We start from the raw sequence: 288358 nt of genomic DNA on the forward strand, positions 1-288358 counted from the left end.
GCCAGAATTCTTCTTCAGCTATTTTAACCCTTGGCTGCATAAGTTTCCCAGTTAACACTTTTTACCTCCCTTCCCTGCAACCAGAGACGAGTTAGACTCCTCCAGGGAAATGCAATGGTTTCCAGCCTTTAATTAAGTAAGGATCCAAGTGGCAGATGCAGTTCACACACACTGGAGCCAAGCCTTGGCTAGGAAGGAAGATCCTTTTGCTCCAAATGCTCTGCAGTTCAGTAAAAGTAACTTCAGCTAATAAAAATAGGTCTGTCTATTGAGGGTCAGCAGCCATTTTAACTATTTAAATATTATCTCATTTAATATTCATGAAATATTAAGTAGGTGAAATAGGTGTGTCAATTTCATAAAGGAAGAAACCAAGGATGATAGAAGTTAAGCAATTTGTCCATGATTATACAGCTAGGCTGGAATGATGCTGGAGCTTAAACCTGGATCTGTCTGGCTTCAGAGGCAGGCCCTAATGTTAAGACATTCAGTGTTACACTTTAGCACTCGTTAGGCTGTAGTAGAGAGACTTTTGAATTGAGAGTAAGACCAGAGTTTAAGTCTGACTACGACTATCTGCAGCAAATCAAATTTCTCTATGCCTTGATTTTTCTACCTCTAAATTAGGGATAGAATTAAGTCATTTTTTCCCCAAACCTCAGTCCTTCATTTTATTACTTTTGCCATATCATCATACCATTCATACTATTATTTCATAACTATTTTCTTTAAATCACTGTACTTTTTAAAAGCAAATAAAATATTTTAAAATTAAACCTTATTAAATTAAAACCCAAAATGACTTGCTCTAAAAGGATGGTAATAAAAAAATAAAGATAAAGAAAAAACAAAGCCATTAAATTCTAGCTAGATACTCTTATCTACCTAAGGCTCTGAGCCTTAGGCTAACCTTATGTTAAATTGGAAAATATGCAAGTTGGTTAAAGGCTCTGTAAGGTAGTTAGGGTATATTGAAGACATACCAAAAAACAAACTGAGGCTGGGCGCGGTGGCTCACGCCTGTAATCCCAGCATTTTGGGAGGCCGAGGCGGGCGGATCACGAGGTTGGATCACGAGGTCAGGAGATCAAGACCATCCTGGCTAACACGGTGAAACCCAGTCTCTACTAAAAATACAAAAAATTTAGTCAGGCCTGGTGGCAGGTGCCTGTAGTCCCAGCTACTCGGGAAGCTGAGGCAGGAGAATCGCTTGAACCGGGAGGCGGAGGTTGCAGTGAGCCGAGATAGCGCCACTGCACTCCAGCCTGGGCAACAAAGTGAGAGTCCATCTCAAAAAAAAAAAAAAAAAAACTGAAACTTTTCACTCAGTATAACCAGGTGGAAAGAGGATCTAAAAGGAAACAACTTTTTCATTACTCAATATTTTATTTAACATCTTGTCTGTGTACTACCTCAAGTTATCTCACCTAACTTTCTTTTGCATGCTACCAGTGGTCCCATCTCATATGTGACCAAATCATATTGTAGGATTCTCTTTCAGCATTTCCAGCTCTAAAATCCTTTGATTCTAATGAGAAAAGCTAATGTTAATGACTATTAAATTTGAAACTGAATTCACTAGGACTCAATGAGTATTTTCTCACCTGCAGAGAAAGTAAAATAAGAACTTGACAATAAACTATCACTGCTATCAATTTATTTGAACAGAAAAAAAAATGAAGACTCTTCCCTGAGCTGGTGTCCTCCAGGACTGCAAACCACACCATATAGCCCTATAGCCATGCGATAATTGTCCATATATACCATGGTGTGCACCATCAGGTTTACAAAACATGGTTGAAGCCCCTGAAGATTCCCAATTCTCTCTCAGGTCAAAATTATTTTCATGATAATACTAAGATGTTCCAGCCTTTTTAATTCTAACTTTCCAGAAACTACCTAAAGTGAGATACTACAGATGGAATGCAGAAATAGATGTGAGAATCCACTTGTCTTCAATTGAGACAGACATTACAGAGCTTCACAAAATGTTAAACAATGCCACGATTCTCACTACATTTTTTTGTTTGGGAACTATAGTTATTTTTCATAAAAATAAAGTTATTGGCTGGGTGCAGTGGCTCACGCCTGTAATCCCAGCACTTTGGGAGGCCGAAGCGGGTGGATCACCTGAAGTCAAGAGTTCAAGACCAGCCTGGACAACATGGTGAAACTCTGTCTCTACTAAAAGTACAAAAAAATTAGCTGGGCATGGTGGCAGGTGCCTGTAATCCCAGCTACTCGAGAGGCCGAGGCAGGAGAATTGCTTGAGCTCAGGAGGCAGAGGTTGCCTCACTGCAGTGAGCTGAGGTCGTGCCATTGCACTCCAGCCTGGGCAACAAGAGCAAAACTCTGTCTCAAAAAAAAGTTTTTTATGTTAACATGTAGTGAATCTATTATTGTTTTCTAAAATAAATATTTTCAAAATGTCTCAGTTTAATTTCAAATATGGGAAATATCAGTAGATTTAATCCTCATAAACAAAGGTTCTTTGGATCCTCAATAATTCTTTTTTTTTCTTTAGAGACATGATCTCACTCTGTCCCAGGCTAGAGTATAGTGGTGCAATCATAGCTTACTGAAGCCTTGAACTTCTGGGCTCAACCAATCTTCCAGCCTCAATCCTCCCAAGTAGCTAGGACTACAGGTACATACCACCATGCCTGGCTAATTTTTTAAAGTTTTTTTTTTTTTTTTTGTAGAGATCAAGGTCTTGATGTGTTCCCAAGCTGGCCTCGAACTCCTGGCCTCAAGCGATCCTCCCAAAGGATCAGTTCAACCTCCCAAAGTGCTAGAATTACAGGCATAAGCCACCACATTGGCTGGATTCTCAGTAACTCTTTTTTTTTTTTTTTTTTTTTTGAGACGGAGTCTTGCTCTGTTGCCCAGACTGGAGTGCAGTGGCGCGATCTCAGCTCACTGCAAGCTCTGCCTCCTGGGTTCACACCATTCTCCCGCCTCAGCCTCCTAAGTAGCTGGGACTACAGGCGCCTGCCACCACGCCCGGCTAATTTTTTTTTTTTTTGTATTTTTAGTAGAGATGGGGTTTCACCATATTAGCCAGGATGGTCTCCATCTCCTGACCTCATGATCCGTCCACCTCAGCCTCCCAAAGTGCTGGGATTACAGGGGTGAGCCACCGCACCCTACCTCAGTAACTCTTAAGAGTATAAAAATGTCGGGCTGGGCGCGGTGGCTCATGCCTGTAATCCCAGCACTGTGGGAGGCTGAGGTGGGCAGATCACCTGAGGTCAGGAGTTCGAGACCAGCCTGGCCAACATGGTGAAACTCCATCTCTACTAAAAATACAAGAATTAGCCAGGCGTGGTGGCGGGCACCTGTAATCCCAGCTACTCAGGAGGCTGAGGCGGGAGAATTGCTTGAACCTGGGAGGCAGAGGTTACAGTGAGCTGAGATGGTGCCATTGCACTCCAGCCTGGGCAACAAGAGTGAAATTCCATCTTAAAAAAAAAAAAAAAAAAAAGGGTATAAAGATGTCCTGGCCAGGCATGGTGTCTCAGGCCTGTAATCTCAGCATTTTGGGAGGCTAAGGTGGGCAGATTGCTTGGGCCTAGGAGTTTGAGACCAGCCTGGGCAACATGATGAAACCCGGTCTGTACAAAAAATACAAAAATTAGCTGGGCATGGTGGTGTGTACCTGTAGTCCCAGCTACTCCTGGGGAGGCTGAGATGGGAGGATCACCTGAGACTGGGAGACTGAAGTTGCAGTGAGCCATAATTGCACCACTGCACTCCAGTCTGGGCAACAGAGTGAGACCCTGTCTCAAAAAAAAAAGATTATGTCCCAACTCCAAAATATTGGAGCGTGTCTGAGGCCATTATAAATGGCAGATCTAAAATATATCTGCTAGAATATGAAAGAGAGAACTACCATAATGGGAAGAGTAGGAAAACTACACAGTTAGCAATTAATGGATTATTACATTTAGTAATAATGAATAGTTACTATTTCTAAAATGATCAACTTAGTTATATCATCTGTGATCATTACAAAGAAAAATTAAGAAATTAAGAGAAAATGGGCTGGGCGTAGTGGCTCACGCCTGTAATCCCAGCACTTTGGGAGGCTGAGGCGGGTGGATCACGAGGTCAGGAGATCGAGACCATCCTGGCTATCATGGTGAAACCCTGTCTCTACTGAAAATACAAAAAATTAGCCGGGCCTGCTGGTAGGTGCCTGTAGTCCCAGCTACTCAGGAGGCTGAGGCAGGAGAATGGTGTGAACCCAGGAGGCGGAGCTGGCAGTGAGCCGAGATCGCGCCACTGCACTCTAGCCTGGGTGACAGAGCAAGACTCCATCTCAAAAAAAAAAAAAAAAAGAAAAGAAAATGTAGCAACCAGAAAATGTTAACATTATATTTATATCAACAGAAGCAGAATGTTGGATTCTAAACACTCTGACCGCAGCAAATGTAAAACATCTCTGTTTGTGTTGGGGCCTGGAAAGGAACATGGAAAATAGAAACTTTTGTTGGAAGTTTGCAAAGGAAATTTTTTTCTTTTACAAATGATTTTTAGTGGTGTCCACTAATTACTTTATAATCACTATCACATGTAGCTAAAATTTAATTTTTTTGTGTTGTCAAGAAACTGCCAAAAGGTTGGGACACTACAGTCATGAATTGCTGATCACACACCTGATGAAATCAACAAGTTGGGCCAATATAGCTTAGCAATTTTACTAGCTGAATCCCATCAACTCTATGGCTACAAATTGGTTGTGACTATCAGCTGAGACCATGGCCAAAAAATATAATTGTCAATTAGTGTGTTTCATATAGATAAGGCCAAAGAGTATCCCACCTACATTAAATGTCTCAAGCTCATTCTGATTCTGGGAGTTCAATTTACAAAGAGAATTAACATTTCTCTTTATTTTAAGTGGTTTCTATGGATACTTTCTATGAAGCATTTCATTCACATCTATCCAATTTAAGCTTCTCATTTTAATTTAAATACACTTTCTATTCCTCCAGATCTGTATATGATACACACAGTTCATTTACTGAAGATAATCTATAAAAAGCATTTATGCACACAAAATTTTAAATTAATACATTTAAAGGTTTAAAGAGAAGAAAGAAACTCCTACTATACAGAAATTCATAATCTCAGATTTGGAAGTCTATTTTTATTTCCATAATAATCACTCAAATCCTGACTTGTAAAGAATCATATTTTCTGGTTTCAACATTTTTTGTCATTATTAGGTTCCTCTTTCTTGATCTTATTTATTTTGTTTTATTGGAGTTTTCTTGCTTGTCAGAGTTGGGAATAAAACTTTTTGGGGCCGAGTGTGGTGGCTCACATCTGTAATCCCAGCATTTTAGCAGACCAAGACAGGAGGCTTGCTTGAGGCCGGGAGCGCAAGACCAGCCTGGGCAACATAGTGAGATCTTATCTCTACAAAATATAAAAATAAAGTTAGCTGGGCAAGATAGTGCACACTTACCGTCCCAGCTCCTTGGGAGGCTGAGGCTGAGGCTGGAGAACTGCTTGAGCCCTGGGAATCTGAGGCTGCAGTGAGCAATGAGCCAGCCACTACACTCTAGCCTGGGTGACAGAGGAAGTCCCTGTCTCTAAAAAATATAAATAAATAAAAATAAAACCTTTCTTGTTTCTACTGCATTTCAAAGTCAACGTTAAAAATTTAATTGATTACTCTGGTTTCTACTTAGTGTAAAAACATTGAGAAAAAAGCATTTTTAAAAGAATAAATCAGGCGCAGTGGCTCATGCCTGTAATCCCAGCACTTTGGGAGGCCGAGGTGGATCACGAGGTCAGGAGATGGAGACCATCCTGGCTGACACAGTGAAACCCATCTCTACTAAAAATACAAAAAATTAGCCGGGTGTGGTGGCGGGCACCTGTAGTCCCAGCTACTTGAGAGGCTGAGGCAGGAGAATGGCATGAAAACCCAGGAGGCAGAGCTTGCAGTGAGCTGAGACAGCGCTACTGGACTCCAGCCTGGGCAACAGAGCGAGACTCTGTCTCAAAAAAGAAAAAAAGAATAAATCTCGGCCGGGCGCAGTGGCTCAGGCCTGTAATCCCAGCACTTTGGGAGGCTGAGGCAGGCGGATAACGAGGTCAGTAGATCGAGACCATCCTGGCTAACACGGTGAGACCCCGTCTCTACTAAAAATACAAAAAATTAGCCGGGCACGGTGGAGGCTAAGGCAGGAGTATGGCGTGAACCCAGGAGGCGGAGCTTGCAGTGAGCCGAGATCGCGCCACTGCACTCCAGCCTGGGAGACAGAGCCAGACTCTGTCTCAAAAAAAAAAAAAAAAAGAATAAATCTCAGAAATAATATTGCTGGTGTTTGCTAATGTAATAAAAACTTTTTATTTGTAAAAACTTCTTTTTTTTCCAAGAAGGCCTATAATACCTAAATTTGTTAGAGAAGAGATCAGATGCCATCTCCAGCTAAAAGTCTTTCGTTTTTTTATCTACTATGCAAACTTTATACACCTCAGCCTAGAAACTTAGGCCTTCCACATTGTGGTTCCAGACTCCTACCAACTTTATCTACCATCCCGCCCGGCACAGACCCACAGTGCAGCCAAACAGGCCTACTGAGTTCTCAGAGTCCCCTTGCTGACCTCTGGCCCTTCACTCCCCATTCTCTCCCCACTTGAAATATCTCCTCAGGCCTCCAATGTCTGGTCACTGAATGTGATTCAGGCCCTGTAGTTAAAGTACTGTTGTTACTCCTTACAGCACACTGCACTTCTTAAGATTCATGTGTGTGTTTGCTTTATTCTCTACTTCTAAACAAAAGCTCCTTTACATTATTTATTTATTTATTTATTTATTTATTTATTTATTTATTGATACAAAGGTTCACTCTGTGACCCAGGCTGGAGTGCAATGGCACAATCTTGGCTCACTGCAGCCTCGAACTCTGAGCTCAAGGGATCCTCCCGCCTCAGCTTTCTGAGTAGCTAGAACCACAGGCATGTGCCACCACACCTGGCTTATTTTATTTTATTTTAAATAAGTAATATGTATGTATAATAATTACACAATTCAAAAAGCACCAATGCAAAGGTTATGCAAGGAAATGTCTCTTTCCCACCCTCCTCATCCAGTTCTGCTCCCCAGAGGCTCCCAGCATTGCCAATTCCTTGTGTATTCTCTGCCACATGAGAGAGAGAGAGTGTGTGTGTATTAACACAAATGGCAACACATTTTCATGTCATTCTGCAGGGCAGACATACAATAATCTTGGGCAGGTTGTATCATACACAAGAGCGTCCAGTAGAAAGTGGTTAAGGGCTAAAACCCAGCCCATGTACCTCTTGTCAAGCTGTGTTCTCTGTGGCCTTGCTATTGTAGGGCAGAAAATGTGACATCTTTTTCTCACCCATCCCAAGGTTCATGGCTAAGACCCCTGTAACAAAGACAGAGTAATAAGAGAAAGGCATATAAATGTATTTAGTATAAGTTTTATGTGACACAGAAGCCTTTGTAAATGAAAACTCAAAGAAATGCGGGAATTTGTGTATTTTTGTGGACAATTACACCAAAGTATGATTGGAGGACAAAAGGGTATGATCTAATGGTAATAAACTGGGAGGAACACAGCAAGGCCTGTTTGTTCAGTTTCTTCTTGGTGTCCCCTGATGACATTCTTTCTCTCTGGGAGTATAGGAGTGGACACATATCACATGAGGGTGTCCAGGGAAGAAGAAATAAAGACAGAGAGAACCTTCTTCAGGGGAGAAAGGCCAGAGAAAGGTGAGGGTGGGCTTCCTGTTTCTGCTGTTTTCTCAAATGCCAAGGTGCTATATTTTAGGATGTCATGTCCTGAACCCTGTCACTAGTTACATCCTAGATATATCCTAAAGAAAAAGGGCTTTCTTCAAATTTCCACAAATACATCCTAGAGACTAGCAGTGATTGGTCCTACTGCATAATTGTATTTCATTTACATTTTCATTTTCTTTTAAAATATCTGTTTTCTTCATTTTGCACTACTTCAAGAAAGGACTTGTGTTACAAATTCATGTTGGGAAAAAGATTAATTTGCAAAACCTATTTTCAAACACTAGCCTGTTTTTTTAGACTTGCCAATTTACAAGTCATCGGTGAACATACTAAGTGGTGGATATTATTGTTTCAAATGAAATCCCTGTGAACTTCTCAGAAGTCATAAAAATATTATCAAAAATCATATTTATCATGGTTATAATTTTTGAAGCAATAATTTTCAGAACTTTGACTAGGCTAAGTTATTTAGAGTTTATTAAACCTTTAAAAAACTTTTATTGTAATAATTACACCTTCCTTCTTTTCCTCAAATAAGTCTAAGACATCAAAAAATTTTTAAGTATTATTTCCATACCGTGAGGGCTCACTGAGTGTCAGTTGCAGAATGTGTCAAAATTCCAGGCTGTTATAGTTCTAGAAAGAATTCATCTTTAATGCTTCTCACTCCAGGGGTCCCCTTTTGATGTGTTTCTGCCCTCATTTTCCAAGAGTTAAATCTACACCTGTGTTTCTTCTCAGAAAATTCATCATTCTACTTTGTAGCTTGAGATTTGCAGGCCAAGATCGCAGCTTCTGGAAATAAGAATTCAGAAATTCATTCTTATATCCAATCACCCATTTGTATTTTTTTTAAATAAAGCTATTCAGGTTATAGACCTGAGATTCATTCCTCTAAGAATTTTATTTCAAGTGACCCTGTCATTCTTACTGGACATGTTGCATTGAGGTCAGAATCTCTAGAAGACAAAAAGACATTTCCTCATGGCCTATAAGGTAGGTATATGAGTATTTGTAATGCCAGAGACGTTTAGCATTTACTCCTATTCTATGACCTTAAAAAAAAAAAAGCCTAAACTTTTGGATATTTTTTTACACATTTTCAATGAGTATTTTTGTTGTTGGTTGTTGTTGGTTGTTTGTTTTAGAAACAGGGTCTCTCTATGTTGCCCAGGCTGGAGGGCAGTGGCTGTTTACAGGCATAATCATTGTGCATTACAGACTCAAATTCCTGGGCTCAAGTCATCCTCCTGCCTCAGCCTCCCAAGTAGCTGGGACTGCAGGTGCATGCCATGACACACAGCTTCCAATGAGTTGTTATTGCTAGTTAAGTCATGATTCAGGGTCTCAGGATAGGGATCACTATGTACCCAGGTCCCTCTTTACCATCCTGGGAGAAGAACAAATGACAGAGGAGAGGTGGGGTGAAGCAAGCTCAGATCTTCCCAGGAAACATGCCTTCTGCCTGGTACTTGTCCCAGGCTAAGACCCATAATATAGGGCAGAGAGTCTTGTCCACATGTACCATTCACACACAAAGACATAACCCCCTTTAGCAGTCATTGCCTTCTGGCAGCAGTGGAATTCCAGGTAGGTCTACCAGTAGTTTCTGGTCTAGTTCTGGCTGGGGAAGTTGCTGCCACAAGGGGCAGTCCTGCAGTTCTTGGTTTGGCCTCCGTGTCTTCCGCCATGGTGTTAACTCCTAAAGACTCCCCTGACACAACTCGCAGTTCCATGTGACCCTCCAAAAAAGATCAACTGTTACATTTTTAATATAAAAATCAACTAATATGTCAATTATCATTTGCCACCCCAGTGCTGACCTTCATATCAATACTTCAAACAGTTTACCTCTGACCTCAGGCTCAAGGAAGAGTGAGCAGGAGATAATGATGATGGTGATGATGACGATGATAATGATGATGATGATGTCACTAGGGCTCAGAAATCATACCCCAAAATAAAGGCCTCAGAAGGAAGGTTCATCTCTGACCTTCTCCTGTCCTCCTGTGTCTCTTCTGTCATTCTCCCCAAGGTAAGCCATAGAAACTAGATTCCTCTTCCCCAAGGCGGGTCATAGACACAAAAACCCCGTTTCCCCAAAGCCAGCCATAATACCTAAAAATATTACTCTAACCTTTCCCCACCTTTCTGGGTAAGAACTAGCCATAATAAATCTCTCTAGCCCTTCTTGTTAGATTGTAGGTCATAAGACTCCCAGCCGGAAAGAATTCTGCCCCGTATGCAGAAGGAATGAATGCTGCACAGAAAGGCTAAGAAGAACCTGAATCAATAGCCCTTGCTGGGTTTCCCCACTCAGTCTATTGCCATTAGTTCATACACGTTTTGTCCAATCACATTTCTACACAGCTGTTCCCCCTTCTTTTTTTCTTTCTCCGAGATGGAGGGTCTTGTTCTGTCACCCAAGCTGGAGTGCAATGGCGCGATCTCAGCTTACTGCAAGCTCCACCTCCCAGGTTCATGCCATTCTCCTGCCTCAGCCTCCCAAGTAGCTGGGTCTACAGGTACCCGCCACCACACCTGGCTAATTTTTTTTTTTTTTTTTTTGTATTTTTAGTAGAGACAGGGTTTCTCTGTGGTCTTGATCTCCTTACCTTGTGATCCGCCTGCCTCGGCCTTCCAAAGTGCTGGGATTACAGGCGTGAGCCACCGTGCCCAGCCAGCTGTTCCCACTTCTTATAACCTAAGCATTAAAAATGAACAGCTTTCCTTTTCTCTTTTGGTCTTCATTCTGAAGTCTCCTGTGTCATGTAAAATTAAAATTAAATTATTTCATTTTATTTTATTTATTATTATTATTATTATTGAGACAAAGTCTCACTCTGTCACCAGGCTGGAGTACAGTGGCGTGATCTTGGTTCACTGCAACCTCTGCCTCCCAGGTTCAAGTGATTCTCCTGCCTCAGCCTCTTGAGTAGCTGGAACTACATGCACTGTGCCACCATGCCCGGCTAATTTTTTGTATTTTTAGTAGAGATGGGGTTTCACCGTGTTAGCCAGGCTGGTCTTGAACTTCTGAACTCAGGTGATCCACCCGCCTCGGCCTCCCAAAGTGCTGGGCCACCGCGCCTGGCCAGGATTAAATAATTTTATTATGCTTTTCTCTTGTTAACCTTTCATTATAAGGGTGACAGCTTATGATGTGGAGGAAAGAGATCACCCTCTTTCTTTCCCTACAATGATGATAATGATGACGATGATAATGACTGGAAGAAGAAGGAGCTATAAACGTAATGGTTGCTTTTTCAGATTTCTAAATGCCAGGGAGTCAAAAGAGCCCTGTCAAAACATCCTGCTTCATATAAGGTAAGAGATATTCCTGGCATAATGTTCACAAAGTATTAAGTATTACTTATTAGTAATAAGTATTCAGACATTTTTGCCTTTCTCTGTATTAAGGGGGTCTAAAATATTTTATTGTAGCATAAAAGTTGTTTTGAGTTAAAAACATTTGAGAATGTGCTTTTTTTCCTTCATTATCTGCCTAAGAGCACAGCCTCCTATTAGAAGTCAAGATAACAAAACTGTCATTGTAAATCCCCTCTTTGGTAGCAACCAGGGAAGACTGACTCTCTTATCAGACACCAGACGTCAGCTTCCTACCCAAACAAACAGACATTGTCACAAAACTATGATGTCTCCCATCTACCCTCCTGTAGAAGAAGAAAGGTGTAATACCTTTTCTTACCCATCATAAGGATCATGGCCAACACTCCTATAACAAAAGGCAAGAGAACAAGAGAAAAGCATGACAAATGTATTTAACCAAAGTTTTATGTGACACGGGAGCCTTGAGAAATAAAGAGCCAAAGACCCAGGGAAAATTGTCTGTTTTTATGCTTAGGTTTGATGAAGAACTGACAGCCATATAGAAACGTGATTAGACAAAAAGGTATGATCTAATGCTAATAGACTGACAGGAGAAACCCAGCCAGGCCTGCCTTTCTGTTCAGATTCTTCTCGGCTTCCCTATGTAACATTCCTTCCTCCTGGGTATGAGGCTGGACTCCTCTGGAATGAGATTCTTCAAGACAGAAGGAGAAGAGTGGCCTTCCTAGGTTTTATGGCATGCTTGGAGGAAGAGGAGTTCTGGTTTCTATGACCCACCTTGGGGAAGAGGAGTTCTGGTTTCTATGACTCATTTACTTAGGCGAAGAAAAAGAGACAGGAGATAGGAGGGTAGGAAGAGGTCAGAGACACCCTGTTTCTGAGGTCCTTCCAATGTCCTTCAGTTCAAAGTACTCAGCATGCCAAGGTGCCATACTTTGGGGTATCAGGTTCTGAGCCCCAACACTCCTAAGGGCCCATTTATCTTTCCTAAAAAACATTTGTTTTCCTGTAAGTACCCTTCTTCTCCTGTTAAGATAGTATACACGCTCCAAATTCTATTAACAACTGCCTCCTTGAGTGGTTATGAATGCCAACATACATTTGATATATGTGAACAAAAATCTGTCTTTTGCCTTGCTAATCTGTCTTTTGTCAGTTTAATATGCAGACCCTCAAGCACTAACCATAAGAGGGTAGAGAAAAAGCTTTTTTCTCTCCAACAGCATCATCTCCTTCTGGGAAAATAAGACTCACCCTTCAAGACCCAGCTCAATGCTGCATTTTTCCTTCAATAGGAAGTGTTCTGTCCTTCTTCCAACCTTCTAAGAAATTTGCTGATATCTCTTTTAGAGCATTTCCCTCATATATCTTACAATAATGTACCATTTGTTTCCTCTGTCATATTCATATATATATATATATATATATATACACACACACATATATTTAAACAAAGTCTTGTTCTGTTGCCAGGCTGGAATGCAGTGGCATGATCTTGGCTAGCTGCAACCTCCGACTCCCTGGTTCAAGCGATTCTCCCGCCTCAGTCTCCCGAGTAGCTGGGATTACAGGCACACGCCACCATGCCCAACTAATTTTGTGTATTTTTAGTAGAGATGGAGTTTCACCATGTTGGCCAGGATGGTCTCGATCTCCTGACCTTGTGATCCACCCACCTCGGCCTCCCAAAGTGCTGGGATTACAGATGTGAACCACCGCTCCCGGGCTTTTTTTTTTTTTTTTTTTTTTGAGACAGAGTCTCATTCTGTCGCTCAGGCTGGAGTGCAGTGGTAAAATCTTGGCTCACTGCAACCTCTGCCTCCTGAGCTCAAGCAATTCTCCTGCCTCAGCCTCTGAGTAGCTGGGATTACAGGCACCCACCACCATGCCTCGCTAATTTTTGTATTTTTAGTAGAGACAGGGTTTCACCACGTTGGCCAGGCTGGTCTTGAACTCCTGACCTCAAATGATCTTCCCTCTTTGGCCTCTCAAAGTGCTAAGATTACAGGCGTGAGCCACCGTGCCTGGCCTAATATACATGTTTTAAAGACAAAGACTGGTTCTATCCCATGTTTGGGCTTCCAGTACTTTGTATATCTAATAGACACTTGGTAAATATTCAGTGAAAGAATATGGCCTGGCAGGAAGAAATGAAATATGTCTGTTGGCCTCAGCATCAGGAATCTGAATAGTTCCTAAGCCGGTGGCAGTCACTTCTTAGCTATTAGCTTTGGCCAAGTCCCTTTTCATTCTCAGCCTCAGCTTCCTCATTTGCAAAATGAGAATAATAGCACCTCTGTGGAAACTTTCATTTTCATGGTGATTAGATGAGCCATCTCACTTAAACATCTAGCAGAATGTTTGGGACATCAAAGACACTCCATAAAGTTAGTTCCTCTCTGCTTCCTTCACACCTAACAGGGGCCTGTACTTTGAGGAAACTCAGTGGTCTTCACATCTTCATCCTATCTGAATATCACTTTCAGGAGCCTGCCTCCCTTTCTCCTGCCCAGGTTAAAATTGCCCCAAATAAGAACAACATAGGTGGGACAAATCCCTTCCAGAGCCGTAGAGAGCCAAAAAGCCAGGACTTCTGGAAGCTCCCCTGGTGTTCTAGGCATACTGTTAGATCAACTTGTCAGCTCACTGTTACCTGTGTCAGCTGAGAGAGGGAGGTTAGAATGGTGGTGGTGATGGAGGGGGCTTAGCTGATAGAATTGATCTTAGAAGATGAATGGGGATGCGTGAAATGACCACATAAGATGGCTAGGCCAAGAGAAAGGAGGGCTTTGGTAATGAGAACAATGTCTTTATATGTGTGTTTCTCTGGGAATATATATAAATTTGTGTGATTTTGTTCTCTGTGTGATTTTGTTCTCTGTGTGAATCTGTATGTCTCTGCTTATGTGTACAGGAGAATCACCCAAGAGAAATCCATCCATCTATCCATCCATCCGTCCATCCATTCATCCATCCATCTGTCCATGCTTCCACTCATGTATTCATTCAGTCAGTCATCCATTCATTTTATTTAAATTAAAAGAGATTTCCAACCATCTATTCATCCATCCATTTATCCATTCAGTCAGTCATCTTTTCATTTCATTCAAATTAAAAGAGCTTTTTAAAATGCTTCAGGTACTAGAGAAAAAAAGTTAAATAAAATATCCTCTACCTGCAAGGAGTCTGACTATAATCTGTTTGCAGTTTGTTGGAAACAGACAAGTAAGTATTTTACAAATACTGTTCTAAGATAGAGGCTAGCACAAGATGCTAGGAAACAGACCAAGGAAAGAACCCTGGAAAAAGAAGTACTAAGTTGGGCTTTTTGGTTTTGTTTTTTTTCTTCTTTGCAGGTTCCAAAAATACATTTAGCTCCATATATTCCCCATCCCACCTCCTTCCACCCCAGAGTTTGTTTAAGGAGATTTTTTTCTTTTGACTTGTGCTGAAAACCCAGTGCCGCAGCATTTCCTCTCTGGTATAGAGGCCATCCTTCTCCACCAATTTCAATAAAATCAAATCAAAGTAACTTTTAGTTATATCACTTCCCCTTGTTTGTTGTGGGAAATGATGAACTCTTTGAAGCACCAGCACAGTTTCTTCGAATATAGAAAAGGCTCAATAAACATTTCCCGAATAGTGGGCAAGTGAATGAAAGAATGAAGTTCTCTACCTGTGCAAGTCTTATGTGTCACATGGAGACCCCTCCTCTGGATTCTCAGGGTCATGAGAGCAGCCTGACACTGGGTCTGGCCATCCAGAAGCACTTAAAAAGTGATAGATAATAGTGTAATTAGTTACTACCATCTATAATTACTATTTAGTGGGTGGTTCCAAAATATTTAACATATTTATTTTTACTTTTAGAGTAAATGGGTTGGGGGGTGGGGCGGGCAATGGAGAGAGAGAACACTTTCAGGCCATGATGAAAACCATGTGAGGCACTCCACAGCTGTTTTTCAGACCTCTGCAGGAGCACCATGCATTGCCTCCTCCTCTCAGCCAAATTCCAAGATCTAAGGGTTACCCCCCAGGAGGGAACATGCCATTCCCAGCAGAGTCCATTATCTCTTGCAACCTGTTATCTAAACAGATTGTCTCCTTGGCTCCATTAGATGAGCAGATAAGCATACCTGAAGCTCCTGGGGCGCTCTGCCATTTACATAAGATCCCAGTGCCTTGGGCCACTGCCTAGTGCCTAAGGAACCCAAAGGTTGTCTCTCTCAGAACTCAAGACTTTCACTCTTTTGCCTCCTAGGCATTTGCCAGTCACAGAATTCTCCACTACCAGGCCTCTTGGCAAACCAAGTGTCCAGACCAGTGTGATTCCCCAGGTTTAATCCTAAACCAGTAGCTTACGTCTTCCTTTGCTGAGACCTACTTTGAAAGCCAAAAGGACTGAGTAGTCTGCAAATAATTCCAATGCCACCATGAGATTTGGGGTTTATTTTATTTTATTAGAAACAGGCTTTTGTTATGTTGTCCAAGCTGACATGGAACTCCTGGGCTCAAGTGATCCTCCCACATCAGCCTCCTGAGTAGCTGGAACTACAGGTGCATGTCATCACACCTCGCTTTTAGGATTTGTTTTTAATAGAAGTGAGTTATCCATTAGCATTTGTGAGACATATCTGGAACGTCACCTCAAGTATGAAGACTGACTTAACTCACTCCAGCTACCTGGATTTTCATTTTGAAAAACTAATGTCTAGGCCTGGAGCTACAGTTTTGCTCCCAGTTCAAAAATGTCTGGCATATAATAGGTGCATAAGAAATGTTGTTCCAATTAATGGAGAAAATGTCAGTTTGGCCTTCATCTGAATGAAACATTTACCTTGTTTGGGTAGAGAGTTATGAATCTGGAGATGGCTGGTCCCTCAGTCTACCCATTCAGAAAGAACATCACTCAGTAAATCATACCAGGCAGTCAGTCGGCACTTTCAAAAACTGTGCTTCATTATGGTAGGACTGGGAGTATAGAAGGAACAAAGGGAGTGTATGTGTGTGTGTGTGTGTGTGTAAATATATATATATATAACTTGCATAATTTTAAATTTTATACAGTAAAGACAGAGCATAAATATGACAAAATACTAACATGAATGGACACTTCATGTTATGGAAATATATACTACATCTGCTCTTTTCTATATTCTGTATTTTTTGTTGTTGTTCATAAGAGACAGGGTCTTGCTCTGTCACCAACTAGAGTGCAGTGGTGTGATTATATCTCACTATAACCTCGAACCCCTGGACTCAAGGGATTCCTTGAGGCTGGGATCACCTTAGCCTCCCCAAATGCTGGAATTACAGGAGTGAGCTGCCGCCCCAACCATATATTTTATTTCTAGCTACTCTATATTTCTATTTTTGAAAATTGTCAAATTTTTTTTTTTTTTTTTGTCATTGTTGTTGTTGTTGTTTAAGATGGAATCTCACTCTGCCGCCCAGGCTGGAGTGCAGTGGTGCGATCTTGGCTCACTGTAGCCTCCACCTCCCAGGTTCAAGTGATTCTTCTGCCTCAGCCTCCTGAGTAGCTGGAAATACAGATGTGCACCACCATGCCCAGCTAATCTTTGTCTTTCTTTAGTAGAATCGGGGTTTCACCATGTTGGCCAGGCTCAAACTCCTGACCTCAAGTGATCCTACCACCTCGGCCTCCCAAAGTGCTGAGATTACAATCATGAGCCCCCGCACCCTGCCCAAAGTTTTCTTTTTTTTTTTTTTTAACTATGTTGCAAGGATTTGATCACCTAGAGAATGTGGATTAAAGGGAACCAGAGCTCTTTCACAAAGGCAGAATGTCTTCTGCTCCTATCTTTTTGAAAATGTACACTTAGTCCTACATCCCTCACAACAACATGAAGTGTTCAATATTACACTAGTCATTTTGCAGATGAAAAAAAATGAGGCATTGAGACATTAATTAACCAGCTCAAGATGATACAGATCTATCTGACTGAATTGGGCTTCAAAACAAGCAGCCTGTCTTCAGAACTCTCCCCTTTAATCATTGTCATAATGAACCAGAACCATCTGTAACAGAGAATGGAGCAGCAAGAATAGCTATCTTCTGCCTCTTTTCTGGAGCCAAAAACTCACCTGGAGAACTTCACACTCTTTCTAAGGCCATGTTATCTCAACCTTTTTCCCCGCTTTTATCCCTACTCTCTGCCTATTAAGTAGACTTTTTAGATCTTTTCTGATCATTCACTCCCCACGAAATTTTAATACCACATATATGCCTTATATCTGTTTACGTATGATGAGGGGCCACAAAACATTTTTATATTTAAGGTTTTTTTTAACCTTCCTAATAACCAACTTTCACCTCCATGGCGGCAACATTGTCCCCCATTAAGAATGTGTGTTCTGAGGAAACCAATATTGAAGATTTCTGTAAGATCTTTTATATTGCCGTTGTTTATCCATATGTCACAAATACATGGTGTGAAACAAAAATCTCCCACATAGACTCCCACAGGAAATACAGTAATGGAAGAATTTTGGTTCTTTCTCCCTGGCTTCCGAGGTTGTGTCTCAGGAGCAACTGCTGGGGTGTTCATGAGGGGATGGAGAGTGAGTAACACCACAGTAATTGCCTCAGAGCTGGAGACTCCTGTTGTCCTTATTATACAGAGCCAGTTTCCAATTACATGTGCTAATGAGGTCCAGCAGTAAGATGGGTAATTGCAATCCACAAGAACTCCCAAACCTCATTTAGAAAGCTGTTTCAAGCATCTCTTGAGCCTGTGAACCAGACTAGGATAACTATTCCTCTTCTTCTTGAACCTGTAAGAACCAGACTGGGATGACTGTTGATTTTCCATTGTTTCCAGCCTCAAACAGAGAAGGAATAACGATTGGGCCATGTTCACCTTGCATGTTTTTACTCAGGGCATTCCGTGAACCAAGCACTTTGTTGACCCCATTCACAGAGATGTCTAGTATGTACCCATAGGCTGCATATGTGGTAGGTATCGTCCTTTCTATTTTGAAGATGTGAAACTGACTGATGCAAAGTGTTACCAGTAGGAAGTAGCACAGTCAGGGTTCAAAATCTGGTGGTTCTAATTCCAGGTACGTTCCTTCATGGTATCTTCAAAGCCTTATGAAAAAACTGGAAAGACCTGGGAAATGTTCAATTCAATTGAATTCAGTGCAATTTGAATTGTTAATCAATTTAAATGTTCATCATTTGAGCTTTAAAGGTAGGCAAACTGGTTTTTTTTCTTTCTAACTATATGTCCATAAGAAATTTCCTTAATGGCCCTTGCATGTTATTCAAAATTCTAATTAGTAAAACTGTATTGTCATGAAGATTAAATGAGGTAATGTTATCAAGCACCTACTATATCATCTGCATCAAAATATCCTGTTTCCTACTCCATTCATCGGTTTGGTCCTTGTATCATTTTGTATCATTTCTTTGTTTTTTCCCCTTGTGGCCTTATTGTTTCCTGACATTTTAAAATATCTATCTGGCCTTCAGAGCTGAATTGTAAGAACTTCAGGATCAGGAGCTGTTCTCATAAAGATGGTTCTCGAATTTCGAAATTTTTATCTTTTTTTTTTTTTTTTTTTTTTGAGATGGAGTCTCGCTCTATTGCCCAGGCTGGAGTGCAGTGGCACAATATCGATTCACTGCAACCTCTGCCTCCTGAGTTCAAATGATTCTCCTGCCTCAGCCTCCTGAGTAGCTGGGATTGCAGGCACCCACCACCACATCCAACTAATTTTTGTAATTTTAGTAGAGACGGGGTTTCACCATGTTGGTCAGGCTGGTCTAGAACTCCTGACCTCGTGATTCGCCTGCCTCGGCCTCCCAAAGTGCTAGGATTACAGGCGTGAGCCACTGTGCCCTGCTTCAAATTTGTATTTTTTTAATGTGTGAAATCTTACACATTGCACATTGACACTCAAAGTACTAAATTAATATCAGCTTCCACACATCACCCAATGAGCATGAATTCGAACTCTCAACTAGTGGTGCCTTCGGCCAGGATTCCTAGGTTCAATTCGGATGGCATCATTATCTTTATGCAGCAATTTTTGCTTGTTCTATTATTTGAATAGCTAATTGCATTTGCCCTTCTAATATGTGAAAAGCCATAACAAAAAAGTGATTGTGACATAATAAAAGATATCCCCTAAATGGCAGATCTACATCTCAAATAGATTATTATTGGACTTAAGCTGATATTTGTTTTCAACTGTGAAGAGTAAGAATAAAATTAAGGGCCATGCATGAAGCATTGGAAGTCTGTCTTTTCAGGGTCAGCCTAAGAGGAGAGGAGTAGTGGTGGGGACATGAAGAACACGTTAGAATTTTAATTGTGAATCTGCATAAAAATCATTGACAGAGAAGTTCAAGGGTTTAAAGAGACATAGCCAAGGGTAAAGCTCACACAGATTTCTCAATTAAGTAGAGATTGGCAGAGTTGAATTTTTCTTTAACAAAAATATTTTTAAAAACTAATACCGGCAGGTCGCAGTGGCTCACGCCTCTAATCCCAGCTCTTTGGGAGGCTGAGGCGAGCGGATCACAAGGTCAGGAGTTCGAGACCAGCCTGGCCAATATGGTGAAACCCCATCTCTACTAAAAAAATACAAAAAACTAGCCGGGCGTGGTGGCGGGCGCCTGTAGTCCCAGCTACTCGGGAGGCTGAGGCAGGAGAATGGCGTGAACCCGGGAGTCCGATCTTGCAGTGAGCCGAGATCGCACCACTGCACTCCAGCCTGGGAGACAGAGCGAGACTCCGTCTCAAAAAACAAACAAACAAACAAACAAAAAAACCATGAAATCATTTCATAATACCATGAAATCATCACTATAAGTTCCTGCTCAATCTCTGCACAACAACATTAGCAAATTCTTCTTCCCACAGTAAAATGATTTGGTTGTTTTGTTTACTAAATGTCACTTTTAGGAAGTAAGTTCTGCAAGGGCAGGAATATCTGTTTTGTTCAGAGATGTGTTCTAAGCACACAGATCAGCACCTGGCATGGAGTAATCACTGAATAAGTATTTACTGAATGGAATTCAAGTAAACTGAAGTTTAAATAAGATATTACTTTGTAAAATTATCTGTTATACATCTGATGAGAGGTTAATATTCAAAATATATAAGAAACTCAAACAACTCAATAGTAAGAAAACAATCCAATACAAAAATGGGTAAATGGTTTGAATAGGTATTTCTCAAAATAAGACACATAAGTGGCCAACAGGTATATGAAAAAGATGTTCAGGATCACTAATCAACAGAGAAATGCAAATTAAGACCATAGTGAGAGGTATCACCTCGCAGCTATCAGAATGGCTATTATGGCAAAGATGAAAGATAACATGTTGGCAAGGATGTGGAAAAAAGGCAACCCTTATACACTGTTTGTGGAAATGTAAATTAGAACATCCATTATGAAAAAAAAAATGGAGGTTCCTCAAAAAATTGAAAATAGAACCCATGATATGATTCAGCAATCTCACTACTGGGTATATATCTGAAGGAAATGAAATCAGTATGTGCAATAGAAGAGACAGCTGCACTTCCACATTCACTGAAGCACTATTCACAACAGCCAAGATATGGAATCAACCCAAGTGTCCAGCAATGAATGAATGAATAAAGAAAATGTGGTATATGTACACAATGGAATACTATTTAGTCTTTAAAAGGAAGGAAATTGTGTCATTTGTGACAACATGAATGAGCCTGAAAGACATTATGTTAAGTGAAATAAGCCAGGCACAGAAAGATACATACCACATGATCTCACATGTGGAATCTAAAGAAGTTGGACTCAGAGAAGTAGAGAGTAGAATGGTGGTTACCAGGGGCTGGAGAGGGTAGGGGGCTTAGGAAAATGTTGATCAAAAGACGCAAAATTTCAGTTAAGTAAGTTCAAATTAGTTAAAATAAGTTCAACAGCTCTATTGTACAACATGGTGACTATACCTAATTAAAAAGGTATATAATTATTTGCTGCCAGGTGTGGTGGCTCACGCCTGTAAACCCAACACTTTGGGAGGCTGAGTCAGGCGGATCACGAGGTCAGGAGTTCAAGACCAGCCTGGCTAACATAGTGAAACTCCATCTCTACTAAAAGTACAAAAAATTAGCTGAGTGTGGTGACAGGTGCCTGTAATCCCAGCTACTCAGGAGGCTGAGGCAGGAGAAATGCTTGAACCTGGGAGGTGGAGGTTGCAGTGAGCCGAGATAATGCCACTGCACTCCAGCCTGGGTGACAGAGCAAGACTCTGTCTCAAAAAAAAAAAAAAATTATTTGCTATATTCAATTTTTTTCTCTGTTTAATAATTATGTAATCCTTCTATAACCTAGGAGTTTAAGAAAATCTAAAATAGATAATATGATTAGGATTTTATTATTTAGCTCTCACAGGTTCAGAAAAGCTGAGTACCAAGTTAGGCTCTGTCATGAGTTAGGCATGTAACCTTGCTCAAGTCACTAAACCTCCCTAAGCCTGATTTAAGATAGATACATAGTAACATATTTATGTAACAAACCACATATTTATCTTTGTATCTGTACTGCAGAATTAGGACAGTTTATAAGAATACCTACAATAAACTAAAGTAAATAAATTGCATACAGAAATATGTAAATACATATAAGTTCCAAGAAAAATACAGGTTGAGTGGGAAAACAAGACTAAGTAAAAGGGCTCCGTTTCTTTTTCAGTTCTTAAGATACAACCTTAGAGATTAATGTGAGAATCAAATGATTTAATAGGATGCTGTTTGATAAAGAGTTCATTGACCATGATGGACAGAGAGGCTGTATAAAGAGAAACAAGCCCAGCCATACCTCACATTCCAGCCACCCCCATTGGAGCTCCAGACGTGTGAGTGAAGTCACCGTAGACTCTCCAGCCCGGGTGAGTCACCCTATCCAGCACCACACAGCAGGGATAAGCTGCCACCACCATGCCCTGCCCAAATTGGAGAATTATGGGCAAAAATATGGCTGTTTTAAACCATTACCTTTTGGGTTAGCTTTTTATACAGTAATAGATAAACAGTTTGGTTTCATTTCTTGGTCTCAATAGCAGCAACTTTCGTCTCCTGTCTGGAGCAACTCCCTCTTTATTTCACCAATTATCACTCCACTATCTGTCCTTTTGCATCCATGGATTTTGAAGGAAGGTCAGTGGTATTGTGTGGAAAAGGCTTTGGCCTTTGACTGATACCTCCAAAGAAAATTATCATGTGTGAATACTAAACAAAAATAATATTTAAAGCTGCAAATTGTTTGGCAATACAAAAATAGAAATCTGAGCCTTCTATTGACCAAAAATCAGAAATTGGATGTCACAGTGGCTTGTTTGCATTAGGCCAGAAGGAAGAAAAATGATATTAGTCATTCCCAGTGAGCAACAGTGAGAGATTGGCACGTGCACATGAAATGCAATCTCGCTTCCCATAGAAAGTGATTAAAAAGATTAACACACACACAAACACACCTTTTGTATTCCCAATTTTAATATATTGTACAACAAATACGTTAATATCAAGGAAAAGAAAGTAAGCCACAAGCTTTTCACCAAAATGTAACTACAGTCATGTATTGCTTAATGATGGGGATACCATCTGAGAAATGCATCCTTGGGCAATTTTGCTGTTATTCAAACATCATAGAGGGAACTTACACAGAACTAGATGGTATAGCCTGCTAACACCTCAGGTATAAGGTATAGTCTATTGCTGCTAGGTTACAAACCTGTACAGCATGTTAGTGTATTGAATACTGCAGGCAATTGTAACACAATGGTAAATGTTTGTGTATCTAAACATAGGAAAACTGTAAAATAGGAAAATACAGTAAAAATAAAATATCGTATAACACACCTATATAAGGCATTTATTATGAATGAAACTTGCAGGACTGGAAGTTGCCGTGGGTAAGTTGGTGAGTGAGTAGTGAATAAATGTGAAAGTCTAGGACATTTCTGTACACTATTGTATACTTTACAAATGCTACACTTAGACTACACTAAATTTGTTTTAAAATATTTTTCTTTCATTAATAATAAATTAACCTTGGCTCACTGTAACTTATCTACTTTATAAACTCAATTTTTTTAACATTGTGACTCTTCTGTAATAACATATCTTAAAACATACATTTTGCAGCTGTTCACAAATATTTTATTTTTTTATCTTTATTCTGTAAGCTTTTTTCTACTTTTATCATTTTTTTTTAACTTTTTTACATTTTAGTTAAAAACTAAGCACAAAAACACACAATACCTAGGCCTACATAGGGGCAGGATCATCAATATCACTATCTTCCACCACTGCATCCTGTCCCACTAAAAGTTCTTCAGGGTCAATAATACACCTGGAGCTCTCATCTGTGATAATAGTGCCTTCTTTTGGAGTACCTCCTAAAGGCCTGCCTAAGACCATCTTTCAGTTAACTTTTTATTTTTATAAATAGAAGGAGTACACTCTAATATAATGATAAAAATATAGTACAGTAAATACGTAAACCAGTACGTTTATTATTATTATCAAAGTATTATATACCGCACATCATTGTATGTGCTGCACATAATCATATGTGCTCTACAACTGGCAGCACAATAGGTTTGTTTGCAACCAGCATCACCACACACGTGTGAGTAATGTGTTTTGCTCCAATGTTATGATGCCTACAATGTCACTAGGCGAATAGGAATTTTTTAGCTCCATTTTAATGTTATGGAACCACCATCCTATAGGCAGTCTGTCATTGACCAAAATGACATTATGCAGTGCAAGACTGTATTTTTATCTTGCCAAGTTCCTTTTCGATCCCTTTCCAAGTGCATTAACTGTGAATCCTTATTTTTAGCTGATTAATTATCTAACTCCTCTTTCACAGGCACAAGAACCAATGTGAACCCAAAGCAATGAGGAAAGAAGGCAGGAAAGGGAAAATAAGGGAGTGTTCCTTGTTGCCCTGGAGGCTTGGAGGAAAGCTGCTTAATTATCAATTTATTTTTCTCCATTTATTCAGTCAATAAATGTTACTACAAAATTTTTAAGTACTTTTCATTTCTTAAAATTCTTCAGCTGTGTAATTACTTGTTCATTGATCTTCTGCCCAGTTAGACTGTAAGCTATGCATGAGGCCAGAGGCCAGATCTGTTTTTTCTGTTTTTTTTTTTTTTGGTTGCAGTGTTGCAGTGAGCCAAGATCATGCCCAGGCTGGAGTGCGGTGGTGCAGTCTCGGTTCACTGCAACCTCCACCTCCCGGGTTCAAGCAATTCCTGTGCTTCAGCCCCCCAAGTAGCTGGGATTACAGGCATGCGTCACCACACCCAGCTAATTTTTGTATTTTTAGTAGAGATGGGTTTCACCATGTTGGCCAGGCTGGTCTCGAACTCCTGACCTCAGGTGATCCGCCTGCCTCAGCCTCCTAAAGTGCTGGGATTACAGGAGTGAACCACCATGACTGGCCTCAGATCTGTTTTTTCTTAATCACTACTGTATATCTAGCATCTAACCTAATGCCTAGCACAATGCCTTAAGAGGCATTTAGTAAATGTTTGTTGGTTTGAAGTATGGGAATTGCAAGTCCAGAGGACGCATTTACCAAACTAGGAATGGAAAGGAAGAAGTAAGGAGAAAATGGTTGTTAAATAGTGGGTGAGAGTCTATACATTAAAAGGAGAGCATGCATGCTCTAATGTACTTTATAATAAATGTGGTCTATTTGATTAATGCTGCCAGCTCAAATTTGGGTCTTCTGGAAAAAAAAATGATGAAACCATCTCCGGAGACATTTTCTATTCAGTTCATTTAATATTTATACTGAGTTTCTTAAGTCAGCATCCTCAAGGAGACCAAAAATGATGGTTGGAATATGGAGAGTAATGCTCAGGAGGATGGGGTAAGAGCACTCCCCACTCACCCAGTCCTAGATAAATCAACATAGCCTGAGTTAAATTTAGGTACTTCTCTAAAGGGTGGAGGGACTACTCCAGAATAGTCCAAAAGGAAATAACATTCTTTCTCATCTCTTTTTCCACAAGACTCTAGCAGAGCTTTAAAAAGTAGGTTTCTTATTACAAGGAATAAAAACTATATAAATTAGAATAGAGATCAAAAAGAGACCCCAAAATTCAATGATTTAGTAAGATAGAATTTCACTGTGCTTTCCCATAACAGTCTATAGGTGGGCAGACCAGGCTAGTAGATAGCTCTGCTCAACAAAGTAATTAATAGACCTAGATTCCTTCCATTTTGTTGTTCCATTATACCCTATTAAGGCAGTATTTCTCAAATGTTAACATGAATTTAAATCACTGGTGGATCATGCTAAAATGCAGATTCTCATTAGCAGGCCTGGAATGGGGCCTGAGATTCTGTATTTCTAAAAAGCTTCCGGGTGATGTTAATGCTGTTAGTCCAAGGCGCACACTCTAAGTAGCAAGGTGTCAGGGCATTGTCATCATCTTAATGGTCAAGGCTGGGTGACTGGCATATCTGTTCTCCAGTTTTCAGTAAGGGGTTAGAAAACAAGTCTAGGGCAAGAAGTTGTCACTAAGTAAACTATGTAGAAATAATATACACATCTTCTTTTCATATTCAATAGTCAAGGACTGAGTAAGATGGCCACACCTGGCTTCAAAGGGACTGACGAATGTCTTTAGTCTCTAGCTGGGCAGCCATATTACCATCTAGAAGGGAATTGACATTACCATACACAAGGAGAAAACTGATATATTGGGAAACAGTCAGCAGTTCGCACCATGAAAAATAAGGAGCCAGGAGCTTATAATTAAGCAATAGAAATGAAATGTAACACCAAGAAGTAGATGTATGGGCCAGATATTGCACTGAAACCTATGAAAACAGCTTTAGCAAAAAGCTATTGGATCAGAAGTCAAGGATCATTGATAGCATTCCATTTTTAGTTTTCAATCTCTGGCATGCTTTGCTTGCACATCCTCTGTGACTTGTTCGTAAGAGTTGCTGATGATAGGAGAGGTAGCAGCAAATGAATCTGAGACTATTTTAGTGACACTGAGTGGACTCTGACATGTGCTTATGGTTAGAAAAAACAAATATAAACAAAAATCAAGAAAATAGCTAAGATTTCATTAAAGACATTAGGTCAAATACTAAAATAATCCAAGCATGAATTAGGAGCTTCTGGATGTGTTAATATATAACATGAATTTATATATCCCTATGGCCAACAGTTTACCCAGAACACATTTCAAAACTTACCTGCTTCTAACAGCATCAGAAACAAAATTTATTGTTCCGCCCCTTGGATATGACACATTTTCTTAGAATATTCAGTTGCATAATAAATTTTAGAAGCTTCCAGCAAAGAAAATTTCATAACTTTTTCTGTCATACCCACATCAATTCAACATGTAAGTATCCTCTGCCTTACACAAGATCTCTTTTGCATCTAATCTCATTAGAGTGACCATCTGAAACACTTCTGAGCCTGAAAGGGGCATATTAACAATTATGCTGGGTATAAATCCAGCATATAAATCCAGTTGTGTAACCTATGACTGTCCTGGGTAGCCCAGGATGTATAACTCCAAGTCTAGGTTGTACCTATCATATTTTCTTTTCATCTTTTTTCCTCAATTATTAGGTAGAAGTAGCAGACATTAATGTATTTGTGAGTAAGTTTCTTTAAGATTGCAATGAATAGCCACGTGTGGAGGCCCACCCCTGTAATCTCAGCACTTTTCATTTCTTAACATTCCTTAAGTGAGGTGGGAGGATTGCTTGAGCCTAGGAGTTCAAGACCAGCCTGGGCAACACAGTGAGACCTTGTCATTCCAAAAAGTAAAAAAATTAGTCGAATATGGTGGTGCATGCCTGTGGTCCCAGCCACTCGAGAAGCTGAGGTGGGAGGATCACTGGAGCCCAGGAGGTTGATGCTACAGTGAGCTGTGATCACACCACTATGTTCTAGTCTGGGCAACTAAGCAAGACCCTGTCTCAAAAAAAAAAAAAAAAAAACCCAAAAAGATTGCAAATGAATAGTCAATAGCAGATTACCTTGGTAATGAGAGTTTGTTGCAAATAATTTAGGTAATGAAAATAAGGTGAGGTTATGACTGGAGAGCTGTACCATCAGTTTTTTGGCTTGTTTGTTTGCTTGTTTTGAGACAGAGTCTCGCTCCATCACCCAGACTGGAGTGCAGTGGCACTATATCGGCTCATTGCAACCTCCACCTCTTAGGTTCAAGCAATTCTCCTGTCTCAGCCTCCCAAGTAGCTGGGACTACAGGCACCTGCCACCACGCCTGGCTAATTTTTGTATTTTTAGTAGAGACGAGGTTTCACCATATTAATCAGGCCAGTCTCAAACTCCTGACCTCAGGTGATCTGCCCGCCTTGGCCTCCCATAGTGCTGGGATTACAGGCATGAGCTACCATGCTCAGCTGTGGTGTCGGTTATTTTTGACCCTAATCCTGTACTTTAAAGAATAGGATGTAGGACAGGGTTAAAATTCAACATAATTCAGGATAAAACCTCTACTGTCTCCTCCTCTCTGTGTGCCTCTGTTGGGCAGAGATTTTGCCAAGTGTTCTCAAGGTACTTGGCCTCCCTCACATCAAGTTTGTCTTCTTCAATCAATAATGGCCAGGGAACAAGGATGGGTTGACTCACTGAAGATGTTGTGAACTTTTTATAGAAAAAAATACTTGAGGATCATTTACTCTGACTATAGCATGTCATTAAAGCTGCTAGTGATATATGACTGTAGCATGGACATAGAACTCAGGGACATTTCTCTAGTAAAACAAACTCGGGACATTGTATACTTACAAACAACCATAGGAACAAGCTGACTATCAGTCATAATTAGAATATGCTGAGAATGTATTATGGTTTCCTACTAGGACATCCCTTGTTTGTTTAAATCACAGAGAAATAGTGCCACTAAAAAGTATAAAAGAGTGGACATCGTTGAACTGGAGAATTAAAGAAAGACTAATTAAAACATCATAGTTGAGGAAAATAGAATAAGCCTGGTTTCCCCTTGCAATTCCAAATTCCAACTTTTACTGCTAAACAAAAGCCCAACTTATGAAAAGTAGTATAAATAAGATAGAAGTGTATATCTCTCTCATATGACAGTCTAACAATATGGGATAGTAAGACAGCTTCATAAAGTTAAAAGCCCATTAAAAGTTGGAATTTGGAATTGAAGGGGAAACCAGGCTTATTCTATTTTCCTCAACTATGATGTTTTAATTAGTCTTTCTTTAATTCTCCAGTTCAACGATGTCTACTCTTTTATACTTTTTAGTGGCACCATTTCTCTGTGATTCCTTCTATGTCTGCATTCTGGGTGGTGTTGTCCTCTACTACATGGTTGAAGGTAGATTCCCAACCCATCTCCTCAGTCAACATTTCACCAAGCAGAAAGGGGGAAGGGTTCAAGGGCGAGGCATGCTTTTTGCTTCTTCTGCTCATATCCCATTAACTACAAGAAAGGCTGAGGAATATCTTTGGTAGCCAGGAGTTCTAGTAGGGTCTAGCATATCATAGTAAAGGACAAAAAAGAATGGATACTAGGAGATTACTAGCAATCATGCCATATAATAGAAATAATAACTTAATCTATCAATGAATGACTAGGGGGAACCTGTTGGCATTATTTAGTAACCTTATATCATAGGAAAGTAAGGCTCACAAAGATTAAACGATTTACCTAAGGTCACATAGCAAGTAATCATGGGAACCAGGACACAAATCCATGTCAGTTGACTGCAAATGGTAGGTTATTTCTACCACTCTGTGATGTCTTTCCAACTGCTTTTCATATAAATTTATAAAAAGGAAAATAATGGTAGAAGATATCAATAAGAGTTATGGTCGAAGAAATGTCAAAAGGCAGGAATACTAACTTTTTTCATTGTGTAGTTATAGAGCTTTTATAGATTCTGAAGTATTTCGTTGTGCCTTTTTTTTTTTTTTTTTTTTTTTTGAGACAGTCTCGCTCTGTCGCCCAGGCTGGAGTGCAGTGGCGCGATCTTGGCTCACTACAAGCTCCGCCTCCCGGGTACACACTGTTCTCCTGCCTCAGCCTCCCGAGTAGCTGGGACTACAGACGCCCGCCACCACGCCCGGCTAATTTTTTGTATTTTTAGTAGAGACGGGGTTTCACCGTGTTAGCCAGGATGGTCTTGATCTCTTGACCTCATGATCCGCCTGCCTCGGCCTCCCAAAGTGCTGGGATTACAGGTGTTAGCCACCGCACCTGGGCCTCATTGTGTTTTTTATTGAAAACTAATATGCAATCATTAAAATTCAAATACTTCAAAAATGGTAAAAAGTGAAAATTTTCCTCTCCCCAGAAGTGACCACTGTTCATAATTTGTGTTTATTCTTGCAAATCTTCTTATGAGGGGTTTTTAAGGTTCTTTTGTCTATTTCCAAAGTGATCAGGTACCTAGCAATATTTATTTGTAGGACTAAGGGAAAAGAAAAGTCAAGTCGATCAGCAGAACCATTCCTAGTCACTGAAAGTTGGAGTGATTCTATGGTTAGGAAACTTTGGGGGCAACTGAGGCCAGCAACAGACAATAAGAACCACGTTGCAGAAGAGGTGAAGCACACCTATGCAATATCAATAAACCCATTGTAAATGAAAAATGTTTTAAGTCAAAAATGCATTTAAGACATCCAACCCATCATACATCATAGCTTAGCCTAATCTACCTTAAATGTGCTCAGAACACTTACATTAGCCTATAGTTGGGCAAAATTATCTAACACAAAGCCTTTTTATAATAAAGTGCTCAATATCTCATGTAATTTATTATATACTGTACTGAAAGTGAAAAAACCAAATTGCTGAATGGGTATTTGAAATAGGGTTTCCATTGTATGCGTATTGCTTTCATGCCATTGTAAAGTCAAAAAATTGTAAGTGGAACCATGTAAGTCAGGGACTGTCTGTACTTGTAATGTTGCCAACAACAGTACTGTCTATTTGGCATCAATTCTTTCCCCACCTCCAGAAACCAACCCCCACACCCAAGGTGGTAATATCCTCAGTGATACCAACTTACTTCTCCCCAAAAGACTGGCTTCCTCAGTCAAGGTTACTAGCAAGAAAATGTTAAAGATGGGGCATGGAGGCTGGGCGCGGTGGCTCAGGTCTGTAATCCCTGCACTTTGGGAGGCTGAAGTGGGTGGAACACCTGAGGTCAGGAGTTCAAGACCAGCCTGGCCAACATGGCGAAACCCCGTCTCTACTAAAAATACAACAAATTAGCCAAGCATGGTGGCGGGCGCCTGTAATCCCAGCTACTAGGGAGGCTGGGGCAAGAAAATCGCTTGAACCCAGGAGGCGGAGGTTGCAGTGAGCAGAGATTGTGCCATTGCACTCCATCCTGGGCAACAAGAGTGAAATGCCATCTCAAAAGAAAAAAAAAGAAAAGATCAGGCACGGTGGCTCACACCTGTAATCCCAGCACTTTGGGAGGCTGAGGCAGGTGGATTGCTTGAGGTCAGGAGTTTGAGACCATCCTGGCCAACATGGTGAAACCTCGTCTCAACTGAAAATACAAAAAACAGCCAGGCGTGGTGGTGCACACCTGTAGTCCCAGCTACTCGGGAGGCTGAGGCAGGAGAATCGCTTGAACCCAGGAGGCAGAGGTTGCAATGAGCTGAGACTGCACCACTGCACTCCAGCCTGGGCGACAGAGCAAGACTTTGTCTCAAAAAAAAAAAAAAAAAAAAAAAAAAAAAAAAAAAAAAGGGTGCAAGGGTGCAGTGGCTCACGCCTGTAATCCCAGCACTTTGGAAGGCCGAGGCAGGAGGATCACCAGGTTAGGAGATCGAGACCATCCTGGCTAACACAGTGAAGCCCTGTCTCTACTGAAAATACAAAAAAATTAGCCGGGCTAATATATAGTGTCTTTTGATTATACACTTGACTCAAAAGTGTTTGAAGAAATAATTTGTGAATTGGTGTATTAGTTTCCTGTTTTGGTTTTTGAAACATTTAAGATAGTGACTAATACAACTAAGATTTCTCAGCTTTTTCTTTTCATTTCTTTTTTTATTTTTTTCAGAGATAGGGTCTTGCTCTGTCACCCAGGCTGGAGTGCATTGGTGCAATCACAGCTTGCTGCAACCTCCACCTCCCCAGCTCATACAATCCCCCCACCTCAGCCTCCTGAGTAGCTGGGACTACAGGCAAGTGTAACCATGCCTGGTTAATCTTTGTATTTTCTGTAGAGACGGGGTTTCGCCATATTGACCAAGCTGGTCTCAAACTCCTGAGTTCAAGGGATCTGTCTGCCTCAGCCTCCCAAAGTGTTAGGATTGCAGGCATAAGCCACCCTACCTGGAGCTGATTTCTCAGCTTTTTCAACCAGACATTAGAAACACTACCCATTTCCTGGACTCTGATAATTTTTTTTCCATTAAGCAACACAAAGAAAAGACAGCATGGGGAAACCAGTAAATTCAGAAATTACTTCCCTATCCTATGTGCATATAGATATCAGACATATAGACATATAGAAGCCAAAGTATGAAGAAAAGAAATTCATAAAGTTCAGTCATTTCTATCATAATTGAATCAAAACAATAATTTTTAAGCCACTATCTTGTCAAAGCTTAGGCATAACTTAATGAATAAAGAATAAAGTTTACTCCAATCTGCCACATTATTCTATTGATATTTTTCCATAATGCACTGAAATATTCACTTATATTTTTAATGTGACATTGTAATTGATTGCTTTCTTTTTACTTCAAAAAAATTTTTGATTCTCACACTTACAACTAAAATTGGTATTACTTTTTAAATTAGAAAGCATACCTCAACATAATTAAAGGCTTTTTATGGAAAAATAAAGGCTTTTTATCGGAAAGGAAGAAGTCAAATTATCCTTGTTTGCAGATGATATAAACTTTTATTTGGAAAAAATATAAATACTCCATCAAAAAGCTGTTAGAACAGATAAATTTAGTACAGTTGCAAGATATAAAATCAATATACAAAAATAAGCAGCATTTCTATACATTAACAGTAATCAATCTGAAAAAAAAATCAAGAAAGTAATCTTATTTACAATACTACAACAAAACCCCATAGTAATAAATTTAACCAAAGAAGTAAAATATCTTTAATAGAAAAACTATAAAACACCGATGAAAGAAATGGAAGAGACCACACAGAAAAATGGAAAGATACCGCATGTTCATGGATTAGAAGGTGCAATATTATTAAAATATCCAGGCCTGGCATGGTGGCTTATGCCTGTAATCCCAGCACTTTGGGAGGCTGAGGCGGGTGGATCACCTGAGGTCAGGAGTTCGAGACCAGCCTGGCCAACATGGCGAAACCCTGTCTCTACTAAAAATACACAAAATTAGCTGGGTGTGGTCATGGGTGCCTGAAATCCCACTTAGGAGGCTGAGGCAGGAGAATTGCTTGAACCTGGGAGGTGGAGGTTGCAGTGAGCAGAGATTGTGCCACTGCACTCCAGCCTGGGAGACAGAGCGAGACTCTGTCTCAAAAAAATAAATAAAATAAAATATCCATACTGCCCAAAGCAATCTACAGATTCAGTGCCATCCCTATCAAAATACCAGCAACAATTCTTCACAGATATAGAAAAACAATCCTAAAATTCATACGGAAATAACAAAAGATCCCCAATAGCTAAAGCAACCCTGAGCAAAATGAACAAAGTTGGAGGCATCGCACTATCTAATTTCTAATTGTGCTATAAAGCTATAGTAACCAAAGCAGCATAGAATTGGCATTAAAACAGACACATAGACCAATATAACAGAATAGAGAATCCAGAAATAAATCCACACTTACAGTTAACTCATTTTCAACAAAGGCACCAAGGACATACATTCAGGAAAAGATAGTCTCTTTAATAAATGGTGTGCAGAGAACTAGACATCCATATACAGAAGAATAAAATTAGATTCCCATCTTCTACCATATACAAAAATCAACACAAAATAGACTAAAAACATAAATGTAAGACCTGAAACTACAAAAGTACTAGAAGAAAACATTGGGGAAACAATATAGAACATTGATCTGTACAAAGATATTTTGGGTAAGACCTCAAAAGCATAGGTAACAAAAGCAAAAATAGACAAATGGGATTACATCAAGCCAAAATGCTCTGCACAGCAAAGGAAACAATTGACAAAGTGAGGAGAAACCTACAGAATGGGAGAAAATACTTGCATACTACCCATCCAACAAGGAATTAACAAGAATATATAAGGGACTCAAACAACTCAATAGCAAAAAAACAAATAATCAAATAATCCAATTTAAAAGTGACCTAAATAGACATTTCAAAAGACCTAAATAGACTTTTCTCAAAAGAAAGCATACAAATTACCAATGGGTATATGAAAAAATGCTCAACATCACTAATCATCAGAGAAAATGCAAATCAAAAACACAACGAGATATAATGTCATCCCAGTTAAAATGGCTATTATTAAAAAGACAAAAAATAACAAATCTTTATGAGGATTCCACAAAAGAGAACAGCTGTACACTATTGTTGGGAATGTAAAGTAGCACAGCCATTATGGAAAATGGTATGAAGGTTTGTCAAAGAATTAAGAATAAAACTATCATATTGTCCAGCAATCCCAAGGCGAGGTATATATCCAAAAGAAAGGAAACCAGTATATTGCACAGATATCTGCATTCCCATGTGTATTTCAGCACTATTCACAATAGCCAAGATATGGAATCAACCTAAGTGTCCATTATTGAATGAATGGATATAGAAAATGTTACATATACACAATGGAATATTAGCCATAAAAAAGAATGGAATCCTATTTGCAACAACATGGCTGGAGGTCATCATGTTAAATGAAATAAGCCAGGCACATACACACAAATATCACATATTCTCACTCATATACAGGAGCTAAAAAAATGGATTTCAAGGAGGTTGAGAGTAGAATGGTGGTGACCAAGGGCCTGTAAGGAAACCAGTGGAGATGAAGAGAAGTTGGTTAATAAGCACCAAAATACTGTTAGGTAGAAGGAATAGGTTATGGTATTTGATATACAGTAGGGAAATTATAGTTAATAATCAGTATTGTATATTTCAAAATAGGTAGATGGGAAGAACTGTAATGTTTCAAATAAAAAGAGAAGATAAATATTTGAGGTGGTGGATACCCCGTTTGCCCTGATTGATAATTACACATTACATATGTGTATCAAAATATCACATGTACCCCCAAGATATGTATAACTACGATACCTCAATAAAAAGTACCAAAAATTTTAGACAACATGTTTACAAAGGAGATGTGGTGTACATACTGTATATTATGTAACATCCCCAGCAGAGTCTGAGGTAGCATTTTAAAATCTAAAGCATTGTATCAGCTAGCTATTACCTCAATAATTCATCATAACAAAACACTCCAAAACTCGATGGCTTACAAAAGCAACCATGTTTTTCTTATTTCATAGCTCTGTGGGGATGCTGTTCTGTATTTCTTCTCATTCTTTCAGGATCACTGATTCCCTGGGGCAGGCCTTCTCATGGTGAATAATGGGAAGGCCAAAGACCCGAAAAACTCAAATCTCATCAGCACATTTAATGCCTCTGCTCTCATCAGCTCCCCTCACATTCCATTGGCCAAAGCCAGTCATATGACTAAGTCCAGCTGTAGCAGGACCAGCCGCAGACAAAACTCCTCAGACACCGAGTTAAAGAAAGAAGGGGTTTATTCGGCCAGGGGCATCAGCAAGACTCCTGTCTCAAGAGCTGAGCTCCCCAAGCGAGCAATTCCTGTCCCTTTTAAGGGCTCACAACTCTAAGGGGGTGTGCGTGAGAGGGTCATGATTGATTGAGCAAGCAGGGGGTATGTGACTGGGGGCTGCATGCACCGGTAATTAGATTGGAACAAAACAGGATAGGGATTTTCACAGTGCTTTTCTATACAATGTCTGTAATCTATAGATAACATAACCAATTAGGTCAGGGGTCAATTTTTAACTACCAGGCCCAGGGTGTGGCACCAGGCTGTCTGCTTGCAGATTTCATTTCTGCCTTTAGTTTTTACTTTTTCTTTCTTTGGAGGCAGAAATTGGGCATAAGACAATATGAGAGGTGGTTTCCTCCCTTACAACGTTAGGAAAATATATTTCTTCCCATGAGGGAGAAGGTAGGTGAAGTGTTGCTATAAAATACTCAAATTAATATACTAACATTTCTTCAGTAAAACATATGAATATCTCTGCATTCAGTGGGATAAATACAAATTATAAATAACCCCAAGATAGTTTGGTTTTCAGAACCTTTTGGATTTTATATTTGAGATGAAAATCTCCATCAAGCCCTTGTGATCCTTCCTCTCTTGTCCTTTTACTCTGTAATTCCTACTCCTGAGACCAAGGGCTTCAGTAAGGATGGCCTTCCCTCTGCTTAAGGCCTCCAAAAGCTACTGTTGCTACATGTCTCCTAATGTCCTTCAAGGCATATATGTCATACACTTCTTTTGTTACCCTCACAGAACCTAACAGAAGCTCCGGATCCATAGGAAACCCATAAGAGAAATGCTTATTCAATTGGATTATAACATCAGTGAAGCCTGTAGACCCAATGCAAGCCAAGCATGAAAAGGTGTGAGGATGCTAAGCCTTAAGGACATTTTCTGTCATTTCAGTTCTTGCATCTCATCCACTCCTACTCCATAAGTGTTCTCTTCTTAAAGAATATCTTAACAGTTTGCAGCTGTGTTAATCAAACTTCCCATTGTCTCTTTATTACATAACTCACACTTTCACATTTTTAAACAAAATGAGATAGTTACTTTGACTTCAACAATAGTCTCCTAAAATAAAGGGGGGAAGAGTTGGCATTAGAGTTATGCTAACATCTAAGGCCAAGTAATTAGTGACTCTACTATTTTTCTATTCCCTTAACTATCTGAGAATCATGTATCTAAGAAGGTTTGAAGTACGGCTGTGGATTTGTGTTTAAAGTGGAACATTGCCCAATAACAGTGCTGTCTACTATATATTTTTCCCTAACTCTTCTGGCCTAAAGTGTAATTAAAATAGAGAGCTATTACAACCGAATGGTTATTACTTGTTTCATATTACAGTAGGTTGGTTGATGTCTTCTTCAGAAATAAATAACTCAACTTCACTTGGAGGACTTTTCCGATGTCCCAATGTGATCCTTGAGTGACGAAATCATGGTTTCTTAAGTTTTGGAAGGAAGATGAAATAAACCCAAAGATTATGAAAGAAGAACAATAGAAAATTGCTGAATCACCAGCAACTGAACCAAACAAAAGAGTTTAAATAATTTATTTTTAAACCTACATCATAAAAAATGACAAATCAAAGATAAATAAATCAATAGAAGCTTTGTAGGTCTCAAAGGAGATTTCTGGGCATATTTCTGGGACTTTATAAGTTGACGCAAATTCTCTATCACTTTTTAAAATTAGCTGGTTTATTTTATTATAGCAGCAATAAGGTTCAAAATTTTAAAATAAACAAAATAAGAAAGCATAAATTAAAACATCAAATTTCCCTACCTTCTATCTTTTCCTTCTCTGTAACCACGGACGTAACCTCTGGTAACATTTTCTTCCATTTATAGCCATTGAGAATATTTCACTTTCAGTGTTTATATTAATTTGCTCAGGCTGCCATAACAAAATACCTCAGTCTGGGTGGCTTAAACAGCAGAAATTTATTTTCTCACAGTTCTGGAGGCTAATAGTCCAAGGTCAAGATGTCAGCAGGTTGAGTTTCTTCTGAGACCTCTCTCCTTGGCTTGCAGTTGGCTGCCTTATTTCTAAGCCCTCACATTGATTTTCTCTGTTTGCTCACATCCTTGGTGTGCCTCCAGTGTCTTAATCTCCATTTCTTTACGAGGACACCAGTTGGATTGGATAAAGACCCACACTAACAGTCTCATCTTAATTTAACAACCTCTTTAAAAGCTTTATTTCCACATACAGTCACATTTTCAGGTGCGGAGAGTGAGGGTTTTCACATACAAATTTTAGGAAAAGACTGCTCAGCCCATAACACTATCTTAAAAAGCAAAGCAATGCTACAGCAAAATGATGAAATTCCTGTAGACATATCTTTGAACACTTTTGCAGGCATATGGGTAAGATAAATTTCAATTTGGGGGTCAAAGAGTATGCTCAGCAATAATTTGGATAGATGTTGATAAATTTCCTACAAAAGGTTTGTAATAATTTATTCTATCAACAATATATAGACCTGCATAGTTCCCTTCAGCTTTGGGCTTACATAACCTTTTAATATTCTTAATTGGATAAAAAAATACACTTTGTTCTTCAGTTTATGTATTTTAAAATATTAATATGGTTAAGTATCTTTTCAGGTGTTAATTGCGCACTCATATTTTTTCCATAAACTCCTTTGTCCACTTTTTTTCTATTGGGTTATATATCTTTGTTTCTGTTTTTGTTTTGGAGACAGGGTTTCACTCTGCCACCCAGATAGAGTGCAATGGTGCAATCATGGCTCACTGTAGCTTCAGACTTCGAAGCTCAAACAGTCCTCCTGCTTCAGCCTCCCCAGTACCTCAGACTACAGGTACATGCCACCACTCCCAGTTAATTTTTGAATTTTTCTTTTGTAGAGGCCATAGGGTCTGGCTATGTTGACCAGGCTGGTTTCAAACTCCTGGCCTCAAGGAATGCTCCAGCCTCAGCCTCTCAAAGTGCTGGGATTACAGGTTTGAGCCACCATGCTCAGCCTTACCTTTTATTTACTTATTTGGAAGAATTTTTTTTATATTAAGGTGCCTTGTCGTATTTGTTGCAAATATTTTTTCCCAATATGTGCTTGTCTTCTATTTGACCTTTTTTCACGGCAGAGTGTTAAAATTGATAGAAATTGAAAATGTTAAGATTAAAATGTAGATATTAATCTTTTTCTTTTGGCTTGAGGACTTTGAAATAAGTTTAGAAAGGCATTTCCCATACCAAGTTTATGTTTGGATTAGTATTATTCATGTTCTTGCTTATTATTTTGGGATTTCTTTTATTCACATCTTAATAGAGAAGAAGGAAGGGTAAAATCCAGGTTTATGTTTTTCAAATGTTCAATCAGTATTACCAACATTATTTATTTAATAATTTATATTTTTCTCATTTATTAAAAATGTGACTTTTATCATTTTATTATTAAACTCAGATAATTACTCCAGATTATTTATGAATTTGTTCATCCATCTCATTGATCTTTTTGTTTATTTGTGGTCAGAAAGAAAGTTCAGATACTTTAAAGCAACACTTTATCTGGTGTACTCAACCCACCTCATGATTCTTCTCTTTTCAAATATTTTCCTACGTGTTTATTTTGTCATATAAATTTTAGCATCATTTCATTCAAATTTCAAAAATCTTCAAAAAACTTTGTTTATATTTTTGATAGGAATTGCATTATAGTTTAGATTAATTCAAAAATAACTCTTTCAAAATATTGATTCATCAGATGGAAACCATCATTCTCAGCAAATTATCACAAGAACAGAAAATCAAACACTGCATGTTCTCATTCATAAGTGGGAGTTGAACAAGGAGAACACATGAACACAAGGGAAGGGAACACCACACATCCAGACATCTGGGCCTGTTGGGGGGTGGGGGGCTAGGGGAGGGATAGCATTAGAAGAAATGCCTAACGTAGATGACGGGTTGATAGGTGCAGCAAACCACCATAGCACGTGTATACCTATGTAACAAAACTGCACATTCTGCACGTGTACCCCAGAACTTAAAAGTAAAAAAAAAAATTGTATGCAGAGAAGTAACATAGGAACATAAACTTTAGAAAAATGTTACTAATCAGATAACTTTGAATAAACCACTTAATCCCACTAAAAAATAGGTAGGTAGGTAGGTAGATAGACAGATATAGATAGATAGATGATAGATGATAGATAGATAGATAGATAGATAGATAGATGATAGATAGATAGATGATAGATAGATAGATGATAGATAGATAGATGATAGATAGATGATAGATAGATAGATAGATAGATAGATAGATAGATAGATTCATCTATCCAAACAAAAGATGTCTTTTCATTTAACTCATTTTTAAAAATTTTGCCTCAGTGAAATTTTAAATTTTCATGCTTTCTTATTAGATTCATTCCTAGAATAGTTATTGTGAATGAGATATTCTTCTCCATTCTACTTTCTAGCAGATAATCATTATTCTAAAGTAAAGTACTGGACTTTTTTTTTTTTTTTTTTTTTTGAGATGGAGTCTCACTCAGTCGCCCAGGCTGGAGTGCAGTGGCGCAATCTTGGCTCACTGCAACCTCCACCTCCCAGGTTCAAGCAATTCTCCTGTCTCAGCCCCCAGAGTAACCAGGACTACAGGTGCGCACCACCACGCCCGGCTAATTTTTTGTAGTTTTAGTAGAGAAGGGGTTTCACCATGTTGGCCTGGCTGGTCTCAAACTCCTGACCTCACATGATCCACCTGCCTCAGTCTCCCAAAGTGCTGGGATTACAGGCATGAGGCACCACATCCAGCCAAGTAATTGACTTTTAATTATTGTGATTAGCTTTATTATTGCTTGAATTATTTTTATTTGAATTTTTAGATTTATAATTGTATCAATCACACATAATTCTGAGTTTGTTTCCTTCTTGTTTCTCTTTTTATTCTCTTCTTCAGTTGCAATGGCTAGCATCTCCAAAATAAATATCAAATAATAATGGTGATTTCAATTCTAGATTGTACTAGAGAAATTCACCAATACAATAAAGCAAGCAAACAAAATGAAAGCTATAAAGTTTGGAAACAGAAGTAAAATTATTATTGTTCATATATGACATGACTGTTTATGTAAAAAAATTGAAAAAATCTACAAACAAATTATAAGAATACATTTATTTTGTAAGGTCAGTGGATAGAAGGTTGATATAGAAAATCAATTTTATTTATATGTACTACACAACTAGAAAATTTAAAAATTTTAATACTTTTTATAATAGCACTGGAATTTTCTGTGTTTGGGTATAAAAGTAATAAAAGTAGTACAATATCTCTTCCTTAAAAATAATAAAATATAGGCTGGGTGCAGCATCTCATGACTGTAATTCCAGCACTTTGGGAGGCTGAGGCGGGAGTATCACTTGAGGTCAGAATTTCGAGACCAGCCTGGGCAACACAGCCAGACCCCACCTCAAAAAAAAAAATAATATATATATATTTTTTAAGTTAGCTGGGAGTGGTGGCTCATACCTGAATTCCTAGCTACAGGGTAGGCTTAGGCAAGGTAATCACCTGAGCCCAGGAGATTGTGACTGCAGAGAGCTATGATTGTGCCACTTCACTCCAGCCTGAGTGACAGAGTGAGACCTTGTCTCAAAAAAGAAAAGATAAAATATGGCCAAGAAAAATTTCTAAAAGACCCTTTTAAATCAAATGGAAGAAATCACATGTTTATTGATTGTAAGCTCAATAAACTTGCAATCTTGATGCCTGTTCCTGAAAACTTGATGCCTGTTCCTGAAAAACATCATTAAAAAAAAAAAAACAGAAAAGACAGATCACAGACCAGGAGATGATATTTTCAATACAAATCTTGAAAAAGTATCTGCATCCAGAATATATAAAGAACTTCTACAAATAAGTAAAGACAAAAATGGTGATCAATTTAAAAAATAGAAAAAAGACTTGGACAGACATTTTACAAAAGAGGATATCTCAATGAACAAAAGGCAACAGCATAGTCATCACAGAATACCTATTGAAACTCTAATCATATACCCATATATCCCCACCAGAATGGCTAAAATTAAAAAGACTGACACTGCTAAGTGTTGATGAAGATGTGGAACAATTGGAACTTGATTTGCTAGTGTAAATGTATGTTGGCATATCTACTTTGGAAAATTATTACAGTACAGTAACATTAAATACACCCATATTTCTGTAGCCCAGCAATTCTTCTTTTGCATAGATATTTAACACAATGGAATAGTCATGTCAACCAAAAGACAAATACAACAATGCTTACAGTAGCTTTATTCATAATAGCAAAAACTGGAAGAAACTCAAATGTCATATAAACTGTGATAATATTTACACAACGAAATGAAATAAGCCAAATACTGCTACATGCAATAACAAAGATAAGTATCACAGACATCATGTTGAGCAGCAAATGCTAGTTATGAAAGAATACAAATACATATTATGAAGCTCAAAAAGAAGAAAAACAGATCGATGGTGAGAAATGTGAAAAAAGTTCACACAACTTTAGGATTAAGAAGGAATAATCAACTAGGAGGGAGCACAGAAAAGCCCTTCGAGATGGTAGAAATGTTTTGTATCTTGATCTGGGTGGTTCCATATCTAATATATTTATTTGTTCTGGGCTGAATTGTGCCCCTCCCCCAATTTATATGTTGAAATCCCAACTCCCAGTACTAAAGAATGTGACCATGTTTGAATACAAGGTCTTTAAAGAGGTGATTAAGTTAAAAGAGGCCTTTAGAATACGGCCATAGTCCAATATGACTGGCACCCTTATAAGAAGAACAGGAAGCCAGGCACAGTTGCATGTACCTGTAAACCCAGCTATTTCAGAACCTGGAGCAGGAGGATCACTGGAGTCCATGAAACCTGGGTAACATTGCAAGAGCCCATCTCAAAAAAAAGGAGCAGGGAGAAGACATCAGGGGTACAGCACACACCCAAAGGAAAGACCCTGTGAAGAAGCAGCAAGAGAGTGGTCATCTGCAGGCTGAGGAGAGAGGCCTCAGGAATCCAAGGTGCCAACCCCGCTGACACCTTGTTCTTGGACCTCCAGCCTGCAGAACTGTGAGAAAATAAATTTGCATTGTTTAAGTCTCCCAGTCTGTGATGTTTTGTTATTGTGGCCTGGTATAGTTTGGATCTGTGTCCCCTCCCAAATCTCATGTCAAATTGTAATCCCCAGTGTTGGAGAAGGGGCCTGGTGGGAGGTGATTGTATCATGGGGAAGATTTCCCCCTTGCTGTTCTCATGATAGTGAGTGAGTTCTCACAAGATCTGGTTGTTTCCCCCTTTGCTCGCTTCTTCCTGCTCCAGACATGTAGGACATGCCTGCTTCCCCTTTGCCTTCCGCTATGATTGTAAGTTTCCTGAGGCCTTCTCAGTTATGCTTCTTGTACAGCCTGTGGAACTGTGAGCCAATTAAACCTCTTTCCTTTATAAATTACTCATTTCAAGTATTTCTTTTTTTGTTTTTGGTGTTTTGTTTTATTTTGAGACAGGGTCTCACCCTGTTGCTCAGACTAGAGTGCAGTGGCGTGATCTCACTCTGTCTTGCTCTGTGGCTCAGGCTGGAATGCTTTAGCATGATCCCCGCTCACTGCAACCTCCACTTTCTGGGTTCAAGCAATTCTCCTGCCTCAGCCTCCTGAGTAGCTGGGACCACAGGCATGCACCACCACGCCTGGCTAATTTTTGTATTTTTAGTAGAGATGGGGTTTCACCATGTTGGCCAGGCTGATCTCACCGTAACCTCCGACTCCCATGCTCTCTGCCTCAGCCTCCCAAGTAGCTGGGATTACGCACCACTACCACCTGGCTAATTTTTGTATTTTTAGTAGACACAGGGTTGCACCATGTTGGCCAGGCTGGTCTTGAACTCCTGATCTCAAATGATCTACCCGCCTTGGCCTCCCAAAGTTCTGGGATTACAGGTGTGAGCCACCACTCCTGGGCCTTCAAGTATTTCTTTATAGCCATGTGAGAACAGACTAATACACAGCCCTAGCAAACTAATACAGTATTCATATGTAAAAATTCATCAATGTGTGCTCCTATGATTTGTGTACTTTACTGTATGTAAGTTATATAGCAACCAATTAATTGTTTTCTTCTAGCAAACAGCTCAAATTACTCCTAACACATCCATTCTACTCCTCACCACAAACCTGTCTCATAGTTTATTCATCATTTTCTGCATGGCCCATTACTATTTCTGATTGTATTTTAACTCTACCTTAGCTTTTTCAGCTGTTGCATTTTGCTGTATTTTTCTAAAGATAAGAAGAGAAATGGTGGGAGAGTGTAGAATTAGTATAATCTTGTTATTTTGAGCACTTCAGTGAGCTATAAATTAGGGTCTGTTTTCTAGATCTACTGATAATTGTTTGAACAACTTTGGATGCTTCTACTTCTGGTTTCCCTCATGGAAAATGGTGATAATTATAAATAGCCAGATCTCCAAGGTTGTAAATATTACTAAGATAGCATCTTAAAATTGGTGCTATACAAATATAGAAGGTGTCATTCTTCCCAGTTCAGTAATAAACATGGCTTAATCTTAATGAGAACATCATCTCTCCACCCTCGTTGTGTTCCTATCTCACATCACTGTAGATCTCCAAAGCAATGTGCTGGAGACACAAAGGTGTGTGCTAACTCTTCAGCTAGACGTATGGTCTTTAGGAGTTACTGCTCCCTGATTTTACCCCTTGCTTGTTTAGATTTTTCCTTTTTGTCTATCTGGAGAACACCTACTCATATTTCAAAACTTATCTAGAACTCTAAAGATTTATCTGAACTCTTTCCTCTCCTGTAATATAAAATAAGCCACTCTTTCCTTGTTCCTACTTTCAATACCAATGTTGCCTCATGTGGAAATATGAGGATGACTTCTAGTACTGCTAACCATAGCTGCCCCTTAATGTTACCACGTCCCAGGCACTGATCTAAGTTCTTCATATGTATATATATTATATATAACATATATATTATGTATATAGACTTGAAATCCTAACAGCAATCATATAATGTTCATACTATGAAAAAAAGAGGCATAAATTGTTTAAATGCATTTCCTAAAGTCACACGTGAAGTAAACAGCAAAGCCAGGCTTTGGACAAAGTCTGTCTGGCTCTAGCATCTGTTCTCTTAACCTCTATGCAATTCTACCTGTCCCATTATTGTGCTTCTTGCTTTTTAACCCCTTTTCTAGACTTTTATGTCCTTCAGGGCAGAAACATTCTCTGATGTATCTAGTGTCTTGCACATATTAGGTGCTCAATAAACATTTGCTGAATGGGTAAATGGTATATTATTCAATAGAGACACTTTCACTCTCATACTGAAAACATGCCTTCAAATTTGTATTAAATAGTCTGAGGAATCTAGAATTTCAAGGAATTCTGAAACAAGTTTCTTAGAAGAGTACATACATACTCTTTTGTAGTGAATATTCACTTCCAGGTTTCTCTGAGAAAACGTTTGAATTTTTATTTGGGTTTATTTAAGCAAAGTTCATTTGCAAAGATAATCAAGGAGAAAAGTATTGCCTACCTCACAGCAAGTATTGGGAAGATTAAATGAAGTAAAACACATAATATATTCAGAGCAGTGCCTGGTACATAGAAAAACTAAAGGAATATTACCGTTACTGTTATTAGAATCAAAGACAGAAGAGAGTAACTGTTAAGTGCATGGACTTTGATACCACATTGATTGGATTCAAAGCCTAGCTCCAGTGTTTATTAGTTATGTGATCTTGAGTAAGTTACTAATCCTCTCTGAGCCAACGTTTCTCCAGTATGTAAAATAGAATAATAATAGTATGGATCTCCAATGGTTGTGGTGAAGATAAAATGTTCTAAGTGATATATATGAGTTTATTTAGAACATTTAATCCTCACAAGTATTTGAGATGCATACTATTCCTATTTTGCTTCTAAGTGTTATATATTAATATATTTCTTCTGTCTACTTGTCTGTTTATCTCACTTCAAAAGTGCCCATCACTTAGCATGTATGTGTTTGGTGTTATTATTATGCCATATTATTTATGACAGCTGACAAATAATATATTCATTACCTGTTGACTACATTAACTTAAAAGTCTAGGATGATTTCTGGGTTTTCATCTTGGGCCTCTGGATGGCCAGCAGTTTAAAACAGGTAATACAAGAGGAGGAATACCATGGGATCACAGCTTGGTGGTACCACTTTAGGAGTGAACTGATCTGTCCCAACGATTATGTTACAAGGGGAAAGATCTGAGTTTGGCTGTGAGTTACACACCACAAAGTACGAGGTCCCACATTGATGAATCAGGGAAAAAAAGATAATCTAAAGTAACTAGATCTTAGAGTACTCTGTGAGATTTTGCTAGATACGAGCTTAAAAAGATAGGCTTTATTTATAGGCAATCAGATGATACTGCCAACTTCTATTCAGAACAGAGAAAAACGGATCAGTGTTTTGTAATGACCACACTCTGAAAACAGTTTGCAAACTATATTATCTATCATAAGAAACCAGAGATTGGAGGCCTGATAGTGAAGGTCTTCAATAGTCTAAACTGGAGATATTATAGGGGTCTAGACTTGCAGATCAGTGAGGATGGAGAAGAGATGCTAGCTCACTATGAATAAGGGAGGTACAGTCTGGTCAAGATAACTGCATGTGTAGGTAATGAATCTAGGATGACCTTGAGATATGTAAGTCGGGTGGCTAGTTGGAGAGTCAGGAAGACTCTGAGATAGGGAAGGTGTCTGGTTGATTTGGAGGTGCATGTGGTTTGTCTAGGCAGAGAAGTCTAGGAAGCAGTTGGTTATATGAGTCTAAAGTTCAGACAAGGGGTCAGGGCTATAGATAAAGATTTGCCCACAGACCCTATGAAAAGAAGAGGTAAAGGAGAGAATACTCCAAAATACAGTATTAACTCTCAGGGAGTTGGTAGAGAAAATGGAGCCAGCAAAAGAGAGAGAAGGAGATGTTAAGAGAAGTAGAAGGGGAACTGAGAGAAAAAAGTTACTGAAGCTGAGGAGGTGAGGAGAGACTTTTCTGGAGGGAGGAAGGTTGCATTTCAGAGACCTCTAGTAGGATAAGCACCAAGGTCACTCCATGAGATTCATCAGAGCAGTCAGTAGAATGCTGGCTGTGGAATCTAGATTTTCTGCAGATGGCCAGAGAGGGAATGGGAAGTGAGATTATAAAGCCAGCAAATAGGAACTATTGTTCCTAGAAGTCTTTGTTTTATTTTGTTTTGTTTTGTTTCGTTTTGAGACAGAGTTTCACTCTTGTTGCCCAGGCTGGAGTGCAATGGCACAATCTTGGCTCACTGCAACCTCCGCCTCCCGGGTTCAAGTGATTCTCCTGCCTCAGCCTCCCTAGTAGCTGGGATTACAGGCACCCGCCACCATACCCAGCTAATTTTTTGTATTTTTAGTAAAGACAGGGTTTCACCATGTTGGCCAGGCTGGTCTTGAACTCCCGACCTCAGGTGATCCACCCGCCTCGGCTTCCGAAAGTGCTGGATTACAGGCGTGAGCCACCATGCCTGGCCCCTAGAAGTCTTACGGTAAAGGAAAGAAGCCCATGAAGGCAAAGGGTTAAGGAGCCGTAGAGTTAAGGGAAAGATCTTTTTTAGGATGAGGAACACTCCAGAGTAAGATTGAGGAAAGGTTTGAAAAAAGATCTCTAAAGATATCATAGAAGGTGACGGGAGGTAATTAATAATAACAACTAACCATTACTACATTCGTGCCATGTGCTAAGCACGCTCTGTAGTGAGTAGTTTTCACTCACTGACTCATTTAATCCTTACTATCATCCTGGAGGCAGGGACTATTGCTATTGTCTTCATTTGTCACAGGAGGAAATCAAGGTATAGACAGGCTTAGTAACTTGCTCAAGGTTACATAGCCGGTACTGTAAATTGCAGAGCCAGAAGTTCAAACTCAGGCAGTCTGGTTGCAGAGAATATGCTCTTCACCATTAAGCTGTACTGACCAACTCTCTAAAATGGGTCTGAGAACTTTGTTCAAGAAGTGGTTCATTGCTTCCTTGGAGACAAGGCAGAGAAGATACTTATCAGTTTGGAGGCTGAGAATGTTTATACTTAATGGCCCCCACCTCTCCTTGTCCCATAAAATAGAACATCTATTGAGAGAAAAAGATGAAGAAGCATGAAAGCTTAGAAGCCAAGACCTGGAAGAGCCACTGGGATTCTACTAGAATTAAATAAAAAGACTTCTGAGTAAAACACAGTCCTTTGACCTTAAAAAATATATAATACACTGAAGTAGATATGACAAGTGCCCAAATAACTATAATCTGGGGCAATATGTGTGAAGGGACATAATAGACATAGAAAGTTAGTTGTACGAGGGTTCACCAAGGGAGACACTGTGTCAGGTTATGGGGTAGAAGGATCAAAAGAATCTCAAAGTATGTGAAATATTTGAAAGACAGAGTTTCAACAAGCAATCCAGGAGTCTTAATATTTTTCCAACAGACAGCTTACTAAGAGCAAGGTTCAATGAAAACATTGTTGATAGCGATTAGAGGAAACTGGAGTTGACGGGAATGTGGCGCAGAGGAGAAAGAGTCTCTGACCAAGGCAGGATGAGAGGGCAGGGGTTGAGGGCATTGAACCTCACTTTTCTAACTAAATAACAGTATCCACCTCCAAGATTATCCTTTTCCTCCTCCACCTCCTCTAGTTTCTCCTTGTTATTGAGTGCTTATCAAATGCCTGGCATTTTGCTAAGCTTTTTATTTTTTCTATCATCTATCTATCTATCTATCTATCTATCTATCTATCTATCTATCATCTATCTATTATCGAGACAAAGTCTCGCTCTGTCGCCCAGTCTGGAATGCATTGTCACGATCCCCGCTCACTGCAACCTCCACCTTCTGGGTTCAAGCAATTCTCCTGCCTCAGCCTCCTGAGTAGCTGGGACTACAGGTGTGCACCACCACACCTGGCAAATTTTTATTTTTAGTAGAGACGGGGTTTCACCATGTTGGCCAGGCTGATCTCAAATTCCTGACCTCAGGTGATCCACCCGCCTTGGCCTCCCAAAATGCTGGGATTACAGGTGTGAGCCACCACGCCCGGCCAACTCTTTATATATTGAATATATTTGATCCTCATCACAGATTTTGTGAAGATAACATCATCTCCATTTCACAGGTGACTTAGCTGAGGCTCTGAGAGGTTAAGTTACTTTCCTGAAGTCTCAGAGCTAGATGATGGTTAAGGCAGAATTCCACCAACATCTGTTTGATCCTAAATCCTTGCTTCTCATACTGCCTCTCATAATTGAGTAACAGCACCTGGCATATAGGAGATGTCCAATAAATTTATAATGGACATTAATAATAACTAATGGATATATGTCAAACAACATGTGGTGCTTGGGGTGGGTTATTAAAATGTTTAAAGTGGACAGAACGCTGTTCTGCACATGCACCCCAGAACTTAAAGTAAAATACAAATAATAATAAAATAATTTCAAAAGTGGACAGAAACCAAGGTACCCTTGCGGGATTGGCAGAAGAGGAAAAAACTCACTTTTTTCTCTCCTTTTTTAGTGACTACTTACTTACATTAAACTTACTATGTGTCAGGCACTGTTTTAAACACTTTATACAAATAAACCCTCTTAATATTCATTACAATCTCATTTACAGATGAGAAAACTGAGGTAGAAAACATTTAACCTAACTGGCCCATGCACACAGCTAGTAAGTGGCAAAGCCAGGTGACTGGCTCTGGAGCCCATGCTCTGAACCATGCTGTCTCTGTGAGGGTCAAATGGAGCCAAGCATGGAGGACCTTGTGCATCAAGCTAAGGAGAGCAGCTCTTCATAAGCCGGCGCTCGGCGAGTTCTCCCAGGAGAAGGCCATGTTCAGTTCGAGCGCCAAGATCGTGAAGCCCAACGGCGAGAAGCCGGAGGAGTTCGAGTCCGGCATCTCCCAGGCTCTTCTGGAGCTGGAGATGAACTCGGACCTCAAGGCTCAGCTCAGAGAGCTGAATATTACGGCAGCCAAGGAAATTGAAGTTGGTGGTTGTCGGAAAGCTATCATAATACTTGTTCCCGTTACTCAACTGAAATCTTTCCAGAAAATCCAAATCCGGCTAGTACGCGAATTGGAGAAAAAGTTCAGTGGGAAGCATGTCGTCTTTATCGCTCAGAGGAGAATTCTGCCTAAGCCAACTCGAAAAAGCCGTACAAAAAATAAGCAAAAGCGTCCCAGGAGCAGCACTGTGACAGCTGTGCACGATGCCATCCTTGAGGACTTGGTCTTCCCAAGTGAAATTGTGGGCAAGAAAATCCGCGTCAAACTAGATGGCAGCCGGCTCATAAAGGTTCATTTGGACAAAGCACAACAGAACAATGTGGAACACAAGGTTGAAACTTTTTCTGGTGTCTATAAGAAGCTCATGGGCAAGGATGTTAATTGTGAATTCCCAGAGTTTCAATTGTAAACAAAAATGACTAAATAAAAAAATATATATTCATAGTAAAAACACACACACACACACACACACTAAAACGCTAAGGAGAGCAATCCTTGTCCTTTTGCTTTCTCCAGTCTGAGGTCTCTTCTACACCTCTTACAGCAGTCATTCTTTTTTTTTTTTTTTTTTTGAGATGGAGTTTTGCTCTTGTTTCTCGGGCTGGAGTGCAATGGCGCCATCTTGGCTCAGCGCAACCTCTGCCTCCCGGGTTCAAGTCGTTCTCCTGCCTCAGCCTCCTGAGTAGCTGGAATTACAGGCATGCGCCACCATGCCCGGCTAATTTTGTATTTTTCGTAAAGATGGGGTTTCTCCATGTTGGTCAGGCTGGTCTCAAACTCCCAATCTCAAGTGATCCACCTGCCTCAGCCTCCCAAAGTGTTGGGATTACAGATGTGAGCCAACATGCCCGGCACAGCAGTCATTCTTTAAGACTTGCCCTCTCAGCTAATAGAGTCATTGTATCACCAATACCCTTTCATCTACATGAGATTATAAACTTTGTGAGAGTAAAAGATATCTGTCATTTTTGCATTTGTGTCCCAGCACTTGCCAGATACCTGGCATATGGTCAACACATAATAAATATTTATGGAATAAATGAAAGAAAGCTTCATCAAATCATTCATGCTTCAGGTATCAGATAGGACATATGTTCAAGGCCATTCGTTTGGCTGTAAAGGAGTAAATGAGACTGGGTAATTTATTTTTATTTATTTATATTTAGTGTTACTCTTTTTAATTTAACTTTTATTTTAAGTTCAGGGGGTACCTGTGCAGGTTTGTTACACAGGTAAACTCATGTCATGGGGGTTTGTTGTACAGATTATTTCATCACCCAGGTATTAAGCCCAGTACCCGTTAGTTACTTTTCCTGATCCTCTCCCTCCACCCACCCTCCACCTCTGATAGGCCCCAGTATGTGTTGTTCCTCTCTATGTGTCCATGTGTTCTCATCATTTAGCTCCCACTTGTAAGTAAGAACATGCAGTATTTATTTGGTTTTCTGTTCCTGCATTAGTTTGCAAATGATAATGGCCACCAACTCCATCCATGTTCCTGCAAAGGATATGATCTTGTTCTTTGTTATGGCTGCATAGTATTCCATGGTATATATGCACCACAGTTTATCTAGTCCACCATTGGTGGGCATTTGGGTTGTTTCCATGTCTTTGCTATTGTGAATAGTGTTGCAATGAACATACGTGTGCATGTGTCTTTATGATAGAATGATTATATTCTTTTGGGCATATACCCAGTAATGGGATTACTGAGTCAAATGGAAATTCTGTCTTTAGATCTTTGAGGAATCACCACACTGTCTTCCACGATGGTTGAACTAATTTACATTCCCACCAACAGTGTATAAACACTCCTTTTACTCTGCAACCTCGCCAGCATCTGTGTTTTTTTTGTTGTTGTTGTTGGCTTTGAGATGGAGTCTTGCTCTGTCACCCAGGCTATAGTGCAGTGGCATGATCTTGGCTCACCACAACCCCACCTCCCGGGTTCAAGCAATTCTCCTGCCTCAGCCTCCTGAGTAGCTGGGATTACAGGCACCTGCCACCACACCTGGCTAATTTTTGTATTTTTTAGTAGAGACGGGGTTTCCCCATCTTAGCCAGGCTGGTCTCGAACTCCTGACCTCATGATCCACCTGCCTCGGCCTCCCAAAGTGCTGGGATTACAGGCATGAGCCACTGCACCCGGGCTTTTTGGTTTTTAATAATAGCCATTCTGACTGGTGTGAGATGGTATCTCATTGTAGTTTTCATTTCTCTAATGATCAGTGATGTTGAGCTTCTTTTCATATGCTTGTTGGCTGCATATATGTCTCCTTTTGAAAATTGTCTGTTCATGTCCTTTGCCCACTTTTTTTAACGAGGTTTTTTTTCTTGCAAATTTGTTTAAGTTCCTTATAGATGCTGAATAGTTGACCTTTGTGAGATACATAGTTTGCAAAAATTTCCTCCCATTCTGTAGGTAGACTGGGTAATTTATAAAGAAAAAACGTTTATTTGGCTCATAATTCTACTGGCTGGAAGATTGGGCATCTAGTGGCAGCCCCAGACTGTTTCCACTTATGTGGGAAGGCAAAGGAGAGCTGGCATCTACAGAGATCATGTGGTGAGCAAGGAAGTAACACCCAGCTCTCCTGGGAACTAACAGAGTGAGAACTCACTCATCACCCACTCCCAGGAAGGGCATTAATCTACTCATGAGGAATCCACCTCTATGATCCTAACACCTCCCATTAGGCCTCACCTCCAACCTTGGGGATCAGATTTCCATATGAGATTTGGAGGGGTCAGATGAGCCAAACTACAGCAACATATAACAGAAATAGGAAAATGTTTGCCCTCATACATTGTTGTCTTAAGATGAATAGTATTCACAAAACAACTCAAACTCGGGCAAAGAGGGTCTTCACTGGGGATTCATATCATAACAACAAATTAAACAAACAGAAATATTATAAGACTCAATTTGCAGATTACCTAAGACAAAATCAATTTTATGTATTACATGTCTTTTGCTAATGTATATTAAGAATGTCCTCAAAACACTCTAGCATTATGGTTAACAATTACTCTCATGAGTCATTTGACTTGAAAATTGATCTTCAAATTGGAAAAGCCCTTAGCAGCAAATACCAGCAAAGACAGATTATAAAAATCTAAGGCTTAATGGGAGGGAGTTTGCTCTGAGTGGGAGTTAGGTACTGAGGAAGAGAACAGAGTTGAACACATGAACAGAGAAGCAGGCAGAAAACATTAAAACAATGCCTGTCACTGGGCGCGGTGGCTCACGCCTGTAATCCTAGCACTTTGGGAGGCCGAGGCGGGTGGATCACGAGGTCAGGAGATCGAGACCGTCCTGGCTAACACGGTGAAACCCCGTTTCTACTAAAAATACAAAAAATTAGCCAGTCGTGGTGGCAGGTGCCTGTAGTCCCAGCTACTTGGGAGGCTGAGGCAGGAGAATGGCATGAACCCGGGAGGTGGAGCTTGCAGTGAGCCAACATCGCACGACTGCACTCCAGCCTGGGCGACAGAGTGAGACTCCATCTCAAAAAAAAAAAAAAAAAAAAAAATCTCAGCTTCCCAATTTGCTAGCAATGTGGCCAAGGGAATATTCCTTAACTTCTCTGAAACAGCTTTCCTCTTTTTAAAATGATTACAATAGTACCTATCTTACAGGATTGTTGTACGGATTAATGGAGATAACATAGGTAAAGCATTTAGAAGAGTGCTTGGTACATAGAAAGTAGTCAACATAAGTTCTCATTCTTGTTATTGCTATAATTATTGGCATTATTCATAGGAGCTATTAACTGCCACTGTATTTGATGTTTGAGGAATGATGTCCTCCCTCACTCCCAGCCATTCCAGTTTCTTTTCACTAATGCAAAGTAGGAGAGGTCCTTGATTTTCATATATATTATCCTCATGCAACCTTTGCTTTTCCATGTTACATATAGGCATCCTAAGCTGTTTCTATGGTACATTGTCCTTCATGCTGAGCTACTTAGTGATGATTTTGAGCTAATCTGCAATGGGGATAAAGATTGGGCTTTGGCTTGAGTCAGCGTCTATTCTTAACACATCTAGGCTAAGGCTGAGGTTAAGCCTCAGCTTCTCTTCCTGACATTGGCCGTCTATGGGAGGTCTCCCCAAACCCCTGCATAGCCAGGGACTGGAACTTATTCATTCATCTTTTTTTTTTTTTTTTTTTTTTTTTTTTTTTTAGACGGAGTCTCACTCTGTCTCCCAGGCTGGAGTGCAGTGGCGTGATCTCAGCTAACTGCAAGCTCCACCTCCCGGGTTCACACCATTCTCCTGCCTCAGCCTCCCGAGTAGCTGGGACTACAGGCGCCCGCCACCAAGCCCGGCTAATTTTTTGTATATTTAGTAGAGACAGGGTTTCACCGTGTTAGCCAGGATGGTCTCGATCTCCTGACCTTGTGATCCGCCCGCCTCGGCCTCCCAAAGTGCTGGGATTACAGGCGTGAGCCACCGCGCCCGGCTCATTCATCATTATTCATTACAAAAATTTGTGTGCCGAGTCTGCCACGGTACTGGGTGTTGTCTGCATATCACAGGAACCACTGTCCGGGGCAGGTGTTTCTGGGCCTTCCCGGGTTTTCCACCTATTGCCACTCTGCACGGAGAGAAGCAGATATCGAGGAACTTGTCAGCATGAGAAAGTTCATGGGGAGATGGGGAAGAAGAGCCATCATGACATGAAGGAGCAGTCAGCTCAGCCCCTGTTTGGCTTATACTATGAAAACTGGCAAAAAGAAAAAGCCCTTTTCCCCACCTCTGGTGGAGGAACCCAGCACAGGTGATCTCAAAGGCTTAAACACTGGAGGCTTCCCAGCTCTCTGCTGCAGCTTCTTTCAAGCCTGAGAAACAGGGGGCTGGCTGGCTACTTCAAACTGTTGATTGCCTCCCACTAGAGGCCTCTGGAAACCTGTAAAGTTTCTTACCTGCCCTTCCAGGTTGCCTGGGTTCAAAGAGGCAATTTTATAAGAGAGACTATAATTAGGGGTTTTATGGTTTGTTTTGTTTTGTTTTGCTCTCTGGGAACAGAATCCTCCTCCCCTATAACATGCCATATTTGTTGAGTATTCACTTTGTGTCAGGCACTGTGCTAGGCACTTTTTATTTTGTTTAATGATCACAACCCATAAGACTGGTATTATTTATTATTTGCAAGAAATGAGAAAAGTAATTTCCCCACATTTATTTACACAGCTAGCAAGACATAAAGCTGTGACTGAATAAGCCTAATGACTGAAATGTCTGTGGAATGTAAAAGAAAAGGTGAAATGAAGATCTACAGAGGAGGTGGAGATGCAAAACGGGAGTGGGACATGGGGTATTTATTAAGCAATTGAAGGTCAGGTTGAAGTATTGGTTTTCTGAATAGTTCCTACCCACAGTTATTGTGTAAAAGGAGGCATTAAGAAAGGTCTTGTATCTCCATACAAAATAAGACAATGGGGTCTGCAGAAAAAGAAGGGAGGGGTGATTTTGTTTGGGGGAAAAAGAGCATTTTAAAAGAAGTTGTGTGTGTGTGTGTCTATATGTGTGTGTGTGTGTGGTGAAAAGTGACACTGAATAATAGAGTGTGAACCCACAGTGCTCACTCACATTCACAGGCACCAATTACCAGAAAATACCAACAACCATGGAGCCATAGGGATGCCATTTATGGATAAAAGCTATTTATGAGAATGAGAAGACTCAGAGTGGGATTATTCCTCTTGTTAGGTTCCTCTGGGAAGTAAATTAGATGTTTAAGGAGATGTATTCAATCTTTTTAGAACTCTACATTACATTTACTGCAATGCCAATAATAATATGCTGCTCTTGGCTTCCAAAGGAGGCTTTCTCAACTTCAGAATCTAAGCCCTCCTCTGTGCAAGGTGCTGTGCTGGGACTGTGAGGCACACAAAGGCTCAGATCACACTCTCCTTGTGTTGAAGGAATTTGCAAGCCAGTTAGGGTAACAACACATCACATATATAGATACATGTGCAAAATGCAGTCTAGTGTATAGGTGCCAGGTAGGAATATAGTCAGTCAATTATATATAGGAACTGGGGGTGAGGGAGGAGTTATATCTACCTTCAGTTAGATATCCATTTATCCATTCATTCATTCATGAATTCATGCATTCATTCATCTATTCAATACATACACATGGAACATCACTATGACCTTCCATATCCCAAACACTATTTTTTTTTTTTGAGATGGAATTTTGCCGTTGTTGCCCAGGCTGGAATGCAATGGCGTGATCTCAGCTCACTGCAACCTCCGCCTCCCAGGTTCAAGTGATTCTCCTGCCTCAGCCTCCCGATTACAGGCATGCCTCACCACGCCCGGTTAATTTGTATTTTTAGTAGAGACGGGGTTTCTCCATGTTGGTCAGGCTGGTCTCGAACTCCTGACCTCAGGTAATCCGCCCACCTCAGCCTCCCAAAGTGCTGGGATTACAGGCGTGAGCCACCATGCCCGGCATATCCCAAACACTTTGAATAAAATGATGAATAAATCAGAATACCTAATATAAAGTCTAGTGGAATGGAGTTGAAATGATCAGTTTTTATTGACAGAGTTGGATTTGCCCTTGGATCATTTCAGTCTCTGGGATAATCTACCTAATGACAATGACTCAAAACAAACATTTCCTTGGCAGCTGGAGGTTTTTAGAACAGATGTTTCTATGTTAAAAACCACTGAGTATTGTCAAAGTTCAATTCTAGATGTTGTCCTTATTAACACACTTGTCAAGTAAAGTTAACCACCTAGACTTCTCCTAACATATGCTTCAAACAGTAATCACAATATGATAAAAATTTTAGAGCTGAGCAATAATCAGTCATCAGTTTTACTAGTTTTACTAGTTTTTAAACACAAAATTATTGATTTCCCTTAGTTTCCTAAATATAATAATAAATATTCATATCTTACAAGAATACCATGAAATAGTACTATTATTCCCATTTTACGGAAGGGAAAACTCTTCTGTAAAGAGTGAAGCTTTTACAGAAGCCTCAGAGTTGGTCTGTGAAGCCTCAGAGGTGGTAAGTAACTGCATAATGGCCTATAATCACATGAAACAAGGGGCAGATGGGATCTGGGTTCCAAACCAGATCCAGCTGACTCTAACTGTCATGTTCTTTTCTATTCACCTGTATTGTCCACTTGGGAAATAAAGATTCACAGTCACTTTTAATGTTTAAAAAGATGTGATAGAAATTCAATTTTTTTAAAGCAGCCCATGGTGATGAATACTACAGGTGTCTACATCCCACCCAGTTGGGCATTATTGGTAATCTCATGACAGAAGTACTGATTAGCAATTAGAAATATCCCTTTTTAATTAAAATAACTATTTAATAAGCGCTCTTTTAAAGCAGGGGATCATCTTGGTGGAGAACCAGCATCTCATTTCCAGATGAGAAAACTGAAACCTAAGGAGTTAGGCTAGTTACTCTGCAGAGATGCATTTCAGAGCAGAGGGGGTGGGGTGTATTGTAGCAGCTCATTAAAAACTAAGTCAAGGAGTTCACTAATCTGAATAAATCACTTCTACCACTCCAGACATTTTTTATGGATCCAGTTTATATTTGAAGTGGACAGGGGCCAGGCGTGGTAGCTCACATCTGTAATCCCAGCACTTTGGGAGCAGAGGTGGGCGGATCACCTGAGGTCAGGAGTTCAAGACCAGCCTAGCCAACATGGCGAAACCCCATTTCTACTAAAAATACAAAAATTAGCTAGATGTGGTGGTGGGCACCTGTAATCCCAGCTGCACAGGAGGCTGAGGCAGGAGAATTGCTTGAGCTCAGGAGGCAGAGGTTGCAGTGAGCCAAGATCGTGTCACTGCACTGCAGACTGGGCGACAGAATGAGACTCTGTCTCAAAAACAAACAAACAAATAAATAAACAAAAAACCCACCATTTTTTCTCTACCCTCTTATGCATAGTGCTTGGGGGTCTGTGGACTAAACTGACAAAAGACAGATTAGCAAGGCAAAAGACAAATTTTTGTTCACATATATCAAATGTATGTGGGCATTCATAACCACTCAAGGAGGCAGTCGTTAATAGAATTTGGAGCGTATATTCTATCTTAATAGGAGAAGAAGTGTATTTATGAGAAAACAAATGCCTTTTCGGAAAGATAAATGGGCCCTTAGGAGTGTTGGGCTCAGAACATGATACCCCAAGGTATCTGAGTACTTTGAACTGAAGGACATTGGAAGGACAACAATTCTGTCTACTTCATCCTTTCTGATAGTACCTGGTGTTTGCCAAAGTAGAGGTAATTAATTACTATTCAGTGAATAACATTTGGACTGGGGGGGGGTTCCTCTGGGGCAGGTGCAAGTACTTTGACATCTTGGCATCCTCGAGTGCTTAAGAAAGAAAGCCTGGAACATGTTAAAGGCTCAATAAGTGACTTGGATAAAGAGTTGAATGAGAGAATAGATAAACAGCAACCACAGTCATGCATTGCTTAATGATGGGAATACCTTCTGAGAATGTGTTGTTAGGTGATTTGTCATTGTGCAAATGTCATAGAGGGCACTTACATAAACCTAGGTAGCATAGCCTACTACAGACCTAGGCTACACCGTGTAGCTGATTGCTCCTAGACTACAAACCTGTCTGGCATGTTACTGTACTGAACACTATAGACAACTGTAATGCAATAGTAAGCACTCTGTGTATCTAAACATATCTGTAGAAAAGGTATTGTAAGAATATGGTATTATAACCTTATAGGGCTACTGTCACACACACGGTCTGTTGTTGACTGAAACATCCTTATGTGACACATAAGGATGTGTATATCCTCAGAAATGTTAAGAACTATTAGATGTTGAAGAGATGGAGTTTTGTACGCATAAAGTTTGGTGCTTGTCCTTGACAAGTCTCTGTTCTACTTGGAGATTAGAAATGAATGCTTCTATTAAGTGTAACCTGCATAACATCTTTTATAAGGGCAATGAAAATTCAGGAACAGAGTAGAGGAGGAGAGAGGACTGGGAAAAATAGTCTCTTGGCATGAAGAGGGTGTGTAAGGATGGCAGGGACAAGAAACAAGATGTGTGGGTGGTGGTGGTAGAAACTGCACGTTTGGGGAGCAGGGTGGGGTATTTACCAAACCAGGGGTCTATTGAGTAAGGTGAGTTGTACTGGCCAAGCGGCCAGTTTATGAAACATGGAAAAACCAGGCCCAGAAATTTAGGTTTGATAGAGCAGGAAATCTCTATCGGGAGCCCCGCCCCTCTTTTTATGGAAGTTAAGTATAAATATAAATATAAATATATGATTTCTCACAAAGAGACAACAAACATTGTAACTTAATATAGGTACCCTCTAAACCAACTAAGATCTCTTTAGACCTTTGAAATACAAACTGTGGGCTTGCTTTCACATTCACTTATTCATTCCACAAAAGATTATGGGGCACCTACTAGAGCTAGCATTTTGTTAGGCACCATGGGAGGTACAAAGAACAAAAAAAACTTGGTCCCTATTCCCCAGGAGTTTACAGCTCAGTGGTGGAGACAAACGTGTACACAAATCCTTACAATAGGAGGTAAAAATGTAAATACAGGATTGTAGGGGCTCAGTTCCCAGAGATACTGCATGGAGGTGGTGTGGAAAATTAGAAAGATTTTTTAAGACTAATTGGTTTTGGATCAGGTTTAACATTGATGGAGTAGAACATGTTCTCTTTAAGGCAATAACCAGGGTTAAGGCTGTGGAAGCACATGTGCTGGAGTAACGAACAGTGGTCTGATTTGGCTGGAGCGCAAGTTTCCTCAAGGGGCGCCGTGGGGAATTTAGCTGGGTATGTGCCCAATAACCGAGGCTGGGAATCTGGTAGAAAGAAGTCGAGCTGAGACTTTATTCCGCATCTCTGTGTTTTGACTTAGGCATCTATTGGGTCCTTTTAAAAAAAAATTCTCCTCCTCTTTCTTAAAGAGAGTTCTAGCAGTTGGGGGTGGGGTGGGGACCATTTCCTAAAGTCAACGCGTAAGTTAAAGGTCTGCAAGGCGGTCCACCGGTGATTTAAATCTCGCACTTCGGAAACCAGAAAAGGAAACCTGTGAGAAGCTGGGCAGGGGGAACCCGCTTAACATCAACAGCAACCCCTAATGGCATCAGACCTTGGAGAGACAGGTTGCAGGCCAGACTCGGGAGCCGGGCGCCAGCACCCGCCGGAGCTCTGAGCCCCGAACTGGTGGGCAAGGGGTAGAGGAAGAGAGGGAGGGAGGGAGGGAGGAAGCGCGAGAGGGAGGGAGGAAGAAAGGGAGGGAGGCGGCGTCATGTGATCCGCTTCCCTGCTCCTTTAAGCGTCCACAGGCGGCGGAGCGGCCACAATCACAGCTCCGGGCATTGGGGGAACCCGAGCCGGCTGCGCCGGGGGAATCCGTGCGGGCGCCTTCCGTCCCGGTCCCATCCTCGCCGCGCTCCAGCACCCCTGAAGTTTTGCAGCGCCCAGAAAGGAGGCGAGGAAGGAGGGAGTGTGTGAGAGGAGGGAGCAAAAAGCTCACCCTAAAACATTTATTTCAAGGAGAAAAGAAAAAGGGGGGGCGCAAAAATGGCTGGGGCAATTATAGAAAACATGAGCACCAAGAAGCTGTGCATTGTTGGTGGGATTCTGCTCGTGTTCCAAATCATCGCCTTTCTGGTGGGAGGCTTGATTGGTAAGTGCGGAGAGCTGCAAACTTTTCCCCCTTTCTGTCTTTTCGGGCCCCTTCCCTCTTTGCCTCTTGGGCTACTTGTTACAGTATCACTGCCTTGCTTCTATGATCTAATTAGTCTGGCTATTGTGCTTAAGAAAGCAGAGCTCCATGGGGCTCCGTGGGGCACAATCCAGTCTAGTGGCTAAGAGAAAAGGAGGGGAAAAAGTTTTGGCCTAGTTTCAGTATCCACTTGAAAGGCAAGAGGGGGGCGGCGGGGGTGGGAATCTTAAGCATGGCGACGGATCGCGCGAGGAAGCGCTGGGTTACAAAGTTGATTGCTCGCCGCCCCCCCCCCGCTTTTTCCCGCGTTCCCCCCCTTTTCCTCTCCGTTCCCTTCCAATCAGCTCCGGGAGGGCAACGTAATCGACTTTATTAGGAACAACAGAAGAGTCGGGGAACTGCGCCCGGCGCAAACCCGGAGCTCTGTTACAAGGCTGAGATACTTGGACGGTTGTAAATGCATTTGGTCGTCTTTGCTAGGGGCTGAGGGTTTGCAATTTGGGGTCCCGACCTTCGCGCCCTCTGCTTTCCCGCCGCACTCCACCCCACGCTCTGCCGTGGACAGGTCCGAATTGTCGGCCGGGAGGTTGGGTGGGATGGGGTGGGGTGGGAGGGAGTCCTTGACCAGCGCCGCGGGAAGTTGGAGAGGTCGGAGGGGAAAAGCATATCCGAAAGGTGTTGCTTTTGGCCTCCTGCCCACTCGTGAATATCCCTTCCCCCACTACTTAGAGCCCCGAGAGCCGGTGACTGTGAATTTCCCCGTCCTCTTTTGGCGCTTAGGAGAGCGCCCCCAGCTCCCACCACAGCCCCCCGCAGGTGACAGCTCGCCGGCCTCGGCGACAGCGCCCGCCCCGGGAGACCTCCCCTGGCGTGCACCTCCCGGACCTCTCTGAGTCAAACAGGCTTCCGGGTGAAGAAAACCGCCTCACGGACCGTCCACTCGGAAAAACTCCCTTCCCCTCACTGTCTCCCCATCTGCATCCATCCTCCCGCCTCTCTGCACACTCGCGCCCCCCGCCCCCTCAAGATTTGGGACATCCCGGCACAAACTTCAATGCCAACTTTGCAGCGGGCGCGGACGGGAGGTTCGGTTTCCTTACTTCACGGCTTTGTTAAACTTTGCGGAGTGGGGAGTCCACGGAGGGGCTTTCTCCGCGCGTGCCTTTACGGGCGCCCACGCGATGTGGGGTGCGGGGAAAACGCCCGGGGGCGCCGGCGGCGTCGCTGCCAGAGCTGCACAGGCTTGGGCACCTCCAGTCGTGTGCGTGGCGTTTTGTCTCCAGACTTGGGTTTGATGGGAACAAATTAAAGGGAGTTTGGTACTGTAAATCACGGTAACATCCAAGCCAATTGTCTTAAACAAAGGGGAGTGGGTGAAGCTTCATCAAGGAGAGAAATACCTAAAGGAGACAGTGCTCTTTTCTCTGTGTGCATTTATCCACAAAACAGAAAGGGGTTCAGAGTTTTCAAACAATCTCTTATCCCCAGTGTGGTCCAAACAGCTTCACATTTTCTTTCTGGAACCCTCACCCTCAACACACACGCGCGCACACACACACACACACACACACACACACACACACGGGTTGGCTTTTGTGTTAGGAGCTTCTGTTTGGCTACATGCAATCTCGTTTCCCCGTATTGGATTTTTCGAGGCTCTTAATACCTTCTCTGCTGGGAGCTGAAGGCAGCCTTCCCTGTGCCCTCACAGTGATTATGCAGCGGTTACAATTACACCTCTTGTCTCCCTTGATGAGCAGTTGCAGTTAGATGCCATTGGATCTTGTGTGATTTCAGTGGCAGACCATAATTAAAATTTCTTGCACCTTGTGCTTTCAGAATTAAATTGGCCTATTATCCCTGTCTGACCTTCATCCTCTTTGAGGTTTTTGCACAAGCAGCAAACCATTACACATAGTTTCCTGGTGTTTGTTGGTGTGTTTCTTTTTCTAGGCTGATCTCCTAGCTTTGCAGACAGAGCCCATTATCCATGAAGTAGGCTTCCTAGGGCACTTCTGAAACTAGTAGGATTTCTGGGATGCTACCACCAAGGAGAAGCCCTAAGGGCACTCGTGAGTGGCTGGTGGACATTGGAGCGACTATAGGGTCAGAACACTTGTCTGTTCCAAACAGGGTTTGTCTGGAGTAAGTGGTGCCAAAGATTGTTTTTCCCGAAGAATTTGGTTAATGACGACAACCTCAAAAAGTCCGCGGCAGGTGCTAACTGTAACTAGCTTCCCCTCAATTAATAAACTGCTTTATTCCAATTTCCTTGAAAAATATCTATGTATAACACTTCTTGGAGGAAACTGTATAAGTTTACTGCTTACCTCTCCTTCCTCAATTGCAAAGGCTGTGTCTCCAATTCAGATCAGATCTAGCCCATGTTGAACAGTGACTTAGCCTTTCCTCTTTCACTTAAACAGTAATTTTTTTTTTGCTCTTAAATCTAAAATTTGGGTAGGACCCAAATATGGGAAATAAATATCAACAAAATGTAAGTGAAAAATTTTCCCACCAAACTTCCCTAAGCTGGAAAACAAAGGAAACTAAGGAAAGAATAGCAACAAAGTGGGCAAGCGGAGACAGTAGTTGAAGGAACAGTTTGTAGGCTGGAAGTCAAGGCAAAGTTCAGAAACCTCCTCTGCTCTCTCGAGTGAGAAGAGAACTCCTCCGCTGCTCATTGTTACTGCTACTTAAAAAGTCAGTTGTCCTGGGTGTGAAGTGTCTCTCTAATATATCTGCAGTAGGCCAAGTGAGAAAAAGAAGTGTCCCCTTTGAACTGGCCAGAATATATTTTTCTTTTTGATCACTCTTTTTGCTGATGAAAGTAAACTTAGGAAGAGCAACTTAGGAAGGGGAGAATATAAATGGCAAAGCTCTTGTTTGTAAGGGTGTGAGTACTGCATACACCACACACACAAATATACAGCACAAAAACAACCACCCCACCAAACAATGACAATCCATGAACCCCAGAGTGACCAGGCAAGTGAGTTAACTAGCAGGCTTCAGGCTCCTCATTGGTAGAGGAAGGAGTTTAAGGTCCCTTTCGGTTCTAAAATTGTGTAACTCTTTCAGTACTTAGAGAATTGTACATGACATTTAGGCTGTTGTTTCGTTGTAGCCTTCTAGATTTGATGGAGAAAATTTAAACATTCACTATAAAAGCAACTAGCCTCCAGGAATTGGCTTTGGTTTAGCCAGCTTAAATATTCTCCTATTTCAACATCCTTCTTACCAAAAAAAAAAAAAAAACCACATTTTTTTGCTTGCTTTTTTTTTTTTTTTTTTTGGCACCAGTGTCTGTAAGCTAAACCTTTAATGGGATTTTGCAAAAAGGCTCTGAAAGCAACATCTTACATAGTAGAACTTAGAGTATTTATAAATTCACTGATTTATATAATGCTTTTTTAAAAACTTTGAGCCACTATGAAACCATACATCTGATACATCTACTATTCTAAATACATCTAAATACATTCTAAATATTTAGAAATTATTTAAAAATGCAGTAGTACCTGAAGGAAAAGATAAATATTTTTAAAAATATAACTTTATCCTCCTTAAAAATAAGCCTGCAGAAAACTTAAAAATAATTTTCCTTTGATTTCATGTTTGGTGAATTTAGCTCCTGAAAAGGCAGCTTTGGGGGTGGTGGTAGAAGCAGGGAGGGAAGGAGACCATGTACCCTGAAAAGAGAGTACAGACTAAAAATCATGAACTTGAATCCCATTATGTGCAATTTGCTCAGCTTCAAATTAGTCATGTCTCAGAAATATAATGGTTGAAAAAGCAGGTCACTGTTCTCAGCTATTCTAAAACTGCTAAGAGTATGAAGATCAGAACTGGATTAATAGAAAATTGTTGCATTGTTTTCAGCATACCCATAAATGAGACTATTCCAAACATAAACTGTAAGTATCAACAAATCACCAATTATTATTTCTTTAGAAAAGATCATTGTTTCTTCCAAAAGGTAACTTATGTGAGTGGCCTTTTTAAATTTTTAATGTTGAGGATGTAATGTATACTGTATAAGATATACACACATATGTAATCAATTTTCTCAAATTGTGCATGGATTATCTACTTCTTTCAATGATGTAGCCCACACGATTGTGCTCGTATTGTTTAAGTGGAGGCAACTGGTCTTTACTGTGACCCATTTATGTGAGCTTTTGTTTCTGCTGCTGTTGTTTATTTGGAAGTTGCAGAATTTTAAGAAATTAAATTACAGTTATGCAGAGTATATGTGTTTACTCTCCAATTTATTAGATTTTAAGCTTGTTGCATTTATTTTAATATATCTTAATGATGCAATAGTTGTAATCCTTCAGTATTTGGGTGTCGGTGAAAATCTTGACAAGAATCTTGACAAGATTAATCAATTGGTTTTTGGTTGATATTAAGTCATATTTGTCTGTATTCAATTCTGCTTTTTATTTTGTAAAATGTCATTGTTTTCCTCTTTGTTAACTACTAGAAGTATCTAATGTGGTTTGTAGGAGTACTGTGCAACCTTACAAATTAATCTTTTTTAAAAGAGCATGTTTTTAATTTACTCTTTTGTAAACTCTTAAAAAGAGTTTTCAATTACTCTTTTAAGAAAGAGTAATTGAAATATTTGACTTAAAAAAAAACTTAACTATTTGGTTCTTGCAGTGTAATCATGCTCATGCTAACAATCTCTAATTGCTCTTTCTTTTTTTTTTTTTTGAGACGGAGTCTCGTTCTGTCAGCCAGGCTGAAGTGCAATGGCTCACTGCAACCTCCGCCTCCTGGGTTCAAGTGATTCTCCTGCCTCAGCCTCCCGATAGCTGGGATTACAGGCACCTGCTACCACGCCCAGCTAATTCTTGTATTTTTAGTAGAGACGGGGTTTCACCAGGTTGGCCAGGTGGGGTTTCACCGGGTTGGCCGGGCTGGTCTCAAACTCCTGGCCTCAGGAGATCCACCTGCCTCGGCCTCCCAAAGTGCTGGGATTACAGGCACAAGACGCCCGGCTTGAATTGCTCTTTCATCTGATTGTTCTTTCAGTACAACCTGTCTAGACTTCTATTCGAACTTTCCCTTTTCCTGTTACAGTGAGAAACATTTCCTTGAGCTAATAGTGTTATGTGTGGCTTTGTGAGGTTTTCAGGTTCCCTGCCTGAAACCCAGATCGAGACTTCAGGCCTTCCCTTCCTACATGACATTTTACAATGATTTGACCTTAAAATGTTTAAATCCATATAAACTGCAGAAATATTTCTTACCTTATATTCCTCATAAAGGTGTTTCTATGGAGATTTAGAATTTTGAATTTGTTGAAATTATATAAAGGTCCTTAAAACTCCTGTGTGCTACTTGCCTGATTTGCAAAATATCTATTAGGGTGTACCGTGTGCTCAGGATGGGGCTACATGCCGACACGGGGTTGGTAAAGAGGAGACATGGAGCTTGAGTAAACTAGGGGAGCTGTGGGTAGAAAAGAGCCCCTCTTCATCTAAGTTTACAACAAAAGATTTCCTAGGATGTAGTTTTCTAGCATCAAGATAATTTTCACTTATTTATTGGGAATTCGAGAATGTATGAAATTAGAACCCCTACTAATTATACCATCAACTAATTATATTAATATTTCATCTTGAAACAGATATATTAATAAAATGATAAAATGTTTAACATGTATTGAATGTGCAATATGTGCCAAAACCTGTCTAATTTCATCTGTACAAAACCTTGGCAAATTGGTATTTTTGTACCCCTTTTACATGTAAGGGAACTGAGGTGCAGAAAGATCTAGTAAAATTGCACAAGATTACCTAGCTACTTGTGGTCAAAGCTGGGATTGAACTCCAGTCAATCGGACATCAGAGCCTAGATTATCAACTTTAGGTGATCCTCCCACTTTCCCCAAAACCTTGACTTTTTAGGCCTGAATAAAAATCTGAATGCAGGGAAACATGAGAATAGCACTAAAACTGATTTCTCATTTTTATAATCAGGTAACATCAAAAGGAAGAAAATATTAAATGTGATGATACATGAAATGGAGTCCAGCTGTACAGACCCAAAAAGGGCCTTGCCAAGGCTGAGGGAGGACATGTCTTGAGAAGTTTGCCTGTGCCAGTCCAACCAATTCCATTCAAGTTCTAACCAGTCCCCATAATTGTATGAATCATCCAATTGACTAAAGCAGCCAAGTTAACCATCAAATGTTTGAGATTCTGCTACTTGCAAGAATATTACTCAATTTTATTTTCTCTAGTTGGTGATTTTAACATATATGTAGTTATACAGTAAGTCCGGACTTTTTCAAAGGAGAGGAAAGAAAGAATCATTGGAGGTTGGAGAGGTTTTTAGAGGGTGTAGGTTGGTAGTGATGGTGGAGGAATTGAGAAAAGAGCCTCTTACTGAAAGTTGAAAATTCTTTTCCCATGCGGAGAAGTTTTGTTTATATGCACACCCATGCATAATAATGAGGGCCTTTTAAACCAGAGACTCCTACAAACAGCCACCCTGACAGCAGGAATAGGTACATTTTGTTCTTTGGAAAATATGCTAATAGATTTCTCTATTGAAAGATTTGCAGCCCTTGATTTTGATAGAGACCCTGAGAGGTAATGGGACACAGGGAGCATCAAGACACGAAATGATCACGACTATTTCATTTAGGTCTTACTTTTTCTCTGAAGGGTTGTGATGGTGGCCTAATAAATGTGCCAGCTCTGCACAGTTCTAGAGAAAGTGCCCGTATGGGGATGTGGGAAGGAGAGGAGGAGAGTGGAGAGGAGGAGCTTGAGACATGCCAATTCTCAAGCTTAATGATCTCAAACTTTAGTGTTTTCTAAGTTTTCTTCTCATAAAATGATGAATCTAAAAGGATTGCTAAATTAAAGAAAATAATGATGTATAATTTATAATATAAAAATACTAAATTTCTATAGCCTCTTACTACCACCTCTTCCCCCCACCCCCCACATTCTATCCCTGACTAAATCTTGTAGGGGAGCAAAAGCAGTAATCATATTGGAAGACTGGGGGACTATGGAAAGCGTTTCACATGTAAAGATTCACTTAATGATCACATCAACCCAAAGAAGTAAATACTTTACTTTCTTCAATTTTCACATGAATCTGAGGCTCATTTAAGAACCTTTTTTGAGGTTGCAGAGATAGTACATAAGAGTGCAGAGATAGTAAATGAGAGGGCTAAGACTCAAGCCCACAGTCCTTGATTGAATCCTAAGCCATATTCTTAAGCTTAATGCTACCTTCCTCCCATTGTCCTTTCCATTTCTATGGGAAACAAAGGGGTGAGTGTGGTGAAACTGATTCTACACAGATACAGCAGAAGATGAAAGCTCAATCCCCCCCCACCTTTTCGTTTTGCTTCCACCCCTTCCCCAAACCATGCACTCATATCACTGCATGGTTACTGATCATTGGCCTATTACTTCCTTAACAAGGGATCCCCAACTCCTAAGACATAAGAACCGCCTACACCAGCCATTGTAAATATTGGCAGTGTTTCTGGGCCATGCTAGGGAGGGCTGAACCTCAGAAATTACATGCCAACACTCCCCAAAGGAAATTATTGCATACAGCAAAAGATGGCTTAGAGTTGTAATAGGAAATTTGTCGAGATAGTGGGCCCTCTGAATGTTCCCTGGATTTAGCATACATCGTAGGTCCTGAAGGTAGCTGTTGAAGAAATGGGAGTGTAATGAGGATGTGGAATAGGAAGATGGGGGTAGAATATAGACTGAAGAAAATGAAATGAAGGGCTCTGGAAATATATGAGACTGTCTTTTCAAGGACACAGCTTGCACCTGGATTTCCAAAACCTGCTTCCAGTGTCACCCAATCCCCCAAAACTGAGCTAACATTTCTATCTGCTACGCCTATTTAAATCCTGGGCCTTCAAGTTTAATTTTCTGCTCCCCCTTTCTCCTTAGTACTCCATTCTCATAATGTGGCCAAGGGGTATTCTTTCTTTGCTGGCCCACAGGAATTACAGGGTCTTCTTAAACATCTGGTTAATTCCCTGGGTTAACTCAGGTTTTATCCACAGATACACATTTCCAAGAAAGCAGAGGTAATTGAAAAAAAAGGCCAAGTTATTACATTTGTTTTGGCAAGGCATTATGATTTTCCTTTAGAAAGAAGATAATAAGTCTGTAAATGGTTGACTCAGTTTTTCTTCAGACCTAGTTTAATAAGGCCAGCCTCATGAAAGTTGGTTGGAGGCCAGTTAACTGCTGCCTTAGTCCTGGCTGACCCCCTCCAAAAGAGAGAGCTTCTGGTCTCAAAGCAGCGTCATTTAGTGGAGAGAAACTTGGCTAGGACTCTGCAGACAACCTGTGGCCTCAATGATCCCAAAAAAGTCATAAAATCTCATTGACTCCCTCTCTCAACTGTGATGTGAAACAGAGCCCTCCTTCCTCATGGGGATTGCTACAAGCATAAAATATCACTGGAATCTACTATCTTGAGGACTTGACACTTGTTGGAGTGTCTCATTGAGCCAGGCCTATCAGAGATGTGATTTCCAGAGGGCTTTGCACTGAAACCATTTGATTAATCCCAAATCCATCTCTCCTACATTTCTTTGTCCCTCTCTGTTCTTAGATCTGGGGAAACTTACATATGACACTGTTTATTATCCATTCTTTTCCTTCTTTGAGTCACCACCACTTTGCCCAACACCTACAGATTTGTAGATCTGTTGAGGCAGAAGGAATGGGAATGACCCAAAACCTTACTTGGTTTGGGTTTGAAAGTTTAAGGAGGTCATCCTGCTTTCTAACATTAGTTCCTGTGCTATAACCAAGTATTTCATTATGAACCTCCCCCAAATGATAAATATTAATGTTATTGCAGAAAACTAACAAATAAGAACACAAGTCCAAATCTTCTCCTAAAGCATGCACATTTTACTCCCAAGAGAATCTCTCATGCTTTTACTCAATCTATTACTTTTACTTTACATACAGTGTTAGTGAAGCTTGATTATGCCATTTTGTAAGGCTGTCCTTCTGAGTTAGGATGATTTGCCAACCCTCACTGGCAGCACAGACTTGTAGAAGTATGGTAACATGAGGACATAGGATGAGACAAGAAATTGATTAAAAGTCTCTATTCAGAATAAGAATGCCTGGGATTCAGGGGTCTCTGGGATATTAAGCAAGTCATTTCACACATCAGTGGTACCTCACCCCTGCCCCCCACCCCCACCCCCACCCCACACCTTGGCAGCATCAATACATTCTAGGCCAATATGATACTTGATCCCACCCTAAAGCTGTGGGATTTTGTCACTGTCCATGAGTGTGGCTACTTGAATCCATTGTATCCATACACTTTGGTGGTGTTTGTCCTGAATAGAAGCTGAAGAGCTTGTCAGTATTAAATCGTAAGGATGAAAGGGCCTTCAAGACTATCTTGTTCTACCTTAATTTAGAAGGAATTCGAGTCCCAGGAAAGGGAAGCCATTCAGTTCATGCAATTAGAGGTGGAGCCATGGCTTGGACGCAGTTTCTAATGCTACTCAGTGCCCCAAAGATATATGTCCTTCAGAGTTTCAGTGTGAAGATCATCTGATTTCTGTCTAAGGCTATTAAAGAGTTAATGTGCAGAACATTCCCAACTGGTGCTTCTTATAGCTTGATTGATTTTTCTGTCACTTGAAAATAAAATAGCAATAACTTTGTCATCTCCTCCTTCCCTTTGTATCCTTAATATACTTAGCCAATCCCTTATGGAACAACAGAATTATATGGAATGTTATGCTATGCTATGTGGATTTTAAGGAACACTACAGAATTAAAAAAAAAATCAACTAAATTCCTTCCTTGCTTGCTGAGGGCGTGGTACATTCCCTTCCTCCTGCTTGGGGAAATGTAAATTTAAAACTCTAAAAAACACACACCAAAACCACGCAGTATAGTCATTACTTATCCAATCCAAAGCACAGTCCTTGCGTCTAGTTTTAAGACTTTATCAGTCTGAGGCTTCCTTGACTAAAAAAATCTATGACTAATTCTTGTGCTTTCGGAGGATGTTTGTGGCAGGCATAATTCCGAAGTTGTAGTGAGCTTGGGGTAAAGTCACATAGCCCTATATATTTTGGTCGAATTTACATACAAAAGCAGCAACAAAATTCCTCATTCTTTGTCTCTGCCATTTCTTCACTTTGAAGGTAATTGCAAGCAGAAAATTCACATTGCCAAAATAAGGCTTACAATGTTGTGGGCCCCTCCTTTGTGACTAACAAGTGTATTTTTGTGATTTGAGTGGTACAAGTATTATACTGTAAGTTCTTCCTCCTCTGTCTTTTCGTTTTGTTGAAACTGAGCAGAGTCACGAAGCACTATGTTTTTCTGCACCATCTAATTTAGCTGAAATAAATCTTGACTTTTAAGTCTCTGTTTAACAAACTTGCCTTCAGGTGATCACTAAAAAAGTTACGTTCCATGTTTTATGAATTCCAGCCTTCTTTCCAGGCAGAGCAGCCCTTTTTGAGGTTCTATTTCTTTTACTCAGTTCCCATATATTTTATCTGTTCTTATTTAGGTTGTAATTTGCCCCAGAGCAGAATGCCTCAGACATGGAAAAGATATAGAAAAGACATTCCTTTCTTTTTTCGGTTCTGTTGAGCTAGTTCTGGCTTGTGTGAACCAGGCTTTTACCTTTTAGCTCCTGTGTGTCTGGGCTAAGTGAAGTCATAGATAAGATTTTTACTGAGGCTTTGAAAAGACTGCACATTGGGCCTTGCTGTCACTTATAGAACATCTCAGAAAGGTTTTGCTTCTTGAGGATCATATGAGGATGTGGGTGGGGTGGGGCTTGGCTGTGACAGGCAACTGTGGGACCTCAGCTATCTTTTTATTCATGCCTCCCCCTGAATTTCAGAATTTGCAGGTCCATGAGCATGCCAGTATTAAATCCCTGGCACTATTCTTTGAACATGCCCAAACAGGACAGAGCTTTGCTCTATGAGAATGTGGTATTTCTGGGTAATAGTTGATGAAAGAGAAAAAAAAGATAATTTGTAAATGCTCAAGATTTTTAAACTGAAAGGGCACTAAGGTCATCTTTTAATTAGCATTTGTTTCTGTTTTTACAGATATCAGAAGAATTCCTCCAATACCTTCCTTCCCTCCCCCACCTACTTCTTGAAAAAGAGAAAGTTTAGGAGATCGATGAGCAGTATGTTTGGGATTTTAACAAAGCCAAGATTAATGTATATATGAAACAGTAATATTTCTATGTTAAAACTTCGGCTAGTTACATAAAGCAGCTCTGTAAAGGAAAGGCATTAACTCTTCCCACTTGACAGAACTGTTACTTTTGTAATTTTGAAATTTTTGAAATTTTAGTAATTTTGAAAGTTGCCTCTTGATGTGGGCTTCTTACAGGATTCTTGAGAAATAGTCACTCTATAAAAATAAGTGTTGGCTCGAGGTTTTCCATTTGATAGTTCATGTTAAATGAGAAGCTTAATCCTTGAGAAACTTGATCTCTCCATTCAAAGTGATGGATTTCTATAATAACTGATGGAATGTGGTTTTATGGTTGATAAATGGCAGTGATCTGATTTATCTCTTTGTTATCAAACTTGCTTTGTAACCTAGACTAACCATTTAAATTCTGTGAGCCTCAGTTTCCTGAACCAAAAATCTCTGAGTCGCGGGGGTTGTGGGATTTAAATGAGAGAACGAGTTCCATCTTCTTGGGAGCCTGCACATAGGTGTTAGATCAATTAATATATGTGAGCCATTTCTCTGAAGGAGAGGTTGCCCATAATTAACTTTTCAAGTCTGTTTGTTTGTTTATTCTGGAGTCAACTTGTGTCTCGTAAGGTCAATGGCAGGTTATTTCTGCCTCTTAATTGATTGGATAAAATTAGAAACCCAGCCACCCTGCTTGATAGCCATCCTATTAGGCAAGATCTATGCTAGCCAATAGTCCAATAAGCAGGTCATTCATATATTCGGTAAATTAGAGTAATTAACTTGGGTTGTTTTTCCTCTTTTTAACCAACATTTAATTTGAATCTAAATGTTTGTCTTTTAAAATTCTGGGCCAGTATTCATGGCTCTTTAGAGCATAGATAAGCCCAGGTAGCATGACTTTTTTAAATGGATATCACTCATTATGTGGAAGAGATTTATTCCCTCTTTGCTTGCTGCGAAGTGAATCCCAGTTGTACTTCTGTTTTACATTATAAAATTGGAGTCATCATCCACTGGGAAATTTTTTTGCTTCTAGATAATAACGTGAATGACAAAGACTTCTTAAAGTCAAACTTTGAGGAAAAATGATTTTTAAAAATAAAATATTAATTACTTCTGAAACATTAGCTGGAATGATAGTTTATAAGAAATTTTAAACAAAAAATGATTAAAATATAACTTCTGTCAAACTGTAAGCTGTATGAGAATAATGATGGTCTAATATACTCACCTTTATGGCTGTTACTACAGATCAATGCAATGTAGGTACCCAATAATATCTGTTGAAGAGGAGAATAGATGAATGCCTTGCATTTTGGACCTATTGTGGAGGTAACTAAAATGCTTCTACTTTAAGGCTTTGAGGTCCTCCCTAAGTTTTATAACATTATATTCCAGGCTATTATTATTTAAATGGGAGGAGGGTTTTTATTATTCACTTGAACATAAAAGATTGTGTTACCTTCATAATATACATGCTTACATTTCTAAAATGGTACAATTTTGGAGTTGGAAAGGGACCTTTTCCCATTATATTGTGGAAACTAAGGTCCAAGGAAGACATAGTGAGAAATAAGGTTTGAACTGAGCTTTCTGACCACTAGCGGAGAGTTTCATTACCTATGCCTACTGTTATGCTGATTGTTATTATGTCTGGGTTATATATTTTGGTCCCTACTTGGCCATAAAGCCAGATAATTGACTGTGGCCGGTTGTCTATACTAGTTGATTAAAGTTTAGTGGGAAGAAGGGAACACACAGAAGTATATATATTTCCAAATTTTGAATATCCAAATGGAACTGTTGAACTGTAATGCAAATTTTGAGATTTACTGTCTTTAAGAAGTAAATGTGTTTCTTCTGTTCCATGAGGGCTATTTTGAAGGGGCTTCTTTTAGAAGAGCCACATAGTTTTCTTAATTTTCTATAAACTTTGAAAGATGAAAAACAAATCTTTGAAAGTTATCCTTCTAAGAATTTTGTAGATTTATTTACGGTTGTACTTAGAGACCAATAATGTATTTATGATGTCAGCTTTTATAAATGCCCTTGACAGGAAAATATAGTTCATTCAAGTAACTACCTCTGCATTCCACTGTCTTCAGCTTATAGATCTGGTGAGTGGGAATGAATTCATTCGCACATTCCTTCAGGATTCCTCCAGGTTCCTGCACACAAGCTGTGCCAAATGTCTGCCTGCAGGCAAAGAGGAACCGAGGCCTGTGACTTGCAAGTAGAGCCAGGCAGAGGTGCGAGGCGGGAACAGGGATTAAAGGAGCATATGTAAACTGAAAGGGAAGGAAGCAAGTATGACAAGGCCTCAAAACAACAGTGCCTGGCAAAGAGTACACACCTAGAATGTGATAGGTATGATTTTATCATTAATCTTATTCTTTTGATCCAGAAATGAGTTCTTAGAGGTAAATCACCCACCCAGGGTTCTTTGGAGGCTGGCATAAAAGGTCTTTGCCTGCTGTGAACCTAGTTGTACTGGTTCAGAGAAATATAGATGATTCCAGTTCCAGACTTGGATGTACAATTTCTTGTTTGAATTTAAAAGCCTGTGACTGGAAGTAGGTATTTTTGTCCCCTCTCAATATCTATTTATATTTTTGAACAAGAATAAAATGATGTTAAAGTAATTAAAAACAAAGAAAAAAGAAAAAAAATCCACCATTTTGATACAACCATTCTATGTTAATGTTTTATTCTTTCCCCTTATGTGACTGAATATTTCCAATTTTCTATAAAAGAAATGTATAAGCCTACTTAGCAGAGGCTCAGAAGTTTATTGTGTATGCTGCTTCTACCAGTTGTATGTTTACTTCGGAATTTCAGCAGTCAGTTCCTCTTCTCTTCCTTCAATACTCTTCTCTGATACTTAACTCAAGATTGTGGTTGAGCCATTGAACCATGGGAAATTCATTTTCAAAATCTGCTTAATTGCTGTGAGACTTTTAATTTGTTCTGGATGATGGTGCTAATGTCTGGGAACTGGGACTGAAGCCCTCCAAAGTTGTTAATTTAATCAACCGCTGTGTCCTTGCCATGCCTAATGAAGCGGGGGGCGGTGGGGGAACCAGACCCCTCTCACAAAGGGGCTGGGTTCCTCCTGACCACCTTGTCAAAGATAAATAAGAGGGGCCCCACAGTTAGGCTGAACAGTTGGAGCAAATTACCAGAGTGTCAGCCCACGTTATCCAAAGCCCAGGGTTATGCTTCCCAAAATAATTACTGAGTAGGTTTTATGTAGGACCCCGGAGTTTTAAGGCATGGGTTTTGTGTGCGTGTGTTCACACCTGCCAATCTGCAGAATTCTTCAGTCAGTTTGGGGTTCTGTTATGGCTTTGTCCATAATCTGTAAGATCATAAACAACACCCCCAGACTATTGATGTTCCCGTTAACCACTGAAGTTTTCCATGGCGAGACTGGTGAAAGCTTGCTCTGTCCTCATGATAAATTAGCTTGTTTATTCCTCTTCTGCTTATTTCTATCCTGCTGTTGGTTAGTGTAATGAAGCAGAAGTCCATTGTATGTGTTCATTGGGTAGCGATCCTCTGGCACCAAAGGGGGTAATTGAGTAGAAAGGCGGAATGCTGTTGGTGCATGGGAGAAGTTAACACCACATGAGGTCACCAGGCTTCAAGCTTTAATCAATGTGGACACAATGCAATTGAGATTGTGAAAAGGGTTTGTTTATAGTGTGAGAGTAAGGGTCAGTAGTTAATTTGAAATGCTGTAGGTGTGTTTTCCTTGAACCAAGAAGGTACAGAGCATGTGTCATAGAGGACTGTAAATATCCTCAAGGGAGGGACATAATTGGGGTGGGGATTTAAAAAGAAGGGCATTTAAGAACTTCAGTGTACTTCTTATTGCTCCATCCATGTTTTATTGAAATTTTTTGCCATTTTTTAAAATGAGGAGACTGTAGAAGAAAAGTATTTAAGTCCATGGTATAAAAGCACAGCCCTACCAACAAAGAACTTTGTCTTTTTCAGCAGTGATTTCCTTTGGGAAGATATTTGGAGTACTATAAAATATTGCTAATAGGACCCCTGTATACTAATTCTGAAAGAATGCTCACTCTCAGAAGTTTATATCTTTAGAATTTGTCATTGTTGCAGCTTGAATTAAATAATATGAAAACCATTAACCCTCTACTTGTTCATGCTGCTGCCTTTTTCCATCTCAGGGCTCCAGGCTGTAAAGTGTGCCTGTCTGCTTTTTGGATTAATTTTGGCATTTCCCCCCATTATTGTCTAAGTTTCAACAACTAGAAACACAGCTTCAGCCAATTTGAATGTAGAGAGGGCCTGCCCTTTTGCTGCAGAGAAACTTTGCAAACAAACATCTGGTTTTCTGAAATGACTGCAGGGAAAAGAACATGAGGGTAATGGAGGAGCCAGAGGCTTGCCATGAACTCTCCCATGCTTTGTTGTGTGTTTGTGAAATCTAGGTAATGCATTGATATGCCTGATACCTCACATTTGTATAGTGCTTTTATCCTTCTTGAAGGTACTTTAGTAGAAATCATCTTATTTGATCTTCCCAACAACACTCTAAGATAGGCCAGTCCATCAGGGATATTTACATTTTAAACTTACGAAAACTGAGATGGGGAGTAACTGTTTGTGGTATGGTTTGTTTGGCAAGGCAGTAGCTATGTTTGTGGAAGGAATAACTCGGGATTTGAATATTAATTGCTACATTATGACAAGTTGAAGAACAAGAAAAAAGAGTAGTTTTAAAAAATATGAACTACTTGTGATAGAAATCACTGTGTATTGGCCAAACATTTCTTTTTGAGCTCTCTTCCAGGACAAGTAAATGACAGCTGTGGTCCATCTTCTTCACCCTCCTCTGTGTAGCAAGCCATTCCCATGAACAGTTGTTGATTCTCTCTTTACATATTTATTTAACACATTTTAGCCTGCTGAGGGTGTCCAGAGTTTTTCTCTTTCCCCGGGCGGAATCTGGGTCTTTAGAACCCCAGGGTAAATCTTAAAGAAGGAACCAGGGAGTGCCTAGGAGATGAGGGTGAAACTAATTTACTGGATTTAGTTAGTGAATGATGCTATTGTTGCCCACTTTATTAATTCTTTTGTATAGTGCCTTTCTACTTATTTAAGCCATGCTAATAAACATGCATTGAAAGGTCATTTTTAGTGTCAGTATGATAACCCATAGTATGGATAAAATTAAATTGCTCAATCTATTGTTGGACATTTAGAATAATTCCAGTTTAAGGCTATTATAAACAATACTGGAGAAATCTTCTTTGTATTTAAATTCTTATGTACATCCTTTATTATTTCCTTAGTAAATTCACTTTTGTGAATTTATCTTAGGTAAAATGAAATGCACATTTTTAAGGATTTCGATGGTCAGGGATAATCATATCACCCATTAGCCAAATCTGGGAGTGTCTATCTCTTTGCATGTTAGCCAGTACTGGTGATTACTTTTGTTTAAAAAATGTTTCCCAATGTGCTGATAATATCTTATTCTTTTAATTTACATTTCGTTGATTGATAGTAATGGTAAACCTCTTTTCATGTGCCTACTGGCTACATATATTTTTATATGACTTGCGTGGTTGTTCCTTTCTTTTAATATACTATTTTCAAAGTTGGATCATTCCAGTAATACAATTTCTTGGAGATTAGGAAAAGAAGGAAGATTTATTGGAGAGGATGATTGGTGTTTTTTGGCTGCCTAGTGTTTCGCCTATTTGTTTTGGCAGCAGGATCTGCCTGAATCTCCTTTGTGGAGCATTTTTTTCCCCACTCTCAGTCCATGTGCCTTAAGAGAATCTTCACTTCTGATTCCAGTGATGGACATGTGACCAAGCCAAGCACTAGCCACGGTGGATTTATGCCTCAAGTTAGTCTAATTAGAGTGAATTCTGAGACTTGTGTGGAGGCTACCAGGAAGAGATGTCCTCTCTTTTTCTTACTGAATTTCAACTCACAGAATATAAGCCTGGAATTGTTGGAGTCTTTCCAATGAAGCCTGAGAATGAAGCTAATAAAATACAGGGTGGAATTCAATGACTGTAGAGAAGTGAGATCTGTTGACATAATCTGATTTCTCAAAACAACCACTAGAAGACTGCTTTATCTCTGGATGTTTTTCAGTATCATCTTACTAATTTAGTTTTTGCTTAAGTATCTTTGAGCAGGCTTTCCTGTCTCTTACAACCAAAAGAAACTGATACACTTGTTATGCCTTCTTCAGTTTAAAAATAAGTTGGTGGAACCAGATGTGGTGGCTCACACCTGTGGTCCCAGCACTTTGGGAGGCCGAGGTGGGCAGATCACCTGAGGTCAGGAGTTTGAGACTAGCCTGGCTAACATGGTGAAACCCCATCTCTATTAAAAAATACAAAAATTAGCCGAATGTGGTTTCACCTGCCTGTAGTCCCAGCTACTTGGGAGGCTGAGGCAGGAGAATCACTTGAAACTGGGAGGCAGAGGTTGCAGTGAGCCAAGATCACAACACTGCACTCCAGCCTGGGTGACAGTGCGAGACTCCATCTCAAAAAAAAAAAAGGAGTAAGTTGGTGGAGGCCACTGCTGCATTGCAGAGTGTATTTGGACAGTTAGCTTATTTTAATGAAATAAGTCCTCTGTAACAATTAAAGAATAAAATAAGTTATGGAACCAACCTCTGTTAGGCAGCTCCTCTAACTAGAGCAGTATTGGAAATGGGGTGTGTGTGTGTGTGTGTGTGTGTGTGTGTTCAGAGATCACTGTTGAGCACCAAGTTGCTGGTGAAGATCATTAGTGACAATTCCTGGAACTTGGCCAGGCTGCTGGCTTTGAAGCAAAGCTCATTGCAACACGTGTTCCTGCTGGGCTGGATGTCTGTGTGAAATGGATGGCAACAGGATGTCCCAGCAGCTGAAATGAAGATCCTGAAGGCAGAAGAGAAGCTTTAATGACTGCCCAAGCTGAGCAGTAGTGCTGGGGATGGTTGGGAAATTCAGTAGATGTTATGATGACTCGAGGTTTCTTTGGGACATCTAGAAGGCTGTGAGGCCGAGGAAGCAATGAGCAGCACACGTTGCTACAAGTTCTGAACTAGGTTAGCCATGGGCTACAGAAGGAGTAAACACATGGATTTTGCCCTCCAGCAACTTAAATTTGGGAAGACAAGATCCATAAAATAAGACAGTTTGTTGTTAAGGGCTAAGGGATCTAGGCATTTTTTAGATCAGATAATTTTTTTTTTTGATACATGGGGTTTGGTATGGGCCTTTAAAGTATGGGACAGCCATCTGAAATACAACTTGATGTGCATAATCCAAGACAAGATTCATCTCACTCAAGGTGCTAAATTAATAATGAACTTAATACAGAAAGCCATGAGCAGAGTATCAAGAGTTCTGGCTCTAGCCCCATTTATCTCTTTGGTATATCATTGAATCCCTCATGCTTCCTCTTGTCTTTCCTTTTTTTTTTTTTTTTTTTTTTTTTGGAATGAAGTTTCGCTCTTGTTGCCCAGTCTGGAGAGCAATGGCGCAATCTCAGCTCACTGCAACCTCTGCGTCCCGGGTTCAAGTGATTCTCCTGCCTCAGCCTCCTGAGTAGCTGGGATTACAGGCGCCCACCACCATGCCTGGCTAATTTTTGTATATTTAGTAGAGACGGAGTTTCACCATGTTGACCAGGCTGGTCTTGAACTTCTGACCTCAGGTGATCCACCTGCCTCGGCCTCCCAAAGTGCTGGGATTACAGGCATGAGCCACCACGCCCGGCCTTACTTCCTCTTGTCTTTCTAAATGGACCTGGTAATGCTTTCCCTTGGCAAATAAAAACAGAGGCATGTCTTTCCTCAAAGCCAAGTATGGTTGGGCTTTTCCACCCATTTCTTTTCTTCCTTATTAAAGGCACTAAAATAAATCTTCAGACATGTTAGGTTACCTATCATTAGAAATTTATTTTAGATGATCATTAAGGTATATCTTAGCTCTTAGCTAAATTCTGAAGAATACAAAGAGGCACAAGAGATGATAATCTGTTCATCTGTGGTGTTATTGAAATAAAGCACTGGATGTTAAATTAGTGAGTTGAGATCTCAGTATGGGAATCTACCACTTGCCAGCTATGAGACCTAGTCTTGCTTTTACTGTCTCATCTGTAACCTACTATAGATCTGAAAGCTTAAATAAGATAATTATATGAAGGCATTTATCTTTTGGATTATACCAAAAACAGATAAGGTGGAACTATTTAGCTGAGTAGACAGGCAATGACATATGTAAAAACATCATTAATAAAATAGAGCAGTGTAAGATGAAAATATTAGGTAATATTATTTGAGTACTTAGTATGTACCAGGCAATGTATTAAGTATTTTATGTGCATTATGTCAACTCCCGATCTGGTAGTGTTGGAACTAAAATCTTCATCTAAGTTGCTATTTTTATGTTTAAAGGTCTAGAGAAATTGAAGGATCCTTAAAGCACTGATTTGGACCTCCTTAACTTGTTAATTGTATTTTCTTTTAAAACCCTTTGTTCTAAAAGTAATGGAATTTGGGGGATAAAACCTGGAGGTGGCTGTGAATTGACCAGAAGGTTTACAAGTACCCATAAGGGCTGGCATTGTGTTAGACATTGTGGGCAAATTCATTCAGCTCTGGGACTCCGTCTGTATTTCCCTTCGTGAACTCTTTTGCTGAATGTCCCATCATCCTTTGTCGAGATGAGGTCCTGTTCATCCTGTCTGCTTTCACAACATAAATGTTTTAGGAACTCTCCACAGACTGGCTGGATTGTCTGTTTGGGCTGTGAACAGATTGTGTGGGTGATGAGACAAGTAGGAAAAGACTCAGCGATCAAAAAAGGGGGAAGGAAAGCTCTTTCTCTTTCTCTTAGAATGGAGCTCGGATACAAAGGGTACTTCGTTAATCATGCCTCCTTTGTAATCAGAATGGGGGAGGTGTTTTTTTAAACCACCACTATTTTGTCCTCTGTCTCATCCAAGTTAAGCCAACTGTGCAATGGCTAATCGAGGGGTTAAAAATTTCCCAGATGCAGCCAGGCAGAATCAACTTCACTAGATAAAGGAATCATTTGATGGTGATTTGAAAGCTGTCAGGTGTAGCGCCAGGCTTCTTGCAGACATGGCACTGGCCTGGTAGGATACCCATGTCCAAGATCCACATGGTGGCAGATTTGTGATTAGATGATGAAAATCTCATGAGTGGTGAGAAATGGGGAAGAGATCTGTAAGACTTAGGGGTTTTGGTGAGTTTAGAGGATTCAGTCACTTTGCACTATGTCCCTAGAACAATCACTGAACGGAAACTCAGGCATCTCAATTTACTGAACAACCTTGAGCAACTTGTTTAATCTTTCTGTAGTTGCTTTCTTAGAAATCAAAGAAGGGTAATAATCTTTGGTGCCCACTTAACGGGTGTTGTATAAAATAATGAGATTGTAAATGCTTTGAGTGCCCTGGAGATGAGAAGATAGGGAAAATTCTCTTAGGTGTTCTTCATGCTGAATATGGAAAGATGAATAAGATTTTGTTGTTTTTTAAGAAAAACCTGCCATTTTTTTAGCACCTCTTTTTTTTTTTCTTTTACAAAGGAGGCTGTGTGCCTCAGTAGAGGTTGACTTTGTAACAGTTTTACTTTCCTGGACAGGTCTGCAAATTTACAATGTAGTCCGTTTTCCAAGAGGAATGTTTGGGTTTAGACCTGTCCTATCCATTCACTAAATCTAGTGGTGAGATGTTTTTAATGAATTGTTGGTGTACAGCAAATAAAGAGCAATGAAACAAAAGACAGTGTTTAGAAAAGGACTAATCAACTGTTACTCTAACTGTCCCCTAGCTGGATGGTTGCCTATTTTCTTTTTAAAATTAAATGCAGTCTTCAGGCCAAAGCAGTGGGAGGTGGCGGTACATTCCAAGAAAGAGGCATCAGAGTGTCTGAGGGTTGGAAGACAGCAGAAAGCTGCTTGATTCTTGGTGGGTTTTTTTCTGTTTGTTTTGTTTGTTTTTGGTTTTGCCCTTACTGCCTTACCCCTTGATCATCTATTAAGAACAGAGGGGAAAAATCCTCCACAAGGTTTCTCCTCCCCTTGGTTTGTGTCACCTAAACAACATTTTCTTCCCAGGTGAGATTGTAGTTTACCTCTCCTCTTGTAGTGATGAGCGGCTGGGGCTTTCCGCCCAGTGGACCTTCCATTTGTCTGTTTTCAACAGGGAACCCCAATTTACTAATTCTCTGGAGAAACAGCGATTTTGCTTGGGGAGGGGGCCTGAGAATTTGTTTAGCCCAGTCTCACCCACACTGGGTCTCCCAAGAGAGATGACCTTCCTGTTAGGATCTTTCTATTTTAGCGACCTATTGCTCTCTAGACAGCTTGTTTAGTTTTTCAATCCAGTTGGAACATTACGATGGTTAAATGTTCTTTCTTATCATTCAATGGAAAACTGGCTTCCATGACTGCATTGTAATTTCCACTCATGAATGCTGGATTTTCCATTTAGAATAATCTCGAATGTATGCTTCACTTCAGTTACACAGTAGCCTTTCAAATAACTGAAGATGACTATCATTTCTCTCCTTTGACTGTCTCTTCTCCAGTTAAAATACCCCTGGTCTGGTTTAGACTCCTGACCATACTTGCTGTCCCTTTCTGGTGATTGCATTCCCAGTCAAGGTTAAGTTTACCTCTGCTACCATGGCAACCAGCTACTGTTTGTTGTTTCTACTTAAAGGAAAGCACCATTTTCCTATTTTCTGCAGAAAATTCATAATTCAAAAATCAGCTTGTTGATGTCCCTAGAATAAAGACATTCATACTGCTGAGTCCACATAGTGCTGAGATCAACAACCTCTACAATAGTCCATACAGTGGAATTGCCATTTGAACTCATGTAACTTTGGGTAAATGTATTTCTTGTGTATCCCTGCATTAGTTTTTCTCATCAGGAGAAACAGTGTGGCCTGAGACAAGGAGAGACTATGGACCTGGGACAGATTAGGTTCAAACCCCAGTTCAGCCACTTATTGGCTGTGACCTTGGATGAGTTATTTTAATTTTTCAGGGCCTCATTTTACTCATCTCTGAATGGAGATAATAATATCTACCACTTACTTCTTTTTTTTTTTTGAAACGGAGTTTCATTCTTGTTGCCCAGGCTGGAGCGCAATGGCGCAATCTTGGCTCACCGCAACCTCCGCTTCCCAGGTTCAAGTGATTTCTCCTGCCTCAGCCTCCTGAGTAGCTGGGATTACAGGCATGCGCCACCACACCCAGCTAATTTTTTGTATTTTTAGTAGAGACGGGTTTTCTCTATGTTGGTCAGGCTGGTCTCAAACTCCCGACATCAGGTGTTCCGCCCACCTCGGCCTCCCAAAGTGCTGGGATTACAGGCACAAGCCAACGTGCCCGGCCACACTTACTTCTGTATAAGAATGAAAATCACTCTGTTAAGTCCCTAGCACAATGCCTAGCACATAAAAAATATCCAACAAGTGGTAGCCATTATTATAATTTCTAAATGACAGCCTGATGCAGTCAGTGTAACATGAGGCAAACTGTAATGGTTATGAATTGCTGAGAACTTGGAATCTCTGTAGTTGGAAACTCTGAAAATGAAGTGTTGTAGAATGGCTTGATGGAGTATGAATTTTTCTTGTAAGCCTGGATGATTGGGGTAAAGCAGAGGTTCTCCACCAGAAGCAGTTTTGCTCCCCAGGGAATATTTGGCAATGTTTGGAGAAGACTTCCCCCACCCACAACCCCCCTGAACTTGCCAGCAGTGGGGATGAAGATGCTACTGGCAGCTAGTGGGTAGAAGCCAAGGATGTTGCTAAATATCCTCCAGTGCACAAGCCAAACCCCCACAACAGTTATTCAACCCAAAATGCCATTAGTGCAAAGCTTGAGAAATCTCTGAGTAGAGGGATGGGGACCGGGCAGCCGAGAATAATAAGAGGAAATTGGTAGGTATAGCTCTCTGATTGTGAGAAGCCCAGAATTTGGACCAAATATTAAAATAAGATGATGGCCCAGTGCAGGCATATCTCTAACCTTATGCATTCTAGACCCACACTCCTAACATGCCTTTCTAAGACATCAATCCTTTCAATGTTCCCCATGTCATGTATGAACACACTAAATTCTGCCTAACGTTTGCATGATGTGTTTGCACCTCTCTTATTTTCTTATGTTGCCTCTATGGAAGACATGGCCTCTTTGGTCCAGTCTCCAAGTAGGGATTCTGTCAAAGAAACAGGCAGTCAACCAAAGGTGAATTTAAAGTGACCTAACAACTTCTGTTCTTTAACTGTCAAAGCATGGTAAAGGGGATATATAATCTCTAGCAGTACTTCTAGCAATCCCTATTTTCTTTCCCATCCACTTTGATGTTTCTAACATGTCTCTTCCAAAATCTCCCCAACACTCCCGCTGGTAAACCGCCCCCCTCTCCCCGCCGAGCTCAAGCCCATATCTTCTACCTATCCCCTGTCTTTTCATTGTGCATCATGAAAACTCAAAGAATCCATCTAGCAATAGTTGAATCCTCATCGTGGGGCAGGTGAGGGGGTTGTGACAGAAGAGGCAAAACCAGCATTCTCTTTATCTGAAGAGAGGAGGGGAAAGGGTAGCAAATACCCATGTCAATAGTTTTTGCTCTGCCATAACTATTTTATAATAATTTGTGAAGATAATTATGAAAAAAGATGTTATAATCCCATTTTTCTAAGGATAAAACCAAGGGTTAATTCTGTGTTCCCTCAAATAACAGGCTGCTTAAGATATGCCTGGGATATTTCTCAGGGTTATCTTAGATGTTCCAGTTAAAATTTGTATAGAATCATCTCTGGTATTGGGGCTGTTCACTGATAGGTGAGGGGAGCCCCTGTTTTTAACATCCAAGATGCACACCTTCTAGTTCCTTAAATATTGATGAACACACCCCTCAGGGCAAGAAGACAGCAGAGAACATGGAGTAGGTCTTCATCTCCCACCAGATTCTAATTCTTCTCATGTGTTGACAGCACTATTATTATCAGCTAACATTCATTAAGGCTTCACTATTTTCATGGTACTGTAATAGGGTTTTTATATTAATCATTTTATCCTCAAAATAAACTTAGGAGGCGAGTACCTTTTAGTACACTTTTACAAAAGGGAAACTGGCATTCTACAAGGCTAGGTAAGCTGCCCCACTAAATTGCTAGTGAGTAACAGAGTTGGGATTTGAACCCAAGTTTTTCTGAGCTCTAGCTCTTGCTTTTAATTTTTCTTACTCTCTTTTTGTAATTGCCTTCAGCAACATAAAGCACTGTTCCTGTGAAAGTAAGTCCCTTGCTACTCTGTAATCATTGTTTTCTCTGACATACTTTTTGTAGAGGGTAATCAGTTTAAATTTTGAAATATATTAGGAACCCAGCCGTTTAAATGAAAATCTGAAAGAAAGTTATGAATTGATTTCATTAGCAAATTTTGTCAATGATCTCTTGGCTTAGAAGTGTATGCTATGACTTTCATTTCTTCTGAATAATAAATAGACTTAGCTCTCTTGAGCTTATTTCTATCATCCTAAAAAATAGAGGCTGGACATGATCCAAATTATTTCATTGTATTGGAATGTCTTTGTGTTGTATTAGGCTGTGAGTATACAGACCACTGGCTGGAAGCTGGAATGGTGTTTTTTGTTGTTTTCTCCTAAAGGTCTTTATTATTATTGGATTAGACCTACCTTCTCATATTAGAAAATATGGGGGTATAATTCACTGTGCTGAATACATCAGTATGAAAGTTTACATATGCAGTTGGTTGTAGCTTGTCCTTGCTCTTAGGAACAGTTCTTTGATCTCTCCAGCTGTTGGAAGACAGAAAACACTCAGAATACATTCAGATCCCAAACAGTAACAGAATGAGAATAGGACCATTAAGATCTGTTCTTCTAACAGATGTGAAAATATAAGGACAAGGAGGGGAGGAGGGGCCTGATAGGGACAGCCAGAACTCTTGGAATATAAATTGACCCTAATTTGTAGGAACTTTTTCTTTAAACTTAAAAGAGTGACTTTCATCATAACGTAGAAGTACATACATTCTTTTTAGAATCCTACAATTGCTGAGTTAAAAGTGCTTAACAGTTTAAATACTGCCTTTTACAGTTGAGAAAACTAAGGCCCAAGATTGATTGAATAATTTGCCTGATTAATGCATATCCATTGCTAGAACCCAGCAATCATGAGTCCTGGGATAATTTATTCTGCCAAGATTCTTATGCTCAAATTTGTAGTAGTTCAGGAATAGCAGATCAACTTGTGGCCCAGAATCGAAGCTCTAAATATTATATATGAAGAATGCCCATAGAATAATAATGATAACAAAGACCCTAAAAGTCACCTTTCCATCCCTACCCGGTGCTCAAATGCCCTCTGCATTCTTTGCACTCACCAAGTGTTAACTGAGGAGCACCTCCACTCACACAGGTGCCGGCAGCTCATTTTCTTCAACTGGTGTGGTGAACTGTGGGCCAGTTTGATTTTATTGATCTCAGATTTCCTTCCTGAGAACTTGCAAGATTGGAACCACTCAGGGTAAATCTAATTCCTCCTCCACATTTCACATATTTGACCTTTTATCTTCAACCCTCCATACTAAACCCCCCTTTTAAACAAGCTATACATCTCCAGCTTCTACAAATTCTACGTGTGATATGACATGTCATTCATTTTTCTTTGATTCCTGTCTTAGTGAATGACATCACTCATCTGCTGCCTATGCAAGAAATCTGGGGACATCCTTGACTTCTCTTGTACTTACATCCTATGTGAATCAACAGGGACAGTAAATTGTTCGTCCTACATCGCTCTTTCCTCTAGTAAAAACTGCCCCTGCCTGTCACCCTTCTGAATCTCTGAGTCACTTCAGAACTTCTGATACCAGCTACACTCCACTGTTCCTTCAACACCAAGAAGATTTTCACCATTTTTCTTTACTAATTCTTTGAGAACTTTCATATGTGATTCACTGGGGCAGAGAGAAAAAAATCATTTACATCTCTGGGAAATAGTACATACGTGCAGCAGAAGGTTCCTTTGCCCAGGTTTCTGTCTGAGCCTGTTTTGTAGTTTTGATCTCAGAAGTAGAATATTGATGCTTTTAGAAGGGAGTGTTTGCTTTTTCTCTGGTAGGTACTGTTTAGAGGGTGTTAAAGAAATGGCCAAAATCTTCCCTACATGTGTTCTTAAGAAGACAGATTTTGTCATAAAATCTTCAAACATTAGTTATATACACTAAAGGCTGAGATGTGAACATTTTATCTCATTTTGTCCCCCATTTGCTCTCTATTCATTTAGGCCTTAAAACCCTCAGGGCAGTGCTGGAAGAAGGTAAATAATTGTAAGTCCTGGTTTTGAGAACCTGTTTCCAGGAACTATGCTGAACAGCAGTTATCTAAACATGTTCCTGCAATATTAATGTTGGCCACAAACCCTTTGGGAGCAGTTTTTTTAAAAAAAATTACCATTTTTTTGTTTGCCTACTATCTAATTTCTTTTGATGTGTAAATTACTTGTGTGGATTGGGTTATAGTTTAGGAAAAGTTCATTTTGATCTTCAAAATTCAGTATTTCATTTAATATATTGCTTGACACGTATCTGGAAGAACCGTCATAAGTATTTGTAGGAAGTGAGTCTCTGATGAGCACGTGTGACCTTGGGAGACTGACCTCATGGAAGCCAGCTCTGGCTTCTTCCCAAACTGTCACTGAGTGCCAGTCTAAGTGTACTTTGATACAGGCGGGACAAGGATTCATCCACTATGGCATTTAAAAAATGATGCTTAGTAGGCATTGATAAAATTTTGTTAGTTACATTGAGCATAACTTACATTAATATGTTTATTATGACACAAAAGCCATATAATAAATAGTTCAATTCAGGTCTGGAGGACTTGCATGTTTAAGTTTCTGTGCTTAGTGGCACAAGGCAGAATAAGATGTAGTCCTTCCCCTTAGGAGCTTATAATTTTGTAGGGTTCAGAAGTGATGCCTGCAAATAAAGTAGAATGCTATAATAAAGACATAGACCAGGTGATACTGGCACCAAAGGAAGTAAGGATCTTTTGTCAACTGAAGGAAAATCAGAGGAGGCCTCCAGCTGGCACACTATAGGCATTTAACAAATTGAATGAAGGAGAGACGGCCCTTGAGCTAGAACCTAAAACTGATGAAATTTAAAATACTAAATAATTGCATAGACTATTTAATTTTGTGATTTCCATGTTTTTTAAAAAAATAATTCCGGCCGGGCGCGGTGGCTCAAGCCTGTATTTCCAGCACTTTGGGAGGCCCAGGCGGGCGGATCACCAGGTCAGGAGATGGAGACCATCCTGGCTAACACGGTGAAGCCCCGTCTCTACTAAAAATACAAAAAATTAGCCGGGCGCCTGTGGTCCCAGCTACTCTGGAGGCTGAGGCAGGACAATGGCGTGAACCCGGGAGGCGGAGCTTGCAGTGAGCCGAGACCGCGCCACTGCACTCCAGCCTGGACGACAGAGCGAGACTCCGTCTAAAAAAAAAATTAATAATAATAATAATTCCTAAGAATGTGAATGTTAAAACTGCAAGTTACCCTTAAAATGTACCTCTACCCTCAATTCTAGGAAATTTGCAAATTATAAGGGCCTGTGTTTTCTTTGAATAATCAAGGAAGGAAATATGATTATTCTTGGCATTTGTGAAATTCCAGATAAAGACATTAACAGGTCTTACTTGCCCTTAGCCTTAACTTACAATGTACAATATTAAATTTTTGACCATTCAGAATGCCCTGTACTTTAATTGCTTTTATCTGTTTATCTGGAACTGGTCAGAAAATAGAAAACAAATCAATAAACTATATGCAGCTCTTTGTTGGACCTTAATTTCTCCATTCCCTGGCATACCATATGCATGGATAGGAGACTTATCATTTTGGTGTGACTGAGAGGAACTTACATTTAGTTCAGGCTCTTGCTCTTATCTATCCATTTACTTTCCGAATGTTTCCATGGATGAGGAACCCACCCTTTCCTGAGTCAAACTGTGCCATTGTTTGCCTACCTGAATTATCAGTAATTCTTCCGTAGGTTGCTCTGGAGTCAGATTTTCTCTAACTTGAATTCCTGTCTCTCACTATGCCTGCAAGTGCTGTCATAGACTTCCATGGCAGCGCTGTGTTCCTGAGTCAGATCTTCTCTAGGCTAACATCCTAAACACTGCCTACCTGCAATATGAAGTAATAACCACGACCCGGTAAAAACGGGGAGAGTATCAGATTCAAGGGAGTTTAGTGCATTTTCAGGAGCCTATTACTCCATCATTTCTTTATGGAAGTCTTAGAGGTACTCTGTCCCTGACTGTAAGTCTCCCAGAAAAGCTATCTTGCTGGCTCCCTTTGTGTGACGCCCAGCCCAGCGCTGGTAGTGCCTTGCCTGTGGAGCTTCAGCAAGCTACTTATAGCCACAGTCGTCTTCATTCATCCCTCAGCTCTGCAACTATCTCAGGTAATCTGAGAGTGCTAATAAATAGTAAGCATTAATAAATAAACAGATAGTTGTATTGGAAAGGAGCATTAGATATGAAATCAGACCTGGGTTCCAGTCCTAACTCTATTTACTGATGAGACAAAAACCACTGATCTTCTGAATATGCAATGGTGTTAATTATGTTACTTGTTAACTAGGTGGATTCGATAATCTATGTATGTGAAAGTTCTTTGCAATTCACTTACTAGTTGTGGTTCATGTTTATTATTAACAATAATATTGATAAAAGAATATATGTAATTTATGAATAATAAATGTCTGATTATTTTAAATAACAAATGTTGGAAACTTGTAGAGTGTAATAGGCACTTTAGAACAAAGCCACTGACTGTGTTTCTTCTAGAAGATTTAATTTTGGTATTTTCTGACCCTAAAATTCCAATATAAATGTGTGCCCATGGTGAGCTTATTTAAGAAGGAGAGCCAGGTGTCCCCTTTTTTGTCACCTCCACCCCTACAGCTTTGCCAGAGCCACTTTGGGAGCCTCCACCGGGGCTCTGAGAGATTTCCCACACAAGAACTGGTGCGCCCTCCATGCTGGGTTTATGACATCATAGCCCAAGGTAGTAAATTAAAGATGCTATAATTCACTTTCCATAGGTGGTCTTGGCTGCATTCCACAGTCTTTTGGCTGAAAGGTTGCTGATTTTGAAGCACTGGCCCAAAGTCAAAACTTAGCCCAGATGACTGGCCAGCCGAGCAATGAGCAATAGCGTCAACAGATGAGCCACTGATTTTTCTGTGGAGGTCTTTTGTGTTTACTTCATATGTATTTAATTTTTGCTGTTTTGAGTATTTCTGGAGTGATGGAGAAACAGAAATTGCAGGCATTTTTCAGGGATAGAGAAATTCGTAATTTGATATACTTCCATCAGTCTTTTCGATTTAGGCTCTCTTTGCTGCAGGACACCAAGGGTGGTAAGGGTCAGTTTTTGAGTCCTAATCCAGGCCACCACTGGATTGCTACACCAATTAGCACATCTAATGATTGGCAGATTTTATGAGCTAAACCTGGCAGGGCCCTTTATGTGCATTTTATTATTTTTTCAAAAAGAGGGTAAAAAAACTAGCACCAATCTTGAGCCTAAAATAATTTCATGTTTACCACACCATTTCAAATACTATGTAAGAGTTTGGCTCACTGTCCCAAAGCACTTTAATTTTTTTCCTCTTGGTTCCAATGCTCCTCCATTCCATGGGATCCAAACCAGGCAAGTAATGTAAGCCAAGTGGCGCTTGTTTGCCACGTAGATCCTGACAAATATAGAGTAATTCTTCTATTCTTCAAAGCTGTTGCATCTTTGGCTCCACAACAATTGAGGTTGTAGGCGAAGCATTTAAAATCCTCATCTGCCTAAAATGTAAACATATGATATTTTCAATATTTTTGAGTCGGAATGTATTTACAAGTGTTTGCTACAATTTTTGGAAATTTGCTGTCAAAATGTCCATAATTTCATAAGTTTATATTGTAAAGAACTATTTTTAAATAAGTGCTTGACTTTTGTGTGTATGGTACAAATTATTTTGCATTCAACTCTGCTATGTAGTATGTATGTTTGTGTTTTGGTGGTAGTGGTTCAGTGTAAAGGAATGTTCTGCTGTATTAAAAAAAATTAGCTTTCCTAGAACAGATGTTAGCATAACTAACTGACTGAAAATGGCTGGCAAGAATGAATTTCATTTCACTTAGCGTACCCCATTTCATGCACAAGGACATAGCTTTGATAATTCTAAAAATCACTTCTGGTCTAGTCTCTGTAGACACACTTTCAGCTCTCCAGTAATTGAGATTGAATTGTGAAATAATACTTCATTTAGTAAGCTAGTAAGATTTAATGGGTATGGTTGAAATATAGGAGAATCTTCTCTTCAAAGTAGGTGGTGGAGAAAGCATAAGTGTCTACTATAACTTCAGAGCAATTTCAGTAAAAGAATTAACACACTGAATCATTTAAGTACTAAGTCAATTTAATGCAAATATTTGCACTTTCTTTAGCTGAACTTTTTGAAGAGCTCATTCTAATTAGCCACCCAAAACTTAGATAAGTGGTATGGCAGATATTAAGAAATCTTTTTAGGAACTGCCTTTCAGTGAATGGTAAGCAGGTTTGGCTCGTAAGACCTCACAGCTCAGCCAGTTAATATGATCTGGCCACTGAAGTTGTGCAGTATATTTCACATGTTTCCTTTTAACCAGAATTAAGGCTTTTGAGCTGGCGAAAGGCATGTGGAATGTCTAAGGAAAATCAGTTGAGCATATTTAAAGCTAATTTCTAAATTTAGCTAAAGATTTTCTTAGGTTAAATAAGTACTTTGGGGGCATTTGAAAAAAACATGTAGTTACATAACAGGAATTCATCTAGTCTTTTCTGACACCTGTGTTCCCTTTCTCCCTCTTTTCGACCCTCCCCACCTTGATACTCAAAAAATCCAAAGCACACTCTGCAATTACCCAAGGGTTTAAGTGCTCAATATGTTTTGTATAAGTTCTCATAAGGCAAGCAGAGATATTTAGATAGGCAGAGCTTAGAACCAACTTGGGCATATGCCTTTTAGTTCTTATAAATACCATTCATAGTGCAATGGAGGTTTTCTCTACATTTCAAAGTAAAATGGATATTGAGCCATTCAACTTCATAGATCAGGTAAAAGTTTTGGGAGCTTATATTCATTCTTCAGCTATTGCTTCAAAAGTTTGAGGAGCTTATATTTCCCAGCTGTTGCTTCAAAAGCAATAGCTGGAAAAAAAAAAAAAGCAATAGCTGGAGAATATAAGCTCCCCAAACTTTTGAAGATACAGACATCGACCAAGTAATTTGTAGTCTCTGCCCACCCCCGCCCCAACATTAATTCTATCCGTTGAAATCAGTCCCAATTATTTTTAAAAAATAAAGGCTAATAACCACTTCTAGTACCCCAAAATGTTTTATGGAACAAGATAGAGAATAAATAAAATGAAATTATAAAATATAAATAAACATTCACATTTTTACAGGTGGAGAGATGGTGCTGGCAGCTTTTTAACTGAGATAAGTTTTCAGGTGTTAAATCAATGTCTCAAGTCAGTAGGAGAAAGTATCTGCTACCAACTTTTTGTATGTTTTTAAATCAATGTGTATTGTTCCTATCATTTTTGTTAGATAAATTCTATTGTAAACATAAAATTCTCTAAAACATTTCTGAAATCTTTGACCATTTTTACTTTAAGTCATTACTTTTTAAAATGGTGGTGTTCTGATTATTAATTCTTATAAACAGGAATTACCTTTTCAACTGGTCTATTCTCCGCATTCCTTCCCCTTGTACCCCAAAGCAGATTATTCTTTAAATATCATCTTTGTTGCAAGGCAGACATTCTTCCTCTAATTTAGAGGAAGGCTATTATTACCTGATGATTGAGACTTCAAAGCCTCTTTGGGGCCATTTGTGGGAATAGGAGGGGGGGGAGCTTCTTCATTCCCACCTGACTACCCTCTCACTCCCCCTCCTTCCAGCAGATCTCTGGTCTGGCCTTGTGGCTACTTACAGGGCAGAGATAGGTGTCATAAAAGGAAACATTCCTGCCAAATAAAAGTTCTTTGTTATGTGTGGCTCTGTTTATTATTCCTTCTTTATGGTGCTCTATAGAGTACAGCAGGGACGATTGGGAGCAGGGGCCAAGGCACTCTAGTAGAACTATACCACTGATTAGAAAAGGCAAGGGTGGACACAGAGATAAGAGTGGTACTACAGTTTTCACCTGTTAAATGATCTCTTTTTAATTTTTAATATTCAAGCACAGATATCTGCAGAAAATATGATTGTTTTAGATATTCTATGACCCAGCACATGTTCTGTCTCTACCTCAGCACCTTCCCTCCTTGGCCATCCCCCATTCTCCCTTGGCTATTACCTGCTCTCTTCCAAGGCTAAGCCCTGCCGAAAGCTACCCTCAGCTCTTTTTACAACTGGAGCATCCTGTGCAAACCTCTGTCAGAGAAATTTCCAATCAGGGTGTAATTCTTTGTGAACTTCTCAGCCTCCCACACTAGCCTGTGAGCAAATGGGGGTCTGGGAGGCCATTCGTCTCTGTCTTTAGTTAGTACGGTACCTTCATAACAGTAATGCTCCTAGGTGATTGCTAAAGAAATGTTCATTACTCGTAATAAAGCAAAGAAATAAATAGTCTATGTTGGCTTAAATGGAGACCATGTGTCGTGTCAGCCTGTTGTTTTAGTTTTATTTTAACTTTTCTAAGAGGCAACCAAGTCTTGTGTCTCTCTCTGTCTAACTCTTAAATTACAGGTTCTGGAAGGAATAGGGGCTAATGATTTAATGTTGACTCAATTTTAAGCATGATAAATGCTAGCGGTTGGCTAGATAGTAATTTGTAAACTGGATAGCCATTTGAAGTGAAATAACAGGAAGCTGACTGGAGTCAATGAATATTCTTCCAAAAGAAGTACTACAGGTTTAGTCATTGTTCACTTACATTTTTATTCAAGGTTATGTTGTAACGATGACTGGATTTTTCCTGTCATTCTGGTGTATTCATTTCTCCCACCTCCCAAATATCTGACTGTTGCCCTTTCTCAGGGAATGTCAGGTTACATATAACATTCATCAAAATTATTTTTTCCTGAAATTGTTTATTTATTGTCTGCTTCCTCCATTATTTGTGTGTTCCAAATGGTTGGTGCCTATCAGGTTTACTCCAGAACCGGCAGTGTCTAGTGCATGGTAGATACTCAAGACAAATTTGGACAATATACTGTGAGCCATAGTAATGTGTGTAACTGAGGGACCACTGAATTTTCAGAGAGACTTCAGGTTGTGTTTGTACATTTCTTCACACCTTGAATTTGTTAGAAGTCTTATTGATTTCATATCACTTTAACATTAAATGTTGTGTAGAATCACATTTCACAATTCATGTGCTATAGTGGAAAAGTGGAGGCCAAAAATACTGTATTGAAATACAGGCAAAATAAAATGGTCATGTTTGATAAAGTAAAAAGAACTGAATTCATAATGGACTGCATTTTCGATGAATAGCTCATGGTTTTATAACTTCTGTGCATATTCCCAAGGCTATCTTAACCAACCATGAGTTAACCAGTTTACAGTGACTAGGCATATTTAGTTTTGGCCAAATTATTCTGTCATTGAATTGGTCTGGTGTAGAAGTAGTTTTTGGCCTACTTGTTTTCAGTTAAACCTTATGCTATGGGTGGGTGGAGGAGACATTTATAATGTGTGCTGAGGCAGCTGGGTAATATTGCATTACTCTCCTAGGAATACTGGGGAGTGGTTATTTTTAGCTTTCACCTGAGCAAACATGACTCAGTTTGTTGACCTGAATCTATCCAGCCCCCTCTTGAATACACAAACTCTATTAATCCCTAGAACCACGCAAGTGACTAAGTAAGGCCTTCATTACAAATACCTGTTATTGTGGCTTGTTCAAAGGTTGAAGATGATTTAAACTTCCTCCATTTAGCTCTTTTCTCTTAATCCCACATACTTTAAAAAAATTTACAGACAGATCAAACTTTTTTTGATTCTAGACACAATTTGTGACCCATGTAGCTAAAATTTTGACTATAGCTAATGAAAACACCTTCTATGGTAGGTGACCAGCTACCACCTGTAAGCTTTGCTTTTGGTTTACGTGATAATGCTGTCTATATAAAGAAACATTTGGGAATTCACTTTTAGCTGGAGTAGGACATTGCACTGAGCTGTAAATATATTATTGGGGGAACATTAACTGTCCATGTTTGAATATCAGGATGTCTGTTTACTTTCTCAAGCAATACTTGTGTTTTCTCTTTTGAACACTATTAGAAAAACGGAAAATGTTGAATTATCTTCAGGTTTTGAAGTTATGGAAAACATTTTTGAGACTCGAGGACTAATTTATTCAAGTGAAAAAAATTGTGATTCTCACAGTATAGCTTGAGATGCACTTGAGGCTTCTCCAAGTTCACTGCCATGATATTTATGAAAATATTAGTATTTCTGGGATTTTTTTTCTTTATAGAAGAAACACTAGACTAATGAGAGGATGAAAATAATGCAGGCCCCTAAAAAGGCAGGCGTTCACTGCATTCATTAAAAATGCGGACTTTGTGACCGTAAAGTGTTCAGCTTCTCTGTTATTAAGTTTGGAATGTGGTTTTGGAGCTTAGCTGAGGAACTCAGCTAGTTATTTTTCATTTTGGTCTGAGAAGTGAGAGACTTGTTTTTCAAGAAGGTAAAAAATAAAGAAAAAAAGGTTAGGTTCATTTTGGAAGAATAGAAGTTTTAAAATGTAGTAACTATTTTCTGCAGCAAATAGTCAGTTTGAGTATGTTAGCCGAAAATAGAATTCATGACTTTTGTCTCACTGTTTATTTCTCCAACCACATTAAAAAGGGTTCAGTTAAATGTGCCATTTGGCTTTTCTAATGTCAGTGGGCTATTTAGCTGAGTCAGGATAACCAAAGTTTGATTGACTCATATTTCTAAGAATAAGTCAGATGTCTGATTTTAGATGGATTAGATGTGAGGTCTTCGTGATACAGTTTTGAGTTTTAAAGAAAAACGTCTGTAGCAGGGGTTAGTGGCAACTTGTATTGCAGTGTTCAGCCTTCTACATGAAGGATGTTCAGCTAGAGCTTAGTAGTGTTGAGTTTTCTGGTAAGTATTAATAGGCATTGTCCTAACTTCTTACAAACATAACATTTTACTAAAAATGTATCATTAAAATAGATATTTAATAGAATAGAAAAATAATGTGGATTCGAACATTAGAAGTAGGGCAGAATATTAATAATACACATTTTTGCCTCTTATATAACTCTTTTTGCTTTTCATGTTTCTCCATTGCTATCTGATCTCTATTAAATAAGAGAGAATTTCTGCAAACATAATATACCAAGTATCAGATGCACAGAAATACACATATTTAAACCACACACATAAACCATAATTTATGACACTTTCTTTTAACTACTAACTTTCAAAGGTTTATAGATGTATCTATTTTAAAATATACTAGTAGGACCCACATAAAGAAAACAATGAAAGTTTTCCAAGAAATTTAAAAACAGATTGTAGACAATGGAGAAACAAGTACTGTTCTTGGATGGGAAAACTAAATGCTGGGGAAGGATGCTAATTCTGTCCACATTAATTTATTATTATGTATTTATTATTTATAAATTTAATTTAATCTTCAATATCCTAGCAAAAAGATGTAAATTTGAAATGGATTGGGGAAGAGAGTTACTCTAGCAGATATCGATAAAAATAATAAATTTATAGAATTCAAAGCAATGTTGTGCTGACCCGTGAATTGACAGTTTAATGCATGGAAAAGAACAGATGTTCAGAAACATGCTTACATACATAAAGGTTAACAGTGATATGATAAATCAACAAAAGGGAGGTTCTGTTCAATCAACTATAATTTAAATATTTAAGAAATAAAACTAGAACCTCACTGCATCTCTTATAGCAATTTTCAGATGGATCAACTGTTTAAATATTAGAAAAAATGAAATTGCAAAAAATAAATAGAAGTCAATATAGATGACTATTGAATTTTGAGATGAAGGTCAGTTTCTCTAAGCACAAAAGCATGGGGGGAAAAACATAAAAGAGGGATTCCATATAAGATCTGGAACTTCTCTATTTAAATGTGCATAAACAAATTTAGATAGCAGATGGAAAGTTTAGGAGAAATTTCCAACAAAACATATTAGGCAAAGGATTATTCTTATAGATAGCCTTTACAAACTGATGAAGGAGAAGTTGATTTTGGTGTATTGTGTGATTGACTATTTTGCAACTACTAACTGAAAGATTTTAATTATAAAGAAAATATGATATAATGGCTAATATTTTATACTTTGTGTGTGCCCAAGCACTACTCTGAGTGCTTTAATATGTTAACTTGTTTAAAATATGCAGTGACTTGGAAAGATCAGTACTATTATTATTGCCATCTAAGAGATGATAAAACCGATACAGAGATAGGCTTAGTAATTTGCCCAAAACTTTCCTAGTGTGGATTTGTGGTGACACAACTAAAAATGAGAGAGCCAGGATTTGACACCAGACAGGTCGCCTCCAGAGCTGGTGTTATCACACAATACTCTGCTTTTCTAAGTGAATAAAAAGAAAAGACTACAAAACTATGCATGATATAACTATTTTATAAATATGTGTTAATATTTGTGTATATTTTAAAGTTACACAATTTAATTCATGTGTAAACTTTTTATCTAATTACACAGTCATAGAAAAGACAGATGGCATTTTGACATTTTTCCAACAGTGGTTACTTCCCTCTAGTGGGATTTTGGGTAAATGTTGTTTTGAACTTAAAATTTCTGTATTTTCCAAGTTATTAATATTATAATCATATAACCATTATATAATCACAAAATAGTGTTTTTAAAGTTACACATTTCAAAGTTGCTTTGCTGTCTTGAAGTGCATCGTTTATATTTTAGTACATTTTTGAAGTATCAGTCAGTGTTTGAGTTCCCATTCTCTGCTAGGTACCAAGCTAAGTGGTGGCCCCTAGTTCTTTATCTTAAGCAAAAGCAATGTTGTACAATTTTAGAGCCAAAAGGAATCTTAGAAACTCTTCCGTTTCTCAGATGAGGGTCCTGAAGCTCTTATAGATTTAACTGACTTACCCAAGATTCACTGACAGTAAGTTTTTAACCAGGCTTCGAATCCAGGTTTGAAGACTAAGGTCTTCTGACTTTAGATTCTGTTCTCTATGAAGCACCAGAGCTCTCCAAGACCTCAATCAGGTGGGAACTGTAGCACAGTTGATTTTTTGTGACATTGTTTTGAAGTGCGGAAGTATAACTAGACTGGTTACAAATGTATTCTTTCACAGCAATTGAAAACATAATAGGAAGGTTCTCAGGGATACTGTTATGACACCTCTGGAGGTCACTGAAAGATCCTCACCCAGATTTGGAAGATCCCTAAGTATTGCTGAGCCCCAGTTGTGGAAGGCAGTACAAAAACTGGAGGGAACACAGCAGTGGAAAGAATATTAACCAGAAACAGTAGTTTCAATAGATGGCTTTTCTAAAACCGACAAACTTTCTCTTTTCAGCTCCAGGGCCCACAACGGCAGTATCCTACATGTCGGTGAAATGTGTGGATGCCCATAAGAACCATCACAAGACAAAATGGTTCGTGCCTTGGGGACCCAATCATTGTGACAAGATCCGAGACATTGAAGAAGCAATTCCAAGGGAAATTGAAGCCAATGACATCGTGTTTTCTGTCCACATTCCCCTCCCCCACATGGAGATGAGTCCTTGGTTCCAATTCATGCTGTTTATCCTGCAGCTGGACATTGCCTTCAAGCTAAACAACCAAATCAGTTAAGTGTACTCTCCTCTCATCCCTTTCTTCCCTTTGAGCATTGCCCTCTTTGGGTTCTTTTTGAGCCAATTCTAATAAAAGTAAAAATGGTAATAGTAATAGCAAACAATTATTGACTACTTCCCAGGCACTTTCTGTGTACTTTACCTGTATTAACCCATTTAATCTTCCCACCAGGTTCCTTGAGGTAGTCTTATTATTTCATTTTACAGATGGAACACTTGGGCACCAGTGAGGTTACTCGTGATCTGAAGACTAGAGAGTGGAAAAGCTGAGATTTCTGACTCAGAAAACTGCCCTAACCACCAAGCTTCATCACCTCTCTAGTGTCACAGGGGAGTTCACCCCAATGGAGTGACTTGAGGGTTCCTGAAAGGTTTTTATTTTTTTTTTAAATGTCTTTTTCCACTGGGCTTTGAGTAAAGCTATGGCCTTAGAAAAAGATCCCTACCAAAATGGAAATGCCAATCCATGAACACCCATTTCCCCACCAAACCAGGTTTTTTTTTTGTTTTGTTTTGTTTTAGCTTATTTGCAGTTAAAAACTCTGAGGGCATGAAACATATAAACTTTTCATGGGGAGAAAATCACTGGGTGATTTCTGGGAGGCCAATACATGTATGGCATCTGGGGACAGTATCAGGAATCTTAGGCTGAGAAGTAAGAAAACTTTTTGTTTTTTCCTTTTTAACTAAGATGGGATCAAGGATGTGAGGGAAAGGGAAAAAGATGTGTTAAAGGCAGCTCTGTCTAGGGCCTGTCCATAGATTGAAACATTATTTCTTTTTCTTTTCTTTTTTTTTGAGACAGAGTTTCGCTCTTGTTGCCCAGGCTGGAGTGCAGTGGCACAATCTCCAGGTTCAAGTGATTCTCCTGCCTCAGCCTCCCACGTAGCTGGGATTACAGGCACCCACCACCATGCCCAGCAAATTTTTTTTTTTTTTTTTTTGTATTTTTAGTGGAGATGGGGTTTTACCATGTTGGCCAGGCTGCTCTTGAACTCCTGATCTCAGGTGATCCACCCACCTTGGCCTCCCAAAGTGCTGGGATTACAGGTGTGAGCCACTGTGCCTGGCCTGAAAACTATTTCTTTCTTCTTCTGTTTTTTTTTTTTTTTTTTAGAGACAGACTCTCCTATGTTCCCCAGGCTGGTCTTGAATGCTGGCCCAGGCTGGAGTTCAGTAGCATAATCATAGCTCACTGCATCCTTGAACTCCTGGGTTCAAGCTATCCTCCCACCTCAGCCTCATGAATAGCTAGGACTACAGGCACGCTAATTTTGTAATTTTTTATTCTTTTTTTTGTGTGTGTGTGACAGGGTCTTTCTCTTTTGCCTGGGCTGGAGTGCAGTGGTGTCATCACAGCTCACTGCAGCCTCAACCTCCCAGGCTCAAGCAATCTTCCCACCTCAGCCTCTTGAGTAGCTGGCATGAGCCACTGCACCTGGCCTTAAATTTTAAAATTTTATGGGGGTCTCTCCTGAGCTCAAGCAATCTTCCCACTTTAGCCTCCCCAAATTTTTGGTTTACAGCTGTGAGCCACCATGCCTGATCTGAAGTACTATTTCTAAATATAATTTTCATGTATCTGTAATAATCTTGATGTACAATTATTTTTACTCTGTTTAGGAGTTGGAGCACTATGTATACCTGACTGATAGCTTACCTGAAATAAATAGATTGTGCTGAGATAATTTTCTAGATACAGTTTTCTTTTTCTCATTCATTCATTCTCTTGCCCATTATTTTAAACTGTTTTTGAGTGCCTACCACTGCTAGGCATTCTGCTGTTAGCTGAATATGCTGTCCTTTAAGGAACTTACGGCTAAGTGGAAATGACAGGCAAATAACTAATCATTACAGTGTGGTATGCTGGGTGCTGTGACCAAGTTATGCCCAGGAGGATATGGAAACTTAAAGAAAAGGCTTCACAGCAGAGAAAAGGAAGACTTCCCTGGTAGGGTGTATGGGTGTGTGTTGGCGGGGAGAGTTGTAGAGAGGCAAGCAGACAGCTCTTTGAGGTGAATGTTAAAGAGAGAAAAGCCTGGTGAGGAGGTGAGGATGAGCAAAAGAAAGAGCATTCTATATAGAAGGAAATGGCTTATATGAAGGTCCAAATTTGCACAACAGCCTCAAGCTTTTAAGTGGTGATTCCCATGTCCCTAAACTCTTGCTTATTGACTCACTTGTTCACTCACTCACTCATTGGTTGTGCAACACATTTATTCATGAGTTCATTTAAACTTTATTAAGTCCCAGCCATATGAACACTCAGTACTGGGGATATAAGATCACACGAGACATGATTCTTGTAACGGGTTAGGGAAGAGGGTGCCTGGAAAACAGACACTTAAACCTACAAATAAGAAAAAACATGTTATGTGCTATAATAAGAATACGCGATGTAATGTGAGGAGCCTTGGGAAGGAAAGAGTTTGCTATGAGATTCAAAACTGTATGTCTAAAAATTTTTTTTGAAACCTGCAGGTTTGGGTTTTAGCATTTCTATTCCTAAGAATGCATTCAAGCAAAGGAGAATAAGGACAGTAAGAAGAGCCATGGGAGGATGAGATAGGTAGATTACCTGATTTATGTATGTTTGGGTGGAAAGGTAAAGGACATGGTATTCTGTTATCTGGGCTGGTTGTGGTTATTTCAGGTATAATCTCTCCTAGACAGATCCCTACTTCTATCTCCAAGTATAAAGAAAAAGATTTACCCTGTAATAATAAATAATTACTGTCTACTGACTGTAGTAATGCTGGGTAACAAATTACCCTAAAAGTTAGCAGCTTTCACCTATAAACTTTTTTTTTTTTTTTTTGAGTCTGAGTTTCACCCTTGTTGCCCAGGCTGGAGTGCAATGATGCGATCTTGGCTCACCACAACCTCCACCTCCCGTGATCAAGAGATTCTCCTGCCTCAGCCTCCCGAGTAGCTGGGATTACAGGCATGTGCCACCACGCCTGGCTAATTTTTGTATTTTTAGTAGAGACGGGGTTTCTCCATGTTGGCCAGGATGGTCTAGAACTCCCGACCTCAGGTGATCCACTCGCCTCGGCCTCCCAAAGTGCTGGGATTACAGGCATGAGCTACCGCGCCTGGCCACCTATAAACATTTCTTAGCTCCTCATTTCTGTGGGTCAAGAATCTAGTTTGGGCGTCTCTGGCTCAAACTCTCTCAAGGTTGCAATTAAGCTGTTGGCCTGGTCTGCAGTCTCATCAGGCATGAGGGCTCCACCGGGGAAGGGGGATCTGCTTCCAAGCTCTCTCACATGGTTGTTGGCAGGCTTCCATCCCTCCCACATGGGTCTCTCCATAAGACTGCCTTGCAACATGGCAGCTGGCTTCCCCCAGGGATAGTGAACCAAGAGAGAGCCCGAGCAGTGCTGGAGAGGGAAACCGCTGAATCTTGCAAACGACATTCCATCACTTCTGCTGTATTCTGTTGGTTAGAAGTGAACTAGTAAGTTCAACCCACACTCAAGGGAGGTGATTACAGAAGAGCATGAATGCCAGGAGATGGGGATCATTAAGGACCATCTTAGAGGCTGACTACCTGCTGGCATACTTTTCAATGGAGTCACAGTTTCATTTGAAATGTGTTCCCTGATTTATATCTAGATTAGGGGGTAAGATAGAAAGTTTTTTAAGAGCATGGACTTAGGAGTCCTACAGCAATGGGTTTAAATCCTTGTACCACTTTTTAAAAGCTCTGCAGTATTGGGGAAGTTACAGAACCGCTCTTAGCCAGTTTCCTCCCTTGTAAAATATGGATAATAATGCCTAATTAACCAACTCACTCTAAGGAATTAATTAGTTTATGTAAAACTTTTAGGACATAGTAAGTACTTATTTTTTATTTATTTATTTTTGAGACGGAGTCTCGCTCTGTCACCCAGGCTGGAGTACAGTGGCATGATCTTGGTTCACGGCAATCTCTGCCTCCTGGGTTCAAGAGATTCTCCTGCCTCAGCCTCCTGAGTAGCTGGGACTAAATTTTTGTATTTTTACTAGAGACGGGGTTTCGCCATGTTGGCCAGACTGGTCTCGAACTCCTGACCTCAGGTGATCCACCCACCTCGGCCTCCCAAAGTGCTGGGATTACAGGTGTGAGCCACTGCACCCAGCCTGGACATAGTAAGTACTATTAAAACAGTTAAAAATTAAAAGTAGCTATTAAAATTATCCAATTATATTTATCCTTATTGCTGAAATTCAGCCATTTTTCCAATTCTTACTTCTACACCTTGGTTAGTGAGATTAGTCTTTATAAAAGAAGCACATGGTAGAGGTAAGTCTTCCTTATCCACAGGGGATATGCTCTAAGACCACCCAGTGCCTAAAATCACGGCACTGAACCCTGTATACATACATGATGTGTCTTCCTATACATATATACATACTTAGAATAAAGTTTAAATTATCAATTAGGTGCAGTAAAAGGTAACAACAATAATTAATAATGAAAAAATATACTGTTCACAATTTTAAGGACAGAAGATTCATTGTTATTGTAGATCTTAGCAACCTCAGCATAAGATTTTTTTTTCTTTTAAGTTGAGAACTTTCATCTTCTTAAAGGAAGCACTTGACTTATCTCTTTAGCACATCTGAAATGCCAGCATCCCTACTCTTGCATCTTGGGGCAATGAGAGAAAATAAGGATGACTTGCACACAAGTACTGTAATACACAGCAGTTGATCTAGTAACCTAGATGGCTGCTAAGTGACTAACAGGCAGGAGCAGGGAGATGCTGGACAGAGGGGTGATTCTTATCAGGGGACAGCACAAGATTTCATGATGCTACTCAGAACAGTGCACAATTTATAACTTAAGAATTATTTCTGGAATTTTTCATCTAATATTTTTAGACTGTGATTGACCTCTGCTAACTGAAACCACTGAAGGTGAAACCTCCGATAAGGAGGAGACTCTTTTAGCTTTAATTTATCATTTCCTTGCTCAAAACATCTTCAGTGACTAACAAATAAGACTCGGTGTTCAGAGTCCTCTCCCTTCCTGGCTCAAGGCTTCTTTCTAGCCTCCTTCCTCACTGCTGGCCAGTAACCATTCTCTGCATCCTCAAAAGGAGTAGTTGCCTGCCCTGTAAACACATCCAGAGAGTTTCTCCCTTTGCGTCTTTGCTGATATTTATCCTGCCTGCCTCTTCCTCTCTTGTGATTCCTCTTCTCACAAATGAAGGGCTCCTCCCAGAAAAACCTACTCATTCTTCACAACATCCCAAATTTTACATTCCCCTGGAGGCTTCCTAGGTATTTTCTATATTATCTCCCGTCCTCATTCCTTCCTGGATATAATCTGTCTTTCCTTATGCATTCTTCATTACTGGCCTTGTGATGTTTACTTTATCAGCCTTGTGTTCTGCACAGTGGAATTGTCTTCTCTGAGTCCTTACTAAACTATGAACTCCCAGTGGGCAGATTATGCAGTATATTTACATTTATGAAATCCACAGCTTTGTGTTTAGGAAGCTGTGGATGAAAATACTGGATTGTATCATTCTTCTGCCACTAAAAGGAACATAAAGCAACTGATTGAGTTGCTTCCTCCCCTCCCACACTTCAAAATAAGAGTTCTGTTGTTTAACATTTCAGTATGTGTAAGTCTGGTCCCCACTGCTCCTATATTTTTTACACTGATGAAATTGTGGTTAAGAAGTTAAGAATTGACTATAGGAGTAGTATGTTGCTGCTTTCAAGCAGCCTGTTACATGACAGGCAGTTGTTTAGAGCATAGTCTGACACTTGGGCAGGTACTTGCCACAGGTTCCGTTTTCAGGTTGTGAGGAAAGTGCTGGATTATCTTGTGGTTCTACCTTTTACATCACTGAAGGTGACTGGCCTATAATTTGATTTCAAAACTTGGCATCAGAATCATTGAGTAACATAATGCAGAGCCTCAGGTAAGTTTAGGTGAAATTTTAAAAGTCAACGATAAATTTCTAAAATTATACCACCAAAATTGAAAAAAGGATAAATATGTTTAGTGAATGTTATTTATAACTGAACTTTTTAAAAGAAACTTTCCCAGTAATGTGAAATAACTCGAATACTTTTAGCTACTTTTTTTTTGCCAGTTTCTAATGATGTTTTGTATTCATTATAAATGGATTGAATATTTTAGAATTCTCCAAACTCATTTGAAATGTATTGAAAGCTCCCTGTTTACATTTTTCAGCTTTAGCAGTGTGAATAAAATGATTTTAAGCTCAACTCTTGAGCATTTCTCCCAAACCAGAAACTAAGAAATAATTCTACATGTTAAATAATTTCACAGATGAATTACTTCCCAGCAAATACTAATCCTAAACAACAAAAATGCCCATGTTGGCAAAGCTTTAAAACATTTCTATATGTAAATATTAATGTCTTATTTTTTTCTCATGTACATCTTCATGCTCTAAAATATTTTATCTTCATCTACAAAAATACTGTACTCAAGCTTTCTGTCTTAAAAATAATCCTTAATTTTCTTATTACATGAGAACTAGCACTTAATAGGGGGCATACTAAAAAGTTAATAAGATGGACCACTAATTATTCCTTTGATAAATGTATAAAATAACTTTCTTAATAGAGCTATCAAGAAAACCACACCAAAAAATACTTTTCATGAGTAGCAGCAACACATTTTGGCTGCTAATTTTTTTTTTTTTTTTTTTTTTTGAGACGGAGTCTTGCTCTGTCCCCCAGGCTGGAGTGCAGTGGCACGATCCCGGGTTCATGCCATTCTCCTGCCTCAGCCTCCCCTAGCAGCTGGGACTACAGGCGCCTGCCACCACGCCCGGCTAATTTTTTTGTATTTTTAGTAGAGATGAGGTTTCACCGTGTTAGCCAGGATGGTCTCAATCTCCTCACCTTGTGATCCGCCCGCCTCGGCCTCCCAAAGTGCTGGGATTACAGGCGTGAGCTACCATGCCTGGCCAGCTGCTAACTATTATATGAGAAGTTACATGTTGTGTTTGTGGGAATATTCATTTCCTTAAATTTATCCTCTCTACCTTTGCTTATGGACACTGAGCAAGGCATTGATTATACAGATTATATATATTATGTCATATATATTCAGCAATATACATATACACACATGTTTTAGTATAACAGGCACATCAGGTCTAGATTTCTCTCTGATTTTGGTATTAAGAATGCATGAGACTCTCTACTTTTTATATTGTTTATCATTACTTTGGATTCCTTTCTGACAGCAATGAACCAGGACTTCAGAGAAGAGTTTGGGAATGTGGCAAACAAGATCCTATTACACATGATGGCTTCCTGCTTATCAGAGATTCACCTGTAACAATATTACTTCATATGTAAGGAAAAGTCAAGACCAATCCATTTTTTTTTTTTTTTTAACTTTCCGTGGCAGTCTTTGAAATGAGTTTCAGATTTCAAACAATGAGAAGAGATTTCATGTTTGGGCTCTGAAATTAAAGCTTGGGTTTATAATATATGTCTGGTTAGTGTTTTCATCTACTTTTGAAGAGTCTTTGAGTAGATAAAATAATCTAAGTACTACATATTTTAAATGACTTCTAGTCACTTGGGGTTAAATGTTTATTCCCTTTAAATCTTTCAATTTAAAAGTGATACAGGTTTTAGCTAGGATTTGAGTTTCCAAACCCTCAGAAAACTAGAAAAGCATTGACTTACACTATAGAAGCTGGCCATTGTTTTAATTTCTGAATTTAATCAAGCCAGTGCCTTTGGGAGAAAAATGATGGCATTATAAGGTACTTTATAATAATAAATTTCCTGATACACAGCTTCTAAAATTCTTGGAATCTCCTGAGTGATAGGAATGCCTCTTTGCATGCTAATGAGTCAACTGATGGCTGGGGACTCCCAGATAGCTTCAGAATGGTCACCTGAAAGACCAAGGCATGATTAGAAGGGTGGGGAACTAATTTCAGCCCCACCCACCAACAGCCAGGAGGGAAGAGGCCTAAAGATTGAGTCACTCGCCTATGGCTAATAATGTAATCAGTCATGCCTAGGTAATGAAGCCTCCATAAAAACTCCAAAAGACTGGGTTCTGGGAGCTTCCAGACAGCTGAACTTGCAGAGGTTCCTGGAGCATGGCACCCTAGAGAGGACAGGGATGCTCTGTGCCTTATCATAGCCATCCTCAACTTTTTAGGCACCAGGGACCGGTTTCATGGAAGACACTTTTTCCACAGATGAGGGGATGGGGGATGGTTTGGGTATGAAACGGTTCTACTTCAGATCATCAGGCATTAGATTCTCATAAGGAGCATGCAGCCTAGATCCCTTGCATGAATACTTCACAATAGGGTCCCACTCCTATGAGAATATAATGCCAGCTGATCTGACAGGAGGCAGAACTCAGGCTATAATACTTGCTCACCCACCTCTTACCCCCTACTATGTGGCTCAATTCCTAACAGGCCACTGACTGGTACCTGTCTGCTGCCAGAGGGTCAGGGATCCCTGCCATACCACATGCCTTACCCTATGAATCTTTTATCTGGTTGTTCATGTGTATCCTTTGTCATATCCTTTATAACATGTGCATAAATTAAGTGTTTCCCTGAGTTCTGTGAGCCTCTGTAGCAAATCAATCAATCCTAAGGAGGAGGGACATGGGAACGCGTATTTATAACAGGCCACAACCTGTTTTTTCGATGGGCATCTGAAGTGGGGAGCAGTCTTATGGGACTGAGCTTTCAACCTATGAGACTTGATGCTATTTCCAGGTAAGTGGTGTCAAAATTGAATTTTTGGACACCCAGCTGATGTCTGCTGTGGAAGTGATTGATTGCTTGCTTGGTGTGTGGAGAAACTTCCCCCAACTTTGTGCCCCGCTCCTTCCATCACATCTAGGTCAGAAGTAGTCTGTGTTACGTTGATTATGAGTGGAGTGGGAATCAAAAAGTGTTTTTTTTGTTTGCTTGTTTGTTTGTTTTTCCCCTCACTCGGAGTTCAACTTCTAAATGGCGGTAGTTTTAAAACAATAGTCTGTAAGAGCTGAGGAAAAGAGGCCAATTAAGAAAATCTAGAGACTCATAGATGCTTGGGAACAGGAGTCATTGACCTTTCAGTGAATACCAATTACAAATATGAACAGACCTGTCTGTGGAAATCTATGATTGAGTCAGTGCTGGCTTTTTGCTAAATATTTCAGAGGTACAGAATTAATGAATTTGTCAGGATGTAAACATGATGCTTCTGTCTAGTTGTTAGGGATATGGGATTTCAATTTTTACTCTAAAGGAGTTAGGAAATGGAGTATGAATAGGCAGAGAAGAGTGTCAGAAAAAAGTCAGCCTTAACATTTAGAGTCTGGATGTATTATGAATCACTGATAAAAATGATTATTTACCTGATGGTATTAGACCTCTTGGTAAGGCCAAGTTCTGTTATTTGAAAATATATTCTAGAGTGTTTTTGTTTTGCTAACATGCCATTCTAAAATACTTTCCCAAATATACCATTTTTTAAAAAGTCACTCTATGCATTAGGAAAGAAAGGTTTGGGTTGGCTAAAATGGTACTCACTGGAAATGGGTTGTCACTCTAATGATTACAACTGCAAGTCATATACTTAGTATACCCCAGACTCTCCAAGGGCTTCTTTTGAGAAACCTGGGTGCATAGATCAAAGTTAGAGAATTTGTTTACATATCTCTCTTTCCAGCTTTCAAATCTATAAGCTGTTGAAATAGAAGCACTAGAGCCATTGGCAGAAAGCCTCAAGATGGATAACTGTGTCTTGACTAGTAAATCTAGGAGTTTCAGGGGTTGAAAAATTCCTGAGACTGAAAAAATATTGGTAAATGATGAAGGGTAGGGGAAAGCCAGAATAATGTCAGTCCTATTCTTATGTAATGAAAGCATTATGTTTCGCCTTGATCCTTGTGCTGTACACTGGAACCCAGTGTTGTCTTACTTGTTTCATTATTGCAAATGGTCACATGAAGCAGAATTCTTTCTGTAAGTGGCAAGTGATTTTTCTTTCCCCACACTGAAAGCATTTCTGTATAACAAATTTCTAGTTAAAGTAATTAGAATGATATTATTACCAGTCAGTTTTCAAGTTAGATGGCTGAGTGTCCTGGGAGAATGTTGACTGACTTTTGGCAGAGTAATTGTGCTTTTCCATTTGTCCATTTATTAGGGAATGTTAGGTGGACATCAAGGGAAGACAACTGGAATAAAGGAACAATCTATTGATCATAAACAATTCTCTGAATTTCATCCTTCTACAAATTCACCCCTCACATTATCTACAATGGTGATGGGTGAATTTGTAGAAGGATGAAAGTCAAAGAATCCTTCTGGGAACTAATTTTTGGCCTTCAACAAGAATTGTGATATTTAATTCTGTGTTTTCTGATGCTTCTGAGGAAAGCTCCATAAAGAGAGGTGAATGGGGCAGAGGATTTTATACACTATAAGAACTATCCTTGCTATGATGGAACAGGCCATTGGTAGTATGATATTCACATAATTGTATTTCTGTGCTTCAGCAGATAGTTCTTATTAATAAAATATGTTGAAGCAACTGCTAAGAAGAAATGTATAACTCTACTCTCCCACCCCTACTACTACTCCCACCAAAAAGAGGTCTTCTTTCATTTATGACCATATCTTCTTTAATTTATGACTATGTTATAGCCTGTGTTAAAACTATCTAACATTTTGGCTGGGCACAGTGGTTCACACCTGCAATCCCAGCACATTGGGAGGCTGAGGTGGGTGGATCACCTGAGGTCAGGAGTTCAAGACCAGCCTGACCAATATGGTGAAACCCTGTCTATACAAAAATTAGCCCAGCATGGTGGCGTGTGCCTGTAATCCCAGCTACTTGGGAGGCTGAGGCAGGAGAATCACTTGAACCTGGGAGGTGGAGGTTGCAGCAAGCCGAGATCGCACCACTGCACTCCAGTCTGGGCAACAGAGCAACTCTGTCTCAAACAAAAAAAAACCTCTAACATTCTAATTAGATAGTTTTCATTGTTGGCTAGTGTCACTAGAATTTTAAAGTTACCTTTTAAGTTTCTTTACCACAATTTGAGTCAATGCAAACAGAAATAAAAACTTCAAATTCTCCCTTTGTTCTCCTCCTCCCTCCTCTCCCACCAAAAAAGGTAAGTTGAAAAGCTCAAAATACAGCAAAAAGATCTCAGAGACTTAAATGGAGTAGGGTTTGTAGTGTTAGGTAAATGGTACGGAAGTTGTCAGTATTCAAGATGGGCTTACATGGCCAGTCTCCTTTATTCTTATTGAATTGTGTGCCCCTTCAAACCAAGGCTGGAACCTGGAAGTTACCAGTATGAATCAGTTTTACTTACTGACTTGGTATAGAAAGCAACTGAAATCATGGGAGAAAACTATATTTTGTTTACCCCAGGATAGAGAAGATTAGGGACATGATGTTTGTTTGCTCATGAATTATCTCTCCCTTTGAGGAAATCTTCAGGCACATCTTGACAGCTCTTCCTTTGGAATTGACCATTGTGAGCATGTTTATATTGGCAGGAGCATGGGAACCTTTGGCTTTGAGTGTGATTATTGGTAAGCACATTACTTGGACAACATCATTATAAGGCTCCTCCATAGATATCGCTATAGAGCTCTATCTGGCTTGGTGGGTTTTGTTAAGTATTTGCAAATGAAAAATTCCAATTCAGAAACAGTAGGGCTCCTCCAAAACTTTTCCAAGATTTTAAAATTAGTATTTATAGTTTGGTATACCTAGTTACATACACTTTCTTCTAGTCATCTATTGGTTACTGGTCAATTTAACATTGTTGAGTAGATTGTGTTAAATTAGTCTCTAGTCTTAACAAAACACTCTTCTATGGTGTTGAATAATTTGCAGAAATTGTTACTAAACATCAGCTGTTTTATTTTAGCTTGGAGTGCTGAAAGGAATACTAGAGGGCTGCTGGTCTAATAATCATCAACCAAGCAGTTTAGACTGGAGTGTAAGGGCTAAGAGAACCCCTTGATACTCTACATTAAATTTCAGTGGTATTTGCTTATATGCATTTTTGAAGTAAGAGTGTTTGTGGTTCTTGTCAGGTTTGCAAATGGGTGGTTGACCCAAGTTAAAGCACTAATCCTTTAATTTAGCAGCTGGAGAAAGCTTGAACTCTGTGGTACTTGCCCACGGTGGCACAGCTGGCTGGAGCCAGGGCAGGATCTCCTCGTTGTACATCAGTGGTGTAGATAGGTAGATGGTACCTAACAACACGTGCACCACCCCATACAGGTGAGTCAGCCTTCTACCAAACGGCGGACTCTAAGATCCTTGCACAGAAGATGCACTGGTCTTTCTAAAATGATATATTTTCAATTTTTAAAAACCTCCCAATCAGTATTTCAGGGAATGAAGTGCAGTCTAGAATCTAGACTAGGTGGTAGGCTGGCCCTGTTTATAGTGCCACAGCTGCAGATCACCTACGTGTCTCATTTCTTGCTCTGAGTTTAGAATATAAATGAGGATATTCTCTTTGCATCCATACAAGTATATCCTGATTACTAAAATAAAAACCTGGTGACATCATTGACTAATGTGAAGAGCAGAGAAGCCAGAAGCAGCACATCCCATAATGGTGCCCCCAATGTATAGAAGGTATTTTTTTGTTTTCACCTCCTCTTCTAACTGGGTCTTTCAGTATTTAAATGCCAGCTGGTCATAACATAGCTATTGTGAGGTTCTTTTATGGGGAATTCACACCTTTATCTTGGTTAACTTAAAAAAATTAAGATTATTTTCTGGATTATATTTTTCTAAGCAAAAGGAAGTTAAATGAGAGCAAGGCAGAATTCTGCTTGCAAAAGTGCTAGGGACTCTACGTTGGAAAAAACCATTTTCCCCAACCCTACCTATTTCTACACACTGATGCTAGAAACAGTTCCAGATCCTCTTTTGCTTTAGTGAGTTATTAGTAATGGTGTTAGTAGAGAGATAGTAGTAATTCTTTATAGGAAGAAAAGGTTCTGGCTTTGTTGTATTGGTCCAGGTTGTTTGCTAAAATAATTGCATAGTGAATCTATCTCTCTTGTGTTGGGGTGATCAGACCCAACACAAGGTTGTGGGGGTGACAAAGTCCAGCAGAGTCAAAGGATTGAGAAAAAGACAGTTTGAGAGAGAAAGTTGGGACACCAGGGGCCATCACTAGTGTACAGAGGCTGCGAAGGCCCCGAGCTCTGGGAGCCCACACTATTTATTGGTAATCCAACAAAGAAACAGGTGGTGAAAATGTGGAGGTCAAAAGAGCAGGCGCATGATCTACAGCTGTGATGGTTTAGCATTTATATGGAACATGTTCTGCTACTTGAGATAATGGGAATAGGAGCCTAGGAGCCTATGAGGGCTAGAAGTAAGGAACCAGCAAGTCTAGACACATTCCCGAAGACATTATGCAAGCCCTGCCTCAGTTTCCCTCCCAACACTCAGCTTTTCCTCAACATCTTGCTTTGCCCATTATTCATATTTTGACTAGAAAGAAAAGCCCAGGCTTGACCTAACAAGCAAGATTATGCCTTCATTAAAGGTAAGGCTTGGGAGAAGATTACAAATATTTCAGTTTAGTATCTTAAGTTGCTGTCACATGGAAAAGAGTTCTAATAGCTGAAGTTGTTTGCCAATGAAAAGGTTGCCTCTACTAGTAGTGAGCAGCCTGTTACTGGTAGTGGTCAAGCAGAAGATGGTTGGTAAGGATCATAAGGATGGCCACAGTGATAGCTGGCATGGGGCAGTGCTTTCTTTGCAAAGTACCATCGCACTAGAGATGCTGTTGCTTGTCTTTGTTGCCAGTCATTTGCTTGGCCTGAACTTGGCCTTAACTTCCCCCTCCCTCAGCATGTTCCACCACCTCTACTGAATGGGCAACTGGCCATATGATCAGTCCCCAAGCCATAACTGATCAGACTAGCAGTGGTCCCTTGGCCAAAGGGGAAATAATCAAATTCTCTCTTATAAGAAATTGCGTTTCAGTAATTCGAGATCTACCTTTATTAGCACTTAAACTGAAAAGCCATGAGAACCACCTGGGCAGTCATCATTCTACACGTGCACAGAGAAGCCGTGATTGTTGACTGGCAGAGTGGGAAGACCAGATGCAAAGACGAAATGGAGATGAAGACTATTAGTATAATTACAATAGACTATAAGAGTTGACTTTGCTCCTGACAGCTTTCTATTCCTGGTTTCAGACCCTCCAGCTTCTCAGCATTTTCTGCCCTTGATTTTCCTAAAGCACTGCTGTATCCCTCCAGCTGATTTCTGGTTAAGTTAGTGGGGGTGAAGTCCTGTTACTTGCAAACAAATGTTCGCTAATTAAGACAACGTTTATTTCATCTGATCATCGGAACAATTGTATCTGGCAGAGTGAGGACACTGAGGATGACAGAGTTTACATGATTTGCCAGTCTCCCAGCTGGGAAGTCGAGAGGCTATGAGTGTACATGATGTTAGGACTCCAGTGCCTTGATCCCACCGTGAGTCTATTGACAGGGCTATGGAGTGCTTCCTGTTCTGAGTGGGAAATTATACTAGATGACCCCTAAGGTCCCATCTACTCTAACTGTCTGAAGTTGAGAGTCCATGACTCACTTAAGATTCTCTGGCTTTATAAAAAATCTCATTGGTATCCTTTGGCTTTGTAAATAGATGACTTCAGAGACCCTCAAGTGAAAACCATTCTAGAAGATAGTGCTCAGTCAAGACAGATGCTCTTGTTAGAGGGTGAGTTTAGTGTTGAAATGAGTGAATTTTCTTTTCTTTTGTTACATGCGACCTTGTGTTCATTTCTACTCCTTAGGTAGGCAGACAGGGTTGGTGTACTGGAAGTGTATTTTTAGTCTGACATTAAAAAATGTATCATAGACACCAACACAGGAAGCAGTTTTTAGGTGAGTCAGTGTATAAATAACCTCAAAGAGTTTCATGATGGGATGGTAGATCTTTCAGTTTAGCAGTTCAGTATCTGAAAACCCTTTCCCAATTTCATTCATTCATTCGATAGGCATTATTGGGACTTGTACTACATGCTAGCATTTTGCTCAGGATTTAAGAAATAAAGATAAGTCCTTATTCTTCATAATACAATTTCAGAAACCATCATAACCCTCTTTTGTTTAGTTTTCTCTTTTCTTTTCTTTTTTTTTTTTTTGAAACACAGTCTCGATCTGTTGCTTAGGCTGGAGTGCAGTGGCGTGATCTTGGCTCACCGCAACCTCCGCCTCCCGGGTTCAAGTGATTCTCCCGTCTCAGCCTCCTGAGTAGCTGGGATTACAGGCGTGTGCCACCACGCCCAGCTAATTTTGTATTTTTAGTAGAGATGGGGTTTCACAATGTTAGTCAGGCTGGTCTCAAACTCCTGACCTTGTGATCTGCCCACCTCGGCCTCCCAAAGTCCCAAAGTGCTGGGATTACAGGCGTAAGCCACCACTCCTGGCCTAAGAGTGAATTATTTAAAGGCAGGGACACTGTGTTGTTCATTGTTATATCCTTAGCACAATTCCAGGCACAGTAAATATTCCATGTGTACTCAAAATAATTAGGAGCTCACAGTCTAATTCATGGAGAGAGAATTAAAAAATTACACCAGTGTGTTCAGTGCATTAAGTACCCAAAGGAGTCCATAAACATAGAAGGGGAAATGATTAACTCACGGAAAAGGAAATGTTTTGATTGAGTCAAAGGTGGAGTTTTAAAGACGTTGGAATCTGTGATCACTTACAATGTGAAGGCAAAGAAACAGTCCAAGGGCAGTCTTATTTTTTTCTAGAAAGTGAAAGAGCTTGGAGAGACAACTCCAGCACTGGGTTAAGTACCTTCAAGCCAGAGTGTTTGGGCTGAATCATAAATTATGAATGTTTGGCCTGCTGCTTATAAATTATGCGACCCTTGGCAAGGAAGTTTTTGAAACTTCCTTGTACTTCATTTTCCTCACTTATAAAATACAATAGTAGTACTACCTTTATAGGGTTGTTGTAAGGATTAAACTACAATAGTGTATGTGAGGCTTTTACATAGTAAGTGCTGGATACATATAGTAAATGCTCAATATAAGTGAATAGTTGGCTGGGCGCAGTGGCTCACACCTGTAATCCCAGCACTTTGGGAGGCCCAGGCGGGCAGATCGCTTGATCCCAGGAGGTCGAGACCAGCCTGAGCAACATGGTGAAACCCTGTCTCTACAAAAAATACAAAAATTATCAGGATGTGGTGGTATGCCCCTGTAGTCCCAGCTGCTTGGGAGGCTGAGATAGGAGGACTGCTTGGGCCCAGAAGGTTGCGCCACTGCCCTCCTGCCTGGTTGAGATTCTGTCTCTAAATAAATAAATAAGAGTGAGTAGTTATTATTCTTGGACTTGAATAGAAAGGAGGAATTGTGTTCCAGAGAGAGCGTAGAAGCCCAGAAGCATAGGTGGCAGGGCTGAGTGTTCAGAAAAAGGACCCCGTCCGTGGATGTTAGCCACAGGCCTTTCATTACTTCCGGACGGTGGTTATTAACTTCAGGTCAAGGACTTTAACCTTGGGAGACAAATATGCATAGACCCCATTTGCACATTTAGTATTCATATTTCAATGGAAGCCCTGAAGCTCACCCATGGAATTCAGAGGTTTATGAATCCCGATGAGGGTACGCCCCATGAGTACAAAAATGCATGCTGATCAGCACTGAAGCAATTGGAGAAAGTCCTAAAATAGAAGATGTGGAAAATTCTTAGCATCCTTAGGAGAATGTGCCCACAGGCATGATTTAATTATATTTGACTATAAACATAGCAACATGTAAATTAAAATATTTTGAAATGGAAGAATATTAAGATGGGAGCAGAGGTGTATGGGAGACAACCTCTTGGAGTGGAAGAGTGGTAAGAAAAGATCAGGACAAGAGTTAGCAATGGGAACATTCTTTTGGATGAAGGTAACTCAGCAAAGGCATTAGGTATAGAGAAGGAAACGTTGATTATGCATCTCCTATGCAGGCTCAATGCTAGATGTTCAAGGTTAAATCTCTACTGTCCTCTGTGAGGCTGTTACTGGAGAAAAAGTTTTAAATTTAAACAAGTATGAAATTATGGAAGTTAAGTGACTTCTTCAAAGTGATTTCTAGGTGAGAAAGTGAGGACTAAGACCATATTTTTCTATCATGAAATGCTCTGAAATAACATGTGCAAAGGACGGTAAGCCCATTTGTTGGGCTGTAGAAAAGTGTCCATATTAGAGAAAAAAGATGAGCTGCTGAAAGACAGAGGGGCTGGTAGGTGAGTTGCCTTGATGACCAGCTAAGAAATTTGGAGTTTGTTCCTTAAGAAAAGGAATTGAACATCACGTCTCTAGTGCTGAAATAAAATGTGGAATTCAGGATTTGAGACTCGTAGCTTGTCCTTTGAATTATACAGCGGCTGAAAATCGTGTTTCTTTTTTTGCCATCTGGACTTCTCACTTGGTGGTTTTCCCAACGGGAGGGCATCTGTGAACCTTTTAATGGGAGAAGTCGTCAAGCTGGGTTAGGGCTGTGCTCCCAGGGCTGGCTTCCGAGGCAGGTAAAATCTGACTCCCTTTTGCTTTTCAGCTACAGACACAGCCATTGCTGCCACCACCAGCTGGGTGACTCGGAATCTAGGGGTTGCCAGTAATTGTGGGTTTAAGTCACAGAGGAAAAAGATAAGAGGAGAGCCAGGCTGGTTTTTCCACAATTAAATGTTGCCTCTCAGGCTTCTCTGTTGGCAGGAATCCAAGAGGTCAGGAACCACCAGCCATATTATTTTTGTCCCTGGCTGCCTGCTCTCATTTGTATCCCCTCCTCATTCATGGGAACGAAGAAAAGGTGGGTTGGAAATAAAAAAGCTTGTTCTAGCCTACTTTTTCCTTTACGAAACTTGTCAGAAACAAAGCTTTCCTGTGAAACAGACGGGATCCCTTCTAGTAGCTGGCTTTTCCTGCAAGCGTTTTCTGTCTCTTCTTTTCTTTCTGCTGGCAGCACAAATGTATTTTCCGGGTTAGGGGTGTTACCATTGTTGAAATCTACTTTTCTCCTTGTATAGTCATGCTGGTATGTGGTGTTATTTCTCAAGCACTGCCCTGTAGTCTGGTTCTCTGGTATTTTTGTATTTGTTAATTGTTTAACTCTTCCATTAGTCAAACTCAAGTTGTTATCCTTTGTCACTCAAACTCCATTATAAGTGCCCCGAGGACAGGCATGGTTTTATAGTTCTTTGTTTTGGCCTCAGTGCCTTAATATAGAAGGCAGTAAACAGCTGGGGGTGTTTTAGATTTCTACATTCATGAAATATTAGAACTAGAAAGGATCTTAGTAAGCCTATGATCCAACTGTAGTATTTCATGAAATAATACATTATGTAAAGTGACTTACTCAAATTGTATGGCTAAATAGTGGCCTTTTTAGAGCAAGAAGCGGGTCTCCTAACTTTCCTACCCCATGACTGAGAGACATAAGGGGAAAGTACTTGAGCTGCTGAGTCAGGCAAACCTGGGTTCTCATTTTGCCTCCCTCTCACGTTGGTAGCATGGCCATGGGCCTCAGTTTCCTCACTTTGAAATTGCCTGTGCTGGTTTCCATCTGGCTGGCATCTGCATGGGTGAAAATGTCTACACATAGTAGGCAGTAAAAAATGTGAGCTCTTAGGAATCATTGTTTTATTTCTTTTAAAAATACTTCATTTATAAGAAAACATATTTCTGAGATCTTTTCAGCATCAGAAAATGGTGCCCGATTGCTCTTGGTGAGAAGAACTTTGGAGGGAGAACAGGCCAGTAGGCCTCTTTGATGGAGATTCAGCCTAGAATGAGCTAGAAATAGAAATTAGTTCCACCTACAGGACATAAAGCTCATGGATGTAATGCCTTTTCCTTTTCCCAGTTGTCCCTCCATATAAGGGAGTTTGGGTTGATTAACTCAGCAGTTAGTAACACAGCCCTTATCTTACTCACACTCAGAAGAGGATGTGGAGTAGTGGAGGAGGTCACCAGGCCAACAGGCCCAACTTGCTTCCTACATGATAGGAACATCAATGGTCATAAACCATTTGATGAGATAGGAGAAGCCAAGGGCTGAGGAAGGAGATGGCATTCGGGGCAGGTGTGTGGCGTGATGCATGTAGAGACCAACGCAACAGTGCTAGCATGACCTGAAAGGAAAGAGAAATGATTTTAAGGGAAAGGCTGAGGGCGATGGCTGGAGAAGAAGAGCAGAAAGGGAGTCCAGCTTAACACTCTTGTGTTGTGGGTGGCTTTTATTGAGGGAGGAGCAGCAGAGTTCTTCCGCGGCTCCACCAAGGGTTATGGTTTTCCATTATGCTTCCCATTCTCTCACACACACATATGCTTCATCCACCTTCTTTATAGTATTATGAATCTGTCCATTATCTGGAACCCCGGGTGGCAGTAGAATATTGTCCCACTGTCTCCTGGAGCCCAACTCGAGGAATGTCCTGGCTGATTGATCAAGGGAAGGACCTTATCTTCAAATAGAACCCCAAAGCTGAGTGCAATAATTCCCCACATAAGCCGTATGAAACAAATACTCCGTGTGAATAACACTGGCCTGACTCCAGCAATAACACAGCTGTTGAAACAGCTTAGTCACCAGGGCGATGGAGGTATGCAGTGAGGGAATGTTGGGGTGCCATGATCTGACATTTAGCTGGCTGGCAGCAGCGCTGAGAGCCAACATGGAGCTGCGGGAGAGCTGCAGAGAGAATCTGCTACCCGTCCACAGGCATTATTCCCTTGTTTCTTTTGAAGCCCAACCATAATCCCTTCCCTGGGCAAGGCAGACTGAGGAGGAAAACGGAAAACATTTTAGGACTGAAGGGAGGGAAAGAAATGGTTTGCTTCTTTTAGACACCTGGTTTCTGCCCCTTAATGATGCATGTTTATTTCCTGGATAACTTTTTTTTAAATGCCCCAGGCTAGGCAGAGTATAATTTAGATATGGCAAAGGGGGAAAAAACTCATTTATTTGTCTTGCCTAGAAAAACGTCATGACTCTTCTTAGCTTACTTGTGTCCAGGGGATGTATGAAGAAGTCAGCAGGGAAAGTCCTGGCCCTGCTGCCTAATATTGCCTGAATCTCTGTAGCAGTTCATCTGCCAGAGCTCTTGTCTGAAGGACTCTGGGTAGATCTGGGCAAAATACTTAGCTGGTTTCGTCAGGATTTTGGGAGGACTAATAAATTGCCATGGAGCGACCCCATCCCTCTTCCAGCTCTTTGAAGAACTGACCTGTGTGTTTTCTCTTTATCCTGGACTCCCTCTGCACTGTTTGTTTTGGAAGTTGTTAAGTTAAATTAGCCATCCCTTTCCTTTCCTGGTTACTGTATGACAATGCAGCTGTCAGTCTGTGAACTCTGCCATCATCTATTTTTAGACACAGTGTGAATGAAGCTCTCTTCTCTAATTGCATTCAGAGAGAGAGAGAGAGAGGGGCACGCAGGTAGATTTTCACAACGATCAAATCAGCTATTCTAAATGCTCTGTGTACTGACAGTGTCCTGGAGAGAAAGCAAAGAAACCCACTGTGTGTTTTCCTCACTTGGCTGTCAGGTTTGTTTTCTTTCCACATGGATGTTGATGATGGTCAAATAGGAAAGTGCTGTTGCCACATTTGCTTTCCAGTGTTTTAACACTTGCTAACTTAGATGGTTCTGAGTTCTCTAGCTTTGTTAGCGAAAGATTGGTTCATCATTGGGTTCAGATTCTTTGGTAAACAAATTCCTTAGAAAATATCCTCCTGGCAGTATTTTCCACAAGGTTAAATCGTCTTAAGCACACTGAGAACTGTGTTAGCAGTGGGCCTCAGTTTCCTTAGGATGTCTCTTTGTCTACCTGCCCCCCCATCCCAGTCCGTCTTCCGCACAGCTGCCAGAATCTCCTTCTTTGCTTTAACATCCTCTAATCAAAATGCTGCAGCACTCAGGGCAAGCTTCTTCCCTTTGTCATCAGACCCTTCCTGTTGTCTAGCCTTCCCTGTTCCCTCCAGTCCCTCTCACATTCCCTGCCATATTGAATTAGTTGCTTTCCCTGACTGCACCCTGCTATTTTGTGCTTATGTGACTTTTTATACATGGGGCTTCCTCTGCCTGTAATGCCTTTTCCTATCTCGCTGCCTAGTGAACTCCTATTCTGCAATTCATTGGTAAATATCACCTCTTCTCAGTAGGGTGAGCCAGAAGATTGTGTCTTCTGTGCTACAATTCTTGACCTACTCAGAACTCTTGATCTTTTTGTGCTGACTGTATACTTCATATATACTTCTAATGCAGTACAAACTGCATGGAATTATACTTATTTATATACCTGCCTTCACCACTTTACTGTAAACAATTTGAGGGCAATGACTTTGCCTTATATGCCTTTTTATCCCTACTCTTTTTTTTATAGAAGAAGTTTAATTGTTTCACTCTTTATAGACATATATAAACATACATTTTTATGTTTATATACATGTATATAGTTCCAAATCCTATTTCTATATAAGATTTGTATTTATTTATATATAGGATTTGGAACTTCTCTGAGTATTTTTTTTTAAATTATACTTTAAGTTCTGGGATACATGTGCAGAATGTGCAGGTTTGTTACATAGGTATACATATGCCATGGTGGTTTGCTGTACCCATCAACCAGTCATCTACATTAGGTATTTCTCCTAATACTATCCCTCCCCCATCCTCCCACCCCTCAACAGGCCCTGGTGTGATGTTCCCCTCCCTGTGTCCATGTGTTCTCATTGTTCAACTCCCACTTATGAGTGAGAACATGTGGTATTTGGTTTTCTGTTCCTGTGTTAGTTTGCTGAGAATGATGGTTTCCAGCTTCATCCATGTCCCTAAAAAGGACATGAACTCATCTTTTTTATGGCTGCATAGTATTCCATGGTGTATATGTGGCACATTTTCTTTATCCAGTCTATCATTGTTGGACATTTGAGTTGGTTCCAAGTCTTTGCTATTGTGAATAGTGCCACAATAAACATACATGTGCATGTGTCTTTATAGTAGAATGATTTGTAATCCTTTGGGTATATACCCAGTAATGGGATTGCTGGTTCAAATGGTATTTCTGGTTCTAGATCCTTGAGGAATCGCCACACTGTCTTCTACAATGGTTGAACTAATTTACACTCCTACCAACAGTGTAAAAGTGTTCCTATTTCTCCACATCCTCTCCAGCATCTGTTGTCTCCTGACTTTTCAATGATCACCATTCTAACTGGCATGAGATGGTATCTCACTGTGGTTTTGATTTGCATTTCTCTGATGACCAGTGATGATGAGCTTTTTTTCACATGTTTGTTGGCTGCATTAGAGTCTTCTTTTGAGAAGTGGCTGTTCATATCCTTCACCCACTTTTTGATGGGGCTTTTTGGTTTTTTTCTTGTAAATTTAAATTCCTTGTAGATTCTGGTTATTAGCCCTTTGCCAGATGGATAGACTGCAAAAATTTTCTCCCATTCTGTAGGTTGCCTATTTACTCTGATGATAGTTTCTTTTGCTGTGCAGAAGCTGTTTAGTTTAATTAGATCCCATTTGTCAATTTTGGCTTTTGTTGCCATTGCTTTTGGTGTTTTAGTCATGAAGTCTTTGCCCATGCCTATGTCCTGAATGGTATTGCCTAGGTTGTCTTCTAGGGTTTTTATGGTTTTAGGCTTTACATCCAATCTTGTGTGAGGACACCAGAAGGTGCTCAAAAATATTTGGTGGAAACAAAAATAGAGTTGGATGGTCCATCTAGCACCAGGGATTTCAGGGGTGTGTGTGCAGGGGTTTGGGGGAAGTAGAAGTAAAAAGGCAGGCGATGGAGAAAGAAAGTATGAATGTCACCAAAATATAGAGCAAACCACTTGTTTGATGGTAGAGTGACAGGAAATTTAGGTTTGTAAGAGTTATTTGGAGAAAGAAGGATGATAATCATTAATTTGGTAAATATTCAGTGAATATCTATTGTGCAAAGACATGAGTGATATAACTGTGAACAAAACTGAGTCAGTCCCTGGCTTTTAGGAACCCAGCCTAAATAGGAGATGGGTAGGGAGAGAGATGGGGATAAGTAGTCAGGAGAAGCACCATGGAGAATAAGTGTCATAAGTGTCATATTGCTGGGTGAACAAGGTACTGTGGGAGCAAGGGGGGGGGTGCCATATTGAGTTTGGGTGAGTAAAAGAAGGCAAGAGTAAATCTGGGGGGAATTCCAGAAGATGAGTAGGAGTCTGGCACGAGCGGGGATGCCAAGCACTGTCTGCAGCCCAGATAAAGAAGCCTTTTGTAATTCACCGTCTCAAAGGAGGCATCTCTTCATAAAATTTGGTGTGATTATGGGGACCCTGAGTACAGCAGGTGTAGATAACCTTGAGTACTAGCCTTGAAATAGCAGCCAGCGGCCGAGCGCGGTGGCTCACACCTGTAATCCCAACACTTTGAGAGTCCGAGGTGGGTGGATCACCTGAGGTTGGGAGTTCAAGACCAGCCTGACCAACATGGAGAAACCCCGTCTCTACTAAAAATACAAAAAAATTAGCCGGGCATGGTGGCCCATGCTTGTAATCCCAGTTACTCAGGAGGCTGAGGCAGAAGAATCACTTGAACCCAGGAGGCGAAGGTTGCAGTGAGTGGAGATCGTGCCATTGCGCTCCAGCCTGGGCAACAAGAGCGAAACTCCATCTCAAAAAAAAACAAAAAACAAAAAACAAAAAAAGAAAAGAAAAAAAGAAATAGTAGCCAGCATTGATTGAGTGCTTACTATATGCCAGGCCTGTGCTGACTGCTTGGCACCCGTTATCTCATTTACTCCTCACAGTGCTAGGAGAAGGGCATTACCATTACCATTATTCTCATCTTACAGATAGAGACATTTAGTGACTCCCAACATTGCATAGGCACCAAGTAGCTAAGGTGGGCTGTGGTCCCAGCCTGTCTGTCTCCAAAGCTGAGCTCTTACTCATCTTCCAAGGCTGGAGAGGAGAGGGGCTGTATTTGAAGTGGCCAACCTAGGTAGAAGGGGTAGTGAACGTTCACAGAACTAGAACCTAGGCTGCTACATAACATCTTAGCCAATTATGCCATTTAAGGAGTTTTAATATCACACTGAAGACAATATAAAGGCATTGAAAGTGTTTTAGAAATCATTTCTGTAGCAGGAAGTGTGAAAATTAGGAACAGGGCAGGTGGTTTAGTCATGGAGGCTGGAGATAATGATGGCCTGAACAAGCGGCATATCAGTGAGGAGAGGAGGCTAAATCTGAAAGATACCTAGTAGAGTTGACCAAATTTGGTGGTTTGCATTTCTAAACCATGAAAGAGGAGAGACTGGTGAAAAGTGAACATGCAAATTCAAATATCAAGAGGGAAATCTGAACTGGAGAGGGTGACTTGCATCCCAGGAGCAGATGAAATCCTTCAGGGTGAACGTGTTGAGTTAGATGAGGAAAGAGCTACTCTCCGACCTGGTGAACAATAGATATGGTTTTTTTCTATATTCGGTGGTACTTCAGATTCATTTATTTAAAAAAATTGATGTCTCCACTTACTTTTTCAGTGGTATAGCATTTAAGCACTAGTAGCCTTGGCTGCAATAGGGGTAAGTGGATGTTTTCTAACTGCACATCACTTTGAAGAGAACCTAATGTGAGCACCATTCTCCCTTGTCCTCGTCATGTTCCATAGACAGATATGTGACTTCAACCAGATGATAATGCATCAGAATACAGCAAGGAACCAGTTTTGCAATGCTTAGAAATATGTTTTCTTACATGTGGAAGATAATTCTCTGCAATTCAAATGCTTGATTTGATGAGGAAAGACGAGAAGCAATGTGAACTAAACTGTTAGGCTGGTTTGCAAAATAATTGTACTCATTCATTTTTATAACCACTCACACCCAGGCCTGTAGGGCATCTTAAGAAAACCACCAGGGCCAAATTTGTAATTAGCTGAGTCCATTTTTGCCAGACCTAACCATGTATAGGACAGGGTTGGTTTTGTTATTTCCTTAATTGAAAGCGTCAAGAAAAATTCAAGCCAGGTCAGAGAGTTTTTTATTGGGGAAGGAATGCTGGCATAAATAACTCCAGATTATATGTCTGCCAGAGGCTGGGAGGAGATTTGTCTCTGTGGCCTCTTTCTGAGGTTACCCAAACAAACTCTGGTGACTGGCAGCTCCCCTATGTAATGTGGGAATGCACACGAGCATTGAAACCTCTTTAATTTTTTTCCCAGGGCAAAGGCCCAGGAAAGTCAAAGTGTCTCTAGGAACCTAAAAGCTTTTGACAACCATATAATCATTCTTGATTTCCTCTAATATATCTTGTCCTCTCCTTTTTACCCTTTTATTCCAGTTAATAGGTCAACAATATAACCCAGCCACCCTGGGACTAGATGGAGAAGGAACTGGTATTGGTTAACAGCCTTAGGGAGTAGTTCCCACTGTTTCCATACTGCAAAGGTGGAAACTGAGACTTATTCAAGGTTGTTCAGGTGGGAAGTCATAAAAGGAGAATTCAAAATCACATCCATTTGGTGCTCAATTTATACACTTTGTACTATCCTGGCTGGGAAATACCTGTTTCAAATATAGAAGGTGTAGAGCTTAGGTGAGAAGCATTCTGATGTCTTCCTCAATTAAGGTTCTAGTGGCCTTTTCATTGCTTTTCCTTCTCCCCACATTCCCACCCCAGGGACCATTCTTACATTACATTAAGCAGCTGCCCTAGATTTCTTGGGGACACTAGACCTCTTTCCTAGCGATTTCTAGCACCCCCCTCCCACCATTTCTGGCTTATAGAAGGTACTTGCTCTCCTCTCTGACTTTCCACTTGCCTGCAGAAAAACTGATTGGCTTTGCTTTTCTCAAGCAGGGCAGGGCAGTATAACTGGTATAGAGACAGACTTCCTAAGGATACAATTAGTTGATGCTTCCCAACATGGAAAGGCATGGCTCTTTCTGTCTGTGACCACACTTTGCAGTCTAGGTCTGCTCCTATGGAATCCTGGAGCATAGGGGAAACTGCCCCCATAACAGGATGGAAATAATAAGTGTAACAAACGACAGTGCCTTTCCACACTTCCCTTCCTCCTCTGAATGAATTCTCCACCCAACTAAAATATGTCTCCAAAGCTATTTGACAAATGTGAAGCTTGGCTAGCCCATAGGACCTATGGGCTTCTATACCAAAGCTGCTGCTATAGTATAGGTATGGAAAACCATGGATTTCAAATCTATAAATGCCCTATGCTGATACCTTACAACTGTACCCCCATGAAACTGATATAACCAGTGTCCTTGTTTTATAGGGAAAGTTCTAATGTAGTGCCAAATGTAGCTTAGCCTTCCTGCCATTCTCCCAGGGAGTTCAAATTGGATTCTTCGCCTTCATTATCTCTGGAGGGTGGAGGGGAAGTATTGCCCACGCAGTATCCCAGGAGTCATGAAACCAGTGTTTTATTAAATGCAACATCATCATTAATGCTGAACTTTATTTCCAAGTCCACTGGAGGCAGAAGAGAAAACAATTCAGGTAACCAGCTTCACAGTTTTACTGTGTTCCTCTGTCCAGTGCTTTCCTGTTTCTGGGTTTTGTGATCTAGGTTTGGATTAGGGATTCATAGTGGGAAGCTCCATGTTCCTGAAACCTGGTAATTATTTTGAATTAAGGATAAGTATAAGAGTTTCACTTCCCTAATAAAATGTCAACAACAATACCTTACCCTTCATGCTTTCTGCTCTGTCTTGAGCATTTTTCATGCAGCAACTAGTGTAATAATCATGAAATTCTAGGTGTTAAGTCTTATCCTAACAGGTAAGGAACCAGGTCTGCTAAGATTGACCTGTGCTACCTCATGTGTGCTATCTGTCTGGGGGTGAGGAGTGATATCACAGTCTAGTAAAGGTCACTTGAACAGGCCATTCTCCCTGTGATTTCTATTTTTTTATGTACATCATAAAAGATGGCAGGATGCTATGAGACTATTGGCTATGAAGCTCTAGGGTCCTGAGTCTGGTATTTCTAGGGTAGGGCTTTCTGAGTTATGGCGTCTTCACCTCATAAACAGGAATAACACCTCTGCTTCAGATTGCACAGGAAGTAAGGAGATGGTAACGTGAAGAGACGGCAGAACATGCTATAATTTTAACAGCCAATAATAGATGGCTTTAGAAAGCTTAGATTAGATAATTCCAGACATTCTTATGAGCCATACTTGCAGCCTCCCAGGAACATTGCCTGTTTCTCTCCTGTAGAAAGGTGGAAAGGTATTTAGTTTGTGTTGAGTGGCTCTTTGACCAAGTATGCTTGATTCAGCTGTTAGCTTCTTTTGAATTCTACTGTGTTTGTTTGTTTTCACCAACAAAGGTAGTAGAGTGCAGTGGGGCCCTTACGTGATCCAGACTTAAGCTCTGCTGTTTACTAGCCATATATTCTTGGGCAATTTATATAACGTCTTCGTCCCAGGATGGATGTGAGGCCTGAAGAAGGCTGGTGCATGTTAGCCTCTGATGAAGGAGAGTTGTTGCTATTATTAAAGACTTAGCATATTCATATTGTGTGACTGCTTTGAGGGGCTTCTTTTATCACAAGTTAGCCAGTTTTCTTTAAGCAATACCAAAAAAGTGATTTTATTTTAAGGCAATTTCAATGACTTTATACAAGTTCCTTAAGATCTGAGGGCATCACTTTACTCATTAATTAAAATAAAATATTCTGTCCACTTCGTGGAATTGTTGGGAACATTAAATGAGGTAATTTAAAGCACAGAAACCACAGGAGCTTAATATGGAGTAATTGTACATTAAAATACTGTGAACAATTTTCATTTTAAACCACATGTTTTAAAATAGTTTTTCCTTTGAGGATCCTCAACAGATTAGAATAACTTTTGAAGCTGGGACCAGGCAAGGAAGCAATCCTATCTAGCCTTGTCTCTGTGAGACACCTGCTCTGAACCAGGCCCACCACAAACATTTGTCTGGCTTGGGGAAACAGTATGAATGAAGGCATGCCTATCATGTGTCTAAATATTTAGAAGTGATAAATCAGGCCAGCAAACTGTTAAGCCAAGTACGTTGCATCCTCTGATGATGAGTTACTTGCATAATGAACAGGATGGCCAGGTTCGAATTGAGGACTCATGGACGACTTGGAATTCTGTGCCAAAATGTGACTGGCCAGGAAGTGTGGGCCCCTACACCCCTTTTCTCCCCACCTCTGGCTCCATCCCATAAAGAGAGGGGCCTTGCGTGCTTCTACATGGACACCCTAACCTCCGAGCTCGAGCTCTGTTCATATCTTCCAACAAATAGCAGCCTTTTCACTCCCACCCCCACCGAACATCCAAGAGTATACAGGTGGTTGTCTAGTTCTTCTTGGGAAGCCAGACCTGGAAAGAGGCCACACAGACCTTGGAAGTAAGATAAGAGTTCAGAGCTGTCTAGGCAGAATGTTCTGGAGTCTGACATCTCGGAGCGTGGTCTAGAAGTGAGGGGGTCTGTAGGCTCTGGGTATATATATCCCCTTCACTTGGGAGTCTTCTTGTCCTATAAAGAAGGGAACAGTTGACAGAGTGGGACCCTTTAAAAGTGTGGGGCCCAAACTTCAAAGGCCCCTCTTGCCTGTGTCTAAGGCTAGTGTTGCTCTGAACCCTATGGCTCCAAGGAGAACAACCTGTGAGTAATTTGTAACCTGTGTGTGAGCTGATGACATTTTTTACAGCTTTTCATATTTGTATTCTTGTGTTTCTCCAAGCACCCTTTTCAACACAGTTTAAAGTCCCAATTCCTACTCCCGGCGTTATAAGTAGGATGTACTTTATTGCCTAAGATTTGATTCCATGGGAGCTCTGACTGATTCTTTCTGTTGACCACTGAGGCTACTAAGTGGGGAGAAGTTGTAGCCAGCTTGGTCCCTGACCAAGGGGAGATACCAACTCTGAGCATTGTTTCTGCCAAGCTGGGAGTGGCACAGTTTCTTCTATAGACTCTTGCTCTTCTCCATCTCCAGCCCTGGGTCTACATATTCCCCTGGTGTCCTCAAGTCCAGAGTCTCTCCTTGGATCTTGCACAGATGGGAAGATGTGGGAGAACTGAGGTCCAGCAGTTTTGTGTGCAGACTTTGACCCAGTCACCCCATTGTCAGTGCCATGCTTTGTTCTGCCTTCTGCAACCCCTGGTACTTTCAAATTCTGAGTGGCTTCAGGTTCCTGCAGATATGTTGGCTCACTTTTCTAGAATATCCCCTCTATAGGAGTGTAGGCTGTGGCTGCCAGGAAACCCTACTTCATGTATTTTTTATGTTTTAAAAAAATTTTGAGGCCAGGCACAGTGGCTCACGCCTGTGATCCCAACACTTTGGGAAGCTGAGGCAGGCGGATCACCTGAGGTCAGGAGTTCAAGACCAGCCTGACCACCATGGATAAACCCTGACTCTGCTAAAAATACAAAATTAGCCAGGCATGGTGGTGCACGCCTGTAATCCCAGCTACTCAGGACGCTGAGGCAGGAGAATTGCTTGAACCCGGGAGGCAGAGGTTGCAGTGAGCCGAGATCATGCCATTGCACTCCAGCCTGGGTAACAAGAGCAAAACTCTGTCTTAAAAAAAAAAAATGAAATCTCTTGTCTGCTCATGTGTCTACAGTTAGTTTTTTCCCCTTGTGATTTAATATCTTTTGCTTTTCTTTTTACTGTCTTTGTCTTTATTTTGTGGAATTTCAGGAGGAAAACACAGTGGCTAATTCACTACGTTTAACTGAGGATAAAAATAGGAATAATAGAATAGTGGGTACTGATGTTCATCGAGGGTTTCCTCTATGTCAGAATGGCCTCAAATTCCTTCTTCCATGGATCATCTCTTCCTTTTCCGAGATTTCTTCTGAGAACCAGGGATCTGCCATGCTGCCATGTCAGCTTTAAGCCACCGTAGAAAAGCCCTGCTTTTCAGAGGGCAGTTATTCCTATCTGTTTCCCTTGTGACTTGTATGTGTTCAGGTTTAGTAAACATTTATTAAGCACCTACTGCATATGAGGCAGCATGCAGTGCTTTCACTAACTTGACTTTTAATCCTTGTCGCAGCCCTGGAGGAGGTGGGTATTACTTAGATGAGCAAACTCAGGTGCCTGGATACTGAGACTTCTTCAAGGCTGAATAGCCAGAGCCTAAAATTGTGCCCATTTTCATAACCCTAGTGGTGGCAGGATCTCCAGTCATTTTGGAAATGTGATTTGTGCTTTTTTTTTTTTTTTTCCTCATTAAGACTTCTCTGGAGGGGTCGGGTGGGGAGAGGGGGGTAGCGGAGGGAGGGAGAGGGAGTGGTGGGGAGCTGGAGAGATTAAGTTTTTGTGTTGTGTGTCCCTGTGTGCGAGCGTCATTTTAAGGTGGCTCGGGAGCGGCCCGGAGGAGCGAGGGACCGAAAAGGGAGCCATGCTGCGCTGAGGGGAGGCTGCACAGCTGCAGCCACCGCCACCGCCGCAGGGTGGGGTGGGAGGGGCGGGAGCCACAGCCACCGCGGCCTCCAGAGTGGGTGCCTTTTGCCGTGGACGCTGACCGTCCGGGACGAGGGTTTCATCACCTTAAATGGTTTTGAACCAATGAAGCTGTATTCCCTTAAAAAGACGGACAGCCCATCGTGTGAACTATAGATTTATAGTATACAGATTTATAGTGTGTACAGATTTATAGGGGGTTCATAGTGGCGTCATGCACGAAGACTCCTGCGAGTTCCCCTAAGTTCTTAGAGGACTGCTTTGCCTTTTGATCTGAGAGTTGCAAAGTTCCATAAAGTATGGCCCTTGTGGATAAGCACAAAGTCAAGAGACAGCTATTGGACAGAATTTGTGAAGGTATCCGCCCCCAGATCATGAACGGCCCCCTGCACTCCCGCCCCCTGGTGGCGCTGCTGGACGGCCGCGACTGCACTGTGGAGATGCCCATCCTGAAGGACCTGGCCACTGTGGCCTTCTGTGACGCGCAGTCCACGCAGGAAATCCACGAGAAGGTTCTAACGAAGCCATGGGTGCCATGATGTACCACACCATCATCCTCACCAGGGAGGACCTAGAAAAGTTTAAGGCCCCGAGAGTGATCGTGCAGATAGGCAGTGGCTACAATAACGTGGACATCAAGGCTGCCAGCGAGCTTGGAATTGCTGTGTGCAATATCCCGTCTGCAGCCGTGGAAGAGACACCGGACTCTACCATCTGCCACATCCTCAATCTGTACCAGAGGAACACATGGCTGTACCAAGCACTGCCGTGTAAGGCACACGGGTTCAGAGCATGGAGCAGAACCGCAAGTTGGCCTCGGGATCGGCCAGCATTCGTGGGGAAATGCTGGGCCTCATCGGCTTTGATGGCAGGGGGCAGGCGGTTGCAGTTCGAGCCAAGGCCTTTGGATTCAGCGTCATATTTTATGACCCCTACTTGCAGGATGGGATCGAGCGATCCCTGGGCGTGCAGAGGGTCTACACTCTGTAGGATTTGCTGTATCAGAGCGACAGCGTCTCCTTGCACTGCAATCTCAACGAACATAACCACCACCTCATCAGTGACTTTACCATAAAGCAGATGAGGCAGGGAGCATTCCTTGTGAACACACCCCATGGTGGCCTGGTGGACGAGAAAGCCTTAGCACAAGCTCTCAAGGAGGGCAGGATACGAGGGGCAGCCCTCTATGTGCGTGAGTCGGAGCCCTTTAGCTTTGCTCAGGGTCCGTTGAAAGATGCACCGAATCTTATCTGCACTCCTCACACTGCCTGGTACAGCAAGCAGGCGTCACTGGAGATGAGGGAGGCAGCTGCCACTGAGATCCGCCGAGCCATCACAGGTCACATCCCAGAAAGCTTAAGAAACTGTGTGAACAAGGAATTCTTTGTCACATCAGCGCCTTGGTCAGTAATAGACCAGCAAGCAATTCATCCTGAGCTCAATGGTGCCACATACAGATATCCGCCAGGCATCGTGGGCGTGGCTCCAGGAGGACTTCCTGCAGCCGTGGAAGGGATCATCCCTGGAGGCATCCCAGTGACTCACAACCTCCCAACAGTGGCACATCCTTCCCAGGCGCCCTCTCCCAACCAGCCCACAAAACACGGGGACAATCGAGAGCACTCCAACGAGCAATAGCAGAGAATGCCGGAAGGTAATCATTCAGATACATTTGGGACCAAGAGACAGTGAAAAATGATGAACTAAGAGAAAAAGAATATGATGGTCTTTGTAACTGATTCTGGACTTATGCATCATTGATGCTGCAGTGTTAAAACTACAAGAGCTAGAAAACTGAAGATGTCATCTGCTTACGGAAGCGCTGAAAGACTAGGATGTGATTTATTAATGACCAACTTCTGTTATTGTGTGTTAAGTTTTTCATCTGTGCATCAAATCACAAAGAATAAATAGGGCTTTTTCCTTTATCAGTCCCTTGGGCACAGAAGGTCCTGAACACCCTGCTCTACAATGTTGCATCAAGAGTTCAAACAACAAAATAAAAAATATTAAGAGGATATCCCCATCCTGTGACTTGAGTCCCTTAAGTCTACAGGGGCTGGTGACCTCTTTTTGCTAATAGGAAAATTACATTACTACAAAATGGGGAGAAAACTGTTTGCCTGTGGTAGACACCTGCTCGCATAGGATTGAAGACAGTAAAGGCTCCTGTACAGACAAGCATCTCTCACATCTGAACTGCATACTGAGTGGGCAAGTTGGTTGTAAGTTCAGTAAAAACCCTCTGATGCAAAAAAAAAAGTATTAAGTTTCACAAGCTGTTTGTACTCAAATACATTTTCTTAGTTTCAGATCCTCTGCTGTTTTATTGAGTGGAAAGTTGAGCTAAAAGGGTTCAAGAATAATAATGTTGCATTTCCTTATGTCTCAGGAAACACTTTTTATGGTAACTTGTCAGATTGTCTATGAACAAATCCACTTTTTTAGACATTGATTAAGTCTTCTTTTCTTCACGTGATATTTTATACAAGAGCACTTCAGATGTATTAGATGTGACTGATTTTAACAAATCCTATTAGATTTGTATCAACTAGTTACATGATCTATTCACAGTCTTTTGTGAATCATTGCCTTTTTGTTTGAAAAGATGGCCTCTTTTGAGCCTTTGTTTGGATACATTCCTGTTTTTGTGACAAAAGAAAAACTTTTAAATTGTCCCAAGCAGAAAAATAATGGCTATCAGAAGTATGTTTTGTTTCAGTGTGAGTTACTGTTACTGTATTTGTTTATTGTAAACGTGGACATTTAGCGTTCACTGCAGTTTTCAATAAAAAGTAATTAAAATTTGTTAAGTTCTGAAATTCAAGTACATCTCACTAATGTAAAAGTTCTCTACCTGAGATGTTTAAGGCAAGTGCGTTGTCAATTAGCCAATTTCCAACTCTTGTTACTACAGGGTTCTATCTGCCTATTCCATAACCAGACTCAAGAATGCTGACAATTACCTCATGTGATACAAAGTTTAATTGAAAACTCAAAACCTCACACAAGTCCATCATTATCAAGTCATGCCGTCCTTAAGATGTAATGGTGGGTTAGAGCTAAGTCAATTAGAAAAAAACAAAGTTGCTCAACTTTTAGAATTCTGATTTTAATTTACCCCAAAGCAAAATGACCTGGACCTGGTTCAAGGGAGGGAAGTGAACCTTGAAACTGTTTTGCCAATAACCTAACAAAATGATATTTACAAAGAAGTGTTGCAAAATAGTCCCATGAGTTAAGAACTTGAAGTTGATTTAATGGACCTTCTTTTTAAATAGAATTAAACCTTTATACTCAAAAAAAAAAAAAAAAAAGACTTCTCTGCTCTTGAACTTGCTCATCATAGTATAAAACAGACAAAATTAATAGGTGCAATGTTTTATTAATCTCATCTCCTTAATGAGTTCTGTGGCGAGTTTAACCCATTCGTGGTCCAGTCCACACATATGGAAGTATGTGTGAACATTCATTTGTGCAGTTATGTATTATTCCTGTCTGTGTATAAGTCTTTAATTTTGGAAAAACACTTTGCCTTTTACATTAACTTCATCCACAATATGAAGGGATTTTGACTTTTGGAAAAGTAGCAAATCCTATATTTGAGAACTTTCGGGAATAAGTTTGAGAAGGATGTTTTCAGACAGAGTGTGACCAGAGAAGAGCCCCAGAGAGACGTGTCTGAGAGGTGGTTGAAAAACTTGGTCATGTTTATCAGAGAGGAAAGAGAATGCAGGCAGATGTGGTATGGTTTTCAAGAACGTAAGGCACTTTTTATGGAAGAAGGAAGGACATCACCTTCCACGTGGCTTCTACAGGCAGACCTAGGACCCATGGTACAAGTTATGGGAGGATGAGGTCTGACCATTTGTGCTCCCTCAGAGGGAGTGAGGCCCCTGTCTCTGGAAGAGTTTAAATGGAGGCTCTTGACTCTGGCAGAGTGGACATGAGAGGGGACCCAGCATTTGGCTTAGACTTTCATCCTATGACTTCTAAGTCTTCAGGTTTGGAGTTTGATAGAAATTAATATTTCCCTTTTGTCTTGTTGGTTTCCATGTCAAAGCCTATAAGAATTTTTTGAGCTGTTTCTAAAATATCTTTCCAAAAGTCATTTCTGAAACGTGCATCCTTTCTCTTGCAGAAGAAAATGCAGAAGTCTCCATGGATGTTTCCCTGGCTTACCGTGATGACACGTTTGCTGAGTGGACTGAAATGGCCCATGAAAGAGTACCACGGAAACTCAAATGCACCTTCACATCTCCCAAGGTATGACCCCTTGCTGTCTAAGCCGACGGTTTTTATTTGGTTCTCAGGTATGTGGAAAGATTTGCTTACTTTTCATAGGTGTGTCCCTTCTTCACATGAGGACAGCTTTGGTAATACCTGCTCTGCGGAGCATTTTATTTCCTCTTCTCTCCTGCCACGGGCCTTTCCTAACTTTGCTTTTGCCAATTACTGTTAAGATTTCCTGCGAAATAGTAAAAACATGAGGTTGAAGCCTCTGAGTACCTTGCCCCAGCTTTAGCCATTTTTTTCCTAAAGAGGAGAAAGATTAGGTGGTTTTATCACTGACGGTGTGACCTCAGGTAAGCTTACATAATCTGTCTGAGCTTCAGTTTTTCTTCGGCAAGATGAGATAAGAGTACCTACCTTGGGAGTCTTTTTAAGGGCTAGATCAAGCTTGTCCAACTCTGCCTGCAGGCCGCACGCAGCCCAGGACGGCTTTGAATGTGGCCCAATGTAAATTCACTACTTTCTTAAAACATTATAAGTTCTTTTTGTGATTTTTTTTTTTTTTTAGCTCATCAGCTATTGTTAGTGTATTTTATGTGTGGCTCAAGACAATTCTCCTCCTTCCAGTTTGGCCCAGAGAAGCCAAAAGATTGGACACCCCTGGACTAGATGATACAATGACGTAGGCAGGATGACCTTATAATTTAACATCTTGTCTGGGACATATTTGAGAGTCAAAGCGGATATTAACCAGATGGGCCACTAGGAGAAAACATATAAACTAAGGCCCTCCATGGGTAAACCTAAGTACCCACTGCAGTGTTTTTTGAAACACTAGGGGAGTCTCCCTCCCCCAGGTTTCCTAGAACAAAGCTACAGAAAGTGTGTTCTGAGAACCAACAGTGGCAGCATCACCTGAGAGGTTTTAGGAAAGGCAGATTCCCAGGGAACACCCAGAACCTATTAAGTCAATGTCTCAGGGTGTAGGAGCAAGGAATCTGTGTTTTAACAGGCCTTCAGTTTATTACCTTAAACTCAATGAAGTTTGAGAGCCACTGTCCTAGACCCTCTGCTGAGTGCTAAATATAGGGCTGTCCCCCAGAGAAAGCCATTTGTAGGTAGAAATGAATGATAGACAAACTAGAGGAAGCAGGAGAGAGGAACAGCTAACATTTTCAGATCTTTGCATGCAACCAAGAAAATTAAAAACCTTTCTAGCTATCTCTGCAAGTTGACTGCATCTTTGAAATACTGGTTGAACATCTAAGCTAGATGGCTTTCGGATACAGAATTTTATCCATAGAAAAGGGAAAAGTCATTTCTCATTTATACACATGGAGGGCACTGAGTAGCGAGGGGGAGGGGTGTTTGCCTGCAACTGCTTCTTAATGCTTAATTATCTTTAGGATGTGTTGATCCCTTGCAAGAAAGATATTAAATCTTGAAAAGTGCGAAGGAAATGAATCATCAAGTCTCTGCTTTTTGATTGCAGTGAAATTTAGTCTTGAGTCTCAAGATTAAATGAGAAATTGCTTTAAAGCTTTTGAGTCCCTGGTGGATTGTGAAGTTAAAAAAAAAAAAAAGTCAAGTTGCCACCTGCTGTAATTTGTCCTAATGAGCCAGTCTCATGCTGGAGTTGGGGGAGAACTGGGGGTGGGGCAAAGGAAGGAGAGAGAGGAATCTTTCTTCTTAAATGCCCTAAATACTGGCAGAGGCAGGACTTTAGTGCGTGAAGAAAAGTCTCTAACAGGATACAACGAATTTGTCTCTGAGACAGGAAGGTTGAGCCAGTGTCCCAGATGCCAATGTGTCTCTTTTAATTTGAACTTAGGTAAATTTGTGTCAAGGGTGTCCATGTTACTCACTCAGTAGTGACAGGGAAGTGTGGGGCACCCAGAGACCCATGGTGGGGGATTAGAAGTGACCCTGGAGATCATCTTACTTAACTTTCTCACTTAGGAGGAAACTGAGGCCAAATGAGGCAGGGTGACCCAAGGTACCCAGCAAGGAACATGGTCAGGACTAGAATCAGCCTCCTGGCCTGGAGTTCAGGAGTCTTTATCACAGCACAATGCCTGCCTTTGGGCAGGGCCCATGTCCTTCTCCCAATTCTGCTAGTACTTTTGGGACCCTGGGCGAGACACACACCAGATGGAATTAGACTAAGTAGGTTTTGTTCCCTTCCGCCCTTAAGTTCTCAATTTCCATCAATAAAATAAGGCCCTAACTGGAAACAAATCAGAAAATACCCTCTTGCTGTTACCACAGAGGATAATCAGCCTCCTCACTACAGCTTAATCTGAGGGAGAATTAGAGCCTGCAGTGAACTTTTAGTAGTACCTGCAGACCCCCATCCTCCCTGATTTGAAAGCATAAGAGAGAAAGGAGTGGAGGGGAAAGAAAGATGATCTATATAGGAAGAATCATCTGACCTGCAGCTGAGGTTTGAAAAAGCAGCATTCTTTCTACAGAAGAATTTTTAAAAATCTCGCATGCCAACTCTAATCAACTGGTGTGTCTGACAAGAGCCGCTCACACCTTAGGGATAAAAACTGTTGACGACTGATTGGTTATGTGTGCCGTGGTGGGCAAGAGGAGGTAGAAGCACCTCCCCACCTCTACCTTGCCGTGTGTGTCTCTGTCTCTGTAGAAAGGTCTGTTTACTGCATTCTAAGCTCTGACTGTCCAGTAAGGAACCCTCCCCACCAGCCAAGATCTCAGAAGGGGCAGAGCCCCTTCCTAGGCCCTTCCTACACACTCTTAGACTATGGACTCTTTGTTATCTTCTTTCTTCTCACTTCTTCAGTGGATCTTTGCTCTGAAGATTTATGACAAATTATGGAGGTCTTGCAAATTCAGGCTTAGGAATGACAAATTAGATCTCCCCTATCACTTGATCAGGAGGTGCCAAGGAAACATTGAAGCTGACATAGAAACCCAACATTGATGGTAGACTCTCATCTTCTATATCAGGGAAAAGTCCCGGTCTGCTGAAGCTCATGCCTCTTTATGCTCATCTTTACCCCTGGCCCCCACCCCTCAGCAGGTACACAGCCGGGAGTCCTGGTGAGGTGGAGCAGAATTTAGTTTTCAAAAAAAAGCTGTCTCCCTACTGTCCAATTTCCCACCACCGTGCTCTGGGCAGTATCTCTTAAATTGTTTGGCACGAAGTCCAAGAGGCTTTCCTAGACACTGGGCTAAATTCTTATTTCATTAAAACTTCTATTCCCTTCTGCCATCTTGGACTGTTAGGAAGCACTGGAGGCAGAAAATTCTTAGTGGGTATCTCTGGCCACTAATCTTATTGTCTTCCTTTCTTCTGTTTCGACCTTCCCTAAATACCAAGGGCTCCTTGTGTCTTTTTTTTTTCCTGGCAAGTGAATAAAAAGAAGATATTTTCAGCTTCTTCTAGCTTCTCCCTCAGGCCAAAATCAGGAGAATAATTAGCCGTCATTAAAGAGTGTAACGATTCAGCAAGAGCTTCCACCTGAACGTTTAAGAAGCTGACTGTTCCACAGAGCCTTAGAGGACCCTGACAACACACTGCAGATAAAAACTCTTGTAGCCCTGGCAGACAAGATTCGTAAGATGTGAGGTTCTAATGAAGATTAAACAGCCTAGAAAGGTGTTAGGAGATAGAAGGAAGGTATCTCTGCTTTCTACCTAAAATTTCTGGTTCTACCTTGAATACGGCTGTTTTTTGTTGTTGTTGATGTTTGTTTTAGGTTGGGATAGCTGGGTAGACACCATGCCTCCAGTATGCCTTGTTACTCTGTACCTCTAAAGTGTACCTTTAAGCATTAGCTGCTTACAATTGATGTTATGTATGGGTCCAGGGTAACAGAATTCAGAGCCAGTCTATTGGAAATAGTGACCCTGCCTCAAACCCTCTGCTCTTTTTCCAGACTCCAGAGCATGAGGGCCGTTACTATGAATGTGATGTCCTTCCTTTCATGGAAATTGGGTCTGTGGCCCATAAGTTTTACCTTTTAAACATCCGGCTGCCTGTGAATGAGAAGAAGAAAATCAATGTGGGAATTGGGGAGATAAAGGATATCCGGTTGGTGGTAAGTGAATGTAATTGATCTTGACATGTGTATTGGAGGGGAACTCCATCTCACTCTTGGCACCTCTATGCCTCAACTGTCTCATCTGAGAAATGGGAATAATAACATACTCATGATGGCTGAGATCATAAAGTGAACTAATTTGTGTGAGAGATTACAGAAATGGGAAACAATGCAAGTATTGTGCCCACTTAAGATTTTAAATGGGCTTAAGATCACTTAAGATCATTACAATGATGATAAGATCATGAAATAGTCATGATTGCATAATGAATAACACTGAGATAAAAGTAAATTTTCTTTTTTATGTGTTTCACCTTGCAAGCACAAATGTTAAAAGGAATAGGGGTGGTTTAGGTTCTTTCCATCATATTTGTTTAATTGGGGAAAAGTTAGAACTTGCTGCAAGGAGGCCATTTCTTTTCAATCTCAACAAAGTCCCACAAGAATTGTGTAGAGACACAGAAAAGCATAATAACTACCTGTAATGTCCTACTATTTAGAGAAATAGTCACTGTTCAGGTTTTGATATATCTCCTTCCAGGCTTTTTTTTATACGTAGTAATTCCCTTACAAAAATTAGGATCATATTGAACTGACTTTTTTCCTTGCTTTCTTTATTTAATGGTATATGTAATATAAATTGGTGAATGTAATATAAATATACTTTCCAATATTGATTAGCATTTTATAGAATAGATTTACCTTAACACTTACCAATCTCAACATATTGACCATCTAGGATATCTGCAACTTTCTAATGAAAAGCTTACAAAAAAAAATTGATCATGTACTTAATCGTAATCTTAGCATAGGGAAAAAGCTCTTGTAGCCTTAGTAGACCAGATTAGTAAGATGTGAGGGTCGAATGAGGATTAAACGGCCAAGAGAGGTGTTAAGAGATAGAGGATATCTCTGCTTTTTACCTGAAATTTCTGGTTCTACCTCAAATGTGGCTTTTTTGGGGGGTACACTGTGGGGGTGGTAGCTGGGTAGATATCATACACCCTGTATGCCCTATTAATCCATACCTGCCCTATTAATCCGTACCTCTAAAGTGTATCTTTAGGTATTAGCATTTTAATATCAGTGGGATGAGTCCAAGGTAAGATAATTCGAAGTCTCTCGGAAATAGTGACCCTGCCCCAAAGCCCCATGTTCTTCTTTCAGACCCCAGAACATGAAAGCTGTTATTGTGAATGGGATGCCCTCTTTATTTCTCTGGTCTCAGGTCCATAGCACAGGGCTCTTTTAATATGTATTTCTATTATCTCTGAGGAGAGTCCAAGGGTGTATGAGGGCAGTACCTGCTATGAATGTGAAAGCTCTTGATCGTGAACATTTGCAGACGAGGTCTCCACTTACCTCTCCCACAAAAGCATTTGCTAGTAGAAGGAAATGCTAAGATAATATTCACCTTCAAAATTATCACTGGTCTCTGCCTAGGGGATCCACCAAAATGGAGGCTTCACCAAGGTGTGGTTTGCCATGAAGACCTTCCTTACGCCCAGCATCTTCATTATTATGGTGTGGTATTGGAGGAGGATCACCATGATGTCCCGACCCCCAGTGCTTCTGGAAAAGTAAGAGCTGGTTTTGGAGCGCTCTTCAGGAATACTGGCTTCTCATGATCTGCCAAGCTCTTGCTTTTGCTGGTGTCCAGTTCAAGCAGCCAGTGTGTGACTTAGGCCAGTGATTTGACCAGGAGTCATCCTGGACTCCTTTTTCTCCTGTAGCTTTCCTATGCAAGTTGTTATTAAGTAAATCCTCGGGATTCTACCTCTCTCACCTTTCTGGCTCTTTTTAATTAATTAATTTATTTTTTGGAGACAAGGTCTCACTCTGTTGTCCAGGCTGGAGTGCAGTGCTGGGATCTCAGCTTGCTGCAGCCTTGACTTTCCAGGCTCCAGTGGTCATCCCACCTCAGCCTCCCGGTAGCTAGAACCACAGGTGTATGCTTCCCAGCTAGTTTTTTGTATTTTTTGTAGAGACAGGGTTTCCCTATGTTGCCCAGGCTGATCTCGAAATCCTGAGCTCAAGTGATTTGCCCGCTTCAGCTTCCCAAAGTGCTGGGATTACAGGTGTGAGCCACCACACCCAGCTGACCTTTCTGGCTCTTTAACCTGTCTTTGCTCTTCAGGATATTCCGTGGTCAGAATCAGATACTTGTCTGTGTTGTAGTGAAGAAACTCCCCTAAGCCCAGCTCCTCTCACTTACAGAAAGACAGTGCTCCTGTAGATGTACCTACTTTCCCTCCACATCATTGACTTCTCCCTTTCTGCTGGATTCTTTCTATTAATATACAAACATGCCCTGCCATCTCCCATTCTTAGACAAAATTCTCCCATTTCCCACTTCCCCCTGAAGCCACATACCCTTTTTCTGCTCCTCTTTACAGCAATGCTTCTCAAAAACCTTGTGCATATGTCTTCTCCTCTGTTCTCTCTTGAGTCCTTTCCAGTCTGGATTCATCTCCACCACTCTACTAAAACTGCTTTTCACGGGATCACCAACAACCTTCATAGTCCAAATCCAAAGGTCATTTTTTATTCCTCACTTTTTTTTTATTCATCCCAGCATCTGACATAATTGATCAGTTTTTCTTCCCAGAGTCTCCTCTACCCTTCTGTTGGTCATTCTTCTTTGCTGACCAGCATTTAGATTCCATTCCTGTCTCCTTCCATCTTTCCAGACTCTTAGACTTTGGGACTGGGGCACCTGCTTTGGACCTCTTCTCTTTATTAGCTGTGCTTTCCCTAGGGGGGTGATCTCACCTACCTTTGTGGTCTGAAAAATCATCTATTCTCTGATGACTCTTAATCTGTATCTTTAGCCTCAGCCTCTCCCAACTCTGGACCCAAATATTCCAGCTCTTTACTTAATGTCTTCATTTGCATTGAAAATGTCACATGTACCAAGAACAACACTTGATTGTGTCCCATTTCCAACCTATTCCCTCCCAGGATCCCCATTTCAGTAAAAGGCAACTCCATCCTTTCAGTTGTTCAGACTGGAAATGTAGCAGTGAGTCATCCCGTATGTCTCTGTTTTTCACACTTCTCATCAACCTCACCAGGAAATCTCACCAATTCCACTGCTGCCACCCTAATCTAACTAACCCACCGTCGCTTCTCACCTGGATCAGTGGGAACAGCCTCGCAACCCCTTTCCTTGCTTCCACCACGTGCCTCCCTGCAGCCTATTCACAGGATAGCCAGGAGTGCCCCCTTTCAAGTGTTAATCAGATCCTGTCACCCCTCTGCTCAAAGCTCTCCACTGGCTTTTCATCTCCTTTGCCCTGACCTATAAGCCCCTTGATGATTGGGTGCCTTCCACCTCTGATCTTGTCACTTGTCCTCTCCACCACCCACCAGCCCCCTTTATTGTGCTCAAACCCACACCCCAGGGCCTTCACACCTGCTGATCTCTTCGTCTGTCCACCTTACGTAAAATCACATCCCCATTGCTCTCCACTCTCTTGCCTAGCTTTTTTTTTCATGATGCTCATTCTTCATTTATTTATTATCTTTTTCTTGTACTCCCTCTCTCACTCCATCTCTATGCAAGCATCACAAGAGCACAATCCTTGCTTTTCTTGTTCACAGTTATATTCCCAGCATCTTAGAATAGTGACTGACACATAGTAGGAGTTTAATAAATATTTTTTGAATGAATCATGTCACTCCATTGTTTAAACTTTTTATTGGATTCCAATAAAAAGTCTCTTCAAGATAAATTTCAGTTCTCCAGTGGGGTATGCAAGTTTCTTCATGAGCACAGCCCTCTTTGTTTCTCTGGTCTCATGTCCTGTCATTTCCTGATGTGCCACATGCAGATCCCCAAATGCAGCAGGTTCTTCCAGGCCTCTATGCCTCCATCCAGGCTCTGCCCTCTCCTCCAAACACCCTTTCCACTTCCCTCACCTTAACTCACAAGTCAGCTCCATTCCTGTCTGTGTCAAAGTCAGAAGTCCTGGTAGCAGCCCTCTATGCTTTAAAACTCTATGATGTTCCTGATCCTGATCTATTCAGTTGTCTCTTTATCTGGCTCCTCTACTAACTGTATCTCCCGTGAGTGAAAAAACAGGTCCTGTTCATTTAGGATTCCATAGTGCTAACACAATACCTGGTACATGATCTGTGCTTAATTAACATATGTGTTTCAAGGGGATGGAAAAAAATATGAATAAATCAGTGACTTAAGAATTATATTTTAGTAGAGAATTGGCAGTTCTTAGTGTGACAGGGGAAGAGTAAAATAAAAGCTAAACAAGCAGTCAAGAGAATTTACATTTCAAATGTGTTTGGAGTCATGTATTATTGAAACAAATATGCTTATATAATTCATAGTTGCTGAGGATATCACAATAATAACGAGTGTTCTTAATGATCAGATGAATGATAACCTGAATAGGTGAAAGAGGACAGTTGTACTCACTGAGGCCTGGGTGAGAAGGCAAGGGGACACAAACATTATAGGAAGCTCGCCATCTGCAGTGGTACCAAAGTAAAGTGTGGGGCATTAAGGAGGTCAGGTTCACTTCCATAGAAAGGTTGGTATAGCACTCCCTCATTCTGCAGCAGTGCCAACTACATAGGACATTTTGCATCTCTGTGCAGAAGAAATTGATCATATGGCTTCAGACCCAATAAGTAACATCTCATGTCTCAAAACTGAATTCGGGGAATTGTTTGAAAATCTGCCTTCCAGATGAATAAAGTGGCTGTCCTGATATTTTCTCACCATCAGAGTCATCTTTGCCCTTGGGATTTCCATGACCTTTATCAATATCCCAGTGGAATGGTTTTCCATCGGGTTTGACTGGACCTGGATGCTGCTGTTTGGTGACATCCGACAGGGCATCTTCTATGCGATGCTTCTGTCCTTCTGGATCATCTTCTGTGGCGAGCACATGATGGTAAGAGCCGCCGGGAGGGACAGACGTCTGTACCAGCTGCTCTGTGCAGGCTGCCAAGCTGACACCTGCCCCCCTTTGCCTCTAGTCAGCAGTGGGTGAGACAGAATAAACTAGTAGTTACAAGTGGGAACTCGAGGCAGACCCTCTGGTTCACATTCCTGCTTCACCACCTGCTGACCAGCTGAGTGGCTTTAGGCAAATGACATTATCACTCTGAATCTCAGGTCCCTCATCTATAAAATGGGATGTAAAGACCTAATGCATGGGGTTTTCGTGAGAATTAAATGACAGAATGTGGGTAACTTAAGATAAACACACACATTCTAATGATTAGTATTATTTCTTACCCTTGAGTTTGAGTTTCTTGTCTGCTGGCTTCTGCCCTGCTTGTCCTGTCCCCAGGAATACAGGTTAACCACCAGAGAATGTGGGCCTGGCTCTTTCCAGCTGGCAATGTGTCTAGGTGGCCTAGTAACCCCTATTACTCTGAAATACAGACCTTCCCGGTCTCCTCAGTTTGCACAGACACCAAATCATATTTCAAGAGGGATTGAAGGTACCATGGTTAAAAATAAGAATGGTGTCATCATCACATTGTGGCTAAGATGATATGCCAGCTGGAACTTGGTCTTCACGTCAGGCACATGGGCTTCACAGCAGAGTGGACTGTTTTTAAATTCCATTATGGCTCAATCATGAAAACCAGACCTCTGAAGTCCTGCTGCCCTTCCAGGAGAGCAGTGTGAGAGCAGAGAGATACTTCTTCCTACTGCTAAACTGTCTACATTAAGGGGTTTTCTCCGTGAGGCATCCTCCAGCAGAGATGCGCTGAGAATGAGGCCTCTCAGCAGCAGGGCGGGGGAGTGGATGGAACTTGGTCCAGCACCAGGAAGCCAGCCAAGGATTGTCCACAGGGAGCTGGTGTGGACTGACCTACCTGGGGTCCCGCCTGGAGGCTAAGATTATCTTTGCTTTCCCTTTTTTCTCATTCTACATTCCTTCCTTTTCTTTCTCTTGGTGTCTTTGTTTATCAAGGGGACTCATTCCTGGTTTTAATAAGGATGGGGAGAAAATATGCCTATTTTCCTCACTGTAAGAGACACACTTTACATATTTAAATGCTTTAATGTCTTTACTTTGTCTTCTGAGGATCAGTCACTTTTATAAACACAAGTTACAAGTCACGTAGAAATTTAATTCAGAATGAGTTATTTTGTGGACCACAAAATGTCCCCTGCCTGGGAGCCGAGGCCTTTCTTTGTGTTCCCATGGCATCCTGTTCTTATTACTCTCAGAGCCCTTATGGCTGGGCTTTGTCATGTTCTACGTATGTGCCAGACTCCCCCACAGAGGTGAGCTCCTGAAGAAGAGATTTTCATCTTCTTTGTTCTCATACCTAGAGTCTAGCATAGTGCTTGATACACAATAGGTGGTCAGCAAGTGTCCTTCGAATGCTGACTCCCCCATAGAATTGCTTGGTCTTCCTCTCCCCTCTATCTCCCTTCTCAATTTGGTTTTCCTCAGGATCAGCACGAGCGGAACCACATTGCAGGGTATTGGAAGCAAGTCGGACCCATTGCCGTTGGCTCCTTCTGCCTCTTCATATTTGACATGTGTGAGAGGTGAGCAAGTGTTTGTGGGACACTGAGCCAAACTGTGCATCACCACGCCCACTCCTGTCATTTTAGGAGGAGTGTTTGAAAAGGAGAATGGTGGTCGGGAACCTTTGGTTTGGAAGCACTGGACGTGGTCACATCCTCAGACAAGGTCTGGGATCAAATCAAAGGCACAGCTCTTTACAGTTGAAAAATATTTGGGCCGATGTATTCTACAAGCTTCATTTCTCTTTAGGATCTCTGTAATGTTTTTTAGCCTAAATACAGCCCTCACCCCTGCAGCTGAAAAGCTAAGAATATGTGAAAAGGAAAGTTCCCGTTGCCTTTGTATTAATTGTGTCTTGCCTTTCCATCTCATTTTCTTTGTAGAGGGGTACAACTCACGAATCCCTTCTACAGTATCTGGACTACAGACATTGGAACAGAGCTGGCCGTATCCTTCCTTGATGGGCTCAGGGTTTTATTTCTTCCCCTGGCCACCCAGTCCCCAAGATCATTTGCTAAGGCTCTGCTGATGCTCCCCATATGTACTCAGCCAGGGCTTTGATTCTCAGGCCAATCATAACAGCACAATTAAGGCTAATAAGAAGAATTACTGCTTGCTTTCAAGCCTGGGTGAGAGCAGGAAAAATGAGAAGGTCACAGCCTATCCTCACAGCAGAGGGATCCGAGTTGCTAGGCTTACTGCAGCCTGTCTGAATTATCTGTTATACACTGTTTCCTGCAGACTGAAGCATGACTAGCTTTTCCCTGGAGCCATGGAGGTTCATCTCTGGGCCCCTGTGGAAGAGCCTGTTTCTGAAACCGCCTATGTGTGAGACTTCTTAAGTGACCTTGGTGTGCTGGCAAATCACACTGCTGCTATTTATTCCTGAGACCAAGTGGAGATAAGGCTAAGGTGATTAGTTCCAGAGGAGTCGCCAAGGCTTCTGGTTGGTTGGCATAAATTCTAAGTGATCTTCATGAAGAAGTGACAGTCTTAGCTTATCCCTTTTAGGATGCTGGATTTAAATATTTTATCTTCCGGAATAGTATGTGAAATGCTCTTGGGAGAAAAAGACTCTGCTCTGGAGTGGAGAGAAAGGCTTGGGTTGTATTCTTCCTTGATGGCTCATATCTTGCCACGTGCTAGGGAATATCCTTTATCTTGCCATGATGTTTATATTGGTTTCTCAGTGTCACAAGAACATTGTGAGCAAACTAAATCAGTAGTATCATTTCCTCAAAGATGAGAGAGAAGCTCTACCCTTCCTCTGTTATGCCCCCACCAAATGTTAGCTGCACAACAAGAAGAATGTTTCTAATGTTAAATCTAGTTCAACTTTTTAAATTTTGTAGATAGGATGGAGTGAGTAAAATTTCAAGTCCTGCAGAAAATAACTATATTCCCTTCATTCCAGGATGATGTTCATTATAGGAAAGAAGGAGAAACTGCATTAGATATTATATTATTTAATGAAATATGCACGCCAAGTTCATACTTATTAAATGCTTTTAAAAATAGACAATTTGGGCCGGGTGTGGTGGCTCATCCCTGTAATCCCAGCTACTCGGGAGGCTGAGGCAGGAGAATCGCTTGAACCTGGGAGGAGGAGGTTGCGGTGAGCCAAGATTGTGCCATCGCACTCCAGCCTGGGCAACAAAAGCAAAACTCTGTCTCAAAAAAAAAAGGCAATTTGGGCAAAGTTGTAGCAGAAAGGGGTTGGAATCAGGTCATCTGCCTTCCAAGGCAGCTCACACTATCCTAAGACTTGGTGGTTCTCAGACTGGCTCTAATTGGCAGGTCAGTCTCCCTAGTGGGTCTCAAGTATACTGGCAGCAACCCAGACTCCCACCTGTGCCATGTGTCCTTGAATCCCCATTCTGTTGGACAAGATTTTCTGTGGTGACAGAAGATTGCAAATAGTCCCTCATCCCTGGTTTCACTTTAAGACTTTCAAGCCCATGCCCAGGTCCCCTGCACTGAGCCCCCACGTATCTCCTCTTCAATTATGCCAGAGTATCTCAATCGCATTCTTATAAAACTCCAAGGACTAGCCCAGTGGTTCCCAAACATAGTCATACTCGATGTCCTAGCCCTGGAATATCTGATTCCATATATCTAGGGAGGGACCTGGGGATCTACATTTGAACTCTTCTGGTGATTTTACTGTGGTTTTTCATCTGATCCATAGTGACGAATATATGCTTTATTAGTGCTTCTCAAATTTATTGTGTATACGGATCTCCTGGGGACCTGGTTAAAAGGTAGATTCTGATTCATTAGATCTAGGGTAGGGCCTAGATTCTTCATTTCTAACAAGCAAGACACCATTTCTTTTCTTACTTGGTTTAGAAAGCAATATTGAACACCTCCCTCTGTGGTACTAATGTGTCAAGAAACCTATCATTGGCATTAGAATATCAGGTTTTAATATTTTATCCCCTTGAAAATTTTCTACATATTTGGAGACAAAACAAGTATTGCCAACAGACCTGGGGAGAAGGGCCTGGACCCGCTCAACTTGGCCTTGGCTAGCCCGTTGTTTCCTTTACTGGACACTACCAGATGGCCTTCATCATCGTGGCTGGAATCTGCCTCTGCCTCTACTTCCTGTTTCTATGCTTCATGGTATTTCAGGTGTTTCGGAACATCAGTGGGAAGCAGTCCAGCCTGCCAGCTATGAGCAAAGTCCGGCGGCTACACTATGAGGTGGGCAGATTTCTTGGCTCGTTCTGGAACTGGTGCTTGCTTGATCTTTCCACTTGATGTGTAAACACACACACCCTGGAGATAGAAAGCCTTTACTTTGAAATACAAATTGAGAGATTCTCATGTAGGATCTCTGGGCAAAATTAGAGGCCAAATCTTACTCTGAGAAGCATCTAGCTGGCCTAAATCTTGGTGTTTTCTGTGGTACAAATGTGTTTCCATTTTCAGTAATGAGTAAACTTGTTCAGCCGGTTCTTCAGCTTGGTGATGGAATGTAGGTTACATACTAGCTGGGAGATTGGACTATGGCAGAATTGGGATTTTGTTGGGATGAGGCTTTAGTCAAAGTTCTGTCCCAGAATCAACCCTGTCCTGTAATTAAACAGGGTTTAGCCCACGTGATCTGATTTCCAGACTCTTAACAGGCCACATTCCCCTAAAATATCCAGCAGATGCTCAGACAGAGTTCAGTAATCTCTGTTTATAGATTATGTTCCTCATTCAAGAGAAACACTTAACATCCTCAAATCCCCAATGCAAGCAACACATCCTTGATTTATCAGGGATCCCCTGGGTTCATGCCTAAGTGGCTGTCCTTGGAGAAACAAGCCTAATTCCTGTATGAAAAGAGAAGCAGAAACTACAGAACCTCAGAGTTTTTATATGCAGTAGATCTGCACAGAAGAGCCCCTGAATAATAGGCCTCCCTCCCTGAAACACAGGTTCTCTTAAATCCTGCTCTTAGGAAACCACAGGCACTTTCTAAGGCTTGCCTGTCTCCAGAGCTGGAGTGACATGAGAAAATTCAACCAAATCCACTTCATGTTGATTAATATGCACATTTCTTTTTGTTCACTGGAGCAGAATTTTATTACAACCACAGAAAACTTGGATTTGGTAACTTTGAACCCTTGCAGAGAAGCATAACCAGCTTAGCAGGGAAATTAGCAGCCTCACGACGTGTTGTGAATATAATTTCCCAGGCTCTCGTATCGCTGCTTTATGAGTGATAAGAACATAGGAAATACTTGGCCCAAGAAATTTTCAGCCACACTCACCTCTGCAGAAGAAATATTACTATGGGAAACGATTTTACTGTCATTCTTAGGATTTGGTTTTACAGATTTCTTTAAAATTAAGCTTTTTATAGATTTACATAGTGAGAAAAGGATTGGTAGCTGATGGAGTGAGTATTAAACTACTCTTTCTTTTCTAATAGGGACTAATTTTTAGGTTCAAGTTCCTCATGCTTATCACCTTGGCCTGCGCTGCCATGACTGTCATCTTCTTCATCGTTAGTCAGGTAAGTGGACCCTGAGATGTCAAGGTGAGAATGTCTCTGCAGAGGTCCCTCTACCCTGCACAGAAATTCAATAGAGCCATTGAGGAAAGGAGGAGAGAGGCCATAATTCTGGACAGCTGGTCAAGCCATATTTTTCTGGGTCTTGATATCACCTGGCCAAATGGACTAAATTTTCTCTTTCCGTAAAACCTTGTAGGAGATAAAAGTTTCCAAATAAATTAAAAGCCTACAGCCAGATTGAAGGGCACATATTTTATTTACTTATGAGAAAAACTTATCAAGCCGTGTAGCACAACACTAACAAGCATAAATGTGATTCCATTTTTATCTAGCATTAACATAGATCCTTATACAGTCCATCAGCTATTCCTTGTAATAATTATATTGCCACTTAAATATGAAATTTAATTCAAAAGTCTCTTTGATAGCATCTTGTCTTTTCACTGGTTATTTCCAAAACTCAACATTTTGCTATACTTGAAAATCTCAATAACGATCATTTTAAAATATTCATAACTTGTTTTGAAGGGTGGGAAGTACTGTTGAAATCTAATGTATCTATTATTCATTTGAGCATCACAAAAATCCTACGAGGTAAGTAGGGCAGGAATTGTTATCCTAGCTTGCTAGACTATGATATCTAATAGCTTGGGAGAAAGTTTTCATTTATGTTGCTTCCTAGCTGGATAGGACTGTGGATGGATTACTTAACAGTTCTAAGGTTTAATTTTCTTATCTGCAAAATAAATATTACAATAGACCCACAGAAGGTTGCTGTAATGATTACAGGAAGTAATATTTACAAAGAGGGATGCATTCTGAGAAACGCATCATTATGTGAGTTCCTCATTAAGGGAACATCATAGAGTGTACTTACACAAACCTAGATGGTATAGCTTACTACATACCTAGGCCATATGGTGTAACCTATTGCTCCTAGGCTGCAAACCTTTACAGCATGTTCCTCTACTGACTACTGTAGGCAATTGTAACACAATGGTAAGTATTTGTGTATTTCAAACATATCTAAACATAGAAAAATACAGTAAAAATATGGTATTATAATCTTACAGGACCACTGTCATACATGTGGTCTGTTGTTGACTGAACCATCATTGTGGCAACCAAATGTAGTTAGCAGAGCACCTGGCACATTGTAAGCATGAGTAGCTGTGTTCTTATGAATAGCAAGAAGCTTGAATGTCTTTCTTGCCAAAGGACATGCAATAAGTTAGAGATCAGAACCCAGTCCTTCTGACTCTTTTGCCAGTGCTTTGTCATTTAGCCAAAATGGAGGATTTCAGTAGTGTAGATAGTGTCTTAGGACACGACTTGCTCCATTCTGCTGGGAAGTTTCCCTAGTACAGGGACTCCTAACCATTTTTGTATATGGACCCCTTTAGCAACCTGAAGAAGGCTACGAGTCTCCTCTTAGAATGGTTTCAAATAAGTAAAATAAAATTCTTTGAATTTCAAGGGGAATCATCTCTATATATTATATGTAATATATATTTACAGTGAAACAGATGCTACAGGTATATTACAGATTTATACCTACAACTGTAATTGATGTGAAAATATCATGATTTCTATTGAGAAAATCACAGTAGTACTAACACTACAGGGATTTTTCTACATTCATAATTGAAGTAAACATTATCTTTCAGCTAGAGACTAGTGAAAATAAAGATATAATTTTTTCTATTCTAGTTTATGGACCCCTTGAATTCTATCCAAGGACACCCAAGGGGACCCCAAGTTTGGAGCCTCTAGAGCCCTGTTGTTGCCTCTGCCACTGGGGAGTGTTAGTGTTGCTAGCTCTGCTGAGGTTGAAATGAACATGGAAAAAATAAACTGATATACATATATGTCTTTGTAAGTTCTGTTCACCACATCTGCTTTGACCCATAACACTGCTGTGTTTGTATCAGGTTGTTTATAAAACCTTGGAAACTTCGCTTTCCACTCCATTTGCAGTAAAACGATTTCAAACTCTGAAAGAGTTTTTTATTCTACCAGCTAAGGCTCAAACATCCATATTCAAACAAGAGTGTCTGAGGCCTGACTTCTCCCGTGGCTATTCCCTCCTATGACCAAAATGCTTTTCAGTTCCTCCAGTCCCTCAGTAGTGCACAGTGGCACTTGACACAGCCAGACCTGCAAGGCTGAGAGGGCACAGAGCACTTCCTTGGAGAAACAAAATCTCAAGGAAGATGGGTTGAGGCATAAAAGGCAATTTCAAGATATGTTTTCAGGAACGCAGAAAGAAGGACGCTTTTGATCCTAAGGCCACACACAGGTCCTTGTGCCAGTTTGGGAGGCTGACGTCATTCTCCCCACACTGCCTCGTGTATATCTTGCCTCTGCAGGGAATGCCTCCCACCTGAAGTCAAGAAGGACTGATCCCTGAAGCAGCTGCATGTTGCCAGGATTTAACCTTGTACATGTTTAATTAGTGTACTTCTTATAGCAAAGGAAGCCATCTTCCAAGGAGCATAGTCCGTGGCTTTTCTTTGGAGAAAAAGATTAATATTCTATTGCCTCAGTATTTTCTAATACAGCTTCAGCCTGTGGCTGGCTTTTTATATCTGCTGCGACAGTCGGCCCGGAGTGGATTTCAACTCTAAGGGGGTAGCAATGAGGCCTTTTGAATTCCATTAGCTCCTCACATTCCTCCTGCTGGGTTTTTTTTCTAAGATTTATTTATAGACATCTAAGACGTTTTCCGGCATAACTCTCAGTGTCCCAGGTACTGTATTAATATAGTCATCAGAGGATTTATTTTTTAATGTCATTTTGGAATGTCAGAGCAATGAGCTCACCTGAAAGGAAACCTATTGGGTAACTTTTTGAAATGGATCCCAGCCTTAGGTAAAAGGAATGTATTAAAACCCCCATTATACTCTCGGGCTTGCTGTGGGAGAGCTTGCATTTAAGCCTCATGAAATATAATGCGAGGGGATCTCGCCAGGATATTGAAGCTCTGAGGCCAGGAATGAAAGGCGACGGGAAGCTGTGGAATGCAGTGACCTTGAGGCTTTGTAGCTGGGTACTGAGGTGCAGTCTTTTAATGCCTGCCATTTTAATGGCCTCAGTCATAGCAACCAAGAGATGGTACATCGCAGTCTGGTATTTCAGCCCCTTCCCTCTGGAAAAGAAAGAGGCGTTCCATTTAGAGGTGGCGGCAGTAGGGAACAGAAGTGCAGTGCAGGGGAGAAGGTCACCGACCTTCATTAAGGGGACCCCCAGGTGCCTGACATTCAGGTCAAGCCACATGCAGCAAACTCCCAGAGAGCCTGTCCCCAGCTCTTTTGTGTGTGTGTGATCACTTCATTCTGTTACTTACAGAGGAAATGTTTCCGGTAAGAGAGCCTGTGTCTGGGATTTGGAAATCTTGTTGTTAAGTGGAATGTTGGTTGTCAAGACTACTGGGTGTAAAGAGATTTGACCTTCACTTGGCTCCAGGGGTATAATTGGGTGGTTTCACACAAAAGTAAATTGTTCAAATGTAAAATCAGGAAAAACAGGGACTTTTAGAAATAAGACTTATGCAGAGGGTGAGATTTGGGGATTTTGCGGGGGGGAGGGTTTGGCGGAGGGGGGCTGGGGCTACCTGATTTTTCTCTCAAAGTTAAAAGGGGGGAGACTGTTACCTCCGCCTTGGCATTAGTAAGATTTTGGATTTACAAGGCCTGCTCTGTTGAGGCTGCTCATTGTGGTACATATTGGTGGGAATGTGCTCAGAGCTGAGGATGTCTTAGGCATGAATAATTGGGAGAGGAGAGGGAAAAACAAGCCAGCCACCAAAGAGCAGAGTTACACTATCTATGCCGTTTATTTCTGCAGTTCAACTCTTTGCCCACAGCAGGAAACACCACATTTACAGATTGCACATTCAGTAGGGTGTGTAATTCTGCAACTCCACTCTAAACAATGTGCATGTGTCCCAGAGCAAGTACGAGACGGGAGCATGAGTCTGATATTTCCTGTCAGGCTTGGTGTGTGCCTCTCATACTATGGGCATCTCATTCCAGTGGTTCTACTGTAAGTTTTTATTTTGTTTATATATCCAGTTTATACCATATGTTACTATGTCCAGGATATATAGTGCATACTATACAGATTTGAATAGACAAACGTGTGCATGTATGTTGTATTTGTAATGTACATTATGGGCAATGAAGTGAATTTCAAAAGGAAATTTGACCTTACATAGTCGTTGCCTCATGTGCTACCTTCAGAGCATGTGCTACCTTCAGAGATCAACCCCTGTTTAAGATAGCATTCCTACCCTTGTGTTGTATAATGGTTAAGAATACCTTCTTTTGGAGTCAGAGCCATGGCTTTCTGGCTGAGCAATCTTGGGCAAGATACTCCATCTTTCTGTGCCACAGTTTACCCATGTGTTGAATGGAAATATTACCTACCTACCTCACAGCGTCATTAATAAGATTAAATAATGCATTTCATGTAAAAGGGTTTAGTATTGTATCTGGCACATCGTTAGCATTGAATAAATATGCTTATCCTTGTTATGAATACAAAAGAATCTTAGCTTTGCTAATATTTGTGTTAACCACTTATTTTAAATAAGTATAACAGAAAGCAATGTTTTAAATGAATAACACTTGTCACACATTGGCATCTCCTCTCACTTTTAAATTCAATTATTATGACTTGTGGACTGCAATACTTTGTCTTTACTTTTCAATCAAGTACTCTTAAGAGTGGTTCTTTCCATCTCCACTTTCTACCTCCATGTACTTGTCCTGGAGTCCCTACACATGCCTGTACTTTACCTCTGTTCATTCAACATATGTCTATCGAGCACCACTGTGTGCAAGGCACATAGGTTGGTGTTTCCTTAGATGGGTCAGTCATGTCAATCCTAGCAAGAATCAATGTCACTAAAATTGTCAATATTGAGTATTTCCAACTTCTGTCACAGGAATAGGGTCTCTTACTGGCCCTTCCCTGAGCTGAAGAGTCCACTGCCTTAACAGAGTAGAAGAGCTGCCATATTGCCATATTCTCTCTTGCAGCTAGGATGGGTGACAGCCTAGCCTCCCCTCCTTAATCACATACAGAAGAGTTCTCTGTGTTATGACAGCAGGTACCTGTATTTCTGGAAACTATCTTAATGCTTTCTTTTCCTTTCCATTATATGCAATAAAAATCATCATAAGATGCTCTAAGTAATATAGTTTTTATAAAGTTAGTATATTCTGCACTTAAAGAAGAGCGACATTTGGAGACATTTCTAAGAAGTCCTAAGTAGCTTGAATGCTGGTACATTGTCCTAAAATTAGTAATGGTTATGAAATCCATCTTTGCCAGAAAACACTTCTGGGCATTGTATATAAAATGCATTATTTTCCAAAATAAATAAGAGTTCATAATAGTGGTTTGTTTATGAGTCACAAAAAGTGAAGAATTATGTATCACCAAGGCCAAACTAAAACTGCTAAGTCTATAATTGGTTAATGTGGTTAACTGACACTCCTGGTCTTTCAGAAGAAAATACCTATACTTAGACCTTAATTTGGCCTAGGGCCCCAAGTGGGTTATGGATTATACAGAAGATAATGAACACAGACCCACTGTATCATAAACAGGCAATGAAATCCACCTGCTTGTTAAAGTTCTTAACATTTCAATCTAGCCTGCCATCTTACAATTTAAAAGTGATTCCTAGAGAAAGTTTATACAACGCAGCCTCATTCAGCTGTCAAAGGAACATTTACCCAATACTTTCTTCTATTTCCATTTTAAGTGTCCCGTAGTAAGCAGAAGTGGTCAAAATCATTTCATTTGTCTCAGAGCTGGCACAAATTAGTCACTTAGCTCAGCAGCTCTGTTGACAGTTCTTAGTGTAATCCATATATCTTTAGGCAGCCCTTAAGACAATTACCAAATCATTAACACAGACAAAAGCAGCTTCAAAACATCTCTTGCAGAATTTTGAAGCATATGAAAGCTTCATAATTATCTTCATGAGTGGCTTACTTCGAGGGATGTTATAGAAATAACTAATATTTACTGAGTACCTGCCAGGCAGGTTCTAGAAATATTTTTAATTAATTCTCTTCGATAACCTGCAAGCTTTTATGTTACACTTACGGACACTGAAGTTCTGAAGTCTGGAGTCTTCATCTTGTCTTACATTAAGCCAAGTGAGTGGTAGACACTGGATTTGAATTAATCTATGGTGCATCAGGCCTTAAAGACATGGCAGCAGAGAACTGGTCTCTGCCTGCAGGGAATTGACATCTAGCTGGGAAGACAGACAGCAGAGGAGGAATTATAATTGTGAATAAGTGATGGGCTCAAACACAGTTTATTTAACTTAGGGATAGCAATGAATTGCTGTTTTTAGGAAGAGACACTCCCCAGGTGATACTAATCTGTAGCCAAGGTAAGGACCACTGACTGTGCCTGACAGAAAGCTAGAGAACCTTCAGTTGACCTTAATTTACACCGAAATGATTCAGATTAAAAGAGGGAGTCTTACATGGCCCTTCACGTTTCCCACATGTAGAAGAGACTTGGTTTTCATGTTGGTTGGTTCCTTTATTGGTGTTATGTTTCTTCTGTTTCTTCTCTGTTTCAATTGAATATCACCATCCTTTCTCCACAGGTAACGGAAGGCCATTGGAAATGGGGCGGCGTCACAGTCCAAGTGAACAGTGCCTTTTTCACGGGCATCTATGGGATGTGGAATCTGTATGTCTTTGCTCTGATGTTCTTGTATGCACCATCCCATAAAAACTATGGAGAAGACCAGTCCAATGGTGAGTTCCTGTCTCTTTAGAACAGCTTAAGTCAGGATAAATAGGCTTCTGTCTTTACAAGATTTAAATGGCTAAAGCTCTGAGATGCCCAGTGAAACTTTCCCTCCAAGTATACTCCTCACACTGGGAGACGGTGAATCAGCACCCAGGGGACTCAGCCATAAGACAAAAAGCCCACACAAGCCAGATCTTTCTTTAAGTCCTCATTTTTAAATCTCTAAAATACATTGAGAATATTGCATGCTAGTCTAAAATATGTCTTGATTTTAGAACAAGAGTCAAATTTTCTTCTTTACATTTTTGAGCACAATTGACTGTTGGAAACTATGCCATGTTTATTCTTCCCATTTGAGAAGCAGAATCCTAAGATATCAGGTGGAGGGAGTCTGGGCCCTGAGAGCTGAAGATGGAATAGGCTTCATTTTTCTTCTGCTCATTTTTCTTCAAGGTGATTTTTCGATGTATGTCTAAACCAATAGCTATTCTCCTGTCCCCAGAACCTTCCTGTCCTTTAGTGCTGGTATGTGCTGCCTTTTTATATCTTATAATCACAGAACACTGAGACATGGATGCTGCAAGTAGCCTTAGAGAATCCAGTCATTTTATAGATAAAGAAACTGAGGCCTAGAGAAGGGAAGATCTTGCTCAGGGTTTCTTCACTAGCCACAGCAGACAGAAATGATTAACACTGTCTAGGCCAGTGCTGTTAACAGGTAACAGGTGGCCTGATAAACAACTGGTCTAATAGATGCTTTTTCTGTTTGGTTCAGCCTTATTCCTCATTCTTTCTCTTTTTACACCTGCTTTACTCTAGCCATGCACTTGCTATTCCCCAAACATAGGAAGCCCTTTCTCAAATCAGTGCTCTAGTGCCTTTCACTCTACCTTGCAGTGGAAACCAGGGTAGCAGCCCCCCAGAGCCAAGGGTTGGCCTCACCTTTAGGAAGTACTCAGTGAGTGTGTGTTGCATGAGTGGATTGCACATTCTGCCTCCATCTGGGACTAATGAAACTCTACTCATCTTTTGGGCCCAGTCAAAATGCAGCATCTTCTTTAACACCTATTCCCAATCACCCCAATTAGAATCCAGCAAATGACATTCAATGGAATATTGTCTCCATGAAATGTTGATAAATTTAGGTAGTCAAACATGCTTGAGAATGATTGAGTTGATCAGCACTAATAAGGCTTTTCACTGCAATACATGTTAATGCCTTTAGTACATTAATTTGTACTGTCAGTCTTTACAAAGCGGGGGGTGGTAACAGCATTTTCCAGAATTATTAGATCATTTGGCCCTGGCACCCTTTCTTTAGGCAGTGTATCTCTTGAAACTGTTGTCCTAAGGAATATGCCTAGGGGATCATGAGTCTACTTTCCACATGACATTTATTGTGTAGAGGTGGAAGATGAGTCATCTGTGCCTTTATGCTCCTGCTGGATCATCGACTCCTTCAGGGCAAGGGCTAGTTCTTTAGGATACTTTTAAACTGTTGAGTGAATTAATGCTTTAGAAGTAAGAGTTCTAGATTAGCCTTCAGTGATCTTGTGGGGAGAAGGGAGGGGGGTAGTAACTTGAAAGATGAGATGAAGTGGAGCAGGAGAGGAAGTCATCTGTGCTGGGGGTCAAGGGACGTGGAGTGGTCTCAGCCACTGTCTGTCTTCATCCTGTATTTGCCATGTCCATGCGAGAGCATGCTGGACATGAGTTTCCCTCACCCCTTGACCTCTTTGGAGTAGACATGTTACAATCAGTTTCAAGCCCATCTCTGGTCTGAGGTGAGAATACAGAATATTTACTTACCTACCCCCTGCCCAACTTTGGTTTGACTGACTGTTTTGCTAGAAGGCTTGTGAGCTAGGCAGCCTTCTTCCTTTCCATTTCTAGTAAAAACACCAGTTGGTGTTTTTACTGTACATGTGGAAAATGGGAGCATTCAGCCTGTCAAGCAGTGGACTTCCACAACACGAGCAGCAAGCACTGCTGGGCTTGTGGACAAGAATCTTCATTTCATTCCATGGTCATCCTGTGGCGGACACTGAAGGAAACCATGTGGCCTTGTCCTTGATGTGAGTAGGTAGAGTTTCTGCCTTCCAGAGAAATACCACCTAAAGCAATGGCTGGACTTCCTGGATGATGGAATGATAATACTGGTGGGAAATAATTATCAAGTACTGACTGTGTGCTACAGCATTTTATGTACATAAATTCTTTTGGTTGTTTTTACTGTGTGACTGTTGGCAAAACACTTAACCCTCTGTGCACCACTGCTCCCAAATGTAAGTGATCTCCTAAAAGTCCTTTTGAACTACGAATTTCTGTGGTTAGCCTGGGTGCAATGGCTCACACCTATAGTCCTAGCACTTTGGGAGGCCAAGGCTGGAGGATTGCTTGAGCCCAGAAGTTTGAGACCAGCCTAGGCAACATAGTGAAACCCCATCTCTACAAAAAAAAAAAAAAAAAAAAGCCAGGCATGGTGGTGTGCACCTGTAGTCCCAGATATTCAGGAGGCTGAGGCAGAAGGATCCCTTGAGCCCAAGGAGTTTGAGGCTGCAGTAAGCCATGATTGTACCACTGTACTCTAGCCTGGGTGATAGATAGAGGAGGCCCTGTCTCAAAAAAAAAAAAAAGAAAAGAAAAGAAAAGAAAGTCCATGGTTGTCTTTCTTCCTATTAGCAGGGAAGGGGCAGAAGAACACTTCTTGCCACTAAGTGGCAGCCCAGAGAGTGATATCTGTCATAGGTAAGGGATTTCCAAACACTGGTGAGAATGTGTCCAACTTTAACACTGTTCAGCAAGTGGGAGCCCAGAGCTGTGGCCAACCCTGCAGAGGCAGGATGACTACAGACCACCATGTTGGACAGATTCTTGAGATTTGAGCCAGATATTAGGCAGCTCCCATCAGGACTTCCCACCCTACACAGTAGCCACTCTCCTAGGCTTGAAATGTTGCAATTGAGAAAAGCACTTCACTCTTCCTCATCAGAGTTTTTCATCAAAGACAGCTTGATCTGTAATTTCATGGAAAACTTGCAAATAATTCTCAACAAGAGGTCGTATCCCCTGAATCCTTTGCTAAAGGGATGTTTTTAAATGTTGTTTTGGTTTGTCACTATAACTGGGATATGCCTTTGGCATTTAGTGTCCAGATTCTAGGGGGTGCTACTAAATGTTGTTCTATAGGCAAAAAAAGGCTCATGTCATAAAGAAATGTCCTGCCTGTGAAATGCCAAGTAGACCCTCTGTGAAAAAACATTCTTCAGGCAATTTAGTGGGCAAACTATTTGGGGACCATATGCTGATCCTAAACACAAAAGTCATAAGATTTAGCAGTTCTCCTTTGGTAACATGATCGGTGATTTCCCAGCACCCCCGGGAACCCCTGGCAGCTTGTGGGCCCTTCCCTTTCCTGCATGGTGCTGTGACCTTGTGCATTTGGAAGGGGTCTCTTCCATGTTGGGCATTCTGCTTATTTTTCTTCTCTATTTTGTTTCACTTTTCATCTCTTCATCTGCCACCAGATCACACAATGTATCCTAGGAATTACGGAGCGTTTGCCAAGATTTCGAAGTTCCTTGGAAAGACCTAGTTTGGAATATTACGTGGAAACCTCAAAGATGAACTCTTGCAAGGAAGGATACATGTGTCTTTACATTCTCTGAGTCTCTGGATGGCATTCCCTCTCCATGTCCAGCATTCCCATGCTCCTTTTCCATTCTCATGGGAAGTCTTTAAGTTGGCTTTGGCCTTTCCCTCCCTATTTCTTTCTCTCCTTTGCTTTGAAGCTTCAGAGCTAGGAATTCAGATATCTTGCTACAGAGAGTGAATCCCAGGTGTGTGGGGCTTCAGCCTTTGTTAGATGGATCCTGGACGGAGCACAGACAAGCAGTTTCTGATGCCAAAGGCAATAAGAAAAGGGAAAGAATCTTTGATGGAGGTTGTTTGGTATGCGAGTTGGAGGGAGACATGCCAAGTGTCAGGAGGAAGTAGAAGTGGGTAGGAAGGAAATGGAATCATTGAGCATTTCACGATAGACTTTTTCTTCTCTCTTTTGGTCATAGAATGGACAGAGAAGAACAAAGTGGGCCACAGGTTCAAGACAAGGTCACTTTCCAAAGAGCATTTTCTCATATATTTCTGTTTCTCTTTCATAGTATGGATCAGAAAGTGACCCTTTACAAATGAACCACTGAGCACCTCAGTACTTAGCTCATACCTCATACCTTAGTTCCTTAGTACTTAGCCTTGTGCCATCTTGAATGAGATGGAGTGAAGTGAAGCTCGAAGGAGTGACAGAGACATAGTCCTTGTTCTCAAGGGATCTTTAGCCTGGTCTGGGGGACAAGATTTCCTCATCTACCTCTTGAAAGGTGGCAGGACAACTCCACACTGGAGTGTTTTCACCAGCAGATAGGTGCTGCAGGAGTGTGGCGCCACATTCTTTATAGCCACAGGCTTTCGTGGACTTCCCCTGGGTTCCTTCCTATTGGCTGGTGGACCATAGCGGCAGTGAATGTGCAAACTCATTCACATTAATCATTTTATTTTTATGTACATAGAATTATATGTGTAATCATTTTATGCATATATGTGTCTGAGTGTACACACACACACGTGCACATGTGCACATATAGATTTTTAAATTTAGCAAAGATATTTTAGTTACCTTTCCTTCAAGGAACACTTATATTTTCTGCCCTGCTGCTGCTGCTGCTGTTGCTGTTGCTGTTGCTGCTGCTGCCTTTTCATGACAGTTGTTCTTTTTACCTGTTGCCATAACCAATTTGTGAATCATTCTGGATGTCTTCCCAGGCAGATATGAATTGCAGCAGGCTAAAGTGAATCCTCTTCTCAGAGCAAAAATACCACCTCCCAGGGCTCCAGCAGCAAAGCCCTGCACACATGAAAAACTGTCCAAACCCACTCAACCACAATTCAGGTGGGAATAAGAAGTTGGAGCTGCTTATGAAGTCAGACAATTCTTGATAATAGCTTTGATTTTTGTGTTCTTTTGATTATAAAATTCTTGTCAGAATGTTTTAAAAAAAGAAGTGAGACACAGAATTCCCAACTAGATGACTGTGGCAGAGGGAACACAAGATGCCCTCACTGCCACCATTCCCTCCTATTTCTGTTCACGCTAAGCATTTTCTGTCTAATGCACCCACTCTGCTGGGAGCAAAAGCGGCAACACTGGTTCCGCGTCTTGGCAGCTAGCTACAGTGTGATGTCAGTTTTACTTCTGGAGGTTTCTGAGGTCTCCTGCCCCTTGTTTCATAGGAAAGATGGCTTTGGCTTTGTTGCCTCGGTAAAGCGTTGGATTAAGTCCTGAGGCCCTGACATTGGTTGCCCCGTTTTATTGACGCCATGCCCCTGATTGTACATTAGATGATCTGCCCATGGCCAGCTGAGCTTCTTGATGTCTGTGAGCACTGATGGGATTGGTCTTGTCACATGGGCTGGACCCAGACCCTAAAGCAGGTCTTAAAAGCGTTTTCCCATTCCCCAGTGAAGGTGGGAACCAACTGATGGACCGTCACCAGCCTGGCACCCCTTGCTCAGCTGTTTGTAATCAGGTGTCTTCTGCCCCCTGCCTCTCCCAGGGCTATTGCTGTGCCAGTGACCTGACCTTTCCTGGCCCAGTCAATTAAAATCATTTTTTCTGAGTCTTAGAATTCCTGTCACCCCACCATGATAGGGACATCTCAGTTACCTTCTTGGGAAGAACCTTCGGCTTCCTAAATGTTTGCTACAGTTGCTATACGAATACTACAGACAGGGTGTCCTAAACAACAGAAGCTTGTTTTCTCACAGTCTGATATTAAGGTATCACCAACGTGGGTTTCTTCCGAGACCTCTCTGTCTGGCTTGCAGATGGATACTTTCTCCCTGTGTCTTCACGTGGTCTTCCCTTTGTGTATATCTATATTCTAATCTCCTTTTCTTTCCAAGGACACCAGTCTGTTGGAGTAGGGCCCATCCCCAATTGACCTCATTGTTAACTTTATTACTTCTTTAAGAAGGCCCTATCTCTAAACACAGTCACATTCTGAGGTTCTAGGGGTTAGAACTTCAATATATGAATTTGAGAGTTTGGGGGAGATACAATTCAGCCTGTAACACCAAGATTTTACCCCCAAACTAATAAGTTCTATTGTGTTCTTCTACCACTTGCAGTTACTGCCTGGCAGTAAGTGTCAGGAGGTGCTTTGGAGGTCCATGGGCAATGGCTTGCTCCAAGCCTGGAATAAATGACCTCTGGGGTTGACAGGCACCGAGAGACAACTGGACCCAGGGTTCTTAACCCTGTCCACCAAAGCCACTCTGCCCCATCTCCCAGAAGGGATCCTCAAAGCTGAGCTATCCCAAGGCACACTCGTTTTCTAACTGAGGGTGTTTTCCTAAATGCCAGTGGGGAAGAACACCAGTGCCGATATGCTAGGCTAGACCCAGCCATGCAGAGCACAGAGGAACTGCCCTTGCCTGCACCAGGCAAATCTTTGGTGGGTGTTTTGAGCACTTACTATATACCACATACTGTCCTGGGTATTTACTTTCTTTAAAAAAAAAAAAAAAAAAAAAAAACCAGGCCAGGTGTGGTGGCTCACGCCTGTAATCCCAGTACTTTGGGAGTCCAAGGCGGGTGGATCACAAGGTCAGGAGATCAAGACCATCCTGGCTAATGTGGTGAAACCCCGTCTCTACTTAAAAACACACACACACACACACACACATACAAAATTAGCTGGGCATGGTGGCATGCGCCTGTAGTCCCAGCTGCTCAGGAAACTGAGGCAGGAGAATCTCTTTGAACCCTGGAGGCGGAGGTTGCAGTGCTGAGATCGCGCCACTCCACTCCAGCCTGGGTGACAGAGCAAGACTCCACCTAAAAAAAAAAAAAAAAGAAGAAGAAGAAGAAACCTACCATTCACCATTTTATTATTATTTTTTCTTTTGGTTAAGATCTTTCTGTGTTGCCCAGGCTGGTGTCCAGCTCCTGGGCTCAAGTCGTCCTCCTGCCTCTGCCTCCCAAAGTGCTGGGATTACAGCTGTAAGCCACTGCACCAGCCACACTATTTTGTTCTTTAACATAACAATCATATTAACACCAAAAATGTAAGGCAGACATATTCTTAAACAGTTCTTTGCATGAAAATAATTTGGCTTTACAAATACTACACTTTTCTGTTTTTCTCATTCTGCTGTGAACCAGAGACTTCGTTACAAAAAGTTATCATTTGAACTTAGCTTTGAAGGTGAATAGGAGAGAGGTTGGTGTGGGCCTAGGGAAAATTCTACAAAAAAGGATAGGTCATGAATGTTCTGGAAAGAACATAAGCTTTGGAGGTAGACACAGATGGTTTGGAATCTTGGCTCCAGCACACATTGTGTATGACCTTGAGAACAAATATGAACTCATGGTGTGGGAGCTCCCTGGCTTTCACACTTGGGCAGTTGGGGTGTTAATTTGCATTGGTAGTGGTGAGGATGGAAGTAGGTAAGCCTTATTAATATTAGAAGACCTCTAGTGGTACCTCAGATCTCTCCCGGAATCTGTAATACATCCTCAGAATGAGAATAGCTGTTGTCGTTTTTATTGAAGTGGGCACAGATACACAAACAATTGTCATTAAAATGCTGCCGGTCCTAAGAAGCTGTCTCCAGTGCATGTGGCTTTCTTCATCCTCATTAGGCATTCCAGGCAGTTACAACCAAGCAGCAGCTTACACACCTGTGGATGTGACTCCACACATATGGATGCATTGCTGTAGTCCTTTGGGATGAAATCTGTGCCAGAGATTGGTCTCATTTCACAAGGTTAGGAAGAAATAGACCGTCATCTAATTGTTAATGAGCTGTGATGAATTTGACATCATAACCAGGGAGAGAAGTTTACTGCAAACTAAAGCATTCTTTTCTTTTTTCTTTCTCACTCTTTTTCACCCCAAGACACATATCACATTTTCAGAAGGGTTTTTTCTTGTCTGAGATGGGAAGAGGCTTTTGAGCATGTTTGTGCACTGAGCAGCAGGAGCCAAGAGAGGGGGAGACTAACAGATGGAGCAAGACCTTGGCAGAAGTAGGAGGTGATGGAATTAGGAGGCAAGTGGAGGGATCTCCACTCGTGCTATGTTACTGCCACGTTCACACACCCATTCCCCAAGGGGGAACAGTTGGCCTTCAAGGTACAATAAAATCACATGTGAAACATAGATTTTGGTGCATGGAGTCCCATTATCTGGGTCCTCATCCAGCACAGTAGAGAAATTAATTATGCCACAGTAGCTTCACATCGTACAAGGAAATTCAGGGCATGCTAAACCCCTAACAGTGCATATGGCCAATACTCATAAATAACAGCTCTCCTGTCAGTGCACTGATTTATATGCTATAAATTTATCAGATACAAAAGCAAAGTAAATATGCTAAACAATTTATTCAAATTATTTTATGTGTAGTTTTTTGTTTTGTTTAGTTTTTGAGACCCTCTCCCAGGCTGGAGTGCAAGGGCACGATCTTGACTTAATGCAACCTCCGCCTTCCGGGTTCAAACCATTCTTCTGCCTGAGCCTACTGAGTAGCTGGGACTTACAGGCATGCGCCACCACACCCGGTTAATTTTTTTAATTTTAGTAGAGACAGGGTTTTGCCATGTTGACCAGGCTGGTTCAAACTCCTGACCTCAAGTGATCCGCCGCCGTCAGCCTCCCAAAGTGCCGGGATTACAGATGTGAGCCACCGCACCCGGCTGTATGTGGATATTTTTAGCTGTAATGCTCTGCGTGTGGACTTCATACCTCACTGGCAGTCTCACTGGCTGCTGGAAACTTGAATATTTAAGAAGAGGCAGCAGAACCCAAAAGTTGAGAGCCTGCATCCTGGCACCTATTTATTTGAATCCCACACACTATTTAGCAGCTTGGGCCTTGGGCAAGTTACTTAGCCTCTCTGTGCCTCAGTTTCTTCATCGGCAGAATGGGAGTGATGATAATAGTGCCTCCGTCTGAGGACTGCTATGAGAATTAAGTGCATTAATATTTGTACAGTATTTAGAACTGTGTCAGGCACATGATAAGCATTATTACATAGGTATCCATTTAAATAAAGAAGCCAAAGCAATTTTGGCTGTTTTTTCAAGTGATCTGTAGGATCATATGCATATTCTAGGATCTGCTAATTGGAGTCATATTTTAAGTTTAAAGAATTAACATCTTTGGTTCAAAGCCTGAGTAGAATTACTCTCTAGCATCTATTTCTAAGAAGTCCTCAGGGAAAGGGATTCCTTAGGTAAACGGTTATGAGAGCTAATGGGTCCACTGGGGTGGTCAGGACTCTTTGAAATTTTGATGACTCACACAGACATGCAGATCATGAAACTGGCTTTGAAGTTCTGATGGCTAGCCCAGATATGCAAATCCAGAAATAGCTTTGACTGAGAAATGTGAAGCTTAGACTGCTTGTGCTTGACTGAGGAGTGGACTAGATGTTGCAGCAGTGAGAATACAAGTTATTGGCCTGGGAGTAGTTGCTCACTGTACAAGTGGTGGTTCAGCTTGGCCCAAAGTAGCCCAGCTAAAGCCTCTCACCAGCCTTACCTGGCATCTATGCTCTGGCTTGAGGGCAGATGAATGTGGATGTGCTGGAGGCTGGACTGATGCCCCTTTAATGCCTTCTCTACCCATAGTCCTGTGGATTAGACCCTTGCCAAAACAGCCCCAAATGTCTTCAGCAGTCCTCTGCAGCAGCCAATGAGCCTGCTTCTAAGGCCAGGGAATCTCCTGGGTAGAGAGCTTACAGGGTGGCATTTAATAATAGGACTGATTTTGCTGTGCAGCCACAGAGAAATGGGTCTACGATGAGAAACTAATACTGCGTGGCACACGTGAAGGGAACCAGCCAAGCAGCCTGCTGGGCCAGTGGGTGGGAGTGACCTCTGGGGTTCTAAGGCCACCAGATTCATTGATGCCTAGCGGTTCTTAAATTAGTGATAAGATTACTAGTCCTAAGGGCAGGGCCAAGGCTGCTTCTAAGTTATGGTATGGCATTTCAATGGAAAACAGCATTTAGTTACTTAATTCTATGCTTTAAATTAGAAAAACTTCAGTTCCAGCAAACATATCATATGATATGTGCACAATATAAAAATCACTGACACAAGTTTAACTTTCTATTCCCCAGCACCCCTCTCCACAAACATGTGTGCGCACGTGCACCCCCACACACAGTCAGACTGAGTGTGGTTGCGTTTTCCATTTTCCCTTTGTTGTTTATACATTCACTTGTCTTATGGCAGGTAGCAGAGTTTTCGAGGTTTAACTTAGAGAAATTTTTTTTCTCCTGCTAATTTAGAAAAGTTCAAATTATTCCATTTAAGCAGAACACTGTCCACTGATAATGGGTTCAGAACACTTGGGACAACCCTGAGGGCAGAAGGAAATGCACAGCACGTTTCTGGCACTTTTTTTCCTGGAGAATAAAGCCCCTCATTGTTCCTAGATGTGTTAGATATGGCTCCTTCCCCAATCTATGGATAGATATAAGCAGGTCTTATTTGCTTTCACGTGACGTAGATGCTTTGTAGTTTATTTTTTTATTTTTTTAGAGTCAAAGTCTCACTCTGTCACCCAGGCTGGTGTGAGTGGTGCAATCATAGCTCACTGCAGCCTAGAATTCCTGTGCTCCAGTGATCCTCCTGCCTCAGCCTCCTGAGTAGCTGAGGTTACAAGTGTGAGTTACTGCACGCAGGTAATTAAAACAAATTTTTTTTTAGAGTCAGGGTCTCGCTCTGTTGCCAAGGCTGATCTTAAACTCCTGGCCTCAAGCAGTCCTCCTACCTCTGCTTCTCGAGTAGCTGAGATTGCAGGCCTGAGCCACTGCACCTGGCTCCTATTTTGTAAATTATTCATAGCAAATGTGTTGGTGCCTGACTGACCCATCCATCGGGAGGTGTGTTATGCTGATTTAGCCCATCACATTGGTCTTGGCATCAGACGTTCCTTTGCCAGCTCTCTCGTGGGCCTGTTCCTCCACCCAGGACAATTACCTTGCCTACCTCCCAGCTTCCTCATCTGTAAGGCTGGCACATTCATACTGCCTACTTCAGAGGGCTTCTGCGAGGATTAAAGATGATCACTTACAAAGTGATTAGAATAGAGTCAGGCACAAAGTAAATGCTCATTAAATGTTAATGATTACTATGAATAATATCAGCAGTGAGCTGACTCATGTATCTTAATGACTGTCATCTAGGAGCCAAAAATGGTATTTTAAGAAGTTCTGCAAAGTCCAAGTGAACAGGTTTGGAGTTAGTCCTTGTTCTGAATGTTGTGTGCCCTAGGTGTCTCTGTGTGCTCAGAATGTCAAAGAGGGCTAGCGTCAGGGCAGTTGTCCATGAGATGAACCCCAGCTTGCTTCTCCTTCCTCCTTGAATGCATCTAACACCGAAAACCCTGTTTCAGGCGATCTGGGTGTCCATAGTGGGGAAGAACTCCAGCTCACCACCACTATCACCCATGTGGACGGACCCACTGAGATCTACAAGTTGACCCGCAAGGAGGCCCAGGAGTAGGAGGCTGCAGCGCCCGGCTGGGACGGTCTCTCCATACCCCAGCCCCTCTAACTAGAGTGGGGAGCATGCCAGAGAGAGCTCAATGTACAAATGAATGCCTCATGGCTCTTAGCTGTGGTTTCTTGGACCAGCGGCATGGACATTTGTCAGTTTGCCTTCTGACGGTAGCTTTTGGAGGAAGATTCCTGCAGCCACTAATGCATTGTGTATGATAACAAAAACTCTGGTATGACACATTATCTGTGATCATTGTTAATTAGTGACATAGTAACATCTGTAGCAGCTGGTTAGTAAACCTCATGTGGGGGTGGGGTGGGGGTGTATTCCTTGGGGGATGGTTTGGGCTGAATGGGGAGTGGAATATTTGACATTTTTCCTGTTTTAAATTCTAGGATAGATTTTAACATCCTTTGCGGTCCCAGTCCAAGGTAGGCTGGTGTCATAGTCTTCTCACTCCTAATCCATGACCACTGTTTTTTTCCTATTTATATCACCAGGTAGCCTACTGAGTTAATATTTAAGTTGTCAATAGATAAGTGTCCCTGTTTTGTGGCATAATATAACTGAATTTCATGAGAAGATTTATTCCACCAGGGGTATTTCAGCTTTGAAACCAAATCTGTGTATCTAATACTAACCAATCTGTTGGATGTGGGTTTTAAAAAATGTTTGCTAAACTACCCAAGTAAGATTTACTGTATTAAATGGCCTTTGGGCCTGAAAAGCTTTTTTAACCTCTTGCTTAAAATGCGTTTTATTTTGATAAGATACTTCAAATAGCCTCCAAAAGTGTAGATCCAATCATTTAAATAAACCTGTATGTATATGCATATGTGTACATGCATATCCCCTCCTGCTAAAACTCATACACATGCGTGCAGATTATTTTCCAGGTTGAACCTAGAGGTGGGGAGTTGATGGGGGAAATAGGTTTCTGAAAAACGGATATACTTTATCATCAAATCAAAGTGTTTGGGGATAATACCTATTCCTGGAGAAAGAGTGACATTTTCTGTCCTGTGTGGTTAGCCTCCCTAGGCTGGCAATGGATGCTCATATGCGTGACAACAAAGGTGGGGAAAACATCACGTGCTTTAGAAGCAGAGCCGTCCCCTGCCCTATTCAGACTTTCCCCAATAGCCTTTTTCATTGTATTTTAACACTTGCACTGGAGGTAGCCGAGAGAAGGAACACTGTTTCCTGTTGAAGGTCTGTGATTTACATCTGACCTGGCTATTTCCTCACTTATATTGATAAACTTTAACTGCTTACTGGGGTCACAGTGAAAATTTCAGTCAATCAGTTCATATATATGGAAGTGTTTTATGAACAACAAGCCACATAAATGTGTTTTTCCTGGAGTCTAAAACCAGTTTCATGAGTAACTTGTTTTTCAGACACTGAGGTCTGGAGGTCTGGAGGTCTGGGGCACAGTCCATGTAATTCACCACTCAGCACCCCTAGCCTGCCTTTTCCTGACTTTGGCTTAAAGCGTGGTAAGCAGTGACAGTAGAAAATGCTTTGACTTTGGCTATTCTCTCTAGGCCTTTTCCTAACCTGGCGGACATTGGATGGTGTACGATCCTGTGCACTCAATATCCACTTACCAATCAACCACTGCAGTGCCAGGAATCAAAGGGAGCCGTGCCTCCCAGTCTAGCAGGGAACTCCTGTCCCAGAAGATAGAGGGAACGTTTCTCTATCCCCTGGGATAGGAAAAGGACTTGAGATAGACCTTAAAGAAGATTGATTTTACCAGAGCCAACGGGCAAAGGGATCAGCAGTACAAAAATCATAGAAGATGCAAAGCATGGACAATGTTTGGATAAGGTCGGCGATCAGGCCTGGCTGGCACATAGGAATGGAAATAGCAGATGATGAGCCCTGTGCACCTGTGAGCCAGATGGAGAAGGGTTTTTAATGCTGTGGTAAGAGTTACGAGACTTAGCCTCAGATATTAGGCAGAAAAGTGATACGATCAGAATGATCACTGGAGCCTGGAGAGGCTGGACAAGCCCAGAAAAGAGATCACAGAGATTGGAACCAGGACAGTAGCAGAGGACTTGGAGGAGAGGATTATTTTGGAGATAAAATGCACAAGGTTTGAATGTTCTGGATGTGGGTTGCACAGAAAGATTGATCAGAGTCAAATTTCAAGCCCTCGCTGGGGAAGGGAATGGGTGGGGTTTCGGACAGAAAGAGAGATTCTTGGATGACAAGTGTCAGTGGATTCACTACTTAAAGTTTTCTAAGTAGGAGCCAACTCTAGCAAGCTTAGCTAAGAGACAGACTGTACTAGAACTTTCCTAGCATATATGAGAGATCCATGGAAGAGTTGAATTAACCAGGAAGATGGGAAGTGGGGCAGCTCTAAGGGCCCCTAGCACCAGGAATCCATGCACCTTTCTCTCAGAGCAGTACCATTCACTACTGAGTCTTTATCCAGTTCTTGTTTCTCTCACTTAAAAACTAGGAGCCTTAGGCAGGTGGCTGTCCCTGAGCCAGTCACCTGTGACCAGGAAGTCAGGTCAAATGGCTGCTTGGGGCCTAACTTATAGATCGGTGTCCATCTCCAAAGAATGGAGAATCCATTTTGAATTGGGCAAACAATCAGAAAAGATCTAGCACAGTGGGCAAGATGATGAGTTTGGGTTTGCCGGGGCTAAGTTTTAAAAGCCATCTCTTTGAGGAAATGAGCTAACAATTAGAACTGAGGGGTCCAGCAGATTGGGCAGCCACCACCATTGAGAGGAAGAAGGACAACTGGGCAGAGCAGTAAAACATCAAGCAGATGACCACCAAGAGTGGTGAGCCAGACATGGCCATATTCTATAGGAAAGGGGAAGAAGATAAGGTGGATAAATCAGAGAAATGTGGGGTTTCAAAGAAAGAACCAGATTCATAAGGAAAAAAGACGAAAAAAATAACGTTAAATGTCCTGAGAGGTTCAGCAGCATTTAAGGATCCAAGTCTCTTGGATTTGGTGGTTTGGATGTGTGTAACCTTCTTAAGTGGCAAGGGCAGAAGGTAGACAGAGAAGTGGAGCAGAGTCAATGGGCAATTGTGGTGGGAAGGAAGGAGGTAAAATGGTTGCTCCGAGAAGAGCCAGAGTAAAATGGAGACTTGTGTTTTTTAGTCCGCAGGGAAGTGAACTAAGTTTGTATACCTGAAGGGTGAGATCCAGCCATGAAGGAAAGATGATGAGGAGCTAATGTAAGCCACAAGCAAAATCAGAGTTTTGGGACCAAGAGTACAAGTTGATGAGTTAGCATCGAAGGAGTGAAAAGACACTTTCATCCTGAGACAGGAGAGAAATAACAAATAGACAGTGGAGGAGAAACTTGAGTTCCAGAGGACAGGGGTTGCAGTATGTCCCCTGGCTGTTCTGCCTTCTCCACCGATGTGTAGTGGGTGTTGCAGTTTCACTAAAGAAGTCTCCATTTCAAGAATGCAGGTTGGATGCAACCCATTTCAATCAGTGGAAAGAGAAGTGGAAACTCAAGAGGTGAGAAAATGCTTTTAGTAAGGACCATCAACCTAGAGAAAAAATTTATTATTGGCCATGATACCAGTTTTATACATTGTCATAATAAACATTTTTCAAGCAGCTTTAAAGGATATTATAGGAAAAAAGTATATAATTTTACAGATGTCTGTTTTTAAAAAATAAAGTTTACCAATACTTACAACAAACAAATAAAATGCAATTGCTATATCAAATTGAAAACAAAATCAGTTTTATGTTGGTTATCCCAGTGGATTTTCACTATGTATTGTTCCTACAAGAAAATGTCCATAGTAATGAAATAAGTGATTCCACGTGTGACTGCCCAAGGGTGATTTTAACCATTTCTCAGAACTGAGATAAAACTCTAACAATTCTGATGCCTGAGTTCAGCCTATAATCTCAGAGCTGATGGGGCCCTTGGAACTCATACCCCTGGGGTCCCAGCAGGTAACTTTGAGAAGTTCAAGAGAAATGTCAGGGGAGGTTGTAGGACCTCCCAGTGTTCACATGGTAGTGGCCATGCCCTGGTCTTGGGTCTCATCCTCACCTTGTCAGTTCTAGAAACTATATTTTATCTACTCTTTCAAATTGAATCAGGCTCCCAAAGGCTGAATAGTAACATTGGGGAATCTATAAACTAGAATTTCTGTGTGATCTTTTACAGTAAAGAATGCATATATCTTGTGGCTCCATCATCGTAGACTTCCTTCCTTCCTATTTTCAGGTAACCATGGAGGCTAAAAGAGGAAATAGAAGGTTTTTGGTAGACAAGGAATAAATTCACAGAGAAACTGCTGTCCTTGGAAGAGATAATGTCCTAACCCTGTGCCTCCAAAGAAAATATACACAGCTCCCTAAAAAGTGCCTAGCATAGTGTGGGAATTCAATCAGGGAGAGTCGGTGAGAGAGTGAACACACTTGACTAATCCCCATCTCTCTCTGCTGCGTGACCTTGAGTTATTTGGGACCCATCTTCTTGATTCAAGCTGACTCATCAGGATGTCAGTGCAGTTGGTCAGGCTCAACTTGCTGGTGCGTCCAGACATTCATGAGCCTGTACTTTGTCTTCTGTATTTCAAGGTCCTTTTTATCCTGTAGTGCTCCGGGAACCATCTGACTTCTACAGGCTGTCTCTCTATCATGTTTTGATACGTGATTGATTTTGTTGCATGGGGATAACTTGGTTTCTGAGATGACATTAGCAGCCCCTTTTCTGCTGACATCGGGGGGCCTTCTAAGCATGTCTTAAAGTGTTCAGAGCTTCCTGTCTCCTGTGACAACACACTGATCTCTCAGGGAAGAATGCCCTTCACTATTGAGACCAGACTTTTCCTTTGTGACTTTTCCTTATTTGGATTGATGGAACCCCTTTTTGTAGGGCCTGCCCCACTCAAGTCTTCCCTACCCCAGGCTCAGCATCTCAGCTCCTGAACCCCTCCTCCAGACATGGTTTCTAGAAAGTTCTCCCATTACTACTTACCTGTTAACTGCATCCTAGCTTCTCGATGTTCCAAAATATGATGTTCAGATGGCAGGACTGCTCCAGCTGGCACAGATTAGTGTGAAAATGTCCCTTCCTGTACTAGGGCTTGATGTCCTAGGAAAATAGTACAGGAATTTTTAAAAATACTCACTTCTTACTTTTTTGCTTCTCATGACCAAGCAACCACTAAATACTTAGTTTTAAAAATTTGTATTACCAATACCTTCTCTGTATTCAGCAATATTTTTGACTTAATGGTAGAACTTTACATATATCCCTGTTATGTATATTTTTTCCCATATACCAGTTAGGTTAAGGGACATCTTTAGCTTTTAAAAAAGTACAGTTCGAAATATAAAGTAAAAGCAGTTAAGTCTTTTCCAAGTACAAAGTGAATTGGTTCCAATTGCTAGAGAATTTACAAATATATATTCACCTGAGGCCAGAAAAAGCTCCTTTGGCCTAGGCCTCTCTCCTTTATCAAGCTCTCTCCATCACGAGTGTGCACATGTGCGCACACACACACACACACACACACACACACAGAATTTAACAGCAGTGATATGTGTTGTAATATGCAACTTTGTAAGTTACATATCACTCCCCAATACCACCTTCTCAGTCACAGAGTAGAGATCTTACTTCACAAGAAGTGAGACTCAGAGAGGTGAAGTGACCTGTGCAAGGTCACCTATTACAGTGCCAGAGTTGGAACTAAAGGAACTTCAGTCTGTGAACTTCAGTGTCTTTCCAGTAGCATATTTGCCGCAGAAGAGTCAAGAATGTTGTGAGCTGCAACTCTCACTAGAACCAAATGACCTTATTGGGAGATGTTAGTCCAGCCTTAAAAACAAGCTCTTCACCTCCATGAATGGCAAGTGTCTGCCCTCTTCAGGCCAAATCGAGAATGACATCTATAACTGAGCAAATCCTCAGAACCCAAGTCAGACCTTGGATTATTGCTTTTCAGTAAGTTCTGGTCCTGGCTGTGTCTCTAACTCTTGCTGTGGGACCCTCAGGGAAGCTACCCACCCCCTTCACCCCACCTGAATGAGATGATTTCTGAAGTCCTCAGCAGCCCTGATTCTAAGCCTCATAAGGAAGAGTAGGTGTTAATGGCATCCTAGGGCAATGGTAGGCGCCTGATGCAGATCTGCTGTGAGCCATGTGCTGGCATCACAGGGGTGGTTTATTTTCATTTATCATCTGGACAGCCCCTTCTTATAACTTACATCCTTGCCTCTTCTGAGGCTCTAAGATCCCCAAGGTGGCTCCTGTATCCAGAAACCCCTTGGCCTTCCCTCCCAGTTAAGCAAGATCTCTCTTCAACTCAGGGATGCTGAGAGATTGAAAGTGAACTACACACAGGAACAGCCAAGACAGGAGTTCTTTCTATAGCACCATTCTTGGCTGATGTTCTTTACACGGAGTGGGCAGGATTTTTAAAACAGTATTTGTGCCTTTTAGCCTGGGCTCCTCCTAAAAGCAGACTCTGGGACAAGGATTTGTGTGCAAGTAGCTGGCTTGAAAGGTGATTCCAGGAAGCACTGAGGTGGCATGGAGAAGCAAGGCTGAGAAGAAGGGAATGCAAAGAACAGCCACCAAGGTGCACAGCCAGGGCCTCTGTCAAGCTGTGAGGAACATGCTGCAGAGTTGTCCCCTGGGGCTGAGGAAGCTGTGAGAGAGAGCCACTCACTCCCATCCTTTGTAGGTAGAGGGCCACCCCCAGGCTCTTAGCTACTTGGAACTAGGGCCAGCTTGAGGAATATGGGTGAGGCACCCATGGCCTCTGCTACATTGTTTTTAATCCAGTCTCAAAAACAAAATGGTCCTATCACAGAAACTCTGCAAAAATACATGAAAGAGTAAAGAAAAACATGTAAACATTTTACAATTACTCTATCCAAAGATACTGTTAAAATGTCAGTATGTTCTTACACAAGTTTTTCCATGCATATATGTGTAGATTTATATAAATTAAGATTGTATTGTACATAGAAAATAAATTTCTGGACAGTTATATAACCTGCCCTTTTCAAAATATATCTAGGAAATCTTTCTATGTTATTATGTTGTCTTCTATAACATGATTTTCATGACTTTACTATTATAGTCTCTAAAAAGGATGGTTCATAATTTTTACTGGACATTTCAGTGGTTTGCAAAGTTTGACTATTACAATATATGTTGAAATGAGCATCCTTGGATATAAATCTTTTTTGTACATCACTGATTGTTGCCTTAGTATCAATTCCTAAGAGCTACTGGGTTAAAGATCAATTATTCATTCAATAAGCATATGTTGAACATCTAATTTTGGGCCAGGTGCTTTTTTTTTTTTTTTTTTGAGACAGTCTTGCTCTTGTCACCCAGGCTGGAGTGCAGTGGCGCGATCTCGGCTCACTACAATCTCCACCTCCTGGGTTCAAGTGATTCTCCTGCCTCAGCCTCCTGAATAGCTGGGATTACAGGCATCTGCCACCACGCCCAGCTAATTTTTTGTATTTTTAGTAGAGATGGGGTTTCACCATGTTGGCCAGGCTGGTCTCGAACTCCTGACCTTGTGATTTGCCCATCTTGGCCTCCCAAAGTGCTGGGATTACAGGCGTGAGCCACCACACCCAGCCAGGCCAGGTGCTATTGTAAGCATTTGGGGCAGATCAGTAAACAATGTCCCTATCATTGTGAAGTATATTGGTGTGGTAAAGGAAGGCGGGAGGGAGGAGGCAATAGGTAGTAAGGTGATAGCAATGAAGGCTACACAGAAAAGCATTTATCATGGACACCTGTAAGCATACAGAGCCCTCCAGAACTGTGCCAACAGCAGAATGAGAGAGGCTGTGGCCCGCATCCTCACTGACACTACGTAGTTTTGAAATTTGCAACTTCAAGATGCAGAAATTGAATTTTGCATTTACTTCATTACCAGTAACACTGAGCATGTTTCATGTTCTTATGACTTGATATTTTTAGGTTGTCAGTTCAGATTCTTTATCCATTTTCTTGAGAGTCTGATTTAGTATGTTTATCTTTTGTCTGTTACATGGGTAGCTCAACTTTTCTCCATTTGTCACTAGCTTTTATTTTGATTTGGATGTTTACCAGGATATAGAGCTTTTTAATTTCTATGTAGTCAACCTGTACATTTTTTCTTTTATAGTTTCTAGTTTTGCTTTCATGCTTAAAGAAATATCCCCTAAGATAATAGGTCACCCACATTTTTTCTAGTTTTAAAAATTCTGTTTTTTTTTCTCATCAATTCATATAGAATTTGTTTCCCAGCTGGAAGACCAATTAAATATTTTTTCCAGACAGTTATCCTAGCATGATTTTTTGGATCATAATTGGGAAGGACAGGATCTAGCAAGCTGGGGAGATCATGTCAGTGGGTTACCCCCGGAGCAGTGGTGAGCTTGGGTGTCAGAGCCATCCCATCCACAAGTGGTGCCAGAAGGCACCAACAAGACCCAGAAGCTCCCCAGGAACTCACCTCCGACTGCCAGTGAGGGTCCTGTCTGTGACAAAGAAATGTGCCATCGGGGGAAGATAAGTGTCCACTGCAGCACAGAGGAAACACGAGAGCTGCAGGCACGGGCTCAGTGAGCCAAGGAAGTCAGTGGCAGTGGCCGCCTGGCCAGGGTCCCTGGAGCTCCCAGGAAGCTGCCCTCCAAAGCAGTCTGCTCCTCTGTGCCACAGTGCAGAGGAAAGGTGTCTGGGGCCAGAAGCTGATGACTGGATGACAAACAGGGACCACATGAGCCTCCTGTTGGCAAAAGAGAACATGTGTGATGAGGCTGTATAATGGACAGCAGAAGGCCTTGGCTAGGGCTCTAATGTTACCCCTAATTGCTGTGTGTTCTTGGCCAAGCTATAGTACCTCTCTGGGTCTAGTTATCAAATTACATGTTGTTTAAAAAATTATACTAGGTTTAACAGCATTCATTGGTTGGGAAGAATACTGTATAAGGATCCACTCTAGATGTCATGGTTTGCAGTACAAGCTGCAATTGTACAGATAAAGTTTGGGAGTGTGTACAGTATACTAGCTTGATGCAGAGGAGTGAGTGTGGGGGCAGGGGGAAATATGATTAGAGAAAACGGAGAAAGGAGGAAAAGCAGGGATAGAGGGAGGGAGGGAGGGAGGAAATTGAAAGTAAGTTGAGAAGAAATGGAACTAAGATTTTTTGTGAGTTGAATGCCTGACAATCATTCTAACCTGCACAAAGGTGAGTGGGAGGGGTCGGGGCCAGTCGTACAGGTACATGGCAACCTTTTATTTCCCTAACTGGCTCAGGAGGGACAGTTCTGTTAGCCTTCAAAATTAAAACCACCCTTGTCCACAATTAATCAGTCCACAGCTATTTGCTGCCCTCTGCTGGCCAAGATAAACAATGGCTGCATTGCAAAAGAGTTTTATCTTGAAAGAAATAGATTCATTCACCCAACAACTGTTTATAGAGCCCCTATTAAGTACCAGGCACTGTTCTAACACAGACCAGTAACCAACATAGACAAAGACTCCTGCCTTCATGAGGCTTAACAACAATTAAAATATCTAGCATGTAGAATCCCTGCTATGGATGTGCCAGGTAGGATTTTAATCACTTGATATTTATCAACTTCTTTAATCCTTAAATGAATCCTATGAGGTAGGCACAATTGTTGGCACAGAGAGCTTGGGTGATTTCCCTAAGGTGACACAGCTAGGAAGTAACAGCCTGGTTCAACTCAGCCAATTTAGCTCCTGCTGCGCCTGTCACCAGTGAGTTCTGATAGATGCATTGCCCTTCCTGCCCAAAATTTTGTATAGACGGAGCCATTATTAGATGGAAAAGCAAAAACACTGGTCTTCTGGCTCAGCCACTGTGTGACCGTGAGCCTGGCCTTACCCGTGTGGATGTCAGAGGAGTCATCCATAAGAAGTGTATGCTTACACGGGCCCTGCTGATTGTTGTCCCTGTCCAATTCCTCCCTCCCTGATGCTGGCCCTGGGACAGGAGGGTCAAGGAAGCCAAAGGCCTGAATCTCCGAGCTGCTGCTCCTGGTCCCTATTGTAAGGTCCTGTGAACCCTGCTTCTCCAGCTCAGCATTAATGGGGAGGGAGCAACCTGGAAGTTAATGAAGAAATGAGGGACTTCCCTGTTAGGGTGAGTGCTCTGGGACAAAGGGACAACCTACAGCAAGAGGACTTCAGGACAGCTGCAGGGGAGAGCTGGCAGCTCCCGACCAGGAGGTGCAGAGCTTGCCAGCCTCCAGGGTGAGACTTACAAAAATGCCAGCGACTGCTGCCAGGAGGGAGAGGGTGGAAGACTAGTGGAATAGAGCAGCAAGGGGGTCCTTGGAATTGCTTAGAAGCCCTTGATTGCTATTTGTTAATTTAAAACAAAAAAAATTATGCCTAACCTCATACAAAAATTTTAACTTTATAAGAGAAAAACATATTTTAAAGTCTCATTTGAAAATGCCTTCAGAAATTTGTTGTTTTTAAAAAGCAAATTTTAAAAAGTATTCCCCCCTCATAACAAATGTCCAAGCAACAACAAGAGTAATAGCGGCTCTTTACAAAGCACTGATAATGTGCTGGCACCTCACAGTAGTCCCATGATATAGGTACTTTCATTTATACCAATTACCAATAAGCATGCTGGAGCTCAGAGAGGTTGAGTGACTTGCCCTGTGTCACACAGCCAGCACTCAAGGCTGTGCCCGACTGACTTCATTATCACCACCCTATACTTTGTCTCAAAAGGAGGGAATGTTAAACTGAGTGAATTGGCTCTAGGCCCCAGGGACTGCCTAGTGAAGAATGGCGAATTCCTAGTGTCATCCCAAGAAGCAGGGGCAATTTATCCTTGGGTTTGTCTGACCACACAGCAGAGGTTCCAGCTTCATTACTGGGGTTCTAGGCATGTGTGTTGGTGCAATCTGGAAGCAACAGATCTTCTTCGTGTCCCTGAGAGGGAGAGGGTTAAGCCACCTCTTGCATGATCTGGATCTGCCAGCCTGGAGCAGCCATAACCCCAAGGAGCCCCAGAGGGACCTCCTGAAAAGCAGTCACTGAGTTGAAACCCAAGGTGCAACCCATGACCGGGTGTGGTGGGGTGGGGGGTGTATCATTATTTTCAAAGACTGCGACCCAGGGAAAGAGGCCTGTCACAGGCCACAGTGGCTGCAGACCAGCATTGTGAGAAGATCCCAAGCCTTATAATCCAAGCTTAGTCCTACCTGCAGTCCAGCACTGTGCTGAGCCTTCTACGACTGCCCCAGAGCAAACCAGGTGTCCCCTCCCAGGCCTACCATTGAGGTCACTCCAGCCTATACCTGCCCAATTAGGGCTGCTTCACACCTAAGTGGCACCCCCAGAGGGGGTTCTCTGTTCTTGCTTTACCCTATTCCAGAAGGAATAAGCCCATGGTGTGATAATTGGCAGTTTTGCTAAGGCACAAATGTGAATCTTGCCCACTTCTGGGATGGGGCTCTGAGCAAGTCTCTCGGAGGCTGGCTCGGGGGATAAAGGGGACCAGTGGTCACTCCATCATCCGGCCAGTTTAGTCTGCACCAGTCAGTTGCCTGTCACCTAGGTCTCAGAAGTCACATTCAGCATGAAACGGATTAAAACAAGGAGCCAGCTCTGTGCCTCAATTTCTTCATCTGCAGAAATGAGGATTATACCACTTAGCATTGCTGTTGGGAACATATGAATTAGGACAGTGCTTGGCATATAGTAAGTTTTAAAAAGGTATCTATCATTGTCTTTGCCATCATCATCATCATTATAGATTCTTGACACCTGTGGAATATATATAGCCCATGACTTTCTTGAATCCCCGAAATGACAAATAAGGAATGCTTATATTGGCTCCTAAATTTCTCCAAATGACATATTTCAGCTATAGAATCCAGTGTTTTCTGTATATATCCTCCTTATGCCACAAGTTAACCAGTAGTTGGCAGTCTCCGAGTCCCTCTGTCTTTCCAGCCCTCTGATCCTCACCCTATCCCAAGCTGAGACCTTGGCCCAGAGCCTCAGCCTGGCAGTAGGCATGATTCAGATTTGTTCCTCAGCAAAACTGCCAGTTATCACCCCATGAGCTCACTCCATCTGCAGTCATTGAAACCACGAAAGTTGAATCCGGGAATTCCAGAAGGTCCACTACTGGTTTCTCAAGGTGTGTTTCACAGGATGCTGGTTCTGTTGAGTGATTACAGTCGGTGATTTGTTGTTGAGCCATCAAATACAGTTGAGTAGCATTGGATTTTTAAGCATGTTTCTTTCTGAGGAGATCTGAGTCTTGAACCCGCCACCTTTCTGAATCTGAGGCATGGGATGTGCTCTTTCTCAAATGCACATTATCATTCTGCTCCCTTTCACTGTAGGACAGCTTGTGGGATTTGCTGTCCTGTAGCAAGGCTTTTCAAGCCTTTCCCTGCAGACAGTTCACCTGGGAGCATATTGTAAAGTGCAGTTTCTTACTCAGAAGGGCTTGGGAAGGGCCTGAGACGATGCATTTCTAACATGCTCCCTGGAGGTGCTGATGCAGCTGCTCCACACACCAGACTTGAACAGTGAGGCTTGCGGCAATATTTCTAAGAGATGTGTCTGCCATGTCCCCTACCCAAGGGGGTCCCATGCCATCCCTTTTACAGCCCTAACACCTGCCAAAGTGCTTGGATCATATGAAAAACAGACTTGCCCAGGAGCTGAAGTGGAGGCTCATAAGGGCAGAATTTCTGTCTGTTTTGTTCTCAGGTATATTTCCAGAAACTAGAACTGTGCCTGGAACACAGAGTGGCTCAGCAATTACCTGGGGAATGAGTAGATTACTAGGGTCATTCAGCAAAGAGATGCCCTTTTCCAGGCATTTTCTGGCAGTCACTGTTCTGAGTGGTGGTAGATTTGAGTCCAGGGCTTCTGCAAACTCACCAAAGGTCCTTTGCATCCAAAGCATCTCTTTCTCAAACTCATAAATCTGACTCAACAACCTATCTATAAGGCCTCCACCTATAAGGATATGGATATTTTTACGGACATGCGAGGTTGGATGACTCAGGATATGAGTAAGCCCAGAGCTTCAGCCAATATGGTCTCAGAGTGACAGATGGAGAGAGGCGGCTTCCTGTGGTGGGACTAAGGAGCATGGGCCTCAGGCTGACCAGTGTCCCCAGAATGAAGGGCTTTCTTCAAGATGGGGCCAAGGCGTTCCAAGCCAAGTTCGTGGGCAGCTAACTAAATGAGGTGCATGGATTTGGCCTCAACCTTGTTCTGACGCTCTCACTGCCAACCTAGGCGGGGAGCCAAATTCCTTGCTCTTTAACAGTTTGTCTGTTTGTTTTGGTCCAAGAGGCCAGGAAGAGAAGATATTTGTTTCCATGGTAATTGCTTGGAATGATTCTTAAGTAGAGGAGCCTGAAGGGCAAGTCTTCTCATTAGGTTTCCACCTTCAAGGAACTTAAAATCTTCTTAACAATCAAGGTTCCCAATACATGAACCGTGCAGTCGGTGACCAATGGGAGGTACAAGGACACTTTTCAGTAACTCCTGATTGGGGGCAATTGAGAGGGCTTCCCAGAAGACTGAAAATGAGCCAAGCCTTGAAAGAGTTGGATAAAAGGTGAGGGTAAGGGAAGAGTATGAGAGTGTGGAGATGCAACTTCACAAGCATTATTTGGGTGGCAATGACTAAAGTAGCCTGTTTAGCAGAGAGTCTGGGGTGCAGTGAGTAGAAAAGCAACTTGGAACTGGAGTGTACACATCATTGAATGTCAGGCCGTGGAGGCTGGACACCTGGGCCCATTCTTTAGAACTAGAGCCTGAGAAGTAGGTGGGACCCACACATTTTGCTTTTGGGTTCAGGCAACCATGGGGAGACAGCCTCCTGAATGAAGCCAAGAGGAGACTGCTGAATTGGTAGAGAATGAGAGGGTCCAGCCAGTAGGTACTGTTGTACAGCTAGTGCGCTGCATAAGAGCACCTGGCCAGGAGAGCAAGTAAGGACAGAAATACAGTTGTCACTCCTCTCATCAATCTATGCACCCTAGCATGGGCTGCCTTCTCCCAGAGGGACTTCTTCTCTGTCCACAAAGACATCTGCACAGGCTGGCGCTGACCCAGTTGGCTCAAGCCACAGCCAGAGAATGTTTTCTCCTTGTGGCCAAGGCATTTTCTTAGAGCAATGAATACTGTACATTCCCAGAGTGTCCCAAGGAGGGCACTGCTTAGCTTTGAACAGAACGATAAAGCACTGCATGCACGGTTCTGAGAATGCAGTTAGTACCAGAGCAAGCCAGTTTTCTGCTCCTGCTGGCTGTCAGAACAAGGGAGCAAATGGTTGGTAATAGTACACTTCAATTGAATTCAACTAAATCTGGCAAGGAGGGGTAGCCCCCCAAGCAGGACATACACCAGAACAGAGCATCTCATCTGCAGCCCTAAAGATCCTAAAGTTTGGACAGCAGCCATCTGACCTGTGGGTTTGGGTGGAGACCTGCATGCTTCATAAAGTATCCAAATGTTTCCCGACCCACCAGCAAACATCATGTATGTGTAGAGAGATGTAAAGGGCTCGTTCAAAGGACTGTTATAGAGAGGATGTTTCTCAATAGGGGCACACTGGCATTTAGGGTGCAACTGTCTCACACATTGGAGGATATTTAGCCAGCAGGGTCCCCCAGTCCTTGTGACAACCAAAAAAATCCCTCCTCCGTGTTTAAATGCTGCGTTGGAAAGGTTGAATCCAAATGAGAACTGAGCAGCCCTTCTCTCTACAGAAAAGACAGCAGGCCCAGTGATTTGGCCAAGACCACAAGGCTGGGGAAGAAAAAACAAGAATTAGTACCCAGGTTGCCCACTCCTTACCACTTGTCACCAGCTTCTCCCACCAGTGTGGTCCTTCTTTCTCCCAGCCTTAGTTATTCTCTAGGTTTCTGCATTGAAACCACAGAACATGCTAGAACCAAGTGATGTAGTTCATCTATGGTCCCCAAAGGCTTATATAAAGCTGTCTTAGCTCAGGCTACTATAACAAAAATACTATAGACGGAGTGGCTTAAACAACAGACATTTACTTCCTACCATTCAGGAGGCTGGAAGTCTTAAGACCACGGTCAAGATTAATCTAGATATGAATTCCTTATGTTTTCATTTATGGTACCTTTTGATGATTTGTGTAGTTGATTTACCAATGTTTTCTTTTTTAATGGGTACTTGTGTCTTTTAAAAAAATTCTTTAAATAAATTTCAAGATTATAAAAATATTCTTAATTTCTCCAAAAAGTTTTAAGACTTTGCCTTCCATATTTAAGATTCTGTTCCATCAAAAATTAATTTTTGTATGTAAGAGAATAAGGAGCTTCTTTAATTTTTTTCCTATATGGATAACTAATGCTCTCAGCACCATTTATTGAATAAGCCACTCATGATCTACAACACAATATCCTTTATCGAGCAAATATATATATATATACACATATATATACAAACATATATATACATACACATACACACACATATATATATGGAGAGAGAGAGAGAGACAGACAGACAGAGATTTTTGGGGGCTTCTTAGTCTGTTCCACTGGCTAATTTGATTATCCTTACCTCAAAACCATACTGTTTTAATTACTTTAGCTTTTTAATAAGGCTTGCAATCTAGAAAAGCACATTCCTTCATCCTGTTTGTCCTCAGAATGTCTTGGCTCTTCTTGGACATTTGGTTTTTTATTTAATGCAATAATAATATGTCACTAAAATTATTGAGACTTTTTCTTTGCAGAAAAATTTTAGACTACCATTTTAATTTATTTAATGATTATAAGGCTATTTAGGTTTTCCATTTCTTCAATTGGTTTCACAAGTTATATTTTTCTGGGCATTTTAAATTGTTTCCAATGTATAGACATAAAGTAGTGTAGATTATTCTTGCTATCTCTTTTGGCACTTAAAATATTTTTTCAACTAATTTTAAATTTTTTAAAATTCTTTTTAAAATTTAATTTTGCCTATCTGTAGATATGTTCCTTTGTTTATACATATTTATACCTTCACTTTTCTCAATCTTACTAAAGATTAATCTAATTTTAATAGTCTTTTTAAAGAATTTTTGATTTGGTAGTTCTTCTGTTTTATCTTTAATTCCTACTAATTTATGCCTCTTACTGTATTTTTTTTTTTTTTTTTTACTTTTTGTGTTGTGTTCCAATGCAAATTCAGTTGATTCAATGATTTCCCCAACACCAGTTTAGGATTTGGTTTTCTTAGCTCTGGTAACATTGTTATCAATTCTTCATTTATATTCCATTTTCCAGAAGTTTGTTGCTGGTATCTCATCTCATATTTTGCCCATTCTTGTGGGTTTATATGATTGTTTAAAATCCCTTTGCTGTAGTTTTAATAAGTTTGGAGAAGGGAGTAAAATGAGCTGTATGTGTTCAATATATTATCTTTACTTGGAACCTATAATGATTATTGATCCTTCTTTCTTATTTATAATCTTTTTTTCCTGTGCTATATTCTGTTTAATTTCTTCAACTCTATTTTCCACTTCACTAATTCTTTCCTCTGCTGTTTTAATAACATTTTTCATTTCTAAAAGTTATGTTTAAGTCTTTTTCAAATCTACCATTTCACTTTTTCTAGTCTAGCATTGCATGCCTATTTCTGTGACTTCATATTCTTTGAATGAATTTTATAATTATTATACATTTCAAATATTCTCATTCCAACATTTAAAGTTCTTAGAAGTAGAAGTCTGGCATACCTCATCTCTTCTACCTCTTGCTTATAGTGGTTTGCTTTCTTGTGTGTTTGATTATATTTCATTGATCATATTTTATTGAGTGCTCATATATTGTTGCTTAATCCACGGAAATCTAAGGACCCAAATTGAGGAAGCTTTTCTCCAGAGAGATTTGTTTTTGTTGAGAGCCAGAGGGTTACCCACCTATAGAAACTTTAGCCCACTGCTGGGACCCTAGGCTTAATCTCTCTATCTTGTTAGCTGGCTTTTGATTGCAGTTTTAACATCAGCATTTGCCAGCAGGGCAACCCTGCCTTTCACCTATGCTTAGCACTTATTGCTGTGTGTTCAGGTCTTTGTTGGGGGTGAAGGTGGTAGTGCATAAGTGGTACATAACTTCTTGCAAGCCCAGGAATAAAATTAAAAGTATACTTTGTCAGGTTGTCTTTATTTTATAGCACTAAGCATTTCATAATATTTCATTCCTTATAGTACCAGAAGTGCTCTTTAATACTTTCATATTGAATTCTACTAACACGGGCCCCTCCAGGCATTACCATTTCTTTCCCTCATATACATATTTTTTGGCCTTTCTCTGGGTCCGTGGTATCTTTAGTGTGCCAATTTTCCCCATAAGAAAAGCTCTCAATTTTTTAATGTTCTTTGACTTCTGTTTTACTTTCCCCAGAGAATAAACTTATAGCCTTGAGCTGTACATTATGGTCACCATTAGCTCCATGTGGCTATTAAATTAAAATTAATTAAAACTAAGTAGAATTAAAAATTCAATTATCAGTGAAAAAAAATCTCAAAAGAATCAAGGTGATTCAGTTCAGTATTTGATGAATTCCTTTAAGGCCAGTGAACTACTCTTTGAGCTCATTGCCCACCTCAGTCCAATCACCCACAGTGGAGTGGGAAGGGGGCATCTGGTGTAGACCATAGCACACTAGGGGCTGGGTGGCTGGAGTGGGTACACTGCCTTAGAGGTGGGAGGCACACAGTGGTAGGCATTTTTAATATCCTCCATGACTTCATTTGGATTTTAGGACAATCCTTGACATAAACATTATTCCTGCTTTTGGTCTCTTTTAAGAGATGAAGAAACTGAAAATCTGAGAAATGAAATGAGTTACCCAAAGCTACACAGATACCAAGTAGAAAAGACAGGATTCCTTTTCCAATAAGCTGGGATTATTCAAATTTCAAATGATTTGGGACCAGGCATCCAGAGTTCCAGTCTTCCCTGTCCTAACATATAGGATGATGCTTCACAAGCTGATTCCTGCCCCACCCACAGCACAGAGCTATTGTCAGAACAGTGAGAGAATGGATGGGAAAGAGCTCTGGAATGCACGGATATTGTATACATATAAAGATTGTGGTCCCCATTTTAAAGACTAATAAAAGACCTATTGACTGAAGACTGTGAGCAGGCTATCATGAGCTTTTTGGCCTCAGGATTGTCCCTAGCTGGTGATTCATCTCCCGGGGAGCTGGGTCTGGAAGGCTCTGGAGCTGGCCTTCTGCCACTCTGCGGAGTGCGCTTCTCTTCTGCATTGTATCCACCTCAGAGCCTGGGATGTGTCCCGCAGACCTGGGTCTGAATCTCTGTGCTGCCGCTTCTACCGTTGTGCCCATGATGGGGTAGATTATCCACATGTCTCATTTCCCTTCTGTGTAACATGTGAGTAATAAAAAAATAGCCCCTGCCTTACAGGTTTGTCATGAGGATCAAATGCAATAAAGCATGTAAAACATAGGAAAGTGCCTGGCATATGAGAGATTCACAGTAAATGGAAGATAATGTTTTTTTCCCCCTTCTCTCTCAGAGTGAGGTACAGTTGAAAGGTACTTTCACATGTATTTCTTCAGTTAATTTCCTGTGCTATCCTGCCAGGTAAGTATTGTTATTCTCATATTGCAGATGAGGATACTGAGGCAAAGAGGTTGAGCTGAATGGCTTAAGGTCACATGGCTAGTAAGTGGCAGAGTTGGGACTTGAAGCAATGTCTTCTCATTGCAGACCCTAAACTCTTGTCACGCTATCTATCCTCCTACCTTCCAGCTGTTAAACATCCTTTTGCTCTCTGACAATAAAAAAAGTTCAAAGATAAATTGCCACATTGTGTTAATAGCAAAAAAAAAAAAAAAAAATCTAGCTATTCAACAATGGAGGATAGTTCAACAATGGTACAGACATAAAATACAGTATTAGGCAGCAACTAAAAATTATATACAAAAGGATCTATTTAAGTCAATGAAGATTCACAATATAGTAATTAAAAAGAGCTGACTAAAAATATAGTATGCATAATTGTCTTATTTTCATAAATAAATGGAAAGACACATTAATCGATACCAACATATTAATTACTTAAATAGTAGGAATGAGGATTATTTTGATCATTTTCTTTATGCTAATCTGTATTTTCTAACTTTAAGAGCTTTTAAATTTAAAAGCAGAAAACATTGGAATATACACGTTCAAATGCATACCAACTTAGTTGGTTTCAGTAAGGTATACATTTAGTTCTTTTAAGGGAATTTCCTCTTGACAGGGTCCAAAGCACATTGTTTTATAATGGGGTCCATATTTGCTCTGAGGAACTGATCTCGTGTTGCAGGACATTAAGCATCTCTTGTCCTGGACACTGCATACCAGTAGCCTCTATACTCACCCACCCACCCACACATACATTCATACACACACACACACACACACACACAGTGACAAACACATGCACACACATTTCCAGGTGCCCCTTGGGTGGGGAAGTGGGAAGCAGTCTGTCTATGCATGAGAAGCACTGAGCTGCCTACACTGAAATGTCTGCCACCATTGAACAGTGAGCAGCAGGTACCTAGGTTTGCAAGCGACACGTTTCTGGAATGGAATTTTGATTGTTTTGCCTCCAATAACAGTATACTTTCCCAGCTGTTGCTCTGTGGGGCTCCCAGACCTGAAGGACACTGGTCTGGTGTCCCAGAGATGCTGTCTTTATCCTCCAAACTTCCCTTAGGAACACTCAAGCTGCAGAGGTCACACACACTGGGAAATTCTGAGGACATCATCACCCAGGCCCACTGAGGACTCCCTTAGGCCCCCCTCGAAGTACCCTCTGCCCACCCAGCCTCGGCATCTCCTCAAGAGCACTCACTGCTAACTCCCCTCCTGGCCATTGAGTCCGGCTGCCTTGCACTATCATTTATTTCTTTATGAATGGCTCAAAGTGCCTTTTAATAAACCACTCCAGAGTATATATATTATGGATGTATCTACATCTTAAATATAGAGCATTGCTATGGGAGTTACTGTTAGTTGTTTTTGGCTGTGATTCTTCCTAGTCCTAACTCCCCACCAAGAAATTCTGAAATTTCAGAGCCAGGTACTTGATTTTTCATATTAAAACTTTGATTGCAGTGACCAATGTTTAGTTTTAGGTCATCATTCTGAAGGAAAAAAGAAAAGTGATTATGTATCATCATCTTTTCTTTTCTCTCATCCCTCAGACCCTTACACCAATCCCATATCCTTTTCTTTTTCGAGCCCGAGGCATTCCTTTTTCCTCTTTTCTCCTGACATGTCTCTGTCCACTCATCTGGTGTTAGGTGTACGGTACTGACATGTTTTCCCTGGATGCAGCCCCAGAACCCAGTCCTGTCTTTCCACCCCTTATTTCTAGCAGTTCAGGCAGGTTCTGGCTCCCTTAATGTGAGGCCAAAATCACTGACACCCCTCACCTTCCAAGAAATACATCTTTTGTGTGTTTCCCATTTATACGTGGTAGGTAGTTTCTTAGTAAACCTTGAGCAGAGTTCAGAGAGAAAATCAAGATGCCTTTTTCATTTGGGTTTTGGACTTCCTGGAAAGCCAAGGACCTTGTAACAGTGATTTCTGCCTTTGTTTCATAGTTTGGAATTTTCAAAGTTGCTACTCAAAACCATTTCTTTCTTTCTGGATTCTTTTTCTACAATGAGGTGCACCTTGGTTATGGCTTTGTGGCATATAAAACTAGACTTTCCATTAAGAGTGACTGAACTGAATGAGAATTTAGCAAATTGTGTCTATTTTTATAAATCTCTGTTTTAAAACAATTAAGTAGCATAAAAACCAGTAGTACTAAACAATGCAAAAGGGCTATGCAAAGTATAAGCACTCAGGTTAGATGTCTTTTTCCAAAATCTTGCATTGTTACCTCTCACAAGGGCAGTATACTATTAGGTAAACTACTTATGCTGCTTCAACAGATCAAAGAAAGCAAAACTCCCTGGCTCCTGACTTTCCTCCAACTTTTCTGTCAATGAATTGGAAAAGAGAATAGACATTAATAAAGGGTAGATCAGACATCTAACCTTATTAAACATGCTGGTCTGGATAAATTAGAGCTGAAGAGAATGGGACCACATAGATACATCAACTATGCACAGGCAGTGACTGCCTAAGACTTCAGAGATCAGGATAGGTAACAAAGAACCAGAGACAGGAGGGTGCAATCCCTGCAATCCTAAATTTTATTTTACTGAGACAGGTGTCTTGCTTTTTTGCCCCGGTTGTAGTGCAGAGGCACGATCATGGCTACCTGCATCCTTGGCCTCCCAGGTTCAAGCCATCCTCCCACCTCAGCTTCCTGAGTAGCTGGGGCTACAGGCATGCACCACCACACCTGGCTACTTTTTTTAAAATTATTTTTAGTAGAGGTGAGGTCTCCCTATGTTTCCCTGGCTGGTCTTGATCAAACTCCTGGGCTCAAGAGATCCTTCTGCCTCAGCATCCCAAAGTGCTGGGATTATAGGTACAAGCCATCGCACCAGCCTGCAATCCTGAATTTTAAAATACAGAAGGTGAACTGACAAACTTGACAGCAAACGCAGGCAAGGAGCTAGGAAGGACCCTGGACACCCATAGTCCCAGTAGAGCTGGGCTTAGGGATCATATGATATTGCACCTACAAAGAAATACCCTCCAAGTTTTCACTGATTGTAGAGCTCAACATGAGTCAGCAGTGGGATGCAGCTGCTCAGAGCAAATGTGATATTCAGCTGCATTAATGGAACTATTATGTTTCCAAAAGAGAGCACAATGACCTCCCTGGACTTTGCATAACTAGCTAAGTCTAGAATACTGAGTCATCTCCACCGATAATGGTAGTGATGATTCTCAGAACCATTTTGTATAAAGAAGAGTTTCGTGTGACTTTTCTCCTGGGAAACAGGGTCTGCACTTAGATTTTGCTTTTTTTTTAAATCACAAACATTGCAGGGCCCCGAGAGACAGAAGCTGTGCATTTTATTCTTAATCAAACACTACATCAAGGAATGTTCAGTTTTCTCCCTACTGCTTCTCTCCTGTGCCTCAAGGTGGGACTCTTCAACGGTCTGGATAGTTCTGGGCCCTTGAGCCAGTGTGGCTTGCTGGGTGTGGGCCCTGTGACGGAGGTAGGGCATGTCTTATGAAGAAACCTTTGTGAGCTCCGCCAGACAGCCAAGTCAAGGAGGAAAATTGTCCCCTGCCCCCGGCACCCCATTTTTCAGTTCAATTTAAGGCAGATCTTCTAACAATCAGGGCTGTTTAAAAACAAAATGAGCTGCTCTGGGAAGGAGCAAGTTCTCCATTTTTGGCAGTGCCCGAGCAGCATGTGGGTGATCCACTGAATACTGCTGTGGATTAAGCAAAGGCTTGGCGGGGATGATGCTGGGCGCGCCTCCAAACCCGACTCTGTGCTCCTATGCTTACACCACCCTGGTCTCCTCTGAAAAGACTTCCCAAATACCTTGCTTCTCCTCATTTGGAGTTAGTGGCCCCCTACAAACTACAATTATAGGATTCTGAATCCATTTTAAAATAAAATGGAGTATTTATCCTCTTATCTCTCTCCATCACCACCAGTACAGCCTCCAATCACTCAGCTCTGACCACTTGAATCCATAAGAAGAGAAGAACTGCATAATTTTGTCTTTCTAGCTTTCCTGGTCCATTAGAAGGGCACCGCAGTGCTCCCTCTTTAATCCCTTTAGCTTTTTGGCAAAGCAGCAGGAAAAAACACCTTATGAGGAATGTGAACAGATCACAAGGGGAGCCAACCTGTGATTGTTCTTCTTCACTCACCTGCTTCCCAGTCAGTTCAGTCCAAATCCTTTTGAAGCAAGCACATGAATTGTTGCTACTTTAGGGCAATTACAGGATTTACAGATTAAACATATCCCCACTGGTTTCCCTAGCAACCGTCTTTGAATCACAGGATGAGATAAAACTATTGTTCTAGTTAATAGAGTCTGATGTTAAGAGAAGTCCAGCCATGTAATTCACAGAGGTATGCACCCTGGTGGGAGCAGAAAGAGCGCTAGGCAGGGAGGCAGCAGACCTACGTGCAGGTTCCGGTCCACTGGGGTCAGATACAGAACAGGAACATATCTCAAGACGCTGGTGACAGTGCCCCCCGCAAAAAAAAAGGGTTCAGAGCACTGCCAGGGGAAGAAAGATGCAGGTGTTTCTAAAATGAGTGAAAACATTAGGCACAAAACAATCCAAGGCAAGGGGTCTACTTGGACAAAGCCAAGACACAGTGAGGTCAGGGGCAGGGCCCACTCCTCCAGCTGCCAGACCAGGCAATCAAGCCACCTTGGGCAATGCACATTATTGTGTGGCCAGACCTGGGTGGGGTCTGGGAAGGTCAGCTGGCAAGAGGGGCATACGATTTTTGGCTTTTTACCTGCATAATAAGATGCTTGGGTTACATTTCAAGGCCCGTTCCAACTCTTCTGGGTAGTAGAGCTTCTCTGATTCTGAACCAATTGAGAAATAGTCATATTTCAGCAAATACAGATGAATATAGGACCTTTATTGGTTGTTGAGTAGGAGCCCTTAAAGTGGACCTGCGATCAGATGACCTTCAAAATGATACAACCCCAGCTGGGTCTGGACCTGCACATGAGGAGAATTGAGTCTGTGGTGCAGAAACATGGAGGTCAGATGCATGCCTCAAATCAATGAATTCTGGAGAGCAAGAAGAGAGACATCAACCTCCAGATCCCAGGCTAGGATTCAACCGTTCTTCCCATAGGAAAGCAGAAGCAATGAAAAAATTGTCTCACCCTGTGCACAGTCAGCCTAAACAAGAGAGCCCGCTGTTTAGGACCCTTCTCCAACCTCCCTAAGAAGAGAAGTCATTCTTTCCCTTGGGAAGAAGTAAAAGAGGAAGGGGCAGGAAATAACTTCCCAATCCCCCAGGGGACAGAAAGTCCTGTTATAGGCTGGGAAGAATGCAGGAGGAGAAATGTTTCCTGTAACACAGGGAGGAGGGTGTTGAATGGAATACCAAAGGCATATAGCTGGCCCATGGTAGACACTCCTTACTTGCCCTTGCTTCCCAGAAAACACAAGTCTAACCACCTACACCTCTGTGTGCAGAGTCTGCAGCTCCCAGCAGCCATAACGAAGGCATTTACTGCCACCTACACACATATAGTTCAAAGTCCTTTGGAAAATGAAAATCAACAGTAAGATATTTGATTTCTCTCCCGTAACAGCTAAGTAGAATGAATATATTAAGTTATTGAAATGTTAAGAGCATATTTTTTGTTTCCCAGTATTTCTCGCTGTAACTATGAAGTTTTATCATTTTCCTTGTTAAAGGAAGAGAAAGTGTGCTTATAAGCATGTATTTTGCAAAGCCCCTTGCAGCCAGTCTTTCTGAACTTTCACCATTGGGAGATTCACCCCCAATTCATGAAGTTTCTAGATTTCTTGTGCAATATCTCAGAGTTCCTCATTTAGTAAGCAGCATCTTAATAATACCAAGCCCTGTCTTGTATTATATTCTGGACAGTGAACATAGACATATTTGTTTAAGGGTCAGAGAGAGAAGACAGCACTCTCAGGAACACACTAGAGTGAGTGGTTGAATTGGATTCAGCCCTGCAACCCTTCTGTCTTTGTGATGCTTCATGTGATCCTATCGGGACTGAGCTTCAGGTTTTCTTTCTTTCCAGACATTCCTGTTCCCCTCTACAAGGTAACTAAGTTCATGGAGTAAGAGGACACCAATAAAGTCTTTCTGGGGCGGCCTCCTTTCTTCAAAGAGCAAAGGAAAAGTATTTCTCTTCTGATAGGCTGATGCCTATAATAATAATAATAATAATAATAATAATAATAATAATAACAAATATGATGAACATTTATTGGCCCCTCTCTGCCAGGCATGGTGCTAGGTGCTTTGTATTATTTCATTTCTTCTTCACAACAACCCATGAGGTGTTGATTATCATCATCCCCATGTTACTGTTAACTGAAGAATCACAAGGTTCAGAAACTTGGAGAGGAGAGCTGTACTTCTAACAAAGGGTTACAGCCTGCAGGTGGCCATCCTGATAGGCTGGGAAGCATAGCCTCCAGCAGACACCAAAAGCAGGCACTTCAAGGGAGAGAGGGGTAAAGCAGGAATTTATGCTGAACGGTTTGGCCACGTTTAGGTTTACATATTCAGCAGGTTACAGGGGGCAATAAATATTTAGGAAGTGGGGGATGCTCGCATACATAGTAAAGCAAACATGCATGTTGCATGTGTCCCATGTTCACGGTGGGCTGGAGACTTATCAGTGCTTGTTTAACTGCTAGAGTGAAAGAAAAAACCTTGAGGCAGTTACAATATAGTTTATTCCTTAAGAGTAAGGGTGTGTGACTTCATTCTTACCTGGCATGACCTTGGGTCCTGTTTATAATATGGTATCTTATTGCCACAAAGAGTCCATTCTGACAGCCTTATGATCTCTCTTTTGACATTACAGAAGAGAAAAATGAGGCTTGGAGACTCTCAAGTAACTTTGTGTGCAGTCTCACAACTGGAAAGTGGTGAGACTTTTGCCAGTTTAGACAATTCAATTTTAAATTCTAAATTTAAAACCTTTGCCTCCCACCTACCCATTTGCCTTCTTCCTCAAAGTTGAAGATTTACTATATTTAAAGGAACTCTACTATGTGTTTGCATATTCCTTGAGGGTTTGAGTTTAGGGGTCATTCACACCTGATTTATTCTTTGCTCTCTGTCCTTTAGGAAGAAATGAGAGTTTGGGGTGTTATAGAACAGTTGAGAGAAGGTAGAATTTTGGAACCTGTGGACACTCTGGGAAGGAGAGACAATAGGCTGCTTCTCTGCACCCCTCCACAGGCCAGCTCCAGGCCGACATATTGGCAAGAGCAGCAGAAAAGAACCAGGGGACCAGGATCCTCAACTAACTTGTGGATCCTCAACTAATATGTGAGCTTGGCCCATAGACTTTCAGTGTCTGGCTGCAGTTTCCTGCACTGTAACACAAACAGATTAGAATTGATGAATGTCAAGTTTCCTCTGAGTTTTCAATCTAGGTAATTCAATTCCACATCTATTAGTGAGAAAAACTGCTGGTAAAAACTGTTTTCTCTGAGAACTTTTTCTGCTTATTTGGCAAATGTTTATATAGTGCTTACAAGTAACTACTGTATACTCTCCTAAGAACTTTATGTGCACCAATTTATCTAATCCTCACAATAGACTTGTGTGGTATTGTAGGTAGTGATATTATCCTGTTATAGGTAACAGGACAGAAGCATGTGGTGATTTGCTCAAGGTCCTACAGTTTGTAAAAGTGAAGCCAAGTTGAATGTATGCAGTCTGGGTCCAGAATCCATGTCCTTACCTTGATATTATAGTCAGTCCTCTGTATCCGCAGGTTCCGCACCCAACCATGGATTGGAAATATTCTAAAAAATTAAAAATAACAATAAAAATGACACAAATGAAAAAATATAGTATAACAACTATTTCCATAGCCTTTATATTGTATTAGGTATTATAGGTAATCTAGAGATTATTTAACGTATATGGGAGGAGGTGCATAGGTTACATGCAAATGGTCCCTTATGCCATTTTACATAAGGGACTTGAGTATCTGCAGAGTTTGGTATCCACAAAGGTCCTACAGCCAATCTCCTACAGGTACTGAAGGATGACTAGAGCTTGTTTTTAATCTTATCAACATAGAATTGTGTGTCTGATCAAGTATTCCTCTTTAAATTGACAACCCAGTTACTTCTCAACTTTACTGAGTATACAAGCCCTGGGAGTGTGTGTTTTAGATACTAGGCTCAGCTTTCAGCTTTATTCTGCCTGCCTGTTTTTCTTTCATTCTTCACCCTATCAGATCTTTTTCCTGTCTCTGAGTATATCTCTTTGCAGTTCACCAAAACATCCTTTTTGGAAGATGATAAGACATAAAAAAATAATAAAAATAAATTTAAAGATGATTCAATGACACAAGTTAGGAATCCTCCTAAGTGGCTTGCTGTATCCCCCAGTGCCTGTGCTGGGCTTTCACAGAATTTGGGAGAGAAAGTGGGGATGAGGGGGGCAGTTCTATCTTAAGATGAACTAGATACACGTTCTCAACAAGGATGGCAGTGCGCTCAGGAGGTGTTGGAAAATTTGTTGAATGCGGAGGAACTGATTGTCACAATAATTGAGGGAGGAGGTGCTATTGAGATTTAGTGGGCAAGGGAGAAATCTGCAAATGTCCCACAATGAAGGACACAGTCCTAAACAAATTTCAAACACTCCACTAGAAATTTATGTAGGTAAAAATTTTTATGGTTACCTGAGCCTTGGTCCTAAACTCCATGTTACATATTTTTTTAAAAGGATATTTTGCATGGTTTTAAAATATACTGAATTTTCCAGGAATGCAACTCCCATGTAAATCGAGGGAAGATTGTGCTTTGTTTGTTTCGGAACTTTATCAAGAATTGTTCAGCGCTTCGAAATATTCCTTCATCAATGACAACGCAGCTTCTGGTATTTGAGTCAACAAGGCAACACATGTTTATCAGCTTCGCATTTGCAGTTGTCACAGTCACATTGATTGTACTTGTATACGCACACAAATACACTCATTTAGCCTTTATCTCAAAATGTTCAATATAAGGAAAAAAGCGTCAACAATAAATATTCTTTGAGTATTGTCTTACTTCTCTTACATCCATATTAACTCAATATATGTAGAAGAAAACATCTGCCAACTTTATCATTGTCTCTAGTGTAGTCACGCCTGAACATTTCCAGGTTGAAAAACATTTTGTTACAAATTACTTTTTATTTATTTATCCTCCATGTAACAGGATACTGTATTGTTTTCTAAAAATTTAGATTACCTATAAGTTTTTTTCAGGATAGAAAAAGGAATATTGCAAATATATGTATTTAAAATGGTAGTGTTGCATCTGATAGGTTGAGAACCACTAGCTAAGCCTTCAAAGGTGCATGTTCCCAGCACATGTAATGGCCTTCTTCAACTGGATGATTCCCAGCTTCATACAGCCATTTCAGAAGTACTAAGGCAGTGCAGAATTGCAGGACCGAGATCAGAAAGAAAATCTCCAATAAATTTGGACCATAGTGGAAATAAGCTAAAATTAATTTTTACGAAGTTAACTGTAAAATACCCATATGCTTGGAAGTTTTAAAACTATTTGCAAATTTCAAAAACCCCTCACAATTAATATTTTAAAATAGTTGAAACTAATTGAATGTAAACATTGATAATATCAAAACTTGTGGGATATAGCGCTAAACTATATTTAGAATATGCATGTAATAAAAGAAATGCATGTAATACTGAAATGCATGTAATAAAAGACAGTTGAAATCAATGGTTTAAGTATACCACCCAAGATTTTAGAAGAGGAAAGGCAAATTAAAAAAAAAAGACAGGAGAAGGAGGTAAAAAATTAAAACAGAAAAAAATTAATGAAATATAATACAGATGACAATAGAGAACCAGTAGGCCAAAAGTTTGTTCATTAAAAAGTACAATAAGATTGATAAACTGGCAAGACTGATCAAGAAAAAGAAAAGAGATCAAAAGCAAGAGCAGGAGCAAGTCAGCAAGACAGCAAGAGCAAATTACCCATTATCAAAAATAAAAAGTGTCGGGCACAGTGATTCACACCAGTAATCCCAACACTTTGGGAGGCCAAAACAGCAGGATCACTTGAACTCAGGAGTTTGAGACAACATAATGAGATCTCATTTCTACAAAAAATAAAATAAAATAAATATCCAGGCATGGTGGCACACACTTGTAGTCCCAACTACTCAGGAGGCTGAGGTGGGAGGATTGCTTGAGCCTGAGAGGTTGAGGTTGCTGTGAGCTCTGGTTGCACCACTACACTCCAGCCTGGGCAACAGAGTGAGACCCTGTCTCAATGAATGAATGAATGAATGAATAAATAAATAAATAAATAAATAAATAAAAAGGGGGATATCATCACAGACGACAAAGTTTCAACACAGATGCTACAAAGTTAATAAGAGGATAACATGAACAATTTTATGCCAATAAACTTGAATTTTTACATGTTATGGACAAATGTCTTAAAAAAACTTACTAAAATTGATACAAGAAGAAATAGAGTATATGAATAATCTCTATGAATATTTTTTAAATTTTATATTCAATTTTGTTCCCACAAAGAAAAGTTGGGCTTCACTGGTAAATTTTACCAAACATACGAGAAAGAAATAGGACAATTACACAGACTATTCCAGAGAATAGGGAAAAAGGAGAAATTTTCCAATTTGTTTTATAAAGTTCTATAATTTTGACACCATCAACTTGATACCAACAAAATTACAGTCCAATATTACTTACAAACATAGATGCAAATATTCTAAAAGGAATATTAGCAAACTCAATACAGCAATACATAAAAAGTGCAATTGATCAAAACCAAGTTGGATGATTTCTAGAAATGCAATTTCTAGTTTAACATTGGAAAAGCCAGGCAGGGTAATTCACTGAATTAACACCATGAAAGATAAAAATCGCTGACATCTCAATAGGTTAAAAAATATTTAATTAAATTCAACACCTATTCATGAAAAAAGACTAAGAACTAGGAAAGGAAGATAATTTCTTTAATTTCATCAGGGCCATATAAAAAGCCAGCATCATAATAAATGGTGAAATGTTGAATGCTTTCTCTCTGAGACTAGGAATAAGCCAAGTATGCCCAGAATCACCACTTCTTCACAGTATTCTAATGGAAATCCTAGTAATTACAACAATAACAGAAATTAAACCAAGGGTATAAGGAATAGAAAAACTATGATCGTTTGCAAATGTTATTTACATGTGCAAAGAAAATCCATAATAATTACAATTAAAGTATCATAAATAAGTGAGCTTTGCAAGGTTGCCAGATGCAAGGTCAAGATATGAAATTAATACCAGCATTAAAAATTAGAAAATAAAAATGTAAAGCAGATATCATTTCATAGTAGCAACAAAACTACCAAATACTTCTGAATAAATCTAACAAATATGTACAAGACCTCTGCACAGAAAATAACATATATTGAGATAAATTACTGAAGACCTACATACATAGAGAAATATCCCATCTTGGTAGAATGAAGAAAGCTCTATGAAACATAAACTCCATTATATGCAATCCCCATTAAAATCACAGCAGTGTTTTTTAATAAAAAATTCTGAGCAGCTTCTAAAATATATACAGAAATACAAAGGACTGTAAATAGCATAAAGCCTAAGGACTTACTCCATCAGATATCAAGACTTATAGGTAATTAAACTACAGTAATTAAGACAGTGTGATATTGATGTAAGGATAGACAAACAGACTACAGAAAAGAGTTTTCAAACAGATCCACCCATACTTGGACATTCGATCTTGCAAGCTAGCACTGTAGAGCAGCAGAGAAAGGGTCATTCAGTAAATAGTGCTCAGTCTATTGAGTAACTGTCTGGGGAGAAAAAGAGAAACTTGATCATTATGTCACACCACACATAAAAATCAATTCTCAGTGCATGGTAGCTCTAAATGTAAAGGGTAAAATAATAGAGCTTCTATTAGATAAAATAAGAAAATATCTTCATGATGTGAGGCTAGAGAAAAAAATTTATTAAATGACACAAAGATCACTAACAATACAGGAAAATATGAATAATTGGATACATTACATTAAATTAAGAGCTTTTGTTCATCAAATGACATTATTAAAAGAGGGGGAAAGTAAGCCAAAGAGTAGAAGATATTTGCAACACATGTAAATGTGAGCAACTTATGTCCAAAACACATGAAAAACTTGTACAAACATAAAAATACAGACAATTCAAGATGCTTCCTGTATAAAAAAGAGGATACCAAATAGCTAATATACCTATGAAAGGTGCTCAACCTCATTAGTAATCAAGAAAATACAAATTGAAATAAACACCTACCCTGTGACCCAGCAATTCCATTCCTAGGCCTATACCAACAGAAGTGCAAGCACATGTGGACAAAAAGATATTTACAAGAGTATTGATAACAGCCTTATTTGTAATGGCCCCTGAATGGAAGCAGCTCAAATGTCCATTCATAGTAGAAATTGTGGTGTCCTCATTTAATGAAATACCACCAGCAATTACGATGAATAAAACTATACAATGTGAACAAATTTACAAACATTATTTTGAGCACAGAAATTCAGCAAGAAAGAATATATACTGTGTGATGATATATAAATGATCCCACTTACGTAAGGTCAAAAACAAGCAAAACTGGCCAGGCACAATGGCTCAAGCCTGTAATCCCAACACTTTGGGAAACAGGTGGGCAGATCACTTGACATCAGGAGTTCAAGACCAGCCTGGCCAACATGGTAAAATCCCTTCTCTACTAAAAATACAAAAATTAGCCAGGCATGGTGGCACACGCCTGTAGTCACAGCTACTTGGGAGGCTGAGGCAGGAGAACTGCTTGAACCCGGGAGGCAGAGTTTGCAGTGAGCTGATATCGCACCACTGCATTCCAGCCTGGGCAACAGAGGGAGACTCCATCTCAAAAAAAAAAAAAAAAAAAAAAAAAGGCAAGCGAAACTAAACCATAGTTTTAGAAGACTGTATAGTAAATAAATAGGGAGTAGTTTTGGGGAAGGAACCTGAGCTTGGCTTTTGGGATGATGAAAATGTCCTATGCATGATGGTGATGTATTATATGGAGCTATGTGCTAATGATGTACACACTATGTGTACTATATTTCAATATTTTAAAAAATTCAGCAATACCTTAATCAGACTAGGCCCACAGAATTTTTTTACGCTATTAAACTAATGTAACAGTTGATGTGACAATTTATAAGCAACATTGATGAAACAATAGGAAGAAATCATCTATGGTTTATAACTAGTAGTAAATGAATAAGGTTTTACTCATTGAAGAAAATCTACATGCAGAATATACCCTGAAAAGTTTGAAGAAGGTAGCTCAATGAAGACAAGACTCCTTAGAGGACCCCTAACTGGACTTAAGACTTTAGGCTTCACTGGCATTCAATCACACTCTGTTCTCACCTACAGTTCACAAAGCCACCTACACCCCCTTCCAGTCCCAGAGACACTTTTGTCTTAATCCTGGACCAGATGAAGGCAGAACCCTTTGAGCTCTGGCTGGCTAATAGCAGAATTGAAATGTCTCCAACAATACAGAGCTGCAAATTGCTGTGATTCATCCTAGGTGAATGCAGTCCTTGGACACCTTATCATAAAAGGAACACAGTTGCTAAAACTCTTCTGTGTGGCCAAAGGCCCCCTCACCTACATGTGGGTACTGAGATTTGGGTTTTAATTTTTAATCTGAGAGCACAGTTTAATAACTGGGCCATTTTTCTGGTGGGGGGGAGAGTGTTGTCATTGCCATTGCTGCTGTTGTTATAAAAGAAAGGAAAGAGGGTGTGCAGCTCCCAGAATGATCGACACAGAAGATGGGAGATTTCTGCATTTCCAACTGAAGTATCTGGTTCGTCTCACTGAGACTGGTTGGACAGTGGGTGCAGCTCACGGAAGGTGAGCCGAAACAGGGCAGGGCATCGCCTTACCCGGGAAGTGCAAGGGGTTGGCGGATTTCCCTTTCCTAGCCAAGGGAAGCTGTGACAGAGTGTACGAGGAAAAATCAGCTCACTGCCACCCAGATACTGCACTTTTCCAATGGTCTTAGCAAACAGAACACAAGGAGATTATATCCTGCGCCTGACTCAGTGGGTCCCATGACCACTGAGCCTTCCTCACTGCTAGCGCAGCAGCCTGAGATCAAACTGCAAGGCAGCAGCCTGGCTGGGGGAGAGGCGTCAGCCATGGCTGAGGCTAGAGTAGGTAAACGAAGCAGCCTGGAAACTCAAACTGGGTGGAGCCCACCACAGCTCAACGAGGCCTGCCTGCCTCTGTAGACTCTATCTCTGGGGGCAGAGCATAGCTGACCAAAGGCAGCCGAAACTTCTGCAGACTTTTAAACGTCCCTGTCTGACAGCTCTGAAGAGAGCAGAGATTCTCCCAGCACAGTGTTTGATCTCTGAGAACAGACAGACTGCCTCCTCAAGTGGGTCCCTGACCCTTGTGTAGCCTAACTGGGAGACACCTCCCAGTAGGGGACGACTGACACCTCATATAGCAAGGTGCCCCTCTGAGATGAAGCTTCCAGAGGAAGTATCAGGCAGCAATATTTGCTATTCTGCAGCCTCTACTGGTGATACCCAGGCAAACAGGGTCTGAAGTGGACCTCCAGCAAACTCCATCGGACCTGCAGCTAAGGGACCTGTTAGAAGGAAAACTAACAAACAGAAAGGAATAGCATCAACATCAACAAAAAGAACATCCACACCAAAACCCCATCTGTAGATCACCAACATCAAACACCAAAGGTAGATAAAACCACAAAGAGGGAGAGAAACCAGAGCAGAAAAGCTGAAAATTCTAAAAACCAGAGTGCCTGTTCTCCTCCAAAGGATCGCAGCTCCCCACGAGCAATGGAACAAAGCAGGATGGAGAATGACTTTGACGAGTTGACAGAAGTAGGCTTCAGAAGGTCGGTAATAACAAACTTCTCCGAGCTAAAGGAGGATGTTCAAACCCATTGCAAGGAAGCTAAAAACCTTGAAAAAAGATCAGATGAATGGCTAACTAGAATAAACAGAGTAGTGAAGACCTTAAATGACCTGATGGAGCAGAAGACCATGGCACCAGAACTACATGATGCATGCACAAGCTTCAGTAGCCGATTTGATCAAGTGGAAGAAAGGGTATCAGTGATTGAAGATCAAATTAATGAAATGAAGCGAGAGGAGAAGTTAAGAGAAAAAAACAGTAAAAAGAAACGAACAAAGCCTCCCAGGCATATGGGACTATGTGAAAAGACCAAATCTACGTTTGATTGGTGTACCTGAAAGTGACGGGGAGAATGGAAACAAGTTGGAAAACACTCTTCAGGGTATTATCCAGGAGAACTTCCCCAACCTAACAAGGCAGGCCAACATGCAAGTTTAGGAAATGCAGAGAACACCACAAAGATACTCCTCGAGAAGAGAAACTCCAGGACACATAATTGTCAGATTCACCAAGGTTAAAAATGAAGGAAAAAATGTTAAGCGCAGCCAGAGAGAAAGGTTGGGTTACCCACAAAGGGAAGCCCAGTCAGACTAACAGCAGATCTCTCAGCAGAAACTCTATAAGCCAAAAGAGAGTGGGGGCCAATATTCAACATTCTTAAAGAAAAGATTTTTCAAACCAGAATTTCATATCCAGCCAAACTAAGCTTCATAAGTGAAGGAGAAATAAAATCCTTTACAGACAAGCAAATGCTGAAGAGATTTTGTCACCACCAGGACTGCCTTACAAGAGCTCCTGAAGGAGGCACTAAACATGGAAAGGAACAACTGGTACCAGCCACTGCAAAAACATGCAAATTGTAAAGACCATTGACGCTAGGAAGAAACTGCATCAACTAACGGGCAAAATAACCAGCTAACATCATAATGACAGGATCAAATTCACACATAACAATATTAACCTTAAATGTAAATGGGCTAAATGCCCCAGTTAAAAGACACAGACTGGCAACTTGGATAGAGTCAAGACCCATCAGTGTGCTGTATTCAGGAGACCCATCTCACGTACAGAGACACACATAGGCTCAAAATAAAGGGATGAAGGAAGATCTACCAAGCGAATGGAAAGCAAAAAAAAAAAAAGAAGAAAAAGAAAAAGCAAGGGTTGTAATCCTAGTCTCTGATAAAACAAACTTTAAACAAAGATCAAAAGAGACAAGGCCATTACGTAATGGTAAAGGGATCAATTCAACAAGAAGAGCTAACTACCCTAAATGTATATGCACCCAATACAGGAGCACCCAGATTCATAAAGCAAGTCCTTAGAGACCTACAAAGAGACTTAGACTCCCACACAATAATAATGGGAGACTTTTAACACCCCACTGTCAATATTAGACAGATCAATGAGACAGAACGTTAACAAGGATATCCAGGACTTGAACTCAGCTCTGCACCAAGCAGACCTAATAGACATCTACAGAACTCTCCACCACAAGTCAACAGAATATACATTCTTCTCAGCACATCGCACTTATTCCAAAATTGACCACATATTTGGAAGTAAAGCACTCCTCAGCAAATGTAAAATAATAGAAATTATAACAAACTGTCTCTCAGATCATAGTGCAATCAAATTAGAACTCAGGATTAAGAAACTCACTCAAAACTGCACAACTACATGGAAACTGAACAACCTGCTCCTGAATGACTACTGGGTAAATAACGAGATGAAGGCAGAAGAAAAGATGTTCTTTGAAACTAATGAGAATAAACACACAACGTACCAGAATCTCTGGGACACATTTAAAGCAGTGTGTAGAGGGAAATTTATAGCACTAAATGCCCACAAGAGAAAGCAGGAAAGATCAAAAATTGACACCTTAGCATCACAATTAAAAGAACTAGAGAAGCAAGAGAAAACAAATTCAAAAGCAAGCAGAAGGCAAGAAATAACTAAGATCAGAGCAGAACTGAAGGAGAGACAGACACAAAAAACCCTTCAAAAAAAAAATCAATGAATCCAGGAGTTGGTTTTTTGAAAAGATCAACAAAATTGATAGACCACTAGCAAAAGTAATAAAGAAGAAAAGAGAAGAATCAAATAGACACAATAAACAAATGATGAAGGGAATATCACCACTGATCCCACAGAAATACAAACTACCATCAGAGAATACTATAACCACCTCTATGCAAATAAACTAGAAAATCTAGAAGAAATGCATAAATTCCTGGACACATACATCCTCCCAAGACTAAACCAGGAAGAAGTTGAATCCCTGAACAGTCAAATAACACACTCTGAAATTGAGGCAATAACTAATAGGCTACCAACCAAAAAAACTCCAGGACCAGACAGATTCACAGCTGAGTTCTAACAGAGGTAGAAAGAGAAGCTGGTACCATTCCTTCTGAAATTTTTCCAATCAATAGAAAAAGAGGGAATCCTCCCTAACTCATTTTATGAGGCCAGCATCATCCTGATACCAAAGCCTGGCAGAGACACAACAAAAAAAAGAGAATTTTAGACCAATATCCTTGATGAACATCGATGAGAAAATCCTCAATAAAATACTGGCAAACCGAATCCAGCAGCACATCAAAAATCTTATCCACCAAGATGAAGTTGGCTTCATCCCTGGGATGCAAGGCTGGTTCAACATACGTAAATCAATAAACATAATCCATCACATAAATAAGACCGAAGACAAAAACCACGATTATCTCAATAGATGCAGAAAAGGCCTTTGACAAAATTCAACAGCGCTTCATGTTAAAAACTCTCAATAAACTAGGTATTGATGGAACATATCTCAAAATAATAGGTATTTATGACAAACCCACAGCCAATATCATACTGAATGGGCAAAAACTGGAAGCATTCCCTATGAAAACTGGCACAAGACAGGGAACTTCAACACAGTGTTGGAAGTTCTGGCCAGGGCAATCAGGCAAGAGAAAGAAATAAAAGGTATTCAATTAGGAAAAGAGGAAGTCAAATTGTCCCTGTTTGCAGATGACATGATTGTATATTTAGAAAACCCCATTGTCTCAGCCCAAAATCTCCTTAAGCTGATAAGCAACTTCAGCAAAGTCTCAGGATACAAAATCAATGTGCAAAAATCACAAGCATTCCTACACACCAATAACAGACAAACAGCCAAATCATGAGTGAACTCCCATTCACAATTGCTACAAAGAGAATAAAATACTTAGGAATCCAACTTACAAGGGATATTAAGGATCTCTTCAAGGAGAGCTACAAACCACTGCTCAACGAAGTAAGAGGACACAAACAAATGGAAGAACATTCCATGCTCATGAACAGGAAGAATCAATATCATGAAAATGGCCATAATGCCCAAGGTGATTTATAGATTCAATGCCATCCCCATCAAGCTACCAATGACTTTCTTCACAAAATTGGAAAAAACTACTTTAAAGTTCATATGGAACCAAAAAAGAGCCTGCATTGCCAAGACAATCCTAAGCAAAAAGAACAAAGCTGGAGGCTTCATGCTACCTGATTTCAAACTATACAAGTCTACAGTAACCAAAACAGCATGGTACAGGTACCAAAACAGAGATATACACCAACGGAACAGAACAGAGATCTCAGAAATAACACCACCCATCTATAACCAACTAATCTTTGACAAACCTGACAAAAACAAGACATGGGGAAAAGATTCCCTATTTAATCAATGGTGCTGGGAAAACTGGCTAGGCATATGTAGAAAGCTGAAACTGGATCCCTTTCTTACACCTTATACGAAACTTAATTCAAGATGGATTAAAGACTTAAATGTTAGACCTAAAACCATAAAAACCCTAGAAGAAAACCTAGGCATTACCATTCAGGACATAGGCATGGGCAAGGACTTCATGACTAAACACTAAAAGCAATGGCAACAAAAGCTAAAATAGATAAATGGGATCTAATTAAACTAAAGAGTTTCTGTACAGCAAAAGAAACTACCATCAGAGTGAACAGGCAACCTACAGAATGGGAGAAAACTTTTGCAATCTACCCATCTGACAAAGGGCTAATATCTAGAATCTACAAAGAACTTAAACAAATTTAAAAGAAAAAAATCAAACAACCCCATCAAAAAGTGGGCAAAGGATATGAACAGACACTTTTCAAAAAAAGACATTTATGCAGCCAAAAGACACATGAAAAAATGCTCATCATCACTGGTCATCAGAGAAATGCAAATCAAAACCACAATGAGATACCATCTCACACCAGTTAGAATGGCCATCATTAAAAAGTCAGGAAACAACAGATGCTGCAGAGGATGTGGAGAAATAGGAACACTTTTACACTGTTGGTTGAAGTGTAAACTAGTTCAACCATTGTGGAAGACAGTGTAGCAATTCCTTAAGGATCTAGAACTAGAAATACCATTTGACCCAGTGATCCCATTACTGGGTATACACCCAAAGGATTATAAATCATGCTACTATAAAGACACATGCACACGCATGTTTATTGCAGCACTATTCACAATAGCAAAGACTTGGAACCAACCCAAATGTCCAACAATGATAGACTGGATTAAGAAAATGTGGCACATATATACCATGGAATACTATGCAGTCATAAATAAGGATGAGTTCATGTCCTTTGTAGGTACATGGATGAAGGTGGAAATCATCATTCTCAGCAAACTATCACAAGGACAGAAAACCAAACACTGCATGTTCTCACTCATAGGTGGGAACTGAACAATGAGAACACTTGTACACAGGATGAGGAACATCACCCCCCGGGGCCTGTCATGGGGTGGGGGGATGGGGGAGGGATAGCATTAGGAGAAATACCTAATGTAAATGATGAGTTGATGGGTGCAGCAAACCAACATGGCACATGTATACATATGTAACAAACCTGCACGTTGTGCACATATACCCTAGAACTTAAAAGTATAATTAAAAAAAGAAAAGAAAAGAAACAAAAGAAGGGAGGGAGAAATTTCAAGACCCTTATAATCTTTCCCTAAGCTACCTTTTTAACATAGCTCTCATTGATACCCTGGGTAGAGCCTATATTAGCAAAATAAAAATCACCACCATGAAATACCGTGTGCTTCCTGCTTTTAAGCATTTGTCCATGCCTCGCCCACTCACTTCTTCCTGGATGAATCAACTCCACCTTCAAACTGCATCCAAGTGTAGTTTCCTCCAGACGGCTTTGCTGACCATCCCAGGCCCCGATGAGTCCTCTTTCCTGTGGACTCCAATTGCTATGTATTGACTCTCTTTTCAACACCCTAAATCAGAATACATGGTCTGCAGAGAATCTGTCTCCCACTTATGGGTGTGAGCAGCTATCTAGGAGATGTTGTTTGAAGCTGAAAATACTGGAATTTCACACATCAAAATTTTTTTTTTTACTTTAAGTGCGTATTATGGGCCAGGCACTATGTTAAACACATCATATACATGATTTCACTGAAACCTCATGACAATCCTCATAGGTAGGTATTATTATAGATGTGCCCGAGGTTATACTAGTGACAATAAATTGCAGAGCCAGAATTCAAACTCGGCTCTGGATGAATATTTAGGACACGCTCACCACTCGGCCAGCTAGCTGCTCACAGAAGTGAGAAAGGGTAGGGTGGCAGGGTTTGGATTGGGTGAGGCTTCCAGTGTGTGAAGAGAAGCTGGGAGAGATGAGGCTGGGCTTGACCACAAGCATATAGGAAGTACTCAGGGCTGGCATAAGTGGGATTTAGGCCCTCAAACTCTGTTGCTTTCCTTGTCCCATTCTCAAGTAAAGAATATTGGCATTTTCTGTAACTAATGGAAAGTACTATGCATATGCATTTCAAGCCTCATGCCAACTCAATGACAGCCCTTTAGCCACTTACACAGAAATTCTGGAGCCACCAATGCATGCAGCTTGTGGATGTCCACCTGTGAACACCCCAGTCCCTTGCACACTAGCTCATGTCTCCAATACTGCATGTGCTTTCCTCACCAAGATTGCCAGGGACCTTCCCAATATTCTAGGATTATATTATTATCTCTGCTGTTGTTCTAGCTTCCAAGTAACAGAAATTATCTTTAGCCTCAAGAAGTGATAGAGCATTGTGGTGAAGAGTTTCTATCTCTTGTGCTCTTAGATAAATAAGATAACTTCCTTAGTTAGTCCATGATTCTGCTCTATGGGATGATTTCTCTAACTCACTGTTCTGGGAGGCCCCTAGTCTTGATCTTTGGGAAGTTCTTCACTGTTCATTTTCGTATTTGTCCATCTCCAAAGTGGGTGTTAGAGAATAGACCCTCCCAAGTACAATGGTCTATCTCTTATTATTTGTGTGATTTGGGGCTCCTCTCAGTTTCAGTGTCCTCAGTGTAAAATGGAGAATATATTATACTTGCACCTATCTCATTGGGTTGGTTTTGTTGGTTAAATGAGCTAATATACATGGAGCACGTAGCAAATACTTGTAATCTATAAATGCTAGTGTGTTAGTCTAGGTAGGCTAGATTCTGCTGTGGTAACAAACAGACCCATTCACATTCCATTGGCCATAACTCACATTCCATTGGCCATAACTCAGTCACATGGCCTCAGATAACTCTAAGGAAGGCTGGGAAATGCAGTCTTCATGTGTGCCTAGAAAGAAGAGGAATCAGGCTTGGTGAGCCCTTAGTCACTTTTTCACACAGACTGCCCTACTTGTTGTCAAATAGCAATTTCACTCTGCTTCTCACACAAAGAGCACACTTGTGCCCTTCCCTCAAATCCTATCCCATCACAGCATTCAGCCTCAAGTCCAGGATCTCTGAGTGATGGGCAGCAATCGCCATCAGGTGCTGATTTTGCTTCTCGAGTTTGGTGACCTATTAATGAAAAGGGAAAGTTATTCCCCATTACCCCCAGGGCCACTCACCATGCACATGATTACAGAGGAAGAATAAGATAATCATAATGAATGCCCCTTAGAAAACAGAGGAAGAATGTGAGGCACACTGTGGTCACCGGACCTTGGCAATTCAGAAATCCCACTAGGCAGACATTGTAAAGGCTCTCTACCCTAAACGAGGAAGTCCTTAGTTAGGCTGTGATCTGCTCTATGGGATGATCTTTCTCACTCACTGCTCTGGGAGGCCCCTAGTCTTGTTCTTTGGGAAGCTCTTCCCTGTTCATTTTCATATTTGTCCATCTCCAACATGGGTGTTAGAGTAGACCCAAGTACACTCACTTTCTTCCTGAGATTTTCTTTAAAAAGCAACTCTCCATAATACAGACTTTTCTAGACCAGGCTTATGGTTTCTTTGCTAGTAAAATTGCCTCAAACAGTAGTAGGTTTTTGTTTCATTTGTTGCTAATCTGTTTCCTGTGTCATTAACAGCACTTCTTTTCTGATGCACCCTTCAAATATGTTTTCTTTCTCTGTCTAACTACCCGCCATGCCTCTCTTACTAACTTGAAGCTAGCAGGCTCATGAGACAGCAACACCCTTCATCTCATCTGTACTACCAAGTGAGTCTAATGGACTTTTCTGGCTTCCTGTATCTTTTTTCTTTTTATTCAGGATCTAGAAGCAGTTTTTTCCTCTTCTATTCAAAGCCCAACATTAGATATTCTCTGTTTCCTTTCACCTGTGCTTGCCACACACAATTTTTGCCCAAGCACACCTTTGTCTTGTAATATCTTACTCAAAGCAGCCATAGTGGCCAACACACACTATCTTTCTGACTTACAATCACTTTTTTAGAACTTTAGGCAGGCAACCATTTTGTCAAATAGTTTGGCATAGCAAAACAGGGCTCCTCAGCCATTCCAGTCTCTAATAATTTGTCTCCTCACCAGCCCAGGTCACATGCTTTAGTTTTCTGTTGTAGGAGCACCCACTTCAAAGTATCAATGTTTAATTTGGTTAGGGTAGTCCACAGTATGCTGTGATTACAGAAAAGTCCAAGCATATAAAGGCTCAGTAGGGAAATAGTTTATTTCTCAGTTGTCTCAAAGTCTATTGCAGGCTGAGTAATTCTCCAGGAAGTAATTTGGGAGCTACAGCTCCTTCTACCCCATAGTTCTATTATATTCTATGCATGACTCTCAGAGTGGTCTTGAAAGTTCTCTCCATTCCAGTCTTATGGTGGAAGGATAGGTCTGAAAGTGGCATACATGACTTTCACCCATAATGTTCATTTTGGCTGGAGAGTCAGTCATAGCTGTGCCTAATGCCAGACAGGCTGGGAAATGTAGTCCAGCTGTGTGCCCAGGAAGAGGAAGATATAGGTTTGGTAAGGATCCTGCCAGTCTCTGCCACTGTTAGCTATGAAATTGGCCCCAAGGCCTGTCTATTCTGCCTCCATAATCTCTCTACATATTTTTACTCCTATTTTCAATATCCCCTCCTTTGTATATATTCTTTCGTAGTTTTTAATAATAACTTCTATGTTTCTCTCCAGGCGCTTATCCTTCAAATTTCATTTAGATAGTTGCCAGTTATTTTTCTAAAGCTCAGATCTGATCATATTACTCTCCTTGCCCAAAAATGCCATTGTTCTCCACACTCAGGATTACAGAATGAAGCACAAACTCTTTAGCCTGTCGCATAAGTTCTACACACCCTATGCTCTCACATGGCAGACTCTGCCTATACGTCATGTTCTTTCCTTTCCTGCCTTAGTGCATGTGGTGTACTGTTGGCCTCCTCTACTTGTTCAAATAACACTTGTATGTTAAGCCTTTCATGAAGCTGTCCTTGAGTTGCCATGTTAACATGGTCCTTTCCTCCAACATTCTTAGTCCCTTGCTTATCAGTCCCCTTGATTCTTACATTGTTACTGTGATATGCTATAATTATTCTCACCTTATGTGTCCAAGGACAGCTGTATATTTACAAATAGCAGAACCAATAGGAAAGTTTGAAATATTTACATCTCCAAATTATGAAGGAAAACAAGATCAACATCCTTGTAAATGTCAACTCAAGACTTTAGGAAATCAAATTCTCTGTACAAGCTTTATGAGTCAGAAGAAAACATCTCTCCCATTGTTAGTGCAGGAAAAAGGAAGCATCTTGTCCATCTTGTCTAAAAACCTTTTTGTTATTAATAATTTAAAACACTTCATTGTAAACATTGGCTATTGTAATCCTATTAATTAGCCTTAAAGTTTTAAAGTAAGTAATCTGTAAGTATGATATGGAAAGAGAGAAAAAGAAGAGTAACTTTATAGTGAAGAAACCTGATAAACATTACCTCAGCCAGGTGATCAAGGTTAATATCTGATATAGTTTGGCTCTGTGTCCCCACGCAAATCTCATGTTGTACTGTAATTCCCAATGTTGGAGGTGAGGCCTGGTGGGAGGTAACTGGATCATTTGGGTGGTTTCTAATGGTTTAACACCATCCCCCTAATGCTGTCTTATAATAGAGTTCTCAGGAGACCTGGTTGTTTGAAAAGTGTGTAGCACCTCCTTTTTCATTCTCCCTCTCCTGCCAGCCATGTGAATATGTACTTGCTTCCCCTTTGCCTTCCACCATGATTGTAACTTTCCCAAGGTCTCCCCAGAAGCAGAAACTTGTACAGTCCACAGAACTGTGAGCCTATTAAAACCTCTTTTCTATGTAAGTTACCCAGTTTAAGGTATTTCGTTATAGCAGTATAAGAACAGAATAATACAACATGAAAGTGATAAGTCTCATTGATCATATGTACTCTTGATATGATATGATGAGAATGATTATGTACATCTGTGGTCTTCCTCCAAAAATGTATTATGTCAGTTTAATCATGAGAAAAACACCAGACAAATTCCAATACCAATTTCTACAAAATACCTGACTAGTAGTCCTCAAAACTGTTAAGATCATTAGAAACAGGGAAAATCTGAGAAACTGTCAGAACCAAGAAGCAGCTAAGGAGACATGGTCACCAAGTGTAATGTGGTAACATGATTAGGATCCTGAGAAAGAAAAAGGACACTAGAAAAAAAGAAAATGAGGAAATCTGAATAGTGCCAAGAAGTATGAGGGCTTCTAAAAGAAGTCATTTAATGCTGCTGGCCTTGTAATTGCTCAGGATCGTAACACAGACACACAAACACAATCGATGTATATAAAGATATATGCATATCCTGCTTAGTCATGGTCTTTCCCTGCCTCCTGTGGACAACTGCTCTAATGTGCTCAGTATGTATGTTGTATGAATGTGTTCCTGCAAAATGTATAATATTGTTTTGTGGGCATACCTCTTTAATTTACACAAATGATGAAGTGCCATATACCTCATCTCTTTTTCTTACTGTTTTTCAGTAAACACTATGTTTTTCACATCCATTTGTACTGTTGTGTGAACATCTAATCTACTTCTAATTGCTATAATGATATCACTCCTGGAAAGGCCCTTCTCTGCTAGTCCTACTCTCCTCCCACCACTCTCTTCTTCAAGGGGAGAGCTGGCTTTAGGTGGTTGGTGCATTCCTTTGAATATAAGGCATAAGTATTCACTTACACAGACCTGATCATCTAGGAAAGTTTCCAAAGAAGTATTCTGGCTCATTTAATTAAGAAGACTATGCTGGCAGCATATTCAAAACTGTAATTAGTGCTACTCTATAAATCCTCTCTGCCTCCCGAGAATATTTGATTTCTGATTCCTACAGAACCTTATTTCCCTTAACCCCAGAGGACTATGTTAACTCCATCACTAAAATTCCCATAGGATTTCTGAGCATTATGTTTCAGGGTGTATACTTGTGAAGGTAGAGGAACTGGGAGACAGGAACTGATGGCTTTGTCCTGGCTGTGCATCTGATTGGCTGGGCCACCCTGAGTAGGTCTTAACCTCCTTCTGTGTTGGGAGAATAAGTGCTGAAGTCACTCTCTTGAGTTTGAATCCCAGCTCTACAAATTTCTAGCTGTGTAACCTTGGGCAAATTATAGTACTCACCTAGGAAATGAGGTAATTAGGCCACAGATGATTTCCAGGGTGGATTCCAATTCAACTACTATTTCACTCATAGATGCTTTATTGGCTCTTAGCTCTGTTGGCATCATTCTGCCTGAAATGCCTTTCCCCATTGTCCTCTCCTCCCTTCAAAGTTCACTTCAGATGGCACGGCATGGTCTCTGTGAAGCTTTTTCTCATTCCTCCAGCCCTACCCCAAACTCCATCCCCCAACATTGGGAGAAATCTCTCAATACTTTTTTTCCATTACAAATACACATCTAACTAATTGGTAGATAGCACTGAGAAACCTGCTTCACTACATAAGAAATATAAACCTAGCTCAATACATGATGAGAATGATTATATAGTGAAGAAACCTGACAAACATTACCTCAGCTGCATGACCAAGGTTAATATCTGATAGGGTTTGGTGCTATGTCCCCACCCAAATCTCATGTTGAAATGTAATTCCCAATGGTGGAGGTGGGGCCCTGGTAGGAGGTGATTGGATCATGTAGGGGGCTTGGAATTGTATGTAAATATTAATTTTACATACAAAGTTAAAGACTTTATTGTCAAAGGTAAAACTAAAGTTAAACTGAAAAAAGTAGGAGAATATGTTTGTGGCCCAGGATAGAGAAACAACTTTACCAAAGTTGTATCTACCTGGGGTGAAAGCACTGAGCCAACTCTAGCCCTCTGTAGCATTCCTGTTTCACCTAGATGAATAAAAAATGAAAATAAAGGCGAAGAAACACTTCTGAAGCTTAGAGACTCAGGCACACTAAAAAAAAAACAGATTTAAACATGAGATTGTAGAACCGTTTCCTCTACTATACCTTATCGGTACATCAACAGAGGTACAAATTAATAAAAGTAGATTATAACTGAAAGAACTGCCACACTATTTTAGAAGGATTTCTTAGGGAAACCCAAAGAAAACGGAGTAGAAAAATAAAACAAGGATTCTAGAGGAAACTAAAGCCTTGGGCACCTATAGCTATAGCAAACATTAAACACAGCCCAACCTGTAACCAGATGAACAGTGAATCTCCATACTAGAGGCCTGATTATCTGAGTTATAATTACTCAATATATCTGGCTTCATAATACTGAATATAATTACATACATTATATATATAATACTCAATATAATTATATATAATTACTCAATATATCGATAAACAAAAATATATAAATCACACGAAAAGGTAAAAAGAAAAACCGCCTCATAATATAAAGAAACAAAGCAAAAATCTGAATCAGATTCAGATATGATGCAGATTTTGGAATTATCAGACAGGGAATTTAAAATCAATGGTTTAATATGAAGGGCCCTATTCAAAAAAATAGCATGCAAGAACAGATAGGTAATGTAAGTAGAGAGGCAGAAACTCTAAGAAAGAATCAAGAAATGCTGGAAATGAAAAACACCATATAGTTAAGTTCTTACTTTATGCTATCCATAGGTTCTCAGACATTGCGGCTTTAAGCAAAACAAGGTACTCTATGCTGTAGGAACTTACTCTTGTTTATATCAATTAGCCTATGGGAAAATTGGTTTCCTTATACAGTATGTCACTTAAAGTTGCAGTGTTCAAGAACCTATCAATGATGTTAAGTGAGGACTTACTGTAATAGAACTAAAGAATGCTTTTTATAGGCTCACCAGGAGACTGGACACAGCTGAGACAAGAATTAGTGAGCTTGAAGATACATCAGTAGCAATGTCACAAACTGAAATGCAAAGACAAAATAAAAGAATAATGATAATAAAAAGAACAGAATGTTCAAGAATTGTGAGACAATTACAAAAAAAAGTATATATTTAATTGGAATTCTAGAAATAGAAGAGGATATATTTAATTGGAATTCTAGAAATAGAAGAGGATGTATTTAATTTGAATTCTAGAAATAGAAGAGGATATATTTAATTTGAATTCTAGAAATAGAAGAGAGCAAATATAGGAAAAGAAATACTTGAAATAACAATGGATGAGAGTTTTCAAAAATTAATCACAGATACCAAACCACAGATCCAGGAAGCTCACGGAAAGCCAAAGAGGATAAATATTAATACCAAAAAATTAAAACCCAGGTATATCATATTCAAACTACAGAAACCCAAAGACAAAGAGAAAATCTTAAACGAAGATGGAAGGGGAAAAAATCTTACCTACAGAAGAACAAAATAAGAATTACATCAGACATCTTGCCAGAAACAAGACCAAAAAAAAAATAATTCAGTGCAATTTTTAAAGCATTGAAAGAAAGACACTCACCATCCTTAGAATTTTATATAGAGCAAAATTATTCTTTAAAAGTGAAGGAGAAAAATAGTTTCTCAGACACACAATGGAAATGTATCATTATCACACCTGCCCTGCAGGAATGTTAAAAGAAATTTTTCAAGGAGTAGAAAAATGATATAGCTCAGAACTCAGATTTAAATAAAGAAAGGATACTTGGTGGAGGGGACCAATATGGTGGACTAAAAGCAGCTCGTGTATGCTGCTCTCATGAAGAAAAACAGATGGGCTTGTGAACACCGATCCTGCAGGCCAATCATCTGAGAAACCACGTTGAGATCCAGCAAGGCAACCAGGGATACAGAGAGCAGAGAGGAGTGAAGCTGGGTGCCAGCCTGTCTGGACTCAGCACGGAGCCAGGAGACCCTCTTTAACATGGGAAAGGGTGAGTGAGTGGGAGCCCTCTAGGAGATTCACACTCTCCACAGGGACCTGGGCAAGACTGGGAATGGGAGAATCCCCCTTCCCCCACTGCATCCCCCAACCATGCTTCTAGACTGAGGCAGAGAGCCACCTAGATGTTTTGCGGGTCAATGCTTGAGTCCAAGGGGCCTCTACAAGCCTTGGGCCCCAGAGCAGACAAGCACTGATACCATAGCCCCAGTAAAGGCTACAAATATGGTGCCTGGGAACAGTAAGATTGCTCCATCCACACCTTGCCAGAACAGGCTGACGACTTCTGGCCCAGTGGTCCCACTTCAGTCTGAAGTGGGCAGCCAGGTGGGCAATGCTTCTGACTCAGCGGTCCCACTTCTGTCTGAACTCAGCTGGATGGTGCAGTCTCCTGTTGATCTGGGTAGTACCTGGATGTCAGGGTGTGTAACTGCACCCACTTCTGCCACTGGTACCCAGGAAGGCAACATCTGCTAGAGCTTTTGGCAGAGTGGTCCCACTTTTGTGTGGACTAAGTCAGAGAGTGCAGTCTCCTACTGTCCTGGGAAATGCCCTGATGGCAGGGCAGGTAATTCCACTCATGCTCTGCACTAGAAGCCAGGCAGGAGGAGAAAAATGGCAGATAGAAGGCAGGACTAAATTGTAGCTCCCACTCGTGTGGACGTAGCAGCATGTAGAGACTCATATCATGAACTTTTGTTCCAAGAACTACTACAGAACATACCAGGAAAGCTAAGAGAATCCACAGACCCTTTGAAGGAAGTGGATTGCTCCTGCTGGCCCTGGGAGACAGCCAAAAAACTGCGAGTGTCCCAAGTGTGAAAGAGGAACCATCCTCCCCCAAACACACACCTTCACTGGGGAACCTGAAGGTCCAGATCATAGGAGAAGGATTTGACCTTACCTGGAGCTGAGACAAACTTAGATAGCTGAGCAAAATACAGGAGTAGAAGCAGCAGCAGCAGGAAGAGCCTGTGGACTCTCTTGGTCCCTAGGGAAGCCATTTCTGACTTTGTCTCAGAGGGATCTTTAGGGAGGGCTGCCAGAGGAACTGGGAAAAGACCACAGGGAGAAGGAAACTTCCAGTTGAATGTTGTAACAATTTCAACTGGACGCAAAGTTTCCCAGACAGAACTCAGGGGAGGGGGTGAATCAGGAGTGCAGACACAGCACAGAAGTTGCTGGAGGCAGGGAGGCACAAAACCTAAAAAACCTGTTTGCTTTCTCAACTGGGAGTCTGGGAACCTGGGGCAAGTTCTCAGCCCTGCTCACCCACTACTTGGAAATAAACTTGGTCCCATCGGGCGGGCACAGTGGGAGTGAGATCGGCCTTTTGGGCTCCATGGGAGCTGGGTGAGGCCTTTAACTGCCAGCTTTCCCCCACTTCCCTGGCGACCTGCATGACACAGAAAAGGCAGCCATAATCCCCCTGGAAATATAACTCCATTGGCCTGAGAAACACACTCCCATATGATAGGCCACAAAACAAGTCTCAATAAATTTAAGAAAACTGAAATTATATCAAGTACTCTCTCAGACCACAGTGGAATAAAATTGGAAATCAAATCCAAAAGGAATCCTCAAAACCATGCAAATATATGGAAATTAAAAACTTGCTCCTGAATGATCATTGGGTCAATAATAGTCAACAATCAAGATGGAAAATTTAAAAATTATTTTAATTGAACAATAATAGTGGCATAACCTATCAAAACCTCTGAGATACAGCAAAGGTGGTGCTAAGAGGAAAGTTCATAGCATTAAATGCTTACATCAAAGTCTGAAAGAGCACAAATAGACAATCTAAGGTCACAAACCAAACCACAAACCCAGTAGAAAGGAAATAAACAAGTTCAGAACATAACTAAATGAAATTGAAACAAAAAAATACAAAAAGATAAATGAAAGAAAAAGCTGGTTTTTTAAAAGGATAAATAAAATTGATAAACCATTTTTGAGATTAACCAGGAAAAGAAGAGAGAAGACACAAATAAGCTCAATTAGAAATAAAACAGGAGATATTACAACCAATAACACAGAAACTCAAGAGATCATTCAAGGCTGCTATGAACACCTCTATTTGAATAAACTAGAAAACCTAGAGAAGATGAATAAATTCTTGGAAATGTACAACCTTTCTAGATTAAACCAGGAAGAAATAGAAACTCTGAAAAGACCAACAACAAGCAGCAAGATTGAAATGGTAATCAAAAAGTAACCAAGGAAAAATAGTCCAGGGCCAGACAGATTTACAGCTGAATTCTATCAGACGTTCAAAGAAAAATTGGTACCAATCCCGTTGACACTATTCCGAAATCATTCTATGAAGCCAGAATCACCCTAATAACAAACCCAGAAAAGGACATAACTTTAAAAAAAAAAAAAAGAGAGAGAGAGAAAACTACAGACCAATATCCCTGATTAACATAGATGCAAAAAATCATCAACAAAACACTAGCTAACCAAATACAACAGCATATAAAAAAGATAATCCACCATGATCGAGTGGGTTTCACACCAGTGAGAGTTTAACATATGCAAGTCAATAACTGTGATACACCACATAAATAGAATTAAAAACAAAAAATCACATGATTATCTTAACAGATGCAGAAAAATCATTTGACAAAATCCAGCATCCCTTTATGATTAAAACTCTCAGCAAAGTCAGCATAGAAGGGACATACCTTAAGGTAATAAAAGCCATCTATGACAAACCCACGGCCAACATTATACTGAATGGGAAAAAGTTGGAAGCATTCCCTCTGAGAAACAGAACAAGACAAGGATGCCCACTCTTACCACTTCTATTCAACATAGTACTGGAAGTCCTAGCCAGAATGATCAGACAAGAGAAAGAAACAAAGGGCATCCAAATTGGTAAAGAGGAAGTCAAACTATTGCTGTTTGCTAATGACACGAGCGTATATCTAGAAAACCCTAAAGACTCATCCAAAAAGCTCTTAGAACTGGTAAATTAATTCAGCAAAAGTTTCAGGTTACAAAATTAATGTACACAGATCAGTAGCCCTGCTATGCACCAACTGTGACCAAGCTGAGAATAAAATCAAGAACTCAACCATTTTTACAATAGCTGCAAAAAATTAAAAAATTAATAAAATACTTAGGAATATACTTAAGGAGTTGAAAGACCTCTACAAGGAAAACTACATAACACTGCTGAAAGAAATCACAGGCAACACAAACAATTGGAAACACATCTCATGCTCATGGATGGGTAGAATCAATATTATGAAAAAGATCATACTGTCATTCTACAAATTCAATGCAATTCCCATCAAAATACCACCATCATTCGTCACAGAACTAGAAAAAACAATCCTAAAATTCATATGAAACCAAAAAAGAGCCCACATAGCCAAAGAAAGACTAAGCAAAAAGAACAAATATGGAGGCATTACATTACCTGACTTCAAACTATACTACAGGGCTACAGTAACCAAAACAGCATGGTACTGGAACAAAAACAAGACATGTAGACCACTAGAACAGAACAGAGAGCCCAGAAATAAAGCCAAACACCTACAACCATCTGAACTTTGACAAACCTCATAAAAACAAGCAATGGAGAAAGGAGTCCCCATTGGTCCTGGGATAACTAGCTAGCTACATGCAGAAGATTAAAATGATACCCCTTCCTTATACCACATACAAAAAATCAACTCAAGATGGATTAAATACTTCAATGTAAAACCTAAAACTGTAAAAAATTAAAACCTAAAACTGTAAAAACTAATAAAATCCTTAGGAAATACCAATTTGGACGTATGCCCTGGCAAAGATTTCATGATGAAGATGCCCAAAGCAATTGCAATGAAAAAAAATTGACAAATGTGACCTAATTAGACTAAAGAACTTCTGTACAGCAAAAGAAACTGTCAACAGAGTCAACAGAAAACTTACTGAATGGGAGAAAATATTTGCAAACTATGCATTCAACAAAGGTCTAATATCCACAGTCTATAAGGAACTTAAAAAAATTTACAAACAAAAAGTAACCTCATTAAAAAATGGACAAAGGGCATGAACAGACAATTCCCAAAAGAGATGTACACATGGCCAAAAATCATATGAAAAAATGTTCAACATCACTAATTGTTAGAGACATGCAAATCAAAACCACAATGAGATATCATCTCATACCAGTCAGAATGGCTATTATTAAAAAGTCAAAACAACAGATGCTGGTAAGGTTGCAGAGAAAGGGGAGTGCTTACAAACTGCTAGTGAAAATGCAAATCAGTTCAGCCACTATGGAAAGCAGTTGTGCAATTTCTCAAATAATTCAAAGCAGAATTACCATTTGACTCAGCAATCCCATTATTGTGTATACACCCAAAGGAATATAAATCATTCTACCATAAAGATGCATGCATGCATATGTTCACTGTAGCACACTATTCATAGTAGCAAAGACATAGAATCAACCTAAATGCTCATTAACAGTAGACTGGATAAAGAAAATGTGGTATGTATACACTATGGAATACTATGCAGTCACAAAAAGAATGACATCATGTCCTTTGTGGCAACATGGATGGAGCTGGGGGTCATTATCCTAAGTGAACTAACACAGGAACAGAAAACAAAATACCACATGTTCTCGCTTATAAATGGGAGCTTAACATTTAGTACATATGGATACAAAGAAGGGAACTACAGACACTGGGGCCTACTGGAGGGTGGAGGGTGGAAGGAGGGTGAGGATTGAAAGACTATCAGGTATTATGCTTGTTACCTGGGTGAAAAAACAAAACATACACCAAACCCTTGAAACATGTGATTTACTTGTATAACAAACCTACACATGTACCCCTGAACAGTAATAAACTTTTAAAATATTAAAAATAAATGAAAAAAACACAAAGCTATAAAAACCCTAGAAGACAACCTAGGCACTACCATCCTGGACATTAAAAAGCACAAATACTTTATAACAAAGATACCAAAAGCAATTGCAACAAAAGCAAAAATTGACCAGTGGGATCTAATTAAATTTAAGAGCTTCTGCACAGCAAAAGAAACTACCAACTAGACTAGAGACAACCTACAGAATAGGAGAAAACATTTGTAAACTATGCATCTGACAAAGGTCTAATATCCAGCATCTACAAGGAACTTAATTTTAGAGGAGAAAAACAACCTCTTTAAAAAGTGGGCAAAGAACATGAATAGATACTTCTCAAAAGAAGACATATACGCACCCAACGAGCACATGAAAAAAAGCTCAATGTAACTGATCATTAGAAACGCAAATCAAAACCACCATGAAATACCATCTCACACCGGTCAGAATGGCTATTAAAAAAATTTTTCAAAACTGATGCTGCTGAGGTGGCAGAGAAAAGGGAAGACTTATACACTGTTGGTGGAAATGTAAGTTAGTTAAACCATTATGAAAAGCAGTATGGCAATTCTTCAAAGAGCAAAAAGCAGAATTACCATTTAACCCAATAATCCCATTACTGGTATATACCCAGAGGAATAGAAATCATTTTACCATAAAGACACATGCACATGAATGTTCATTGTAGCGCTATTCACAATAACAAAGACATGGAATCAACCTAAATGCCCATCGATGACAGGTTGGATAAAGCAAATGTGGTACCTCTACACCGTGTAATACTATGCAGCCATAAAAAAGAATGAGATCATGTCTTTTGTGGGAACATGAATGGAGCTGGAGGCTATTATCCTTAGCAAACTAATGCAGGAACAGAAAACCAAGTATTGTATGTTCTCAATTATAAGTGGGAGCTAAATTATAAGAACTTGAGAAAGAAGGAAACAACATACACTGGGCTCTACTTGATGGTGGATGGTGGGAGGAGGGAGAGGAACAGAAAAGATACCTGTTGGGTACTGGGCTTAATACCTGGGTGATGAAATAATCTGTACAACAAACCCCCATGACACAAGTTTACCTGTGTAACAGACCTTCACATGTACCCCAAACGTAAAATAAAAATTAAAAAAATAAACAAATAAAAGAAATGAAAAAAAGGAAAAAAGAAATGAAGAAAGGAAGAATGCTAGAGATGGAATGAAGGTAAAATAAAATCTTTTATTTTCTTATTCTTCATTGATCTAATAGATAACTGTTCAATGTAATAATATTAACAATATATCAAGCAGTTATAGCATATGGATGAATGAAATGAATAACACCAATACTATAAAAGATGGCAGGAATGAACTGGAAATACTATGTTATAAGGTACTTGAATTGAATGTAAAGTGGCATAGTCTTATTTAAAGGTGAACATAAAGTTATACATTGCAAATTCTAGAGCAACTATTAACATTTTTTTAAATTGTGGTAACTGTTGTACTAACAGAGAAGAAATATAAAATGACAAAATGTTCTACAACTAGAGAAGGCAGAAAAAGAGGGAAAAAATAAAAAGTACAATTAATAGAAAACAGTTACAAACATGGTAGTTATTAAACCAACTATATCCATAATCATATTAAAATGTGAATGGTTTGAATATATAAATTAAAAGACAGAGACTGTCAGAATAGATAAAGGAGACCTAATTATATATTGTTTACAAAAAAAACCCATTTAAAATATAAAAGTAATATAGGTTAAAATAGGTTAAAAGTAAAGTGATAGAGAAATGTATACCATAATAATACTAAGCAAGAGAAACTTGGAGTAGATTTGTTAATTTCAAATAAATCAGATTTCAGAACAAGGAAAATCATCAGGGATAAATTATCAGGGACATTTCATAATGATAAAAGGACTAATTCTCCAAGATACATAATAATCATTAACGTGCATGCACCTGATACCAAAGCACCAAAAGACATGAGGCAAATACTAATAGAACCGAAAAGAGAAGTAGACAAATCTGTTATTATGGTTGAAGACTTAAATAAAAAAACTCTCCCAGTAACTGATATCTCCAGGAGGTAGAAAATCAGTAAGAATACAGCCGAAGTGAACAACATCATTAACCAATTAGCAATTTAATTAACATATAAAAAGTATCTCACCCAACAACAGCAGAATACACATTCTTCTCAAATGGAATGTTTACCAGGATCACATTCTGGGTCACAAAACATACCTGGACAAATTTAAAAGATAAGAAATCATACAAATTATATTTTCAAGCATCAATGTAATTGAGCTGGAAATCAATAACAAAATGATAGAATATTCCCAAATATTTGGAGATGTAACAATGCTTTTCTAAATAACACATGGATGAAAGAATAAGTCTTAAGAAAAATTAAAAATACATAAAACAAAATAAAAATAAAAGTTATCAAAATATGTTAGGTGCAATGAAAGCAGTGATTACAGGGAAATTTATAGCATTGAATTGCCAGCTTGGAAAAAAGAAAAACTCTAAAAATCAATCATCTAAAGTTCTACCTTAAGAAACTTGGGAAAAAAAGAGAAATTTAAGCCTTAAGCAAACAGAATTAAATAATAAAAGTTACAATAAAAATCAATAAAATTTAAAAATGTAAAACAATAAAGAAAATTAACAAAACCAGGCACTTGCTCTTTGAAAAGATCAATATAATTGATAAGCATCTAGCCTGGCTAACCAAGAAAAAAAGAGAGAAAACACAAGTTGACAGTATCAGAAATGAAATAGGGGTTATAACTACTGCTCCAATAAACATTAAAAGGTTAACAAAGCCTTACAGTAAACAACTGCATGCCCACAAATTTTATGTTTCATAGATAAATTCCTTGAAAGACAAGAAATACAAAAATTCATACAAGGATAAATAATATGAATGTGTCCCTATTAAAGAAATTAAATCAATAATGAACAATCTTCTATTAAAGAAACCAACAACTCCAGATGGTTTCACTGATGAATTCTACTAAATACTGAAAGAAGTAATATCAATTTTCTATTATTTCTTCCAGAAAATAGAAGCACAGAGAAAATAACCTAATTCATTTTATCAGGAAAGCATTACTTTAATAACAAAACCAGATAAAGACATTACAAGAAAGGAAAACTGCAGACCACCTGTGATTATAAATCTTCAACAAAATAATAGCAATTTGAATGCAACAACGTGTAAAAAGGATTATATGTCACAAATAGCATTTATCACAGTTATGTAAGGCTGGGTTAATTTTTTTTAAATCAATATATCACATCAACAGGCTAAAGAAGAAAAATATTCTTCTAAACACTTGTATTAGTACATTTTCACACTGCTGTAAAGAACTGCTCAAGACTAAGTAATTTGTAAAGGAAGGAGGCTTAATTGACTAACAGTTCTGCATGGCTGGGGAGGCCTCAGGAAACTTACAATCATGGTGGAAGGGAAAGGCGAAGCAAGGCACCGTCTTTACAAGGCAGCAAGAAGGAGAAATGTTGAGAGAAGGGGGAAGAGCCCTTTATAAAACCATCGGATCTCGTGAGAACTCACTCACTATTATGAGAACAGGATGGGAGAAGCCACCCTCCCCATGATAAAATTGCCTCCACCTGGTCTCTCCCTTGACGTGTGGGGATTATGGGGATTATAATTCAAGATGAGATCTAGGTGGGGACACAAAGCCTAACCATATCACCACTGATTCAGCAAAAGCATTTGACAAAATCCATAATTCATGGTAACTAATTATAAAAACTGTCAGCAAACTAGAAAGAAAAAACAACTTCAACTTGATAAAGAACATCTACAAAAACTCACACCTGATGTACTTACGGATAAGAATCTGAATGTTGACCAGGTGCGGTGGCTTACGCCTGTAATCCCAGCACTTTAGGAGGCCAAGGTGGGTGAATCACGAGGTCAAGAAATCAAGACCATCCTGGCCAACACAGTGAAACCACATCTCTACTAAAAATACAAAAATTAGCCAGTCGTGGTGGTAGGTGCCTGTAGTCCCAGCTACTCAGGAGGCTGAGGGAGGAGAATCAGTTGAACCTGGGAGGCAGAGGTTGCAGTGAGCAGAGAGATTGCACCACTACACTCCAGCCTGGTGACAGAGCGAGACTCTGTCTTACAAAAAAAAAAAAAAATCTGAATGTTTTCCCCCTAAAATTGAGTACAAAGCACAATGTCCCTGCTCACTGCTCCTGATTAATATTGTACTAGAAGTCCCAGTTAGTGCAAAGAAAAAGAAACAAGGAGTGTACACACTGGGAAGGAAGAAATTAAACTGCTTTTGTTTATATGTGACATACATGATATGAATGTCTGTGTAGAGAGTCCCATAGAATCAATTTAAAAAACCCACAAAAACCTTTCTAAAACTAATAAGTGACAATAGTAAGACTGCAGAATACAAGGTTAATATGCAAAACCCTATTGCTTTTCTTTATACCAAGAATGAACCATTGGAATTTGAAATATATAATACAGTGCCATTTATATTAGCATCAAAATACTTAGATGTACCTGAAATTCTTAGGCATAAATCTAACAAAATATGTACAGGTTCTGTATGCAGAGAACTACAAAACTCTGATGACAGAAGTCAAAGAAGATCTAAACAAGTGGAGAGATATTCCATGTTCATGGATTAGAAGACTTAATATTGTTGTCAATTTTTCCCTACTTGATTTACAGGTACAGCATGATCCCTATCAAAATCTGAGTAAGCTATTTAGTGGATAGTAACAAACTGATTTTAAAAGTCATGTGGAAGGGCAAAGAAACCAGAATAACTTACCGTACTGAAGAAGAACAATGTTGGAGGACTGACTAGATTTCAAGACTCACTATATTCTGAAGATCTAATGTACATCATGGGTGGCAATGGATGTGTTACTTAAGATTGTGACAATCACTACATTCCTCTAGGAAAGAATGCAGACTGTAACCAGAGACTCTGTTATAACTCCACCGAAGGGGTTGGAAAACACCAACCTAAGTCATTCTGGAAATAAATGGAGTATGTAAGACAACAGTCAAGGAACTATACATAAACATTGTACTAGTTGATAAAGACATTTCCCAGGGAAATGAAGTTAACAAAAGTTAACAATTCTGAGCCCGCTATACATATATACTGGGATTGGATGACTAAGTAAACATGGCAGAAGATGGGAGCCAGATGTCTCACTGTTGGAATGGAAATTTCTAGATCTGCAAGAGGATGGCTAGAATGATGCATATAGTAATGGGTATAGTCAAAGACATCTGTAAGAACTCATATTTAACTTAATATAGATGCAAATAGATATAGATAGAAATATTTATAGATATTCATATAGACATGGACAAGTGTACATGCATATATTTCTTTGTCCTCTCAGTTGAGGGAGTCTGAGAACAATGACTTCCCAGTACAAATCAGCATAATAGATTTTTCTTTAAAAAAATACCATTCCACTTGAGAAACGGTTAATTCTAGCAATAGGGTAGAAAATATATAAGATGAGTCTGGAGCATCTTATAATGCCAAGAATTGCTGAAACACACAAAAAACCTGCAGTCTATTAATGAGAAGGTCAAAGGAGCATAAGAACCAGCTGAAAGAACTCCCAATGGCCAAAGCTGAAACAATTTGAACAAATCATTACAATCTAATAAAGTAGCATTGGGTTATAACCCAAAGTACAAAATAAGTATCCTTAAATCTATACTGATATAAATAAATGATTAATAAATGGGTTAGAGAGAAATCTTCCACACAGAAGAATTCCAAATAATTTTTAAAAATTATGTAGCTACTTTGCCCTCAAAGAGGTAAGCATAAATCTCCCCTCAAGTGGCCTGCACGTACTGACTTCCTTCCAAAGAGTATGCAAAGCAGGAAAAGCATAACTTTACAATGGAGAAACGTGACAAACACGTCAGCCAGGTGATCAACATCAACATCAACAGTTATAAATCATGTCAATAGTATGTACATGTACCCTGGATGTGATGTAATGAAAACTATACTTTACCTCTGAGATCTTCCTCCCAAAGACCCATAATCCTGGTCTAATTATGATTTTTTAAAAAATCAGACAAAGTTCAATAGAGGGGTATCTCAGAAAGTACCTAACTACAACTCCTCAAAGCTGTCAAGATAAACAAAAACAAGGAAAGTCTGAGAAACTGTCATAGCCAAGAGGAGCCTAAGGAGACATGACAATTACACGTCATAGGATGAGATTGCAAAACAGAAAAAACATTAGGTAAAAACTGAGGAAATCCAAATAAACTATGAGCTTTAGTTAACTAAAAAAAAAATTTAAGAAAAAAAGATAGCCAACATATGTATTGTATGTACTAGGTGCTGTTGGCTTTATGTATATTAACACTGTTCATCACCACAACCCCATGATGTAACATTTTTTCTTATTAGAATAGTCGAGACCTGAGTATATTTACAGGCCAGGAGAAAGAATCTAATTGACAGTGAGAGAGAGTGGTAGGTTAGAAAAGGCACGATTGATTAAGCAAGGTTCTAAAGGAGCTGCCTCAAACTTGCCTCTGTATCAGAGTCACCTGAGGGGCCTTATTAAAATCCAGACACCCCTCCCACCCAGCTTCAGGCCCCACCTCCAGATTCTGATTCTGTAGACTGGAGCTGGGTGGTTTAGCAAGCATCCCCGGTGATTCCAATACAGGTGATACTAGGACTACATACTGAAAAACAATCCACGGCTCAGATGAAGCTAGTAGCCATGGATTAAGGAAAGAGAAAATGCCCAAGAATGTGCATGGTCCAGGAGCTGGTGAGTTTTGTTTGGTGGCTTCCTTTCTCTAAGAAGTAGGAGATAATATCTCTACCAATGAGGAGCTATTTGAAGCAGCTGGGTGCTAGGCGAAAGCAGACAGGTTGGGAACAGACTTGGAGGGAGTAGAAAACACTTGAATGGGATTAGGGAAGGGATTCTTAGGTAACCCTGATCCAGGAAGTCAAAAATTGTAAAGAAGATACTTAACTCGTTGTGAAGGGTGTGAAATACAACTGCCGTTAGTTTTCTACAGAGCTTAAGCAAAGGTGTTTGTAAGGAGAATCTTGTAGGAAATGAAAAGAAACAGATTTCCAAAATTATAATTATGAAGGTCCAACAACGCCCTTTCAACAACACCTAATAGAAAGGCAGCATGGTGTAAAATGCTCTACACCTGGAGCTACCTAGCCCTCCTGGCCTCTGCCACTTAGTTAACCTTTCTATACCCAGTCTCATCATTTATAAAATAGGGATAGCAGTGGTCTCCACCTCACACAATCATAGTAAGATTTAAATAGTTAACACATGTAGAATTGTTAGAGCAGTGCCTGGCTTGTGGTCAACACTCAAGTGACTGTTAGCTCATTCATACTCCACAATCAGTACTCTCCTTGAATATTGTTCTCTAACATTTCTAAAGTACTTTTACACACATAACTCAATTTTACTTCAGACATAAATATTTTGTGCCCATTCTACAGGCAGAGAAACAATATAAAAGGAAAACAAGTTGTTTGCTTAAGCCTATATAATTAGTATGTGACCAAACAGGAACTGGAAACCAAGTCCCCAAACTCCAGCTGCACTTTCTGAGTGTCTACTATGTGCTAGGTATTGAGGAAGGTGTTTTCTTCACACACTGCTATTATCAATTGCAGAAACTTAGGATAGAGTCAAAGGCCAAACTGTAAAGAAGTGGTGGAACCAGGCCTGGAGAGGAAGTCAGGCTAGATCCAAAGCTGGCTTTCCTTCAGAGATCTCCACCCCTCTGGGTGGAATGTATGTTCCCCACTATCTTGGCTGTCTCTGAGTGACACATGCTGGCACTTACTAGCATGAGGGGATCAGAGATAAATGAATTTCAGTCTTGTCCAAGAAAAGCTCATAGCTTTGTAGAGAACATGAAACGATACACACATAACTGCAATACAAGGTGGAATAGTGCTGTGGGAGCTCCAAGGAGGGAGAAATTCCTTCCAGCTGGAGGTGCCATTTAGAGGCGAGGCTTGAAGGAGGGTAGGATTGGGGTAAGTGGATGAGGAGATGAAGATGCGGGTGGGGAAGGGAGCCGGGCAGCAGGAATGCATAAGCTGAGTGGTCAAGCTGCCACAAGGACCTCCCAAGAATAGCCAGTTTGTGCACAAGGCTTTTGGAAGGTAAGATTCGAAAGAGATTTTAAAGTTGGTTTGCAGGGAACAGGGAGTATGAAGCTAAAGAGTTTGAACTTTAATTCTGTAGGCAATGGACAGCCATCAGAGTTGGGCTGTTTTTATTTTTTTTGCAAGTGCTTTCTAAAATTTACCTTTTAAAAAAATTTTTAGATAATTGAAGATTCACACGCAGTTGTAGGAAATAATACAGAGAGCTCCCTGGTAACTTTTACTCAGTTTCCCTGATGGTAATATCTTGCAAAATTACAGTCAATGTTACAACCAGAATATTAACATCGATACAGCCCGCTGATCTTATTCAGATAGTTTTACTTGTATTCATTTGTGTATGTACTTAATTCTATGGAATTTTACCATGCGTGTAGGTTTGTATCTCTACAACCACCTTCAAGATACAGAACAGTTCTCTCAACACAATAAGTTCTCATATTGCTATTTTACAAACATATCCACCTTCATCCCATGCCTCCTCCCTCATCCTTAACCCTTGGCAACTACTAATAATACACGATTTCTATAATTTTGTCATTTCAAGATTGCTACAAAGATAGAATCATACAGTATATTTCATGATTGGCTTTTTTCACTCAGCATAATTTTTGGTGATTCATCTAAGTAATTTCATATATCAATAATTCTTTTTTATTCCTGAGTAGTATCCCATAATATGAATATGTTGAAGTCAAATAAAATATAGAGACAAATTTCTAAATTCAAAATGTTTTATTAGGGAAGTAAAATTACAATTTGGGACATGCATACAGACTGGTTGATCTTCAGTCTTTTTTGTGTGAAGGCAAAAAAAGGTTGGAGTTTCCACAAGAAGGAGAAATGTTTTATATTGTTTTGAAAGAAAGTTCATTGGCACTAGTAACATTTTTTAGGGAGCTGGCAAGTACTGATTGGTGAGTGATGGTGGTGGATAAACTTAGTCTAGCAACTCAGCAAGATGTTTCATTAGCTGTTAGATAAAACTGGCTTCAGGCTACAACTGGCAGTTTCATAAGCCAAGATTTCAGAAAATTACATTCTTGGAGCAATGTTATATGTTCTGAGTGATTTTCCCCTTCGATCCCTTGAATATGATTTAGTTGGGTATGACAAAATTGACCCAACTGGTATGATCAACTTCCCATTTTCTTCTTTTGATCAAGATCTTTCTCTGAAAGCATCACTGATCAATCATCTTGAATTTGGCTTAATTGTTCCTCAGTGCTGGGATAAGCCTGTCCTGGTTGTCTCTGTCCCATGTTGGAAAGAAGGCATGAGGGTCTATGTCAGGGGCTTGGGCCACATTTGAATAACAAAAAGTCCAGAAGGAAAAATTTTCTCAGGATAAGTTTCTCTGGGAAGTATCAAGTTTCCTCTTATCAATACCATGGACAACAGAAATCACCTTGAAGTGTTGGGCTAACATTATCTTCTAAAAATATTTTTAAATTTAACTTTTATTTTAAGTTCAGGGGTACATGTGCAGGTTTGTATATAGGTAAACTTGTGTCATGGGAATTTGTTGTACAGATTATTTCATCACTGAGGTATTAAGCCTAATATCCATTAGTTACTTTTCCTGATCCTCTCCCTCCTCCATCCTCTACCCTCCAATAGGCCCTGGTGTGTGTTGTTCTCTAAATGTCCATGTGTTCTCATCATTTAGCTTCCACTTATAAGTGAGATAATATTCTATTTGGTTTTCTGTTCCTGCATTAGTTTGTGAAGGATAATGGCCTCCATCTCCATCCATGTTCCTGCAAAGGACATAATCTCATTCTGTTTTATGGCTGCATAGTATTCTATGGTATATGTGTGCTACATTTTATCCAGTATACCATTGATTGGCATTTAGATAGATTCCATGTCTGTGCTATTGTGAATAGTGCTGCAGTGAACATACATGTACATATATGTCTTTATGAGAGAACAATTATATTCCTTTGGGCATATACCCAGTAATGAGATTGCTGAGCCAAATGGTAGTTCTGCCTTTAGGTCTTTGAGGAAGCACCATACTGTCTTGTTTTCCACAATGGTTGAACTAATTTACACTCCCACCAACAGTGTATAAACGTTCCTTTTTCTCCACAACCTTGCCAGCATCTGTTATGTTTTGACTTTTTAGTAACAGCCATTCTAACTGGTGTAAGATGGTATCTCATTGTGGTTTTGATTTGCATTTCTCTAATGATCAGTGATGAGCTTTTTTTCATATGCTTATTGGCCACAAGTATGTCTTCTTTGAAAAGTGTCTATTCATGTCCTTTGCCCACTTTTTAGTGGGCTTGTTTGTTTTTCTCTTATATGTTTAAGTTCTTTCTAAAAGCTGGATATTAGACATTTGTCAGATGCATAGTTTGCAAAAAATGTTTTCCCATTTTGTAGGTTGTCTGTTCACTCTGTTGATAGTTTCTTTTGCTGTGCAGAAGCTCTTTAGTTTAATTTGGTCCCATTGGTCAATTTTGGTTTTGTTGGAGTTGCTTTTGGCATCTTCATCATGAAATCTTTGCCCATCCCTATGTCCAGAATGGTATTGCCTATGTTGTCTTCCAGGATTTTTATAGTTTTAGATTTTAAAATTGTCTTTAATCCATTTGAGTTGATTTTTGCATATGGTATAAGGAAAGATTCTAGTTTCAATCTTCTGCATATGGCTAGCCAGTGATCCAAGCACCATTTATTAAATAGGGAGTTCTTTCCCCATTGCTTGTTTTTGTCAGCTTGTTGAACATCAGATAGTTGTAGATATGCAGCCTTATTTCTGGGCTCTCTATTCTGTTTCATTGTTCTATGCATATGTGTTTGTACCAGTACCATGCTGTTTTGTTTACTGTAGCCCTATAGTATACTTTTGCCCAACTATAGTATAGTTTGAAGTTGGGTAGTGTAATGCCTCCAGCTTTGTTCTTTTTCTTAGGATTGTGTTGGCTATTTGAGATCTTTTTGGGTTCTATATGAATTTTAAAATATTTTTTTTCTAGTTCTGTGAAAAATGTCATTGGTAGTTAAATAGAAGTAGCATCGAATCTATAAACTGCTTTGGGCAGTATGACCATTTTAACAATATTGAGTCTATCCATAAGTATGGAATGTTTTTCCATTTGTTTGTGTTATTTCTGATTCCTTTCAGCAGTGTTTTGTAGTTTTCATTGCAGAGATCTTTCACATATCTGGTTAGTTGCATTTCTAGGTTTTTATTTTATTTTATTTTATTTTATTTTATTTTATTTTATTTTATTTTATGGCAATTGTGAATGGGATCACATTCCTGATTTGGCTCTCAGCTTGACTGTTGTTGCTGCATAGGAATGCTAGTAATTTTTGCACATTGATTTTTGTATCCTGAGACTTTGCTGAGGTTGTTTATCAGATTAAGAAGCTTTTGGGCCAACACTATAAGATTGTCTGGATATAGGATTACATTGTCTACAAACAGGGATAGTTTGACTTCCTCTCTTCCTATTTGGATGCCTTTTATTTCTTTCTCTTGCGTGATTGTTCCCACTGGTATTTCCAGTACTATGTTGAATAAGAATGGTAAGAAAGGGCATCCTTGTCTTGTTCCGCATTTCAAGGGGAATGCTTACAGCTTTTGCCCCTTCAGTAAGATGTTGGCTGTGGGATTTTGGAGATAGTCCTTATTATTTTGAGGTATGTTCCTTCAATGCCCAGTTTGTTGAGGGTTTTAACATGAAAGGGAGTTGAATCTTACTGAAAGTCTTTTCTGAATCTATTGAGATGTTCATGTAGTTTTTGGTTTCGGTTCTGTTTATGTGGTGAATCATATTTATTGATTTTCCAGGGATAAAGCCTACTTGATCGTGGTGAATAAGCTTTTTGATGTGCTACTGTATTCTGTTTGCCATTACTTAGTAGAAGATTTTTTCATCTATATTCATCAAGGATATAGGCATGAAGTTTTTTTTAAATTTATTTTTATTATTATTTTTCTTTTTGGTTATGTCTCTGCCAGGTTTTGGTATCAGGATAATGCTGGCCTCATACAACGAGTTAGAGAGCAGTTCCTCTTCCTCAATTTTTCAGAATAGTTTCAGCAGGAATGATACCAGTTCTTCTTTGTGCATCTGGCAGAATTTAGCTGTGATTCCATCTGGTCCTGGGCTTTTTCTTGGTTGGTGGGCTATTTATTACTGACTCAATTTCAGAGCTTGTTATTGGTCTGTTCAGGGATTCAATTTCTTACTGGTTCAGTCTTGGGAGGGTGTATACATCCAGGAATTCATCCATTTCTTCTAGATTTTCTAGTTTATTTGCATAAAGTTGTTCATAATATTCTCCGATGGTTATTTGTATTTCTGTACAGTTAGTGGTAATATCCTCCTTGTCATTTCTCATTGTGTTTATCTGGATCTTCTCTCTTTTCTTATTTATTATTCTAGCTAGTGGTCTATCTATTTTAGTATTTTTTTCAAAAAAAAGTCAGCTCCTGGATTTGGTGATCTTTTGAATGGTTTTTTGTGTCTCAATCTCCTTCAGTTTGGCTCTAATTTTTGGTTATTCCTTGTCTTCTGCTAGCTTTGAGGTTAGTTTTCACTTGGTTCTCAAGTTCTTTAATTGTGATGTTAGGTTGTTAACTTGAGAGCTTTCTAACTTTTTGATGTGGGCATTTAGTGCTATACATTTCCCTCTCAACACTGCCTTAGCTGTGTTCCAGAGATTCTGGTATGTTATGTCTTTGTTCTCATTAGTTTCAAAGAATTTATTGGTTTCTGCCTTAATTCCATTATTTACCCAAAAGTCATTCAGGAGCAAGTTATTAAATTTCCATGATTCTATGGTTTTGAGTGAATTTCTTAGTCTTAATTTCTAATTTGATTGCATTGTGGTCCAAGAGATTGTTTGTTATGATTTCAGTTATTTTGCATTTGCTGAGGAGTGTTTTACTTCGGATTATGTGATTGATTTTAGAGTATTTGCCATGTGCCGATGAGAAAAATATATATTCTATTGTTGTTGTGTGGAGAGTTCTGTCAATGTCAGCAGGTTCATTTGATCCAGTGCTGAGTTCAGGTCCTGAATATCTTAGTTAATTTTCTGTCTCAATGATCTAATATTGTCAATGAGGTGTTAAATTCTCCAAAACTATTATTGTATGGGAGTGTAAATATCTTTAAAGTTAATAACTTGTTTTATGAATCTGGGTCCTCCTCCTATATTTAGGATAGTCAGGTCTTCTTGTTGAATTGAACCCTTTACCATTAATGCCCTTCTTTGTCTTTTTAAAATTTTTGTTGGTTTAAAGTCTGTTTGTCTGAAAGTATAATTGTAATCCCTGCTTTTTTTCTGTTTTCCATTTGCTTGGTAGATTTTTCTTCATCTCTCTATTTTGAGCCTATGTCTGCAATTGCATGTGAGATGGGTCTCTTGAAGACATCATACAAATAAGTCTTGGTTCTTTATCTAGCTTGCCACACTGTGCCTTTTAATTGGGGCATCTAACACATTTACATTCAACGTTACTATTGATACATGTGGATTTGCTCCTGTCATCATGATATTAGCTGGTTATTTTGCAGATTTGTTTGTGGTTCCTTTACAGTGTCACTGGTCTGTGTACTTCAGTGTATTTCGTTGTGGCTGGTAACAGACTTTCCTTTCCATATTTAGTACTTCCTTTAGGAGTTCTTGTAAGGCAGGTCTGGTGGTAACAAATTCCCTCAGCATTTGCTTGTCTGAAAGGATCTTATTTTTCCTTCACTTATGAAGCTTAGTTTCTGGATATGAAATTCTGGGTTGGAATTTCTTTCCTCCAAGAATGTTTAATACTGGCCCCCAATCTCTTCTGGCTTATAGGGTTTCAGCTGAGAGGTCCACTGTTAATCTGGTAGGCTTCCCTTTGTAGTTGACCTGACCTTTCTGTCTAACTGCCTTTAACATTTTCTTTTATTTTGACCTTGGAGAATCTCATGAATATTTGTCTTGGGGATGATCCTTTTGTGAAGTATCTTACTGGGGGTTCTCTGAATTTGAATGTTGGCCTCTCTAGCTAGGTTGGGGAAGTTCTCTGGATGATATCCTGATATATGTTTTCCAAGTTGGTTTCATTCTCCCCCTCTCTTTCAGGGACACCAATGTGTTGTAGATTTGATCTCTACATAATCCCATATTTCTTGGAGGTTTTGTTCCTTCCTCTTCATTCTTTTTTTCTGCTCATATCTGACTCTCTTGTTTCAGAAAACCAGTCTTTGAGTTCTGAGATTTTTTTCCCACTGTTTGGTCTGTTCTGCTATTAATAGTTGTCATTGCATTATGACTTGTGGTATGTTTTTCAGCACTATCAGGTTGGTTACATTCTTTTTTATACTGGATATTTTGTCTGTCAGCTTCTGCATTGTTTTATCATCATTTTTAGCTTCCTTGGACTGAGTTTCAACATATTCCTGTAGCTCAGTGATCTTCATTCCTATCCATGTTCTGAATTCTATTTGTGTCATATCAACCATCTCTTCTGGTTCTGAACCCTTGCTTGAGAGGTGATGAGGTAATTTGGAGGAAAGAAAGCACTCTGGCTTTTTGAATTGTCAGGGTTCTTATGCTGGTTCTTTCTCATCCTTGTGGGCTTATGTTCTTTCAATCCTTGAGGTTGCTGACCTTTGAATGTTTTTTTTTCTTTTATTCTATTTGATGTCCTTGAGGGTTTGCTCATAGTATAAGGTAGATTCAGCTGACTGGCTTCATTTCTGGAAGATTTTACAGAGCCGAGGCTCAGCTCCCAATTCCTGTACTATGTGTTCTAACTCTGGGGGACTTGTGTTGGGCTCCAACTTCATTTTCTGGCTCCTCAAAGTTAGAAACCCACTGCAGTGGGATTGGAGGGGTGGTGGTGGTCAAGGTGCTCCCAGACTCCAAGACCACTGGTCACTACATTCTAGTGCGTGGTGTCTATAGAGTCCAGCCCCACAGAGTCGGTGGGTTTCTCCCCATGTGCAGAGATGAGAGAGCGTACAAATAAAGACAAAAGACAAAGAGATAAAAGAAAAGACAACTAGGCCCGGGGGACCACTACCACCAAGATGCAGAGACCGGTAGTGCCCAGAACGCCAGGCTGCACTGATAATTATTGGATACAAGACAAAGGGGCAGGATAAGGAGTGTGAACCATCTCCAATGATAGGTAAGGCCACATGGGTCACGTGTCCACTGGACGGGGGCCCTTCCCTCCCTGGCAGCCAAGGCAGAGAGAGAGAGGAGAAAGAGAGAGACAGCTTACACCATTATTTCTGCTTATTAGAGACTTTTAGTACTTTCGCTAATTTGCTACTGCTATCTAAAAGGCAGAGCCAGGTGTACAGGATGGAACATGAAGGCAGACTAGGAGCATGACCACTGAAGCACAGCATCACAGGGAGATGGTTAGGCCTCCAGAAAACAGCAGGTGGGCCTGACTAATGTCAGGCCCTCCACAAGAGGTGGAGGAGTAGAGTCTTCTCTAAACTCCCCCAGGGAAAGGGAGACTTCCTTTCCTTGTCTGCTAAGTAGCAGGTGTTTTTCCTTGACACTAACGCTACCACTAGACCACGGTCCACTTGGTAACGGGCGTCATCCCAGACGCTGGCGTTACCGCTAGACCAAGGAGCCCTCTGGTGGCCCTGTCTGGGCATAACAGAAGGCTCGCACTCTTGTCTTCTGGTCACCTCTCACTGTGTCTCCTCAGCTCCTATCTCTGTATGGCCTGGTTTTTCCTAGGTTATGATTGTAGAGTGAGGATTATTATAATATTGGAATAAAGAGTAATTACTACAAACTAATGATTAATGATATTCATATATAATCGTATCTAAGATCTATATCTAGTATAACTATTCTTATTTTATATATTTTATTATACTGGAACAGCTCGTGCCCTTGGTCTCTTGCCTTGGCACCTGGGTGGCTTGCTGCCCACAGTGTCAGCCAAAGCATTTGTAGTGCAGTTATAGTGGGATCCATTCTTATTCACAGGTACCAGCAGCAGTGGTAGTGGCAACTGCGGCAGGGTACTAGGGTGCCTGCCTCCCTGAGGGTATTCACCATAGTGGTGGAGGCAATGCAGCTAGGGGGAGCAGGGGCCCCTGCTGGTGAGGGTGTGCATGGCTGCACTGGTTGTGGTGTTGGCTTGGGAGCTGCATGCTGGCAGGTGCAGGTCTGTGAGCTTTCTCTGTGCCCCACAAGCATGAGTAATTGCTCAGGCCAGGGAGAGATCTGTTGTTTTCTGCACCTAGTTTCACTCCCACAGCAGTGTTAGTGCAAGGGCAGGGCACCGTCGGGGCAGAATTTGCTCTGTGCTCATCAAGGCTCCATCTGCAATGATGGTCAGCAGTGAGAGAGGGTCAGACTGCACTCTCACGCAGCAGTGGCAGGGTAAGGTGCACACATACTGGTGAGATGGCAGGGCAAGGAAAGCAAAACCTGTCTGCAAAGATATGCACCAGTGAAGCAATGTTGGGAATTGCTGTGGGCCTCAGGGAAGGTGCAATGTGGGGAGGGAGTATGTGGGCTGTGAGGGCCACCCAGCTAGAGCTTTCTGCCAGTCAGGCACAGTCCGCCAGCACAGAAACTATGATGTGGGCCCCCACGCACCTGAGATTGCCCTGCAAGCAGGTGTGGCTAGGCTAGGGCCTTGGGGGAGGCCAGCAGAGCAAGGAGTGCTCAGGTTGGACCAGCCCCAACTGATGGGCAAGATTGCCCTACAGAGTTCAGGACTAACAGTTCCCCTGGGGCTAAAGTCTCCTATGGAAGTAAGTTGATCCAAGGGGGATGGGTGTCCCTGGCCATGCTCCACTACAGATGTTCCTGCTCCAAACCCTCTGTGCTCCACATCAGCTGGCTTGCTGCCCCTACCAGTTCTCTAAGTAGCCCTTCCTGCCAATTCAAGTGTCCATGGTGGTTGAGGGGTCTCCTCCTGGTGGGGTTCCAGAGGCCTATGGCAAGAACGTGTTGCTCCTTGCAAGTTCAACTCACCCATGCCCTCAGAGCCACTGGGGTCAAGGAAAGAGTCCTTTGGGGCACGGTAGCCCCATAGAGTGTTCCCAGGTTTCTCCCCACTTCAGCCCAGCTTCTGTGTCTTCCCTACATCATTTTTGGAGGGAAGTGGTAGGGGCAGCCTTCCCTCTGAAAATCTGTTAGGAGTATACCAGCTGTCTCTGTCCCTTGGTAGAAGCTATTCTACCTGGCTATGTCTAGTCAATCATCTTGCTGGGCTAACATTATCTTGTTGGGAGAGCTGGCTTTACAAAGACTAGTCAAGTAATAAGAAAAAAGTTTAAAAATCATAACACACACACACACAAAACCCCACTAATATAATCAGTCTGGTCTAAATACTGGTGCTAAACCATGAACCTACTGTTGAAGGTAACCAACTAAAGAAATCAAAAGACCATGTAGGAAACTGGTTGAGTCTTGAGTCCTGTTGTAACCATTGGGTAAAATTTTATGACTGGGTTGAATTACAGCAGAGAATGTCCAGCTCTACAACAGGGACGATGAGTATAATTTGAACAAAAGATTATGTTAGAATTATGACTGATAACATACTCGATTTCTATGAATTTATATAATTTTTGAAACATTCATGTCAACATGTACATAAATGTAACTAAAAGAAAATCTAGTATCACTTATTTGACGATGTTTTTATACAATTCACCAAATAAGCCTAGTCATCTCTACAAAATGAGAAATATGTCTTTTAAGGTTTTCCAGGAGCCTAACTGAAAAATCTCAAAGTTAATTTTAGGTCAAAAAGTCTTAAAATAGGATTTGACCTGGGAGTAATTTGTCAAAGATGTTAAAAGGTTCAAAACAGAATCACAGGTTGCTGTGAAATAACAGTTATTCATTTAACCAGTGTCATAATCAAAAGACTTCAAAAGCAATAAGAAAGTCACATGGATTTAGAAACCTTAACCCTTTTAAAACTCATTTTTTTTAAGTAATCAAAAGCCTAATAAAGGTAACATAGAAAGTTAGTTTGCTAAAACATAAAATCTTTGTTTCTTAGACTCGCTACCAAAAACGTAAAGAAAGCCCTCTTCGGTGTGACTGTTTTTCATTATGGGAAGCTCATTCAGATAACGTGGAAGTTGAACCTGATGAAAAGGGAACTTGAATGTCATGAAACACAGGAAGAATATGTCCAAGGTTATAAGTATACACTATATTATAGAGGAATATAAACAAGAAAACTAGTACCTTGAGCAGGGAACTACATGGTTCTTAGTAACAGCATGCTGTTACTTACCACAGTAACTTTTCTGGTTATATGGAAAAATTCAGACATATCAAGAAAAGCCAAGAGCACAAAATTAAGTTATACTGGAGAAAAACGCTGCTTTTCTACGCCTTCAAGATAAATATTCTAATGTCAAGCCAAAACAGCAATGTTAGAACCAAAAAAAGTCAAAGAGGAGAATGATCATCTCAGGCCTTCTCCAGGGGAGAAAAAAATGAAGGAATGACATATTGACCTGCAAATCATGTACAGCAAGAAACTGTAAAAGATGAACTTCTGCAATATGAATTTGAGAAATAAAAAAAAAAAAACAACTGTACCTCAAGGAATGAAATTACCACTTTAAATCAAGAAGACAACATTTTTAACCCAAAACTAGGAAAATTAAATAGATGTCAAGGAGAAGATACCTGTTTAAAAACAGAGTATAAATTTAAAAATCAAAACCCCTTAAAATTTTATTAAAATCAGATAATACTTCAAGAAATCTTGTTGTTTTAAATATAAGGAACAAGACTCTGGTTCTGTATCAGTGCCTGTCCCCTGGTCCCCTACCTGAGAACGTTTAATTTTTAGAAAAACACACGAACAATTTGTTTTTAATTCCAGCCAAGTCAATAACACATAAAACTTCTTTTATTAGCTCATCCTTTATAAGTCCTCTTCAACTTTAGACCTTTTATTTTCCTAACCCCTACCTCTTAGTCCTATAATTTTTCTTTTTTTAAAAATGTGGGATAACCAATCATTTTATCTTATCTGACTATGATACAGACATTTATTTTGTATATATGATTTAACATAAATTTTAAGACTTTAAATTACATGAGTTCATTTATAAACATTTATTTCATTTACAGTTAATTTATTTTTTAACAATTATACCTAGATTTCTTACAAAAATTGAGATATTAGATGGAGCTGGTCATTATTTCAAGTTTTTTTAAATTAAATAATTATATAGCCTGTTAACATGAGGTGTTTACCCACATAAGAGCCATAAAGTTAAATACATGGGTATCTGTAGATAACTCAGAAAATACAACTTTTCTTTTTTTCCTTAGAGGCAAAGGCTCACTCTGTTGCCCAGGCTAGAGTGCAGTGGTGTGATCATAGCTCACTCTAGCCTTGAACTCTGGGCTCAAGGGATCCCCCCTCCTCAGCCTTAAGAGTAGCTGGGATCACAGGCACATGCCTGGCTAATTTTTAAATTTTTTTTATGGAGATTAGGTCTTGTTATGTTGCCCAGGCTGGTCTCAAACTCCTGGGCTCAAGTGATCCTCCCACCTTGGCCTCTCCAAGTTTTGGCATTACAGGTGGGAGTCACTACCCAGCCACAGCTGTTTTTGTTAAATAATATTAAATTAATCTTATTTATCAAAGAACTGCATAAATATATATCACTTTGCTTTAGGCCTGGTTTATAGCTTCATGACCTTAATAGCACAGGCAAATATAAAACTGACCAGTGCTGGTGCTCAGAAACTGATACGCCAAAACATGGTATTTGACACGCTAAACTAAAGAAGCCTCAAGGTCTCTCTGACTTTTCCTCCAACCCCACCATCCTTCCCAAAGAAGCTGAAGTTCCTTTATCTGCCTAACAACCAGACCCACCAAGGAGAGCAATTGTTGGTTCTCCTCCTCCTGTTATCTCATCTGTTAAAGAAAAGAAGACCAAGATGTAACCACACCCAAGCAGACCTTTATAGAAGTATAATGACTGCCTCCAAGGATTATTTAAATTCCAAAGAAAACTATTTACAAGTTAATATCTGTTGCTCAATCCAATCATTCTCTCACCAATCATTCATTGCCCCTCAATAAATTCCTCTTCTCCTCCCATAATCTGTTTTACCAGAATCCAAGCCCCCCATTCTTTCTGTAATTTCAAGACTAGTGTATAAACTTCTATAACTCATTGAGAAGTTGGGTCTTTATTCTGAAAGCTCCTGTGTATACACATTAAATACATTTGTATGTCTTTTCTCTTACTAATCAATGTGGCCCATGTCAGTGATTTTCCAGCAAATCTTTGGGGGGCTGAGAGCCATAGCCCCCACACCAGTAAACACAGGCAAAAATATATATTGACAATTAGAAAGACGTTTTTAATTTTATTTTATCAACAATTTTAAAACCAATTACTTTTTTAAAGATTAAGTCACATGAACTAAAAAAATTAGGTTAATTACTATGTTTTTGTATGAGTGCCCATCTATTTAAACCAATCAGATTAACATTTCTTAAGGGATTTTTGGCCTACTACACTGAATTTTATTATGTAGACATAACATACAACATAATACATGTACATATGTGTAAATATATTTAAACAAATATACACATAAAGGTCTTCTAGCTTTTATTTTAGAATTTTAGTTGTGAGATAGTAAAACATATAAACTTGCTGGTTTATAAAAAACAGTTGGATCCAAAGTATTTTTCTGGTAAAATGAGATAAAGGCTATGAATCAAATTTTGGTAAAACAGTTTGAGTTAATTACCAGTGCAGGGACCAAAGGGAAACTTCAGTGAAGGCTCACTGAAAAATCAACCTGCAAAAGGCAGATTAATTGGAGAAAAAGCATACAAATGTATTTAATATGTATACATGGGAGCCTGCAGAATGATGACCCAAGCATATAGAGGAAATTGTCTATTTTTAACTTAGGATTAATAAAATATAGACAGCCATGTAGAAATATGATTGGACAGAAAGAGTATGAGCTAATGCCAATAAAATGAGTGGGGAAACCCAGTGAAAAAAGCCAAACTCTGTAAAATATTTAGAGGTTTATTCTGAGCCAAATATGAGTGACCACGGCCTGTGACACAGCATCAGGAGGTCCTGAGAACATGTGTCCAAGGTGTTTGGACTATAGTTTTCTTTTATACATTTTAGGAAGACAGAAGATACAGGCAAAAACATCAGTCAATACATGTAAGGTATACATTGGTTTGACCTGGAAAGCCGGTACATTTTGGAGGAGGAGGGGTTTGGCCAGTGGTGGCAGGAGGGAGGTTGTGGAAGCCAGGGTTCTTGTTACATATGTGAAGCCTGTAATATGCTTCAGAAAGAATAGATGGCATATGTACCTCAAAAGGTAAATGACCTTAAACGGTGTCAGACTCTTAGTTAAATCTCTCCCGGATCAGAGAAAGACCTGGAAAGGGAAGGAGATTGTCCACAGAACACAAATTTCCCTCGCAAAAGATAGCTTTGCACAGGACCATTCCAAAATACGTCAGAAATATATTTTGGGGTAAAATACTTTGATCGTCCTTAGGGCTGCTACCTGTCATGTGATGCTATACCAGAATCAGGTTGGAATTTGTTTGTTTTGAGACAGGTTCTCACTTTGTTGCTCAGATTGGAGTACAGTGGCTGTGATCACGGCTCACTGCAGCCTCGATCTCCTTGATGTGGGAGGCTCAAGTGATCCTCCCACATCAGCCTCCCAAATAGCTGGGACTACAGGCGGCCACCACCACACTGGGCTAAATTTTTTTAAAGTAGAGACAAGTTCTCCCCATGTTGCCCAGGCTGGTCTCTAACTCCTGGCCTCAACCTCCTTATTCTCTAGGATTACAGGCGCCAGGCTAGACCTCACAGGTCTTTAGACTTCTACGCACCAGGTACCTGGTAGGGGGAGGGATTATAGTGGCGGAAGGGCAGTACCAGCGGCCCACACCACACACCCTGGCCTCAGCTGGCTGGGGCACACAAAACCAGGTGCTACTGTCAACGACTAGGCCCATAGGGTACTGCTGTCAAAACCTGCTGCCAACAACTTCCACACACTCCCCAAAACGCTCGGTAGGCGGTGGTGCGCAGCTTTCAATGCATCCGCCGCCAGGCGCTCACAGGCAAGGGAGAAAGAAGCCAGACGGAGCTCGGAGATGTGGAGGGCAGACGCAGGCGCATTTGGAAAAGGGACTGGCGGTGGGAGGCGCAGAGGGAAAAAGGAACGACACAATCGGGCTTCCTAGCCGCTGGCGGACCCGATGGGGCGTCCTGCGAGGGTTCGGCGAGGGTTCTGCCAGGATAGTAGCAGTGCGCCCAAGGAGTGAGAGGCACCCGGGGCTACTGGAGCCAGACCCTCAACCCGCCCTAGTGGGAGGCGAAGAACAACGAAAGCCTCGTATTCCCATTTCTCTAATGGCTAATGACATTAAAGGTTTTCATATGGTTATTTGCCATCTGCATATCTTCAGTGAAATGTCTGTTTATGTCTTCTGACTATTTTCTAATTGGATTTTTAAAAATAATTGATTTTTGAGTTATTTACATATTCTAGATACTGGTTGTATGCCAGATATATGGCTTGTAAATATTTTCTCCTAGGTAAACCTTTTCAGTATCGTTACAGGGTCTTTCACAAAGCAAAAGTTTTAAATTTATGGAGTCTAATTCATCAACATTTCTTTTTACCGGTCTTGCCACTAATGTCAATTTAAGAACCTTTTGCCTAGCCTTAGACAATAGTTGGTTGTTTTTTAAAACCGTTTTGTAATTTTACTCGTCACAGTTATATCTAGCCACTTAATTTTTATGTAAGGGTTTTTTTTTTGGCGGGGGGGGGGGGGAATCTATAGATGTCCTGTCTGTTCAGTATCATTTGTGGAAAAGATTACCTGTCCTGCATTAAACTGCTTTTGGACTTTCGTCAAAAATCAGTTGGACCGGTTTTTGTTGGCAAAGTTTTGCCTGAAGCTTATTCCAACAGGTGAGAAAAAGTCCACAGTTTAACAGTTCCTCCTCAACCTGTAACCCCGCCTTGAACTTCTGGACTAGCCCCTCGATTGTTGTAGATGCCAAGCGGACCTCGCGCCGCTCTGCGTTGGGCCAGCCCCTCACGGCTGGTTTCTTACCACGCATCGCGCAAGCGGAATCTATGCCTGTTACCCATACTCCCTGCGCCCCCGCACCCCGCGCCTGTGCGCAAGTCGGAATATAAAACCGCGGAGGAGTGAGCTCTTGGGGTGTCCAGTTGGTTGCCGCGGCAGTCTCTCCGAGCAGCGCATTTGTCTTCTAGGCTGCTTGGTTCGTGCCTCCGAGAAAGGTAAGTCTTTCTTTCGCTTTTTTAGGGGTACTTGAAAACAACAAGTGCCAGACAAAGCAGCAGATGCTGTTGCGCAGTAGAAGTTTATGGGCGAGTTGTCCCTGAAACTGGCACCAGGTCTTTCTTGGCGCGATTACGCAAGAACCACCCGCAGCCCTGCGGGCTCCTGGCAGGTCCTGCAACTGCACTTTGGATAGTCCCGTTGGGAAGCTAGCACTTTTTAATATAGAAGAACAAGGTTTGGTAAGTGTGCGAGCTTAAAGGTTGACACAGTGTCCACTATTACAGCTGCTTAGGTAGCTAGTGTTCAGGAAGTAATAGTGGAGTCATGTAGTGTGAAAGTAAGATTGAAATGGGCGAGGAGGGTAGCAGCCGCCACAGCCACCAGAGAGAAACCTGACCTTGCAGGTGCGTGGTGATGTCCATGAGCCAGGCTGGTGCCGCAACAGCAGCGGCGGGACCTTGAGCTCCGCACGGCCGCTGGGTTTGGACGCCCTCTGGTTCCTGGAAGCTTTCACCTCCCCCTCAGCCTGAGGCCAGGTGGCCTGGGAAGGTGGAAGGAGTGTGGAGGGGCGGGGGGGGTCCACTGCCTGAGAATGAGAATTCTCTTCACATCTGGAAACTTCAGTTATCACGTGTGTCCTTTACCAATTTTCTTTTTCTTTTATTTTCTTTTTGATAGAGACGGGGGTCTCCCTATGTTACCCAGGCTAGTCTTGAACTCCTGTTCTTAAGCGATCCTCCCACCTTGACTTCCCAAAGTGCTGGAATTACAGGCATAAGCCAACGCGCCCGGCTGCTTTACCAATTTTCTATGAATGAATTTGTACATACATCCCCTAGAGCAGGAAGTAATGTAAAACAGAATAATTAGTAATGCACATTTCCTAATGTGGGATGTTGGTGGCCAAGAGATACTTGGTCTTTACTGGAACTCTTGATACTAACATGGAGTTTATAATAGTTGTGGACAGTGCAGACAAGGCTAGGATTTCTGTGACTAGAGAACTCTTAGTGCGTGAAGACCTAAGGAAAGCTGGATTGTTGATTTTTGTTAATAAGATGTGAAAGATTGCATCACTGTAGCAGAAATCTCCTAGTTTTTTAAGCTAAATTCTATTAAAGATCATCATTGCTAAAGGAATTGTGCCCAGGATTTGGATAGCTGATGTCATTACTTAATATTAGATGATATCAACTAACCACATCTCATAGACTGGAATAAAGTGCTAGATTTTACCTGAAAGCTGCAAAAATGAATGGTTTAGATATATGTATGTATTTATTTTATATCAATTTCAAATATTTATTGTATTAACCTCCTTGGCCCCCTTTAATCAAGAATATAAAATCATCTACTTAAATTTTGCCACTTAAGTTTAGAACACTCTTAGAATCACACTATCTTAAAGAAGCCAGACTAGAATTAGAAGCAAGTTAAGCCTGAAGATATAACAACCAGCAACAACGTTTTTTTTTTCAAATGAAAACTCTAATATGGGGTGGGTATATTGTGTCACACCTGTAATCCCAACACTTTGGGAGGCTGATGCAGGAGGATCACTTGAACACAGGAGTTCAAGACCAGCCTGGACAACATAGCAAAACCCTGTCCCTACAAAAAATAAGAAAATTAGCTGGGCATGGTGTCACATGCCTGTAGTCCCAGCTACTCGGGAGGCTGAGGTGAGAGGATTGATTGATCCCAGGAGGTTGAGGCTGCAGTGAGTCACAATCACATGACTGCACTCCAACCTGAGGGACAGAGCAAGACCCTGACTCAAAAAAAAAAAAAAAAAAAAAAACCACCACCAAAACTCTAATATGGACATATTACTGTCATGGGACTTGCACATTCTAAAAAGGGTCCTTTTCCCCAGTACTGGGAGAGTATGTGTTCAACTACGCAGCCAGCAAGACAGGCTAGTTTATATAGGGAGTGTGCTATTCACAAAAAGCCTCTCTTCTCTTTCTGGTATTGTACATGACACAATCATAGCTGTACCTGAAGAGAAGTGCATTTTAAGGACCATCATCACCTAGAAACATGTATAAATTTCTATACCTAGTGCCACAGGAATGACATTGCCTTGTACTATTCCTACCTCTGTCCAGAGGCCAGCTATGTGGTCTGTCTGCATGGTGCCTAGAACTTTTTCCATCTGACCTAGGATGCTTCTGAAGCAGTCCCCCTGGGCAGCTGTCTGGTATTTAGGATATACCTGTGAGAAAAGTTTCTTACAAACCTAATCTACTATGTTTATTCCTGAACTCAAAAAGTTCATTGACTGTTCAAATCCTGAAATTTTCTCTATTTCCATAAGGCTGAATTAAAAGTACTTTGTTAAAGGTCGTAGCCATGGCAAAAGAAAAACCACTGTTCTGTAGAAAAACTCATTCAATATTTACAATCTTTTCTAATCAGAGATTAGATCCTGAAGAGAAAGGTTCATATATATATATTTTTTAACTCCACTGTCATTGTGACTAAGGATTCATGAACTAAGACCCCTCCCTCAGCTCTTGGTGGCACATGGTGACAGCATGCTCAGAGCAAAGGTGCTCCCCATGCCTCTTCTGGGGCTGCGCTGACTGCAGGTACCTCCCCTCTCTACATCCCACACCACTGATACCAAAAACCCCCTCCTTTCTCCTGTACTGATGACTCTGTAGCTTTAACCAGGGTGGCGGTGTCACTCTAAATGTCACCTTGGCATTCAGCCCCATAGAGTGGGGAAAATTCCCTCACCTGTTTCTCTTTGACTGTTCAGTCCTCTTCAATTAAAATCTTAATTTTACAAGTGAGGAAATGAGAGTAAGTGTTTCTTGTAGGGGTGTAGTGAGAATTTAATAAAACAGTTTAAGTAAAGAAAACAAAAGGTAGTATTGTTGCACTTTCTAGATGGTAAAAAGCAAACCACCATGTCTGTTTAATATATATCACCTGCTGGTCCCTCGGTCTAGCAGGCTGAACTGTGTGCCTGGGAATTTTCTTCTCGCTGTGTGCACCCCTTTACGTCACAGGGTGGACTCTCTTCAGAGTCCTAGTGGAGCAGCTGGCCAGGCTGACATGATCTGACAACATTGTAGGTTACCACTACCATCTCTCACCGTCTCACTTTCTTCCTAGGGGTCTCCCGCTGCCAGCTAAGTGTGGGAGAACTTGTGCACGTATCTCCCCTCCGAATCCCAACGATGGGTAACGCCAGCTTTGGCTCCAAGGAACAGAAGCTGCTGAAGCGGTTGCGGCTTCTGCCCGCCCTGCTTATCCTCCGCGCCTTCAAGCCCCACAGGAAGATCAGAGATTACCGCGTCGTGGTAGTCGGCACCGCTGGTGTGGGGAAAAGTACGCTGCTGCACAAGTGGGCGAGCGGCAACTTCCGTCATGAGTACCTGCCGACCATTGAAAATACCTACTGCCAGTTGCTGGGCTGCAGCCACGGTGTGCTTTCCCTGCACATCACCGACAGCAAGAGTGGCGACGGCAACCGCGCTCTGCAGCGCCACGTTATAGCCCGGGGCCACGCCTTCGTCCTGGTCTACTCAGTCACCAAGAAGGAAACCCTGGAAGAGCTGAAGGCCTTCTATGAGCTGATCTGCAAGATCAAAGGTAACAACCTGCATAAGTTCCCCATCGTGCTGGTGGGCAATAAAAGTGATGACACCCACCGGGAGGTGGCCCTGAATGATGGTGCCACCTGTGCGATGGAGTGGAATTGCGCCTTCATGGAGATCTCAGCCAAGACCGATGTGAATGTGCAGGAGCTGTTCCACATGCTGCTGAATTACAAGAAAAAGCCCACCACCGGCCTCCAGGAGCCCGAGAAGAAATCCCAGATGCCCAACACCACTGAGAAGCTGCTTGACAAGTGCATAATCATGTGAGCCCTGGGCCTTAAGAGCCAGCTCTTCCTATCCTGTAGCGTGTAGAAAACGTGGACTCATTTCACTATGTTACATGTACATGGTTGATTTTGTGCTGTTGTTTGGACTGTAACATCCATATTGTCAATACATATACCTTGTAAGTGGATAACTTTTCTTTTTCCCAGGCCAGAGAATTCAAATTGTTAAAACATTGGCATTTGAAGAGGAGAACAAAATGTAGCATGATGTATTTAAAGTAAGGCCTTTAGTAATGAATGTAATGAGAGAAAATGTTTTGAAAAGAACAAAACATCAAAATGAATAGAAAGAAAAATTGGAAGGCGTCCTTTTGGTAACCCTATTATTGTGTATTACCTTTAAACATTTCACATCCTGTAAGTGTTTAATCATATCTTTTAATTGTGCATTTAATTAAGAAAAGTGTTTTCACAACAAAAGCTTTTGATAAATTGCTGCATGACATATACTAAATAAAAAAATGAATATGTTATAGTTGATCATTAGGGGTGTGGGAGCAGAGAAAATTGTGAAAGTGAAACTCTCTCACTAAAGATGTTAGTTAAAGATCATTTAAAAATGTTTGAGTATTCTGCATAGCAGTTTGTAAAAGTGTAACAGCTTCTTGACTTAATAAAGCTTTTCCTGCATGCAATCAGCTGTAAGAATTTGTCTCACCAGAAAACAAAACATTGCCCATTGTATTAAAATTTAAACCATATCTGTTAAAAGTTTCCAATAAGAACTTCACACATGGATGTCCTTGCCATGTTGAAATTATCCAATATGGGAGGGAGGTGTTTTCGGGAGGTCTCTGCAATGCAGAGCTGTTTTGTGTCTTTCCTGGACTGACATCCAGAAGAACTCCAGGCATCTTTGAGGAAGATGGTCACAGTGTTGCTGTCTCAGAGGAAGCGGGTGAAAAGCAAGCCTCTGCCTTCTGCCTCTTCCTATATTCTGAAATACTGGATATAGGCAATAGGGAGCAGAATGAAAGACAAGGGGAGGAATGATATTTGAGAGACTCCCCCATAAGGGAGTTTTTAAAAGAGATTACATTTGAACATAATTTTTTGAGCGAGGGAATAAAGTATACATATCCTTGCTTTTGAGAGTTTTTTTTTTTTTTTTTTTTAACTTGGGAGAGGTTCAGGGGAGGGTCTTAATCTAGTGGGTTTTTTTCCCACAAAATATTATTGAACAAATATCTATTGAACAATGTATGTGTTTCTAGACGAGAAGCACATTGTTGAGAAGGAATCGTAAACATGATTTTTTTTTTTTTTTTTTTTTTTTTGAGACGGAGTCTCTTTCGCCCGGGCTGGACTGCAGTGGCGCTGTCTCGGCTCACTACAAGCTCCGCCTCCCGGGTTCACGCCATTCTCCTGCCTCAGCCTCCGAGTAGCTGGGACTACAGGCGCCTGCCACCACGCCCGGCTAATTTTTTCTATTTTTAGTAGAGACGGGATTTCACCGTGTTAGTCAGGATGGTCTCGATCTCCTGACCTCGTGATCCGCCTGCCTCGGCCTCCCAAAGTGCTGGGATTACAGGCATGAGCCACCGCGCCCGGCCGTAAACATGATTTCATGGTACTATAGACATTTTCAAGCTTAGAAGATCTATTCAGTGGCTCGTTTTTAAATAATTATTTTAAAATTTCCCTATTCATTTTCATAGCAATTATTCTCAACCACTTGGAAAATACCCAAATGGTTCTACCATATAGCTTCTTATGAATTCTGTTCCTAAAAACCAATTCTTGGCTGAAGTACCTAATGTAGTAAATCTACTTCTAAAAGAAACTACTCTACCTTGGTTATTCTCCAGGGTAATTCTCCTTCAAAATGTATTGCATTTATTGTTGCTCCTAATAGGTGAGCAAACGGATTATTAAATTCAAGTGGCAAATACTAACCTTGAGAAAGGGAAGAACATGTTTTTAATGTTACAAGTAATAGTTTAAAAAAGAATTTTTGTTCCTGGGGTAACACCTTTATATAAGTAGGTAGTTGAGAATGATTTTATTTTCTATTAAAACTTGTGCTAAATGACAGGATTTTACCCCTCTACTTCTATCTTTGCCCAAATAGGAAAAATATAATCAGAATAATTACATTTTTAAAGACAATCTAATTACAACGTTTTTCCCTCCCAATAACCAACTAAATACATCAAAGGTCTCTTATGTTTCAGTTCAAATCAAATAACATGCATTAACTTTACAGTTCTCTAACTTCTAAATACCTTTGCTCTTGCTACTTCTGAGCCCTAAACACTTATCAACAGGTTGGATTCCAGCCAGGGAATCAGAATATTTTTGGATCATCCAATATCAGCTCGCCACCTAGACATACTTAGATATACTATAATTTCTTTCTTCCCAGGATGCTTAAGAAACAGTTTCATTTTCATGACCAGCAAGGGGTTCAGGAAGCATCCTACCACGGGGTCCCTGGAAATGAAACCTGAATCTTCTCATGGCTGAGGTGGTCTCCATGTTAAATTCGGTCACTGGCACTCCCTTGGCAGACATCTGGTGGGCAAACACAGCTGCGGGGTACACCACAGGGGGAGTATGTGCCACTAGACATAGTCACAAGGGTGAGCTGTCTGTCAACCTCCTCCAGAAAGGCAGGATCCAAGTTTTTGCCAAACCACAGGGCGTGAGGTTGCGGCAAGCCCCTGCTCTCTGCCTCTCACACCCGGCAAGTTTCCCAACTGGGATTCTGGCATCTTGAGTTCCAGGTCCTGGAGCACCTTCTCCTGATAAAGGTGGACCGACCGACTCTCATAATTCTCAGACACGACTCCACAAGAGGTACATGGAGTTTAACATAAGCTACGGTGGATTTCAAGAAGGTTCTTGGCGCCAGCCTTGGGTGCCGCCCATGGATATTCTGTCATGATCATGCCCCGGCGGCCCTGTCCGCCCAGCAGGGCATCACATTCGATGGTGGCGAGGTGCGGGACTGGGCTCCTGCTCGGCCTGAACTCTCACCCACAGTGGGGAGCTCCCGCACCCAGAAAAGCGTGGGCAGAGGACAGAGGAGCTGCCAGGGCCTGGACTGACATTTTCCCCATGACCTCCGGCTTGTCTGAAGGGTGGAACCCCACTTACCGCAATAACATCAGCCCCTGAAATGACGACCACGTGCTTTGCTTTTGCAAAAAACTTCCGAAAATCTGCCATACTTGGACTGAGAGGAACCATTGTCTGGCAAATCTTGGTTTCTGTGGTGGCTGGAGGCTTCAGGCCACAAACAGCTGGGAAATTAATGGGCTCGGGACAATGTGGAGAGGTTAGCAGGTTTTCTTATAGTTCTGATTCATTCATTCATTCATTCATTCATTCAGAGACAGGGTCTCACCTTGTTGCCCAGGCTGAAGTGCAGTGGCACAGTCTTGGCTCACTGCAGCCTCCACCTCCCAGGCTCAAGCAATCCTTCCACCTCAGCCTCCCAAGTAGCTGGGATTACAGCCACCATTCCTGGCTACTTTTTGTATTTTTTGTAGAGATGGGGTTTCTGCATGTTGCCCAGGCTGGTCTGGAACTCCTGGGCTCAAGCAATCTCCCTGCCTCAGCCTCCCAAGTGCTGGGATTCCAGGCATGAGCCACTCTGCCCAGCAGTGGTTCTGATTCTTGCGTGGGCAGCAGGAGGTGGGGGTGGGGTGGAGCAGCTCAAAGTCCTGCCCCCAAATAAAAATATTTTAACATAGCAAATATTTATAATCTACACGCCAATGTTTCTGAACTGTAGAACGTATATAATCTTTCTACACGTTGACATGCTCTTACTTTAATCCTCACAACTATCCAATAAAAAAGATACTGTTATGCCTGTGTTACAGATGGGGGGACACTGATAAATGTCACAAAACCGGTAAGTAGCAGAGCCAGGATTTGAACCCAACTGTTCTGCTCCAGGTCAGGGCTCTTGACCACTGTAGTACATTTCTTTTCTTTCTTTCTTTCTTTCTTTTTTTTTTTTTTTTTTTTTTTGAGAAGGAGTCTGGCTTTGTCGCCCATGCTGGAGTGCAGTGGTGCGATCTCGGCTCACTGCAAGCTCTGCCTCCCGGGTTCACACCATTCTCCTGCCTCAGCGTCCCGAGTAGCTGGGACTACAGGTGCCGCCACCACGCCCTGCTAATTTTTTGTATTTTTAGTAGAGAAGGGGTTTCACTGTGTTAGCCAGGATGGTCTCAATCTCTTGACCTCGTGATCCGCCCATCTCGGCCTCCCGAAGTGCTGGGATTACAGGCGTGAGCCACCACTCCCGGCCTGTAGTACACTTCTTCTCCAAGATGACTAGTCAAAGGGCGGAGGAGCTCACCTTTCTGTCCTCTATTCATATTATGCCAAGATGGAAAATGAACCTTCCTCAGAGTTTCTCCCGAATCCCAGATGGGAGGCAAAGAAGCAAGTCAACAATTTAACATGCATACGGTGTTTTAGAAACAGGGAAGATAAGCACCTTTAATGAGGAGTGGGAAATATTTTCCCTGAAGAGATTACGTGACTGGAATCTTGTAGGTCTAGTAGGGTTGGTTTAGGTAGGGTGGGTGCAGGTGAGGGAAGGAGAGGAAGATATTTCATACTTCAGATAGACAGGACAGTGAACAAAATCACAGACAAAATGTAGGGTCTGAGAGATCACAGCATGATTCCAGAAATGGATGGAGGAAATTGTGGAAGATGAGCTGGAGAAATTAGAGTTAGAATTCATTATTTAGAGCTAATGAGGAATTAGGAAGGGATTTAGGCAGACTTGATTATACTTGCATTTTGAAAAGATCACTCTAGAGCCTCTGTGGGAATGGAGAAAGACAGGTAGACCAATTAGAAAACTATTAGAATCATCCAGGAATGAGATTTTGAACAAATGCTCTAGCCATTGCCAGAGGGAACAGAGACAAGGGGATGGACTTGAGAATTATTTAGTAGGGAGAATGGCCAAAGTTTGGTGATGTGTTGGAGTTTAGGATAAAGGGAGAAACAAGGTGACTGCCATGTTTCTGAGTGGGATTCCTGGGTGGGTCATGGGGTCATTGACCAAGTCCAGAAATGCACAAAGAAGGGTCAATTTGGGAGAAAATCTATTTGCACATGCACATGTGGACAATAAATTACATTCTAGATAACAAAGTTGCAAGGTGTTTATGAGACAACCAGATGAAGGTTTCCAGTGCAAACTGGACTGGGACTAGAGACTAGAGACCATGATTTGTGAGTTTTCAACATATGGTGATGGTAAGGCTGTGGAGGAAGAGAAGAGGAGGTAAGATGAAAGTGTTTAGGGCAGAATCTTGGAGAACAGAAGCACTGAGCTACTGGCAAAGAGGAAACAGTGAAGGGCACTTTGAAGTGACCAAAAGATAGGAGGAAACTCACAATGTACAGTAGTAAATACAGAGAGAGAAATGTGTTTCAAAGAAAAGCATGTAGTCCATCACAGCAAAAAAGTAATAATATGAGGAATAGAAAGTCTTGTTCATACTCAGCAGAGATTTCTGGTCCCAGCCAAGAGAGAGAAGCCTCATTTCTCTCATATACTGTCTTACAACTAAAATAACCCTGGAAATAGCATAACAGATAAGCAAAGGAAAATACTTAAAGGTGGGAAAATGTGGGTGATTTAGGAACCTCAGCATGTAAGGAATGCTATGATAGTGAATTCTCTGGGTATCCTTATTGTGTCCGTGTATCCTGGATAGGACAGTGCAGAAACCCCCAGGCTAGAACCACCAATAGGTGTACACATGCATGAGCATGCGCATGTGTGTGCATGTGCACACACACACACACACACACACAGGGCTGACAAAAGCATGTTTCCCCTAGCCAAGAAAGGACAAATTAACAAGAGAAAGTCTTTTTGGCAATATCTGTGTTACTCCAGTTAAACACCAATGGCAAAACCTCTTCTATTCTTCCTCCACCAAGAGGAAGATTGTCTTCCACCACACTGTACTCTTCCCTGAAGACGCAGATGCTAATGATTTGATTTCCTCTTCTGGTACTGTTACCAGCAGGACAGAATAGGAAACTATAGAGGCTGTCAACCTAAATGACAGCGAGAGGCTTTCTAAAAGAAAATTATGTTTATTTGGGAATAGAGTATTGCAAAGGGAATATACATGCAATAGTAAATTATTTGTATATTTGAAGTAAAGGAAGACAAAGGTTTCTAAAGAAAAAAGAAATGAGGAGCATTACACAATTGTTCTTGAAATAATTATCCTTGGCTACAAAGATCAATGACAAGTATGACACCAGCCTGAGGTTGGACAGACAGTGCTGGTCATATGTCCTGCAGAAGTATTTTTTTGTGTGATTGTGATGGCCTTTGTGCCAGGTTGTGTTTTTTGTAGAGATTTTTTTCTGTTGTTATTATCAAGCATACAAGCATGAGAGCCCTCTCTTCATGGCCTTCCCCAGCTCTTATTTGCCAGAGTTCTCTTAACTTTGGTGACACCATTTTGGCCCTGACAACTTTTGCAGGGCCAAGGAAAAACTTTCACCTTATCCTCTAAAAGTTTCCTGAAAATCAGTTGACAAATGGCAGACTAATAGCCAGAAATGCATACATATTTATTAATGTGCATGGGAGAGAATCACAGAGTGTTTATTAGTTTGTTTTCATGCTGATGATAAAGATATACCTGAGACTGGGTAATATATAAAGAAAAAAGAGGCTTTATAGACTCCTAGTTCCATGTGGCCGGGGAGTCCTCACAATCATGGTGGAAGGCAAAAGGCACGTCTTTCTTGGTGGCGGGCAAGAGAGAATGAGAGCTAAGTGAAAAGGGAAACCCCTTATAAAACCATCAGACATCATGAGACTTATTCACTACTATGAGAACAGTATGGGGAAAACCACCCCATGATTCAATTATCTCCCACTAGGTCCCTCCCACAACACATGGGAATTATGGGAGCTATAATTCAAGATGAGATTTGGGTGGGGACACAGCCAAACCATATCAGAGTGGTTACTCCAACCCCCCAATGGGGCACAGAAGCTTATATACCCTTTGTCATAGAGCAGGGAGGAGACAGGGGCCCACCTTGCATTTGAAGGGAGGCAGAAATGAGACAAGTTAGAGAGACCTTGATTCTAGGGTTTATTTTTGAGTCCTCGCAATTCTTAAAAGCACTCAACATACTCAACTGCCATATTTTGGGAAATCATTTTCTGCACCACAACAGAGCTAATCCTCTATTTCAGATTCCTTCTATCCCTTCCTTGCTGGTAGGGTAGTGTGGTGGTAAGTGGTAGTGTGGTAGCTTGGACCTGGCTCAGTGCTGACCTTAAAAAACAATGTCTTTTGACTAATAATCCAGTGTTGTTTTTGCCCCTACACCAGACTAACCCTCTAAGAGTTGTAAGACTTAGTCCTCACCTTCAAGTAGCATCATCAATCAGGGGTCAGAAGAGTCACATTTCATAATTTATTCCTAACTTTACAATTTTTTAGCCTTATATCTGAAATGAGCTGATTAGGTCGTTCATGCTCTGAATCCCTTTACAGGTTTGTGTCAGTGGCATCAGTGAAAATGAATGAGGCTATGCAAGCTGGAGCTAGTTAATACTTCCCTCCCTCTCTCATCTCATCACTATGGCTCACTAAGGAGCTGAGCTAATACCCCAATAAGGCAGTACGAGTTTGCACCCACATTTTCTGGGAAGAGTTCTATAGGACTGAGAAGGAAGTTCAACTTTCAGTCCACCCTTCTGCAAAGAGGCAGTGTGAGCACACCACTTCCATTGAAAATACACAGCCACTCGGCCCTCAAACTACATGTCAGTGGAGATAATGCCTGGTAAAAAAGATTACATAGGATCTAGAGTCTTCCAAATGTCTAGAATACCACAGGAAATCACTTATCAAACTAAGAACCAAAACTAACTAAATAAATAAGTAAATAAAAATCACAGCTTAAGTGAGAAAAGAAATGAACAGGCAACACCAAGATGAATTCCAAGGTGTTGGAATTATCTGAAGACAATTTTAAAGCAGCAATTATGAATTCTCTTTAACAAATAAAAAAAGAGAAAATCTTAACAAAGAAGTAGAAATTATAGAAAGAATCAAATGGAAACTATAACACTGAAAAGTACAATAACCAAAATAAAAATCTTGCTAGATGGACTTAATAGTAGAGTGGAGATGACAGAGAAAATACCATCAGTGAACTTGAGGACAGATGAATATAATTTACCCAATCTGAACAAGAGAGAGAAAGTAGAACAAAGAAAATTAATAGTGTCACAAGCGCCAACATTCATATTACCAGAGTCCCAGAAAGAGAGAAGAAAGAGAGAGGAGCAATTTACAGGGGAATACAGCTGCTGTCAAGGTGGAGGTGGGTAATGGAGGGGCACTGGATTCATTACACTTTCTTTTCCCCATACTGCTGCTCACTGCCCCCATCCCCTATTTTTACTACACTCTGCCTGGATTTTTCCTTCTCTTAATAAAGTCACATATTAAAATTCAAGGCATTCTTCAGGACTCAACAAATGCCAAATCTGTTGAAAGCCTTCCTTGCTTTCCTTAATGGAACTTGGTAGCACCTCTCTCACCACATGCCTCTAACTTACATTGAACTTTAGCTTGGACCTGGCTCAATGCTGAAGCTAAAAACAATGTCTTTTGACTAATAACCCAGTGTTGTTTTTGCCCCTACACCAGACTAACCCTCTAAGAATTATAAGACTTATTCCTCACCTTCAACTAGCATCATCAATTAGGAGTCAAAAGATTCACATTTCATATTTTACTCCTAACTTTACAATTTTTTAGCCTCATGTCAGAACAAATCATTTCTCTCAGACTCAATTTCCTCATCTTTATAATGGAGAATAAAAAGTTCTTCTCTGTCTGCCACATCAAGTGACTAGGAAAATGGAATAGAATTTGCATGTGAAAATACTTTGTAAAGTATAAGAAAAGTGCAAGTAAATAATTTTAAATCAGGTTAGGTGAAAGAAAGAAGTGTTGTTTACATTTATGGATGTGACAAGTTTCTACTTGCAGACTTTATGAAAGTTGGCAATTCTGAGTTGAGATTTTGGCCAGAGTCCTAACATTTTTGCACAGGAGTTGATAATAACTTTACAGCATGTTTTCCCATTTCCACATTTGTTAAATTTCTATTACATTTCAGAATGTTTTCTGAAGATGAAACATTTTATAGTTAAGGTGTGCTTATGCCTCTTATTAAAATATTATCTCCAGAGTTATTTCCAAATTTTTTATGGTAACATCTTGAATAACTATAGTACAATATCACAACCCAGAAACTGACATGAATACAACCTATCAATCTTATTCAGATTATCACCAGTTTTATATATCCTTGTGCTTGTATGTGTATGTGCATGTATTTAGTTCTATGCAATTTATCATATGTCGCAATTTATGTAATTACCACCACAGTTAAGATACAGAAGGATTTCTTGTGCTACTCTTTTGTAATCACACTCATATCCCTCCCCCTACACTTTGAGCCCTAAACACTGGCAACTATTAATCAGTTCTAGTATATCTATAATTTTCTCATATCAAGAAGGTTATATAAATGGAATCATGACGTATGTAAGCTTGTGGGATTGGTTTTTTTTCACTCAGCATAATTCCCTTGAGATTCCCTCAAGTTGTGTGTATCAATAGTTCATTCCTCATTATTGCTGAATGACGTGGATGTGCTGTCGTTTGTTTAATCATTCATCCATTGAAGGACATCTGGATTGTTTTCAGTTTTGGCTACTACAAATAATACTGCTATAAGTGTCCACATGCAGGTTTTTGTGAGAAAATAATATTCATTTCTCTGGAATAAGTGCCCAAGAGAACAGTTGCTGGGTCATATGGTGGTTGCATGTTTAGTTTTACAAGAAACTGCCAAATGTTTTCCAGAGTAGCTAAATCATTTTACTTTCCCACAAGCAATGTGTAGGTGATCTAATTTCTTTGCATTGTGACGACCAGCATTTGGTGTTGTAATTATTTTTTTAAATTTTAGCTATTTTGATAATTGTGTAGTTATGTCTTATTGTGTTTCAATTTTTGTTTCCCTAATGGCTAATAAAGATGAACATCTTTTCACATGCTTATTTATCATCTGTATATATCCTCTTTAATAAAATGCTTATTTAGGGGTTTTGCCTATTTTCTAATTGGATTGCTTGTTTTTTATTTCTGAGTTTTTAGAATTCATTAAACACTCTATATTTTATTCCTTTTTCAGATATCTGATGTTCAAATGTCTTCTAGTTTGTAGGTTCTGTTTTCATTCTTTAACAGGGTCTTTCACAGAAGTTTTAAATTTGATGAAGTCCAACTTATCAAATTTTTCTTTAAGGATTATGCTTTTGGTGTCAAGTCTAAGAACTTTTCACTTAGATTTTGAAGATTTTCTCCTATTTCTTGTTAAGTTTTATAGTTTATGCTTTATATTTAAGTGGATGATCCATGTTAAATTAATTTTATATAAGGTGTGAGGTTTAGGTTGAGTTTTTTTTTTAAGTTTTTTTTTGCCTGTGGATGTTTAATTGTTCCCAAACCATTTATTTAAAAGACTACTGTATTAGTCCATTCTCACATAGCAATAAAGAACTACCTGAGACTGGGTAGTTTATAAAGAAAAGAGGTTTAATTAACTCACAGTTCTGCAGACTGTACAGGATGCGTGGCTGGGGTGGCCTCGGGAAACTTACAATCATGGCAGAAGGCAAAGGGAAAGCAGGCACGTCTTCACATGGTGACAGGAGACAGAGAAAGAATAAAGGGGGAAGTGCCACACACTTTTAAACCATCAGATCTCGTGAGAACTCACTCCCTGTTATGAGAACAGCAAGGGGGAAATCTGCCCCCATGATCCAATCACCTCCTACTAGGTCCCTCCCCAAGCACTGGGAATTACAATTCAAGATGCGATTTGAATCTCATCTTGAAATGTAAATCCTCATAATCTCCATGTGTCAAGGGGGAGCCCAGGTAGAGGTAATTGAATCATGCGGGTGGTTTCCCCCATGCTGTTCCCATGACAGTGAGTGAGTTCTCATGAGATCTGACGGTTTTATAAGGGCCTCCTCCCCATTCACTCGGCACTTCTCCTTCCTACTGCTTTATGAAGAAGGTGCCTTGCTTCCCGTTCACCTTCTGCCATGATTGTTAAGTTTTCTGAGGCCTCCCCAGCCATGCTGAACTGTGAGTCAATTAAACCTTTTTCCTTTATAAATTACCAGTCTTCGGCTGCTTTTTTTATAGCAGTATGAAAACAGACTAATACACATATCAACTATCTTCCCTACAGTGAACTGCTTTTGCACCTAGTGCATGCTTTTGCACAGTTAATTGAACATAATTGTGTGTGTCTATTTCTGAGTTCTCTGTTCTGTACCATTGATCTATGTGTCTATCTCTCCACCAATTTGACATTGTCTTGATTATTTAGCTTATATAGTAAGCCTTAATATTAGGTAGAGTTATTTCTGCCACTTTTTTGGAAGGCTGAATAATGGCCCTAAAACTATCCAGGTCCTAATACCTGAAACCTGTGAATGTTCCTTATACAGTTGGCCCTTACATAACATTAGTTTGAACTGTCTGGGTCCACTTATAGGTGGATTTTTCAAGATAAACATATTGAAAAAATTAGGGGGGGTTCTGAAAACTTGAAAAAAATGGAAGATGAACCACACAGCCTAGAAATATCAAAAAAAAATTAAGAAACAGGCATGTACTAAATGCATAAAACATATAAATGCTAGTCTATTTGATTATTTGCTACAATAAAATATACACAAATTTATTATAAAAAGTTAAAATTTATCAAAATCTATACAAACAGACAACTTACAGTTGAGAGAAATGTAAACAAACATGAAGATAGAGTTGATATGGTTTGGCTCTGTGTTCTCATCCACATCTCATCTTGAATTGTACTCCCATAATTCCCACATGTTGTGGCAGGGACCTGGTGAGAGAGAATTTGAATCATGGTGGCAGTTTCTCCCATACTGTTCTCTTGGTAGTGAATAAGTCTCACAAGATCTGATGGTTTTATCAGGGGATTCCACTTTTGCATCTTCCTCATTTTCTCTTACCACCACCATGTAAGAAGTGCTTTTTGCCTCCCACCATGATTCTGAGGCCTCCCCAGCCATGTGGGACAGTAAGTCCAATTAAACCTCTTTTTTTCCCCCAGTCTCCAGTATGTCTTTATCAGCGGCATGAAAATGGACTAATACAACAGTATTCAATCGTATAAAATTAACTATAGTACATATTACTAAGTACTATAGTACTAAGTACTATAGTACTATATTACTAAGCATAAAATTAACTATAGTACATATTACTTTAATAATTTTGTGGCCACTTCCTGTTGCTATTGTTGTGAGTTCAAGTGTTGCGCCCATCCACTTAAAGTGCTGATGATGCTAAGCATCTCCCTGTGAGCAGTGTGTCTTTCCAGTAAATTGCCTATCACAGTAAAAAGTGATCTCTTGTGGTTCTCATGTATTTTTTATCATGTTTGGTGCAATACCATAAACAACACCATGGGAACTATATGAAGTGTCACTAGTGATGCTGGAAGAGCTCCTAAGAAGCAGAGAAAAGTCTTGATATTACAAAAAAAAAGTTGAATTGTTCGATATGTACCATAGCTTGAGGGCTGCAACTGAGACCTCAATCTGCCATTTCAAGATAAATAAATCCAGCATAAATAAATCTGTTGTAAACAAAGAAAAGTACACTTGTGGAGCTATTGCTTCAAGTGTGAAAACCTGTACTTTCTGTAAAACATCTTTCTCATATTGAAAATCCAATTTTTATGTGGGTGCAGGATTGCTATAAGAAAGGCATACCTATAGACTCTAATGTGATTCAAGAAATAGTAAAGTCATTATATGACAACTTTAAGGAAAAAGAAGATGAAGGATCTAAAGTTGGAGAATTTCATGCCAGCAAAGAATAATTTGATAATTTTAGAAAGAGATTTGGCTCTAAAAATGTCAAGATTACAGGAGAAGAAACTCCTGCTGACCAAGAGGCAGCAGACAAGTTTCCAGATGCCATTAAAAGAAGAGAAAGGACATTTGCCCGAACAACTTTTCAATGTAGACAGAAGTGTTCTATTCTGGAGGAAAAAAATGCTGCAGAGGATATTTATTAGTAAGGAAAAGAAGTGAACACAAGGATTTTTGGCAGGAAGGGATGAGCTAACCCTACTGCTTTGTGGAAATGCAGTTGCATTTGTGATAATGACTGCTCTTCTCTATAAAGCTGCTAACCTCCAAGCCTTGAAAGTAAAAGATAAACACCAGTTGCCAGTTTTTTTTTATTGTTGTACAGCAAGAAGGCCTGGACAACAAAGGCCCTTTTTCTGGATTGGTTCCATTGATGCTTTGTCCTTGAAATCAACAAGTCCCTTACCAGTTAAAAACTACCTTTTAAAGTTATTTTAATACTGGACAATGCCCTTGGCCACCAGAACCCAATGAGTTCAACACTGAAAGTTGTGAAATGGTCTCCTTGACTCCCAAACACAACACCCCTAACTCATTCTCCAAAGATGGGTCATGAGGACCTTTAAGGCTGATTATACATGGTACGCTATGGAAAGGACTGTCAACTCTATAGAGGAAAACCCCAATAGAGAGAACATCATGAAACTCTGGAAAGATTACACCATAAACATGCCATCATTGTTACAGAAAAAGCCATGAATGTCATCAAATTCAAAGTGATAAATTCCTGTTGGAGAAAACTGTGTCCAGATATTGTGCATGATTTCACAGGATTTACAACAGAGCCAGTCAACGGAATCATGAAACAGATTGTGGATACGGTTAAAAAGGTACAGGATGAAGAATTTCAAGATATGGATCTTGGGGAAATTCAAGATCTAATAGACACTACACTAGAGGGATTAACAGATGATGACTTGATGAGTGCTTCTGAACTGGTGCCAGATTATGAGGAAGAAGATGTAGAAGAAGCAGTGCCAGAAAACAAATTGACATTAAACAATCTTCCACAACAGTTCTGATTATTCAAGACCTCTTTTGATACTTTTTTGGTGATGTAGATCCTTCTAATGGGCATTAAAACTAAAGCAAATGGTGAAAGAAGGATTGGTATTTAGAAGCATTTCTAGAGAAATGAAAAAGCAAAAAAGTCAGGAAGAAATTATGTTCTATTTCTGCAAAGTTACCAGAGAAATAAAAAAGCAAAAAAGTCAGACAGAAATTATGTTGCATTTCACAAAGTTACACTGACTGTGCCTGCCTCTCCTGCCTCTTGCCTCCCCTTCCACCTCCTCTTGTTTTTCCACCTCTGACACCCCTGAGACAGCAAGTGCAACTTCTCCTTTTCTTCCCCCGAGACAGCAAGTCCAAATGCTCCTTTTCTTCTTCCTCCTCAGCCTGTTTAGCATGAAGATAATGAGGATGAAAACCTTTGTGTTGATCCACTTCCACTTAATTAATAGTAAATATATTTTCTCTTTTAAATAATTTTCTTAATGACATTTTCTTTTTTCTAGTTTATTGTAAGAACAAAATATATAAAAATGTACAAAATATGTGTTAATCAACTATTCATGTTATCAGTAAGGCCTCCATCAACAGCAGGCTATTAGTAGTTAAGTTTTGGGGGAGTCAAAATTTATATGCAGGTGTATTCCTAAGTATTTTCATTTGTTTATTTATTTTTGCAGCTATCATAAAAGAAGTTGAGTTCTTGATTTAATTCTCAGCTTGGTTGCTATTGGTGTATAGCAGTGCTACTGACTTGTGTACATTAATTTTGTATCCTAAAATTTTGCTGAATTCATTTATCAGTTTTAGGAGGTGGTTTTTGGATGAATCTTTAGTGTTTTCTAGATATATGATCATATCATCAGCAAACAGCAACAGTTTGACTTCCTCTTTACTGATTTGGATGCCCTTTATTTCTTTCTCTTGTCTGATTGCTCTGCCTAGGACTTCCAATACTATGTTGAATAGAAGTAGTGAGAGTGGTCATCCTTGTCTTGTTCCAGTTCTCAGGGAGAATGCTTTCAACTTTTCCACATTTACTATAATGTTGGCTGTGGGTTTGTCATAGATGACTTTTATTACCTTAAGGTATGTTCCTTCTATGCCAATTTTGCTGAGGGTTTTAATCATAAAGGGATGCTGGATTTTGTCAAATGTGCTTTTTCTGTGTCTATTGAAATAATCATGTGATTTTTGTTTTTAGTTCTGTTTGTGTGGTGTATCATATTTATTGACTTCATTTGTTCCATCCCTGAATCCCTGAAAGGCCTCTACAAGGAAAACTACAAAACACTGCTGAAAGAAATTATAGGTGACACAAACAAATGGAATCACATCCCATGCTCATGGATGGGTAGAATAACTATTGTGAAAATGACCATACTGCCAAAAGCAATCTACAGATTTAATGCAATTCCCATCAAAATACCACCGTCATTCTTCACAGAACTAGAAAAAACAATCCTAAAAATCATTTGGAACCAAAAAAGATCCCACATAGCGAAAGCAAGACTAAGCAAAAAGAACAAATCTGGAGGCATCACACTGCCTTACTTCAAACTATACTATAAGGCCATAGTCACCAAAATAGCATGGTACTGGTATAAAAACAGGCACATAGACCAATGGAACAGTATACAGAACCAAGAAACCAAGCCAAATACTTCCAGCCAATTGATCTTCAACAAAGCAAATAAAAACATAAAATGGGGAAAGGACATCTTATTCAACAAATAGTGCTCAGATCCTTGGTAAACCACACATAGAAGAATGAAACTGGATCCTTATCTCTCACCTTATACAAAAATCAACTCAATATAGATCAAAGACTTAAATCTAAGACCTGAAACCATAAAAATTAATTATAGAAGATAACATTAGAAAAACCTTTCTAGACATTGGCTATATGCAAATATTTCCTGACCAAGAACCCAAAAGCAAATGCATCAAAACAAAGATAAATAGATGAGACTTAATTAAACTAAAAAGCTTCTGCAAAAAACGGAAATAATCAGCAGAGTAAACAGACAACCCACAGAGTGGGGGAAAATCTTCACAAACTATGCTCCTGACAAAGGACTAATATGCAGAATCTACAAGAAACTCAAACAAACCAGCAAGAAAAAAACAAACAATCTTATCAAAAAGTGGGCTAAGGATATGAATAGACATATCTTCAAAAGAAGATATACAAATGGCCAACAAACTTATGAAAAAATGCTCAACATCACTGATAATCAGAGAAACGCAAATTAAAACCACAATGCAATACCTCCTTACTCTGCAAGAATGACTATAATATAAAAAATAATAAAATAATAGATGTTGGCGTGGATGTGGTGAAAAGGGAACACTTTAATGCTGCTGGTGGGAATGTAAACTAGTACAACCACTGGGAAAAACAGTGTGAAGATTCCTTAAAGACTAAAAGTAGATCTACCATTTGAACCACCAATCCCACTACTGGGTATCTACTCAGAGGAAAATAAATCATTACACAAAAAAGATACTTGCATACGCATGTTTGTAGCAGCACAATTCACAATTGCAAAAATATGGAACCAGCCCAAATGCCCATCAGTCAACAAGTGGATAAAGAAAATGTGGTACATATATACCATGAAATACTACTTATCCATAAAAAGGAATGAAATAATGGCATTTGCAGCAATCTGGATGAAATTGAAGACCATTATTCTAAGTGAAGTAATTCAGGAATGGAAAATCAAACCTTGTATGTTCTCACTCATAAGTGGGAGCTAAGCTATGAGGATGCAAAGGCATAAGAATAATACAATGGACTTTGGGAACGCAGAGGAAAGTGTGGAAGGTGGGTGAGGGATAAAGGTGTACAAGTACAATGTACACTGCTTGAGTGATGGCTGCACCAAAATCTCAGAAATCATCACTAAAGAACTTATCCATGTAACCAAACACCCAAAAACTACTGAAATAATTTTAAAAATGTTATATGCAGATTTTCTATTGTGCAAGGTGCCAGCATCACTAGTCCTCACATTGTTCAAGCATCAACTATATAGGAGAAGGGACTTTGCAGAGGGGATTAAGGATCTTGAGAGATGGGACAATTATTCTTTATTATCTGTGTGGGTCGTAAATGAATTATATATGTCCGTACACAAGGGAGGCAAAGGAATATTTTTCTACAGAAGAGGAGAAGGCAGTATGACTATGAAAGTGGAATTGGAGTAATGCACCCATGAGCCAATGAGGCCAGCAGCATCTAGAAGCTGGAAGAAGCATGAAAAAGATTCTCTCCTGCGGCCTCCAGAAGGAACCATTGCTGTCACACCTGGACTTTAGTCCAGTGAAACAGAATTTGGATTTCTGGCCTCCAGGACTGTAAGATAATAAATGTGCATTGTTTTAAGTCACCAAGTTTGGGTTAACTTATTATATCAGTCACAGGAAACTAACACAAAATTTCTTCTTTTTTCAAGATTGTTTGAACTATTCTAGGTTTTGTGTTTGTCCATATAAATTTTAGAGCAGTTCATCTACATTTCCAAAAAATCTTGCTGGGATTTTGATGGGAATTACATTAAATCTATAGCTCATTTCTGAAAGAACTGACATCTTTACTACGTTAAGTGTTCCGATCCATGAGCATAATATGTCGTGTCACTTATTTAGGTCATCTATAATTTCTTTCATAAGCATTTTGTAACTCAGTATACAAATCCTGCATGTCTTTTATTGTGTTTATAATTATTTCATTTTCTTTAGAGCAATTGTAAATAGTACTGTGTTTTAAATTTTGGCTTCCAGATTTTTGTTGTTAGTATATAGAAATACAATTGATTCTTGTGTGTTGATGTTATATCCTGCGGCGGTTGCTAAACTCAGTGATGTGGTTTGGCTATGTCCCCACCCAATCTCATCTTGAATTGTAGTTCCCATAATCTCCACATGTTGTGGGAGGTACCTGGTGAGAGGTAATTGAATCATGGGGGCAGTTATCCCCATGCTGTTCTTGTAATAGTGAGTGAGGTCTCACGAGATCTGATGATTTTATAAGGGGCTTTTCCCCCTTTGCTAGGCACTTCCCTCTCCTGCCATCATATGAAAAAGGATGTGTTTGCTTCCCCTTCCACCATGATTGTAAGTTTCCTGAGGCCTTCCCAGCCATGCAAAACTGTGAGTCAATTAAACCTCTTTCCTTTATGTTACCCAGTCTTGGGAAGTTCTTTATAGCAGCATGAGCATGGACTAATATACTTATAGTTATTAGTGTTAGGATGTTTTTTGGAATTTTCTACATAGAGAGTCATATTATCTAGAAATAGTAGCAGTTTAATTTCTTTCCTAATTATTGTGACTTATTTTTTGGCTTTATTTTGGTAGGTAAAAATTCCAGAATTATGATGACTAGGAATGGTGACAGTAGACATTCTTGTCTTAGCCCTGATCTTAGGTGGAAAGCAGTCAATCTTTAATCATTATGTGTGATGTTAGCTGTAGTGTTTTTGTAGATGCCCTTTATCATGTTGAGGTAGTTCTCCTTCATTACTAATTTGCTGAATGTCAGACTTTATAAAGTGCTTTTTCTGCTTCAATTGATATAATCATGTTGTCCTTCCTTAGCCTGTTAATGCAGTGAATTACATTATTGATTTTTAAGTGTTGAACCAACCATGTATAGCTGGAATAAATCCTACTTGTTAACAGAGTATAATTCTCTTCATATATTACTGGATTCCATTTCCTAATATTTTGTTGAAGATTTATGTCTAAGTTCATGAGATACACTGGAGATACTGCGTCAGAGTTTTTTGAGGTTTTTTGGTACTCTTTTTGTCTGGTTGTGGCATCAGGATAATACTGGCCTTATGTAAAATGACTTAGGAAGTGTTTCCTCTTTTTCCATTTTTTGGAGTAGACTGTGTAAAATTGTGTTAAATCTTCTTTAAATATTTGGTAGTATTCTCTGGGGAAATCATTTAGGCCTGCAGATTTATTTTGAGGGAAATTTTAAATTATGAATTCAATGTATTTAATGGTTTAGGACCATTCATATGTTTCATCTTAGATGATTTTTGGCAGTATGTGTCTTTTGAGAAATTTGTATGTTTCTTCTAAGTTGTGGAATTTAAGCATAAACTGTGTATATTATTCCTTTACTATCCTTTTAATCACTATAGGGTCTGTAGTGATAAGCCATTTTTTATTTTTAATATTGATGATTTGTGTATTTTTTCTTTTTATCTTTGTCATTATTATAGGTTTATATATTTTATTGAATTTTTTGAAGAACTACCTATTGGTTTAACTATGTTCTTATTTTCAATTTCTTCGATTTCTGCTCATTATTATTTCCTTCCTTAAACTTGCTTTCAGTTTCTATTATTCTTTTTCTAATTTATCGAGGTAAAAATATAAATTTTTTATTTGAGACTTTTATTTTAATGTAAGCATTTGGTGCTATAAAATTTTCTCTCAGCAATGTTATAGGTGCATCTTACGTATTTTGATATATATTATATTTTCAATTTTATTATGTTCTATGTATGTTTTTAACATCCTTTGACACTTCCTTTTCAACTCATAGATTATTTAGAAGTATTTTGTTTCATTTCCAAGTGTGTAGAGATTTTGTGGATAATTTGCCACAAGTGATCAATAAATACACAGTACACATGCAATGAATAAAATGAGAGACATGCATAAATAATTACAATACAGTGTGGTAAGTTATTTTGATGGTAACACAGCAGGCTATGAATGCAGAGGAAGGGCAGCAAACCCAACCTATGGTAGTAGGACAGAGGGGTATGTGGTGCAATCAAGGAAAACTTTGAGGGTGAAGGCTATATAGGTTAAGCTATGAGTAACGGAAAAATCTAAAATGACAGTGGCTTAGGTGAAATAGAAGTTTATTTCTTCCTCATAGGCAAAAAGTCTGTAGCTAGTCAGTCTAGGACTCGTGTGGTGCTCCAAAGTGTCAAGGATCAGACTCTTCCTATCTTCTTTCTCCACCCACTTTGCTTCTCTTCTTTTCATGATTCAAGAAGGTTGCTGAAGCTGTAATATCACTCACACATTCCAGTCAGTAAGAAGGGGGAGAATGGAAGAGCATTGTTCTTTCCCTTTATATACATTTCCTTTAGTTGTACTCATCACTTCCCTTAATGTCCCACTGTCAGAATTTAGTTCATGCCCTTCTCCTCAGGTTTCAGGGAAGTGGGCACATATCTTCAGAGAGGTTGGCACATATATCCTTTATCTTCTTAGAATAAAGAAGATATGTGCCCTGCCAAGCTAAGGGTTTTGTTACCATGGAAGAAGAGAATATATGTGGATACAGTTAGCAGTTTCTGTCACAAGACACCTCCCAAATCTACATTATATACTTCTGTAAACTCTATTAACCGAAGAAGCCATTCCTTATTACAGTTCTCAGTTCAGACTATCTCATCTTTTTAATCACTATGGACATGCTTCATGGAGTGGAGACTGCACCAACACAAGAGGAGATATGGCTGAATTGGCCAAGACTCTTTCTCTCCATGCATCTCAGCTTCATTGACCATAATACAAAAGTTTGGGACAAGATAATCTCTTAGGTCTAACCCCCAAAAATCCATAGATGAGAGAGAAATTTTGCAATATTACTGCTTGGATGGGAGCAAGAGGAAGGGGGATATAAATCACTCTTCCAGTTCTTTGAAGGAACTAACTGTTCTAAGGAGCTGGAATCTACAGCTCTTAGCCTTATGTGACTATTGTACACTTGAAATGTGGCTAAAGTGAAATGTGTTGTATGTATAAAATACAGTCTGGACTTAGTATGAAAAGAATAAATGTAGAATATCTCATCATTTTGTATATTTATTACATGTTGAATGATAATATTTTGAGTACTGTGGGTTAAACGAAATATGTTATTAAAATTACTTTCATGTTTCTTTTCACTTTTTTTAATATGGCCATCAGGAAATTTAAAATTATATACATGGCTCATCTTTATGACTCACTTTATGTTCCTACTGATCAGTGCTGATCTATAAGACTTCCTGTTGGAACCAATTTCTAATTTGAGTTTGATTAAATACATTAGACAGGATCAAAAATCAAGTGTCTTAGAAAAATGATAGCATATATTTAAAATTCTATGCATTGTCAGATGTCTGAGGAATTTCATGAATTTCAAGATGAACAGAAGTATAACAAAATCCACTGAGATATGTTTGCATACAAATGAATTTGAATAGCATATCTATAAGCTACATCTATAAACCTGGGCTCACAGGCCCAGAGCTTAGGAAAAAAAAAGTCAGATTTAGTGATTCCAGAGCATTGGTAAGGTTGAAAATGAATGAAAACTGAAAGTATTTCCATTGCACTGATATAGAGTCAGTATCAGGGTACTGATACTGAATCCCAAAGCTGCCATCCATTTGAAACTGGGAAGTGGTGGAAAGAAACCTAGTGTGGAGATGAACACAATTTTGCAAATGGTGAGTCAATAAATTTAACCATTTGACATATTGTGGGTGTATGTGGGTAGGTTCATAAACGCCATCTGTTCTATCCTCTGAGTGAATAGCCATGGGCTAGAGAAGATTTCCCAAACTCAAAACAGCACTGGAGTCCCCCATGTCCTGCCTCAAGACTTCCTTTATAGTTCCCTCTGAGCATGTCACTCCATATACCCTTTCCCCAACCAGCCTGGAAAATTAGCTGTCCCCCAAATATCCCATGTAGTCTTTTCTTTGTGGTCTCTTCATTCACGATGTGCTTTTCAATTTTATTTAATATTATTTAATATTAGTTTTATTGAATATTATTATTATATTATTATTTATTAATTTTATGTAATATTAAAGTAATCCCAGTGAGGAACCACATGGTCTAATTAAAACAAACAAACTATAAATGTATCGTACATCTGCATGTGGCATTTACCAGATGAGAAATAGATGAAGCTCAGAACAGTTAAATAAGTAACCCAAGATTACTTATAATAGAGAGTTGCAGGTACCAGTCATGCTGAGATCGCTGGAACTGGGATTCTCACCCAAATCACCTGACATCACCAAAATGAGCCCAGAGTTAGAAAACGTGGGTTTAATCTCATGTCTTTTCTTTCTTGGTGTGTGACCTAGTGAGTTGTGCAAATGAAATAAAACACCTATGAAATCATTGTTTATAGTGCCTGACACCTAGTAAATCCTCCACCCATTACATGAATTAGATGTCTCCTTCACTTTTTACTTGCCCTAGATATTCACTCCATGGCTAAAGTATCATTCTACCCAACACCCACTACCTCTGGACCCTCAGAGATTATGTTTATCTGATATTTGTAAAAGAAGTACATCTTAACAATTCCATTTCTAAAAGCTCTACACTCAGGTGTGGGAGGTGACTAGCCTGCCATGTTAATGCATGTCCTCCTGTTTACTCCTTTCTCTTTGAAAGCTCATGTGGCCTCTTTGCAAAGGTGGTCATTAATCCAGAGTGGGACCAAAAGAGACTGATTTGGAGGAAAATGATTGGTACCTGCAACTCTCTATTAGCATGTTATTCTTCGCAACCTGAAGCTGAACATTGTGAAATGTATTTGTTCCCAGTGCAATTTAAATGTGAAATGAGCCATGCTGTGAAGCTGGGCTATTTGAGGACAAGGCAGTTCTTCACGTATTTGGAATTGTTGCCTGAAAATGCTCACCAGAGTGAAAATGCCCCCCGCCCTGATGGTATGGATATACTTTAAGGTGCTAACTTTAATATCAGCTCTGCCATGCTTAACTAGCTGGTGGCCTGTGGAAACGTCTGTGGATTGCAGTTTTTTCATCTTTAAAATGATAGAATTTTAAACTCAAGGTCCATAGCAGGCAAGTAGGGGTTTAAATGATGGTATATGAGGAGTTATATTCCAAGTTGTATTCCGTTTGTCTCACCAAACCAGTTTTGAATACAGAGCCTTCACCTCTAGTTCTAAACCATAGCTCTCTAAAGACTCAACCTTCGTTCCTCCTTCCTTACAGCCCACTCAGCTACATCTGTTCTTTGCTACTCAGGTTAACACTGCCTCGGTTAGACCTTCTCTGATTGTCCAGACTGGGTTATATCTCCATTGTAAGTTCCCATCAAACCCTGTCCTTCTCCTTTGCAGCATTGTTTGTTTAATAGTTTACCAACCAGATAGAGAAGACAACTCATGGGCATGAGGTCATGTGTGATGCTTGCTCACTGGTGTATCCCTAACGTCTAGAACAATGTATGAACTCACTAGGGGCTGAATAAGTACATGTTAAGGAAGGAAGCCACATTTTACAGAGGAAATTGAGGCTCAGAAAGGTTAACTATCTTCCCAGGGCACAGAGCTAGGAAGGAGCAAAATTGGGATTCAAGCCTAGATTTGCCCAATTCCAAAAGCCCTGATCTCTGAACCACCATAAGCCAAGAGCATAGACCTATATTATGCTTCCCAAGTTCCCAACCTGTCCCAAAGGAGAGGAAAGGCAAGCCAATATGAAGGTAGAATTTTATTTTTAAGTTAGAATAATCAACTGACTTTTCTGTGCATATCAAAAATAAGAACTCAACATATGCTTAGAAATGCAATGACCCTCATGTTGCAGGGAAACTTGTTACTTTGTGGTTGACTTCATCAGGTCTGAAGCAAAAAAGCTTCCAGGGGCATCAGATACCAGTAAAAGACCAAACAATTTCCTGGCAGAATCAGGAAGAAAAGTTCACAAGTAACCTTCTTACAATACCGGAACACAATAGGAGAAAAGATGATGTCACTACAAGACTTAGAACTACAAGGATGAGGACAGGCCAGGAGCTGGAGGAGGCCATGGCATGTGCCACATGTACAAGAAGGAAGCAGATTCTAGATCCTGGAGTACAAGTGAGACACACAACAGGGTCCCTAATCCAGAGGGAGGTAATTTTTTAAATTAATTAATTAATTTATTTATTTTTATTTAATTAATTAAATAATTAATTATTTTTTGAGATGGAGTCTCACTCTGTCGCACAGGCTGAAGTGCAGTGGCATGAACTCGGCTTACTGTAGCCTCAGAGGGAGGTATTTTTAAAAAACATAATGTTTTTACTAATAACCAACAAATACTAGGCTCTCTGTCCATCCATTCATCTATCTGTCAAATATCTACTGGAAGCCTACTGGGTACTGGGGACTTTTCTAGGTGCTGAGGATACAGAGATGAATGTAACAAACTGGGTCTTTCCCTTAATAGAACACCATTCTAGTGGGTGGGTAGTATGGGGAGGAGGCACAATAATCAAATACCTAAATATCAGACATGCATACATACATACTATAACATCAAACAATGATAAGCATAATGAAGAAAAATAACACAGGATGAAGGAACCAAGAGTGGCCAAGGATGCTCTTCAGATAATGTGACCAGGACACTTTGCTAAGGATGCGATAAAAACATGATTGTGTGTAATTCCTACAACCGCCCTCTAAAGTGGGTATTAGTATTTTTACAGCAGAGGAAATGGAAAAGTAGTAGACTAACTTACTTGCCCAAGAATCAGACTCAAACCCAAACCTATCTCATGCCAACCCACATTTGATGCTTATGCTCTCCAACCCCAGAGATTTGGGCTGATCAGAGCTGAGCCAGGCAAAACCTGGCTTGTTATTATTTTGTTCCAGCAAAAACATTTATTAAGTTTGTATGATGCATTAGACTCTGCACCAAGCTCTGGGAGGTAGGCTCCATCCCTGCTCTAAAGGAGGATACCATCTGGTAGGAATGTGGACCATGAGGTAGGCACCTTGAAACAGTATCTGACATAATGTAGGCCTTTAGTCAATGTGTGCTGACTTGGTGAATGAGGGAAGAATGAACAAATGACTCTCTGTGTGCATGATGAGATGAGATTGGAGGGCTTGGTAAAAACACAGCTGCCTGGACACCAGCATGGAGAGGTGGCTTCAGTAGGTTTGGAAGAGGGCTCAAACATCTGTGATGTCCAAAGGTTGAAAGTTAATTCTGAGGTCCAAGAGTCAATTGTTACATATTTGGGAATTATGCAAGTTGGTTGCTAAGCACGCAATTATTAACAATTATAAACAAGTAGATTAGATCAACTTATAATTACAGAAATTATATTTAAAACAAATATGCTCAAATTCAAAATACTCAGAATTCATCACTGTAATTCCCAATTACTTTACCACACTTAACTATTACCTGTGCTCTTGAGTTTTTCATCATTTTTATGTGTGTGGTGAAAATACTCTATGATGTGGACGACTGCACACCCCTTTTGATCTCTCTGTTCAATGATGTCATGTTGGCGGCCTGAAACTGGCCACTGCAGGAGCATTTACACCATGGAAATTGCCAAACACTACTAATGAGGGCTTTGTCCCTTTGGAGAGCCAGTTGTTTATTATTCACCAGCACACCACTAGCACATAGAACTATAAGAACCACTGAGTGGGAAGAGGATGAATTCAAATCAACTGTGCCACTCACTAGCTCTGTGACCTGAGCAGCTTCTAAACCTCTCTGAGCCTAAGTTTTCTTAGGTCTAGACTAGAACTGATGTTATCTTTCCTCCTCCCTGACCCTCCCTGGCCTTGCCTCAGCCTAACTTAAAGGAGAAGGCCAGGCGCGGTGGCTCATGCCTGTAATCCCAGCACTTTGGGAGGTCGAGGTGGGCGGAACACCTGAGGTCAGGAGTTCAAGATCAGCCTGGCCAACATGGCAAAAACTCGTCTCCACTAAAAATACAAAAAAGTTAGCCAGGTGTGGTGGCACGTGCCTGTAATCCCAGCTACTTGGGAGGCTGAGGCAGGAGAATTGCTTGAAACCAGGAGATAGAGGTTGCAGTGAGCCGAGATCGCACCACTGCACTCCAGCCTAGGGGACAGAGCGAGACTCCATCTCAAAAAAAAAAAAAAAAAAAAAAGTGGGCCAGACATGATGTTTTACACCTGTAATCTCAACACTTTGGGAAGCCAAGGTGGGTGGATCATTTGAGGTCAGGAGTACGAGACCAGCCTGGCCAACATGGTGAAACCCTGTCTCTACTAAAAATACAAAAATTAGCCGGTCATGGTGGCACGTGCCTGTAATCCCAGCTACTCAGGAGGCTGAGGCAGGAGAATCGCTTGAGCCTGGGAGGCAGAGGTTGTGGTGAGCCAAGATTGTGCCACTGCACTCCAGTCCGGGAGGCAGAGTGAGACCCTGTCTCAAAAAAAAAAAAAAAAAAAAAGGAGGAGAAAATGCAGGTAAAGCAATTATTTGCTTAGCATACAAGAGGCCTTCAGCAAAAGTCAGCCTTGTAGCTACTCTTGTAAAGCTCAAAGGAAGGCTTTCACTAAGTGGTGACTCTTGTGCAGGAGAATTCAGCAGACAGAGAAGAAGCAGAGAGAAACCATTATGGTGATGGAGAAGCACTGAGTGGGCTGGGAGAGAAAGTGACAGAACATATTCTGGGGTGCTCTGAATGGTTCCACTGCTAGAGTAGTGGTTCTGAAACTTTCTAGTCTTGGGACCCCTTTGTAATATTAAAAATTATTAAGCACCCTCAAAATATTTTGTTCATGTGGGATATATTTCTTGGTATTTACCATATTAAACGTTGAAACTAAACATTTTTAAATCTGTATATTTATTAATTTAAAATAATAATAAACCCATTATGCATTATGCGCTAACAAAAATATCTTTTATAAAAAACAAGTATATTTTTCAAAAAAAAATAGTGAGAAGCTGGTATAGATTTACATCTTTGCAAATCTCTGTAATGTCTGGCTTAATCAAAGACAGTTAGCTGGGTTCTCATATCTACTTTTGCTTTCCATCTGTTACAATAGCACACATCATGTAGCCTTTGGAAAATTCCACCATAAACTCATGAGAAAATGAAAGTGAATAAAGCAAATGATATGTTAGTATTATTATGAAAATAGTTTCGACCTAAGACTCCTTGACAGGGCACGGAAACCCCATTGGTCCTAGAACCACACTTTGAGAACCTCTCATGTAGCACATAAAATTCAAAGTATATAACCGAAAAACTGATGGGTTGAAAAGATAAAACTTGAGAGAGAAGCAGGGGCCAGATGATATCTTATGGAGTTCATGAAGAGCTGTTGAGGGCTTAAAAGCCAGAGAGTGACAGGGCCACTTTTTTATTTTGCAAAGATCATGGCTATAATGAGAAAAGTAGATTAGATCAGCCAAGAAGGGGTTATGAAAGGGGGACCAATTAGGAGGTTGTTGCCCTAAAGCAGATGAGACATGAAAGTGGCCTGAATTGCAGTCAGGGCAGTCATGTGGGGGTAGGAAAGGTGGGTGGGTGACTCCTAAGTTTCTGACTTGGGCAGCTGAATGGATGGCAGGGACATAGAAGGAAGAATAGGTTTGAAATAGGAAATAATTAACTCTACTTTTTATTTGTAAATAGAATTTTCTAGAAGACTGTTGACAGATGGGGCAGAAAACAGAAGCGGCATTTGGGCAGGCAATAGTACAGCCTGGGAAAGCTCAAGCCAAAGCTTAGAGGGAACAACTTGATTTGACTGTGGTCACACAGCTTCTAAATGTGTTTCACATTTTTAACAGGATAACTGTATGAAAGGGATTATTGCAGAACCTGGCAAATAGTGGTTCCTAAATAAATCAGTTACTTTTTTTTATACCATCATTTGTCTATTTTTCTCTAATTTTCAAATGAATTAGTGACATTCATCTGGGATAATGCAATGCATGGGCTTAAAGTGAAAGACTTAATGTAATTTCCTTCAGGCTTGTGGCCAAGAAAATTAAGGTTGGAAAACATAAGGTAGCTATTCTGCAACTTGCTATGGAAAAATGGGAACAGTATAGAAATCTGTGAGCAAGATTATTAAGCATCTACCACCACAATGCTTCAGGAACAGAAGAAATCTGATGCCAAGTTGTACAGCTACAGCAGAGGGTTTGACCATAATCACAATGAATAGCACCAACATTGACCACACAAGTGATGAATGATATGGGTACAGTTTATAGTCAGGGACAGAGTGTCCAAAAGGAGAAGGGATATACATGGTCAGTAAAAGCTCATATAAATTTTGTCTTAGTCCATCCAGGCTTCTATAACAATACCATAGACAGGGTGACTTATAAACAACACAAATTTACTTCTCATAGTTCTGGAGGCTGGGAAGTCCATGATCAAGACTCTGACAGATTCAGTGTCTGGTGAGGGCCTGCTTCCTGGTTCATAGATGGCCATTTTGCTGTATCCTCACACAATAGAAGGGGTTAGGGAGCTCTCTGGGCTGTTTCCTACAGAACACTGATCCTATTATGAGGGATTATACCCTCAGGACCCAATCACCTCCCAAAGCCTCCACTCTAAATGCCATCACATTGGGGATTCGGTGTTAATATATGAATAGTGGGGAGAGACATAAACCTTCAGTCTATAGCAGCTGCCATTCATTCATACATTACTCAACAAGAATTTCTTCAGTATCCAACTAGAGACAGAGCAAGGTGGTTAGGTTCCATGGGAGTTGTAAATTGGAATGAGACTAGGATCCTACCTTGAAGGAAGTTACAAGACAAATAAGAAATGTTTCTTGAGCTTTTACATTGTGCCAGACACTGTCCTAAGCATTTTACATATATCAGCTCTTTGGATCTTCACAACAAATGAATAGATTACATATTGCCACTGTAGTTTCCATTATACAAATGGGAAGATGAAGGCAATGAGGGATTAAGGCACTTGCCTAAGTCCCTAGAGCATGTGCCCGAGTTGGGTGGATAAACAGAAGTCTCTGAGAGGATGGTGCACACACATTGCATCTTTTGCAATGGGTGCAATAAGGAGCATGCCAAGGAACAGAGACTTACAGGTGGGAGCACATGAGGCTGGACCAGGGAAGAGGCCACTTGTGGAGAATTTGGGAGGTGAGGAGAAAAGCCAGCCTAGCACAGAGCTGGTGCTTCATAAATATCTGTTGAATGGAGATTTAAGGAGAAAAAATACTAATAAAAATCCACAGATGGTATAACAGGACCAGATTTCTGAAGGCCAGGAAAGCCAGGTTAAGTAGTTTAACAATTATTTATATAAGCAGTGAGGAGCCAGAGAATCTTTAAGGGAAAGGATGTTATAATAAAAAGAATGGTTCAGAAAAATCAATATGGCAGCTCGTGTAGCACACAAATTGAAGGAGAAGGAGAATATGTTGTTAGGTGTTTTTGCAGTTCAAAGAAGAGATAAGGGCTGTCTTGTTTCTGTAAATGATAGTCTTTATCATTCTTTTCCTTATTATAAAGTAGGACATGGTCACCACAGGAAATTTGGAAAATATGGAAAAGTGCAAAGATGAAAAATACTCAAGAGGCCAATATACTGGGATAATTACTGTTAATATATTTATTTATTTTCAGTTATTTTTCTAGGCCTACATCCCCTAGATAGATAAAGAGATAAAGAATGGACAAATGGATGGATGGATGGATGGATGGATGGATGGATGGATGGGATTGATTTAAAAAATTAAAATCACATTATTTGTAATTTGTAACCCTGGGTTTTCCCTCTCTTTGTTCATGTTGGGAATGTTTTCCACATGCCACTAAACATTTCTTTTAAGAAAACACATATTGGAATGATTGAAATATGATGTAAGCAATTTGTTAATTATTGGATATTTTCTTTGATTCCTGTTTTGTTTTTGTAGTTGCAAATAGTGCTTCAAGGAAGAACCTGTGTATAAAACTCAGTCCTGTCTCTGAATATTTTCTCAAGCCTGGGTTAAAAGATATGAGCCTTTTAAACCTCCTTGATCTGTTTTTCCAAATTACTTTCTGAAAAGACTGCAATAATTTGCATGTTTACCAGCCCTGGGCAAAAGTTCTACCAGAAGATTGCATGTTTTTTGAGTCAGTTTATGAGAACCTAGCCCTGAATCATGTGGATTATGCCAGACCACAGTTTCAAATAGGGTTTCAAATATTTTGACTTGGATTGTGTCAGATCAGGACAGTTTCTTTTTGAAGCCAGATTTGCTCAGTGGACCAGGGACTGGGTAAGCTACCACTTATGTTTTGGAAGTAGAAACGAAGTCTGACGTCATTGAGTTAGTTCACTGCCTGACAGAAAGGCATACAACTCAGACAAAGCGCTTTAAAGAAATGGGAAGACTGGCTTTTCAGACACCTTATTGTCAAATTAGCTTCAAAATAGGTAATCCCTATTATGTGGCGCTTGACTACCCTGAATTTTTATCCCTTTTCTGTCTCCTCCTGGTAAGCTGGGATTTGACTGACTCACTTTTTATTAACACCTCCACCAGAGGTCTGGAAGAAAGAGTAAAAGAAAAAAAAAATCAACGCTGCCTAGGCCTCCTTTTTGATTGGCAGAAGGAAAAAAAATAGAACATCAGTGAAGAGCATAATATTCCCTGTTCTCTTTGATTCCCAAATCAAAGAAAATTGAGAGCTTGTCTTAGAAATGATTAGGAAGGTTTTTCTTTCAATCACAAAAAGGGCCTGCCTGATTTTCTAGCTCTGGAGATTATATAACTCATCTTTATAAAACCTCGAACATACAGAAGGTATCATGTTTTTCCGGGAGGCTCCCCAGGATTTTGTCCCATCTCATTCACTTACCCTCGTAGCACGCCCCAGCTTATTTATCTACATAATGAACTAAACACAATGATTGTTTAGTTCTAACATCTTAATCCAGGATGAATGACCCGTGGAGAAGACTTGGGGAGCAGTGGACCTTCCTTCCTTGGCTTTATCTATAGGCAAACTGTAGGTCCTTTCCATAAAGTCTACATGTATTCTAAGGGCTCTTCAAATATTACATCCAGTCCTCATGAAGACAAGCACTGTTAATAGTGTCAATTTACAGATGAAGAAACTGAAGTACAAAGCATTTAATTCAGCCAAAGTCTCACATGCCTAGCTAGTAAGTGGCAGGGACACATTTCAGACTGAGTCAGCTTGGCCCCACAGTGAATGCTCTCAACATTCACAAACTGAGTGAGCCTGTCTCACTCAGTTTCTGGACAGTTCAAATCCTGCCAACCCTACTTCCCAGTATCAACACCTCAAACAGATTTATGTCTCACTTTGCTCAAACCTAAAATAGGAACACAAAAACATACCTCACTGTGGTGGTGTGAAGTATAAAAAATGTATCGTTTGTAAAATATTCACTTATTGGCATTTGCTAGCTGTGTGACCTTGGTCAAGTTTACTTACTCTCTCTGTGCCTCAGTTTGCATATCTGTCAAACATAACAGTACCCATTTCAGGGGACTGCTGTGAAAATCACCTGTAAAGCACTCAGAATAGGACCTGACACAGAGAAACTACTCTTTAAGTGTTGTTTGTTATTAATATTATTATATTAGATGTCAGATTATTATAATAATATGTTTTGTTATGTTATATTATAATTACATGCCAGGTACTGTGCAAAGCACTGGAGAGATAGCATTAAACAAGAAAGGTGGGTTCCTCCCATCAGGTCTAGTGAAGGAACAAATAACGACAAATGATAAAATGTTTGGAGTGTTACAAAGGAGAGCTACACATTGCTCTGGGAGCAACCAATATAAAGCTCTAACCAGGACTGGGGATCAGGGAAGTCTTCCATAAGAAAGTAATTTAATATAGCAGATGCCAAAATCTTCATTTCTCCCCAGAGTGTTTTCCTTCCTTGCTCTTCCTATTGTCTCATCTCCTTTCTTCACCTTTACCACCCAATCCATGAACAAGATCTATAGGATTTAATTCCAAAGTGTACCCCACTTCTCTTCAATTCCCTTATCTACCAGATGAAGATATTGATATTAACCCCTCAAGGGTAGTATCATCTGAGTCACCAATATCTCCACATTGCATCCTGTACAGATCATCCAAAAGTTTTTGCCACTCCTCCTAACTCCCTCTCCCTCTCCCTGCCACCCCGTGATTTCTCCCTGTCATTTCTACCAGGCATTCTCCATTTAGCATCCAGGGTAATATTTTTTAAATGTAAGTGTAAATTAAAATGTTCCAATGGCTTCCATTTAGACTTAATATCTGAGCCCTGACCCATGGCCTAGAAGGCCCTAGATGTTCTGCCCCACCCACCTCTTTGATTTATCTTATGCTTCTCTAACTCCATCACAGTGTTCTAGGAACCATGGCCTTTTTTCCCTTTGACTGTACAAAGCTCATCTCTGCCTCAGGCCATTGTATTTGCTGCTACCTCTCTCGGGAATATCCTTTTTTAATCTTTCAGCTCACAGCTCATACACTAAGAAGTGATCTAATCTAATGTATACCACCTTCTCCCACCCAACCACCACCCTCCAGAGAGCCTGGCCTGCCCCATCTGATTACCCTTGTATTGCCTCTCAATACCACCATTAAAGCATTATCCTGTTCCTTCATTGCTTGCTTGTTTTCCCTCTGTCTCCCCAGTGCTAGAATACGAGATTCATAGGACTTTGCCTTCCTATTTGCTACTTTCCCCATTGTCTAGAAAAGTGCCTGGCACATAGTAGGCACTCAATAAATATTTGTGATTTAAATGACTGAAGTGAATTTAACCTGGATCCTTGTATTAGCCCATTTTCACACTGCTATAGAGAACTGCCAGAGACTGGGTAATTTATAAAGAAAGGAGGTTTAACTGACTCACGGTTCTGCATGGCTGGGGAGGCCTCAGGAAACTTACAATCATGGCAGAAGGGGAAGCAGGCATATCTTACACGCAGCAGTCAAAAGAGAGTGAAGGGGGAAGAGCCCCTTGTAAAACCAACGGATCTCATGAGAACTCACCCACTCACTATCACAATAACAGCATGGGGGAAACCGCCCCCATGATCCAACCACCTCCCACTAGGTCTCTCTCTCAACACCTGGTGATTACAATTTGAGATGAGATTTGGGTGGGGACACAAAGCCAAACCATATCAATTCTAAAAGAGGGATAAGAGATGGTCAGGTGGAGAGGAGAGGCAAGAATGTGCCAGGCAGGGGTACAGTATGTGCAAAGGCCTAGGCTGGCAAGAGCATGGCATCTCTCACAAATGACAAAGGCCAATACAGCCAAAGCACAGACAGCCAGGGAGGCATGGTAAAAGATGAGGCTGGCAGATGAGTTAGGCTGTCGACTGTTGACTTTTTTAAGGGCAGTGAGAAGCCCTTTTCTTTTTTTTTTTTTTTCATTTTGATTTAGCAATTTCCTTTTATATATATATATTTATATATATATATAATTATATTTTAAGTTAAGCAACCTGTTTAGTGTTTTTGGAGGAATGTCTGTAGCCAATGCATGTATTGCAGAGCTTCTTTTCCTCTGCCTCAATTCTAACAAAAACTTTGTGGGGCAAATATGATTATTTCTAAACTACAGATTGAAAAAGCAGATTCTGAGAGCATAAAGAAGTTGCTGAAGGTCAGAATTTCTTTATTTTGCCTTGTCCTGGCTTGAAGCAGCCATGAATGAAGGAAACAGGGAGAAATGAAAAAGATCACCAAATGGAACTGATGCTCACAGGGCATCCTCTCCTCTCCTGAGGCAGGAGAGGGCATAGGGCCTAACACACGTAGAGCCTTCTCTTGTAATCAATATTCTTCTTCCTCGTGAAAAGACTATCAGGAATCTTGTCTCTTAAAGAGCTTCTCTGCTCTGCGAATTCTAACAACTGTCTTTACTGTAGAAACTTATCCTCCTGCTGTTCCTAGTTAAAATCTGAATCTTGGATGAATAGATATACCACTGGTCTGCAAGAGCAGTACGGCCATTCATTCATTTGCTCGAACAATTTAGGTCCATCTTTTTCACCTGTAACTGATGAGGTTGCTGCCCTGGTTTGCTGCCACATTGCTTTTCTCCCTTCTTCTCTCTTCCAGAAGAAGGATGAGAGCCCAGAGCTGTGCCTGCTGCAGGTGGAAGGGAGCAGACAAGAAGCAGTTCCTGAGCACCGACTATGCGCCAGGCTTCATGCCAGGTGCTGTTCATCCCCTATCTCATTTCATCCATACACAGCAATTCCTTTCCTGTTTTGCTCATTAAGAGATCTAAGTGGCATTTTTTACATTAAAAATACTAAACATATTAGAATCAAAGTATATGTATTCTCTATTCTGACTGCCCCCGTGCTGGATCCAACCTCATCATCTTTCACATGATAAGAACCACTTTACAGTAACTTAGACTCCGGTCTTCCTCCCAACTATTGCATCCTCCATTACCACCAGAGTCATCTGGAAAAAGCACAAACATGATTGGGTTTCTCTTCTGCTTTGAAACATTCCCTGGCTCCCCATTGCCTGAAGTTAAGTTAACAGAGAGTGAGGGAGGCATGGTACAAGATGAGGCTGGCAGATGAGTCATGCTAAAGACTGTGGACTTTTGTGAGGGCAGAGAGAATCTCTTTTAAGGCTTAAATAACCTATCTAGTGTTAAGCAGACAGTAGCTCAGTAAAGAATGAAAGCAATCATGCTTGAAGCACAATAATAAAAGAGTGCTATTAGAGCAATGGCAGAGGAGGGAGGTGATTCATTATACTTTTGCTGGGGGAGCAGCAATGGGGGCGGTGAAGACTTCACAGAAGGGGGTTGGGCTGGGTTTGGTGGTGAACAGAGGGGTCCCTCTAAAAAAATTGACAGCAACCTGCACAAAGCCACTGAAAGGCGAAAGCTGTGGCTCTGGCTGCCCCAAGGACACACAGCAGCCTATAGACTCTTTCTCTCAGGACTCTACGGAGCAGCATAGCAATAAGCAATGATTTGTTATAGCTCTGCTGTCAGGCAGCTTACCTAAATGTTAGCACCCACATGAACTGCATAATGATTTCTGAAACTCAATTTCTCCACTAATACAAGCAAACCGATTTAGTTACAGTTAGAGAGGGTTTGGGGGAAAGGCAGCCTCTAGAGAGAGGCCAAGACTACCCCCTCCATCGCCCCGACTCCATCTCTGTGGAGCACTAAAGTACTGATTTGGATCAAGACCAAGGAGGATAGAGGCTCAGGGTTGGAGCACAGCTTTCAGTGTGATAAGGAAAATGATTTAAAAAAAAAAACAACCCTGGAATCTGAATGTTAGATCTTCAGCTTTCCCTTTTTTGTCTTCTACATTTGGCTTTGGAAATATCTCTTCTCTCATGAGGCTAAGGAAGGGGTATCCATGTCCTGGGAAGGTCAAGTAGACACCACAAGGGTACCACAACATAGGGGATCAGGGGAAGGGAGGCTTCATTTGTCTGCTGAGGCATTTCCTAGCCTAGATCTTAAGCTAAAAGTGCAAAGAGAGTCCTTAACATTTTCCCAGTTCTGCTCATTGGGACTAAGAGCTCTACAGAGAAATTAGGTTCAAATCACAGCTGATAATGAAAAGAAACCATTTGTTCAGGTTCATTTTCTATGTATCTTGCCCTTGAAACTTAGCAGTCCAAGGTCAGTGGTAGTTGGAGATTGTCCTTTGTCCCGAAGTTTAGAGTTGCCACCTCCCAGGACCACATAAAGAAACAGGAGGACTCAAATTCAGGTCTTGTGATTGATTTCTCTGGGGCTTTGGCACTGCTAACACAGGAGCCCACAAAAGGCTCTAGAAGCACGGGCAGGGAAGCAGAGTCAGCTTCAACTCCTGCATTCATCCAGGAGCAGAGCTCCTACTGATAAATGCAAATTGATGCATTCTAGGCCACCTGGGCCTCTTGGATTGCTTACTCATGTTCTTGCAGCTTCTCTAAGCTTGGGCATGCATTTAGTCAGTCCATAAGTGTTACTTTTCTGTAGACAGGTTTTTGCGATATACTCCTAAGGAAATGAGATATGCTCATCTTCTAGAGTATTCTAACTCACTTCCTGTGGTCTTTGTTTTGTGCAGGAAATACAAGGATAAATGGAAGGCAATTCAGATAACCAGGGCTTTCAGCATGGGGCTTATTGTCAGAACTTGGAAAAAAACGTATTTATTGAGGGAAAAAGGTACAGATAAGAAAATGGAAACTCCAAGAGGTTAATAGATGATCGGTAGACAGGATGTAATGTAAAATGTGAGACAGAGTATTACTCTTACTCTATATACCAACCCTACACTGTCTGTGTAACTGAACCTACAATTATATATAAATACATTTATAAATATTTACTTTCAAAATATTTATGGTAATTCAACCCTCCTCTTCAAACTCAGTGTTATAGTGCTAATTCAGGCAATTAATATCTCTTTAATTTGTCTATTACAAGAACCTCCAGCTCCTTCTTCCTCTACCTAGCCACCAGAGGGTGTATTTATCTAAAGCAAGCATGATCATATTACTACCTTGCTTAAACCATTCAATGGCTCTCTGTGATTCTATTTTACCTATTTGACTAGCCTATACTCCCCAGTTATTCAATTAAACACAAATCTATGTGTTGCTGTGGAAGGTATTTTATACATATGATTAAAGTCCATAATCAGTTGACTTTGAATCAGGGAGATTATCCCAGCTCTTCTGAGTGGGCCCGATTCAATCAGTTGAAAGGCTGTAAGAACAGAACTGGGGCTTCCCTGATGAAGAAGAAACTCTTTCTATGTACAGAAGCTTTAGCTTATTCCCTAGATTTCCAGGCTTCTCTTATCATGGCCTGTCCTTCAGGTTTTGGCTTGTCTAGCCTGCCCCTACAATAACTTAAGCCAATCGCTTGCATTAAATCTCTTAATATATTTATTGAGATAGATAGATATATCTTACTGGTTCTGTTTCTGTGATTGAACACTGATTTATACACTCATCATAACTCATAAGATGAGATTCAAAGGGTAGAGGCCTTTTTGACCCTAGCAAAGGTGTTTAAGCAAAACTTCTGATGAATTATTGGCTGGCCACTGAGCTATGCCAACTCAGCGGTGAACCCATGAAAGCCAGATGTAAAATTTTTTAAATAATTTTTTAGAGAGCAGCTGAGCAGCCAGCAGAGACTATACTATGAGAGAAACAGACTCCAGAGAATTAATTCAAAAAATGTCTGGGCACAGTGGCTTACGCCTCTAATCCCAGCACTTTGGGAGGCTGAGGCAGGTGGATCACCTGAGGTCAGGAGTTCAAGACCAGCCTGGCCAACACGATGAAACCCCGTCTCTACTAAAAATACAAAAATTAGCTGTGCGCGGTGGTGTACACCTGTAATTCCAGCTACTCAGAAAGCTGAGGCAGGAATTGCTTGAACCTGGGAGGCAGAGGTTGCAGTGAGCCGAAATCATGCCACTGCACTCCAGAGTGGGTAACAAGAGCAAAACAACACTTCTAAAAAGAAAAATAAAAAAGAATTAATTCAAAAAATAAATAAACGAACAAAAACAACAACAAATGTATTCCATTACAAGATGGCCAAATAGGAACAGCTCCAGTCCGCAGCTCCCAGCATGATCAACGCAGAAGATGGGTGATTTCTGCATTTCCAACTGAGGTGCCTGGCTTATCTCATTGGGACAGGTTGGACAGTGGGTGCAGCCCATGGAGGGTGAGCCGAAGCAGGGTGGGGTGTCGCCTCACCTGGGAAGCACAAGGGGTCAAGGGATTTCCCTTTCCTAGCCAAGGGAAGTTGTGACAGATGGTACCTAGAAAAACAGGACACTTCCACCCAAATACTGCACTTTTCCAATGGTCTTAGCAAATGGCACACCCGAAGATTATATCTGGTGCCTGAATTGGCAGGTCCCACATCCATGGAGCCTTGCTCACTGCTAGTGCAGCAGTCTAAGATTGGCCAGCAGCCTGGCAGTGGGAGGGGCAACCGCCATTGCTGAGGCTTGAATAGGTAAACAAAGCGGCTGGGGAAGCTTGAACTGGGCAGAGCCCACTGCAGCTCCGCAAGGCCTATTGCCTCTGTAGACTCTACCTCTGGGGGCAGGGCATACCTGAACAAAAGGGAGCAGAAACTTCTGCAGACTTAAAAATACCTGTCTGACAGCTCTGAAGAGAGCAGTAGTTCTCCCAGCACGGTGTTTGAGCTCAGAGAATGGTCAGACTGCCTCCTCAAGTGGGTCCCTGGCCCCCTTGTAGCCTAACTGGTAGACACCTCCCAGTAGGGGCTGACTGACACCTCATACAGGCAGGAACCCCTCTGGGATGAAGCTTCCAGAGGAAGGATCAGGCAGCAATATTTGCTGTTCCGCAGCCTCCGCTGGTGATACCCAGGCAAACAGGGTCTGGAGTGGACCTCCAGCAAACTCCAACAGACCTGCAGCTAAAGGACCTGACTGTTAGAAAGAAAACTAGTAAACAGAAAGGAATAGCATCAACATCAATAAAAAGGACATCCACACCAAAACCCCATCTGTAGATCACCGACATCAAACAACAAAGGCAGATAAAACAACAAAGGTGGGGAGAAACCAGAGCAGAAAAGCTGAAAAATTCTAAAAACCAGAGCGCCTCTTCTCCTCCAAAGGATCGCAGCTCCCCACCAGCAATGGAACAAAGCTGGACGGAGAATGACTTTGATGAGCTGACAGAAGTAGGCTTCAGAAGGTCGGCAATAACAAACTTCTCTGAGCTAAAGGAGGATGTTCGAACCCATCACAAGGAAGCTAAAAACCTTGAAAAAAGATTAGATGAATGGCTAACTAGAATAAACAGTGCAGAGAAGACCTTAAATGACCCGATGGAGCTGAAAACCATGACACAAGAACTACATGACACATGCACAAGCTTCAATAGCCGATTCGATCAAGTGGAAGAAAGGGTATCAGTGATTGAAGATCAAATTAATGAAATAAAGCGAGAAGAGAAGTTTAGAGAAAACAAGAGTAAACAGAAATGAACAAAGGCTCCAAGAAATATGGGACTATGTGAAAAGACCAAATCTATGTTTGATTGGTGTACCTGAAAGTGACGGGGAGAATGGAACCAAGATGGAAAACACTCTTCAGGATATTATTCAGGAGAACTTTCTGAACCTAGCAAGGCAGGCCAACATTCAAATTCAGGAAATACAGAGAACACCACAAAGATACTCTTCGAGAAGAGCAACCCCAAGCCACTTAATTGTCAGATTCACCAAGTTGAAATCAAGGAATAAAATGTTAAGGGCAGCCAGAGAGAAAGGTCGGGTTACTCACAAAGGGAAGCCCATCAGACTAACAGCAGATCTCTGGGCAGAAACTCTACAAGCCAGAAGACAGTGGGGGCCAATATTCAACATTCTTAAAGAAAAGAATTTTCAACCCAGAATTTCATATCCAGCCAAACTAAGCTTCATAAGTGAAGGAGAAATAAAATCCTTTACAGACAAGCAAATGCTGAGAGATTTTGTCACCAGCAGGCCTGCCTTACAAGAGCTCCTGAAGGAAGCACTAAACATGGAAAGGAACGACTGGTACCAGCCACTGCAAAAACATGCCAAATTGTAAAGACCATCAATGCTATGAAGAAACTGCATCAACTAATGAGCAAAATAACCAGCTAACATCATAATGACAGGATCAAATTCACACATAACAATATTAACCTTAAATGTAAATGGGCTAAATGCCCCAATTAAAAGACACAGACTGGCAAATTGGATAAAGAGTCAAGATCCATCAGTGTGCTGTATTCAGGAGACCCTTCTCATGTGCAGAGACACACATTGGCTCAAAATAAAGGGATGGAGGAAGATCTACCAAGCAAATGGAAAGCAAAAAAAAAGCAGGGCTTGAAATCCTAGTCTCTGATAAAACAGACTTTAAACTAACAAAGATCAAAAGAGAAAAAGAAGGCCATTACATAATGGTAAAGGGATCAATTCACCAAGAAGAGCTAACTATCCTAAATATATATGCACCCAATACAGGAGCACCCAGATTCACAAAGTAAGCCCTTAGAAACCAACAAAGAGACTTAGACTCCCATGCAATAATAATGGGAGACTTTAACACCCCACTGTCAATATTAGACAGATCAACAAGACAGAACGTTAACAAGGATATCCAGGAGTTGAACTCAGCTCTGCACCATGTGGACCTCATAGACATCTTCAGAACTCTCCACTCTAAATCAACAGAATATACATTCTTCTCAGCACCACATCACAATTGTTCCAAAACTGACCACATAGTTGGAAGTCAAGCACTCCTCAGCAAATGTGAAAGAACAGAATTCACAACAAACTGTCTCTCAGACCACAGTGCAATCAAATTAGAACTCAGGATTAAGAAACTCACTGAAAACTGCACAACTACATGGAAACTGAACAACCTGCTCCTGAATGACTACTGGGTAAATAACGAAATGAAGGCAGAAATAAAGATGTTCTTTGAAACTAACGAGAACAAACACACAACGTACCAGAATCTCTGGGACACATTTAAAGCAGTGTGTAGAGGGAAATTTATAGCACTAAATGCCCACAAGAGAAAGCAGGAAAGATAAAAAATCGACAGCTTAACATCACAATTAAAAGAACTAGAGAAGCAAGAGAAAACAAATTCAAAAGCTAGGAGAAGGCAAGAAATAACTAAGATCAGAGCAGAACTGAAGGAGATAGAGACACAAAAAACTCTTAAAAAAATCCATGAATCCAGGAGTTGGTTTTTTGAAAAGATCAACAAAATCGATAGACCGCTAGCAAGACTAATAAAGAAGAAGAGAGAGAAGAATCAAATAGACGCAATAAAAAATGATAAAGGGGATATCACCACCAATCCCGCAGAAATACAAACTACCCTCAGAAAATACTATAACCACCTCTATGCAAGTAAACTAGAAAATCTGGAAGAAATGCATAAATTCCTGGACATATACACCCACCCAAGACTAAATCAGGAAGAAGCTGAATCTCTGAATAGACAAATAATAGGTTCCAAAATTGAGGCAATAATTAATAGCCTACCAACCAAAAAAAGTCCAGGACCAGACGGATTAACAGCAAAATTCTACTAGAGGTACACAGAGGAGTTGGCACCATTACTTCTGAAACTATTCCAACCAGTAGAAAAAGAGGGAATCCTCCCTAACTCATTTTATGAGGCCAGCATCATCTCGATACCAAAGCCTGTCAGAGACACAACAAAAAAAGAGAATTTTAGACCAATATCCCTGATAAACATTGATGCGAAAATCCTCAATAAAATACTGGCAAACCACATCCAGCAGCACATCAAAAAGCTTATCCACCATGATCAAGTTGGCTTCATCCCTAGGATGCAAGGCTGGTTCAACATAAGCAAATCAATAAACATAATCATATAAACAGAACCAAAAACAAAAACCACATTATTATCTCAATAGATGCAGAAAAGGCCTTTGACAAAATTCAACAGTCTTTCATGCTAAAAACTCTCAATAAACTAGGTATTGATGGAACGTATCTCAAAATAATAAGCGCTATTTATGACAAACCCACAGCCAATATCATACTGAATGGGCAAAAACTGGAAGCATTCCCTTTGAAAACTGGCACAAGACAGGGATGCCTTCTCTCACAACTCCTATTCAACACAGTGTTGGAAGTTCTGGCCAGGGCAATCAGGCAAGAGAAAGAAATAAAGGGTATTCAATTAGGAAAAGAGGAAGTCAAATTGTCCCTGTTTGCCCAAAATCTCCTTAAGCTGATAAGCAACTTCAGCAAAGTATCAGGATACAAAATCAATGTTGCAAAAATCACAAGCATTCCTATACACCAATAACAGACAAAGAGAGGGCCAAATCATGAGTGAACTCCCATTCACAATTGCTACGAAAAGAATACAATACCTTGGAATCCAACTGACAAGGGATGTGAAGGGCCTCTTCAAGGAGAACTACAAACCACTGCTCAATGAAATAAAAGAGGACACAAACAAATGGAAGAACATTCCATGCTCATGGATAGGAAGAATCAAAATCATGAAAATGGCTATACCGCCCAAGGTAATTTATGGATTCACTGCCATCCCCCATCAAGCTACCAATGACTTTCTTCACAGAATTGGAAAAAACTGTTAAAGTTCATATGGAATCAAAAAGAGCCTGCATTGCCAAGACAATCCTAAGCAAAAAGAACAAAGCTGGAGGCATCACCCTACCTGACTTCAAACTATACTACAAGGCTACAGCAACCAAAACAGCCTGATAGTGGTACCAAAACAGAGTTATAGACCAATGGAACAGAACAGAGGCCTCAGAAATAACACCACACATCTACAAACATCTGATCTTTGACAAATCTGACAAAAACAAGACATGGGGAAAGGATTCCCTATTTAATAAATCCCTACATATGGCGAACAGGGAAAACTGGCTAGCCATATGTAGAAAGCTGAAACTGGATCCCTTCCTTACATCTTATACAAAAATTAATTCAAGATGGATTGAAGACTTAAGTGTTAAACCTAAAACCATAAAAACTCTAGAAGAAAACCTAGGCAATACCATTCAGGACATAGGCATAGGCAAGGACTTCATGACTAAAACACTAAAAGCAATGGCAACAAAAGCCAAAATAGACAAATGCGATCTAATTAAACTAAAGAGCTTCTGTACAGCAAAAGAAACTACCATCAGAGCGAACAGGCAACCTACATAATAGGGAGAAAATTTTTGCAATCTACCCATCTGACAAACGGCTAATATCCAGAATCTACAAAGAACTTAAACAAATTTACAAGAAAAAAACAAACAACCCCATCAAAAAGGGGGCAAAGGATATGAACAGACACTTCTCAAAAGAAGACATTTATGCAGCCAAAAAACACATAAAAAAGTGCTCATCATCACTGGCAATCAGAGAAATGCAAATCAAAACCACAATGAGATACCATCTCACATGAGTTAGAATGGCGATCATTAAAACGTCAGGAAACAGATGCTGGAGAGGATGTGGAGAAATAGGAATGCTTTTACACTGTTGGTGGGAGTGTAAACTAGTTCAACCATTGTGGAAGACAGTGTGGCGATTCCTCGAGGATCTAAAACTAGAAATACCATTTGACCCAGCGATTCCATTACTGGGTATATACTCAAAGGATTATAAATCATGCTACTATAAAGACACATGCATACGTATGTTTATTGCAGCACTATTTACAATAGCAAAGACTTGGAACCAACCCAAATGTCCATCAAGGACAGACTGGATTAAGATAATGTGGCACATATACACCATGGAATACTATGCAGCCATAAAAAAGGATGAGTTCATGTCCTTTGCAGGGACATGGATGCAGCT

The 288358-nt window shown here is 40.4% G+C and overlaps 3 protein-coding genes, 1 long non-coding RNA gene and 1 pseudogene across 6 annotated transcripts; 4 read left to right on the forward strand and 1 right to left on the reverse strand.

The window, feature by feature from the left end:
* The first annotated feature begins 48816 nt into the window (after nt 1-48816).
* On the forward strand, nt 48817-49489 carry LOC100991892 (small ribosomal subunit protein eS7-like). Its single transcript, XM_034945018.4, has one exon. The coding sequence runs from the start codon at nt 48848-48850 to the stop codon at nt 49430-49432; it is 585 nt and encodes a 194-aa protein (XP_034800909.3). The 5' UTR covers nt 48817-48847; the 3' UTR covers nt 49433-49489.
* A 9781-nt stretch (nt 49490-59270) lies between these two features.
* WLS (Wnt ligand secretion mediator) lies at nt 59271-193336 on the forward strand. Of its 3 annotated transcripts, none has more exons than XM_014345668.4 (12): nt 59271-59699; nt 97644-97916; nt 132563-132687; nt 136560-136721; nt 138168-138304; nt 141472-141640; nt 143165-143262; nt 143626-143689; nt 145805-145948; nt 147168-147251; nt 153889-154042; nt 193051-193336. In XM_014345668.4, exons 1-12 carry the CDS (start codon nt 59594-59596, stop codon nt 193170-193172), a joined length of 1638 nt encoding a protein of 545 aa, XP_014201154.1. In that variant the 5' UTR covers nt 59271-59593; the 3' UTR covers nt 193173-193336. The 3 variants fall into 3 exon arrangements, with proteins under 3 accessions (XP_014201154.1, XP_003807917.1, XP_063456505.1); XM_003807869.7 differs by lacking the exon at nt 193051-193336 and adding an exon at nt 165503-166442; XM_063600435.1 differs by lacking the exon at nt 193051-193336 and adding an exon at nt 164647-164784 and having other exon boundaries at nt 59339-59699.
* LOC134729635 (C-terminal-binding protein 2-like) lies at nt 115640-130117 on the forward strand (annotated as a pseudogene).
* Nucleotides 147265-224935, reverse strand: LOC129398721 (uncharacterized). The gene is made up of 6 exons (XR_008626625.3): nt 219910-224935; nt 192014-192077; nt 174094-174366; nt 170601-170717; nt 153372-153525; nt 147265-150399 (listed from the first exon to the last, which is right to left on the reverse strand). It is a non-coding gene; the product is annotated as an uncharacterized LOC129398721 (long non-coding RNA).
* Nucleotides 224936-234005: 9070 nt separating this feature from the next.
* On the forward strand, nt 234006-245798 carry DIRAS3 (DIRAS family GTPase 3). The gene is made up of 2 exons (XM_003807871.6): nt 234006-241258; nt 244389-245798. Exon 2 carries the CDS (start codon nt 244454-244456, stop codon nt 245141-245143), a length of 690 nt encoding a protein of 229 aa, XP_003807919.1. The 5' UTR covers nt 234006-241258; nt 244389-244453; the 3' UTR covers nt 245144-245798.
* The last annotated feature ends 42560 nt before the right edge of the window (nt 245799-288358 follow it).

The sequence above is a fragment of the Pan paniscus genome, chromosome 1 (assembly GCF_029289425.2).
Source record: "Pan paniscus chromosome 1, NHGRI_mPanPan1-v2.0_pri, whole genome shotgun sequence".
In the NCBI taxonomy this organism is placed as follows: Eukaryota; Metazoa; Chordata; class Mammalia; order Primates; family Hominidae; genus Pan; species Pan paniscus.

Bases quoted from the DNA above. Each gene is read 5' to 3' on its own strand.
- LOC100991892 (XM_034945018.4), top strand. From the start codon at position 48,848: ATGTTCAGTTCGAGCGCCAAGATCGTGAAGCCCAACGGCGAGAAGCCG.
- WLS (XM_014345668.4), top strand. From the start codon at position 59,594: ATGGCTGGGGCAATTATAGAAAACATGAGCACCAAGAAGCTGTGCATT. The intron at 136,722-138,167 runs GTAAGTGAATGT...GTCTCTGCCTAG, and splicing joins TAAAGGATATCCGGTTGGTG to GGGATCCACCAAAATGGAGG. The intron at 143,690-145,804 runs GTATCCTTCCTT...GGACACTACCAG, and splicing joins ACATTGGAACAGAGCTGGCC to ATGGCCTTCATCATCGTGGC.
- DIRAS3 (XM_003807871.6), top strand. From the start codon at position 244,454: ATGGGTAACGCCAGCTTTGGCTCCAAGGAACAGAAGCTGCTGAAGCGG.